Source organism: Rutilus rutilus (genome assembly GCF_951802725.1).
Source record: "Rutilus rutilus genome assembly, chromosome: 20".
NCBI lineage: Eukaryota > Metazoa > Chordata > Actinopteri > Cypriniformes > Leuciscidae > Rutilus > Rutilus rutilus.
The window spans coordinates 6,618,530-6,882,146 of NC_140225.1; the positions used below are offsets into that span (position 1 = coordinate 6,618,530).

The 263,617-nt window shown below is 37.7% G+C and overlaps 16 protein-coding genes across 49 annotated transcripts in view; 10 read left to right on the forward strand and 6 right to left on the reverse strand.

The window, feature by feature from the left end:
- Positions 1-10,535: 10,535 nt before the first annotated feature.
- Positions 10,536-20,278, reverse strand: LOC311280241 (exocyst complex component 3). The gene is made up of 14 exons (XM_084392235.1): positions 20,196-20,278; positions 19,716-19,765; positions 18,574-18,669; positions 17,841-18,459; positions 17,659-17,743; positions 15,685-15,810; positions 15,487-15,587; positions 15,291-15,404; positions 12,766-12,889; positions 12,497-12,619; positions 12,265-12,417; positions 12,063-12,184; positions 11,810-11,951; positions 10,536-11,689 (listed from the first exon to the last, which is right to left on the reverse strand). Exons 2-14 carry the CDS (start codon positions 19,735-19,737, stop codon positions 11,687-11,689), a joined length of 1,830 nt encoding a protein of 609 aa, XP_084248361.1. The 5' UTR covers positions 19,738-19,765; positions 20,196-20,278; the 3' UTR covers positions 10,536-11,686.
- A 1,864-nt stretch (positions 20,279-22,142) lies between these two features.
- LOC311279217 (uncharacterized protein) lies at positions 22,143-25,826 on the forward strand. 6 transcript variants are annotated; one of them, XR_014625534.1, is made up of 11 exons: positions 22,143-22,240; positions 22,993-23,174; positions 23,312-23,361; positions 23,804-23,852; positions 23,957-24,028; positions 24,133-24,214; positions 24,309-24,342; positions 24,426-24,512; positions 24,655-24,818; positions 24,954-25,011; positions 25,104-25,826. XR_014625534.1 is itself a non-coding variant. In XM_084390548.1 (11 exons), exons 6-10 carry the CDS (start codon positions 24,194-24,196, stop codon positions 24,996-24,998), a joined length of 315 nt encoding a protein of 104 aa, XP_084246674.1. In that variant the 5' UTR covers positions 22,143-22,240; positions 22,993-23,174; positions 23,312-23,361; positions 23,804-23,852; positions 23,957-24,028; positions 24,133-24,193; the 3' UTR covers positions 24,999-25,011; positions 25,104-25,826. The 6 variants fall into 6 exon arrangements, 2 of the variants coding, with proteins under 2 accessions (XP_084246674.1, XP_084246675.1); XM_084390548.1 differs by having other exon boundaries at positions 24,691-24,818; XR_014625537.1 differs by lacking the exon at positions 22,143-22,240 and adding an exon at positions 22,388-22,450.
- Positions 25,827-25,915: 89 nt separating this feature from the next.
- exoc3l4 (exocyst complex component 3-like 4) lies at positions 25,916-40,121 on the forward strand. The gene is made up of 14 exons (XM_084390547.1): positions 25,916-26,167; positions 27,492-27,784; positions 28,064-28,144; positions 28,616-28,837; positions 29,849-30,467; positions 31,847-31,964; positions 32,049-32,174; positions 33,097-33,197; positions 33,933-34,031; positions 37,590-37,713; positions 38,009-38,131; positions 38,293-38,445; positions 39,201-39,319; positions 39,410-40,121. Exons 2-14 carry the CDS (start codon positions 27,517-27,519, stop codon positions 39,624-39,626), a joined length of 2,370 nt encoding a protein of 789 aa, XP_084246673.1. The 5' UTR covers positions 25,916-26,167; positions 27,492-27,516; the 3' UTR covers positions 39,627-40,121.
- Positions 40,122-66,749: 26,628 nt separating this feature from the next.
- On the forward strand, positions 66,750-72,361 carry tnfaip2b (tumor necrosis factor, alpha-induced protein 2b). The gene is made up of 11 exons (XM_084391185.1): positions 66,750-66,919; positions 67,773-68,433; positions 69,206-69,317; positions 69,744-69,866; positions 69,971-70,065; positions 70,212-70,304; positions 70,384-70,510; positions 71,293-71,418; positions 71,521-71,676; positions 71,863-71,984; positions 72,062-72,361. The coding sequence occupies exons 1-11, from the start codon at positions 66,856-66,858 to the stop codon at positions 72,222-72,224; spliced, it is 1,842 nt and encodes a 613-aa protein (XP_084247311.1). The 5' UTR covers positions 66,750-66,855; the 3' UTR covers positions 72,225-72,361.
- A 2,082-nt stretch (positions 72,362-74,443) lies between these two features.
- Positions 74,444-80,734, reverse strand: LOC311279896 (uncharacterized protein). The gene is made up of 11 exons (XM_084391684.1): positions 80,607-80,734; positions 79,207-79,744; positions 79,024-79,120; positions 78,794-78,907; positions 78,599-78,699; positions 78,376-78,474; positions 78,043-78,181; positions 77,599-77,715; positions 77,330-77,482; positions 76,183-76,304; positions 74,444-76,076 (listed from the first exon to the last, which is right to left on the reverse strand). The coding sequence occupies exons 1-11, from the start codon at positions 80,710-80,712 to the stop codon at positions 75,926-75,928; spliced, it is 1,737 nt and encodes a 578-aa protein (XP_084247810.1). The 5' UTR covers positions 80,713-80,734; the 3' UTR covers positions 74,444-75,925.
- A 10-nt stretch (positions 80,735-80,744) lies between these two features.
- LOC311279897 (tumor necrosis factor alpha-induced protein 2-like) lies at positions 80,745-97,613 on the reverse strand. Of its 13 annotated transcripts, none has more exons than XM_084391695.1 (13): positions 95,773-96,913; positions 92,229-94,617; positions 90,816-91,329; positions 90,333-90,420; positions 90,068-90,181; positions 88,685-88,785; positions 88,440-88,538; positions 86,451-86,580; positions 86,132-86,242; positions 85,888-86,040; positions 84,805-84,926; positions 84,626-84,680; positions 80,745-80,916 (listed from the first exon to the last, which is right to left on the reverse strand). In XM_084391695.1, the coding sequence occupies exons 2-13, from the start codon at positions 92,323-92,325 to the stop codon at positions 80,884-80,886; spliced, it is 1,617 nt and encodes a 538-aa protein (XP_084247821.1). In that variant the 5' UTR covers positions 92,326-94,617; positions 95,773-96,913; the 3' UTR covers positions 80,745-80,883. The 13 variants fall into 13 exon arrangements, 11 of the variants coding, with proteins under 11 accessions (XP_084247821.1, XP_084247812.1, XP_084247820.1 ...); XM_084391686.1 differs by lacking the exon at positions 80,745-80,916 and adding an exon at positions 81,011-81,058; XM_084391691.1 differs by lacking the exon at positions 80,745-80,916 and adding an exon at positions 97,247-97,613 and having other exon boundaries at positions 81,089-84,680; positions 95,773-96,232.
- A 3,522-nt stretch (positions 97,614-101,135) lies between these two features.
- LOC311279899 (eukaryotic translation initiation factor 5-like) lies at positions 101,136-107,768 on the forward strand. Of its 3 annotated transcripts, XM_084391697.1 has the most exons (12): positions 101,136-101,266; positions 101,493-101,689; positions 103,047-103,326; positions 103,493-103,574; positions 103,676-103,848; positions 104,462-104,573; positions 104,740-104,867; positions 104,955-105,116; positions 105,791-105,952; positions 106,466-106,630; positions 106,718-106,858; positions 107,361-107,768. In XM_084391697.1, exons 3-12 carry the CDS (start codon positions 103,255-103,257, stop codon positions 107,454-107,456), a joined length of 1,293 nt encoding a protein of 430 aa, XP_084247823.1. In that variant the 5' UTR covers positions 101,136-101,266; positions 101,493-101,689; positions 103,047-103,254; the 3' UTR covers positions 107,457-107,768. The 3 variants fall into 3 exon arrangements, with proteins under 3 accessions (XP_084247823.1, XP_084247824.1, XP_084247825.1); XM_084391698.1 differs by lacking the exons at positions 101,136-101,266; positions 101,493-101,689 and adding an exon at positions 101,831-101,940; XM_084391699.1 differs by lacking the exons at positions 101,136-101,266; positions 101,493-101,689 and adding an exon at positions 101,853-102,372.
- Positions 107,769-109,540: 1,772 nt separating this feature from the next.
- mark3a (MAP/microtubule affinity-regulating kinase 3a) lies at positions 109,541-144,901 on the forward strand. 6 transcript variants are annotated; one of them, XM_084391947.1, is made up of 19 exons: positions 109,541-110,325; positions 112,336-112,527; positions 113,086-113,139; positions 122,507-122,555; positions 124,161-124,226; positions 124,384-124,454; positions 127,698-127,754; positions 128,030-128,266; positions 128,344-128,463; positions 129,615-129,714; positions 133,363-133,475; positions 133,558-133,708; positions 134,285-134,487; positions 134,905-135,008; positions 136,111-136,350; positions 136,551-136,577; positions 139,395-139,504; positions 142,478-142,522; positions 143,709-144,901. In XM_084391947.1, the coding sequence occupies exons 1-19, from the start codon at positions 110,272-110,274 to the stop codon at positions 143,795-143,797; spliced, it is 2,082 nt and encodes a 693-aa protein (XP_084248073.1). In that variant the 5' UTR covers positions 109,541-110,271; the 3' UTR covers positions 143,798-144,901. The 6 variants fall into 6 exon arrangements, with proteins under 6 accessions (XP_084248073.1, XP_084248075.1, XP_084248074.1 ...); XM_084391949.1 differs by lacking the exon at positions 142,478-142,522; XM_084391948.1 differs by lacking the exon at positions 136,551-136,577.
- A 677-nt stretch (positions 144,902-145,578) lies between these two features.
- On the reverse strand, positions 145,579-146,276 carry LOC311280063 (creatine kinase, testis isozyme-like). The gene is made up of 2 exons (XM_084391952.1): positions 146,070-146,276; positions 145,579-145,948 (listed from the first exon to the last, which is right to left on the reverse strand). Exons 1-2 carry the CDS (start codon positions 146,221-146,223, stop codon positions 145,770-145,772), a joined length of 333 nt encoding a protein of 110 aa, XP_084248078.1. The 5' UTR covers positions 146,224-146,276; the 3' UTR covers positions 145,579-145,769.
- Positions 146,277-150,426: 4,150 nt separating this feature from the next.
- LOC311279796 (uncharacterized protein) lies at positions 150,427-157,738 on the forward strand. Of its 3 annotated transcripts, none has more exons than XM_084391527.1 (4): positions 150,427-150,718; positions 152,280-152,443; positions 155,317-155,426; positions 156,199-157,738. In XM_084391527.1, the coding sequence occupies exons 1-4, from the start codon at positions 150,506-150,508 to the stop codon at positions 157,299-157,301; spliced, it is 1,590 nt and encodes a 529-aa protein (XP_084247653.1). In that variant the 5' UTR covers positions 150,427-150,505; the 3' UTR covers positions 157,302-157,738. The 3 variants fall into 3 exon arrangements, with proteins under 3 accessions (XP_084247653.1, XP_084247652.1, XP_084247654.1); XM_084391526.1 differs by having other exon boundaries at positions 150,457-150,718; positions 155,323-155,426; XM_084391528.1 differs by having other exon boundaries at positions 150,459-150,718; positions 152,224-152,443; positions 156,199-157,732.
- A 1,156-nt stretch (positions 157,739-158,894) lies between these two features.
- Positions 158,895-166,582, forward strand: yipf3 (Yip1 domain family, member 3). The gene is made up of 9 exons (XM_084391700.1): positions 158,895-159,198; positions 160,561-160,770; positions 161,576-161,682; positions 161,779-161,824; positions 162,602-162,694; positions 162,805-162,936; positions 163,019-163,132; positions 163,221-163,344; positions 165,657-166,582. The coding sequence occupies exons 1-9, from the start codon at positions 159,127-159,129 to the stop codon at positions 165,785-165,787; spliced, it is 1,029 nt and encodes a 342-aa protein (XP_084247826.1). The 5' UTR covers positions 158,895-159,126; the 3' UTR covers positions 165,788-166,582.
- A 4,811-nt stretch (positions 166,583-171,393) lies between these two features.
- Positions 171,394-177,396, reverse strand: LOC311280062 (creatine kinase B-type-like). The gene is made up of 8 exons (XM_084391951.1): positions 177,287-177,396; positions 176,003-176,207; positions 175,286-175,440; positions 174,887-175,019; positions 173,496-173,667; positions 173,133-173,256; positions 171,888-172,077; positions 171,394-171,766 (listed from the first exon to the last, which is right to left on the reverse strand). Exons 2-8 carry the CDS (start codon positions 176,193-176,195, stop codon positions 171,588-171,590), a joined length of 1,146 nt encoding a protein of 381 aa, XP_084248077.1. The 5' UTR covers positions 176,196-176,207; positions 177,287-177,396; the 3' UTR covers positions 171,394-171,587.
- A 570-nt stretch (positions 177,397-177,966) lies between these two features.
- Positions 177,967-200,120, forward strand: trmt61a (tRNA methyltransferase 61A). Of its 2 annotated transcripts, XR_014625577.1 has the most exons (5): positions 178,043-178,186; positions 180,483-180,876; positions 188,268-188,534; positions 199,342-199,766; positions 199,932-200,120. XR_014625577.1 is itself a non-coding variant. In XM_084391308.1 (4 exons), exons 2-4 carry the CDS (start codon positions 180,546-180,548, stop codon positions 199,659-199,661), a joined length of 918 nt encoding a protein of 305 aa, XP_084247434.1. In that variant the 5' UTR covers positions 177,967-178,186; positions 180,483-180,545; the 3' UTR covers positions 199,662-200,115. The 2 variants fall into 2 exon arrangements, 1 of the variants encoding a protein (XP_084247434.1); XM_084391308.1 differs by having other exon boundaries at positions 177,967-178,186; positions 199,342-200,115.
- Positions 200,121-216,684: 16,564 nt separating this feature from the next.
- Positions 216,685-234,445, reverse strand: bag5 (BCL2 associated athanogene 5). 3 transcript variants are annotated; one of them, XM_084390867.1, is made up of 5 exons: positions 234,171-234,445; positions 226,313-226,586; positions 225,801-226,229; positions 224,636-224,859; positions 216,685-223,602 (listed from the first exon to the last, which is right to left on the reverse strand). In XM_084390867.1, exons 1-5 carry the CDS (start codon positions 234,191-234,193, stop codon positions 223,077-223,079), a joined length of 1,476 nt encoding a protein of 491 aa, XP_084246993.1. In that variant the 5' UTR covers positions 234,194-234,445; the 3' UTR covers positions 216,685-223,076. The 3 variants fall into 3 exon arrangements, with proteins under 3 accessions (XP_084246993.1, XP_084246992.1, XP_084246994.1); XM_084390866.1 differs by lacking the exon at positions 234,171-234,445 and adding an exon at positions 231,505-231,701; XM_084390868.1 differs by lacking the exon at positions 234,171-234,445 and adding an exon at positions 230,506-230,526.
- A 1,059-nt stretch (positions 234,446-235,504) lies between these two features.
- coa8 (cytochrome c oxidase assembly factor 8) lies at positions 235,505-240,138 on the forward strand. Its single transcript, XM_084390981.1, has 5 exons — positions 235,505-235,956; positions 236,437-236,634; positions 236,843-236,906; positions 239,440-239,530; positions 240,009-240,138. The coding sequence occupies exons 1-5, from the start codon at positions 235,816-235,818 to the stop codon at positions 240,112-240,114; spliced, it is 600 nt and encodes a 199-aa protein (XP_084247107.1). The 5' UTR covers positions 235,505-235,815; the 3' UTR covers positions 240,115-240,138.
- A 1,140-nt stretch (positions 240,139-241,278) lies between these two features.
- klc1a (kinesin light chain 1a) overlaps positions 241,279-263,617 on the forward strand; it is a 38,401-nt gene continuing 16,062 nt past the window's right edge. For all 5 annotated transcript variants that reach the window (XM_084392077.1, XM_084392074.1, XM_084392076.1 and 2 more), the window contains exons 1-10: positions 241,279-241,669; positions 251,164-251,440; positions 251,553-251,618; positions 252,184-252,348; positions 252,453-252,531; positions 255,327-255,552; positions 256,407-256,494; positions 257,641-257,742; positions 261,826-261,999; positions 262,954-263,053. In XM_084392077.1, the coding sequence (XP_084248203.1) occupies positions 251,165-251,440; positions 251,553-251,618; positions 252,184-252,348; positions 252,453-252,531; positions 255,327-255,552; positions 256,407-256,494; positions 257,641-257,742; positions 261,826-261,999; positions 262,954-263,053 (1,276 nt within the window). In that variant the 5' untranslated portion in view covers positions 241,279-241,669; position 251,164. The remainder of the gene's footprint in view (positions 241,670-251,163; positions 251,441-251,552; positions 251,619-252,183; positions 252,349-252,452; positions 252,532-255,326; positions 255,553-256,406; positions 256,495-257,640; positions 257,743-261,825; positions 262,000-262,953; positions 263,054-263,617) is intronic.

Here is a 263,617-nt window from a genome sequence, read left to right on the forward strand (position 1 = left end):
GCCTTCTTGAAAAGTTATTGAAATGATTTCATATGTAACTGGTTCCCTGAGAAGAGAACGAGACGCTGTGTCAGTTGCTAAGCCACAGAGAGAGTGGGTCATATAGGGTAGACTGAGTACAGTTGAGACACTTTTTGGGTTTTAAAATTTTCACACAAAAATAGATACTGAAAAGAAGTGAATTTCCACATGACATTTCATCAGCTTGTAGACTAAGATATTATCAATCAATAATACCCACAAGTAGTTTATATTTTCCACAATTAGTTCATAAAAATAAGGTGCTTTTTGTCTCAACTTTGTCTCAACTGGTGATGTAAAGATAACTAACCATTCATTTTAAATATAAAAAATAAAGACAAATAAAGAAAATAACAATTGGGCAACATTTTTGTTTATTCATCCATTTATATTCATTCATTTTATTTAAATTAGCACTGGTTAAAATTTATAAAGCAGGAACAAGATATGAAACAATATTAATAATACACAGTTTAAATATCACAAATCAAATTTTATTTTCATTTGCGTACTATGCTGGCTAATTACGACGTTATCATAACACTGAACAACTAAACAGTGTGTGACCTAATAGAACTCTATCGGGGGTACAGTTGATACACGTGTGAAAAAAAACTTTTCCCAATATCTTCGGATCGGAGATGCGTCCGTTGTTCAAATTTCCCACGATCAAAGAGGACACTAATACGCATGTGCACAGCAAAAATCACAACTTGTGCTTGCTGCGAACGCAAGTTATTTAAGGTGTCTCAACTGTACACATGTCTCAACTATACACAGTCTACCCTAAATTAGTCCACCTTCCCACCTGTAAAGCTCTTTTAAACCTATGCTGATAGTTTCTATTTGCTGCTGGTCTGTGAAATCTCTCCCAGCTCTGTAATTCCTCAGCTGGGAAGCTAATAGTGATACAGTCCACTTATGTACTCTGTCTCCTTCCTAGCAGACCTTTAGGGAAACAGGATTATATGCTTTAACCTCCAAATGATAATGTTCTGGAGGGGGTAACAGATGAGAGAGTGGGATGCAAATGGCAATGCAGACCATCTTCAGCTCTCAACACTGTACCAACGCTTCGGTTCTCATCATCGCTCATCTCTGCTCAACTTAGCCACTACACCTCTACATAGATCTCCAGGAGTCCTGGTCCAACCCCCACTACTCCTCTGGGAAGCACCATGTAACTGTCTAACTGTCACCTCTAACTGTTAGGCAAAACAGGCAAGAGAGTGGATCGCAATCAGACCTGCAAACTAAAATGTCCTCTTTAAGGTCCTGATTAGGCCTACTCTGGACATGCTGTCTTGACCCCGACTCCTCGGAGGGGGGGGGGGGTGCAGGCTTCCACGCTCACCTTCTGACCCTCTGCCAGGAACTATTCCCAGGCCGCGGGTCAGAGGGGTTGACGGACCCTGGACATGGTGAGAGATGAACCTCTGGAATGCCCCAGACTGAACTTCACCTCTCTAAACCTCTTGACTACCAAATCAACGACAGTAACAAAGAGGCCAACATCTGGGCATCAAAGAGAAAAGTTTTATCCTTCTCCTTTATCCCCAATAAGTTCAGCCACAGATGCAACGTTAGCAGCCATTGATTAGCCGATGGCACAAAGCATCTGCTCTGTGGCACGGAGGGCAAGATCTGTGGGTTCCAAGACTACCTCAGGTGCCAATACCTCACACTGAACCGGGTGATCATTGAGAAGGTAAGCCTGGTACACCTGAAACACCGCCATGGTGTGCAGAGCCTTGCCCACCAGCATGGTGAACCGGTAACTATGCGAGCAGAATACAGTTTCTTCCACAAACTCGTTATGGAGAACGGGAAGAAATTGAAGGCTCATGAATGGGGAGTGTTGATGACCTGCTTTTTTTTTTTACAGACAGAGCACTTCTTAAAGACAAAGAAGCTGATCGCTTCTATGGTCATGCCGACATGCTGAGTGACATCACGTGACTGCCTCGGCCAATAGAATTGGCACATTTTCACACTTGCTTCAGACAAAGCTTACACGCTATAGGCATTCCCATTGTGTCAGCAACTGACGCACAGTTGAGTTCCCCCGATAACAGAATCTAAATATTCCAAGCTTTTGACCGATAGTGTATGTATGCACACTAGTATGCATCTGCAGTTAATAATATTTTGATGCAAATGTTTCTTATGCAAATGTAAATGATATATTACCTTATAAATGAATAAAAATGAATAACTAGTTTTGGACAACACATTGCAATAATAATGAAAGAATATCATGGCATGTCTTGTGCAATATTGGGGCATTGGGTCCTCTGTGGAGGAAAAAAGTGAAGTAGGCCTACACCTGAGCGTCATGTGGAGCTTTTTGTTGCTATGTGAACTGCAAATAAAATGAACAGATTTAAGTAAGTATAAACATTTAAATAAGTAAAACAGATTTAATAAAACATGGGTCGAATTATAACATAGTGCAAAATACATACAGACAACAAGGCATATGCAGGAGGAGCACTTTAGAAGGCATTGGTATTTTAAGTGAAATCACAATCATTCCAGAAATAAGATGACTATGATTGAGTGAGTTCAGAATGAGACTGATTAAATTGTCCTTGTGTTTGACAGCATTGGGATCTAAACAGAAAGAGTGCACAAAGAGATTAAGTTGTCCACAGAGCTCAATGACCTTTCTGTGATTAACGTGACCCTGATGACTCGAGTTCACTCTACAGCATGTGACGGGCATCGCTTGCCCACTGATCCAAAAATCCCCTAACAACCATGACATGCACTCTACTTTCACGGATTTTGTCTTGCATGTCAGTATTAATGTCACTGTCCAAACCAAAACATTTCACTTGCCATGCTAAGTATCTGAATGGAAACTCAACCTGTTTATTTTATGAATTTAAGTCCTGAATAAAGTGACCCTTACTGACACACGAGTACACCATTTCTAGATTTGCATTGCCTGTCCTTTGTTAATGTCATTGTTTTCCTTTTTATCTCTTTTCCACTTCAGTCAAAACCCCTCTGTGCTTACGCTGGGTAACTATGGAGATGGTTCAATGTAGGGGTTTGGTTACATCAGACATGGATAGTGGCACTTGACCTAGTTCAGCAGGAGCCTGATTAGCAACACAGCTATCGGCGGCATGCTTCTCATCATCATCATTATTATATTAGCAGCAGTCCCAATCTTACATCTTTGTTTGTTTATGCCATTTGGTGAGATATAGCCTATTCTACTCTTTTATATTATTTCAAGGATATAAATGCAACAAATCTCTGCTCAGAGGTGTGCCGCTCATTGAACAGTCTGCCGTAGTGAACGGTACTCTAGTAAAGTTTCTCTTTCTAGTTAAAAAAAAAGTCATTGCTTTTATCTTCCCCTCACTTTGTCTCTGCTGGCTCCAAACTGCTGATTTCAAATACAGCCAGGTGAGATGGCAAAGAATGAAACACCTCCATCTACACACATGCACAAACACACACACTGATTTCCATGTTTTATGGTGACTCTCCATAGACGTAAAGATTTTTATACTGTGTAAACTGTATATTCTGTCCCTCTACCCTACCCCTAAACCTACCCATCACAGGAAGCTTTCTGCATTTTTAGATGTTCAAAAAACTTTTTGTATAATTTTGTATGATTTATAAGCTGTTTTTCTCATGAGGACCAACAAGATTTCCCCACAAGGTCAAAATGTACTGGTATATTACTATCCTTCTAGGGATATTTGGTCCCCATAACCTAGGGAATACTAGAGTACACACACACACACACACACACACACACACACAGATATAATTTTTACATGCTGCAGTCAACAGAATTAAAGGAGCAAGTCACCCAAAAATAATGTCATCATTTTCTCAGTATAATGTTCATTAGGGTGTTTTGTATTTCATTTTCTGTAATTTAGTTAATGTTTATTGCATTGTTTTAGTACTGTATGCTCATTCACCATCTATTTACGAGTATTAGATGAATTCGGATTCATCATATCATTTTCTGCTTTACTTCCGGTATTCATATGGTGGTTATTAGTGGATTTTTAGGTACAAAGCGGGTTTGGGTACTTTAAATAGATCAGTAATAAAATAATATCACTTAATGACATATATGGCTATAAGTTAAGTAAAACATACAGGCACCAATATGCCATGTTTTATGGTGAATTTAGGAGCAGATTAAAATTGAATTGGTTATTCACTATACTACAATATTCACTAATATTAGAACTCTCTAGCCTGAAAACCGCTGTCATTGGATCATCGAGTCATTGTAAAAAGATCTGACTCATTTGTTCACAAATACTCATGGAAGAGATCTAGAGCAGACATCAATATTTTCGTTTTTGGGTGAACTATCCCTTTAAATACACTTTTAATAGGTCAATGTGTCACATTTATTGCTAAAAATAACACTCAGTAATGAGCATTCTTATTATCTCTTTGATTAGTTTTAATTTAACACCCTGTTATGAGAGTTGAATAGTGAGTCAATGCAGTAGGCCTATGTGCATTTTTACTTATTGTATAGTTAACCTAAAGATAATAATTATATTGTTTTCTTTTATGTTCTATTTGTGCATCTCTTTCTTTCTCAGATTAATACTAAAGGTTTTCCCACCATTAACTTGGCAGACCTGCTAAATGTCATCTCAATCAAATTCCCACTAAAGTCATCCATTAGTTGTGGACACATGCTATTAAAGATGATTGTGTGTGTTTGTACTTGTGTGTGTAGGCTATTCATGTGTGTGCATATTTTTTTCTTTATAGCATTAACAGTGATTTTCATTCAAGTATGTGTGTGCATGTACAGCAGTATGTTTAATAAGTAAATGTGTCTAAATCTACTTTATTAGACTCATACATAAAGAATTGAATAGATTTATTTATGCATTGAAAAGGAAATATTTGGAAAAAGGAGTTTTCCTTCCTCTGTATTCACAGTTTATTGTCACATGACTGCATGGCGTGGAGACCTGGAGACCAAACCATCCATAGAACTGCAGCACAGGCCTTTCAGTTAAAAATATGTTTCAAGTCATGAATATTTAGATCACCGCTTAGGTGATATCTAGAATATCTAAATATTCTGGGTTCAGCTGCTTGCCTGTGCATCTCATGTAATATTTATAACATGTATTCTGAATTTGGTGTTTTAATATTACTGTCTTAGTACTTAGTAGTACAAACCTGTTTATAGCTATAATGGGGAACGGAGGGAAGCCTTGTTTTGCCCTCCTATAAGGGTGTGACGCCACAAGAAATCTAAGAATTGATCTAACAGAACTCTGTTCGGTCTTTCTCTTTTCTGTAGATCACTGAAGAGAAAGTTTCCTAAACGTCATCCTTTTGATGATCTCTTGACCTCACTACAGCTCTATTTCCGTGTGACAGTGTGTGTGTCTGCTTATGCTTATTTGTGTAGTCTGTTACACCTACTCAGGCAGGTTTGGCTCAGGTGACAGATGGATCATGAAGAGCTTGTCACTTGTCTGTCAGTGCTTGTTTGTGAAGACAGCTTTCATGAGAACTCTATTATAAGCCCTTCAGTGAACTGAGGGTGAGGCTTAGGTCAGCTTACAATGGCAAAAAGATCAGCAGTGTTAGTCCATTTGTTGCCTCCCCTTTTTAATTTATTCTCGTTTAGAGCGCATTTAGGCATATTCAACATCCAAACAACATTCTCTAAGTTATTTATACTTCTACATGAAAGGGATCCAGCCAGACAGCACATAAAAACTCAACTTAGTATATACCGCCCCTGGGTATCTCAATATCATGAAGTGTGAATCTGCCTGGTTTGGATCAACACATCTTATCTGGTTGTTATTGATTTTTAAAACTACACCAAGATAAAACAGAATCAAATGAGACGCACTGGGATTTTAGGGCTACACTTTTGCCTTTGTTGCCGATTCTGTTTGTTCTTACCCATAATGCTGTTCAGCTCTCAGTGGTGACTCTCAGTCGCGCGCTTTCTCACTCAGAAACTGACAGCACATTGAGTGAAACAAGCTTGTTTTTGATTTCATCCCTAGACAAGAGCACATTTGAGCGAGACAGCACGCCTGTAATGGAGGGAGAAAGAAAGAGAAAAAGGTTGTTTCATGGTCAACAACTGCAGGATTACATGCAAGAAAATAATTTCATTCATCCCTGTTCATGTCAGCCTTGGTTGTTTGTGAAATTGTGCTCATTTCCCTTTAGTCCTTTGTTTTGCGTCTGGCTGTCGACCTATTATGTATGCAAAGCTGTGCATTTGCATCAACAAAATTAGCTTCTCGCAAGTTTCCCTGTGTGTCTGAGACTGAAATTTGTTGGTTAAGTTAGTCATGACATTTCTCTTTTCCGTGGCAGAGAAAGAAGCAAAATACAGTGTCTCCGCAGCCACAATGCAGACAGTGTTTAATGTTTGACAGGTCTTTACAAGGTCAACAATTAACGAACAAAACAAGTAGACGCTATAAAGACTTCAAGGTAGGAGCAACGAGAGATGGCGTTAATAACCTCATGTCTCAAAGCACATAACATTACAATAATAATGAGCGTAAACAACTTTCAGAGCTCTTACTTGTACCACCTGACTGCTGCAGATTCATTTCGGAGTTGATAATGTTTATTTAGAAATGCAAAAAAATTTGTGTGAGGATGTGAACAGCTTTGGATAGAACATCACGGGTTGCCATCTCATAAATACGGTTATGACATGGCGTGAATGCAGCATAAGCTTGTTGTTTAGGTTCAGGAGGAGCTGTAAAAGGTAGCTGCTGTTTGTTTGCGGCGGTCGAGACTGGCTGTCTACGCCATTGGCATTTATAGATGCCTCATTATTGGCAGTTTCAATAAGCCACTTTACTACGTAAGCTGTCCGCCATATTGGAACGGTCAAAGTCGGTCCGTGAACATTCAAGAGCAAGTTGGCTGAGCGTCTGCAACCGGAGTTAGACGCATGTATGAATATCTATATCTGCAATAGACTTCAGCAGATGATTTTGAATACAACAAGACAAAGCCGTCAGCTAACACAACATGAATTAGTTTCCATAGTAAAAGTAAAAACATTACAAGTACCATTGTAAAAATGTGTAATATTGAGTTAATACATATAAAAACACCTGTGTTTTTACCAACACATTCTCACCTGTGAAAAGTTAAAACCTCGGTAGTTTCACAACATTGATTCTTTGAGTGAACACTGAACGTTGCAAGATGGCGGGCGCTCCGACGTGTCTGGAGTAGTTGTGAACGTGACTCCTACGTATACATATCTATGGTCTACGCCTCATGGAACTCATTGATGACGTGTGATGTCTGCACAAGCAGGGTGCGCAGAGGTATGGAAATACATAAGTTGACAGGAAGACATATCATTGCATTCAGACCAAAAATTGCCTACCCTACCATTTTACAGAGATAATAAATACAGACTGTATATACTCAATTAGTGTCTAGATACTGCACAAATATTGTGCAAAAAATAACCCAGACAGCAACATAGTGTCGGCCCAGATTGGGCCAGCATCTGGGCCATGTGGAATCCACATGTACCAGATGTGGGCCGAATCTGGGCCGACAATATGTTGCTGTCTGGGTTGGGAAACAGGTTAAAGCAGAAGGTTGTTTGCTGAAATGAAGAAGCGTAATAGTGTAAGGCAAGAAAATAGAACCTATGTGTGTATAGACATCCCTGAGCAAAAAAAAACCCTCTAGGCCAGGGGTGTCCAAACTCAGTCCTGGAGGGCCACTGTCCTGCAGAGTTTAGCTCCAACCCCAATTAAACACACCTGAACCAGATAATCAGACCGATTAAACTCTGCAGGACAGTGGCCCTCCAGGACTGAGTTTGGACACCCCTGCTCTAGGCAATCTGAAATTCATGTTATTTTATGTGATATGCTCAGGATACAAAGCACAATCTAGTTCCAAAAGTTTCTGAAACTACGAACTGATGAACAGATGATTAGCAGTGTTACAGTAGAATATAGATTTCCTTTGAAGTGTAATGTTGCTGTTTCTAGAAGCGAGAATAGAAAACTAGGGCAGTCCTCTCTTAGTGAAGAAATAATCAGCATTTGGACCAGTACTCAGCCCTCATCGTCACCCATTAAATATTGAATAAAAAAAATGTAAGACAAAATAGATTTTTACATGCATTTGGAGAAAATCTGAGTGGTGCTTACCTGTGTAAAAGTGGTTGCTATGGTGTTCTGGGGTGGTTGCTATGGTGAATGTTATGCATGGAGCAAGTTATGCAGAAAAGTTTAGGGGATGGTTAGAGATCCCTGAAAAATCCCTGATTCTGTGCAGTTTAATAGTAATCAAAACTCTTTGTCTGAGAAGAAACTGAACCAACATACTGTATGTGTGAGAAATATGTATAAAGAGTAACTGAGAGAAGGATAGAAATGTACATGTTCCAAATATATGTCCACCTTTCACAACACTGCTCTGGCTTTAGGTCTGCATGCGGCTTTTTGGTAACACTTTATTTTAAGGTGACGTAGTTACACATTACTACATGTACTTATTACTATAGTAATAACAGTAAATAATGCATAATTGCAACTAACCCTAAACCAAACCCTAACCGTAACTCTACAGACCTTATGTAGCCCCGCCCCTTTTCAGCGCTGCGCTCGTTGTCTTTTGACTTCCGGTCTGTATTTTCACAGCGATCTTGCGTAACGGCTCGTTTTAAAATCTTCCCGGTCTACTGACATTTGTTAAGACATCTGCTTTAAACATTACAATCCTCATGATAACTTTCGTTAACTTTACATAGAAATATACAGAGCGACTGCAAAAACGGAAGTTCAAAGACAATATTCTAAAGATGGTGGTGCCCTCGTTTCTCTGGCGCATAAGGTCTATAGTAAGTACACGTAGTTAATCAATATTGCTTATTTGAATAAGTACAATGTAACTACATCACCTTAAAGCCGTTAAGCCGTTAAGCTATATGCTAGTGTGCTCCAAACAAATGACAAAATTGTTATTTATATAACCATTCAAAACTTATCTCTCACTTCAGCCAATATGGATCTGTGATTTTGATGACATCACGCTGCGCTTCAGCTTTCAGATCAGATTTTCTGTCCAATCAAATGCTCTCTAGAATCTAAAGCGTCCCGCCCTCTGCATTATAAATAGAAGCTTAAGCTGCTGCTAAAATCGGTCACTTGTTCACACATTTACTATTTTCTACGTGGTGAATGGCACATAGTGCACAATATAGGGCATAGGGAATGATTCAGACAGTGTAAATATGCTTTCCATTGGAGCGAATGAAGTCTGGTTTCACGTTAGTATCACGTGAACCGCCACAGCGCACACACTGTCTGCTCCGGTCCAGAGACACGATAGCACGATATAGGGTAAACCACAAAACATATCGAACCCATTTAAATTCTGCACAGAATGCTGTATTATAAAGTGATAATGGAGGAGATTAGGAGGAAACTGTGGCTTTACCGCTATTGGCTATTTAAAAAAAGGGGAGGAGCTGTTCGAAATGTCCCGCCCCGTCTTCCAGTTTCGGTGGAAATGACGTCAACACATTGAATAATGCTGCATGTTCCAAGGCACTTCAGTGGGCCTTTAAAATAAAGTGTAACCGTCTTTTTCCCCATCCACTCAATGTCCTCAATATCCTGCAACTTTAATGTTAGCCTCGTTAACCCTCCACTGACCAAGAGTGATATAAAGTGGGTCTGGGCAACCTCATCAGGCTTTCATTAAACCTGATAGCATTTATCATGACTGATGTGTTGATTACATGCATGTTTGCGATGTATCTTAGCATAACAACTGCTACGAACGATAAGGTAAGGCAGGGTAAGCCAGAGTGCTAGAAAACTTCTGACATAGGAAATGCTGTAATGAGCTAAATATAATACTTATTGAGCACCAGAGACCATGCAACACTGACATGTATTTTCAAACACACACACACACACACACACACACACACACACACACACACACACACACACACACACACACACACACACACACACACACACACACACACACACACACACACACACACACACACATACTTGAGTCTAACACGCATATTCACAATGACATGACACCCAGGGAGTCATCTGCTGCCTCTAGTTTCTGTATACAAATCAGCCAGAAGATATTTGAATACGCAGTATCCTCTTAAAAGAGAGGAGCAAAAAGTAAATATTCAGACCTGTGAACACGTTAATAGGGCAAGTTGAAGAAAAAGAGGGATTATGGATTTGTAGGAAGTGAAGAGATGCTTATGTGGAGGTGAGAGAATGTGAGCAAAGTGTCATTTATGATGAAAAGGACTTATGGATGAGCCAGAGACCTATGGCATTCAATCTCTGAACTACAAATATCTTCAAAAATCCCCTCCCATTTCATCACATCTAACTCTACAGACTGTAGATAAGATTGTAATCCTCAGGACATCTGGACACAAGCCAGTCTGTCCTGAAATAACACACTCTCTCATGCAAGCACACAAATATACACTATTTGCATGTGGAAAGATATATTATACTTTTGCCTGGTCATTATAAAAGTACAGACAGCAATTGAAAAAATCCTTTCAATAACACACTGTAGTTACAGAGGAAAATGATTTTTATATTTATGTTTTGTTCACTGAACAGAAATTATATTAGGCTTAAGCTAAAAATAGGTTTAAATTTGCATTAAACTAGAGAAGGGAGAATAACTAAATATGACTAACCAACCAATAGCATTTTTTTCCCCAAGAGCTGGGTCCACCTGGAGTAAATATTGTGCAGCACACAATCTGTTTTGTCCGACATTATGGTTTACACATCACATTTTCATGATTGATATCACAGTAGATAAACAGTCCATCAAGTCTCTTTTTGAACGATTACACAATATGAGATAATGCAAATTGTTTGTTTATAGTTTAATGTCTCCCTCTATTGGCAAGTATAAGGACGAACAACCAAAACATACACCAAATTCGGGCTGCACAAAAAACTGCTAATCACAATAATTTTGCTCAAATCCATTTACAAAATAATTAGTCCAGTTTGAGATTTTTCTTTATACATTTCAGCAGAGTTACTGCACTTTCCTGTAAGTACAAATCAAGAGAATGTCAACTCATACGCAGAGTTTATTTTACCTCATAGTTTCCTGATTTATTATATTTATAATTTACATGAACACACTCTCAGCATTATGAAAACTGGTAAAACCATTAAAAAGCTTCTCTCAGAAGCTAAAAATGGTAATAATACAGTTATTCCAGATTATGTTAATGTTTTTAAACATTAAACAAAAAAGCACAGAGATTGTACATTTATTCAGCAATCGCAAACCACATAGTTGAGATTCATATTTGGATTTATTACAATTCATGCAGTTTAGCATTCAGGTTTAGCATTGCCGCAAACAGCACATGCAGCCTTGTGAAGGAACACAGACTGGATGTATTACACTTTCATTTCAGCAGAATATGGTAATGGAGATCATGAGTGCTTTTTTAGCAGTTCAGAGAGCGCGCATGTGATTAATCATGCAACCCTACACCAGATAAACTAACAATACCTGCTGTATTCTAACAATAAAATGTACTGTACAGGTTTTGAACAAAATTGTCAAAAGTAATGCAACTGAAGGTCCAGAATGGCCAAAAGTAATGTCACTGTAAAAGATAAAAGTGTGTTACTTTGTGAAAATACACGCATGTCATCTTTATCAATTGTTTTGCTTTATTAATTATAATGTATTGCACATCTACAAATATTGTATTTCAGGAAAGTACCTCAATGTCAGTGAAGAAGGAGCGATCTTGATTTGTGTTCCCAGCATCCTGTTTAAGCACAGTAAACTGATTAACAGCATTGTGCCTCTCCAAGCTAAAACTGTTGTCTCGGAAGTACAGAACAGCTGACAACTGCTTCTTGCTAAAGACGAGAAGAGACAGTAAGGGAGAATTAAGTGAGTGGTTCCATGTAATCAGACAAGTGAACAAAACTTTAAAATAGTAGCATATGCAAAGTTATTATAACACTTACCTGATGTCTGGGTAATTAGTAACTAATGGGATTAACAGGTCTTTTATCTTTCTCTCATTTTCCATTCCAATAATGTCACTAAGGTAATCTCCCAACGGATAAAGCCAGTTTAAGGATGATCCCTGTGTACAGAATAATATTGTCGGTGCATGAAAAATCCATTTGTTTATTCCACATTATTTAATGCTAGACTGGATCTTACCATGTCCTCAAATAGCTTCTTGAGTTCATTCCATTGTTCTCTCAGTTTTGCAGCAGCATCTTCGCTCTTGGTTTTTTTGCATGAATACTTTTTCTTCATCAGCTGGGAGACATATTCTCTGGCTACATAATAGTGCACATCATTCACGAAAACCTGCAAATACAGACACTGTGTTAAAAGTGGTGCTCTGTAGCCATTAGAGAGAATCTCTGAGTAGATGACATGGACTCACTTGAGCTGATGGAGCTCTCATAGATTTACAGAGCCCACGATAATTCTCTATTCTAGAAGTAACTTCTTTAAAATCTTCATTTGTTTTCAGCCATTTTTTTGTCATCATACCATCCATGTAAGGCTTTGGGGAAAATTGCATTATAGTTAGTAATATTGTAATCTTCAACTATAAAAAAATATGTGTAATAATATAATTTTAGCTTATGAGGAATTTAAAACGACAAGCTGGGTATATTTTATATGTACAGTATATGCGGTAAGGCACACCTTGATATCAGTTTTGAAATGTTTTATCAGGGTCTGGCTAAGTCTTTGAATCAGTCCATCCACATCTTTCTCCAGCTGCTCCACCTGAGCTGAAAAGTTCTCCCTATAAAACTGCAGATTCTCTCTGTAACAAAAGAAAAAACGTTGACATGCATGTCTCAAAGGACTGACACAGGGACAGGAACTCACAGAAGATTGAGATTAAACAGATTTCTGTCATGACAACTCTCGGAGTGTTTGCATTGGTAATGGATATGACAACACATTCTCATCCTAGAGCGTCATATACTGACGCTTTTGACATTTCGTCTATATCGAACGCACATGGCACCCTTTAGCGTCAATATGACACGCACAGAGCTTTGTTCGGTTGTTCTGTGTGGTAGAAAATGAATGAATAAAATAATAAAACTGTATTTTAAACTAACCATGATTCTAACAGTAATAACACATAAACTTTATTTCCTCTTTCCAGGGCTAACATTCTAATACTTGGAAACACATTGTACTAAAACGTTCTGTTTTTGCCTATTATGAGTTATGGAAAATTGTCTAGTGCTGACTATAACAAAATCAATACTGTCTCTCTTGTCCCATGACATATTGAGTAATCAACAGAACTCTTAACCCTTTACTTGTGTTTTTTCTATGTTCCAAGATATTTTTGCATAGGCCACTAACAGAGGGTGAAAAGGAGGGGGCTTGCTTCATATTAATAGAAGGTGACAATATTAAAGTCATGAGTAAGGCAGGTGATTTGGTTTGTATGTGTCAAGTCTTTATCCTATAAAACCTGATGTATTATTCTATGTGGCTGAGATTTCTATGAGAACTGCTCGAGAAACTCTCCCGGCCGTAATTAAAGTATTTAAAGGACAATTGCTAGAGTCTGTCTGTCATTTATGCTGCGCAGCAAGAAAACTAGTTAGTAAGGGAAACAAGTTAGACTAGGTGACTTATTGAGTGGGGACGTCGATTTGTAGACGAGACCCAGATAGACTAAACATCAAAAGTAGACGTTAGGGGACGTCGATTTCGTAGACGAGACCCAGAAAGTTAGGTTTAGGGAAAAATCGACCACAGCTGCAACTGCTATGGCAATTGCCGACCAAGGGCCCTATGATACACCCGGCGCAATGCAGCGCCGAGCGCGCCGGAAGTGTTTTTTGCTAGTTTCAGCCTGACGCAGTTATCCTTTTCACGTCCTGCGCCACATTGTTTAAATAGCAGATGCATTTGCGCCTATTTATGCGCCCATGTGCGTGCATGTCTGAAAACGAGGTGTGCTCACAAAGAGCTTATAGTAATGTTAGCTTATAGGCGGGTCCACAACACGCGTACACTCTGCTTATTACACACACAGGGATGTGCAGCAGCACACAAACTATAGCCAAATATTACAAATAAAAGGATTACATTGTAAAAGATTAATATTGTGTACATAAAGATATGGCGGAATCCGGCTTGTCCTGTATGGTCTGCTTGCGCGCTTTAACCTAGCGCACAAGCAGATCCGTTTGCGCTCTGGAGACACGTTCAGTCTTTCTGCTTGCAAAGTCTGTCATGTAAATAGCGAATCCACCATGGCGCGAGCGCAACTGGCTTTTAAAGGGAATGGGAGATGAGACTCTGGTTGGTTTATTTCACGTTACGCCCAAAACAAGAGACCATGCGTCGCGCCGACCATTTTTCCCGTCGTTAAACTAGCAAAAGTGGATTCGGACTTAAGTGCAATTGCGCCCTGAGCTTTAGACCATCGTTAAAATAGGGCCCAAAGTCTCTGAAGGTTGAGCATGTGAGCTCATTGGCTACTGATACAGCAGGAACCAATCAGCATGAAAAAAGAGTATGTTAGGATTATGTTATGTTTTACTTTTCTAACTTTTCATTGTACATCTAACACCCCTGGACTGGACACAGCACACTTGTGAAAAAAGAAGTGTACTTGATTATACTTTTACTTTTACTATACTAATTTTCACTTGTAGTGTACTTCAAATCTTAAAAGTATATATTTTTTAAAAACATACTAGCAGATAATATATCAATAAAATAAAAGACCACTTAAGTGTACTTAAAGTGAGTACACTTTCATGATTGTTTCTTAACACACTTAAGTACACTTTGAAAAGTGCACTTTGAAATAATGAGTTTTATTTCAAAGTACATCTGAGATCATTATGTTTAATAATCATGTTTTATTTTTGCAATGCTAAGTACACTTATTTTGATATGTTGACTAACATACAATGGCACATTTAAAATACTTGACTATAATTTTAAGTCTAGTGTGTTATTCAATATTAAAATAATAATATCTGAAAATGGCATATTAAGATGTACTTAAGTCATATACTTAAGTGGGTCAAAAACACTCTAAAGTTCAAAAGTTTAATATCTATTTAAACTATGATGCATTTGCATTTAATTGCCATTAACATGCAATGAAATGTCTGAAAACATTACATTCAGTTCACACTTAAGTATATTCTTTTTCAAAAGGGCAGTGTTCCTTTTGGACTTACTTGAGTGAATTAAAGCAGTTGATGTAGCTGATGTGATATTCTATCCATAGACAGCAGTCCAGCAGGTCAGAGGTCAACAGAGAGCGGGTGTGTTGCAAAAACTCTTCTTCGAATCTAAAAGAGAAGGAAACTGTCAGAGAAGGAAAGTTGCAGAAGTGACCTCAAGATAATCTATAATAATACTGTGGACTCAAACCTTGTATGAAATGGATTTAGCTCCTCTAAGCAAAAGCGTACCACTGACTTCCCCAGATTCTCATCGATCTTCTCGAGATTCTCAGCATAACTCGCTATCAGCTAACAAGACAAATCCAGAGGTGAAAATTGAATAAATTATAATAATAATAATAAAAGTTTTGGATCTCCCACTATAGTGACAAGTTTCAGTCCTGACCTGGCAGATGGCCATGTAGGGTTTTGAAGTGAGGAATCCATCATCTGTTCTATCAGGAGATTTCTTCATTGTCCACACTTCTTTTTCAGTTATGATAATATTCTCCAGTGCAGATTTAAAGTCATCCTGATATCAAATATGGTACCACAGTAAAACAAACTGATGTAAACAAATTCTAAATAGTATGGAAGCTTGTTTCCGCCAATGAATAATAAATAAATAATAATAGCGACTTTTTATCTCACAATTCTGACTTTTTTTTCTCACAATTGCGATATATTAAGTCAGAATTGTGAGAAATAAAGTCGCAATTCTGAGAAATAAAGTCGCAATTGCGAGATATAAAGTCTGAATTGCGTGTTATAAAGTCGCAATTCTGGGAAATAAAGTCGCAATTGCGAGATATAAAGTCGCAATTCTGAGAAATAAAGTCGCAATTGGGAGATATAAAGTCAGAATTGCACGATATAAAGTCGCAATTGCGTGTTATAAAGTCGCAATTCTGGGAAATAAAGTCGCAATTGCGAGATATAAAGTCGCAATTCTGAGAAATAAAGTCGCAATTGGGAGATATAAAGTCAGAATTGCACGATATAAAGTCGCAATTGCGTGTTATAAAGTCGCAATTCTGGGAAATAAAGTCGCAATTGCGAGATATAAAGTCGCAATTCTGAGAAATAAAGTCGCAATTGGGAGATATAAAGTCAGAATTGCACGATATAAAGTCGCAATTGCGTGTTATAAAGTCAGAATTGTGAGATATAAACAATTCTGAGAAAAAAGAAAAAAAAAATCTCTTTTTTTCCCTTAGAATTGGACTTTATATCTCACAATTCTGAGTTTATATCTCACAATTCTGAGAAAAGATGTCAGAACTGCGAGATATAAACTCGCAATTGCGTGTTATAAAGTCAGAATTGCGTGATATAAAGTCGCAATTGCGAGAAAAAAAGTCAGAATTCTGACTTTATAACACGCAATTCTGGCTTTATTTCACGCAATTCTGACTTTATATCTCGCAATTCTGACTTTATATCTCGCAATTCTGACTTTATAACACGCAATTCTGACTTTATATCTCGCAATTCTGACTTTATTTCACGCAATTCTGACTTTATATCTCGCAATTCTGAGATAAAAAGTCGCAATTATCTTTTAAAATGTTTTATTTTGTGGCGGAAACAAGCTTCCATAAAATAGGCTATGTGGTGTATTTGCTAAAAGGTAGGCTACACTATGTAACTTTTTTCATTCAAAATAAAACAAAATTTTTAAGTCAATACATCATAAATTCTTCTTCCAAAACGTGTTTTTGTCTTACCCTGATTCAATATGGTAAGCCTAAAATAAGTGTTTATTTAGACCTGTCCGGAGGGTTTTCGCGGGAAATTGTGTAAATACGTCACTTGCCCATGTGTGTCTCGTCATATTTGTAAATAGAGAAAAGTTGCTTTGGCTACTTAGACGTGTGTATGGTGTGTAAGTGTTGTAGGTTAGTTGTCGCAATGAGCGAAAAAGTTTGACATGGAGCATCTAAATCTCGAACCTACGGGGAATCACCCGTTTTAAAAAAATGTTGAAGAAAGTCTTGTGGCAAAAAGAGAATGCGACAGTGCTCGTCATAAAACGAGAATCAACATTGGCTTGGCTTTTGGAGGTGGCGAGAACTGAGGGTGACGTGTGTGTTAATGGGTAAAGCTACAGTCATGTCCTCAGCTAGTGAGATCCTTTCCATCTGGTTCTCTTAAGCCTAATAGTGAATGTTTTTTGAGTAGTAAGATAATCTCCTTCTTTTTTTTGTTATGAGCAAGAAACATATTCATCAGCACAGTCACGCAGAGCCGAAGCACAACCAAAACAATGTTGTTCCGCTACTTGCATTAGTCCATGCTTGCATTTTTTTTAACTGGCCCATAGGTTACATAGTGTACCTTTAACCTACAATGCCAAAACTCTTTCCTTGCAGTAGCTCACCTTTTGGCAATGAGAGTAAGAGGTCTTTATATTATTTAGCAAGTCTTCTTCCGCTATAAGAATTCTCTGCTTGTCTCTCAGATCACTGTGGAACACCAATGAGATACCATTTCATTTAAACTGAATTATACAATGAAGTGCCATTTAGACATTTGTGTGATGTTTTTTTTTAAGAAGCTCACCTGGGGTAGTGATGAATAATAAAATCTAGAAGAGCGTTGTAATCTTTCAGCTCTGTCACCTTTTCCAAAAGTGTCTTTAAATGCTCTCCTACAGCCTCATGATGGCAGGACACATAGGTTTCAAACACTTTAAAGTCTTCTGGATATAAGCTCTGAAGTTCAGTCTTCACTCTCTCCAAATCCTCGACCACAGCTTTACCCAGAAGCCCCAGATGCACTGCCAACCAGGAAGCGTTCTGCTCGCGGCTGTCCAGGTGAACTTTCTTCAGAGCGTCTCGAACCCCGTCTCGTACCGCATCCTTCCATGCTTCCCTCCATCCCGGCATCGCTCCTGGCTCTCCCAGTCTCTTCTCTTCCTCCAGGATAATTTGTGCAACATACACCAGCAGCTCTTTATTGGATGAGGGTAGAGCACTGGAGTTGCGTACAATGACAGACATTTTGTTCCTTAGAGTCACAAATAGATTATTGACATCTCTCTCTTTATTAACTTGATTTGTGGGAGGAGCTCCTTCGCCCACAGCTTTCAATTCTTTCTGGAGCTCCAGGCGCATGGAGAGCAGGTTCAGATAGGCCTCCTTCAGCATATCTGTTTGTATATAATCTGTGATCTGCAAAACTGTTGTGAAAACAAAGCGGCAATGAGAAAGAGTGTTGCTATGAATAATATCATATAGAGCACTATGCATTATGTGCCTTCATTTCCACCACAACAAATGGACTAGATATTTACCTGTGCATGGCTTTCGAGGAATCTTTGTGTTGTTGATTTCAAATGTCTTCTTTTTGCTTTTTCTGATCGAGGGAAACCTGCGAAAGATGTCTTTCACTGTGCAAACATAGAAAATATTATAAAATCTACTGCACAAAATCAACAATAATTTTTTTTCTTCTAAAAATGAGATATTGTACAATATTACAATTACACAGCATTATTCTCCTCCCTTCTCAACCATTCAATATCAAAAGGAAACTTAAAAGTGTAACAAATTACTATCAGCAAACAATAAATAACACCAAAAGCTCAGATGAATCATTTAGCAGGAATATTATGGATGTGTTAATAGGCTACTGTATAATATATGTAAGTATGTAACATCATTGATGGTGATTGATATTTCAAAGTGCTTTCCCTTATTTTGACATGAATGTTGTATTTCTCAGCTTTAGACGTATTCCAGTAAACACAGCTGATAGGGATTAGAAATGAAAAAGGAGATAAATCAAAAAGCATTAATGTGAATGTTTTAAAGTATTATGTGAGGATATGGGGAGGAAAAACTGGAAAGCAGACCACAATTGTGCAGTGTCTATTGTCTTTATCCCTGCAGGTTTTGTGTTTCATGTGTTTTGTTAATTGGATTTTTAGTTTGCATTTTCCCTGTTTCTGTTTCCTGTCTTGTGTGCCATTTTTGTAGTCCTTTGTAGTTTTTCTGGCTGATTCTGTGATCATTCCCAGGTGTGTCTTGTTTGCGTATTACCCCCTCTAGTATTTAAACCCCAGTGTTTCTTATGTTTCTTGTTGAGTCTTGTCCTACCTACACAGATGTACGTTTAGTGCTGCTCATTCTGTTCCCTTGTTCTCAGGTCTCTGTTGTGGTTTTGTTATTGTATTTTGTTACTATTTGCGTATGGATTCAGCTTTCTTTCGTTTTTTGTTTTTTTATGTTAACCCATCAAGACAATTATCAATTATCCGTAAAATGATTTGCAATATGTACAATATTGTACAATCACCTGCACTTTTACAAATTGTTCCTTGTATTTTGCATAATACATACAACAATGGCCCAGCTGTGTGCCAATAAAACATTTGCTACTTGATTATTTATTCAATTCTATTTAATTTCACGCAACTGACATTGATATACATACCAGAAGTGGGAGATTTTGCCATTGTTTATCCAAATGGCTATTAAACAATCCTGTATAATACAAAGAAAAGTTAGAATATCTCATGAAAGAAATATATTATGCAACATCAGCCGTTCAAGGCATTTTAATACGGTGCTTTATCTTATAAGATTATCAGAGATTTTATAATGTCATTCACTCATAGGAAAACAACATGAAATTTTCCACCTGCAAAAAAACAAACACTCTTCCTAGTTACTAACCCAGTGATTAACAAAACTTTCAAAAGACGAATTATGAAAAATATGGTAGGCGACACAGTGAATAGAAGAATTATGATAGCCAGTAAACATGAAAACCATGAATGAAAAATAAGGGTTGTCAGCTTTTTTTAAATGCTAACCTATTACCTTAATTACACCGACAAATGATCAAAATCATTTTAGTGTCGTCTCTAAAGAAAGCACAAAACATGACAAGTAAATAATGTGTAGCTCTTACCTGAAACCTTTTCAGGGAATATCCGTCCCTTTCTTCTCAGAGGAGCTTTACAAGCCAGGGAACTTACTTTCACTTTCATGTATACTTGAAAGGACACGCATACACCTATGAAAAGCAGTATAGCCTACAGCTTTTATCAGTGGAAGAATGTTTTTTTGGAATGATGATAAATGTATCTAACATGAAAATCTGCATTTGATCTCATTGAGAGGGAGTAAAAGGCAACGGATCAAGCAAAAACATGCAGCCAAAAATAAATCTAACATTAATGTTTACATATCCATTTAGTTACAAATTAACAGAAAGAGTCATAAACATAGGTTCCATGAATAGATGCAATATATTCGCTTCTGACTGATCAATACAACTTCCCAGTTTGCTAAAACTCAAGACGAAGCAGATAGCAACTTGAATATAGGCTATAACCATTTATAAAAAGCAAAATGGCACATGCCTTGCTGTATTGTGATTATGCTATATTTTGCTCATAAAGGAAACAGACGATGCTTTGCATAACCACTGTATTATTTTCCCTCAGTATTAGGCACAATTGTATTTCCATAGATTATGGGAATCTGAGAGTGATGTGTAATCATTTTTCAAAAACTCTCAAGTCAGTGAATACAGTGATTCCTCAGGCAAAATCGTTTTATCTAGGCTCTTTTGAATCTGACGCTAGTTCCTGTATCAGCTCACGCGGGCTCTCAATTATTAACAATGCACCTATTCAGTGACGTTTCAAGGTGAATCCCAGCTAGAAATCTGTTGTGAGTAGGCTACCTGGGTTTTTCGCAGCTCTACTCGTGTCCTATTTACGGGAAATGTATTAGTTAAGTCTTGTTGTTGAACCTGTCGGTGCAGTGCGTTTGCCAACTGTTTGTTTGTTTTAGGCAACACTATTTACCAGAAAAGATCATTGGAAGTGGCAGTGGCACACTTTGATAAGAAACTCGGATCTACCCAGATAGCAAAAAATATCGGCACGGCTTCTTTTTGCCGCTGGCCCCAAGCTGTCGGCTATAGGTGCGCCCCGCTGGCGGCGATGAAGCGTTTGCCGCCGAATACGTCACTCCCATTTCTTGCGAGATGCCGCCGGCGAACAGCCGCCGGGCCGCCGACTTCATTCTCTCTGGCGGTTGCCGCCGTCTAAATGAACCGCGGCCGGCTGGCGGCAAGCCGCTTTGAAATCGACCAGCCATGAGTGAAACTGACAGCATCTTAACTACTTTTCACATTTAAAGCGATTATAATTATTATGTGAATTATATCAATTTTTGTTGTTGCTCCAAAGCCATTAGGGGTTATAACAGATTTGACTCTGATTCCATGATAAGGTTTAGGAAATTACATTTAAATTACTTTGAAACTCTGAAGCGATAATATGTAAAATATATAGAATTATTTTATTCACTTAAGGTGACAATTCTTTACATTTCTTTGATTTATGCACAATTTGAGATGCACCAATAGACCAAACAGAATTCCTTTTGTAAAACTTACTTGGCAATAAATATCTTTCTGATTCTGATTCGTTTTTAAAATAAATATTTCATTCATGGTATGAACAATTTAGCAGAATACATGGATGAAGTTAGATTTTTCACCAATGCTTGAAATCAGTGAACAGTGAAAGACATCTGCAACTTGGCCAAAATCTTGGGTTTGCTTTATATTTTTTTTTATTAATTTGCAACCATGGTAATGTCTATGAGAAACATGAAAATCCCTGTTTTGACCTGAAGGATAAAGTGAAATATTTATAAATATTTTGTCTCTCTGTTACTCCAGGAAATTGTGGTTATGTCTTTCATTGTTTTACAAGCTCAATTTTTAATTTATTTTACCTTTTACATGTATAAGGGATTACTTTGCAGTTTGCAATTGCGAGTTTTGCGACCTGTACAAATGTTTAAGAAAGTGTTAAAGCACAAACAGAGAAGTACCTCCACCGGTCGAGAGGGGCAGCACCTAAAAAACTGAAGCAGATTTACTCGTCTCGTCACACGGTTTCAGTATTTGGAGAGAGGAAATATACGATCTTTTAAGTAAGTACATTTTTCCTTTTTGTGTAACGCAATATTACTATGTTCATTTTTGACATTGTTTTTAGTTCTTCTTCTTAAGATCTGTTCTTGCCTAACTAGTCAAGCTAAAGTAAGTTAGCCTTGTTTGCAAAGTTTCCGCCATGTTTCCGCCATAGCTAGGCTAACGTTACTTCGTTTCTTCCTGGCGTTGAGTTTTTTTTCTTCTTCTAAGTATGTTTAACTGTTATGTATGTTTATACAAGTGTGAGTACATGTGGTTTAAGATAGTATTGGTCAGTCGAATTAACTAACGTTACAGTTCCTGAACTACGGACAATTATTCTGCCGCCTACGTGGGAATGGTAACGTTAGCAAAATCTTCACGACAAGAAAGACTGATCAGTATAACTTGTGTTGTTTTCTAACTAAACATAATTATGCTGCTAGTCTAGATTAGTGTTCGCTACCACATGCTGTTTCACCTTTTTTACACTGAGTTCAAGCATGTTCTAACGTTACATGTTAAATGTATCTAGCCACAGTAGGTAGCCAAACTTTACATCTAGAAAGACTAGTTTAACTTTTGGTGTTTTCTTACAAAAATAACGATGTAGGTTGTTTATATGATTTTGTTTGTCTGAACATGGTTTTCTGTTGATCCACTTGTGAAAATTACTGCTTTTTCGAAGGGGTGAGCATTTTAATGTTGTTGATTTTGCCTGAAAAAAAATAATCAAAAAGTATACTTTATGCTAATGTGTCTTCTATTTTAGATGCTTCACATTGTTCAGTTTATCAACAAGGAGGATCTGCCATTTGCAGTGGTTCAGCAAGAGTGGCTCAGCGAAGGGCATGTGCCATTGGCAAAAAAGACAAAGGAACAATTTAGCCATCCGCTGCACACCTCCACACAGCACCTGGGAGAAACATCATTTTAAGTTCATGAAGGGAGCAGGTAAATGGGTCTGACTTGTACATTTGATTTTCCTTTATTTCATCTGTGTAATTTATTTGTCTGTTTATTGTGGATAACGGAATCTTTCATTCATTATTATTATTATCATCATCAAATTTCTGTTTCCCCTTTCTTAGAACCAGGTTTCTCCCCAGTAATCCAGAATCCGCCAAGAGTTTGAGTACAAGTAAGTGATGTTATTTGTGAAGTTTTTTTGTCTTGGAAACTATTGCTTCTATTTAAAGTTGGCATGAACTGGAAGTTACAAACGACTTTTCTCCAATGTTGTGACGTATTTCCAAGTGAAAGGGAATATTGAATAGAGGAGCAGGGTTTTACTCTAGCGCTCCTCCTCTCCATCTCTGCTTATAGCAGACTAATGGTTTGAGGGGAGTTGCCACGCCATTGCACATGACCGGAAGATAAGTCGTTTCGAGGGGGGAGGGAAGGGTAATGTATTTGATTAAATATTATAAGGGTACATGAATAAAAAAATAAAAAAAGAAGTGCACAGATGAATCATTTACATAAACACTACAATATTACATATAAAAATACAAATTGTAACATTTGATTTCATGCTGACTTTAAGATGATGAATCCTTTAATCATAATCTGTTTTTCACTAGGACACTTGATGGAATTCGCTGCAGCAGTTTCTGGATGAAAGGTGTTGAGGTGTGTTGTACATTCCATTAGCTTTGCACAGTTCAATTATTGTTTCATTACTGAATATGCAATACTCTGCATTGAAATGAAAGCTGTTATGTTTGCTCCCCCAGCTCATCAAGTACTAAGCTTTACTCCCCCGGCAGCAAATTTACCCTGGCAGCATATGGGTGAAAACTCTGGAGGTATGTAATACGTTGCGCTTAACTAAGTGTTACATTTAAGTCCAATTAATGAAATGTATGCAATAACTTCAAACATATTTTTACATGTCAATGATTATCAATAGGAGGGAGAAAGTCATTGCTCTATTGTTGGCCCTTGTACTCCAATGGCATCTCGTGTCAAGCATGAAGTTTTCAGCTGTGAAGGTATATTCTAGCCCTATGTCTTAATGTCCAGTGTTTTAACAGTATTGCAAATAGTGCCTTTAGTTGTTTGTTTTATTTTATTTTTTAAATGTAGAACCAAGCCCTGAGGGAAAGCAATGCACGAGCAGGTGAGAACTTGCACTGTTTCTTAAATTGTACTTCTTTGTGTGTGATGTAAGTCCAAAATTACCATATGCCTTTCATTTTGTAGCTTCGGATGACAGCGGCTTACTTCAAGAGCAGGTGAAGCAAGTTCAACAAACAATGTTGAAGACGTTTGCTTGCACTGGGCAATCAGGTACAACTTGCAAACAGCACCTGTGGTTGTTGGTTTAATTCCCACTGGGGCTACCTGTACATGTAGTAGACCTAGATATAAATGTCATAGTTTAGTAGTTGAGGGACCAGGACTGACTATTTTATTCTGGGAAACCCTGTAGGTGCAGATCAGACCCTTATGCTGTGACGTCTTGCAGAGTTTGGCGATGTTGTGTCTGTTGGAGTTATCCCTGTCAGGGGATCTGTTACTCCCCTACACACCCAGGAAGATTTGCCGTGTCTTGACAACAGTTTGAAGCAGGATAAAAAGCTCCAGGAACAATTTGTAAGTTTGCTGATTATAACGCCATATCTAAAAAGTAAAATTTAAGATTGTATACTGCATATATTACAGTCTGAATCCTTAGCCTTTCACAAGCTTCAGAGAAATGTAATTTGTAACACTTTTTTGGATTTTCAGCTTTGTGTAGGGGATAAAGCAAGTTTTAGAGACATGTTCCTTTAGACCATTGTTCAAAGTAAGTTGGATATTTTTTTAATTATATTTAAGTAGATGTGTATGGCGTCATGCAATTCAAATGAAATGACAGATCTGTATTTTCTAAATTAGCCATCCGGAAGAACCTGGCAACCCAGGATGCCACTGATGAAGCGGTCTAGGTTAATGTTTCGCGTTACCTGAAAGGAGCATCTGACCGTAAAGGCAGAAAAAGGCACCGCACAGCTGAGAGGGACCCACAGCCGACCACTTAGGCTGACTACTGACACCCTAGAATCACTGACAACTGGAATCCTTTCTTTATCTTGCAGTCAGTAACATCAAGACCCCTAAAGAAGTCAGAAGTGTCACACTATACTCACTAACTGTGGAAATTACTTTCTTTTTTTTCTTTTTTCAAATAATGCTTGTAAGTCCTTGTGCCACAGGTCAGCATTGCAGCTATAATGGTCTATTCTACTCCAGAGCTTTACTATAAATTACTACCACTTAACCTATTGTTAGAAATGGCTTGTAAATGTGATGTCATACTTTGATTTATTTGGTATCCTGCACATTATTTCGTATCAAGTATTCTCTTTACTTGTCATAATGTTTACAGGTAATTTTTTTCACCCTAGAGCTGTCCTCTTTATATGAACAATTATTGTAAGAGTTGTAATTTGCTTGTAAGGCTGTTTTTTGTTTGTTTGTTTTTTTACCAAAATTTAATAAGAAACCTGCATGTTAGTATATTGATTTATTTATTTTTCTGTTATGTTTCAGTGATCTGACACATCTTGTTTAAATGACAGTTAATGTACTTTGAAATGTGGAATAAAAATGCCAAATGGATATTTGTCTGGTTTGAGCAATCATTATTCTTGATAAACTGCATGCTATAAATATTAAATATTATATATAAATATATAGCCAGAATAAGCGGCGGCAGGTCGCTCGAAAATAGCGCTTGCCTCCAGCGGGCCGCGGAAGGGCCGCCTTAAATATAACGGCGGCGGGACGGCGGTTGGCCGGCGGGCCGGCCGCGGAACGAAGGCGGTAGGAAGGCGGCTGCCGCTTTTAAAAAGCGGCTGCCGCCGGCGGTGCGCCGTCCAACGTGTTTGCGATGTCGACATTCTGCCGCTTCTACTGCCGCCGGAGCGCCGACGGTGGTCCGCCGACTCATTGCTATCTGGGTAAGGTGAGTTCGTTTCACAGTGCAATGTTTACGAACATACTTATACATTAATATAAAGTGATAGCCTAACGGTCACGTTTGTATTAAGCGTGTTTTTAGTAGGCTACTGATCTTTAACATAGCCTACATCTATCTTCCGCGACCTTTAATCGCTGACATCTTGTAGGTAGCCTACCTGTAGCTGTGCCAATAACAGGTATAAGTGTCATAAAAGATTAAAGCACGATGTTACATTAATGTAATGAATAATTTTAACGAGATTCCATTGAGATAATGCCGAGCTGTGGTCCGTGAAACAAACTGAAAGGGTCGATACGTTTAGAAAGAAAGCGCGGTCTGTATTTTCGCTCTCTAAAGCACCAATCACTGACAGTGGTGTTGCTTTTGGTATTATAGCCTAAAGGAGACATTTCTTCCTAACTCAGAGATGATTTCTAAGAACCTGTCATCTTTTGGTGTAAGAAACATACGACATGCGCCCATTAAGCTACACTGAGAATTGTTAACCTACTTATAGCCTAATAATTTAAAGTTGGACAGGGTGATACTGTTAATTTGGGGAGCATATCAAATAATTTAAAGTTATCAGTTTATTATTAACTTCTACACCAATAATTTTTTTTAAATGGCAATGGAGTGCATTGTATAATACAGTGTTTACAGTAGTGCAGTGAAATGAAATTTAGCCTACTTCAGAATCTAATGTCGAAAATGAAGTCAGGAATGAAGATGAAAGACATTTTAAATATTGTTTAGGACTATTTAAAAATAAATTAAAAAACACTAGTTTAGTGACGTTTTATTTTAGTCACAATTTTATGTTTTAAAAAATGATCATGGACAGGAAAATTAGACAATACATGTTACGCACTTAACCAGCATTGCCTTAAAAAAATCTGGGCTTTGAATGTTCTTCCCAATATTTGTGCATTGCTTGTTTTTGCTTTTAACTAAGGTATAAGAGACATCCTAAGCTTTCCATAAAAGTGTAATGTCAGGTTAAGAGTGTCCTATTATTCACCCTATGTGTGGTTAATCTTTTAACTTTGGGACCTGTATTGTGATTATTTGAAATGAGTTTATATATGAGCTCATGTCTTTCTGTTGTTATGACAACATGTACGCCTTCTACATGATTCCAATCCAGAGAAAAAAAAAGTCATGTTGTCAGTAAACAAAAAAAAAATCATGATGTACCTGCTGATAGATTCAACTGTTCATTCTCACACTCGGCTCCAGTGGTCAACACTATCAAGCCTTGTATTGTTTTTTGGCACACTATTTAAACATTTCTTTAAAGTTCTTGATATATTTTCTTCAAGCTTGATCCGACTGACGCATGGTAAAATGGCAGAAACTGGAAAAGAAGAAGTAGATGGGGGAAATGAGGTTAATGACCCACCAGAATGGGGTGAGGACACAACAAAGGGTATGAAAAATGATGGAAAACAGATGGAAAGTCCGGTCAAGGAGAAGAGTCTTGGACTTATGAAGACGTTCAGAGCGAGTTTGAAAGCAGTCAGTCCTATGACATTGAAAAACAAAAGGTCGGAGAACACAGACAGCGACCAAAGCCAAATCTCAAATTCTCCGTTACGACCGCCGTCCTCTCCAAGTAAGTGTATCCATAATGTGATGAAAAAGTGTTGTTGTTTTTAAGTGACAATGTCTTCCCAAGGTCAAAGTTATAAGAGGAAAAGCAGAATATATATAGCACTGTAAACAGTGCTGGCTTAACTTGACTACTGGTAGGCAAAAGCAGCATTGTCTAGTAGTAGATCCTAATCATAAGGAACCATGTTAGCCTGTTAACTTGTATAACAGATAGTTGCAAATAAGGCTTTTTTATTTACTTTGGATTTGCTAAAACTCCTTGCATATTTCTCTTTTTCAGGCTTGAGCAGAGGATCTACCTTCCAATCTTCATTTCAGAGTCCCAAGGCAAAAAAAGCTTCTCTTTCCAGAACTAAGTCAGGTGACTTGTCTTTGCATGTCACTAGATTCACCTCTAGACAAGTGAAATATGTCATTACAGGATGTGTTGATAGTAAATGTAACAAACAATGCAGAAAGGCTTATTACATTATACCTTTTGGGAGATCTAGCCTTTACAATTATGTTTATTCCTAAAATTAATAGAACAGTCACAAGAACAAAAAATATGTCCTCCTGATCTTTATATCCTGTTTGTTCTATCATTAAGTTTTTTTTAAGATACATAAGGTACACAAAGACATTGTAAGTGTACATTTGAGATAGTAGATGATCAGATGTTTTCTTTGAACTATACATTTTTATTCATTAAAAGGGTCAAATTTAGGGTAAAATCATCTTTCATATTACATGGTCATGGTTTTTTTTTTTAAATTTTTTTGAACATTTGCTCAATTGAATGTTACACATAATGACATGAATCATCTCCAGTAACTGTTCATTTTATTCTCAGATTCTGCAATTGGAATAACAGGTACATTGGCAAAGAAGGGCGCATCGTTCAGGCAGAGTTTTAGTCTGAGTTCTAAAAAACAGAAACAGGAATCACTTCAACCTGTCACAGAGGCCATTTTATCTGAAGAGCAGAGATCGGATAGTGTGAAGAGCATAGACAGAGTGTTAGAGCTCAGAGACACCTATACTCTGCCTGAGATACCACATGTGCCTCTGTCAGGTGAGTGTTTATCACACAAGTATTGTGTGTCCCATCTAAATGTTTTACTAAATGTATATTTCATTTGCTAAAATATAGTAGGTCAAAAAAAACAAGTTGTTCATTACACTGTATGGGGGCTGGGGGCTACCCTTATGTTGTCTGGGTTCCTGTGAATTCAAGCAATGAATCTTCATTGATAAAAGTTCAGTTCATGTTCAGTCATGAATCTTGAATTGATAAGAGGTCAAAAACAACAACAAAAAAGATATTCACCATATCGTATATGGTGAATAGCCTGTCACACTGCACAACGCCCACCTAAGTTCAAAAGTTCTTTTGAACTTTCTATTCATCATAGCATCATGAAATAAAAATGTAAATAACTGTTTTCAACATTGATAATAATCATAAATGTTTCTTGAGCATCAAATCAGCATATTAGAATGATTTCTGAAGGATCATGTGACACTGAAGACTGCAGTAATGATGCTGAAAATTCAGCTTTGATCACAGGAATAAATTACACTTTACTGTATATTCACATAGAAAACAGTTGTTTTAAATTTGAATAATATTTCACAATATTACTGTTTTTGTTTGTATTTTTAATCAAATAAATGCAGCCTTGGTGAGCAGAAGATACTTCTTTTAAAAACATAAAAAAATCGTACTGACCCCAAACTTTTGAACGTTAGTGTATATATATATATATATATATATATATATATATATTTATCTGTAAAGTACTTCACATATGGCAACATTCCCCTGACCACATCATAAGATTATAATCAGAATCCCTTCAATTGCTAATCTATGGTAAACAGAGCATGATTGGGACATTTTTGGAAAGCATGAGCTAATCATGTTTAGATCTAGACAGAGGATCATTCCTGATTGAAATATAATAGCTGTTGATGCAAGTGTGTTAGCTCCTGTATTATGACACAACTCATGCAGTCATCCGTTTACTAATATTTAGCTTTTTCCCTCCTCTATTCTCCCTCTGTACTGTGATATTTGCTGCAGTAATGGAGATTAACAAACTGATAGAGACGGACGCTTTAGAGGATGCCTATGTGAATCTATTGTCTCTAAGTTTGGAGCTACAGCATGATCATCAAACTCTAGATCAAGAAGACTGTCCCATCGATCTAGTCCATAAAGAGAAAGACCTCAGTTTGCTCTATGGCACACTAAGAAAAAAAATGTCTATCATTGTACGCAACTCCAGTACTCTGCCCTTGCGCAATAAAGAGCAGCTGGTGTATGTTGCACAAATTATCCTGGAGGAAGAGAAGAGACAGGGAGAACCAGGAGCGATGCCGGGATGGAGGGAAGCATGGAGGGATGCGGTACGAGACGGGGTTCGAGACGCTCTGAAGAAAGTTCACCTGGACAGCCGCGAGCAGAACGCTTCCTGGTTGGCAGTGCATCTGGGGCTTCTGGGTAAAGCTATGGTGGAGGATTTGGAGAGAGTGAAGACTGAACTTTTGAGCTCATATCCAGAAGACTTTAAAGTGTTTGAAACCTATGTGTCCTGCCATCATGAGGCTGTTGGAGAGCATTTAAAGAGACTTCTGGAAAAGGTGACAGAGCTGAAAGATTACTACGCTCTTCTAGATTTCATTATTCATCGCTACCCAAGGTAGGTATTTCTACCATTAGATTTTGTTTTGGTAAATACAGCTGGCCAATATCACTTACAATTTTTTAGTTTTTTTTTGCTGTTGTTATTATTATTATTTAAGTCATGCTGTTCCAATCCTGTATTAATTACTCTTTTGATACACACAAGTAATTTTTTTTTAAAGAATATCCTGGCCTTTTGTTCCATATAATGAAAATGAATGGGGAACTCAAGTCTGGAAAGGACAAAAATGCACCATATATGTATCATAGAAGTACACCCAGTTCAGTAGCATTTATTTATGTTTTTGAAAGAAGTCTCTTAAGCTCAACAAGGCTGCATTTATGTAATATTATGAAATATTACAATTTAAAAGAACTGTTTTTTTATTCTAATATATTTTAAAATGTAATTTTTCCTTGTGATGAAAAAGATGCTTTTTAATCATCCTTACTCCAGTCTTCAGGAGATGGTCCTCACTGCAGAACACGAAATCCAGGGGGAGGAGTTGGATCCAGATCCAACTCCTCCCACCTTACATATACCTAAACCTACCCATCTCCACCCCCTGATCCCTAAACCCACCCCTAAACCTTCCAATCTCCACCCCTTAGATCTGGATCCAACTCCGCCCCCTGGATCTCGTGTTCTGCAGTGAGGTGCTACTGAAAGAATGGCATTTATTTGAAATAGATATCTTTTGTAACATTATAAATGCTTTTACTGTCACATTGCTGATGGGTCCTTGTTGATGATTAATTTCTTTCAGAAAAAAGAAAAAAAACAATCTTACTGATAATAAAACCTTTGAACAGTAGTGTATATTAAAGGTCTGTAGGTCAAACGTCAATTTCTGAAGCTGTGCAATACATTTTTATGACAATCTTTAGTCATTGTTCACTGGAACACCATATCCGAATTGACATCAGTGGCATTTAATCAAAGAATCATGATGTCGTTGATGTCAAACCTGATGTGGATTCACATAAGCCAATCAAAAGACTGATATACTGCGTCAACCAGAGGCTCTTCATATGATCTTTCAGAGCTTCAAACATCCACTTCACAAATCGCTAAAGGTCTAGTGGTCTCAATGTGTTTATAATGACCCAAAACTTCAGTTTGATAAATAGCTCATCGTGATTTATTCCAGTCCTCTTCAGACCTTATATGGATTCTCATGTGTGTACCAGTTGCTGAGATTCATTGTAAAGTTGGTTTCACAACCATACATTTAAAGGATGCGCCTTTAGAGTTGAGAGTCACGTGCACTATGACAGATTATGAGATGTAATGTAGACAGATTATAATCTATGATTATAGATGTGACTGTACTATTACTTCACGGATTATGATATGACTGTAACTAAAACTGTATTTAACTGCTGTTTCCATAGTGAGAAGATAATGGGAAGCTGCTCTCTGCAGCCAGAGCTGAAGGAAGATCAGAGAGTGCTTCCGCTGGACAAAGACTTCCTTAACCTGATTAAAGTTAAATACTGCAGTCGTTTACAGGTAGCATACAAGCACATCTGTCATCTGAGATAATGCTAGTAGCTAACAGTCTGAATTCAGTGTCCACTCATGTCCTTTTAACAGGTTGACATAAGAACATCACTTGACAGAATTATTCAGTTGGAGAATGAGGAAATGTGGACAGAAAAGAGGAAACCAAACATTGATGAGGGAATCTACAGCTCACACATTGACATGGACATCTGGACGGTGAGCCTGCACTTTCATAAGTAGCTCGCCTTCCCTCAGATTTAAATGGAAGTCAAATTATGGCAGTAATAATTATTAATAGGAAGTCCTTTGATTTCCCATTTAAATGGCCACAGTCACAGTGGGAATGTGTTTACCAATAGAGGGCAGTATAGGACCTTTTTCTTAACTTATAGTGGCCCCAAAACTAATTCAAACAGTTGAGCTACACTTAAAAATGTATTAGTGATATTACACACCAAGTGGCATTTATTTTAAAGAAAGATAACACAATCTATTAATTTGCTAGTAAATAATTTCACACAAAGAACTTTGTTCAGTTTTAAGTGATAAAAAAATAGGTATAGTTATGAAACAAAACAAAACAGTTTGACACTTAAATGTTAAATGTTAGTGAAACAAGTTCATAGGTAAAGGGATAAATCCTAATTTTTATCCAAAAATTAAAATTCTGTTAATTTAAATAAAATCTGTTCATGTATTGAGCAAGCGAATATCTTCACATGCCTTGGATTAAACTGCTCAATTCATATGGGTTCATTTTACAGTGCCTTTTTAACCGTTTTGGATCTTCTAAGTTTTGGTTACCTGTAGGACTACTTTCAGTGGAGGGACAGAAAAACATTAAACTTATAAGGTCTTGTATGTTTGGAACAACATGAGGGTGATTCAATAATGTCAGCATTTTGCATTTTGAGTAATGTGCTACATGTTATATGTTATAATATATATTGTTCTATAATTATAAATTCTATCATAATTTGTTTGCAAATGCCACTTGGATTAAAAAAATGTGTTCCTAGTTCGGTGACATTCAGACATTTTTAAGTGGTTTAAGTGTCCAAATGTTTTTGGTCTCACTGTTATTATAAAACAGCACAAAAAAAAAAAAAAAAAAATACATTTATGTTTTCTTTCCCAGAATTTTCAAGGGCATGTACAAGGATCCAGAAGAATTGATGTGAACCTTGAGCAGAAGGTTGTCCGATCCTGTTTGGAGGAACTGAAGACCTTTCCTAAAAGGTTTGTGATAAAGAACTAACATGCTGACTGAAAGTATGTTTTGAAAGTAAGCTCTGAAAGCTTCTGTAGTATGTATTTTATGTGCAGAGAAACTGATTTTTTTTTTTAATTCACTTAACAGATGTTATATCTTTATTTGCTGATTTGACAGTTATTATTGGATTAAAAAAGGTGACCATAGTGTCATTCTGTGTCAACTCACCCAGAAGTCCCTGACTGAAATGTAGATTTAAAAAAAAATTGAGCCAGAATACAGGGGGTTAAAATGACTAGAAAGATTGCAGCATCAGTAGGTCTATTAGTTAAATTGGGAAACAGCACTTTTTGTGTTGTGTTGTATTTTTTTGCCTGAAGTTTACATGCAAACTTTGGGCAAAAATCACAAAAAGTGTTTTTTTCCTATTTTTGAACTGTCACCATTGGCATATAAAGAAACAAAGATTGCTAAAGTCAACATATTTAACTAATGGACCTACCAATCTCTGTGTAAAAATAAAAATGATGCTGTCACCTTTGTATAGTCATTTTTACCCCCCTGTAATCTGGCTCCAAATCTCCAAATTCTCTTTCTATTCATGTGGCTTTCTCATAGACTTGATTAAAACCACATCCCATTAAATACATTCCCATATTTAACCCATTCCCTCAATGATAACTGACAAATCATGTTATCTTAGATAAACATTTTTATTTTTATTTCTCGGGATCACTGACTTTCGTTATTTGTCTCTGAAGGTTTGAGTCAGCGTTTGTTGAGTGGAGCAGTCCTCTGTCTAACTCATCTCTCTGGGCAGAGTATCACATCAGCTACATCAACAGCTTTAGTGCCCTAAAGTAGGTCATTTACACAACATACAACCCAAAAGTAAATTGTAATTTTCATTGAAACAATTTTGTTGTTGTTTGTTTGAGAGGAGTAGAAATAATATATAACTTTATAAGTCTAGTTTCAAATTTAATAGTATCTCTTCAGAAAGATTATGTGAATACAAAGCCAAGGGTTGGAGAAAGCTATTTGTTTACTTTCACATTCATCTCAATGGCAGAATGTTCATTCCAGCTTTTGTTTGCCTGTCATCACTCAGTTCAGAAACCAACTGTTTTTAAGCTAAAGAAGAAGTCTTAAATGCCATTAAGCCATGAAAAAAAATTATAATAACACATAACAGAATCACGTGATTTCCAGGAATTCATGTTGCATCAGGGAGCTGGCAGGGGAAGTCCTTGACACTGGGGAATGTTAATTGCGATGGAAACCCCTAGATGTGTGTGGCTAAAACTTAAACCACTAAAAGTCATTTTAGTTCTAACTAAAAAAGGATCTAAAATTAAGAGATTTTAGATAGAAATGAGTTATTGATGATTTCTTAAATATTATAAAGCAGAAAATACTGTATCAAGGTGTTCATTATTATGACCTAAATTCATCCTCTTGTGTGCTTTGTTGTTAGCTGAAAAGGCAACCAGAATCCCTTAAGCTTATAAACTGTCAAGTCAAGTCAAGTCAAGTATATTTGTATAGCGCTTTTCACAATACAGATTGTATCAAAGCAGCTTCACAGTATTAAATTAAAATAATACAACAAGGTTTGTTTCTAGTGGAATTTATTGATTGATAAAATTAAATTAAATATCCCCAGAATATCCCCAACTGAGCAAGCCAAAGGCAACAGTGGCAAGGAACCGAAAAACTCCATCAAGTGACCTAATGGTGTCCTAAAACTCCATCAGGTGACCCAATGGAGAAAAAAAAAACCTTGGGAGAACCCAGGCTCAGTCGGGGGCCAGTTCTCCTCTGGCATTTATTAACTAGAGGCCGGATTGTAATTTGAACTGTAAGATTAAAAATATTATATGAATGCCTGGCTGAAGAGATGCGACTTTAATCTAGTTTTAAACTGGGAGAGCGAGTCTGAGCAACGAACACTATCAGGAAGGCTATTCCAGAGTTTAGGAGCTAAATGTGAAAATGCTCTCCCTCCTTTGGTGGTTCTGGATATCCTAGGTATGACCAAAAGCCTTGAATTTAGTGATCTTAAAGAGCGCGATGGATTATAGGGCGATAGAAGATCCGTTAAATAGACTGGAGCTAAGCCGTTTAGGGCTTTATAAGTCAGTAGCAATACCTTGTAATTAATACGGAACTTTATAGGTAACCAATGCAGTGATGATAAAATCGGTGTTATATGATCATATTTTCTTGATCTAGTAAGAACTCTAGCGGCTGCATTTTGGACTAACTGTAGCTTGTTTATTGAGGATGCAGGACAACCAGCTAATAAAGCATTACAGTAATCTAGTCTCGAGGTCATGAATGCATGAACTAACTTTTCTGCATCAGAAACTGATAGCATATTACGTAGCTTAGCAATGTTTCTAAGGTGGAAAAAGGCAGTTTTTGTAACATATGAAATATGATTTTCGAAAGACAGGTTGCAGTCGAGTATAACACCCAGGTCTTTTACTGTAGAGGATAAAGTAACAGGACATCCTACGATGTTAAAGTTGTATTGCGAGAGGTTTTGTGGGCGGTTTTTTGAACCGATGATTAGTAGGCCTACCTCTGTTTTGTCTGGATTTGTAACCCAATCCGTTTGTCAAATGTTCAAAAGTTTGGGGTCAGTACGTTTTTTTTTATAAATAAATACTTGTATTTAGCAAGGATGCATGAAATTGATCAAAAGTGACAGAAAAGACTTTTTACCAAAAAAAAAAAATTTTGTTGAACACTTGAACACAAAAAATACATGTTGTTCTATTGAACTTTGTATCTAGCAGAGAATCCTGAAAAAAAAGCATAATAGAAGGATTTCTGAAGGATCATGTGACATAGGGCTGGGCGATATGACCAAAAAAAAAAAAATCACGATAATTTTTTTTATATCAGTCGATATCGATAATTATCACGATAAAAGTCAAATCTTTATTTCTTTCAAGTTTAAAGGCAGATTTTTGCTCCTAAGTGAAAGTTGTAGAAACCAGAGCGTTAATTGTGGTTTTAAACTACTCTTTATTGTCAGAACATATCATGACAAACACTTGCCACACAGGTGAACATTTCACAAATCTGAGGTAGAACATTCAAACATTTGTCATTTTTCCTTAACAAAATAAATATCTTTATTGGACAATTCATTTCTTAGTTTCTGCATGTGCTCATTTTTATTTGGTAAAATGTAATATTCTGACTGTTGAGTTTTATTAAACTTAACCATTGGTCATCCAGTATCATGCATCATGGTAACCTCACTATCATGGCAAAATGTAACTTTATGGTTTCTATGGTATTTGTATGAAATACATTATTAAATACTGTAATTACATTCCATCAGTCCTTTAATACATCGTATACATTAATAATATAATACAATTCAATATGTATATCCCACATTTCATGGTGCAGTTAATATTACTAGGCTAACGTTACAGTAAATCCATGGTAAATGATGGGAATTTGTAGACGGAAAAGCCTTCTGCGCACAGTGTTTCTCCTGTTTGTCAGATGCATTTAAACTGGTTTAAATCACTGAGACATTGTGTTCTTCGCTGAATTCAAGCGCTTCTCACTGGATCTCGTGACCTTGACCGAGACCGATCAGAGTAAACGCATCTGCTCTAGTGAGCTCGCGCTGCGCTGCCGTTTGGACTTTGAGCTGAGCGGATAAATGGTCCGTGTGGCGCGCGGTTCAAATGAGTTTCGTTCCGCTTTTGGCGCATAAACATTATCGAACATTTATCAAACTCTTGATATCGTTTTATCGAGAAAAATTATATCGCGATAATAATTATCGTTATCGTTTTATCGCCCAGCCCGTGACATCATGTGACTGGAGTAATGATGCTGAAAATTCAGCTGTGCCATCACAGGAATAAATTACAATTTATTCCATAAATTATTATTGGAAACAGTTATTTGAAGTTCTAATAAAATTTCACAATATTAATGTATTTTAAATGTATCCTTGATGAGCACAAGAGACTTCAAAAACTACAAAATCTCAGACCTTTAATGACCTCCCAGAACGCAGGATAAAAGAGCCACAGTGGCTTCCCCGATTTCAGCAGCTTCGATTTTTATTACAGATATTTTGCGGCAATTCCCCAGGAAGTCACGATTTTGTTCTCTTGAACACATGTGATGGAATGCTTTATTCACAAGTGTTTTATGTAATATTCCAGTTTTGTGCACAAGATAAATTCACAACTTTGGATGGAAACATAGCTAATGTAGCAAGATAGATTAGAAAATGTTCTTATGTGGGTGTAAAGAGCAAAATACAAACTGCATACAGACAAAACCCACATTTTATAAACGTTTTAGATTGTTCTCTTTTGGACAGCTGACATTACAAGTGCTGAAAAGCAATTATAATTTCAATATTTTTTCTCCAGGGAGCACATGGAGAGCTTTAAGGACAGCTGCCCGATTCCGCTAGAGCTGGTTCGAAAGGAAATAGATGGACTGACCACCAAATTGAGTCAATCTGTGCTGGAGCACTTCAAAACGGATGTCAAGGTGTGAGCTTCTGAAGCACACATCGTTAACAATACTTGTCAAACAATGGCAATTGTTTGAGATACACACCAGATATATTTAAGAACCATTCAGACAACAGGCAAACTGACTTGATGTTGACCTTCTATGAACTACTTGTTTATTTCAATACAAACATTAATATAAAACACTATATTGTGCAGAATTCTAAAAGTCGGTAAATAAATCCCTGAATTCAGTCATAGTGTCTGTGAATATGCATCTGGATCTATTTTTGCTAGTAGAGTGAGTGAATATTAAGAGCTTCTGTTTGTAGCCTTTCCTCAGGAGACAAATGACAGGAAAATGGTTTTCATTTGATGAGGACTTTTCACAGCTGATCGAAAGAACCAAGAATCTTTCTGAACAGACCAAGTACATGAGCCCAAAACCTAAACAGGTGAGACTTCGACCAGTTTTTTTCAAGTACACAAACAATACACTCTTGACCGCGTGCAACTGTTTACACTGCCCGTCAATTTAATACACATCTTCATGTATCTATTGTGAAATCTTTTCTCTGCTTTCTCCTGTTTATGCATCTTTTTATGCAACTTTAAGGTCTTTGTGAATGAAGCTCACATTTTTGTGGTGAAAGAATATGTTTCTCAGCTGATGAAGAATAACTACTCGTGCAAAAACAGGAAGAATGAGACGGCTGCCATTAAGATTGCAAATCAGTGGGAGGAACTGAAGGAGATTTTCCAAGAAATGGTACAATCCCCATAATGCAACTTATATATAACAATAAATAATAATTTCTTCATGCTTTAAAATAGCTAGAATATAACTCTACACCCTTGCTTCATTTAATGTATGCGGACCCATGAATATGCAAATTATCCCCGCCTCCACTCAATCTCAGCTCGGACTACCTGATCCACTCGGTCAACTTTACTGTAGTAAACGCTTCATGGTGGCAAGTGTAAATACTGGTTTAATTCAGCCATATACTGTATATTTGAACCAGAAACTGATTCAGAAGAAGTGGAAGGGTGAATTATACAGGGTTGTCTGAAGTCGATGTATCAGAATGGTAATGCATTTTATGTATTGCTCTCTTCGTCGGACATAACGGTAATTGATATGATTAGCTTTTGGCTTGACTACGTTTTCGAACAGCTAATAATGTGTTGCTAATGTTACACAAACCATGTTTCAGACAGCTGCCTTCTAAACATCAGTATCATTAGAAACGCTTTGAACAACTCAGAATGACAAGTTCATCATAACATCGTAATATACATCATATACATAATTCACCCGCTATAAATGTACCAGATTTTTCATATCATCAGAAAAATATACTCAGCAATGGTTTTGACTGATAAATTTGCGCATGGTTTGTCTTAAAAAATAAATAAAAACACCACATAGACATATAAAAACAACATTAAAAACTAGATTTTCGCTACAAAAGGTTTTTTAAACATGCTAACATATTCCTTCCTGCATCATTCTCTGTATAGAATTCGACCTCAGAATGGCTCCATCCAGTCGGGGACCAGCTGAGCAAGATCATTGGGTGCAAAAAAAGTGATGTAAAACATAACCTACAGCCACTGGTTGAAAACTATCCAGACATCAGGTGCGAGTCATATTAAGTGCTGCAGATAACGTTTACAATTTAACAAACAATAATTTTACTTTGATTCAACGAATGTTTCGCCCATTCCAGAAGGAGCCATCTCTCAGCTGTGCTGTACTTCCGAGGAATTATAAGAGGCAGGGAAAGGCATATTATACTACAGCGACTGGCAGAGCTGAAAGAGAGCATTGGGAATGCTGGGAATAAAGAGCATGCTCTCTTTAATCAGATTGAAGCAGCAGTTAACACAGACTGCCTGCCTGGTACAACCTTCTCCTGTCTGTCCTTCATCATGCCAAACAGCTAATCCAAAGACACTTCATTTTATTTTAAGTGGGAATAATGGTTGCACTGTTTGATAGCGACAGTATGCCTTAAAATATGAGCGATAAGGAATGTTTTCCTGCCTTTGTGAATAATTTATAGTCTTGTATTCTAACAAGATGATTTGGTAAATGTGTTTCACTATTATCATGTGGAATTTTGTGGAATCATTGTGGATGACACTTTAAATCTAATCAGACCATATTATATGCTTTGTAAAAAAAAAAAAAGTAAAAAGTAAAAAAAAAAAGCCATTGGCGATGATAATGTGATATTTGTATATTCCACATCTTAGTTGAGAAACTTTCTCATAAGTGCATGCCGGTAGTGTTTTTAATAGTCCTACACAAACAATTAAAAGCTCAAACTCAGATCAGGTAAAACTGTTTTTTTGTATTTCTTCTTAAACATGCTTCTCCATTTTTAAAGGGGCTATGTGTAGTTTTTCTACTAAAATGAATCCTTTTTTTTTATTGCCTGTGTGTTTTTTTATTTTTTATTTTTTTATTTAAGCTTAAGCAGATACAGGCATTAACCATTAATGTTCCGAGAGCCTATCGTGATCTGCAGCTGCTCAGGACTAGATATATAGGATAAGTGGCATTAAGCGTCAGGAGGTTACAGTTTTTTTGCTAAGGAGGTGTTTGTTTAGTCTCTTCTTGAAGGCCTGAACATTCTTTGAGGTGATTTCACCTACTACAGTACAGGGGAGGCAGTTCCAAGTTGTTACAGCCGAATGAAGAAAGCTCCTCCCCAAGCATTTGGTGTTGGACTTGGGGAGTTTTAGGGCGTGACTTGGTCGTGCTCTCCGGGTGGTTCGGCAAAGGAGATCAGGTGGGGGTAGCAGAGCTTTGAGATCCTCTGGACAGTTTTCAGTGTGCATTTTGAAAAGCACAGTTGTTGCTGCAACAGTTCTACGATGGCTGAGCTGGCTGATTGCATATTTCCTTAGGGCAGTGTCCTCATCCTCCCCAGTGATTTTCAGTGCCTTTTTCTGGATGTTGTCAAGCTGCCCAAGGGTGGTCTGTGATGCGTTCATCCAGGCAAGGCATGAGTACTCCATGGTACTCCTGACTTGTGCCTTGTAGACATTGGCCCTACCTTTGACATCAAGCTTGTTGGCCAACCTACGCAGAGCTCCAAGACGCTGTCCAGCACGCTTGCAGATGTTTGACAGGTGATTAGTCCATAGCAACTTCTTATCGATACATAGTCCCAGAATATTCAACTGCTCAAAAAGGTCAATTCTGGTTGCCCCCCAAAAAAGGTCCGGGCAGGATGGAGGCCTCTTTCTCAACAGAACCGTAGCCTTGCATTTGCTAGGCTCGAACGTGACCTTCCAGGTATCAGCCCACCTGCAAATATTCTCCAGATCTTTATTTAGGGATGCTGCCACATTGGGACCATTAAGTGTCATTACCGGGGCATAAATGGTGGAATCATCCGCATATAGAAAAATGCTATTATCGCACTGTTCTACAACATCGTCTATGAAGATGGAGAATAATAGCGGGCCGAGAATGGATCCCTGGGGCACCGAGGTTGTTGATTGATTGAGGTGATGAGGACTGACCAGAGAGCACGACCTGGATGGACCTTCCTTCCAGGTAGTTCTGTAGCCAAGAATGTAATGGCCCAGTTATGCCTTTAGCAGAAAGCTTATCCAGAAGGCCGTTGTGCCAAACCTGGTCGAACGCTCCTTTAATGTCTAGTGCAACAATGTACACCTCACCTCCTTTGTCTAAGATGTTGTTCCACGTCTGCGACGAAACTGTAAGGAGGTCTGCTGTGCCGTGGTTCGGTTTAAATCCATACTGTTTATTAGAAATTTGTTTATGGCGGAAGAGGTAGCCCTGGAGCTGTTTATGAACTGAGGATTCCATCACTTTGCTAAGGACTGAGAGGAGGGATATGGGACGATAATTTGTTGGGTCTGATTTTGAGTCTCTTTTATGTATTAGTATCACTCTGGCGTTTTTCCATTGTTTGGGGAACACGCCATGTGAGAAGAGAAGTTGAAAGAGACGACTGAGGGGGCTGGCCAATTCTGCTGCACATTCTCTAAGGACTTTTGTTGGTATTTCATCAGGTCCCGTTGCCTTTGCTGGGTCAAGGTTGCGAAGAATGTTTCTAATTTGCGAAGAATGTTTCTAATCAGCTTGTGTGAAGGGGTTGTAATCTCACATTAAAATGATCCACTTGGCGGGTTTTGCTATTACCTCTGAAAGCAAGTATTCCTATTTCTATGTGAAGGCTCCGGTTCAGATTTACAGCGAAATCCAGTGACGTGACTGAGACCTGCATGCGCGCTCCCGAGCCTCTCGCCTCGTCTACTGACTTTGCACTCAACAGCGACGACACTGCAACTTATGACATGGAGTCTGCTAACACTAAGAAACGACCTGCTCCCAGCACAACACAGACTCAACACAAACTCCACAATGATAAAAATCAGTTTTATCTGCTGAAGCTCGTCAGGCCAAACGTGTATTGGATCAACTTCGGACGAAAAACATGGATCAACATCGGCAGGGCTTTTGAATCATGGAGAAACCTCCGCTTTGTTTTGTCCCTGAGTTTCCAGCATGTTGTGTGATGCTTTTTCCGGTGTGTTGCGTCTCAGTCTGGCCGGTACCCAGAGTCCTCGCTCATGAGTTCGAACACGCGCACAAGCACTCGCTTGTAAACGTATTGGTTGCAATCTGAAACATCACCGCTAGAGGCCGCTGAAAACTACATATAGCCCCTTTAACCACTGTTATTAGAAAATTAACTTTTGAATTTCAAACTTTGACGTGTAACTTTTGGCCCTCTAGCGGTTGAAGCATACAACTGCATGTCTCTTTGAGACATGACACTAACGACATCAAACTCCCAAATCCAAATTTAATATATATATATATATATATATATATATATATGAAAAATACGTCTCATGACGTATAACAAGTAGCTAATATCACTTTTGTTTGATTTGTTGAAAAGTCGCTTTAAATAACATTACAAAAGTGTGGCAATGAACGATTGCTCTTTATATAGGCTAAGATAAGGTAAACAAACAGAACACTATTATAACTTGGTTAGAGGGCTATTTAGGCCTTTATGGCAAATATAGCAAAGTGGTGACTGGTTTACAGTGATTGGTATTGTTACCAATATAAACATTATTTTGTGAAACGAATCAATGTGCAGTAAATGTGATGTTGTGTTAAATAAACGTATTTATGAAAAGCTACTAAATCCAGACAGCTCTAGAATATAAATAGGCCTAACTCCACTGATTACCATAGTTATTAAGGGTAAGGGGAAAAAAAAGTTTTGGAAGATCACTCGCTCCTTAATTGGTTAATTTCTATCTAAAATGTCACTAGGCTGCTAAAGCATAAATTCCCCTATTAGTCCGTGTGGCAGACCCCCAAATTTCAGAAATTAGTATCATAAGAGGGCACCAATTTAGCTCTTTTTTATTCAACAGAGGGAAGTCCCTGGACCACAAAAATGCATGATAGCAATTCTTAGTGGGTAGCTTAAGGTACAAAAATCACCAATTTTATGTATGACCCTCCCAAAATTTGGCGAATTCCATGTAAGGTCAGTTATCTCTTTAATTCATTATTTTTGGTACCAAAACATTTATACTTGGTGATATCTAGGTTGGAATATTGTCAAAACTTTAACTTGTTTCAATAATATAGTTATTATGATTATTTTTCTGCATAAAACATAGTGGTGTACAGCTTTCACTCATTGTTTTAAACTGAAGACCAGTCTGTATATGCTTCCATGCAACAGGCAAGAATGGATTTTGCAATGTTATATATTATACAATTATTGGTTAATCTATCAAGTCAATTCATTGTATGCTAATTACCATGGATAACTAAACAACAAGTGAAGTTAATGCTAATTGCCCAAATTGTACATTTGTTGACTGTCCGTGTACTGGTGCTTGAGATATCTTTATAATAGATGCACACTATATGCAGAAACACACATAAGCAGACATTTACTATATTACACTCCTGAAGGCAGACAATAAACATCAAATTAATTTACTGCTTGCAGAAATATGTATAAGGCTCAGGAAGAGAGATCTCCTCAAAATAAAATTGAAAACAAGTGTTTTATACATTGCACTGAAGAGGACCCAGAGAAGAATTTAACAACACCAAAATAATTGGAATTCGTGGACAACATTGGTTAAGGCACAGAAATAAGAAATCATAAAGACATTAAATTTGACTGAGAGTTGTTCTGAAGGAGAGGTTCCACAAATATGGTCTCACAGGAGGTGCTGGAGTCTCTTTACAATGAAAAGGGATTTGGAAGCAAGCCATTAGACACTACAACAGAAACAATGGCTAAGGTCCATACGAACTCAGAGCTCTAGTTCATTGGTGTATGAAAAAATCTGCATCTTTTGTGAGAAGTCTTCAAAGTTCAGACCAGGAACAAAAAGTAGAGAGCCGTTAATGCAGTCTGTGTCTTGGCAGTCTGATGCTGCAGTTAGAAATGCAGCTCTAGTCAACCAGGATAAAAGAATGATTGCAGTTACTAGCAGAGAGCTGATAGCAGCAGAAGCTCACTACCACAAGAGTTGTTACAGGAACAATACTAGAGTCCTTACATCTCGTGATGCCCCTTCAGAGAGGTCAGAAGTGTCTGATGAAGAAAACAGGTATAAAGCCACAAAAGCAGCTGCATTTGACGAGTTGTTTGAATACATACGGGAAGAACTGATGGAACATCCTTGTGTTATTGTTATTAATTACAATTCTCACATGTAGAATCAGAGAGTATATGCACAAACGTGGCGTTGATACTCTGATGGAATCAACGATCAAGAACCTCAGAAGAAGACTAGAGGCAGAGTTTGGTGATTCCCTATATTTTTCCAAGTCTAACAATGGCAGGATACTGATGTATCCTCTTTGTCTATGGAGCATCTTGTTGTGGAGAACAGTGAAATACGTGACAAGCTTAGTCAAGAAACAACCTATACAGACCGCATAGAGGAAACCGCTTTGATTCTACGCACGGCCATCAAGAAAGAGCGGCCGTCAGTATCGTGGCCACCTAATCCTTCAGAACTTGATCAGAAATCAGTAAAGCTGGCTGGTGAAATCAAAGAGTTTTTGGCTGTTTTGCTGAGTGGCGACCATCATAAAATGATAAAAATCCATCCAGTGTTTTTTTTTTATCTTCTTATATGTTTTCCCCTCTCTCAAATCAAGCCGTTCGACCTAGTGACACGGTCGAACGCCCCTCCCACGATTGTTGAGTGACAGCAGCGTTTCAACACAGACCCACCCTCGCTCGTGAGCGAGCTGTCAATCATAGTCCGCGCAGACCGGCGCGGTCATTGTTGATACGCTGGAGCACTGTCTATGAGCAGAATGGCGTCTAAGCGATTGTGGTGTTCTGTTCTTGGGTGTAATAAGGAACACAGCAGTCTTTTTGATGTTCCTAAATCTGAACCGCTGAAGACGCAGTGGCTGAGTTTGGTTTCGAAGGGAATTGTTAGGGGTTAACAGTTTAGGACCCATGGACCAGATGTTTGAAAAGAAGACCCGGAGTCAGAATTATAAAAAATTGAAGAAAAGTTTTACTGAAGATAGTTTGCAGTTTCACACTCGGACCCTGAAGTTAGGCACGTCATGACCTTCCAGGTCGCAAATTTGGGTTGCTGGGTGCCAGCATGTCTCGAACAAAAACTCAGTCAATCTCCAACAATGCCAGTGGTTCCTTAACCTGTAAGCAAGAAGACCAACACACACACCCGACACACATCTTTTCCAAGGTTGGATTTGGCCAGGCTCTAACTATAAACAGGAGAGTCCTCTCAAAACATCAAGATAACAAGTTCTTTCTCTCAGGATAGGACACTTTATCCTAAATGGAAACTATAGGCTTTAACTGACAAATGGTACCTGAAACTATAGACTTAAATGACCCCTATGTGTTTTAACATGTTGAAGACCTTTCTCAAACACAAAACCAGTTCCTATTTAATTTCTGGAAGCTGGAATAAATAGGCAAGCAACGTTACTGCATTCAAATATCAAATACTGACATTAATGAATACATGAAAAGAACATTTCAGTAATCACACTGGTAACTTCTATAACAAAGTAAAATCTCCAGAGAAGTCATTCAACTCATTTGATATTTAGAAGGAAAAGTATTGATTAATACCTTGATTATAATCACTCATTACATATACATTGAAGCAGCAGTGGATTTCAATCCACTCCCTTCAGAATATTCCCCACGATCAACGTCAATGCTTTCATGTTTGCGCGAATCATTTCACACACCAGACTGCTTTGCAAACGAGGTCAATATAAAGCTGGTTTTGCTAAGAAGCTGCTCCTGAAAAAAGGATCGGTACCAACTATTCGTGTTCCTGCTGCACCTCCAGAAGAAGAAGTGAGTTTAACGTTTTATTAACCTTTATATTAATCTTCATATTAATCTTTGCAAATCGTTTGCTGCACGCTTCAGGATGAATGCGGCTATTTTTACACTCAGGGTACATTACGGAAAGCTCATTATCATTTAAAGACACATGCACTTAAACGGCGTGCTGAAAACAGAGCTGTTTTTGACCAGGTAAAATGAGTGTTTTCTTACAATACTTTAATTAAAGTATATTACAAACTTTTAATTTAGACCCTAAAGAATCATATTAGCTTGTACAAAAATGGCATTATATGACCCCTTTAATAAAATTTCTAAATTGTGTTATATTTTCCTTAGTTTTTTGTATATTTTCTGTACTAAAGAGTGATTATCATATGTATCAATGGTATCATATGATTTTATTTTACTTTATTTCATTTCACAGTGATATATCATCATAAAAGAGAAGATCTAAAGCAATAGATATGCCAATATAACACAGTTTATCAATGTTGAGATTTATTTTGCATAATTCGATTTTTTCAGCACGTTTAAATGTAAAATTAGTCATTTTCATACCTTAAGCTACCTACATGGCACTGCTATCATACATTTTTGTGGTCAGGGGGCATGCCTGTTTTGAAAAATAAACATTAGAATTGGTGCCCTTTTTTATACCAATTTTCTGCCCGCCTCACGGACTATATGCTCATGTCTGGCAAACTGAAGGTTGTTTATCGAATCCTCACAAGTAGACGGTCATGTGTTAACGCCATCAAATATTGAAGACAGTTTCCTTTTAAATTGGAAGTAGGTGGATTTTTGGAAGCATCTCTTATCTGTTGATTGATATGTTTTTTTTTTTTTCATTTATTAAAGCAGCTCCACACCCCCATCCGTTGGTGACTGAAATCTAGCAGGGCTTAATATTACTTCAGTTTTATCATCTGTTTCAGCAGTTTCTTCAACTGCTCACCCACAGTCTCTCTGCTCTCTTAGAGTAAAAAGACCAAGTCGGATATCATGTCAACTCAAAGAAAATAACCCACATGCTAATGCTGATCTATACAAACAAAAATAACATCATCAACTTTTTAAACTCAACAGAGACATGACCCCAAGAACAGTATACAGCATAAAATGATATGTGTAAATTCTGCTATGCTGAAATAATGGAAATAACCAAATTATGAAACATATAAAAACACCAGGAGGTCAGGATGTGGCTTTGTGGTAACATGGTTCCCCGTACTACTAGTACTAGAGGGCTCTTGGAGCGGGGTAAAGTTAGTTTTCCTTGCCATTGTTCTATAGCACAGGTGTCAAACAGCCCTACATAGTTTGGTTCCAACCCTTCTTCAACACACACACACACACACACACACCTGCAGTTTTCAAATAAGCCTGAGGGACTTGATTAGCTGATCAGGTGTGTTTAATAAGGGTTGAAGGCTGAAGCTAAACTCTGCAGGGCTGTGGCCTTCATATCACGACAATATTAATATCAATATCACGACACTATTAATATCAATATCACGACAATAAATATCAATGCCACGATTAGTTTTAACAGAATGTAACCATTGTATATCGACATAAAATATTACTTCAAAATCACCTACATGAATTATAGCTGCGTATTTAAACTCTAGAATGCTTTGACGCGCTACCACCTATGGCTACCGCAGTGCATGATCCCTAAGGGAACGTCTGGCAGTTCCACCAAGTGGTTCAAACGTAAAATTTATTATAATATAATTTGATAAATAAAAATAAAAACCATTTGGTGAATTGCAGAATTACAGGACGGTATTGGCACAATTTCACCCGTAATAAGTCAGTCTGGTCACTAGGAACCTACCACAAGCTTTGGGACATAAAAAAAAAAAAACCTTTAGGTGAATTACAGTAGGCCTAATGTTTTTATAAAAAATAAATTGTGTACTGTGCATACAGGGAGCTATTGGCAAAATGTCACTTGTTGTAAGTCAGTCTGATTAATAGGAATTACAACCTTTGAAATATGATAAAATAATTTTTTTTTTAAATTATATTACAGAAATTTCCTAAAAAAATAAATGTTCACTGTAAATGCATGAGGGGAGGTTTTGGAAAAAAGTCACCTGTAGTAAGTCAGTCTACTACCAATACAATCAAGCTTTGGATTTTGAACATATCTGTTTTTGAATGTTAAAAGTATTTTTAAAGAGGCTATATGCAACTTTTTCCCCAAAATAAACGTAACAATAGCCTTTTTTTTTTTGACCATTTATGACTCAAACATCTCCTGATGAGCATACTGACACCTTGTCAGCTCACAGTTGGGTGCATCTATAAGCCTGGATCCTATTTTTCCTATTTTCTGTCGGGTCGGATTTTTCGCGCGCTGTCTGCGGATGTGACGTCAAGCGCGTTCATGTTAAACGTTTCAGATCACTCTGCCACCACCACTAGTCAGCAAACAAACTTAGTTTCTCAAACAATATATGTATTTGACTGTTCTTACCTCTGTAAACATAATGTTGACTTCTTTGCAGCGGATGACTTGTGAAGTGTGCACGTAGGAGAGCAAGCAGAAAGGAAGAGCAGTTCCGTTTTTTGGCCACAGGTGTCAGTCGCGAGTTTAAATTTCAGAAAATCGCATGTAGCCTCTTTAATTAATACAAATTATACGTTTTAATAACTTGGAGGAATTGGCAGACATTCCCTTAGTGATCGTCCGGGATGCGATTTTGATTTTGAATTAATAAATGTCGATATACAATGGTTAGCTACATACTGTTAAAACTAATCGTGGTGTTGCTATATTTTTTAGACTGCTGACTCTATAGAACAGTGGCATGGAAAACTAACTTTATCGCGCTCCGAGAGCCCTCTAGTGGTCAGGAGCATTTCCGTTGTGCTGCGGCTTTATTTCGTTGTTGTACATTTTCCGTTGTGTTGTGGCTCATTTACGCTGGCAGAGAGAGCTCAACGCGCAGCAACTGAAGAAAACACATGCAAATAGACAAACACCAGCAAATTAAGAAAACATCTTCATCAGTTTCACAACACATGTGCGCTCCAAATACTCACAACACAACCAAATACAGACACGCGCTGCAAATAACACAGACCACAACGGAAATGTTTCCAGGGGACCCCAATAAGTGACGAACCCGGCTGGGACATGCCAGAGGCTGTTTCTCAATTCCAAGAACGCAGAGAACGGACTTGTGTTCTCGTGGAGACCGGTCTTGCCAAGCTTCCTTGGAAGAACGAACTCGGAACCGGCCGCAATGACTTCTGGGACACCAGGCGAGTACTAGCTCAAGTCTGCATTCGATGCATCCTCGGTATCAAGAACACATCCGGGTTCTTTCATGCGTCCTCTGTACTTGCGTTCTTGATAATTGGGTCTGAACTTCGACGGTTAATGATGACGTAAAACGAGAACACAAGGACGCAAGATCGCTGAAGAACGCATATTGAGAAACACCCTAATAAGGCGAGAAGTTTCACTCTCAGTACACTTCCGGCTTCTGAACTGGTTGCAGTTCCACTCTTGTTCCATATGAGGGCGCTCACAGGACGAGTGCAGAATGAATGGAGGTCTATGGCAGTATACCCATCAAAATCCACTTTTCTCAGGATATAATTTTTTGTCTAGTAATTTGAATATTGTATGCGAAAGGAGATGCAAAGAAATTACACATTGCTGGGTGTTAGATTTTTTAGAGTCACTTATTTGCTTTAAAAAGTCTTTTAAAGTGTCAATGACGTCATACACATCGTACGACCAGAGATACTGCTTTACAGCAATCCTTCAGTCACTTTGGTGCTTTCGCGCTCTGCACTTTCTTTTCTCTCGAGGCATCGACAACACCGCTGACACAGGTAAATACACGTGCTAGACGAGTTTTTGTTTTGTTTGTTTCTGGTCCCACTTCGGATGCCACGATGCCATCAAGTGTCTTGATACGGTCTCTGGCCGTAATCAGTCCTTCACTGACCAATCAGCGTTCATTAGCAGAATGCTAGCGTGTAATGGGCAACAACAACTCAACCTGTAAGAAATCGAAAGGACATAAGTACTCGTTCATTCAACTTTCGACCTATAACCCATGTTGAACTTGCAAAACCTACTATCGAATCTGAGATTTCTCAACGGCAATCAGGTGAAAGAGACAAATTTAGCCGTCTAGCCCCATAGACTCCCATTCATTCTACACTCATGGGCGATCGCCCCCAGTGGAACTCTGGTGGAACTACAACCAAAATTCGGTACAATAGGACTTAATAGGGAGTGGGCAGGCTCTCCGTAGACGGGCTCTGGACATGCTTATTGCTTGTGAGCATCCCTATGCCCTACTCCCTTCGAAGGGCAGACAGCAGAGCCCTTGAAGCTAATCGGAAGGGAGAATGTTTTCTTTCTCCCTTCAGCAAGTGCATTCCAAACAGTTTGGAATGCACTTGCTGAAGGGAGAAAGAAAAACGTAATTTCCTCATTATTTTCACCTGGGATGTTCCCATGACAAAGCAGCACGGTGTTCATCAGCTGAATAGCTGTTATTACCAGAAATGTCTTATTATTGCTGTTAATATAACTGTTGCAAATATACATTTTATGCGAAAAAGTTTTTAAAATTTGCGTTATATATCTGTGTGAGTGTCTTAACTTTAAAACTTGCCTTTTCATCTTTGGACCCTGTATTACCTAACATTTCTTATGAAACTTATTTAAACATAGCATGACAATGTGTACAATGTAACTGATGTATAGATTAATATCTCACTCTCATGTTCTTTTTCTCCCCCCCCAAAAAAAACTTTTGTAGTTTTCAGCTCATTGTTAACTCTTATTTTCTCATTTGTATTTTGTATTCTCATTTTCTCTTTTGCAGCGCGTTTCTGTATTTGGTTGTGTTGTGAGTATTTGGAGCACACATGTGTTGTAAAAGTGTGTCCAGCAAACTGGATGACCGCTTTCTGACACCAAACACAGTACCTCCACCACAGGGCCTTCCAATTTTTCCCGACCTCCACAAAGTATTATCTAGGTCGTGGAATAAACCATACTCGTCACATGTGTTTGGTTCTCAAGTTTATGTCTACATAAAAGGATTAAAAGAGTATGGTAATAGGGCGATGGCGAAGGTGGAACCAACGCTTGCGAGTTATCCGTCCCCTAGCTTGGCATCGTCCCTGAAGGCCCCGACGTTAACCCTAAAGGCATCATCTGTGTTAGTGGGAATGGCAGCAGGTCAGCCATGTCTATACTACAGGCATACCAAGCCGACCTGCTGAGGCACCTGGATGATAGTGAGGAGCTGGGGCCTGATGCGGTTCGAGAACTGTGTCGGGCAACCGCTCGTGCTATTCGCAATCACGCAGGGGCGTTCCCAAAGCGTCATTGCTCTCAGGGAACTATGGTTACAGTCGTAACTTGAGACGTTTGTCTCACAAGCATGACCTTGAGAAAAAGAAACCTGTGTGGTTATATCACGGATTTCCATAATTCACTTTCTCAGACATTTCCTTGAATGTATTATAATTTAAATAAGCAACACTGTATACATTAAGACAAGGGTCAACTATATAATGAAGCTGGAGGTGTGTTCTCAGAACATATGTCAGGTTGATATGCCACATTTACTGTATACTGGGGCAAGTTGTCACTTCCATTTTAATATGTAAATTTAGACAGTTTATTAATGACTATTTCCTTTGGCCTAAACAGTCATTTGATATTTTTTGCTTTTTATTGAAGGGTTTTGTGTTTTTTAATATTTACTTTTTGCTGAAAGTATAGGTGGTTTATGGTCGAAAATTGAAATACACTACAAAGCAAATGAAAGTGAAAGTATTTTACCTGGCTCAGGTGAAAGAAGCAGGATGATTGATCAAGGCTTTGAAGACACTCAGAATATATTTCAGGTAAGAGCTTCACTATACCTTCACTACTTTTCTGCTTTATTTTCTTTAAATGAATTCATTTTTGAGAGCTTTGCATAGGAAATCCTAAATTAGGTTATTAATGGATCATGACATTGATTTCAGCAGTTACAAGTGTTTGTGATACTCTTAGAACTTTTTACAAACCCTTGTTTTGAATAGAGTGTACAGTATTTAATTTTTTATTAGTTTTTGGGGAAATCCAGAATAAAGTGTAATGGAACAAGAAATTTAACAAGGCACAATCAACTTAAGCTGAATTTGTTAGTTGATTTTATTTTTTTATTTTTTTCATTGTAAAATGTGCTTTTGATTTAACAAACAACATATGTGTGTGTGTGTATATATATATATACATCCTCTTTAAAAACTATGTGTCAGAAAGATTATGGTTGCATTCTCCAAAAACTTCAGGTAACATACATAGCTCTCTTATTGAGTTTCAAAATTGAAAAATTGCACATTAATCAAGAGCCTGAGGCACCTGGTATATTAGAACATTATAAATGCCTTAGAATTACTGTACATTAGAAATACTGTTTCATTGTGGCTCTCTGGAGTTATTGACATTATTTCAGTTTCCCGTAAGTCTTATGCAATGGGAGCTGCAGAGGTTTGCTGTGGTTTTTGCTTACTGAGAAAATGTAAAAAATGAAAGCTTGAAAAATGAAATGAATCCTTTAAAAAAAAAAGAAGATTGTTGTGATATATATATATATATATATATATATATATATATATATATATATATATATATATTGTTGAAACGTTTTATATGACCGTAGTTGAAATTACGGTTATGATAACTCTTGAGACATTTTTATTTAAAAGATAGGAAGATAGCAGGAAACCTCTAGAGATGAAGATCAGAGAGCTCTTCCTCCTGAGGGGGATTTCCTAGATCAGAGTACAATAAGAGCACATCCTGGAGTCACTTACAGGCAGAAGAACAGAGATCAGAGTTTACCCAGAAGCAAGTGACCAATACAAGGTTTTTTGGGCAAAAAATATCCATATAGTCTACAATCCCTGAAACAACGCATGGGCTTGGTCTTCCTTCCTGTCTTTGGCATACTGCCTTTTTTCCTGGATAGCTGACTCATGATTTGGTGACTGAGGCAAGGGTTTCCTGTAAACCATTAGTATGTAACCACCAGCATTTTAAATTGCATCACTTTTATTTCAGCATTGAATCAAAGACCAAAACAGCTTCTCAAACAAGAAAAAATGTAGTGCGGAACTTGATTTTGTCCATCGGAATTGATTGGATGGTTGTGGTTTGATATTGCTGTGATGTCATGTGAGTGACAGGTTGCCCCGCCCTCGTGCCAGTAAACATGTCATCAGCTGCAAGAGGAAGGGGAAGTTATTTTGAACATCAAGCTCCACCCATTGGCTTTGCAATGAGCAGTCTCTCATCCTTTTTTCTCTGAAACATGCCATGGTCACACTAGACTTCGAGCTCACAAAACTTCGATATGATGAATTTAATTTGATCATGATATGATGTCACACTCTACGGGGTTTACTTTTATAAACACGAATTCAACATATAACAAATAGTTATACACTGAAAATGTAAATGTTAATTCAGCCAAGAGGTCATGCCGTGCACATATCGATCTTGTACAGGTCACACGTCTTCACGTGATGCGAATTCGCAGGTCAGAGATCACCAAACTTGAACTTTGGAACACCGCAAAATACGAAACTCTTCGCATGAGCTTGCGTTTCCAGTCTGATGTATTCGCATGCGTATGAATGGAAGTCATTGGAACAAAAAGTGTAGTGCGAGGCCCCTTTAGGCAGAGGTTGAAATCCCCTCCGATAATTCAATAGCTAGAATGGAGGTTTGGTAAAGCAGAGAAACTTTATCGTCATCAAAATTCTTTGATGCATAGATATTGACCAATACCACTGGGGTGTTAAACAATAACCGGTAACACTTTAAAATACGGATCCTTCGTTAATGAATAACTACACAGGAACAAATGAGTAACACAATATTAACAATCTAGTAACTACAATTAACTAACAAGTAACTCTGATTAACGAATTAGTAAGTAATAGCACACAGATTTAAGTGGTAGTTCACTATTAACTAATCAATAACTACTATTTTTCAATACTTCCCAGAGAAATAATGAAAAAAATTCACAATTCATGCAAAACTAATTAATAACTAATGCAGGACAAATTACTAGCACTAGATTAACATTACTGCTAGATACTGTACACTAATTATAAATATGTAATAGCGTAGCAGACTTATGATTTGGGAAAGCTGTCAATAATTAGCCTATGCACTGCTGTCTTTTAGAGAACTATTCATAAACTAAATAATTTTTAAGAATTGTTTTTATAAATGCACTTGTCTGGAACACTTACCCTGTGGCCGATTTTCCGGCATTCCTCTGGACTGGCTTTGAATAACTAGACTCATCATGGTGAGTACTGGAACATACTGAGTCATCAGCCATCCAAATACCAGTTATTTTAATATAGCTTGAGTCATTTGAGACACTTGAGTCATTACTAGTTAGTTAACATGTCTTCACTTTAGAATACGGATCCAAATAATTAGTAGTTCCTATAGGGTAGTAACACTTGAGTCATTACTAGTTAGTTAACATGATCTTCACTTTAGAATACGGATCCAAATAATTTGTAAGTCCTATAAAAGTATGCATTAACACTTGAGTCATTACTAGTTATCATGATTCCATGCTGTAGTTACTAATGAAGAGCCAACCCGAAAGGGTAGAATCATCTAATCATTCACAGGATATATATACACACACATATTTATATATATATATATATATATATATATATATATATATATATATATATATATATATATATATATATATATACATATGAACAAAGAGACATACATAAAAACAATTTTGAGAGGTAGGTTAAATAATAAAATAACTGGTATTTGGATGGCTGATGACTCAGTATGTTCCAGTACTCACCGACGGAAAATCGGCCACAAGTGCCAGACAAGTGCATTTATAAAAACAATTCTTAAAAATTATTTAGTTTATGAATAGTTCTCTAAAAGACAGCAGTGCATAGGCTAATTATTGACAGCTTTCCCAAATCATAAGTCTGCTACGCTACTACATATTGATAATTAGTGTACAGTATCTAGCAGTAATGTTAATCTAGTGCTAGTAATTTTTCCTGCATTAGTTATTAAGTTTTGCATGAATTGTGAATTTTTTTCATTATTTCTCTGGGAAGTATTAAAAAATTGTAGTTATTGATTAGTTATTAGTGACCTACCACTTAAATCTGTAAAAACTTCAGTAGTTCTCTGGGAAGTATTAAAAAAATAGTAGTTATTGATTAGTTAATAGTGAACTACCACTTAAATCTGTGTGCTATTACTTACTAATTCGTTAATCAGAGTTACTTGTTAGTTAACTGTAGTTACTAGATTGTTAACATTGTGTTACTCATTTGTTCCTGTGTAGTTATTCATTAACGAAGGATCCGTATTTTAAAGTGTTACCCAATAACCTAGATACTAGGTATCTACCATTATGGACAGCCCGTTCTGAAATTGTATGCTCAATTTAATGTGATACGAGATGTGTGACAATTTTAGAGTGTAAGCTATCCAGATGAGATGGACTATGGCTTTAAACCAGTAATCTAACAACGTTGGTTAATGTATGAATCATGACAGTTAATTATTTTTTTTTTTTAAATGTCTGCTCGGTGGTGCAAAATGATAAAAGGCCCTGATATACTTTTTAAATACTGATTTGAAAAATGAGGAAATGTTACTAGAAAGGAAAATAACCAGACGTCAGGGAATCTAGAGTTCACATACTGACATAGACCACTGGACGGAGAGATCAGTTTCTCCAGTCAGTAATATGGTAAACCCTTTTTATTTGAAAAGGGAAGTCCCTTTTTCTTGTGGCTTCGGTCTCTAAAGGCTTCTGTCTGCCAACTGAGTCCATAAATATAATGGACAGAAGATAATAAGGCACTTCAGAGTAGTTCTATTTTCAGCAAATTAGTTTCTTAGCTTACTGTTTATTGTCTTATCTGTAGATAAGTTTCACAGACATTTAAAACAACAACAACAAAAATCTGTTTAGAAACTTTAATTGCCCTTGGCGTCTCGCAGCATGGTTAATGAATCAAGAGGCCTTTCAATTCAATGACCGAGTTTTATTTTAATTTCACTGAAATTTCAAAATGTTGATGCATCAACACTTATGTTTTTTTATATATACCAAAACCTAACCAACAGAAGTCATATTTGAGGAATTATTCATTTTTAACTTTCTCTTCCTCAGTTTTTTCCAGTAGAGAAGTGCTCTCCGATTTATCAACACCCATTAACATAAAACACCAGTCATTGTGTAACACCATGCTCTCTAGTGCTGTTTTATGTGAGTTTGGAGTGAGTACAATAATTTACAGTGCACTCATGTGCCCATTGATGTGCAAATTAAACCCAGCAGCTCACTGATGCAAATACTTACAGTGATAAGATCTTGATGGTTACATGGACTAAATTATTTGATGGATTTTAAGGTTATTTAGCTTAAAGTTTAATTGTATTTCATTCTCTCTATGGACACTACAACAGAAAAATCATGTGATTTAAAGGAATACCATAAGGACCATGTATGACATGGAAAGCCCCTGAATCTAGGTCACATGAGAGGAATCTAAATGGAACATTGATTTGATGTAGCCTCTCTTGAGCAACACAGATCCAGAGAGCTTGGCATGCACTTCTTGAGGCAGTATACCAACAAATGAAGAAATAAACCACATGTGGGTTTCCTCAGTAGTGAAAGCTTTGGTTTGTAAGAGCATGTACTGAGCCACTGCTCTAACTGTTCAAATAATGCAGAATTAAATGTTTGCATGTATCATGAAAAATAATGTAAAAGCATGTAACAAAACAAAATTGGTTTTATTAACATCTTTTAATTTGATATGCAAAATCCACAAACATTATTTTATTTACTTCCATATTAGCATCAAATGCATGTACACTCTGTGTATACTTTCCATTCATTTACACAGTTTAGAGATAAGTCCGATTTCGATGGAGAAAGTTCAAGTTCGATGGAGAAAGCAGATGCAGATAGGGATGAACTCATAGTTGAGGTAATGGGTGAATCACAGATAATGCAGATAAGTGAACAACAATGTGAGAGAGACAGACTAGTAATGGGAAGTTCGGATCATTTTACTGACTCGGATCTTTTAATCTCGTTCATCAAAATTAACTAATCTTTTTCAAGTCATTTCGTTCATTTCAGCAGAATGTAATTAAAATGTTACATTTTAATAATCAAATTAACACATCAAATGTTGATCACATTTAGAATAAGAAAAAAATTGCAATGCAAGGACAAGGCCAAATTATGAGATACAGAAACGATTAATTTGTTGCTTATCTGGGTTCTTTTCCATAATATTGAATGTGGTAATAAAGAGTTAGTAATGCTTTAAACTTTATATCACTTTGATAAAGCAAAGATACATAACAACAACATACAGTTACGTGACAAAACAAGACTGAACAGCTCGAACCCGAAGACTCGAGAGGTGAACTAATCAATTCTATATCCGGTACAAACTGCATTGCCTTATAGCCTATGGGGCTGTCGCGTGAAGAACGAACGAATTGAACCCGAAGACTCGAGAGATGAACTAATCAATTATGTATCCGGTACCGACTGCATACAGTAGCTTCAGCTTATGTGGCTGTCATTGTGATGAACGAACGAACGAATCAAACCCCAAGATCGAGACGTGAACTAACCAAAACTAAACTTTTGTTTCCGGTACTACAGACTGCAAAGCTCAGTTTATGAGAATGTCACAGGATGAACTACAGCTTAGATCGGGAGGTGAGGTAAACTAACAAAGTGTATAGCCTGAAAACCATCATTCAAAAAAAAAAAAAAAAAAAAAAAACGGACTATGTGCTTGTTTGTATATTAAGGAAGTTTGGGAATTATTGACAAATTTCTGTGTCCAATACGCTGTAATGTAACGTGACAAATAATAAAGTAAACAAGTAATAATTTATCTTTCCGGTACAGACAGCATTGCCTTGGGATGAACGAACGACTCGGAACCAAGCCCGAAGACTCGAGAGGTGAACTAATCATTTCTCTTTCCAATAAGCTATATTTTTTTTTCCCAGGATGGTAGGGGAAGACTCATGAATATTCATTAGGGAAGTCATCCCTGATTGGTCTTAACCCCAGTGACGGGTATGTTTAGGGGCGGGGTTAGGGGTAGGTCATCAGACCCCCAGTGACGGTTAGGTTTAGGGGTGGGGTTAGGGGTAGGTCATCAGACCAATCAGGGATGACTTCCCTAATGAATATTCATGAGTCTTCCCCTACCATCCTGGGGAAAAAAATATCGCTTCCGGTACAGACAGCATAGCCTCGGGATGAACGAACGACTCGGACCCGAGCCCGAAGACTCGAGAGGTGAACTAATCATTTCTCTTTCCGGTACAGACAGCATAGCCTCGGGATAAACGAACGACTCGGACCTGAGCCCGAAGACTCGAGAGGTGAACTAATCATTTATGTTTCCTGTACATAATCTATGGGATGTTGCACATGTGCGGTCAACACAAAATGAACGAATCACTCTCTGAGACAACTCGGTATTCCCGAGTCATATATAAGATTTGTTCAAAATGAACAAATCATTCATGACAGACCCATCACTAATTCAGATGATAATTGAAGATACTTAAAAGTTCTTTGTTCTTTCAGAAGTACAAAGGAGGTAACCAGGAATATACATCAAGGAGTATAACAGGGAGATTAAGGAGAGCCATGGAAAACACTGAGGAAAACAACAAGGCAACATAGACGAGATCAGATCTTGAGTGAGAGAGTATGCTGGGTTTTTATACAGTCCCAGATGGTGGACCATGGTGAAGCTGGAGGAATCGCTGGAGACCTAGGTAGAGCTTGGAAAGGTGGAGACCAAGGCAAAGCAGGAGGGATGAAGAAACATTGCAACACTGGACCAAAGGACCATGGTTGATCCGAATGATCTGAGGTGGAGCTGGGGACTGATCCTGAGCCAGTAAGAGCGAGGACAGCAGTGGAGCCTGAGGGATGTGGAACCCTATAGAGAGCTGATGGGGTGGAGAGACCAGGCGCTGGCAAAGGCCTAGAACTCTGTGGTGGACCCAAGATGACAACAGACCAAAGTGGAGCTCGAGGGATGACAAACCCACGGTGGATGTATTGGGCTAACGTGGTGCTGTCCCTTCTTGGGACACCTGATGGCAGGGGTGCAAAAATCAGTTCCTGTAGGGCCTCAACCCTGTTAAAGTTAAATTTCAACCCTGCTCCAACACACATACCTGTAGTTTTCAAATAAGTCAATTCAATGTTGATTCAATTCAGTTCAATAACATTGTCGATGTTGCAAAATTAATCAATTATTAAATGATACTATAAAACAGCTCTGCAGAAAACAGAGAATCATCATCTAGCTCAGTGACAGGCAACTCAGTCCTGGAAAGCCACTGTCCTGGAGAGTTTAGCTCCAACCCTGATAAAAACTCACCTGCCCTGTAGCTTTCTAGTGATCCTGAAGACCTAATTTAGCTTGTTCAGATGTGTTAAATTAGGGATGGAGCTAAACTTTGCAGGACAGTGACCCTACAGGACCAAAGTTACACATTCCTGATCTAGCTCAATTCATTCAAGTTTTGTTCTCATTCAGTGGTGTCAGTCCAGTCAAATTAATAATATTACAGCAGATTAAGTGTCCTTTAAACCCCAACTAAGCAAGCAAAATGTGACAGTACAGTACAGTAAATTTTTTACATAGACAGTTAAAGAAATGGACACAGCGACCCCATAGACTTCAACGGAGAAAAGTGAAGTCAATTAGAAGCACTCACTTCCTGATGGCTGAGCGTACTGCGCAGACTCAAACTGAGCTTGACGAAGTAGATGTGACGTGAGCAACCCGTCTGTCTTCTAGTAGCTGTGCCAAGAGAAATCTGAATCATTCCCTTCCGAAACTTGCAGAGACGGAGAGTGTGAGTAGGAGGTGTCCATGAGCTCGGAGCAGGAGCAACTTTTGCTAAGTATCCTGATTAATAATTTTGTCATTTTGCCTCCACGTCCCCCCGATTGCCTGCTTGCTTCTCCTCCTGTCTATACAGTAATCTCTCTACTGTGACAGAGAGTCGCGTGGTTATGACGCAATCGTTAGCCTATTTTTACAAAAACTGCTTCTACGGGGCCATAACGTAAGATACAAGGTAATGGAGCCTTTTTTACATTTTCGTGTTTCTTTAGAAATAAATAATAGACAAATGGAGTCTTTAAACGCCTCAGATGTAAAGTTAGAGTGAAAGTGTCAAAGTGACGCCAAAATGAATGGGAGTCAATGGAATGCTAACTGCAGGTGATGGTCTGCTAATCAATGGCGGCCCCCGGGGAAGCTTCGGTTTCCGGCTGATGGATTACGGCATCTTGGCAGCGCATCACCGTGCGTAACTCCCGGATAACAGAAAATGGGCAAAGAGGCAGGAGCTGGTTGGAGCTGAGGTGCTGGTTGCTGAAACCATGCCCGCCTAGAAATCCACGCTCATTCAAGGTTGTGCATTTATTGCATGGACGGAGAGAAAGCATTGACACCTGCTGGATTTCATCTGATGTTACTTTTTATTTAACACTAAAAAGTTTAATAAACATATATATAGTCTATCTGTTCCATGAGAGCAACGGTACCGCAGAACAAATGTAGCCTCTATATCTATAGACGGTTTTATATTTGAACTCCGAAAAGTAACGAAATTGTCAGACATCCATGAGTGCATGTTCACAGAGGAAAACAACTGAAAAACAGCGCTGGTTGTTCTCTTCGACAACGACTGAATCCAATGGTGTGGGCGAAGGTATAATGCCGATGCGTGTATTAAATTGTATGAAATAATCCCCAAAAAAGCACAAACATGGCAGAGATGGCAAGTTCAGCAGCTGGAATTAGCTGAGGTGACTGACGGCTGACAGACAGCAGACAAACAGCTAGTAGTGACAGCAGCGGCAATCCACCTGTCACTCAAGTGGCCACGCCCTTAATTATGCAGAATTTTAAGGCTTAATATAATTTAAATGGATGAGTTATAAAAATCCATCCCCCTCACAGTTGTCATAAAGGGCAAAATTAGCCATATAGACCAAAACCACTTTTTGCACCAGGCTGTAAACATATTTTTTTCTGCTGCAAAGTTGGACATTTTAATATAGGGGAGATACAGATTCGACTCCCTTTTGCATCCAGCGTCAAGCGACCAGTCGATGAATTGCAGTTTAAGTCACAAGTTCCGTGTTGGTTTCAAGAGAGAGACAGGGAGGTTGCCGCTCGTAAGCAACATTTCAGACCTCAAGTGAATGAGTGTGGTGGGTTTTTATACAGTCCAGATTGGCATGTAATTGGGAGCAGGTGCTGGTGATTTGAATCCAGGAAAAGCGAGTAGAAAGAAGATGGTGAGGAAGAGCATGGTGAAACCATGACAACTACTTGATTTTGTAGCCAATAACCTTTGAAAATTATTGAAGCTTGACTAGTCAAATACAGACACAGACGTTGAATGCTTATGCTTGACCAGTCTTGTGAAACTTGTACATTTACATTTTTTCCAGGCAGTTGCATAGACCATGACATTGTATTTTTTCCACCCCCAAAGAAAAAGAGAGAGGGTGTTTTTATACAGTCCATATCACTTAGGAGATATCATTAGGAAGCATGGAATTAGTTTTCACTGTTATGCTGATGATACTCAGCTCTATATTTCTTCACGCCCTGACGAAACTTACCAATTCACAAAATTAACGGAATGCATAGCTGATATAAAAAATTGGATGACTAGTAATTTCCTACTACTTAATTCTGAAAAAACAGAGATTCTAATTATTGGACAAAAAACTTCCTCACGTAATAACTTAAATTGTCTAACACTTGATGGCTAACTCGTCGTCGGTTAGGAACCTGGGTGTGCTCTTTGATACCAATCTTTCATTTCAAGTGTCTAGTATCTGTAAAACCGCATTTTTCCATCTTAAAAATGTATCTAAATTACGTCATATGCTCTCATTGACAAATGCTGAACAATTAGTTAATGCGTTCATGACAGTTCAAAGCTAGACTAAAAACACATCTCTTTGACCTAGCATACACATAACAAATTATAGACTTCTATAATTCAATGTTAGGCTCCATAGATTAGGTCAGTCGGAACCGGGAACACTTCCCATAAATCCTGATGTACATGTTACATCATAAGAAGAATGGTGTCTATGCTAATATTAGTCTCTCTGTTTATCCCGAGGTTTACCGCAGCCCGCCGGATCCAGGCCGTATCCAGATCTGATGAAGGACCTGCGCCTGGACACGACGACAACGCAGTCCTGAAGTGTGAACTAGTCTCTCCCCTGTGAAGGCCTTCCTCCCCTCCCTTTACCTCTCTACAGATAAAGCGTTGTCGCGATAATTCCGGTTAAAACTTCCGGTTAAAAATTCTGTATTGTAAATTTTAAGGCCAAACCAGTAGTTTATTGAGGGTTGGTTTGTAGGGAAGGACTACACGCCTGCGCACATATATTCAAACGCACATACCTATAGACTGAACTCGTAATACGCATGTGCACGCCATCAGCGTTCTCACAGCTTCGCGTTTTTGAAGTTTGCGCAGAAAGAACTTAAGAGTTTTCTGTTAAAACGGTGTCGTGTTAGCGGCCCCTAAGTTAATAACTAATGATCGTTGCGACGGAAGTGAATCAATCAAAACTAACTTTAGCTGGACAATAACTTTATTCTAGAGCTGCTATAAAGCCAAAACAATCTCTGTAACCTTAATTTCCTATTATCACTGTAAAGCCGCTTTGGAACAATCTACATTGTTAAAAGCGCTATATAAATGAAGATGACTTGACTTGACTTGACTTGACTTGACTTGACTTGACTTGATTTGAAAAATGCTTCAAGCTGCCATAAATCATACAGAAGTATATCCAAGATTATTTGTTTCATACAGTGAAATTGAATGAAGACCAAATCTGTACCCGATCCCCATCCACTTTCATTGTACAGAAAAACAGCGTTGTGAATCCCCAAATGTCTCCACAGAAGAAAGGATGTCATATCGGTTTGGAACAACACAAAGGCGAGTAAATGGTCAAATATTGAATGAATTTAAATGAATTCTTCTTTTAACAAGTCATTGTTTCTGGTCAGGTTTGTGTTTATAGTAACAGCTAGAGTAACACTAATGTCAAATGACAGCTTTCACAAGACATGTTTCACATGTCTATCTTAAAATGTTGTGGCTTTACTAAATTTTGAGGTATCATGTTCCTTATTTCACTTCCCTTTTTTCTACATCATCTGCAGATGTGCCATACTGAATGCATGCGAACAATACATTTATTTGTAAAATGTATATACACTATTAATAACTAAATTTTTCATATTTCATAAAAAAGGCATACATATACACATATATCAAGTATATTCCCTAGTGTTTATGTTTTTATTATGATTACATTTATGATTCATACATCATCATGAGTGCTTTTTTTGTGTGTTCATCAATATTGTCAATTGGTCAGTTGTGGTTGGGGACCACAATCCAGTACACATTTAGAAAACTATTAGAAAACTAACATGACCACGTCCAGGCAAACCTTTGTTTTGCTCTCTCTTTCACAATACAAACACATTTAAAAGCGGTATTTTGCAAAGATAATGCCAAAGTATCATGTCCACAAATAGAGGTTGGATAGTAGCCTTCTGTGTGCAGCACTGGGTTTATTGAGAGACAAGACAAACAGAAGCAATAACAAACATTATATTACCAGTACTACTGTTTCACTATGGGGAATGCACTGAGCAACCATATTGGATTCTGAAGTCGTGGGGTGTTGCACGACTCTGACTTGAGGGGGTATTCCAGTTCAAATTTCCTACTGATAGGAACTAGGACTTTCCCACTTCTGAAGACAACCATAAGCTCAAGTAAATGCTAGTGGGTTTAGTAGTTCACATTATGCTGTGTGTTTACAGGTATGCTGCCAGGGCAGGTATGCAGCCAGCCAGAATAGCTGTTATTACCAGAAATGTCTTATTATTGCTGTTAACAGAACTGTTGCAAATAAATATACATTTTATAAAAAAATAAATTAAAAAAAAGCATTATACATCTATGTGTGAGTGTCCCAACTTTAAAACTTGCCATCTCATCTTTGGACCCTGCATTACTTAACATTTCTTACCTATGAAACTTATTTAAACATAACATGACAAAAATTGTACAGTAACTGATGTATACATAAATATACCCTCATGTTCTTTTTCTCTATCTTAAAAAATAAAATAAAATTGTTGTATACAAAGTTGTATGTCATAAACATGTCATCTCTGTATATTTTGCAAGAAAAAAAAAGAAAAAAGTAGACTGAGCAATAGGCATGTCCCAGCCGGGTTCGTCACTTATTGGGGTCCCCTGGAAACATTTCCGTTGTGGTCTGTGCTTTGCATCGCCTTTCTGTATTTGGTTGAGTTGTGAGTATTTGGAGCACATGTGTGTTGTAAAACTGATGAAGATGTTTTTTCTGTTTGCATGTGTTTTTCTTCAGTTGAGCTCTCTCGGCCACCGTAGCTTTCACTAATAGTTACAGAAAAGACATGTTTCATGCAATGCATAAAAGTCATTCCTAAGGTTTTGCGACACACATGTATTGTCTGATGCATGTGAGAATGAAAATCTCATCTCTAGTAGCTGTAGGATTACAAATTTAAGAATATGTTTAAGATCTGTTGATCCTACTTCTTTATATAACATCACATGAAAAACTAAGGTGAACTACACTGTATTGGGCATTCAAGGTGAACATGATGGTATCCATTTACTGATTAGATTCAATATAGTTTCCATTGAAGGGGTTTTGTTAGTCTTTGATCTTTCTATTGAGAGTTGAACTACGTGTGAATGTTTATAGTCGTAAGTTCTTGTGACCATGTGTTGTTTATACAATTTGGGGGGTACCATTATCTCCAGTTGGGGTAATTGCCTCTATTGTCTTTTTGGACTTTTGAAATATAATGGCAAATATCTTTACTCAATATCAGCCCACTATATGTCCTCCCTAACACCATTTCACAATTGTGGTTGATAGATTGTTGTTGTTTTTAGCTGTCCGAGCCAGGTCAAAGTCATGCCATAAGAGATAACACTGGGTCAAGAATTTAATTAATATTTTTTTCCAGTCCAAAATTACTCATTGTTTTGGCTTAGGTAAGCGAACAGTGTCAGAAGTGGAGTGTACTTTCCCTTCATTGGGATTTTCCTATAAAGCAGTGCTCCAGACTTCCAGTAGCCTACCAATTCCCGATTACCATCAGGAAAGGGCAGGGTTGGTCATAGAAAGGGAAATGTGTGGATGTGTTGTGTTATGAGGCTCGCTGATCCTAAAAGTTCTTGCAAAAATATACTAATATCATAATGTTTTGGGCTATAAGACAGATGACAGGAAACCTGCCCACCATCAAAACACTGTTACATTTATAAAAGAAGAAGAGTTTCACATTTACATTAGCAGGCACTTTTATCCTTACAAATGAAGCAATACTTTCAGTACTGCAATTACACAGTGGCGTAGGTTTGATTTTGAAATTGGTAGGGACGGGGACATCAATATAAATATATTTTAAGTTTTGATCGAAATTATTGCTAAGGATATATCAGTGTCACTGGATATTGGTAGGGACACGTCCCTAGCGTCCCTACTAAATTCTACGCCCCTGCTGCAATATCATAAACTAAAATTAGAAGAGAAAAGTATAAGAAATATTTGAATTTAGCTATGGAAATGTGGTTGAGGCATAGACTAAAAAAAAATTGGTTGTTGGTGGCAGTATTTTAATTATTTATCAATTATTTTATTTTCATTCATTCATTTCAGTAAATATCAGTAAAGACTTTGACACAGTCTAATTGGTGAAAAATGAAACATTCTATGGTTAAAATCTCATGATGATGTTTTGTCCCTGTCCACCGTTTATACACGTGCTGTTATTAGCGTGAATTCTGATTTATCATATTATTATGGTGATTATCAGTACATTTTAGTTCGAGTAGCCTGGGATAGCCTATAGCCTAACTTCATTTAAATTAAATATACAGTAACTTCATTTAAATTAAATATACAGTTAAAAGTTGTATAATAATCAGGTACCAATATAACATTCCGTTGCCAACCTGAAACAATGTCACAGTATTTTTACGGTGATTCTCTGGCAAAAGAAAAAGAAAAAAACTGCTGGATTTTTGGCGTCAATATTAACAGTATATTTTTACAGCATGATATCGTGTATAGGCTAGTCCTAAAGTAGCAGAATATCCATGTTACTTTATTTATAGTTATAAATAATTATAAACTATTTGAAATCACGATTTAACCTAAATCAAGAAGAAAAACGGACATTCACTCAGGAATTAAGGTAGCCTAGACTATACAAATATTGGGATTTTTTTCACCGAGCTCCCTATTGTCTTTGTTTATTTCTATCTTGCTGATTGTATGTTTATTTTTCTTAATGTAAATAGGCTACACTTGTCTTGCCCGCTACAGATCAGTGAAACGCTCCATTGGGGATAACTGTGATGTTGTAAGATGCTCCGCCCACCCGAGGATGAAGACTATATAGCCTAAAACTGGGTCCGTTATATCCACAAACAGTTCTGGATGAATGAAAAAAGATAGAATTGAAATTCTGTTTTTTTTTTTTCTGGTACACCTGATATCACGATATTTGTTTTTTCTTCATCAGAAGAGATGGCAAAAAAGCTCGTAAAGCTACCATTTTTAAAACGGAATAACAAAAAGAAAGATACTCCAGGTAGGAAGAGTTATAGATGCTCATTACGTCTCCTGTAAACTATGTTCAGTTAACAATCATATTTTAGCATTTTGTAATTGGATATAGCTATTCGCAGAGTCATTTAGTTTATAAAGATCTGCATTGACATTCTACATTTTACGGAAAGAAAAAAATATATAACATTAAAGATTTTGTTATGAATTTTTGTCCTATATTTTATTATGGATTCAGCAGTAGGGAATCATTTAAAACCACTAAAACGAAAAACTTAAGTGTAATTATAGGCTATTTTAAATTTATGTTATTGGTAAAAAAAAAAAAATATATAAGTAAAATCAATGTGCTGTTATAGTTAGGTTACTAGTTTAATTAAATTATGTTTACACTTTATTTTAAGGTGTCCGTGTTACAGTGTAATTATACATTTAATAATAATGATAATGAGTAATAATATATTTACTATAGGTTTAGCGTGTGGTTTAGGCTAGTTGCATGAAAAGCACAATTTATTGTAATTACTGTAGTACCTACATGTAACATGTGACAAGGACACTGTAAAAAAAGTTAAGCTAAATTACCAATTAAGAAAATCACACTTGTGATATCATTTATTGTGATGAAATTATTGTGTAAAGTTCAAAAGATGGAAACAAAGATTATATATAACAATTACGTTTTTTTCAGTATTAAAGTGCATCACAAATAAGATCATATCTCAAAATGGCTATACATGGTGTTCTGCTTAGATATTTACAGAAATCGTGCATGTTTTTCTATACATCATGCATTTGAACGCTTTTTAAAAGGATAAAACGCATCATTGCTTGAAAGAACAGTCCTTTTTAAGCATCCTTTTTTCTGTGCTCTACAGAGGTCCCCACTTTTAAGCAGAATCTACAAGCATGTCGCTTTGTGGACGCAGGGAAACAACTGATCATCCGAGAAGACCGTCTGTTTGCGTTGAAGCAGGAAGGGATCGGATCCAAGAGGAAGCTGGTGGAGGAAGAGGAAGATTCAGAGGCTAGACTAGAAAAAGACTATGAGGACCTGCTTGAGTTGGTAATGCGGACACTGGAAAACTCCCTCGACCTCCAGAGTGCTGGGGAGCAGGAGGTACTGAAAGATGCAGTCCGAGCTGTTCTGCAGGAGGAGGAGCAAGACACACGCTGGGAAGGGCTTCAAAAAAATGAACGCCCACCATGGAGGCCGAGGCGATGTAAACAGAACCACGAGGCTCTGCTTGAGCGACTTGTTCACAGGCGGATGGAAGAAGCAGAGTTAGACTCCAGCGTTGAGATACATTCCTCCATGCAGCGATCGATCACTAGCAAAGCAAAACAATTGAAAGAAGACCTGCTGAAAGTTGTGACTTGGGTGCACAGCTGCTACCCAGAACACGAGAATGTGTGCCAGTTTTATGCCACACTGTACCATAACATCTTCAGTGCCAAGCTGAGAGAAGTCGCGGAGTACACACTGTGTGATGAGGACTGTGTTCTGTTATTGCAGTGGGTGAACCAGGAGTACCCCAAGTAAGACAAGCAAATGACACTAGACTGTGTTTTTTTTCTCATAATATGAACATTTTCTCATCTATCTATCTATCTATCTATCTATCTATCTATCTATCTATCTATCTATCTATCTATCTATCTATCTATCTATCTCATTTCATTCTATTCTATTGGACTCCCTGAGAAAAATAATTCCTTGCTCAGAAGTTGCTCTTTTAAAGCTCAGGAGACTTTTTGCAGATCTCAGTTCATTTATGTATTTAGTTTATGTCAGATACTAAGATTCTAACTTAGATAGAAATAGAAATGGAGACAAATTAGACCATTATTAAAATACAGATAATTTGGTCTATAGTCATTTGATATTAAAGAGATTTAAAGGGATAGTTCACCCATATGGGGCGCCGTTTGTAAAGCGGCTCATGCTGAAAATAACAGCAACATTTTGTCACATTTAGCTTCAAAAAATGTTTAAAAAACTGGTATGAATTTTTGACGGTCACTTTTTTTAGCACATTTACAACAATATTTGTCAACTTAGAGATATTTTAAATAGTTAAATCGAAATATTAAATGTTACACCTAAATGGTAAATCTAAATGGTAAATCTAAATGGTAAATCTAAATCTAAAACAGTTGAAAGAAAGTCATACAGGTTTGGAACGACAGGTAAGTCAGATGAGTAAATGATGACAGAATGTTCATTTTTGTGGTGAACTATCCCTTTAATTTTTTTTTTTTTTCTCTGGGTTTTGAGGCAAACTTATATTTGGTCTTTCTTTGTTCGCAGAATTTTAAATGTCATAAAGATAAAAGAGGTGATCGATCACACAAAGCTTGATCCACTGCTTCCTGAAGACATGATTACACCACTGGAACAGCAGTTTTTGACCAAGGAGAAGGTTTGATACTTTATGATACATTTAATGTTTTTAAACACATCTGTTTTCTAGGCAAGACACCACAAGTGAACAAGGCACAATTTTTAACTAATAGATATTGTCTTACTTCCCCAATTTTGTATTAAGTTTTCTATAATATTATCCTCAAACAAGGCATTCTCTAATTAAAAATGCACACATTTGCACACAATTCCATTGGATAAAGCCAGGTTCAAAATACTTGTTCTTGTTTCACAGTCAAATGTGTTTAAAGAGGGGATTTTTCGGAAATCTCTTTTTATCAGTCCATAAATTAGAAAAATCACCAAATTTTCCGGAATAAGATGTTATATTAATTAGGCGTATGTCATATGAACAAACCCCTCATTCAAATATATAATAATGCACAAAGATTACGTTTTAATTTGATCCATTATTGTTCACTAGAGGGATATGAGCACACACCTCTGCAAAATTCTGGAGAGAGAAGAAACAGCCTGGAAGGAGGGAGCACTTCCACAACTGAGGGACCAGGTGTATTGCTGTCTTCAGGCCATTGATGTGATCCAGGTAATGAAAAAGAGGAAAAGTAACTGGCAATTCTTTCACTTCATCAAATAATAGATTTTTGGAGGAACGTATTTTTTTTTCAATTCCCCTTCCCTTTTTCCTAGTGCTTTCATGGACATGTTGAGAATACTCAAAAGATGCTAGGCGATGAAACAAAAGCGAGGAATATCACATGCCAGATGAGCGATTTTCTGAAAGAGTGAGTAATTATAAGCTGAATCATTTGTTTTATATTTATTTCTGAAAATGCCAACAACATTCTTTTTGAGCCTTCCTGCTCTTGTATTTGTGTACTTCTATATATTTTACACAGATGATTCATTAACTCAATTTCCATTCCTACAGTTATGAAACGTTTCATGCAAAGGTCATCAAAAGCAGGCAGACCAACACTGAGGCTGTTTTGATGGTCAACCTATCATTTCTCATACAGTGCAGGTGGGTTTCGCTTATATTCAGTTGAAATATCATTTTACTTTTTTGAATTTGTATTGATAGTTTCTTTTTTCCCCCGCAGGGACTATATTACAAAGAATGCACATTTGTTCCCTGAAGAAGTCAAAACAGATTGTCTGTCTTTATTGACTACCATGACAGAAAGAAGCCAACATTACTTTACTTCTAATATGCATAAGGAACTGAAGGTAAAAGCAAAATTTTGTTTCTTTCACTTTTATGTAATGAAAAAAAAGCCCTGTTTTTGCCAATGCTCTGTCAAACTTTTTAACATTAATGCAGTAAATCGTACAACAACAAAGCAGGCACAAATAAATACATTATTGCTTATAATCTACAGTATTTGAAACAATAATGTGGACAAACTAAATGAATCCTTCACATGATCCTTCAGAAATCATTCTAATATGCTTCTAATCATTTGCTGCTCAAGAATCTTATTATTAATGTTGAAAAGAGTTTTTTTCAGGATTCTTTGATTAAAAGAAAGTTCAAAAGATTTATTTATTTGTAATAGAAATATTTTATAACATTATAAATGTAAATAGATTTACTGCCAATTTTTATCAATTTAATACATACAGACTCCAAACATTTTAACCAAAAATGTAACTGCTGAACTTCATATTTTCACACTTCTGGCTCTATGTACATGTTTTAAAGTACTAAACTGAATAATGGCTTTTAAATTAACTAGACCTTAGACTACTAGACCAACACAATAAACTTTCATTGTTTTCAAAACTCATTGAGGTGGTTTATCTTGGCAGTGAATACATTCATGTGAGCAGTTGGCTGTCGGGGTCCTCATTCTTCAGTTTCTTCGATTTCCTTTTATTAACTGCTCGTCTAGTTCATATACTAGGAATACATACTAATTGATCAAGCAAGCCCACATCATGACCAGATTCTGCATGTTTGTTTCTATATGCATTAAAATAAATATGTGTCAATATATCTGTTCCTGCAGGATTTGTACAGGAAGGTGGGTTCCTACGAGTGGCTCAAGGACAGTCACGGCGTATGTGAAGAGCTGCTTGCAAAGCTGGACAGACATATTCAGAAATTCAACAACTTGGACAAAATGTGTTGCCAGGTATAAACATACAGACCAACCAAAAGATTGACTTCTTTATTTGCTTTATATTTAATTGGTCCATGATTGGTTGATTGATTTATTGATTGATTTGATGACTAGGAGCTACTGGGTGGGATGCATAAGGAGTTTCTTGCTGAATATGTACGGAAAATGATGAAGCACAAGATCACATTTTCAAATAAAGATCAGCAACAGATGGCAGCATCAGAACTGTGCTTAAACAGTGAACGCATACATACATGCCTGACTGCAGCTGTAAGTACACATACAGAAAAAAAACATCCTAAATAAAGGTTAAGTTTGTATTTTTTTTTTTTGTTAAAATACAAGTTTAATATGAAGAAACCACAGAACCTATTTCCTAATAAACAAATATAATGATCCCTTTTGTAACATGGCATTGTCTAATTTTCCTCGTCCTCATTAATTCATTTTTTCCAGGGATCAAACATGGATTGGTTGAAAGACATTCTTCCCAAATTAGCGGAACTGCTGAAATTACAGGATCCAGACAGTATAAAGTTAGAGCTGGTCAATCTGATGAGCGTTTACCCTGATCTCAGGTATAGTGGATTCTGCTGTGGAGTTATTCTGGCAAGAACGACTGTTGCACTTTCCTCATGTCTCTTTGTTTTTACAGTGACCGTCATATTTCTGCTTGGCTGAAACTCAAGGGAAATCTTTCTACATTAGACCGCAGGACGATCCGGGAGAGCGTCACTTGCAGCCAAGATCAGATCAAAGAAAAGAGCGACTCGCTCCAGTTTAGCAGGAGCTTCTTTTCCATAGTGAGGATTAAATAAATTTTGCTTCATAACATTTGAACAATGCTTATGTAGATTTGCTTGCTTTTGTAGAATTGCTCAGGCAGCGTGCAAACATTTTGTACATACTGAAATTCTTTGTGAAATAAAGTGGTAAATCACCTGTAGACTTGAAATTAAGCCTTTTCCCCGTTATTATTTTGTGACACTGTCACACATGACACATGTTTTAACCACTCTATATATTATAATGATTTTATGTATATTAGAGTTTTAATAGGTTTACATGTTGTCTTAGTCATTTTAGTCCATTTTATTCCTCTTATCTGTTTTATGTGTGTATGTCTTTAAATGATTATGGGGCTGCCTGTCATGTGAGCAATCACATGACAGGAAACAGGAAATAGCCAGCATAAAGGAAGCAGCATGGCAAACAAATGGGGTCTCTGTCAAGAGGATTCATGGGACCGGATACCGGTTATCTTGCCAAGAAAAATCGATTTATTATTTGTATACATGTCAGACAGAGAGAAACAGGCATAGCCGAATAAGGCTATAGGTGATGAGGTCTTCATTCCAGATTTCTCTGTTCCCCATTTCTCTATCATGCCAACTGTAAATGGTTTCTCTGGGTTTCTCCTCCTTTACCCCCTCATGCCTCTATTTCTCCTTCCTCTCACCCCATCACGCCTTTATGTTTCTCTGGTGTGGTACAGTAAGATTGAGCTTATATACATCACAGAGAGACTTTACAACTTCCTTGTAAGGTAGAAAAACATGTTGCTTATGTTTAAAAATGGAATGTATACCTCATGCTTACACATGGTACAATCCACTATCCCTCTGTGTATACATTAGTGGTACATTTGCATCAGTTGAAACATTCCTTTCCTTGTAAAGAACATGCCAACTGAAGTATCATCATCAGTGGAACATCTCTGCTCAGTGAACATGTACACATACCTCCAAGCAAAATATAGCTCATCCCAGATCTCTCATAAGCACACATGTACAACATACTCTGACTTCACAAAATACATTATGAAATTATTATGAAAATGAACAAAAAAAAAAAAAAACATTAAACAAATTTTTTTTAGTCTTCATCACCATTTATATATTTTGTGTTATTCCTTTAATAATAATAATACATTTTATTTATAGGCTACTTTAAACTGCGTGGATAGAAAAAATATGGACTGGTCAATAGTCACAGAGAAGCTCTCCGATTTTGGCAGAGTAGATTTTGTACCTACCAGGATATACCAGAATTTCAGTTTTACCACTATTAAGTTTAAAGAAATTTGATGAAAACCAGATTTTAATTTCAGCTAAGCAGCTAGACAGAGAAAGTGGAGAAAAAACAGAAGTAGGCATGGAAGACATGCAATGCTGGGTGTTGTCAGAATAGCAGTGGAAATGAATACCGCACTTCCTAAAAATATGTCCAAGGGGCAGTAAATAAATAATAAATAAAAGAGGGCCCAAGACTGAGCCTTGGGGGACACCAGGTCGCACTCAGATCGAGCAAAATAAGTAAAGTCAGCTGCAGATAGTTAGTAACGTTGACAAGTACGGTTTCTGTGCTATGAAATGGATGGAATCCAGATTGAAATTTTTCAAACAAATTATTGAGAGACCTGTGCTGCTACACTCTTTTCTACTATTTAAAAAAATAAACAGGTAGTTAGAAATAGGATGAAAATTGTCAAAATTAGTTGGATCTAATTTTAAACTTTAATATTCATCTTTGTTCTTAACAATACCCTCCCTTTCCAGTTTCTCATTGTAATGTGGTTTGTGAAAAATAAACCTAAGAGAATTTATGGTAATTGTCTCTATCAGTATCAAATAATTCCAGTACACACATCCTAATTGTTTCTTTGCCGCTATGTGTGATAATTATGGATTATGAGAATGTCCGTAACAGACGTCTACAAACAGGATATGGTGTGAAAGTGTCAAGTAGTAAACTATTCCAAGTTACCGGTGCAGTTAGGAAACACATCTGCTGTCACAATGGATGTGTAGTTCCTGAAAGATTTCCCGACAAGCCGTATCTTCTACAGGAACACAGGATGTGGTTTTAGTGTACTTATTTTTACCTCCTGCTTCCTATCCTTGGAAATGAACTGTCAATCAGCCATACACACACAATGCAAATAAACCATGCAGTTATGAGACAACCAAACATCAATACTCCGTAAAAATTTTGTCCGAAAAAAAAGACATTAAAGAATCAAAAAAGGGTCATTTATGTCTTTATTGAGGTACCAAAGGCATTCATTGTATACTTGTTATACAGTACTGCTGACTCTTGTATGATCAATTTCTTATGATGTACCACATTTATAAGTCACTTTGGATAAAAACATCTCCCAAATGAATAAAAAAAAATGCATTGCATCCTATTTTGAAATGTCATTTATATTAGAATAAATACCAACATTTAACCAATATAAATAATTTTACAATAACATTTTTAAATATATATTTCTTTAATTAACAAAAATGTATCATATAAAAGACACTGAGTATCAAAAAAAGCATTTTTTCCCCCAGTGTTCCAAAAGACCACTTGGTCGCAGGCATTAGTTACGTCACCTGCAGTTGCGTACACTTTGTGTTGACAGAATAACAGTGGTAACAAGTGGAGGGAAACGGGCAAAATCCACAGAAAAATGTCTTGTGCTTTTGGATTTTGGATGAACCGGAATGCAAAAAATATCATTGTCAAAAGATGCAAAAAGTCTTTTGGTTACAAACCACAAACTGGACTGATGAAACCTGCAATGATTAGTCTACTATTAAAGCACGAATTTGATGTAAACAATAGCTCTACATATATATGCAGTTTACATAGATAACATTCAAACTTATATTAATTTTATCTCCAAATTTGACTTTAAACATGACTTTATAACTCACATTCGTGAGTTTATATCACAATTCTGAGGAAAAAAGACAGAATGACAAATATCTCACAATTCTGAATTTTCTTCTCAGAATTGTAAGATATTATAAACTCAAAACGGCAAGAAAAAAAAGGCAGAATTATAGAAGTCAGAATTTACATAAACTCAAAATTTCCTTTTTTGTTATTTTATTCCATGGCTTCCAGACTGCTACAGCAGAATTGTCCCTTTCTGCCAACAAAACACGCCATCGCTGTTTGCAAACACCCAAATGCTCTTTAAACGAAGTTTTATGTAACAAAGTTCGGGAGGAGCATGTTCAGGTAATCATCCAATCAGCACAAGAAGAAGCCAGGATAAATAAAGCCTTCCCTTACCTCCTGTCTCATGACAAATTTCTCAGCATCCCACCACCACCCCATCACCTCACACTAGGCAGGGTCTGCTCATAGATACCTATGATCTATACATTCATAGGGGGGAGTGCTCTGGGGTCGGGACGAATTCCGAGCTCGGAGCCCTCCCCCCGGACAGCAAGCCAAATACGCATTATAATATTACATCAGATTTCATTAACATGTGAACTCGTGAAATACATTATTTCAAGTAAAAAACAAAAGGTCATTTAGACACAAAAAGAGTGCATTTTTGAAGAATTATTTTTTTTTTAACAAATAATACTTACATTTTTATATAATATATAAATAATACTTTACATTTAATATTTAAATAAATGTGTCAAACTGAATGTCAAGAAAGAAAGTCATGCCATGTAAACACTTGTAAACAAAGGTTTTATGAGTCTGACTCATGGTGTTATTCATATCAAAGACAACAGCAAAGGCCCTTCAGGAAATGACTGGTGGCACATCTAGGATTTGGATCCTGGCGAAAGTCCCGGATCACATCCAGTACTTCCCTCACCTGTCGTTCTGATACCCTCTTCCAGCGCAGCAGACCAGGTACATAATGCTCACTGCAAAACATTCAGAAGACTTCACTGCACTTTCTGATGGAAACAAAAGTACTCATTTACACACAAATACTCTTACAAATAGTTGAGTGTTATTGGCTCAGTTTACCTGTCCTTTGGGAATATTTTGGAAAATTCACAACAGATAACCTTCAGTGCATTTACATCATTGCAAAGCACAACTTCACTCAGTCTCTGAAGGAGCTGGTTCCCGTGGTCATCACTGTCTCTCTGCGGGAAATCGATACATTGTCTATGAAAATACTGCATTGTGTTGATGCTGTGGCTAATGTGCACATGAGTCATACTCTTGGGGATTATCTGATCGTCACTGTCAAAGTTCTTTTTAATTCAGTTTCTTAAAGACATTAAAGTAGACAATTTCAGAGAATAGCTCCAAGTAGAACGTCACACGGGTTGTCACGACATGGCGTGAGCGCAGCATAAGCTCGTTGTTTTAGATCTGAAATCTCTGCATAGCCTCATGATACACACGTGGAGATATTTCTGTCATGACAACTCTCGAAGTGTTTCGCACGTAATGGATATGACACTGTTAATATGTTTGGTCTTGGCAGAATAGATCTGCTATGCTGCTGCTGCTGGTTATTGCTGCTGATGCTGCTGCTACAGAGCAAGTACAGGACTTGCTACTGCCAATAAATACATGACACGCTGCTGTGAGCAAGTATACACTATAGCAGTGGTTCCCAGCCTTTTTCCTTGCTGGGGAAGTTGGAGGGTTTCTTAAAGCACGCAACAACTGCTCCAGCAAATGCTGACCAAGTCTTTGAAGGTTGAGAAGCGAGCTCATTGGCTACTGATACAGCAGTAGCCAATATAATTTAGGCATCTTGCTACCATCATCCAAGCATTAGTCCTACTGGGGGATATATCTAAGCTTGAGTTGAAGCTGCTTCCTCCAGCCCCTCCACTGCGGACAGCAAGCCAAATACGCTTAACCTTATTAGCTTAAAGATTATATGGGCAAAGGAACTCGTGAAGTACTGGATAATTTATTTTGAATTGCATCATTTGCTTCAATAAGCAGTGGTTGATATTAGGTCCCTCAAACTATGTTGTTTTTATTCATGTACCAATTGTAACTTGAACATACAATAACTGGGCCTTTGGACCACCACTATGAGTATAATTACATTTCTGATGAGATATGAACTTTTAAAAACTTAATGTAACAGGAAAGTAAAAAATTATTATCCCTAAAAAATGTAAAAAGTTTTTTTTTTTTTTTTTACCAGTTCAGTGAATGTGTTGTGAAAATTGAGAGCGTCCTCTCTCATCCTTTCTCCGACATTTCCCCATCTCTTTTCAAGCCGCTTGATCTTGCTCTTCATCAGGCAATTCAGATACACGCGTGAAACACAGTCGTAGGCGACAGTCACAAAGATCTATCAGAAAGAAAGTGGGGCAGAGGAGCAGAAAATAAGTGTGAAAGAGTTATGTAAAGTTAAAGTTCTGTTGTTGAAGAATTAAGTTTGAGTGAGTTTATGAGTACAGAACCAACCTCTCGAATCTCCTTTCCCACGTCATTCTGAGGCAGAGATGCACACTGCTTTTGGATCGCCTCTGTCAGGGTATGAATTTGCTCACAATCCTTTTTGAAATAACGTCTTAAACTGTCCTGGAAATGTATATTTACAAAGAAACTATAGTAATTTCCAAAGTATTTCCATAATTATTACTCTAGGTTAACGTCAATTTATAAATGTACACTATTGTTTAATGTAAAATCATGATTGAAATGCTTGAAAAGCATTGTTCATTGTTAGTTCATGATGTCTAATGCATACTAAGTAAACAAATGTAACATTATTATAAAGTGTTACTGCTTCATTGTTGAAAAAATTATTTCAGAATTTCTGGGACATTCCATTTTAGGAATTCTGTTCATCTGGGAAATCCCCCAACTTTCCTTCCATAAACTGTTGATGATGAAATAATGACATACCTGTGCCAAGTGTTCCATCATCTTTTGTACAATAGACAAAACGTGATCTTCCAGCTCCGTTAATATGCAGCAGATGTGTAAGAGATCCTTGTTGTAGTTGTTGTTTATATCTGTATTGTTGAGTTGGGGAGCAAAAAATCTATACAGCAAAATAAACATAAGCATAAAACTGGTTTTACGACAGAACTAGTTCTGTGGTTGCCTGTGTATGAACATAATGCAGGTATAAAGGATGAATCAGAACATTATGCATATAAAGCCAGTTAAACACTGGACAGGTTTTGAGTCATATATGAAGTTATCATTGTATTTATCATTAAAAATAAAACTCACCTGAGTTGCCTACAGGTGCTGATGACCCGAAACAGGTACACAGAGTTTGTGTTCAAGGGTTGCCAATTTTTTAGGTGTTTTTTCTCTGCATCCACATACCTAGAAAACATATGAACAAGTAAAAGATCATATTAATGTTCATATTATTTCGGTATGTTGGTATGAAGAAATCAATAAACAAACATTTATAAAAAAATAAAAAAAAACTTTTTTAGACACTTACCTTTGAACAAAACGATGAAGCTCTTCGAGACAGAGCTTTTGTGCCGTACACATAAGGGTCTTACTAAATGCTTCAGAATTTGTAAGAACAGCATTCAGATACTGAAAAGACATAACAACATAGAATAAGTGTGCAATGCATATTTAGAAACCATTAAAAATCCCTTTTTGCAGGATTGTGCATTGTTTTCTCTACCTGAGTGACATCTATGTGCACTCTGATGAAACTTTCTTCGTCCATCGATTCCTCATTATGTCCATGTTGTTTATCGTAGAGCAGGATGTTCTGTAGAGTCTTAGAGATGTCATTCTGTAGCATTTAAAATGGGACAGAGACAAATGTTTTATGTCCTTCCTAAATATGTTGCTTCCTCCTTGTTAGCCTTGTTAATGCTTTTAACAATTAAAGGTAGAGCTTATTATGACCTTTAATATTGGCAGAAGTTTCTTTATTGCTTTCTCAAACCATCCCGTCAACAGCAGAGGGTCATCATACACTCTGAAGACATGCTGCGAATCCGGACTGTAACATAAATTAGCAACAGCTCATGCTTAATTTTTTTATTACAAGCAGATGTATGGAAAAGTAAACAACAATCAACTTCATACCTGAAGAAAACGTCTTTTCCCCACTGTAAAAGGCAGAAGGTCTCATTCACAGACAGATCTCTGTTTAGGAGCAGGTCCAACTTGGGAAAGAGGTGACGGCTGTAACTGTCAGTCAGATGATCTAGCAGCCCAGTATCTTCCAGTACAGGTGTTAATCGAAGCACCTCATGGCATATCATACTCTGTGTGCTCTTTAGAAAGTCCTGTAACTGCTCTAACTGAGATCCTTGTGGTCCCTCTGCTGGCAGCGTGGGAATGTGGTTTTCCACAAACTGATCTATTTCTTGAAGACACTCACAGAGCCAGTTTTGAGGGAAGCTGCCTTCTTTCTTGTCTATGGTAACACCGTTCATTTTGCTCCATCTTTTCAACACCTCAGCTGCCTTGTCAAGGTCCTCAGGGTTTGATTGTTCACTCAGAATCTTTCTGAGAATATCAAGCACTTTCTTGCCACACACTTCAACATCTGGACCGATTAGATCAAGAAACACTCGTCCAGACTGATCTAAAATTTCCATGTATTCAAACGTCTGTTCCCCTGTTGAAAGCAGTGACAAATAAGACTGTGCACGATAAAGAAAAATGTAAAGCTGTGTAAGATATAAAGATGTTCCAAGATCTTAGAAATGTAATCTTTGCATTCATTTTGGTTTCATATGTTTTGAAAACATTTATATTATTTTCAAGAAAAGTGTAAATTGATGTCATGTGGTGCAACCATCAAATAAAACGTCTTCCTTACACTCTTGAATGTACACATCTTGAACATTATTTCAAAGATCATGAATTAATCAGTAATAATTATCATTTAGTATTTGGGGAGTCACACCACATGACATTTTACAAGCTAAACTAACCTTGTCTTATCATAAAAGGTTAAATTCTGATATTTTAAGAGACTTGTTGACCCTGCCTGACACATGAGGGTCTGCAGGGGTCCTCTCTGTGATGTAATTTCCTGTTTGTTATCTTGCATATTGGTTGCACCACATGGCTTTATTTGAGTAATGAATTTATTTAATGCCTTTTATGACAGCTGACTCACCCTGATATTTAAATGTTATAACCCCTCAAACAAAATCCAAATAAATGTACAATTTTTAAAATTCATTAAAAAGAATTCTCAGCATCGTCATTGTATGAGGAAATCACTTTTTAATGTATATTTTTATAACAAAACATGAGTGCCATCTGATCCAAAAGCAAGTGGAAATGTAATCCCTTTGAAATATTGATTAACCCTAAACTTAAATGTGATTCATCAAACCATGCAAACATACAAAACATGAAACAATATGCTTGCATAGTATTCCCATGGAAGCATGGCTTTTCTGACAAGTGCAAAGATGCAAAGATTATGTTTCAAATCAATGGCTATTATGAACAAGAGAGTGTCTTACCATCTGTCTGCTCTTTGTTTTTCAGTAAAGGTTTCTCTTCTTTTCCATCCTGTTTTTTCCACTTCAACTTGTAAAAAAGGCCAGATTTTGTTTGCTTCAATGCCATACTTGACTGAGACAAATAAAGAGCTTGCTAGTTCTGCAGTATACAGTACATCTGAGTAAATGGTGAGATTACAGTGCTTAAAACAGGTACCACTTATGGGAGTTTCCCTCCAATGCCAGCCAATGGATTTACAGCTTAGGCATTGGTTGTTTGGTACTTTCCTCACACCTCTCAGATTCCTCGTCCTTGGACTACCAGCACATTCTGACACAATGTAAGAGGAAATGAAAGTGAAACCCAGTCTCGTACTGTCCTCACACATTACAGATTCCTCAGCCTTGGGTCAACTGGAGGCTCTGACACTAAGAGTAAATTAAAGTGATCCCAGCTCTTTGGTTGTACCATCCTAATTTAAACCAGGACACAAAAACAGCACATTTTACTACACTGTGATACAAACTACAATAGTAATATTGCTATAGCGTACAATTACAATTTTAAATGTATAGTGGCAAGAAGTCATATCTTATAACAGGGAAAGTGAAAATGAAAGTGAAAATGAAAGTGAAAAACATGCAGTCCTTAGAAGTGCCTGGCAGTATTGAGCCAACACACAAACATGGAAGATCATGTGACTAATGGTAATTATTTCCCATTAAATGGGGTTATGATGTCATGGTGACAAACAAACAGACATTAGAGTCTTAAATTTGATTAGTGCTTTAATGCTGCCTCAAACCTACTGTATCATATTTGATTCTAAGGCCTCTAAATATCAAAATGATCAAAACTTTTCAGAAAAACCTGTTATACACAATCTTCTACATGCCTTCTGTAATGTTATTGATAGTTTATACTTTTTTTAACAAGTAAAAGTCCTTTTATTATTATTCTAAATTCATCCACCTTCAGGTTGTTTTACATGTGTCTTTTTACTGTGAAATATTTACAGATTTTTATAAAGTAAACATAAGAATAACTTTTATATTTTCAGTAATATTTCAAAATGCACACGACTGAAGCAACTTAGGTAATTAAGGTTGATTATCCATTCATCATTTTTTTATAGAAAAATTGTGTTAATGTCAGGGGATGGCTGTAATGAATAGAACAAAGCAGTCTTTAATAAAATAAAGAAGGAACGCTCAGGAGATCGCAGGAGAATAAATCAAATACAACCACATTAACGAAACAAAGGCCTAAATATATACTGGGATAATTAATGTAACTAGAAACATGTGACAACTCAATCAAAAACCATGGAGAAAACTAGCAAAGGGAACACAGGCAAACAGAAACACAACACGGAGAAAACCCCAAAAAAACTGAGCATAATCGTTACAGTTAAAATGCAAGTATCAAATATGATGCATCTCTGAAATCTGATGAGGTATAGTTACAGCATATGGATACATCTGAAAATAGGCTCTGTGCCCCTCTTCCTTCACTTTTCCCCCTGGAATCCTCGACTTCAGTTGCAGTCTGTCAGACAATTTTTCATAAAATGACATTGTTTTCTCTAAAGACATGAAAGTGTCTTCATTCTTCACAGCATCACACCAGTAATTTACTGGTAATGTTTCAACTTCTCATACCGGGAAATTGACATTTTTGAAAAGGTCCTGTTCACACATGATCTCTTAACGGTAATTTACCAGTAAAGACTATATGTGTGAAATGGGCTAATGTTAAAGTCTTTACTGTCATTTCTTGATAATTTTATTATCTTCTTGAATAAAAATACGAATTTCTTTCAGAAAAAAAAAAAAAAATCTTTCTGACATCAACTTTTTAACACCTTATTGAGTCTATTATTGTGGTATTGTGGTATCGAACATTCCTGTATCACTGAATTTGGTTCACAAACAAAAAATAAGAACTAATGAGACCTAGGGTTGGAAATGTGTTTAATGTAAATAATGTCACAAATTGGAAAATTACCCGAAACCGATTCACCTACATGCAGGCACCACTCTATTGTCAAGTCAAGTCACATTTATTTATATAGCGCTTTTTACAATACAGATTGTGTCAAAGCAGCTTTACAGAGATAACAGAAAAATAATGCAACACAGTTTGTTTCCAGAAGAAAATGACGTCACAGCCCAGCTTAAGTAAGTTCAGTGATGTTTCATTTTTGCTGTAAAAAAGTTATTAATTTAGTTCATTTATATATAGCCGCTCTGGAGAAAACCGTGATGTCCTCGTCCAGCTCAGTTCAGTTCTCATATAATGGTGTCAATGCAATTGCATGTCATATGTTTTGAGTGAAATTTATATCCATTTTATGTAGTCTGCTATGTATATATATTGCTATTCTATATCTCATTGATTTACATTACAACCTATCAGAATTTGATCTTACTTTTTGGCCATGTAAATATCAGCAACTGCACCAAATTGCATTCATTTCACTCAGTTAGGAAAAACAAATAATTTGTTTACCTAATTGAGTATGAGCTCTATATTCTCTTATATATTGTATTATTCTCCTATGTATCATACTATAATAAAAGCCTGATGTATAAAATATGATACTCAATCAAATGTTCCATTTCAAAAACATATACCTTATAGTTATTATGACTATATATTATGACATTGTGACTATTAGACTTTACAGGGTTAATTAACCTCATTTCCATTTGTATTAAGCTTTGGACACTTCAGATCAGATTATCAAAAACACATACCAGGAGGAAACAGTGCCAGTGTGTGGACAGTTTGCACATAATAAGTAGGCCTATATTATATCAATTAATTGTAGGCTACCTTTTTTGTATTTTATTATTTCAGACAGACTGGGAGATAAAGTTCACTGGAGTAGCTCTGATGCCTGCATTATGTGTAGGTGTGAAAGAAAAGAACTAGGACCTTGTTAAAAAATTAAGATCGGATCAGATCAGAATCTGCTAGAAGGCATAAATAACACACTCTTTGGAGAACATTCTACATATCTTACTTTTACCTACTGTAAAAGGTTTACTGAATAAGGTGACATGCATTTGCAAAGTTACTTAAAGGGGTGGTTGATTATGATTTCACTTTTTTGACTTTAGATATTGTGTAATGTTTCTGTTTGAGCATAAACAACATCTGCAAAGTTACAATGCTCAAAGTTCAAAGCAAAGGGAGATATTTGCTTTTAAAGAAATCGCTTTTTAAGGACTACAACAAACGGCTGGTAGGGACTTCACAACATTCCTCCCGGGTAAGTGACATCACCAACCCTAAAATTTACATAAACCTGCCCCCAGAACACGGTTTATAGATTATCAAGACAGAATATGCTAATCAATGACTAGAAGATAACTACACATAAGCAACATAAATTCATCAACTAACCATTCAGAAACGTCCTGTTGCATTCTACATGTTGTCACTTCTTCTTGAGTCTCTCCATCATTGTCTGAATCCGGTTTGAACATAAAAGGCTAAACGTTTTTGAAATTTTCAGTGCATGCCTGTGTGAGTGCAAGCTGTTGAAGCTCTGACCTCTGTGGGAGCAGTGGCTCATTTGCATTTAAAGGAACAGACACAAATCGGTGCATTTTTGCTCACCCTCAAAAATAACAATTTTAACATGCTGCATAAAAATATCTGTGGGGTATTTAGAGCTAAACCTTACCATACACACTCTGGGGACATCAAAGACTTATTTTACATCTAGTGAAAAGGGCATTATACCACCCCTTTAAAGTCAATTGAATGTATTTTAGGGGACCATCAATGTAAAGTGTTACCAAATATCTTTGCTTGAAAATATTAACCTTCGTTTTCAGCATCCTTGAGCAGCGATAACGTTTCAGATCTGCAAATTGGCTTGGGGGAATTTTGATGTTGATAGGTTCAGAGGCACCTATTTTGAAGCAAGCTATTTCCCACAAAATAAAGAAAAGCCAAAAGAGTAGGTGACACTGTGACTTCTATGATTTGGATACAGGTCCCAGATCACATCCAGTATTTCCCTCACCTGTCGATCTGATAACACCCCTTTCCAGCGCAGCAGACCAGGTACATACTGCTCACTGCAAAACATTCAGAAGACTTCACTGTTTGAATACTCTCACACAATGAAAAGAGATACATTTAAAGACCTGCAAATACATGTTTGAAACTGTAGTGAAGTGTTGATGACTGGTCTGGGTTTACCTCTCATGTGGAAAATCTCTGAACAAAACACCACAGGTAATCTTCAGTGCATTTACATCACTGCAAAACAAAACTTCACTCATTTTCTGAAGGAGCTGGTTTTGCTGGGCAACACTGCCATTCTGCAAGTGGAAAACTCAAACCATGAGCTTTTTATTAATATAATGAATGTAAAAACAAACTGTTATAATAAGGGGCGTGACATCTCCTAAACAAGCTCAAAGCGGCTGACCAATTGGTGCATTCAAGTCCTCCTGGGAAGTTAGTATTACGAGATGTCAGGTGCGTTCAAATCGCTTTCGTTAAAGCAAGCTGGTGTAACGGAGGCCAGCTAGTAAGAGCTGTGCAGGTAAACCTCCCTCCTCTGATCTCAAGAGGCACATAAGCAGCTGATGCTATAGAGACTGAGGTCTTTAGAGTCCTTGTTAGCGCACCTGCCTCCCATGACGGTGACCCGGGTTTGAGGCCCGTAGAGAGCAGGACCTGAGGGGTTACAATGGTGTACCTTCTCTTATTTAACTACGCAAAAATTCAGCAAGGTTTTTCAACTCTACTTCTGGAAAATGAAGAACTAAGAATTTGCATCAGGTGTATTTTGCTTTTTTATGTTTTTAATTCATTTATGAAGCCACTGTAAACTTGACATATTATATTGTTATATTACAGTGCTATTATATTTTGTGCAGGCAATTAGCTTATTTAAAAAAATCCCGAGCTTCCCACTCTTATTTTATGACACTGTTTATGTGCGTTCAGCTTGTAAATCTTTCTGGCATGACTTCAATGCACCAAATCAAAACACACTGATCCAGCTGACCAATCAGAGCACATTGCATTTTTCAGAAGGAGGGGCTTTATAGAGCATTACAGACAGACTGGGAGGAGAGGTGCTGCAACAATGTAAAATAATGTTTTGTGGACATCCAAGCATATTCAGTCTATTCTAGTAGACTCCAAAACCAAAATCAAGAAAAAGGTCATAATAGGTCCCCTTTAAATATTATTTGACCCTGATTTCCAATGGTCAAGTGCATCAGGAAATCAGCCCATAAAATAAAAAAATTAAAGTGTAATTTTTTTCACCAGTTCAGGGAATGTTTCATGAAAACGTTGAATATCCTCTTTTATCTTGTCCTCAGCATTTCCCCAAAGCTTCTCTAGCTTTCTGAACTTTGTCTTCATCAGGCGTTCCAGGTACACTTTGGAAACACAGTTGTAAGCTATTTTCACAATGATCTGTCAGAAATAAAGGAAGTATTGGAGAGAATGAGGGTGAGGTGGAACTTGAATCTTTTTGAATGGTTTTAAGGTCATATACAGTGCATACCATTTTGATCTCTAAGGCGGTCGGAGGCAAAGATGCACACTGCCCGTGGATTGCCTCCATCAGGATATCAATATGCAAATTCTTTTTCTTGAAATAACTTTTTAAATTGGCCTACAAATTAACATTTAAAGACAAACAGGATTGCAAGATTGATATAAAATGTGTTAGAAAAGGTATCAGTTTCCTTGGATAAATCTGATATGAATGCAGCTGAAATAATCCCAATGAGATGAATAGAGTTAATTTCAAGTGTATGATAGTAATCTTTTCTTCTGATGATCATTAACTGTTGTTGTATGTTGAAAAAATCGAGACATACCTGTGCTAAGCATGTCATGATCTTTTGAACAATGGATGAAGCCTTATCTTCCAGTTTCTGTAGCATGCTTATAGTGCTTGAGACGTCATCTCTGCTGTTTTTATCTGGACTGATTTGTGTAGCGCAACATCTGTAGTAAAACAACACTGATTTTATGAAAAAACTGCAGAAAATTCTCTGAATTAAAGATTGTAGGTTTAAGCATGTGAATCAATACATTTTAGATAGGAAAAAAGCCTATTAAAAGTGCACTAAAAAGTTAACTTGATACAAAGAAATTAATATTTGCACTAATATCTTTTAAAATGATACACTCACAGGATATAATGACTCTAGTCATAACCTAGCCATTTTATTTTACACAAGGACTGTCCCTAATAGTTGACACAATGTTTTAGACAAATATGGCAGTCAAATATTAGTCACGATCTGTGTGCTTAGTTTAGTTTTCATGGACTTTATAGCAGCAGGTCAGGCCAGTGCATGCCTGCACACAATGGGTATACTGCAGGCATTCTAGGCCAACCTGCAAAGTCTGTTCGGAAGAGTCTGTCAGAAGAGATGCCTGAGGTCCCGTCTGATCAGGTGTGTGAACCGGCCATTAGATCCATGCCTGTGGGAGTTTTAGTGGAGCTGGAAGAGGAAGAACAGCTAGACTGGAATCCGGAGGTAGTGCTTCCCACCCTGTCCACCCACAAACCTTCTCTGTCACTGGTCCCCTCCTGCACTATTGTCTCTTCATCACCACTGGTCCCATCCAACACAGAGTTGTCTTCTTCATCGCTGCTGGTCCTGACCAGCACAGAGTTATCTTCGTCACGACTGGTTCTGTCCAACACAGTATTGTCTTCGTCACCATCATCCTTGTCTATCACCAAGTCTGTCTCTGTCACCAACTTTCCTCTCCTGTTTGCTCCACCGAAGCCAGCCATTCCCTTGGCCCAGCCTCCACTGGAGTCTTTCAGCCCTTCGGCTCCACCATGCAACCCAGATCCGCCTTGGGACTCTCAGTCACCAGCTCCGCAGAGGCATGGGGATTCCCTGGCTCCACCTCAGACCGTCGACCAGTTGGCTCTATCCTGGCTCCTCGTCCCCTCGGCTCCAACTGGGACCGACGTCCCTTCAATTCCACCGGGCTCCCTCGTCCACCGGCTTTGTCCTGGTCAGTCGTTGCTCCACCATCGCCTGGGACTTCCAGGCTGTCGGCTGCGCACCATCTCTCAGGCTCCAGGGTCCTCACTCACACCATCTCAGTCCTCAGGTCCACTGGCCCCACCTCAGCTGCTCGTAGCCGGGACTCTGCCATTCCTCCCTGGATCCTACAACCATCCACTCTTCCATGGGTCCTTCTACCGTTATCTCCTCCACATGTCATCTTTGGGCCACCTGCTCTGCCCAGGTTCCTCCCATGTGCCCCCCTATGGAAGCAGATTTCCTCAATCTAACCATCACTGTGCGAGGCCGCACCTTCATGGGAGGGGGCGTTCTGTCACGATCTGTGTGTTTAGTTTAGTTTACATGGACTTTTAGTTTGCATTCATCAGTTACGTGTCTCCAGTGTTTCCTTTGTACCTAGTTTCCCGCCAGTCATCAGTTGTCATGGACACTCATTTAATCATCACACCTGTTCATTATGTTAATATTATTATGTTAATGTGTATTTAAGTTCCTCTTTGTGCTCCTTTCAGTTGTCCGGTATTGTTTGTGTGTTCACTGTTATTGACTTCTACACACTGTCACGTAGCTTTTCTTCATGTGGATTACTTTAATTTGTTTGATTTCATATATCTTAGTTTTATCGAAACTTCTGAACTTTTCATCATGATCCTCTGGACCAAATCGTTACAAATATTCCCACAATTATAATTAAACACTTTGAATAAATCAGTCAAGAGGAACAAATATGACTTGACATTTTCATAATGCAGAATTAATTATACAATGTTACAGTTTCTCAGCCATTTATACTTAATGATCATAAGTAAATACCTGAGTTGCATACAAGTGTTGATAATCCGAAACAGATGCACAGAGTTCTTCTCAGTGAACTTGAGTTTTTTTAGACGTTTATTCTCAGTATCCACATACCTAAGAAAACACATATTTATGTTAAGTACAGGTTCACAAACCTCCCCTCTCCTGCACAAAATAGATAATCACTGGATACTCATTAAATGAGAGTTTTAATCTGTAAACCTTGGGCAAAGGGTAATATAAGATGAGGAGAAACCTACTTCTGAGCAAAACCATGCAGCTCTTCACTACAGAGTATTTGTACTGCATGCATCAAGGTTAGACCAACCTTTTTTGCATCTAAAATAGCACAATTCAGGCACTGTGAAAGCAAAAGATAAAATATGTGAGCAATATATCAAATAAATGCTTTACTTTCTCTCTTCAAGACTTACCTGAGTTAGGGCTGGGCGATAATTCGATCTCGATACGGGATCGCGATAATATTCTGAACGATTTCGATAATATGCTTGGGACGTATTATTCGATATCACATGAAAAACTAAGCGCAACAGTATCTGCCGGCTGCCGTATCTGCCGGCAGGGCACGCCCACTTCTCAGCGAGCACCGTGGCTACAGTAAACAGAAGGAGACTGAGAGAGAGAGAGGGAAAAAAGTTGTAAAAAGGATAAAAAAAAATGAGCGAAACTGAAGTTGAGGACAGCGAAAATAATGCCGAATGTGAAGGCGACATCACTACATAACTCGAGACCGAAGACATTGTTGAAAAAAAAGGTAACACGACGTCAATTGTGTGGACGCGTGGTTTGGATATGGCAGACAACTGACAAGCTGAGCCATATAGCATTAATTATCACAGGCGATCCCGATCCGTGATAATTAATGCGATATGGCTCAGCTTGTCAGTGAACTACGTCTCTGTGTTGTAAATGCTGCTCCATCTGAAAGCAGGTGATGGCGATTTACTACTAATCAAGGAACCGGCTTTACTGACGAGATGTGCCTAACAATGTCATGCGATATATCGCCCAGCCCTTGGTTTACTATGTTTACATATTTGTGCAATTTTGGCTCAGATTTCATTCTACTTATAAAACAATTCTAGAGATCTACCTTAATCTTACAGGTAGCATTTGTGCCAGGGCCATGTTTACTCTTTTTGTAGGCTACTTGAGATGTTCACTGTCCAGCCAAAGCAATTTGATGTGATAGTTGTCACAGCTGTTAGTTTATATACAATGTTTCAATAAGTAAAAGTTTGTATTTTTGTATAAAGGGAGATGACTCATGTTTGCAATTACAAATGATGTGCACAACCTTTTATTTTTGTATTTTTCAAATACGCTGCTCTCTTGACCAATAGAAAGATTCATAAATGTGGGAGTGTAATGTGAATCCTTTGGCTGCATGAAGACCTTAACAAAAATATTTTGTGCTCATTATTGAAAGGCATATTGTTTAATTTTTTATGTTATTAAACTTTATTCTAAAGTTTCAGTGAATATCTTGTTTCTTCAAGCTTCAGGATGTCCCTTACACTGGCAGCATCTGCAAAAACTACATATCGTGATAAGAATCGAGATCGATCAATATGGAAAAACATATCGTGATAAAAAAAAAATCCATATCGCCCAGCCCTAACCTGAGTGACATCTATGTAAAGACTCATGAACGTTTCCTCATCCATTGAGTCCTCATTATGTCCATGTTGTTCATCATAGCGCAGGATGTTCTGTAAAGTCCTAGAGATGTCATTCTGTTACAATTAAAGTTGGACAGACACATGTGTGTTACATCTCTCTTGTTTTGGGTCCATTCATGCATTACTGAGATATTAGTCATTATAATGAGAGTGAAATACAGTAATTACATTAACACACAAACAGTCATAAACTGTGAAGTCGTACCTGAAGTTCTGGAAGCAGTTTCTGCTTTGCTCTCTCAAACCATCCTGTCAACAGCAGCGGGTCGTACACTCTCAGTTTTGAGTCTGAACTGAAACATACATGAGTACATAATATGGTACACATCAATGTTCAAAAGGTTACGATTTTTAAAGGTTTTTCATAGAAGTCTCTTATGCTCTTCAAGACTGTTTATTTGTTCAAAACACAGTAAAAACAGGAATATTGTGAAATAATATTGCAATTTAAAAGAACTGTTTTAATATATTTCAAATGTAATTTTATCCTGTGATGGAAAAGCATATATTTGAAATACAATAAGTGTCTTTAGTGTAATTTTTGATCAGTTGAATGCATCCTTGCTGAATAAAAGTATCAATTTCTTTTTTTTAAAAGTGTCTCCACACGTTTGAATGATTAACTAATGAATTAACTTGGTTGTTTGTTATACAAATTTGACATTTACAACAAATTTGCTGTGCATACCTGAAGAAAACATATTTCCCCCATTGTAAAAGGCAGAAGGTCTCTTTCACAGACAGATCTCTGTTTAGGAGCAGGTCCAACTTGGGAAAGAGGTGACGGCTGTAACTGTCAGTCAGATGATCTAGCAGCCCAGTATCTTCCAGTACAGGTGTTAATCGAAGCACCTCTTGGCATATCATGCTCTGTGTGCTCTTTAGAAAGTGCTGTAACTGCTTTAACTGAGATCCTTGTGGTCCCTCTACTGGCAGCGTGGGAATGTGGTTTTCCACAAACTGATCTATTTCTTGAAGATACTCACAGAGCCAGTTTTGAGAGAAGCTGCCTTCTTTCTTGTCTATGGTAACACCGTTCAGTTTGCTCCATCTTTTCAACACCTCAGCTGCCTTGTGAAGGTCATCAGGGTTTGATTGTTCACTCAGAATCGTTCTGAGAATCTCAAGCTCTTTCTTGCCACTCACTTCAACTCCTGAACCAGATGCCATCGGTAAGTCAGCTGTGCTTTCCTGTTCTCCTGCTGTGAATTTCTGTGCATTAATTGCTTTTGAAATTTCAAACTTGTATTTGAAACAACACGCAAAAGGAGAATAACCTACTGCATTCTGCACTGTAAAAAAATAAAATAAAACTTTTTCTATTTAAAACTAAAACTATTTTAAAAGCTGGATGAACTATCAAATGTAGACAAAGTTTTGTATGAGCAAAACTATATGAGTATTGGTGGAGAGGGTGAACTAACAAGCTGCTGATCATGCTCAGTTTGATCACTGATGATGCACTTAAATAATGTGTTTTTGGTCAAATCATGTGGACTTATGATGACATAAATGTTTTTTATTCAGAAATTATTTGATGTTTTAGATTTATGTGGTGTTTTTGATTATATTTTGTTGTAAAAGTTGTATGATGTTTCAAGTCACCATTTTTGGCGTACTATATAAGTATAACTTGTTTTGGTGCATAAAGGAGATAATTTTATGAGTTTGCTTTAAAAAACGACACTATTATGTAATTAATTAAAGGCAAAAAAATTATTATTTTTTTTATTCCTCATTTACTCACCCTCAAATTGTTTTAAACCTGTATGAATTTCTTTTGTCTGCTGAACACAGAGGAAGATATTTGGAAGAATGTCAGTAACCAAACTGTTGATGGACCCCATTGACTTTCATAGTATTATTGAAGTCAAATGGGTCCATCAACTGTCTGGTTACTGACATTCTTCCAAATATCTTCCTGTGTTCAGCAGACGAAAGAAATTCATACAGGTTTGAAACAACTTGAGGGTGAGTAAATGTTGTTGTTTTTTTACAGTGTGAATGCATTTTTTTCTCAAAGATGCTGACCATTTTATTTTACCCTCCAAAAATGTCTGACTTTACTCAATTTTTTAAAAATGAAAAAGCATTATCTTACCATCGGAGGTTTCTGCTTGCTGCATTGGCATCACAAGAGGCAACTGATCTTCTTTTTTCCTGGGTGTTTTTTTCCTCCCAAATAACGCTTTAAACATTTTTGTAGTTGTAATGTTTCTGTACTTTAAGGGCTTTTAGATTCTGCAATCTGTTTGATTTAGATCTGTGAAAAAGTCAGCTGTAGTACAGGTGCACAATAGTAGCCTAAATGGTGAAATTCAATGTTGTTGCTGTTTCTGCTCTTACGCACAGGATATGATTGTGGTTCATTTCTTTGAAGTATCAGAGGTATGTTGCAGCAGGTTTGAGCATAAAGTTTGCAGTGTTTCATATTAAATTATATATGCCATGGTACCAGTCAGAAGCTGGATATAAATTATTCTCTATTGTGATCAATTACTATTATTATTTCTCATCCATCCATTCTCTATACCTACAGCGATCTGTCACGTCATATTAAAGAGCGCCAAAACGGTATTTATTGTTTGAATTTCGTAATAAAATTGACATAATTTGAAAGCTGAGACTATGTTTCATATCGAAAGGAGGGGCTTTTCTAGGTTTTAAAAACATCAGGGGCTGAGCCCGAAACGTCAGGGTCTGGGGTTATAAGATAACATGATTCGATACAGAGATTAATATTGTAGGCCTATATGCAGGGGGGCAGACTGGTTCGAAAATTCAGCCCTGGCACTGTCACACCCACACCAGCCCACATTACCACACAAACACGCGCATTGAAATGTGAGGTATTAGGGGGGTTAAAATTTGGATTTCTCGGACCTCCATATGTGTTTGAAGACCAAAAAAATTGGATAACAATAGCTTTAAAAGCATGTCAGTGGGCAGTAGCATAAATTATTTGTCAAGCAGATAACAGATTCGTAACCATGAGAATAAGGATAAATGTTGTAATGAATGATCCACTCTACAAAATGGAAATGCAGAATGTTTCTGCTTATTGTTGACAATACACAATCACATATTCCAAACAGGAATGGCCTTAAATGAGAAATCTTTCAAGGATTATTTTCAATCAAACACCAGTGCAATATTTTTGTGTCCAGAGGCAAATGAGCAATTTATATATTAGCATTAAAGATTGGTTTCAGCAACTTTTTTCTTTTTAAAAGTTAGAAGTTAGAAAAAGTTGGTTTTCTTCTTTGATTAGTGCCAAAAACATTGATTAACTCAAGAAAGAAAAAAGTTGCTGAAACCAACTTCGTGGGCTGGTGTGGCTACAGCGCCAGGGCTGAATTAATCATGTTATCTTATAACCCCAGCCCCTGACCTTCCTACCTTAAAGACTATGTTCAGTAACCCAGTAATGCTTACCTCCAGTCCCCTGTGAGACGAAGAAGAAAAAGAAGAAAAAAGAAAAAAAAAGAGGCGGAAAAGATGACCAGTAAAGACGACACTTGACACTTTATTTTGTATATGAGTTTAACACTTTATTTTGTTATAGGAGTTTATAAACTGAGGGGAATATGTATTAGAATGCATTAAGGAGACATTACAAATTCAGTTAATACAAAGTATAGTGAACGTATACATGCTGTTCTGAGTTACAGTTCAGGAAGTTCTGAAGTGATCAAATTGTCCTCAATATTGTAAGTTACTTAAAATAAAATAAAAAGGGAAAGGATGTTGGGATGGTTGTTGTTGCAGCATAGACTATATTCAGTGTAACACCTGTTGACTTCCGTCAGAGAATGTGCTTCCGTTGTTTACACCTATAGTACAGGCTGGGCTTGTTGTGTTCAGTAAAGTAAGTGTACGCAACTATATTGGTGTTAACCGTCCATTCTATGTATAGTAAAGAATAGAATGAAACACTAACCCCTTTTAATAAAGGGTGTGTTAGAAGAAAGAAACTGATGGCTTGCTCAAGGCTGTTGATCTGCTGAATTTCAAACAATGCTATAACTTATTGCTTCCCTATATTCTATTTCAGCTCTCTTTGCATTGCTAAACTGTATGCATGTATGTGTGTGTATGTATAGTAGGCCTATAGTGTATACTAAGCAATAAGGTACGAGAGGCTGTGCTGTATCTGAATAAGTCACTGCTGAAGGGCATTGTTAGGCACGAAGTGAAGCGCAACCCCTTCAGCCATGACTTATTCACGATACAGCACTAGCCTCGAGTACCTTATTGCTTTTATAAAACGGTTACCACACCATATAAATATTAAAGCCAAAATAATATGTATCTATACAACTTCCATGAAATAAAATCACTTAAAGCCTTCCTTGACTGATCCTGTAAGAATTGAGAAATTACAAAATGCCGGACAGTCTGGTTGAAGTTCTAGAAGCAGTTTCTGCTTTGCTCTCTCAAACCATCCTGTCAACAGCAGCGGGTCGTACACTCTCAGTTTTGAGTTTGAACTGAAACATACAGGAGTACATATAATATAAGTAGTACACATCAATGTTCAAAAGGTTGGTAAGATTTTTTTAAAGTTTTTTCACAGAAGTCTCTTACGCCCTTACGCTGCGTTTATTTGTTCAAAAACAGGAATAATGTGAATTATTACTTCAATTTAAAAGAACTGTTTATTTTTATATATTTGAATGTAATTTCTTCCTGTGATGGAAAAGCATATATTTGAAATACAATAAGTATTTCTATTTAATAATTTAAAGGATTAGTTCACTTTGAAATGAAAATTTCCTATCAATTACTTAAATTTACTGATAATTTGTCCATGTCTTTCTTTCTTCCGTCGAAAAGATATTAAGGTTTTTGAGGAAAACATTCTGGGATTTTTCTCCATATAATGGACTTCAGTAGCAACCAACTATTCAAATGTTCAAAGAAGGTTCAAATGTCGGTCTCAATGCAGCTTCAATTTCAAAGGCTCGACACGATTCCAGTCGAGAAATAAGGATCTTATCTAGCGAAACAATCGGTCATTTTAAAAAAAATATATATATATATATAATTTTTAACCACAAATGGCTGTCTTGTACCATCTCTGAGATGTGCCACGCATTACGTCATCACATTGGAAAGGTCATGAAAATCAAAAATCTAAATAAATTAAAACAAAGATGTCGGACGATTTTGAAGTTGGAGGATAAAATGAGATGGAGTTTTTCGATCGTTTCTGATCGTTTCGCTGGATAAGACCCTTATTTCTCGACTGGGATCGTGTCGAGCCTTTGAAGCTGCATTGAGATGGACATTTGAACCTTCTTTGAACATTTGAATAGTTGGTTGCCATTGAAGTCTATTAAATGGAGAAAAATGCTGGAATGTTTTCCTCAAAAACCTTAATTTCTTTTCGACTGAAGAAAGAAAGACATGGACATCTTGGATGACATGGGGGTGAGTAAATTATCAGGAAATCTTCATTTGAAAGTGAACTAATCCTTTAATTTAATGCATCCTTGCTGAATAACATTCATTTTATTTTTATCAAGTATATCCAAAAAAGTGTCTCCAAACGTTTGAATGATAGTTTGCATTTCAACAGTTCAAAATTAACTTGTTTGTTTGTTATACAAATTTTACATTTACAACAAATTTGCTGTGCATACCTGAAGAAAATTTCTTTTCCCCACATTATAAAGCAAAAGGTCTCTTTCACAGACAGATCTCTGTTTAGGAGCAGGTCCAACTTGGGAAAGAGGTGACGGCTGTAACTGTCAGTCAGATGATCTAGCAGCCCAGTATCTTCAGGTGTTAATCGAAGCACCTCATGGCATATCATGCTCTGTGTGCTCTTTAGAAAGTGCTGTAACTGCTCTAACTGAGATCCTTGTGGTCCCTCTGCTGGCAGCGTGGGAATGTGGTTTTCCACAAACTGATCTATTTCTTGAAGATACTCACAGAGCCAGTTTTGAGGGAAGCTGCCTTCTTTCTTGTCTATGGTAACACCATTCAGTTTGCTCCATCTTTTCAACACCTCAGCTGCCTTGTCAAGGTCATCAGGGTTTGATTGTTCACTCAGAATCGTTCTGAGAATCTCAAGCTCTTTCTTGCCACTCACTTCAACTCCTGAACCAGATGCCATCGTTAAATCAACTGTGCTTTCCTGTTCTCCTGCTGTGAATTTCTGTGCATTAACTGCTTTTGAAATTTCAAACTTGTATTTGAAACAACATGCAAAAGGAGAATAGCCTACTGCATTCTGCACTGTAAAACAAAAAACGTTTTCTATTTAAAACTAAAACTATTTTAAAAGCTGGATGAACTATCAAATGTAGAAAAAGTTTTGTATGAGCAACTCAAAATATTAAAAAGCAAAACCTTGCATGTCAAGTTTGGTGGAGAGGTTCCAACTAAAAAACTGCTGATCATGCTCAGTTTGATCACTGATGATGCACTTAAATAATTTCTTTTTGGTTAAATCATGTGGACTTATGATGACATAAATGTTTTTTATTCAGAAATTAATTGATGTTTTAGATTTATGTGGTGTTTTTGATTATATTTTGTTGTAAAAGTTGTATGATGTTTCAAGTCACCGTTAGAGTGATAATTGTTTGGCGAAGTTTCTTCCATTTAAATAAGTATAACTTGTTTTGGTGCATAAAGGAAATCACTTTATCAGTTTGCTTAACAAACCGACACTAATATGTAATTAATTAAAGGCAAATTAAAAAAAATAATAATAATAATAATACTGTCATCATTTACTCACCCTCAAATTGTTTCAAACCTACATGAATTTATTTCGTCTGCTGAACACAAAGGAAGATATTTGGAAGAATGTCAGAAACCAAACAGTTGATGGACCCCATTGACTTCCATAGTATTATTTTTCCTACTATGGAAGTCAAATGGGTCCATCAACTGTCTGGTTACTGACATTCTTCCAAATATCTTCCTGTGTTCAGCAGAGAAAAGAGATTCTATACAGGTTTGAAACAACCTGAGGGTGAGTAAATGTTTTTTTTTTTTAACAGTGTGAATGCATTTTTTTTCTCAAAGATGCTGACCATTTTATTTTACCCTCCAAAAATGTCTGACTTTACTCAATTATTTAAAAATGAAAAAGCATTATCTTACCATCGCAGGTTTCTGCTTGCTGCATTGGCATGACAAGAGGCAACTGATCTTTTTTCCTGGCTGTTTCCCCCCCCCCAAAAAAACGCTTTAAACATTTTTGTAGTTGTAATGTTTCTGTACATTAAGGGCTTTTAGATTCTGCAATCTGTTTGATTTAGATCTGTGAAAAAGTCAGCTGTAGTACAGGTGCACAATAGTAAATGGTGAAATTCAACTACTGTATGTTGTTGCTGTTTCTGCTCTTACGCACAGGATATGATTGTGGTTAATTTCTCTGAAGTATCAGAGGTATGTTGCAGCAGGTTTGAGCAGAAAGTTTGCACAGTGTTTCATATTAAATGATATACGGAAGAACAAGTATTTGATACACTGACGATTTTGCAGGTTTTCTCACTTACAAAGCACGTAGAAGTCTGTCATTTTTATCATAGGTACTCTTCAACTGTGAGTGACGGGATCTAAAACAAAAATCCAAAAAATCACATTGTATGATTTTTTAAGTAATTAATTTGCATTTTATTGCATGACATAAGTATTTGATACATCAGAAAAGCAGAACTTAATATTTGGTACAGAAACGTTTGTTTGCAATTACAGAGATCATACGTTTCCTGTAGTTCTTGACCAGGTTTGCACACACTGCAGCAGAGATTTTGGCCCACTCCTCCATACTGACCTTCTCCAGATCCTTCAGGTTTCGGGGCTGTCGCTGGACAATACGGACTTTCAGCTCCCTCTAAAGATTTTCTATTGGGTTCAGGTCTGGAGACTGGCTAGGCCACTCCAGGACCTTGAGATGCTTCGGGTCATTGTCATGCTGGAAGACCCAGCCACGACCCATCTTCAATGCTCTTACTGAGGGAAGGAGGTTGCTGGCCAAGATCTTGCAATACATGGCCCCATCCATCCTCCCCTCAATATGCTGCAGTCGTCCTGTCCCCTTTGCAGAAAAGCATCCCCAAAGAATGATGTTTCTACCTCCACGCTTCACGGTTGGGATGGTGTTCTTGGGGTTGTACTCATCCTTCTTCTTCTTCCAAACACGGCGAGTGGAGTTTAGACCAAAAAGCCCTATTTTTGTCTCATCAGACCACATGATCTTCTCCCATTCCTCCTCTGGATCATCCAGAGGGTCATTGGCAATCTTCAGACGGGCCTGGACATGCACTGACTTGAGCAGGGGGACCTTGCGTGCGCTGCAGGATTTTAATCCATGACGGTGTAGTGTGTTACTAATGGTTTTCTTTGAGACTGTGGTCCCAGCTCTCTTCAGGTCATTGACCAGGTCCTGCCGTGTAGTTCTGGGCTGATCCCTCACCTTCCTCATGATCATTGATGCCCCACGAGGTGAGATCTTGCATGGTGCCCCAGACCAAGGGAGATTGACCGTCATCTTGAACTTCTTCCATTTTCTAATAATTGCGCCAACAGTTGTTGCCTTCTCACCAAGCTGCTTACCTATTGTCCTGTAGCCCATCCCAGCCTTGTGCAGGTCTACAATTTTATCCCTGATGTCCTTACATAGCTCTCTGGTCTTGGCCATTGTGGAGAGGTTGGAGTCTGTTTGATTGAGTGTGTGGACAGGTGTCTTTTATACAGGTAACGAGTTCAAACAGGTTCAGTTAATGCAGGTAATGAGTGGAGAACAGGAGGGCTTCTTAAAGAAAAACTAACAGGTCTGTGAGAGCCAGAATTCTTACTGGTTGGTAGGTGATCAAATACTTATGTCATGCAATAAAATGCAAATGAATTATTTAAAAATCATACAATGTGATTTTCTGGATTTTTGTTTTAGATTCCGTCTCTCACAGTTGAAGTGTACCTATGATAAAAATTACAAACCTCTACATGCTTTGTAAGTAGGAAAACCTGCAAAAGCTACTTTTTTATGTTAGGCTTTCTAACATAATCGGCTTTCTAACATAATCGGCTTTCTTCAAATTATGTTAGGTGCGATATAGGCCTATATATAATTTATAAACACGTATTAAAAGATCCTTATAACAGGCCTACACTGAGGTGAGCTCTGAACATTTCTTATTCTCTAAACGGTTTCTGCATTGGAATTGATGTTCTATTAATTAGACTAAATGATGGACACGCGCATAATATGTGATCGTAATTTTACTTTTTTAGGGGGTTTTGGAAACCTTGTTCTATCACGTAACTTACAGCTGTAAAATTTTGTGTTCATTTGGCTTGAATCATTCTTAAACCTGCTGATGCAGTCGATGACGTGTGTAGCTGGGGTCTTGATCAAGGACTCTATTACATGATTCAATTTAGTTTGTTTTCCTGTAATAGCGGATGGCAGAAAGAAACGTCAAAAGTAAATGTATTATATTTATTGTAAAGTTAATTATATTGTGACCTAACTACCATAGACATTGACATGTCTTTTTCCAATAATCAGAAATGGCCAATTGTCTCCCCCAATATTTAAATATTCTTAATGCTGCAGCTGCACTTCTCTGTTTTTTATGACAAAAAGATAAATTGTTAGGCTGGGGCTCATTGTCTGTGGCGGGTGTGGCAGAAGGCTGGCTGGGCTCTGGGTCCAAAGTGAGTGTGACAATTGAGTGGCTGGCCAATTCCTCCTTCATCTCACCCATGGTAAACGAGGATCCACTCTTAATGAGCACCAGTTCTACAAAATCCGTAAATATCCTTTGAGGACCATAAACAGGCTGGGGAACATGATTTGAAATATGAAATATGAAATATGAAATGAGGGTAGTGTGCAAAGTGGGCAAGACCCAAGAACTCACTGGTGTGTCATCAAGGGAGCGATTCTCCTGGGTAAGGAGAAGGTGAATGGCTGGCATATCAGTTATTTATCTCTTCAGTATTCTGTCACGTGCAGGTGAGACGAAGGAAAGGAAGAGGTGAGGTGGATATAATAACAGCTGTATAACTCTATTAATGAACATAAAAGGAAATCAAACAAGATTTAAAAAATCAATGTAACAGCTTCAATTGCTGGCATTTTTACAGAGGTTTTGAGAGAAAACCACAGATTTGGTAGATTAAGACAGGATTAATATTTCAAAGTATGTCTGTGAAACACACATTTCTCCAATGTCCCCCTGGAAAACTATTCCCGTCTGAAGAGGGCTATACTCTGAAAGCGAGTAACCATGACAAAAAACTAGGGCATAATCAGTAACCTAGAAAACAGAAAGGAAGCACAGGAACCAAATGGAAACAGAAAAGCAAATAAACAGTCCACAGAACATAATGTAAACCTGACATGCCACTAGTATCATTAAAGTCAATAGTCTTACAACTTGCTTTTTGTATGCTAAGTTAATGGTTTGCATGCAACCAGGGTTGGGGCCCACTAAGGGGCCTCAGCAAACTTCTGGGGGCCCCAATAAGTCTTAAGGTGATTTAAATTGTGTTATAATTACGTAATCTTAATAAAAAGAACAACAACAACAACAAAAAAAAAAAAAAACAGTATTGTAGTCAAAAAGGTTGAGAATTATGATCTAAGTTTTCTAATGGCATATGATACACAAAAGACATGGAATGCTTTATGGCGCTTTTGCATCTTTTGTGAATCTGATTTGTATGTGGTGACCACATAAAGCCTAATTCCATATCATAGCCATTTAAGTTTTGCAATGACTATTTTGGTACAGTAGCCTAACTGCTATAGCCTGAACTCCCCTTACTATTTCTTTATTCAAAATTCTCTTTAAAAAATACCTTTTTTTTTTTCTTTGATGCAAAAAGCCTCAACTAGGCTAACTTACATAACCTTTATAATTATCCATCGCGGGGTATGAGTTGCATGAGAATAACCTAAACCGAAATAAATACTGATTATATGTGATTCAGTGATGATTGACGTCAAAAGGAGCAAGTCAGCGTTAGGAAATGTAATACCGGAAAGGATTTTAGCCAATGAATGGCCACGGTAGGCGGGGCTATGTGGATTGCACGCGAGGTACACGCCCATCATCAGCACTCACAACTCATTCTGCCTTTGCGTGGAGCAAAGAAGGTTCTGGAAAGGTAAGACGTGACAAGAACCAATTTTATAACTACATGCTGGGTAATTTAACACGTTTCAAACATATATCTGTAGTGTTTCTAATAAATGCCAAATAAGTCGTTTGAAAAAACATTTGTTTTCTTGTTATGACGAAGCGGGGAGCTGCTTAGCTTTATAAGTATCACACAGCAAGTGTGTTGCCAAGTTAGATTTGACAAATCTAACGTTAGCTTTTTTCTAATCCAGCTTCTCTCCGGAAATCCGATACCCCTCGACTGATCGGCTGCATCGCTCAGCACTTCCCAGGTTTTATCTCTCTGTACCGTTGTGTCGTGTTACATTCTTTGGATCACGACCCAACATATCCAGGCTTTCCACTGTCAACCCTTCACTCCGTCGGTGGACGACTAGCGTTGTGTTTATGTCTTTATTTTACGGAAACGGTGAGTATACGGCCGGTCATTTGCATAAACTGCTTTTCCAGTATCTATTACACATTTGTAAATGCGTTTTGGGTACATATGACTTGGAAACGAGTGTTTTGGTGGTTTTTATAACTAGCTAATGGGTGTGAACTAGCTTGACGGAGGGGAACAAAATGGCGTCATGGTGCTTTTGCGCACTCCGCTGCGCGCTAACCGTGACGCACTCTGCACCACCGCGACGATCACACAACTTTACGACTCTTTCTGAGGTTTGTCAAAGCAAACGAGTCTTTGCTGTGTTTAAATCATTTAGGGTGATATAATGGCAGTCGTCGATATTCGACGTGATTATTTCGATGTAAAAATAGCGTAATAGGTTTAGCTCGAGCGGGTAACCATGTGTACATCGACCTTGGGTGCAATACGTGTGACTCGGTAGCTTACATATCATTTATAAACGCATGTTAAAAGATCCTTATACACTGGCGAGAGCTCTAAATATTTCGTATTCTCTTAACGTTAATGTACTTTCAATGAGACTAACCGATGGACACGCGCAGAATACTACGTGATCGTAATTGTACTCTTTTTTTTGGTTTCGGAAACCCTGTTCTGTCACGTAACTTACAGCTGTAAAATTTTCCTCACCACGTGTTCATTTGGCTTGAGTCATTCTTAAACCTGCTGACGCAGTCGATGACGTGAGTATCTGGGGTCTTGATCAAGGACTCTATTTAATTATTTAAAAAAATATTTAATTTATAGTTTGTTTTCCTGTAATAATGGATGGCAGAGAGAACATTTAAAGTAATTTATTATATCTATTGTAAAGTTAATTATATGTGGCCTAACCACCTTAGATGTTTTATGACTTTTTACGCTCTTTGACACATGAAATTAATTATTGAAGACAATAAACATTAACAACCTTTTTTTCTTCATATTATTAGGCGTAAGATCATTAGTGAATGTGTTTTTTTAAAATATAAGTATTGTTTGTGAAAAGTTCAAATAGATTGCTACACAATAAATGATATATTTTTGAAACTATTTCCTAAATTCTTAAAAATGAGTCACTAAATGGTCAAAAATGAATATGATCACAGTCTTGATTCAAGTCCTGAATTGGTTATATTATTCAAACGTTGCACAGAAGAGAAATGGTGCCGTTGTACTAAATATCTGCACAGCTGCGATTTTTATTTTTTCTTGACAAAAATTGGCCAGCTAGTTTGTATATCTCTTCTGCCTACAAAATGGCTTTCAGAACAATCCAATGCATCAAGTGGAATGCCAAGTAACTTACCTAATTAATGAAAGGAGTGGAAATACAGCCTAACTGCTGTATAATTGTGCATTTCACTTTGCTTTTCAGAGCTGTTGCGCAGCTGTTGGAAAGCGAGCGGAGGAAACCTAGTCCACGAGCAAGGAGTTTGCAGCCACTGTGGCAAGATCTTTTTCATGTCAGAGACCGAGCACACTTGCAGTTGTTTATGTCATCCCCTCTTCTCCAGACAGAAGATACCCAAAAAATCCCATTCAAGATCTTCTTATCTTGCTGATAGTGTCTCAGATCACTCAAAATGTCTGTCAACGTCAACCGCAATGTGTCGGACCAGTTCTACCGCTACAAGATGCCCCGTTTGATTGCCAAGGTACACAAGACACTTGTTTTGGTCTGAATCCTATATAAATATGATAGTTTCACTAATTATTTTTGCGTAGAGTGATCATTTATTATTGGTATATACAGTGGCAATCTGATATTCAGTTGGAAAAGATGAAAACTTTTTTTTTCCCACTGTCAATTTAATTTAATAGGTGGAAGGCAAAGGGAATGGAATCAAGACGGTCATTGTCAACATGGTTGATGTTGCAAAGGCACTGAACAGACCTCCAACCTGTAAGTTTGTTTTTACAATTAGGTATAACATTATTCTTTCAGTAGTGTTTCATTATGAAATTTTTAATTATTAATTATTTTTTTCTCTGTTATTTCATCAGATCCAACTAAGTTTTTTGGCTGTGAGTTGGGGGCGCAGACACAGTTTGATGCTAAGAATGACCGCTACATCGTAAACGGATCCCATGAAGCCAACAAACTGCAGGACATGCTGGATGGATTTATCCGCAAGTTTGTGCTGTGCTCCGAGTGTGACAATCCTGAGACTGACCTGGTAAGTTGACAATCAGGGTTTTGGCTTGCTGAAAAGGTTTGTCCACTCATGGTTAAAAATTAAAGATGCTGTTTACTTTTTCGTTTTGCTGTCGGTCAGATAGTGTTTGGAGAACATTTTGAGGTGTACTTAAACTTGTTTTTTGCCTTTTTGGGAAAGGGCAGTTGGTTTGTGGTGTTCTGTACACTTAACTTTGTCCTTTGACTTTCATAACGCCTACACAAGTGTTAAAAAGATATCCACGGTTGTGAAAGCATTAGTTATTTGCTGTGTTCATATTCATAATTTAAAGCTCCAATTTATATTTCTTATTTCAGTTTTAGTAATTTTATTACTTTAATGTTTTATTTATTTTTACTTAAACCTAATATTTATTTTATTTTTCTAGTTTTTTGTTGTTTGTTTTAAGTTTTTCATCTGATATTTATATTTCATTGCAACATTATTTCAATAAGCTCAAAGTCTGCAAATGTCTGCTGTATATGGGAGTGGTATAAATTGTTCTTATATTGATTATGACCGTTTTAGCTAACTTAGCTCTAATCACATTTTAATTTACACAATTATTGGCGTTTAAAAGTGTATATGTATTTTTTTTTTGTTTAATTTGCAGCATGTTAACCCAAAGAAGCAGACCATCGGAAGCTCTTGCAAGGCTTGCGGTAATCAGGGAATGCTGGACACTCGGCACAAACTGTGCACGTTCATCCTCAAAAACCCACCTGGTGAGTTGTGGACTGTTAAAATACATCTACTTCTGTTATTTACTATATTTGGTATCAGAAATGTATGCTTTATGTTTGCTGTTTAAATTTACATTTTTCAAATTTTAGCTTTTCATTTAAGCTTTATAAACACAATTTTTAAGAGCTAATCTGTTTCAAAATGCAGAGAGTGATAGCACTTGTGTGAAAGAGAAGAAGGAGAAAGAGAAGAAAAACCGAAAGAAGGATAAGGAGAATGGCTCGGGGAGTGGTGAGGCTGGGAACCATAACGACGTAGATGCACCAGATGCTGTGGTAAGAGATACCCATGAACATTAGTTTTTTTTTTTACTGTAATTTGTAACCAGTACATTGAAGTGTATGTTTGTGGGGATTGTGTAGGATGGTGAGGAAGATGACGATGACTGGGCAGAGGAAACCACAGAGGAGGCCCAGCGTCGGCGTATGGAGGAGATCAGTGACCATGCTAAGAACCTGACCCTCAGCGAGGACCTGGAAAAACCCCTGGAGGAGAGGGTCAACATGTTCTACAACTTTGTCAAAGTAAATAATGCCACTCTTGGTTTCCAGTGTAAAAACATTTTCTTATGATGCCCTTGCATCTGTTGAAGTTACACTACTGTTCAAAAGTTTGGGGTCGGTATGTTTTTTAAAAAGATGCTTACTAAGGCTGCGCGTACTTGATTTAAAATACAGTAAAAATGGCAATATTGCTAAGTATTATTACAATTTAAAATATATATTTTCTATTTGAATCTATTTTAAAATGTAATATATTCCTGTGATGGTAAAGCTGAATTTTCAGCATCATTACTCAAGTCTTCAGTGTCACATGATCCTTCAGAAATTATTCTAATATGCTGATTTGCGGCTCAAGAGATATTTCTAATTAATGCTGAAAATAGTTCTGCTGTTTAATGTTTTTATGGAAATTGTGCATTCAGCATTCTTTGATGAATAGAAAGTACAAACGAACAGGATTTATTTGAAATGGAAATCTTTTGTAGCATTATAAATCTCTTTACTGTCACTTTAGATCAGTGTATTGAGTCCTTGTTGATTAAGTGTTTGTATTTTTGTAATTTCTTGTACAAAACATTTTACTGACTCGTAGTTTACCATAGGTCTGTAAATTATATTTAAATTAACATGGTTTAAATAACCAGAGATCTATTAATGCTACTAAGACTCAAACATCTCTCTCTTTTTCCACTCAGCAAAAGAAAGAGAGTGGAGCGATTGGCTCTGCCGATAAGGAGATTCTGGCTGAAGCAGAAAGGCTGGATGTGAGAGCCATGGGACCGCTCATCTTGAGTGAACTGCTCTTTGACGAGAACATTAGAGACCAAATCAAGAAATACAAACGTCACTTCCTGCGGGTACTTTTTCAGAACAACACCAGTTTTAATTTTAAATCTTGACAGATGGGACGCACAGGATCTGCATGTACAAGACTAATTGGAAAACCCCTGTAACTTATAACATTTTTGCCTCCATTTTACACCCAGAATTTGACTGATTTTGCCCCAAAAATAGCACTTAAAATACGAATAAAAGTTTCCATCTTGGCCTAGTGATAGATGAATATTTATAGCAGGACACTGAGACCTGCCTACAAGCTGAGATGATGGTGTAAAGCCATGCTAAAAATAAGTCTTGACTAGCAATTTAAATGACACTTTTGAATCAGCAGCTTTGATATCTACCAGTTTTCACTTGCTTCTGAGATAAATGAAGATGAAGCTGTTTAAAATCTACTGGTGCAAAACAGTTTATCTTAGCTCAACATACGTGTCTGCGAAAGACTACGAACGAAGTGCTTATGTTTGATAAATGGACATAGTTTTACCACAATCACAGTGCTGAAAGTGATAGATTCTCCTTTCTTGCAGTTCTGCCTCAACGATAAGAAAGCTCAGAAGTATCTGCTGGGAGGTTTTGAGTGTCTGGTGAAGCTTTTTCAAAGTCAGCTGCTGCCACGAGTGGCCGTCATTCTCAAAGATCTCTATGATGCCGACCTACTGGAGGAGGATGTCATTCTCGCATGGGCAGAGAAGGTGTGCATACAACTTCGACTGATAGAGCATTTTATAAGATCAAGTTCTTTGAACTATGAATCGTGATTAATATGCCTTTGTTTTAAGGTATCAAAGAAGTATGTTTCCAAGGAGCTGGCCAAGGAGATCCATGCCAAGGCGGCTCCCTTTGTCAAATGGCTGAAGGAGGCAGAGGAGGAGAGTGAGGGGAGTGAAGCAGAGGAGGAAGATGATGATGAAAATGTTGAGGTAATTTCATCCCCAGTATATTTTTTTACTAGTGTGAAACTCTTGGATTAGCTAAATTTATTTATGAGCAGATTGGACAAAAGTCCCTTTATCCAGCTATAGCTGCATAATTTTATCTCAGTCCTTGGAAGAATTAGTTGTTTCTCAGGCTTCAGCCATTCCTCAAGAATGTAGTGTAGCGGTTTTATCAACACTTGAACCTATGGAAGCTTGTTTCCACCATGGGAAAAAAAAAAAAATCTATCCTGTTCTTATATATATATATATATATATATATATATATATATATAGTCACGTACACGTGGCATTTAATCGCAAACACAAACTTAAATTGTAGTAAATTAGAGAAACAGCGTTATATTTTAACTGTCAGCAGGAGCCTTGAGACTGTAATTAATTACATTAGTCTTCTCTAGGCTAGAAAGGTTGAGAAAGGCTTGTGTTCTGATTCTGAAAATTCTGATTCTTCGTCTTTCTCGTTTGAACTCTCTTTGGTCTTCAGGTTGAGTATTCTCACTCTGCACGAGAGCTGAAGGTGGAGACCGTTCAGCCAAAGAAAGCAGAAGAGGATGATGACCTTGATATAGATGCCATTTAAAGAAATAAGTGAAACAGCAGCTGCCATCCTGGAACCTTGCTGCTTCCTGTTGTAATGATCAAATGGATCACAGTTGCCTCCTGTTTAGCCCCCGTCTTGTTTTGTCTCACTTTCTCCTTGGTTATATTTGATTTGCAAGAATGGTTTTAATATAGCTCTTTCATTGACTTGCTGCTAAAGTAATAAGAACTTTTGAGCTTTATTGTCTATTGAGCAATTTTGTTGTATTGTGAGCTTGACTTTGATTCATGGGTTTGCTTATAATTTTTTTTTTTTTTGAAATGATAAAATAAAGGTTTTTGCTGTACTTTATATGGACTATTTTGATTTCTTAACTAAATAGCATCACTTGATTCATCACTCCCTTCAACCACATGCCTTCTCACCAGAACCCTACCCTCCCAAAAAAAAAAAAAAATCCAAAATATGCATAACTCCTAGTCAAAGAGTATTTCTGACTGGCTTAAGAGAACACGGGCTGCTCCCCAGACTCAAGTCTACAGCTGTTCTTAGGACATCTATTGAGATGTTGTGTAGTAGTAACTGCTGCCATTGTCTATTGTGGGAAATATGGTTGAATGTCAAGTCTAAAATGGCCACTAGATGGCAGAATACAGCAGGGGATAACTGATGATTTACCTCTAAACTGACATCAGGCTGTAAACGGGTGGTTCTCACCCTTTCTTTTGTACTCCAAGGTCCACCATTTTTTTAGGGGTCTTGGCACTCCCCTTTTCCACCAAGGTCCACCATTGTAGGAGCCCCTCTTTCCTTGATGTTTACATTTGGCATTTAATTAAAATGTCAAATGCAGCCAGGAAAATGTTACATCTCATTTGCAATAGGCAAATTCAATTCATAAAAGGCATATTGACACAATGCAGTGGTGTTTTGAAATGCTTTTTTGTTTTTGTTTATTTGCTTGTTTTTCGATGTAAATTCATGTTTCAGTTACATGTTGACATTTTTAGGCTAAATAGATAAGCATTACTTACACTATAAAAAAATAATAATAAATAACAACCAAAACTTTTTTTTTTTTGCTGCATTTTTTACATTAACATTAAATGATTGTTCTATTTATTAAAACTAAGTATATTTCTCATCAAGCTTTCTCTCTTTTTCTTTTTTCTTTGTTTACATCTATCCAAAATAAAATTGATGTTCAACTGTTCTTTTCAATAGTCCACTTATTTTCGGGATCATCAGTCATCAAAGTTTGGTAAACTGGTGTCATGATGCTGGTCACAGACATGGAGATGTAACTGATTCCTTTAGGCATTTATAAATTCTATTTAATTTTATAGCCTACATATTTTATTTATTATTTATTCTGACGTAACTTAATTTAAGTTATTAAACGATAATTTAAAGTATTTTTTAAAATGATCTTGAAGGGGGGGGGGGGGGGGGGGGGGGGGGGCTGGTTGAGAACCTGCTGTAAACTCATGACTCAGGTGGAAGAACATATTCAAAACACATTAAATACATTAATTTTAGTCATGCTGATCAATTTCATTTTAATGTTTTGTGTTCGTGCAAGAGAGAGAGAGAGAGAGAGAGAGAGAAAAAAAAGATTTGTAAGGAAATACTTAGCAAGGCCCCTGTTGAGTTATTTGGAAAGCAGGGTTAATCTTTCACACAGCATCCTCTATAGTGTTTCCTAAGCTAGCCTATATCCAATTTAATAACGTTATAACCTTAAAATGTTAATATCATAAGGAATCTATTCCTTGAGACAAGCAATTTAAGTCAAATATATATATATATATATATATATATATATATATATATATATATATATATATATATATATATATATATTTTTTTTTAATTGTTACATTGTTTGGTTTGCTTTTGTTTTTTAGATACCTGGCCACAAGGGGGCGACCCGTTCCATGTAGAACAAAACAGCTGTTTCCCCAAAACTAATGAATCTAGTTTCCATCTCACGTCGGTACACAATACTTTTAATGACATTTCTCAAACGTGCATCTTTGAGTAAAGCACACTGACCAATTAATTGAAAACCTTTGTCTTCATTTGCCAAACCGGTCAAACCATATATGATGAAATTACAATTCAATTGAACAGGGTGTGTCACAGTTGTTATGGTATGACGAAGTTTTCCCCTTTTTTCCATATGAACACCTACAGCTCCCTGAGGGATGCGGCGCTCTCCAATGAGCACAGGGATCCGTCTGTTTCCTCACTTCCTCTGTCTCGCTCAGGGCTCGGCTCGAAACTCCTGCGCTGTTGAGCAGCCATCTTGGATCTCGCTTTGAACCAGAGGCGACAGACGCGGCTGTTCGGGTGGAATGGAACCGTCAACGAGCGTGACTTCCCCGCGGACCCGACGCCTGTGATCACCCGCTTTACCTCGCTACTACTGAATATACCGGACAGTCCGTTTGAAGGACCGTTCGATGAGCAGATTGTCTTTGGGGGGAGATCGCAGAGGAGGCCCCGTGAAGTGCAATTTTCTCTATTCTTACCTGAACCGGACATCCGAAATATGAAGCAGACAGCGACGCCAGGCCTGAAAGTATTATGTTTTTAGCAGTGCACAAGTTACCCGGTCTCGTTCGCTTTTCAGGGATCTTTTAGATGGCGTGCACTCGGTAATAAAACGCAGCAACGTTCGCGAGCGTCCGGAATATTTCTCCCAAACTTTTAACAACTTTGTTACCAGCTATAGAAGCAATTCAATGATATTGACCAAGCGTGTAATCGGTCAAATATATTTCCTATTCGCTGCACTGCAAAACCTGCTGCTCAAATTGTAATTCTGGGAAAGCAGCTTTCCATCAACACTATGTCAACAACAAGAGCCCCCCTGCCAACCGTCAACGAACGGAAGGCTGAAAACGTAAGTAGCCTGTTTATGTTGTAGTAACTGGTTAATAGCAAATGATAACTGTCGTGAACTGACCAAATTCTGTGTTGATTATTCACTTATTAGTGTATTATTTGATCTTGTCGCGTCGCAATGTATGGCCGTGTCTCAACATCTAACGTTAGTGAGAAGTCTAAGTTACCTAGACAGCGATTTTAGTCAAACCGATGCTGCCGTCTAAAACCATTCAGCTCATTTCCTCCAGAATTAAGGGCAGTGTCGCATTCCATACCGTGTTTTGTGTGCTTTAAGTGGATTAGCAGTATCGTGCCAGTCTTTGGACAGATGGGGCACCAGGCTGAAGTGACGCATGGGGTCTGGGGCATCGGTACTTTGGCTGCTTTTCTGCATAATGAGTGCAACATATGCTTGATTAGTTAAAGTCCTGCACACTAGTGAGTGATCTTGCGTGGGTTTGCATGTTTAATGCGCCAATAGGATGCAGATATTGCGCATTGGCGTCAGTCTGTCCTATAGGTTACTGCTCATACGTCAGCAGTGAGGGAAGGTGACATGGGCACGCGCGCTTATGCAGGTCCCCCCTTAAAGATGCCTGTGAATAATGAGCATTAAGTTACGGTCTTTGACTTTTCCACTGCATATATGCTGTCTGTCTGCCGTTCAGTCTGTTTTTCTATATGTCTGTCGTTCAGTTTGTTGTTCTGTCTCCATCTCTCTGTCTGTCTGTCTGTCTGTCGGTGTCTGTCTATCGCTCTTATCGATGTGTTGATTTAATTATCTGTCTGTCTGTTGTTCTAGCTATCTAAATATGTGTGTGCACACTGTTCATATATTAAGTTAAAGGATTCTGTAGATGTCTTCAATATCTGAGTGAATGTCATTCTTTATAGATTATGTATTGATATTTATAATGTCTTACCAGAATGTACATATTTGAATACACAACTCTGGCTCACTTTTGAAAATTAAGTCAAATGAGGTTTCAATCACCCATCCACTCAGCCCCACCTGCCCCAAAATCTCTAACACACACACACACACACACACACACACACACACACAAGCACGGTGTCAAAAAGACTCCAGCAGTGATGCAGCTCGTCAGTATCAGTGTTGCTGGATGGGAGAGTATTGATGAGTTCTTCTAATACAAAAGACAGGGCTGTTTGGTTCAATGCCATTTAACTTGCAAACCCAAAAATGAGAGGATCACAATCTAATATGAGGCATCGTGCAAGCATAAGCGTAAGTGACCTTTGTTCAAGATCGTTCTGTGCGTTTTATTGCGGGGGGGTCGTATCATTTCTATGGTTATGTTATTTAACGTTTATTATCAAGTGTTAGAGTGTTGGTGGATTTGTAATCTATTAGGCAGAGCTTTGTGGATAACAGTCAAGTTGGGCGTCAGGGACAATATGCAGGATTTAGTGGGAACATTGTATAGCGCAGTGTCAGCGTACCCTTACAGAGGTGTTAGTACCACATGAGAAACACTGACTTAATAAACATCATCCTGTTGCACTCGTGACCTCTGAATGGAACAATTCGTTTCTTTGTAGCCTGGTGTATGTTGCACAAAGGTCCTGTCACAAGGTTACAAGAGACCTTGAGAAATGTTAGAGTAATGGAATTAACTTAAATTGTGTTTTTAATTTCAGACTTCGATTAACTTTTGTTAAACGTGTTTGACGTCAAGGTAAATGCAGATGACTCATGATATGATTTTGTGACCGCGACGATCATTTGGGGTGATGATGGATGCGACTGTGCTAATAGATCTCTCGGACACTGGATGGGTGCAGTCAATATTAGTGATTTCTGCTCTGACTGGGACCTTTGTGTCTGTTGCCAAATACCTGGTCTTTGTATGACGGTCGGAAATTGTGTAAATTCCTGGAGGGCAAATGCTGGGATAAAATGAGCAAGACTGAAATTATAATTAAGAAATTTTGGGAGGTATTTAGTTATACATTTTTGTTGTTGTTATTGTTTGTAATTTACATGTGTTTTGAATTCTAACAGCATACAACGAATGGCCATGGCCGAGGGGAGGTGACCTCTCGATCTGTGAGGTCAAGTGGTCGAAACCGGAATTCTGGCTCAGGATTGGATGATGTGCACCCTCTTGTTGGAAATTACAGGCTGCTAAAAACCATTGGAAAGGGCAACTTCGCCAAGGTCAAACTGGCTCGCCATATCCTCACAGGAAGCGAGGTGAGGAATCAGAAGTCATGAGTGTGTTTCCTGATCTGTGGGCTATGGGAGGTTTCCAGAGACGGACATATTAGCTTTTCTGCTCTCATGTTTCCTTTTGGAATTTTTTTGAATTGCAACACACGTATACAGACATTTATAATAATGTTACAAAAGATTTCTGTTTCAAATAAATGCTGTGATGTTGTACTTTCTATTCATCAAAGAATCCTGAAAAAAAAAAATATTAAGCATCAAAACTGTTTTCAGCTTTGATGATTAGAAATATTAACACCATATCAGGATATTAGAATGATTTCTGAAGGATCATGTGACGCTGAAGACTGGAGTAATGATGCTATGCATCGCAGGAATAAATTACATTTTTAGAATATATGCTTTTAATAGTAATGTTTCACAATATAAATGTTTTGAATGTATTTTTTGATCAAATAAATGCAGCCTTGGTGAACAAGAGAATTTCAGAAACATGATTTATTTGATTTTTTTACAGACTCTAATCCTTTTTAATGGTAGTGTATATAGTTTAGGTTCTCATTTTCCTCTTTTCCTCCTTAGGTGGCTATAAAAATGATTGATAAAACCCAACTGAATCCAACAAGCCTTCAAAAGGTGAGGTTCACATTTGATATTAAAAAGTGCATGTGTTATACTGTATGTATTTAATGTAAAACTGTCATCATGATTCAGGTTTATTCTTCCTCAGTGCTGCTAGTGTTGTGTAATTTACCTTCAGGAAGTTCACGTTCTCTGTTTGTTCATGACTCTGGGAAATAGTTTTTGGCTGTGCTATACTGTGTACTGGCTACTTGGTTAGTTTTGTGTTTGGTAGCGGTGCAGTTCCACATGGATTCATAGGTAATGTTGGCTTTCAACTTTCAACAATTTTAAACTGAATGCAGATTGCAGTGCTGATCTTCTATCCAGAGCGTTTATCGGAGGCTTGTGTAGAGGAAATGGAACATCCTTTCAGCTGGTGTTCTCAGTCACCCATCATCATGAGGAGTCTATTCAAACAGAAGCTCCTCCAGCAGTAACCTTCGCACTCTTGAGCACAAATACTGAAGTACACCAGCTGTGCTGCAATACTCTGCCCACCTACTGCAGGCTGCGCCGCCACTCAAGCCGCTCTCGACTGAAAACACACTTCCACACTTGTGCATTTGCAACCTTGTGTTTGGAAAGGTTTATTTCTAAATATGTACAAAGCTGTGTGGGAATGTGGAGCGAGCAAATGCTGTTATTTGTTAATGCAATTAATATAGCATGGGCAACTTGTGTTCTATATCGTCACCTTCCTAAAATAATTGCCTTTCTGAGAAACCTGAAAAAATGACTTAAGCAATTATTTTAGGAAGCTGACGATATGTTAAAGGGTTAGTTCACCCAAAAATGAAAATTCTGTCAGTAATTACTCACCCTCATGTTGTTCCAACCCCGTGAGACCTTCGTTCATCTTCGGAACACAAATTAAGATATTTTTGATTAAACCTGAGAGCTGGCTCACTCCTCCATAGGCTTCTAAGACACTATAACTTGCTGGCCCAGAAAATGTATTAAAGACGTCGTTAATATAGTCCAAGTGACTCCAGTGGCTCAATCTTAAGTTTATAAAGCGACGAGAATACTTTTTGTGCGCAAAAACAAACAAAAATAACGACTTTATTCCACTTTTCATTTCCTTCTCTCTGGGCCTCGAGTCTTTTCACGTAGTGTTTAAGCGTAGCTACGCGTCTGTGTTGCACGTCACCATGTAGGCTCACTATTGGGCGACGTTGGTCATGTGTGTGTGAAAAGTATTCTCGTCGCTTTATAAACTTAAGATTGAGCCACTGGAGTCACTTGGACTATATTAACGATGTCTTTAATACATTTTCTGGGCCTGCAAGTTATAGTGTCTTAGAAGCCTATGGAGGAGTGATCCAGCTCTCAGATAAGTCAGATTTGATCAAAAATATCTTAATTTGTGTTCCGAAGATGAACGAAGGTCTTACGGGGTTGGAACAACATGGGGGTGAGTAATTACTGATAGAATTTTCATTTTTGGGTGAACTAACCCTTTAAGACATTTTGCTCCCTTAAGGCGAGACACTAGGGTATAGGGTAAAATTTTTAACTAGCAGATATCACTATGAAACTTTACCAGTTGATTACCTACATTAAGATGAGAAAAAAATGTATTACAAGTATATGCAAATTAGGCAATATCTAATTAAATTATGCGCTAATTTACATATATTTACAAAAAAACGAAATCTGAGTATTGGATAAAGCCAGGTTAAAAAAAAGTTTTCATTGTGTTCACATATTAGATGGGAAAAAAATGTATGGATATCTACTTTTGTTATTAAAGTCATTTCGAGAAAACGGGCTTTAAAGATTTATCATCAGCCAATGAGATTGCGCATTCAGCCCTTTTACTTTCACGATTGGTTGCTGATAAAAAGGAAATGACCATATTTGGAATCGACAGCATTGTACAGGAGAGAGAGAGAGCTTTCCAGCGGTGCATGTGATGACAGGGAGCAGACCGCGATCGCAGAGAAAGCATGTTGATTAAGAACGTCAACTTTGGTTGAATTTATGAGAAATCTACAGACGCAAACAGACAAAGTGTAGTAAAATAAAGACCTAAATGTGTATTTCGGACTTTTTCACCACAAGTCTGAAAGAAGACATGGTATTGAAGACAAATATCCAAAAATCTCATAATTGACCAGTAAAAAAAAACCAGTGTTTTTGCCTGCCATGTTAGTTTACCCAAAAATGAAGATTCTGTCATAATTTACTCACCTTCATGTTTGATGAAATCTGAGAGCTTTCTGTCTCTCCATTGACGGCTACGCAACTGCCACTTTGTCGCTTCACAAAGTTCATAAAGAGATCGTAAGACTAATCCATATGAACTGAGCGGTTTAGTCCGATATTTCTGAAGACTCGATCGCTTTATATGATGGACAGATTTAATTTAGGGCTTTATTCGCATTTAAACATTGATCAGCGAACATAAACAGAAGCTCAACCGTACTTGCTTGACTCACGAGAACGAACCTCATTGGTTCTCACGCGTCAAGCGAACATGCTTGAGTTTCCATTTACCACAACTGATGTGAATGTTTAAATGTGAATAAAAGCCTAAATTCAGTCTGTTCATCATATAAAGCGATCGAGTCTCTTTTCAAGCGATCCATTCATATGGATGATATGATGAACAGATTTAATTTAGACTTTATTCACATATAAACATTTATCAATGCACATACAGCGTACATAGAGCACATGAAATATGGTAAGCGCAAACATACTTGATTGGCGAAACCTCGTTGTTTCTTGTGTGTGAGTATATGATGACAGAATATTTATTTTGTGGTGAACTATTCCTGTAATATCTGTATTCTTCCACTTATTTGGCCCAGACACAATCTTAAAATGCTTTGTGACACTGTTATAGATTCATTCAGTATTGCTAAATCTTAGTTTTTGGACCCCAACAAAAACATAAATTAATAAATTTTGGATTGCTCTGGTGGGTTCCATGCAACAATAATCATACAGCGCGACCATTGTAGTCTGATTCATAAACTGATGATTTTTAACAAACCAGAAGGACTAGTGAATCAGTTTTGACTCACAGAATAGTTTGGAGTGGCTCTTGTCTTCTTTCTGAGTCGCAAGTCATTACTTTCATCATGTCAAACTCAAAATTAATGAACTAAATTATTATTAATATTATTTTTAATTAAGGAACTGAAAATGTTCCCATTTTAAATGTAATTTTTGAAATTTTGAAAAAGCTCAATTGTATGAGGCAATGCTCAGTGCTCACACAAAAGTGGTCTGTTGGTCAATGCAGCAATGGCCAACTGAACCGGTTGCCAAATCTGCGTGGATCTTTTCATCCTCTCTGGAAATTCCCAACCATGTGGATTCTTATTGAACTTATGTGAAAATTTGCAGAGCAATGGTAAATGTGACTCAGCCTAAATTATGCTCCTTTAGTGGGAACTCTGGGATAGTAGTTTAAATGGAATTACCCAGTGCAATGACACAGAAATAAAAACCAATCAACTTATATTGCTTGTTGCTTTATGCCGTTGCGCCTGGTTAGGACAGTGTTATGGTGGTGAACAGTTTGGAGTTCATAATCAGTCTTCACAACAGCCAAGATGAAGGGAGGAGGAAGAGGATATGAGGGGGAAGGACAGATGGACATTTTGGTGGGCTGACAGTGAAGTGACAGACTGGAGGGACCTCAAAATGGTATGAGATGGAAGATAAAGACCGGAAAACAGGCACAGACACAAACAGCCTGATGACAGTCTGAATGAGAGGAGTAGAAGATGTACATACAGTATGAGTGATAAATGTGAAATGAAAGGCTGGAGGGAGATGTGGGAATGGGATGATCAGAAGAATTCAAATGATAATGCTAATCAGCGCTCGCTCGGAGATACACAAGCCGAGCCGCGTCTCTAATTTTAGCTGGAATCTGCTCGCCGCAGCCACCATTAGTTTTTCCACAGCGACCATTGATTGGGATTCAGAGTATATCCTCTCTCTGTGGCCTGCTGGTCCTCAGCCAACACACGACTGTGACTCACGCACCGCAATAATGACAGACCGACACAACCAGGCCGTCTCTTTGGCTCTTTTTATGTTTTCGCTCTAATCCTCTATGGTGCGTGTTGTAACAATGATGTGTTTTTTTTTATATATATATATATATATATATATATATATATATATATATATATATATATATATATATGAAATTTGAGGTAGTGTACACTACAGATCAAAAGTTTGGTGTCAGTAAGGTGTAAAATGTTTCTCTTTTAAAGAAATTAATACTTTTATTCAGCAAGGATGCGTTAAAGTGATCAAAATGGACTATTAAAATGCTACAAACGATTTCTATTTCAAATTTCAAAGCGTTTTTTTTATCAAAGAATCCTGAAAAAAAAGCATCAGGGTTTTCACCAAAAATGTACAGCTGTTTTCAACATTGATGATAATGTTAATGATTAATGAATGATTTCTGAAGAATCATGTGACACTGTAGACTGGAGTAATGATGCTGACTATTCAACTTTGCATCATAGGAATAAATTACATTTTAAAATATATTAAATTAGAAAGGTTATTTAAAATTGTAGAAATATTTCACAATAATACAGTTCTTTATTTTTTAATCAAATAATGTAATCATAGCGACTCTGGTAGTGTGGCTTCTGTAAAAGTAAAAAGTTACTTGGAAATATGGCATTAAAACTCTGAACCATACTGGAAAATGGTTGAAGAAAGTCCAATATTTCTCTTTGATTTAAATTATTTTGTGTGTGTGTATGCAAAGTTGATGCATATTCTTCGTTTTTTATTTTCTAGAAGTAGTTTAAAAACCTTGCTGTATTTTTGTGTAGTAAATTAAGAGAAGGTACACCACCATCTTGCTCAGGCGAAAGTGACTTGAACGCACCTAATGTCGCAAACACGAACTTCCCAGGAGGACTTGAATGCACCATTAGTTAACAATAACAACACATTTCTGAATAGCGTGAAAGTATGTGTCCTTTGTTATTTCTGTTATAGTCTGTTTGTCTTCATTTCTTTTGCCGTTGAAGCAGTGGTGCATGCGGTGATGTTTTTAGAAATTAGTTGTGTTACTCTAACACGTGTCCTCATGATTGTGCATGTGTGTTGTTGTTAGTCGGAGGTTGTGTAATTGCCCGTGGGCGTCTGAGCTCCACACTCGGTCTGGTTCCTCGACTGAAGTGAGATGTTCTGCTGTGGACTGGTGTTTTTTAGTCATCACAGAGGCGTTAAGATGGTGCACCAAAGGGAGGGAGAGTGTGAGAGCTGAGAGAGACCAAAGAAAATCTTAAGAAAAAGAGAGACAATCATGTGGAAAATATAAATCTGATATTAAATAAATTAAACCTGGAATAAATTATGTAAACAATGATGTGTAACTGATTAGATATTGTCCTTTTTATCCCCCTTTTCATAATTCTGGTAGCATTTTACAATAAGGTTAAGTAGTTAACGTATTAACTAACATAAAAATACTGGCGTTCATTGTCATGTTAGTTCACAGTGCATTAACTAATGTTAACAAAAATAACGTTCGATTTTAATAATGAATTAGTAAATGTTGAAATTAACAACTAAGATTAATGAATGCTGTAAAACAGAAGCACTGTTCATTCTTAGTTAGTTCATGTTAACTAAAGTAGTTAGCTAATGAAACCTCATTGTAAAGTGTTACCATAATTCTTTTATCTGAACATCACAAACCACAGACCTGAATGTCTTTTGGTCAAGGAGTTGATTGATTCAGACATTTTGAAAGTGCCACTGTCTAATGACAAACGAGAGACCAGGATGGCATCATTTGAGTCATGTGTTATAAATCAATAGAAACACAGTCTTTTCTCAGGCCTCTGTGTTTCACACAACTGATAGTACTGAGACAATTCTCTATTGATGTATCTTTATTGTTCCTATCTGTATTCTGAAGATTTTTAGAGAGGGGCTTGTTCAGATATAATTCACCTGATTTATAACAACTTTTTTTTCTGACCGTTGATTAGTTTCTTCCAAAAATGAAAGATCTGTTATCATTTCCTCACTCTCCTGTTGTTCAAAATCCAAACCCATAAGACTTTCGTTCATCTTCGAAAGACAAATTAAGTTATTTTTAATGAATTCTCTAAGGGATTTCTGTCCCTCCATTGAAAGTCTATTCACTCAAAACTTTGATACTTTCATAATAACATTCATAAAGAGATCACAAAAGAATTCCATATGAATCAAGCTGTTTAATCCAAGTCTTCTGAAGAGACACAATTAGCTTTATATGATGAACAGATTTAATTTAGGCTTTTATGTACATATAAGCATTGATCAGCGAACATGCATGGAGCTCAACCATCTTTGCTCGACGTGCGAGAACAAACCTCATTTGATTCTTGAGGAGCCTCAAACATGCTGTATAACGCATGAGAATGAACCTCATTGGTTCTTGCACATCAATCACGCAATCACGCAAGTTTCCCAAAGTTTAGTCCTCTGTACATTTGCTGATCAATGTTTAATGTGAGTAAAAGCTGATGTGAATGTTTATATGTGAATAAAAGCCTAAATTCAGTCTGTTCATCATATAAAGCGATCGAGTCTCTTCAGAAAATTTGGACTTAACCACTCCATTCATATGGATGATATGATGAACAGATTTAATTTAGACTTTTATTCACATAAAAACATTGATCAATGCAATGAGCACATCAAATATGTACAAATAGTAACTCGTGGCCTTACTATCTTGATGCCACGAGTTAGTATCTTGAGGCCACGAGATAGTTATAATAAATTTTTTTGACAAAGTGGGACTAGGGGGAAATATCAGGTTAGGATATCAGGCTTATCACTATATAAGATGGTGTACTATCTTGTACACCAGCAAAAACTATAAATAAATACATTTTGGATTGGATGCAACAGCAATCATACAGCACGACCATTGTAGTCTGATTCATAAACTAATGATTTTTAACTAATGAATCAGTCTCATGAGAGATGTTTAAATCAGTTTGACTCACTGAATAGTTTGGAGTGGCTCTTGTCTTACTTTCTGAATCAAGTCATTACTTTCAGCATGTCAAACTCATAATTAATGAACTAATTTATTATAATTATTATTATTTTTGGTTTAAGGAACTGGAAACGATTCCCATTTCAAATGTCTCTGTACAGGTGTGTTCACATTTGTGACAATAAAAGCTTAAATTAAATCAGTTAATCATATTAAGTAATTGTGTCTCTTCAGAAGACTTCATATGGATTTATTTTACGATCATTATATACGTTGTGAAGCATAGTTTTGGGTGAATAGGCTTTCAATGGAGGGACAGAAATCTCTCAGATTCCATTAAAAAAAACGTACTTGTCTTTCGAGGACGAACAAAAGTCTAATGGGTTTGAAATTAAACGTGGGTGAGTAATTTATAATATTTTCAGTTTTGGATGAACTATTCCTTCAACTGTAATATGCCAACTAAACCAAACAAGAATTTGATCCTGAACAATGTTCAGAATTCTGTTCTGCAAATGTATACAAACTTGTGCCTATTTAATGCCTCATTCGTATATTTCAAATGGAATAGGTGGAATAGGAATAGGTGTCCTTAAGAAAAAGTCTTGGGCGTCCCAGAATGTGTCTGTGAACTGAGTTTCAGCTCAAAATACAACACAGATCATTTATTATATACCCTGCCCAAAATGCCCCTCTTTGGGTGGAAGCAAAAACACACAGTTCCTTTGTGTGTATCTTTAAATGCAAATGAGCTGCAGCTGCTCCCCGCCCACCTTTCCAGAAGAGGGCGGAGCCTACAGCATGCGCAACCGATACTCTGGCAACAACAAAACAGGAGAAACGAGAATGCGAATGTATCCACAGAATGCGTTTTTGCACTCCACTGTGCTGCCTTTCCATTATTTTCTAAACACGCATTAGACGGGGGGGGAGTTTCTCCCATTCGCACACAACACGTCTTTGCGTCTAAAAATGCAAGACACGGGCAGTGTAAAACACAAGATGTCGAGACGCGTTTTTAAAAGTTAAACTTCTTTTAACTTGGGTGCTTCGTTTTTTATAATACCGTTTCCTGTGCGAGACACTGTAAAGGATCCGAGCGCAGCGGTCAAACAAGCACATTTAAAAAGAAAAGCAATGGAAAACTTGGCAAGCGAAGTGGCGTAACTGACACTGGTAGGCTTTAGCTAGGATATAAACATGGGCTGCGTCCAAAAGCGCATTCTCTTGAGTTGGTACTTATTTTAAACAAGTAATGTTCTATATAGTGTTAGTGTGTATTTCATTCGCCATGCTGCCATTATCACGTGACCTACCAGTGTCAGTTACGTAACTTCACTGCCATTCACAAATCCTCTCCCGTGGCCTCATGGGATAGTAAAGTGTCCATCGTATGCGCACTTCAGAATCTCGGCAGAAGTAGTAGGTCACCCTTTTATGAGTACTGTGAATTAGGACATACTACTTTTGTCACACTGTTTTTCGCCTACTATATAGTAAGGAAGTATGTGATGATTACGGATGCAGCAATGGTCTAGTGTGTATAGCTCACTCAGGGGAGGATCCAAGCTAACAGGACAGATTCCATCACCAGTCGTGGGTGGGGCTTGTTACATTGTGACAAAAAACACAATGAATAGGAAAAGTGAATGGCTTATTTTGACACACTGTTTATAATTTAAGGGGAATGTAAAAAGAGTAAAGGGTGGATTTACACATTTATGTTCAAACATCATGTAAAAGTGAATTTTGCATAATAGGTGCCCTTTAATGTACTCAACTGGGGAATTATGGTGGTATCTATTCGTTAATATTTACTGTATTCACCAGTGGATTCTTGCCTTAGAAGAAATCCCAGTCAAGCCAGTATCTGAGGGAGGAAATCTCTTGCTGAGTTTGTATCTAAATGAACGTTTTTATTGTGTATGAGTTCTGCAGTGGCCCATTAATGGTATAACTGTAGTGTAGTGAGAATTGGATTGGGTTTATGCTGTACCGAAAGTGTTTCCCTGTGGTCCAGAAATCGCACTGCGTCTCTCGCACCCTCTCAGAAGCTACAGCTACACTTGTGAGATCAGGACGTGGAAAGCAGAACATGCTAACAGCTCAGGAACACAGTCTGCCTACTATAGCGCTATTAAAGATGCATGACACTTCCATTCCATTGAGAGGGGAGGATTCAGCCTTTTTTTTTTTTTTTAGGGATCAATAATGAATAGCACTTAACGCTAGTTTCCACTGAAAAGCAAGCACTCTGTTCACTATGACAATGACACAGTCCAGCTGTATTTAGCTTCCTGTTCCATGTTAATGCTGAAAGATGGCACAAAGCTTTTGTTTGACAATACAATGTGACATGTTGATTTTAATTGTTCTTCTCTTCAACAGCTTTCCAGAGAAGTCACAATCATGAAGAATTTAAACCACCCAAATATTGGTAAGTCTGTTTATTTGCGCACCCACACACACACCCCCACCACCTTCATAAGTAGAGGCTTAGATACTGTTCCTCTCATTTAGTTTAATTGATTCTTCCACATTTGTTGTTAGTTCCTGTTTGCAAACAGCATAATGTTTAGCAGAGCCAGACACGTCGTCATGTCTTCACACAGAGAGGGGCTTTATGTTTCACTAGCCTATATTTAGACACACTGTCGGTGGTACAGCATGAGAGAGCTTCGTGGTGCTTCACGACCGACACACGTTAAACAAAATGGGATGAAGTGGAACCTTCTTTTAAATGTGCAGAGGAGTATTTATAAATAAGAAATGACTTCCAAAGAGATAGGAAAATATAGCTCATGAGAGCGAGGCAGTAAAACCGCTCTTACAAAAACGATTGTGGTGTTATTATGGAACAGCGACAAGAACAGTTGATAATATCACAGTAGTTTGATGTAGACCGAGTGATTGCCATATTCATATGCCTTTCTTTACATCACAGTAGTTTAGTATTATTAATATACTGTATTTTTTATTATTTTGTTTATATTTTCAGTGTTTAAGTTTTATTCATTTTGTTATGTGGTTGTCATTTCTATTAGTTTTTATATATTTTTAGCTTTTTTTTAATTTCAGTTTTCATTTTAGTCATTTTAGTTTTAAAACTTTTGCCAAGGCAACATTTGAAAAGAATATTCATTTAATATTTATAGACATTAATGAAAGAGATTTAATAGTTTTAGTTAACAGTATCAACATTGTTTAGATGGTACTCAAACTTAGCATGGTACAAAAACATGTCAATTTCATGGTACGTTTTATTTGGTAAATTTTTTCTTTTTGTCTTTATATAAAATAACAGTAGTTATTAAATATTTGTCCCTTCTACTGTTTAATAACACAGAATTTCATTCCAAACCAGGGATGATGTTGACTTGTATGAAAAAATTTACATAGTCTGTGTGTGTAAAAATTTATATAATATATTTTTCAGCCAAATACACAGACACAACTTTTTTTTGAGAATTGGATTTTGTAAGACTGAGGCCTTATTTACACTAGTGCATTTTCATTTTATTCAAACGCATAACTTTTGCTACGGTTACGCCTGGTGTCCACACTACTCCGGAGTTTTGCGCTGCAGACCCCATTTTAGTTTGAAAACACCAGGGTTGAGTTTCGGTGTAGACGGACCAAAACAGAGACTTTTGAAAACGAAGGTGTGGCTGCCCACATTCATTCCCTGATTGGGTCTTCTGGATCATTGCGTATTCTTCCTGAACACACTACCTGAAGACGCAATAACAGACCAGCCTCCACGACCGTGTAAAAACGATAAAATGGAGACAGAACTACATTTTAAAACACCATAATGTGAAAACACACTAGTGTGGACATAGCCTACATAACCAAGTTGTTTGTGAACACCCCTCTAACTTTTGCTCGGGATCAGATGAATCTGTCAATCTTCTAAACAAGTCTTAGAGATATCAAGATTTGTGCCTGATTTGACCTGAAAGAAACCCCTTTTTCCTTTGCCTTCTTTTTCTATGTGTGCATTTTCATCAAATTCTCTCTTCTCCGTAACTTTCTTTTATAGTCAAACTGTTTGAGGTGATAGAGACTGAGAAGACACTGTTTCTTGTGATGGAGTATGCCAGCGGAGGTAAGTGTGTGTGTGTGTGTGTGTGTGTGTGTGTGTGTGTGTGTGTGTGTGTGTGTGTGTGTGTGTGTGTGTGTGTGTGAGAGAGAGAGAGAGTTTAATTTTGTGTTCTTGTCCACTCTTGGTCTTATCTTTGACCTCTCTGCTCTGTGTCGTGCAGGTGAGGTGTTTGACTACCTGGTGGCTCATGGGAGGATGAAAGAGAAAGAGGCCAGAGCTAAATTTAGACAGGTGCAGTTCTCTTACTGTTTTCTTTCAGCATGTTAGGCAAACACATCTGATCGGTTTGCTACTCGGTGTGAGTTTAAATGAGTCTCGTCAGCCCACTAGACACATGCATATCGTGACTGTTATTACATTAAATCTTACAAGTGCCCTTTGACACAAGTACGTTGAAGAATGTGAGGTTACTCAATGTCACTGCACTAAAATGTGGAGGGACTGAACACTGACATCATAGTTAAAGTAATATTACGCTCAACTGTGCCGTATTATCTGCACTGCTTTTCAGTGTGTTACGTAATACTTTAACTTGGGGACAGAACGGTTAGTCATTATCAGCATGGTTGAGCATGGCCAATTCTGTGAAAAATAAAGAGTCAATCAATGCAAACCATTGAATTTTGGAAAAAGCTATTAATCCGAGTAGACAACCCATGACAAGCCTGGTCTGGACCAATGTTCTTTTCCTGACATTTGTTTAGAAATATCTATGCGAGACTACGGTCTGATTGGATGCGAACGTCAAAGTTTCCACAATATTTTTTTTATATGTTAAGTGATCAATAGCTAAAGTAGTTACGGTTTTGCCAGTGCAAACGTTAGGTCAGGGTGCAGGCTGTGCACTTATTTTTTGGGGGGTGTTATCATTGGCGCTAGTGGCCTAAAAAAAGCTCATTAGCACAAATCAAAGTTTATTAGCGCACAGAGAAGGTTAATTAAAACTGTTTTATTTTTCAATAAAAATTATAATTATTAATCATTAATTATTTGAAAAAGAAACAGTAATACTGTGAAATATTACTACAATTAAAAACGACTCTTCTGTTTAAATACATTTTGAAATTTAATGTATTCATTTGATTTAAAAGCTGAAATTCCTGCAGTGTCACATGATCCTTTAGAAATCGTTCTAAGATGCTGGTTTTCTGCTCAAGAAACATTTATTATCATCGATGTTCAGAACAGTTGTGCTGCTTAATATTTTTGTGGAAACTGTGCTTTTTTGTTGAATATAAAAAAACTGCTTTAATTTGAAATAGAAATATTTTGTAGTGTATCTTTTTCAGTGTCACATTTGATCAATTTAACATGCCCTTTCTGAATAAAAGTAATTTATTTAAAAAAAAATCTTACTCACCCTAAACTTTTGAACTGTAGTTTATAACAGGGTTTCTGCGGGGTCTTAAAAAGTCTAAAATTCAGAACTTTAAATTTAAGGCCTTAAAAAGTCTTAAAAACGGCCAGATTTTCATCCTAGGTCTTAAATTTCATTTAGTCAGGTCTAAAAAAGTGTTTACCCTCGTTCATTTCCAGAAACGCTGGCCGCAGAAAGTTATTACAAAGTAGCAAAAAAGTATCGAGTTGTAGCCTACAAAGCAGAACCCTAGAGCAGGGGTCTCCAACACGTCGCTCGCGTGCTACCAATAGCTCGTGGCTTGATATGAGCTAGCTCGCCAGAGGCCGTTCACATATCGTGTCTTTTGCGCGGTCAAGTTTGTTCAAATGTAGGCGCGCGGCAAGCGCGCTCATAATTGAAGCGACGCGCTAATTTTTTTACCAGGCGCAACGAGATGAAAAAAATCTACACTTTTCAGAATGCCGCAAACGCAACGCAGGTCATGTGACAGGAACCAACCAATCACCCCTTTCCATAACAACATTGAAAGCTCAGTCAACATGAAGAATGGGGGTGCACCCAAACACTACTAATAAATATAAGCTAATGTGTAAATGTCAGTAATTAATCTTTTTTGACTCATTATTTTTATAAAAAATTATTTAAAGGCTGAAATATGAGGTTTATCTTTGTATAAAACCTTTTTTGTCAAAACTTTATTTGAACTTGTACATGTTAGTAGATAACATGTTGCAAGACACTCTTTTAAAATCTGGCCATCATTTTTAATGGTATTTTAATGTTTACGTAAACAAAAAGTGCATATTGATGCTAATCAATTTGTTATTTGCTGTTTTTCGACATAAAACTTGTTGAATTGACTTCATTCTGTTGTATTAGTACTTTTTGAACAGGATTCTGTGATAACCGTGATAATTTTGGTCACTTTAATCATCTCATCATTTCCTCTCTAGTTATGATCAACTATGATCAACTAAAATCAACAATAATTGTGTTTTTACAGTATAATATGCAAAAGTAAAATTTTCTATTAAAAAAAATCTACCTCTCCCTCTCTCACACACACACACATCAGATAATCCTAGATAGATAGAAAGATAGATAGATAGATACTCTAATGATCCCGAGGTAACTATCTATCTAACTTGGATAATGCGTCGTGTAGGTCTTAAATTTCAATCTTTATGGTCTTAAAATGTCTTAAAAAGGTCTTAAATTTGACTTACTGAAACCTGCAGAAACCCTGTATAAGAAAATAAAATGCATGTAATAGTTGAATCATTCACTCATTCGTCATTCACTCATTCATTGACCCACATGACAGAAAATCATACGGACGAATCACTTACTTTAAAGGGATAAAAAAAGAAAAAGAAATTCATCCTCATGCCGTCTCAGATGTTTATGACTGACTTTCTGCTGTGGAACATAAGCAGAAATTTTCTCTGTGAGTCCATATAATGCAAGTGGATGGACAAAAACTGTAAACCGTGTTTTATAAAATGGATAGTTCCGGTCCTTGATTCTGATTGGTTGAGCCGCGTTCAAAGCCGTTGTAAATTACTCAACAAACAACATACACCTGTGACCGCATTACATTAGTATTACTGCGCAACTGCCGTTTCTGAATAATTATTTGTATTTTGATTTTTTTTTTTTGCTGCATGTGTTGCTTGGCAACCTCTTTGGAACTACATTGCTTGGCGGAGGAATACATGTGTTATGACGTTAGATTTTTTTTGTTGCTGTAATATAAAATAAATATTAAAATGAATATTTTTATGGAGTAACCGTTTTATAAAAACAATGAGCCCCTTGAAGACGTGTTTTACAGTGAATTTAGAATAGCTAAGGGTTTTTTAACAACGCCCCATAGCTGTTCTAAATTCACTGTGAATCACGGCTTCGCGGGGCTTATTGCTTTAATAAGCACACCGTGAAACTCATAATAAAAATAATGTTTTAATAAAGTTATAAAATACCATTTAAAGGCAATACAATTGATTGAATAGACTATTTGATGACCCTAATCCTGATCATTTTTTTCCAATGATGATTTTTTTTTTCCTCCAAACTCCAGACAGATGATCTGATTTATTTATTGTTTTGTACAGATTGTGTCAGCTGTGCAGTATTGTCACCAAAAACACATTGTGCACCGAGACTTGAAGGTAAGCAGTTGTTGTTTGTTCTCATGTTTTTGTGCATAAACAATAAGAAAAGGAATATGATGTGATTGTATTAAGTGTATAGGTGTAAGAACTTACAATTTGTATTCGGACACCTAAACTATAATTAGAAATTACATTTCATTGGAAGATGAATTATCAAACCAAGTAGCATCTTCAGAAAATGATTCTCAAAACTAATTTCACTTTTCTTATGCCTTTTGGAGTCTCTCTTTTTTTTTCCCCCTTCTTCTTACCCCTGTGTTTTTTTTCCCCAGGCTGAAAACCTGCTGCTAGACGCTGATATGAACATTAAGATAGCTGACTTCGGCTTCAGTAACGAGTTCATGGTGGGAAATAAGCTAGACACGTTCTGTGGCAGCCCCCCTTACGCTGCCCCCGAGCTCTTTCAGGGTAAGAAGTATGACGGGCCGGAGGTAGATGTGTGGAGTTTGGGGGTCATACTCTACACGCTGGTCAGCGGCTCCCTGCCCTTCGATGGACAGAATCTCAAGGTTTTAACCTCCCTTTATCAATGTCTATATGTGTGTATGTGTACATCACTGTATACTTACTGCTGTTTATTACACAGGAACTGCGTGAACGTGTGTTACGTGGTAAATATAGGATCCCTTTTTACATGTCCACTGATTGTGAGAATCTTCTCAAGAGGTTCTTGGTTCTAAACCCAGCCAAGAGAGGAACGTTAGAGGTTAGTGTGTTTCCTTTCCACCTTTTTTTGGTTGGCCGTACCTCCTTTTTTATCCTTAATAGCATGTCAGACATTTTTCATAATTAATGCCTGATTTGTACTGAAGAGAGGGCTGAGTAATATATTGACAATTCACTATGTATTTATTCAAAATATATTTAAGCAACATCATGCATTCATAACTTTTAAATAATTTGTATAATTGCTCAAAAATATGTCTTAGGGAATTTATTTGTTAATAATGTGTACTGTTATAGTGGTGCATATGAAATGCTGAAATTGAAACTTCGTTTGATTTTTATTTCTTTTTTTAAACTACATTTTTATCGTATTTTACTTTATCGTTTTAAACATTTGTAATCTATTTGGCTGCAATGTCTTTTGTGTTTTGGTTGAACTGATTGTTCCTCTGAATAAAAAATTAAACGAGGATGCATTAAATTAATCAAAGGTGACAGTAAACAGATTTATAATGATATTATAAATAATTTCTAAAGATAATTTGAAACTTTTTTTTGAAATTTAAAAAAAAAAAACTTACGAACCCTAAACTTTTGAACAGTAGTGTAAATTAAAAGAAATATTATTCTGATGATTTTAAACATTTGTAACGTAACTGGTTTGGTCGCAAGGATCATTCCTCTGTAAAAAATCACACTTTTAATGCATTTCAGAGCAAATATATTCATATCTAGGACAGGTAACACTTTACAAAAAGGGCTCAATAAGGATAATGTATTAACTAACATTAAATAACAATGAACAATACATTTGGTACAGTATCTTTGTTTACATTAGTTAAATACAACTGTTCATTGTTTGTTCATGTTATTTCACAGTGCATTAATGGTAACAAATACAACTTTTGATGTGAATAATGTATTAGTAAATGTTGAAATTAACATAAACTAAGATAAATAAATGCTGTAGAAGTATTGTTCATTCAAAGTCCATGTTAATTAATTTAGTTAACTAATGTTAACAAATGAAACCTTATTGTAAAGTGTTTCCCATATCTAGATATACTGAATACCAAGGTTTGAAAATTAGCGAGTTATACATTTTTATCGGCCCGCCCTAGTAATGGTGACTGTCAGTCACTGCAGTGAGTCTCAAGCTGGAGATGATTGTTTCTGAACTTTCTCCTTCAGCAAATCATGAAGGAACGCTGGATCAATGCTGGCTTTGAGGATGATGAGCTCAAACCCTTCCTTGAGCCAGAAGCCGACATTTCCGACCAGAAGAGAATAGGTAAGAGGAAACCTCGCTGTAATTAGTTCTTTTGCCATCATTTCAATAGTCTTGTGTAGCCAGTAGCTAGGTCTGGACTCCATTGTAGCTTTCTTTGGTGAAGGGCCGCCCAATGTCTGACCGACATGCAAAGCAACCAATCACAGTTTGTTTTGTTCCACGTCACATTTAGGGTCGTGAAAATGCAAAGTCGATGTCCCTACGACAACAGACCGGCATGCATCTAATAAATAATTAATTCAAGAACGTTGTGCAAGTTTACTGCAACAATGGCGCCATGAATTTCACATACTTTTTAAAAATTCAGCGTTTAGTTGATCCTGAGAAGCGCTCATTGTCATAGTTGTAAACACAACGGCTTTCTTCATCAATGAGGGGGTTTGGCATCACAACTGCTTTGTTTCAAGGCAGACAGTTAAAGAACACAGCAGACACATCTCCTGGAAATCCTGTTGAATTCAACCAATCAGATGACGACTTTGAACACCCTGAGGTGTTTCCACTTTTGTCTGCCTTATGCATGAGATGTTCAGCCAACGGTCCGTCACGTCTGAGGCTGAAACTACCATTTCAGTGTTGATTTGCATGCAAGAAAGGCAGCGGAAAGCATTTTGCGTAGTCAACTTTTGAGCTGCCCTTAGAGCATTTATATTTACATCCACTCTCTTATCACAACACTTGAGAGAAAACATCCAGAGACAGTGATATGAGGGCAGGGAGCGTACTTGTTAGTGTGGGGTATTGCGTAATACCCAGCAGCTGGCTCCCTCATCTATCGACGTCTCTGATGTCTACTCCTCCCTCTCCCGCTCTATCACAGCGAGGATCTCCTCATGTAGCAATGTGATATGATCACATGACTCCAAGTACTAGAGTTTAGCTTGCAGGAGCACGAGGCAGTGCGGTGCACCAGAGCCCTTGCACGCTTATCTGCAATCGATCTGCTGTTCCGCACATACGCCTGTCAGCCTAACCACACACATGAGCACACACCTGGTTGCTTACTGAGGAAACTGCAGGAACAAGAACACTTGAATGTGGAAGCCAGAATTAGATGGTGACTGGTCTTTTCTAGCCTTCCGCCCCCATTTTGAGTGAAGCCTCACGTTGAGAGGAGCATGCTGGAGCTTGGCAGCCCTCAGCGGTCCTTTTGTGTGTGTGTGGAGAGGAGGTGAAACGGGAAGCTTTGGTTCTTTGAAAGAAAGCCCTTAAGTCAACCAGCGTATGGATTCCCATGAGCCCATTAAAAGTCAAATCTTGAGAGAGGAAGAGGCTTAATTCATGCTCATGAAATATATATTTCCATCTTGTTTCAATCTGGAACATGCATTAATAGAGAGAGCTCTCCATCACACAACATCCGACTGGCCCTACATTCACTACACCCAGTGCCTCAACATATGGATGCCCTTTTGGAAACTGACCATTTCTTTTAGTTCTTGTTGTGTTCTGTTAAAGTTAAAATCGTGTTTAATTATCTGTCTCTGTTCAATTTATAACTTGTTCAATGTCTTTTATACATTATCGTTGAGCTGTCATAGCATTTTAGATGTTTGGTTTCCTTTTTGCTTAAATAATTGACACCTAACAATAAGATTCAGTTTATTAATATTAGTGGTTGCACTTACTTTTACAGTATGTTACCCAAGAAAGCACCGTGTAATATAGGGTAATGAAATGGACAATATGGGTTTAGGTTAGTTCTAGGGTAAGGTTCAGGGTAGTTCTTGTTATACCTCAGTTATTGTAATTAATATAGTGATGCTGTCATATGTACATGCAGAACAGGAGTGTAAAATTAGCATTAGTTAATGCATTACGTATCATGACGATGAGCAGCACTTTTTTTAATATTAATTTTGCAGCATTTATGAATCTAGGTTGAATGTTCATTCATAAATATACTACTGTCCAATTGTTAATTGTCCATTAGTTAATGTTTTTTTTTATTACTTCAAATGTTTAAAAAAATGAGTATACACTACCCAGAGTGCCCGTGGGTCATTAAGTCTTAATTATCATCTTAAGAGGTCTTAAATTTGGAGACAGAAGATTCATATCATTTATGATATGTCTTAATGTGTATATATCCTTGTGTATATATCACTGGAAAACTCGTTGTTTCAGAGAAATTCTCCGTTCTTATAAGTGCAGCTGCTTTGTATTACAGGGTTTAACAGGGTATCTGTTATGCTTTTGCTGTTCCATAAGTGCCACCTACTGTCAGAGATTCACCCCACAGCCAAAAATGGAAACAACACATAAAATATGTTTATGCAACATACACGCAGTGTTGTTAACCATTGGAATATAACTATAATAATTTATAACTTTATATATATATATATTTTTTTTTTACAGTTTAGGATGTTTCCAAAAACATTGCCCTACACCTCCCATATGGTCTTAATTTTATTTGGGGAAGTCTTAAAAAAAGGTCTTAAAAAGCCTTACATTTTATTTTTTAAAACCCTGCAGATACCTACCATTCAAAAGTTTGGCGCCAGTAAGATTTATATTTGTGCTTATGCCCACCAAATCATTTATTTGATCAAATAAAAGAAAACATTAATATATATTATTAATATATGAAGTAGTATTACAGTTTAAAATAACTTTTCATTAATACATTTTAACGTCATTTATTCTTCAGTGTCACATGATCCTTCAGGAATCATTTTAATATACTGTTTTGCTGCTCAAGAAACATTTATAAATATTAGCAATGTTAAAAATGGTTGTGCTGCTTAATAGTTGTGTGGAAACTGTGATAATCCCCCCCAAATGTCAATTTTGTGTAACATTATAAATGTCTGTTACTTTAGGTCAAATTCAGTGTGTCATTGCTGCATTTCTTAAAAAGATTTAAATAAAAACTAATTGCCCCCTATTATTACCTAATAAATATATATTTCAGTTAAAACAGGAGGTACAGCTTGTTCTTTATTGAGTAACAGTGAATGGTTGGCTATTGGACAGATCTGTGTATTGTTAGCACATGTAGGTGGAACGGATGACTCATACATTCTTACAAATAAACTGGATTTATCTCTGTATATCAACCTACTGGTTTATAGTGTGTATAACAACTGAGGGGGTGATGTGTGATATGATTATGCTCAAATTTAAAATATTTAATTATCCTCAATCTCTCAAAGAGTTGAATATGGTAGTCTTCAATTAGAGTCTCCTTTGGTAGATATCACCCCTCTTTCATGTTTAGCACAAATGGTGTACTCAGGTTTAAAAATACTTAGGGGTTTACCTTAATATTATTAAACTTACTATAATTATTGCTCATACTTAGGAAACCTTAGCTTAACATACTTGCTTGCCTTAGCAAACACTAAAAATTGTATTGTGTAAAGTTCTAAAACTAAAAGTAGACTCTAAAGGCATCTTTACACAGCTGGGTTGGGGCTGCTCTGTGCATGCTCAATTTTGTTTAAATGATGTCTGCTCTGACCCACTTCAGCCCCTAGTACAGTTATATTTGCTGTGTAAATGCAGTCATGCCACCTCTGAGCAGCATTAATCACGTTTTTGTAAAGATGGCTAAATTACATTTCAGAAACACTTCTATGCCACCTTTGCAGTGTAAATGTGACATTAAACGGGTCTGTATTTTTTGTGTGTGTCATTTTCCAGATGTGATAGTGGGCATGGGCTTCTCCAGAGAGAAGATCCAGGAGTCTTTGTCCAAAATGAACTATGACGAGGTCACAGCCATATACTTACTGCTGGGCAGGAAGACCAATGAGGTGAGCTGCTAATGAAGAGAGGTTCCTTATAACGGAGTTTATGGACCATAGTGCAAGTGTGACTTGCTGTTTTTGTGTGTAGGAGGTCAGTGACTCCAGCTCCAATAGTAATCTCTCCGTGGCCAAGACCAGGCCAACCAGTGAGATGAACGGCCAATCACCATCTCACCTGAAGGTCCAGAGAAGCGTCTCCTCCAGTGAATCCAGAAAATCCAGACGCCATAGTGACCAAGGTGACTTTCTCTTTGCATTCTGTCAAACATCAGATCCAAATTGCACGCATAAGCACAGGCCTAAGACGCTGTTTTCTGTGCTGTGAAAGCAAATCCATTTTGCATGAATTTCTTAGGAATGAGGACTAAGGCTCGAATTTATATGATAAAACCGACACCATCCTTACTGTTCATATCACTTTGTTTCAAGTGCTGAGGAAGTCTCTAGGGCTGAATAACAGATATGGTAATGGAAATTTAGTTTCTGACACGCTGTAAGCCAATCGCAACTGACTGGGCCATCTGACCAAAAAGCGCAGAGTAGACTCTGATTGGTCAGAGTTCTCGTAAAGGAGGGGTTTAGAGAGACTGAATCCTTTTATTCAGACATTGTGAGAAAGGAGGTGATGCTGCAATGTATATTACGTGTTTTTTTTACCTTGGATGCATGTAAATCTATTGCAGGAGACCTCCAAAACAAAATCAGGAACCTTTAAAATAGCATAATAGAGGTGCTTTAATCAGTATGCTTGAGGATTTGCAGAGAAAAGCCCTCAAATGTTTCTCTCTCTCATTTACTGTCTTTCTCATTCACAGTTGGTGTGGTCGCTAACTCGGCGTTGAGTAACTCCAAGAGGACTGTTCCTGCCACAGCCGACAGTGATGTCAAACAGGAAGGTGGAGTCACAGCACGCAAGGCCCCCACTCACAGCCCCCCCAGCCCGCTCCAGGGTAACGCCAACAACCCCAACAAAACAGACATACCTGACCGGAAGAGAGGCAACTCCATCACACCTAATGTAAGTTCACCCTTGCTTTTTCTGTCATTATGAATTTCACAATATTACTGTTTTTACTGTAGTTTCAAATCAAACACAGGCATCCTTGCAATGTCTCAAAAACATTTTTTTTTAAATCGGTTACACTTTATTTTAAGGTGTCCTTGTTAAAGTTTAATTATACATTTAAGTAATAATAATAATTAACTACATGTACCTACTATAGGGTTATAATTAGATTTGGTTTAGGGTTATTTACATTTAATTATGAATAGTTTATAGTAATTTTTATAGAAACTACATGTATCATGTGTAACAAGGACACTGTAAAATAAAGTGTTACCAAAAAATCTTATCCCAAACTTTTGAGCAGTATTGTACATAAATTTCCCATGATGTAATAGAGCATTACTCTTCCGTTTTTTTGATGTCACACAGAATAACTCCGGATCGGGAGGCATGTCAAGGAGAAACACATACGTGTGCAGTGAGAGAAACAACACAGACCGCCTTTCTGTCATTCCTAACGGGAAAGAGAACAGGTACAGGCTGCCCCTACTGTGTCCTGAGTGATGTACAGTACCTAATATTTAACACACTTTTATGCAATTTGCTACTTTTATCCACAGACACTTAAAGGTGCAGTAAGCGATTTCTGAGAAACACTGTCAAGTGTCTCGTCTAACTGTGTGCTTTCCCACACTTGAAAAAGGCAGGTTCTCACTATTTGAAGATGTAAACTGGATTCCACTCAACGATTAGGCCTTGTGAATTATTTCCATCCATTTATTTATTATAGCATTAAGCTATGTAGGTGAAAAACCTTTGAAGAAATAAACATGCATACAGTGTAAATCACCAGCAAACCCAATAAAATGCATACATTGGCAGGTTTAACCTAACTTAATTTTAACTTTTGCACAGAACTATATCGAATACATTAGTACCTTAAATTAATGAACCATTTAAAACATGAATATTCCACCAAGCCTAAAAAATATTGCATATAGGTCTGAGTTGGTAAATATTACACATTGAGTTAAAGCTTGTAGGTATTACACAGCCCAATAACAAAATGCACGAACACACAATGCAAGAGTGGATGTCTCTTTATCACAGCTGAAGCAAAGCATTTATTGCAAATGCTTTGCAAAAAATACAGTAAACAAGAGTACGTAGCGTACGTTGCTAACATTACAACAACAACAGCATATCTTGGTTCTGTGAAACTACAAAACCAACGTTGCTCATGTTATGGAGCAGAAACAACACTGCCCTGGCTTCCGTTTCCAGGCCTTGCTGCTTAGGCATGATCGTAACCCTGCTTTTCCAGTGATATTCAAATGACCTTTTCTCTTTTCCAATGTCTCTCAGCCATCTCTCTTTCTACAGTAAATCTCCCTCTTGCTCACTTTCTCTCCTCCCCCAACATGAGTGGACACGCCCCCTACTGCTGATTGGCTACAAGTGTGTTGTGGTGCTCAGTCCAATCCACTTTCAAATTTTTTTTTTAGAAATCGCTTACTGCACCTTTAAAGTGCATTCAAGGTGTATTTTATCATTGTTGTCCAAACTGTTGCTGGCGCCTTGCACTTGCACGATCAGATTTAGTGAAACCAAGACTGATATTGTCTCTGTCTGTAGTGTGTCTTTGTCTCCTGGCTCACGCGACCCTGGTGCCTCCACTCACAGCATCAGCACTGCTGCCACACCCGATAAAACACGATTCCCACGAGGCTCCGCAAGCCGCAGCACCTTCCACGGACAGCTGAGAGATCGTCGCACGGCCACCTACAACGGCCCACCCGCCTCGCCTACGCAGCCTCGCAGCCGCGGAAACGCCAACAACCTGCTCACCAAGCTGACCTCCAAACTCACTCGCAGGTAAAGGATCGTTCACAAACGCATCATATCTTACAGTGCCAATGCCATTCGTTCAATTTAGGCTTGACTTTTCCTTCCCGTTTCCTGACCTCTCTCTGCTTTTATTTGTATTTTTTTTCTAAGGGGTCATTAGAAATGGTTTAATTTTGTCCGTCTATGTAATGTCTATCCTTTTTTTTTTTTTCATTCTTGTGTTGTAGAAATATGTCATTCAGGTTTTCCAAAAGGTAGGCCATTGAGTTCATGGGGTGTAAATCTGTCTTTAACGTAATGAGAAGAGTCCAGGGGCTGACGCACTAACCCATAGAGATTTGATTGCAGTGATTTGGAGTTTAATGCTCTCTCAGTGGTTGATTACAGCATGCTTTAAAACACTGCCTGCATCCTAGTGTGGCCGAATCAAATCAATCTACCGCTCTTTAACTGATTGCTACTAATCAAAATGTTTGCATGACACAAGCTGATTGTGCAAAACAATGTGTATAACTTAATCTGACATTATAAAAAACACTTCATTTAAATTATTCAACTGATTTCACAAAGGCTTTGGTACATTCTCAGCTGGACGGTGTGTTGACAGATCAGATTCAGTAGCTCTGTATGATTCCTAGAAAAAAAAGACAGCATTTTTCTTTTTCTTTTGTAGAACAGGGATTGATTTGCACTAATGTTCAAAAAGTTGGGATCAGTGAGATTTATTTGTGTATTTTTATGGTGTAATGATGCTGAAAAATTCAGCTGTGCCACGATAGGAAAATTACATTTTAAAACAAATTTATATAAATGTTTTAAAATGTAATTTATTCCTGTTGTGGAATTAATAGGTTTTTTTAGTAGTTAAAGTAGTTAGGAGTAGTTAAAAATGCCTTAATGTGAAAACTAAAGAGAGAGAGATGATCCTACTGCTCATAATATTCCCTACTGGCCTTAAAGATATAACCATAGATGGAAAGGATCTCAAGCTGACTAGCTGAAGACGTTACTGTAGCTTTATCCATTAATAGATGGTTCTTCTTTGAAAATAAATCCCAACACAGCGCTACAACAACCATAATGACCCTTCACAATAGATAATGTTTTAAAATGAACTGTGATAGAGCTACATATGGCAATTTATCTGTTCAATAAAATTCCTTACTCACCTGTTGAGCAATCTCGTAGGTTTAACAACATTTCAAATCCCACAATTCTCGCCATCTCCGAAAAGCCAAGCTAATGTTGATTCTTGTTTTATTACAAGCTCTGTTGCGTTCTCTTTTTGCCAACAGATTCTCCACTCTTTGTCGGTTTTTTTTTAAAAACGGGTGATTCCCGGAGATTTTAGATTTAGCTGCTCCATGTCAACCTTTCTCGCTCTCTGTAACAACTAACCTATGTCACTCCCACAGCATACACAATGTGGCCAGAGCAACTTTTCTATATTTACAGATATGACGAGACACGCACGGCATGGGGCTTTGTGAGGGACGTATGTACACAAATCCCCCCGAAAAGCATCCCGACAGGTCTAAAATATAAACACTCATAATAGGCTTACCACAATGAATCAGGGGAAGACAAAAACACGTTTTGGAAGAAAGATTCATATATTGACTCATTTAAATTTTGTTCATTTTGAGCTAAAAGTTACATAGTGTAAGTAAATCTTGTGAAATGAAAATTCGATGGTTGAATTGGAAGGCCTTTTGATGCTGTGGCAAAGTGAAGAAATTACAACAGAGCTCGTTGTACTATCAATTAAATGTATTTAATTAAATGTAATGTTTATTATTATTATTATTATTAGGTGAAAAGAGCTTGAGTAGTGTGAACTGAGACAGTACAAACTGGGTTTACATTTTGGTTCTCTATAAAGGAACCGTTTGTCCCTGCAAACACAAAAAATTGGTAATGTCCATAAGGAGGTTTTCTGGTGTTAGAAGCCAGTGCTGGTTATAGACGTTAGTGATGGATTTGGATGCGTTTTCCCTTTTATAGGCATTTCAATAAATTATTTAATAAAGAGTTCTAGAATCAACCACCAATCACAATATAAAAACTTAGATTTTTGATTTCTGGAAAAAGATAAAGGTACAAGACTGTGTACTTAATTATTATGAAGTATTGATCTAATGCAGTTTGTAAGTCAATAATGCAGAGTATAAAATACAATATATTTGAAGGGTGTAGCAAAATATTTGTTCAAGTAGGTTGAGAGTGTAAGGAGACAGAAATATGGGAGGCTGAGCTAAATTTGTTTCTCTGGCAATAGCGATTTGGTTCATCTCTTGATTGGTGGGTCTCTTCAGATTTATGGGTACTGCTGTTCTTCACCAGATACGTTAATACATATACATCAAAAGTTTGGGGTCTGTAAGATTTGTTTTGTTTTTGAAAAGTCTCTTATGCTCACCAAGACACATTTATTTGATCAGAATTACAGTGAAAACTTTACAATTTAAAATGACACTTCTCAATTTGAACATATATTTTAAAATGTCATTTGTTAATGACAAATGCTAAAATGCTAATTTAGTACAGTTCAGTACTGCTTAATATTTTTCTGGAAATGATGATACACCATTTAATTTAAATATATCTTTTTTAAAAGCATTATTAATGTTTGTTTTTTTGTTTCTTTTGTTCAATTTAATGCGTCCTTACTAACCCCAAACTTTTGAACAGTAATATATGCGCACCGGAGGCCTGTGTCCCTGCAAACAGAAGTCTGTAAGAGCATATGTTCACATCCTAAAGCAGGGATCAGGTGGGAGGAGCCTGTTCTGGCTCATAGAGAGGATTGTAAGTAAACTGCACTGTAAGCTGCAGCCGACTCCATGTTGAATGACCTTGAGGAGTCACCTTCAGATGATCAGATTTATGCTATAGAATATAACTGAACAGATCACACACTTTCTCTAATAAACTTCTAACAATACGAAATGCTCTAATGTTGAAACTGTCTCTATCTATCCCTCTCTTCCCTGTGTTTCCTCCCTCCCTTCCTTCCTTCCTTCCTTCCCTTCCTCCCTTTCTCTCTTTCTCTGTCTGCCTTCCTCCCCCAGGGTCACTCTTGACCCGAGCAAACGGCAGTCTGCCGTCAAATCAGGGCCGGCTGCCCCCTCTGTGCCCCCCACCCTCACAGTCCCCTCCAACCCTGCGGCAAAGACTCTTAGTAAGTCTGCGCTCCACTCGTTTACATTCTTCCTCTTTCTTTATCATCCCCCTCTCCTCCAGCCTCTGCCCTTTCCACCACACCGCAGGGTTCCCACAGCATGGAAAACCTGGAAATATCAGGAAATTTTAAAATTGTGTTTTCCAGGAGTAATTTTTATTATGGAACCACTTAGTGTATATAAAACACAAGTGTGTATAATAATATGAACATGCGCACACACACACACACGCACACACACACACACACACACACACACACAGAGTATACCCCTCACATTTCTGCAAACATTTTAGTATATCTTCTCAAGGGACAATACTATAGAAATGAAACTTGGATATATTTTAGAGTAGTCAATGTGCTGCTTGTATAGCAGTATATATTTACTGTCCTCTGAAAATAAATCAACATACAGCCATTATTGTCAAAATAGCTGGCAACAAAAGTGAGTACACCCTAAGTGATAAAAGCTGTACGTCGTTTAACCATGCAAAGCCACATGTCCTATTCATCCAATGTTTTTGTCTGCTTGACAGGACCATACAAATTTGTATATCTTGAATTAAAGCAGTTAAAATTTGTGCTTTGAGTACAATTCTCTCATACTGACCAATGGATGTTCAACATGGCACCTCATGGCAAAGGACTCTCTAAGGATTTGAGAATAAGAATTGTTGCTCTCCACAAAGATGGCCTAGGCATTAAGAAGATTCACCCTGAAACTGAGTTACAGTACAGGCCAGTACATGGTGGTGGTAGCAGCATGGTCTGGGGCTGGATGAGTGCTGCTGGTACTGGGGAGCTGAGCTTCATTGAGGGACACATGGATTCCAACATGTACTGTGACATTATGAAGCAGAACATGATGCCCTCCCTTCAGAAACTGGGCCGAACCACATGATAACGACCCCAAACACACCGCCAAGATGACAACTGCCTTGCTGAGGAAGGTGAAGGTGATGGTGATGGAGTGGCCAAGTATGTCTCCAGACCTGAACCCTATTGAGCACCTGTGGGGAATCCTCAAACAGAAGGTGGAGAAGCACCATGTGTCTAACATCCAGCAGCTCCGTGATGTCATTATGGAGGAGTGGAAGAGGATCCCAGCAACAACCTGTGCAGCTCTGGTGAACTCCATGCCTAGGAGGATTAAGGCAGTGCTAGATAACAATGGTGCTCACACAAAATATTGACACTTTGGACACAGTTTTGACATGTTCACTTAGGGTGTACTAAATTTTCAGAGGACAGTAAATATATACTGCTATACAGGCAGCACATTGACTACTCTAAAATATATCCAAGTTTCATTTCTATAGTATTGTCCCTTGAGAAGATAAACTAAAATGTTTGCTGAAATGTGATGGATGTACTCACTTCTGTGAGATACTATACATGCATACATACATACATACATACATACATACATACATACATGCATGCATGCATACATACATGCATACATACATGCATACATACATGCATACATACATACATACATACATACATACATGCATACATACATGCATGCATGCATGCATACATACATACATGCATACATACATACATACATACATACATAAATTATATTTAATAAAAATGTAAGGAACAAAATATATAATAAAAATTACCATTATAATAAAAAAATATTATTACAAAATAAAAGTTCCAAGTTTGGAAACATTAATGTTTTTGAAAATAGTCTCTTAATCTCAACATGGCTGCATTTATTTGATCAGTAATACTGTAAAACAGTGATACTGTGAAATATTATTACAGTTTAAATGAACTAGTTTGTGTTAAAAAGTAATTTATATCTTTGACGGCAAAGCATTTTTTAGCGTTATTACTCGATCTTCGTCTAATAAACATTACCGTTATAATTAAAAACATTATTACCATTTTCGATTGATAGATGGATGGATAGATGTAAATAAATAAATAATGGCAATTATATTTTTTCCTAAATTTTATTTATTTTTTCTGTTTTAGTTTTTCATAATTTTTTCCAGTAGGGTATGCTTTGCTCAAAAATATTTCACACCATACTGACGTCAAGAATATGAACACATTTGAAACGAATCTTGCCAATATATCAGTCAAACCAATTCACAAATTGGGTTTAAATGATTCATTCGCGAATCAGTTTTCATTTAGTGAATTTGAATGAGTGGGAACCCTGTCTCTAAACATGTGGCTCTGTATTGGCTTTTTGTTTTAGCTCCGTCCACCAGTTTAATTTTTTTTTCTTTTTGTGGGCTTTGAACTGCTCTTTTCTTCCAGATTCAGCAGCTCTGGCTATAGGCAGTTGTAAGAATTCACAGATGAAGAGTGTCTAGAGTAAGGGCTCGTTTAAACACACAAACAACAGCTACCACCACACATTGTGTTTAATGGAGAGCGAAAGGCTGTGTGTGAAAGTGAGAAAGCGAACGACTGTTTTGTCTGTCGATTTTAGTCCGACACGATGGTGTATCCACAAGGACGACGCACCCTCTGGCATGCGAAGAGCACAGTATATGTATAGACACGTCCTCTATATCTGTATATGCGTCTGATGTCAGGTCTCAGCCAATGTCTCACATCCAGCGCTCAGAATAGGCTTTTACCCATCATGCACTCTTTCAGTGAACTTCTAGATGTATATTGTTCTTTGAAGGAAGCAGCATGGCAGTTCAATTGAGTGCATGGTGAAAAACTGTTGATTGTAAGAGTCTTGTACAAGTTGTTTTTGTGTTTGTCTGGTCCAGCGTACTGGTGACATTGAGTCTATAGGTGGTTCACTTTTTCTGCTTACCTCTTTTTTTTTTTTGCTATCTCTTTCACTCTCTCTTTCTATCTATCTATCTCATTGTGTGTGTTAGTGATTTGCTCTAAAATGACTAAAAATTATTTCCTTTTCCTTTTTCTCTCTATCCATTCCTTTTTTGCTGCATCGTGATCTCTAACTTTTCGACAAATTAACAATAAAAGAGTCTCAACCGAGTTTGAGAGAAGCGGGAGATTTGAGGGCTCAAGGTGAGGTGTTGTGACTTTGGAAACCCTTATTTCCTCTCCTGGCTCATTATTTTAGTGTGTTGTGGATGTATACTTGCTGTCTCCCACTGTATGAGATATCCGAGTGTATTTTAGTGTAGTGTGTACAGCACGAGGGCCATTAGTCTGCTTTAATAATGAATGCTCGAGTGATGTGTTTTCTTGTTTTGTTTGTTTTTTGTTTTTTCATTTACATTAGGGCTGGGTGATATTTAATATTGAATATTCACTGTACTTTCACATTGATTTCAGCTGGTTATTTGAAATTAATCAACACTAGCTATGTTTCCAACCACCTATTTTTATGCGCATTTTGGGATATCGCATAAAAAAACAGCCAAGATCCGCATAAATTCTAAAAACATGCTTAAAAAAACCGAATGCGCTCGTTTGAGCCGGATAGATTTTGTAGCCGATTAGAAAACATGCGCATAAACTACTATGGAAACGCGTTTACTGAATCATTTCCTCAATGCGCATCAAAAAAATCATGTGACTTTGCGAGATGGGACGGCATAACTGGAATAACCAGCGGACTGATCTTTTTGCGTCTGACTTGCTGGTTTGGTTGTTCTGAAATGCCTGAGCAAAGTCTGTCGTCAAAAGTTAAATTCATAACACTGGATGGAAACATAGCTACTGAGTATCACAATGATTTTAATGCACTTTATTTGGCCAGAGAGCATCATTAGACTAGTTTTGCTGAGTGTAATAATTCTCTAGTTTCGAATGTTACATCATCTCTGATTATAATATCCATAGCAAATGAGTTTGAGTTTAGTTCATTTCTGTGAATCAGTTCAACCTGTTTATTTGATACATTTGACTAATTCAACAATTATTCAGTTTTCACTGAAGTGCCAGTGTGACTTTGGTGGTGTATTATTTTTTTTTTTTTAACTATTAACATGTAGAAAAATACTGACTTGCCCAGCCCTAATTCATGTTATATAGCATTAAAAAGGAGCTGCTTCTATGCATGACTTAGTTTGCTGTGCATTTGATTGCCATTAATTCCCATGTGTGCTGATAACCCATGCATGCATCCGCTGCAGTGATTCATCTCTACCATTGTGATTCAAGTAACCTCAGTATATAAAATAATCTTTATCCATTGCCTTAACCTTACCTTTCTCTCTTTCCATTCCCGTTCCGCTCTGTCTCGCAGTCGCCATGTATCTGGGGATCAGCAGAAAGATGAAGGGAAAGATGGAAAAGACGGGAAACCCCGCTCTCTCCGTTTCACCTGGAGTATGAACACCACCAGCACCTTGGAGCCAGCCGACATCATAAATGAGATCCGCAAAGTTCTGGACGCCAACAGCTGCAGTTACCAGCAGCGTGAATGCTTTCTGCTTCTCTGTACCCATGGGGACAGCCGCTCCGACAGCCTCGTCCAATGGGAGATGGAGGTTTGCAAACTGCCCCGGCTCTCACTTAATGGTGTCCGTTTTAAGAGGATATCTGGCAACTCCATCGCTTTTAAAAACATTGCTTCCAAAGTTGCAGGCGAACTCAAGCTATGAATATCTTTAATCTTACTACATAGAGGAATTTATGAAATTGTTCAGTTCAATATAGACAAACAAATTAAGCTGTACAATCGTTAAGTAGCAGTTCCCAATTTTTTTTTTTTTTTTAAATAAACCACTTAACATGTATTTGAAAAAATGTATATACTGTAACATTGCTTAAAGCAATAATTTCTTTAACATTGGTCACAATTATCGTATTATTGCGCAAGTTGTTAAATGCTGTAAAAAGAACAGGTTTGAACCTTTCAGTGTTACGCTTACGCACATCTGAGAATGTTCAGCGATGAACCAACTCATTACCATCACCGCCACTTCAGACTGATGAGTTGAGACTGATCATTCAGGAAATGGACACTAGATGGAGATTTGTGGGGTTTTGTTTTATTTTAGCTTTTAAACGGGCACTATTCTGTGGTGGTTTTAAGTATTGCGTGTTTTGGGCGGCTCTTGTGTAAAGGGTGAACCCGAATCTGGACTTTTTGAAAATTTGCTCTGCACCTCTGTGTATCGAGGGTGCTCGTCTGTGAAAACGGCTGCAGTAAACCTGATTTGAGCTCAGTTTCACTGTTTGAATGTTATTAAGAGCAACATTTAGATGTTTTATAATTTATTTCACGTTATTGCCCACTCAAGTGTATTTTTTGTGTAAATATTGTACTTTATGCGGTAATTACACATTTTCATACTGTTTTGTTGGATTTCTTTGAAACCAAGAGGGCATCTTGTAATCTTTCACTTAAAAACTCACCACAGATTCCATTAAACTCTCTGTAACTCGTCACGGTGTTCATAGCAGAGATCTAATACAGCTACAAAATGATCTCAATATTTGTATTGCCTCTTTTTTTTTTTATCTTTGTTATCTCGTCTTTTTTTTCTGACTCTGGATCACGTGAGCTGCAGGTCCACAACTTGGAGATCAAAGAAAGTGGTAGGAGTTTCAAGAGTTTGGGGTTGGCATGAAGTCTTTTATGCTCACTAAAGCCGCATTTATTTGATAAAAAAATACCGTAAAACTAATGTTGTAAAATAGTATTATTTATAACTTGAAATATATTACAATAAAAATAAAAAATAACAGTTAATTTAAAATGCTATTTATTCCTGTAATGGTAAAGCTGAATTTTCAGCATCATTACCCCAGTCTTCAGTGTCACATAATCCTTCAAAAATCATTCTAATATGCTGATCTGGTACTACTTGTATGTATAAATAAATGTCTTCAACATTAATAATAAGAAATGTTGCTTAAACAACACACACTTTGTGTGTGATATATATATCTTTAACCGTATTCAATTCTGAACCTTTACATTTGGTAGAAATGACGGTTTGTGAATGATTTCTATAAAACTTTTATTATGATTCTATAAAACAATTAGTCCTTGAATAATTCTTAAATCATGAATAACTGTAAAACTTAACAGGTAAAAGTTAAATTAATGTGGGAACCCTGGAATTGTAAACAGGATAGAACAGGGAACAAAGACAAAAAGCAAGTCATCATGGGCCAAACTTTATTTTCAGATATTCTCATCCATGTTTTGCCCTGTGACATCTATGTGTAACAAGAACTGATCCTTAAATAAAACATGTGTTCCAAGAACAAGTCAACAAACATTCAAATCAATCGGTTAACAAAGGTGAGGGGAGGTGGAGAGAGAAGAATGTGTGAAGTGAGGTTGACAGGCAGTCTACTTTTGGGCAGGCATAAGGTCATCAATGGACTGGCCTTTCTCCAGCCGTTTCTCCATCTCGATCATCAGCTTGACTCCATCCACCACCATCTGCACCAGCTCCACCTCAGAGAAGCCCAGGCGGTCAGCGTTGGAGATGTCAAAAATACCACCCACAGCTGCAGTGTCCACACCACCTAATGAACAGAGGCACCACTTTATTATTGCCATCAGTTTACATGATGCATCTCTGTTCTCCATGCCCGGTAGTAATAGTAATGTGCAGTTAAATGTTCTCCAGCTGAAATCAGTTCTTACCCGTTCCACGTTTCTGCAGCCTCAGTCTCTTAAGGATCTCTTCAAACTGGCGGTACTTGCTGAGATTAGGCAGTTTGACATGCACTCCTGCACGCAGGCCTGTGCCGAGGTTGGATGGGCAGGTGAGGACGTAGCCAAGGTGTTCATTCCACATGAACGAGTGACCCTTGTTTTTGAACAAATCCTCAATCTGAAAGAACAATCAGAGTTTTTTGCAGCTCTGTTCAAGCCACTATTTATCTAAAGTGTCTTGCGTACACCAGAAATTATTTAATTTACAAGATAAAGCACATTTGAGGAAGACATTTGAGGATATTTAAAATATCTGTAATTAGTGTATTTCAATACAAGATGCTAAATCCAGTTGTTATTTAAACTTTGACAAGATGGTCTCCACAAGGGTTCTTCTCAAAGCGGTTTCAAAAGAATGTACTGGCAATAAAAAATTATTTGCAACGCGATCAGCAAAAAACAAACAAAAAGTATAACTGTAAAGTTTTAATAATCACACCAATTCTGTGAGAATAGGGAAGTCCATACCATAACAATAACGAGCAATGATATGTGGCCTATTTCACAAAGCCGGTTTTAGAGGATATGAACACCAATATAGTTAACGTTTTTATTCAGTGTGAATGGGCCTCTAGAGATTGCAAACTAAAACTTCATCAATCAGCTATGAGCAGTCAGATACTTTCTTTTAACTGCCTTCTTAAACTTTAGTGGCAGCAGCTGTTTTTCCTGCCTTGTAAATGTTTCAGTTTATTATATTTCATATTAAGATCTCTCAATCTTCAGTAAGTGGATCAAATCAAATTCATGTTTTGTGATTGGCCGTTCACTGCAGATTTCACACTTTCATGTGGATGTGCTCCAGAGTGAATTAGTCAGCGAGTTAACAAATCATCAGTCATCAAACCCTAACCCCTCTTTCACACTGCAAGCGTGAGCGGCTCACAACTACATCGTCTCTGCTCATCGTCTATTGATGTAAACAAAAACATCCAAGAAAACAGCTCTGATCTTGTCGTTTCAGTCATACTTCGATACGTTTACAAGACAGCAAATATGAAAAAATAGTAATAATAAAAAAACCTACACTCAGGTTTGATTTGGGTAGTGCTATAGGCTATGTACCTGTCTGTGTATTACATAAACTAAAAGAAAGCTTATATATATATATATAAACCAACCATTTTCTCAGCACATTTGATGCTGCATGGTTTTAGTGTAAGACTGCTAAAAATATGCAGATCAAATTGCTGTTGCTGCATGTATTTGTAGGATCTGGAACAAACTGATAGGAAGTAGGTTCTTCTCAACAAAAGTAGCACAGGCAGTGCATTAAGGACAATCTTGAACACTGACCAGATGCCCCTGGCGTCGGGCCAATCACGAGCCATCCCTGAGGCCAGCAGCAGGGGAGACACAGGCTTGTTGAACAGGAAATGGTCATTGATGAGCTGCTGCTGCTCGGCATCTGTCATGTTCTTCAGAGCGTAGTATTTCCCTTTGAGATCCCCAGACAGGACCCCCAGAGCTACCCTGCCGCCCCCTGCAGCTGACCCTAGGACCTTTGCTTTCCCCACGCCTGGTCCTTCCTACTTAACCAAAGCCAAAAGCTTCCCTGCTCTGCCTCCTCCGCCAGGTCTTTCAAAGCCTTTCTGATGTTGGGCCCGGTGACTCCCATGCTCTTCAGGAAGCGCTGGGTGGATGCTCCCATGAACCCCCTATACAGCTGACTTCCACCAGGTAGCTGACAGCTGACCACCCAGCCTCTCTGCATTCGGCTGTGAGGTCGAGATACCAATCTTTTTTCCTCTCAAAGGTTGCCTCCATTCCTCCCTACCATGGGACAGTGAGCTCTGCTAAAATTACTGCCCGGGCTGTGGGAGACCAGACAATAATGTCTGGTCGAAGGTTGGTTGTGATGATCTCTGTTGGAAACCTGAGCTGCCAATCGAGGTCCATTCTCAGGTTCCACTCACAACTGCAAGCCAGGGCTGATCTCTGTGGCTGCGTGATGTTGGGGGCCCCTCCTCCCTCTCTGAAGTGGATCAGCTGCCTTGATGACGGTGGTAGGCGCTCACAGGCTGATTCCGCCCTGCGTACCTCAAGAATCTCTGCCAGCTTCCGCAGGACTCGGTCATGGTGTCACCAGTACCGACCCTGGGTCAGTGCTTTTTTGCAGCTTGACAGGATGTGCTGTAGGCTCGAATTTGGGGCATTGTAAAGTTGGCAACTCTCCTCTGGGCCATACCACAGACAGCGGTTGCTGGGGCTTGGGAGGGTGTCGTGGTGGACCTTATGAGGAAACTCAGCCTGGCTTGGGAGATCTTCCACATGTCGGCCCAACCTACGGTCCTGCTTATTACTCCTTCCCAGGTCGTCCAGCGTCCTTGCTGCCGCTGGCTAAGGGCTTTGATTTGATAAATAAAAAAAATAATAAATAATTTCTTAAAGAAACATCCTAGACTACAGATTAAAATTTCTATGTAAGGAATATTTATGTTGGTCCAATCACACATGATGATACTCATCACCACTAGAGGGAGTAACATGACCAAGTTTCAGGAACATAAGTTCTGAATGCTAATTTGCTATGCAATGCCCTAAAAGAATGTACTTTGTCTGTGAAGAAAAAGTAAACACTTTGAGTGTGTAGCAGGAGAAAACAGAAGTTTTGGGACATACTACCACATAACTGCATCTTTATCAGACAAGGTTGTAGCACAGTTATGCATCCTGTCACAATACGCGCCTGTCAATCATCTTGTCAATGTAATGATAGTGGCTGGTTTTATATAATAGTGGCAACCCTGTCTAGTATATGTTTGCACATGTGCAGAGAGTGGGTGTGGGCCTAAAGAGTTTGGCATAGTGTGCGTGGTGAAAGCCCGCCACTGTGAAAGATACTAATAAATGTAAATGTTACTCTTCAACCGATCTGGAGTTTGTGTGTATTGATAAAGGAGCATCTCGACCAAAACAGTCCATTCTCATATACACACTCTACATTTCAATTCATTTGATTTATGCTACTCAATTCTTCCTACCAGATTGGAGAGAAAAGAGGCATTACATTGATCTGCCAGTTATGGGTCTTTCATGCACAAAGCTCTCATGTTTTTTGCATAATGATGCAATTGGCAAATCTTAAAAAAATAAACAAAAAAGTTCACACTTTTTCATCAGGTTAGATAATGGTTATTAAAATCACTCAAACCCCTTAAGTCTCAACTTGATTATCGGTCTCACACTTTCACCATGTTTTTTTAGTTTAACACTTAAAGGGGTGGTTCAGGATTTTCTACATCGGACCTCATTTTCAAGTGAGCCTGGTTGTTATTCATCAGTGGAGACAGTTTTCAAACACATTCATCCAGTCCTTACTTTTGGATAGTTCGCCTATGCTAGGCTAGCGCGAGTCAACGGTGCACGTTAGCCTGCCATTAAAAACAGTTTTACCCACTCCACAGTACACCAAAAGCAAATAAATTATAACGCCAGACTATCGATGTAAATGTCTGTTGAGAGAATAATATTAAAAAATCAAACTACCCTTTCATCACATTGCATTAGTTATAATTTGTTCCCTGTATTTATAAGCAGTCTACAGCAGCGGCGGAGTTATATTTGGTTACCTAGGAAACCGAGAGAGCCACGGTACACATAACCAGAGAATGTCTGACATAACTATCACGCAAGTGTATTTACCTGCCGCTGACAATGTGATGAAAGGGTAACGTTAGTTTGATTTCTAACATTATTCTCTCGACAGACATTTACATCGATAGTCTGGCGTTATAATTCATTTGCTTTTGGTGTACTGTGGAGTGGGTAAAACTGTTTTTAATGGCAGGCTAACGCGTGCACCGTTGATTCGCGCTAGCCTAGCATAGGCGAACTATCCAAAAGTAAGGACTGGATTAATTTTTTTGAAAACTGTCTCCACTGATGAATAACAACCAGGCTCACTTGAAAATGAGGTCCGATGTCGAAAATCCTGAACCACCCCTTTAAGGTTAATGTTGCAGTGATATTTTAGTATCAATGGGATACTGTTATAGTTTTATTCATATTTTAAATTAGTTTTCATTTTTATTTTAAAGTTTTAGTAATTTTGTTGTGCGTCATAGTAGTTTGAGTTAATGGGGTTTTGTGTGTGTGTGTGTGTGTGTGTGTGTGTGTGGTTTTTGTTTCAGTTAACTCAGGGGTTTTCAAAGAAGTAAGTGATAACCATAGATTTAGTCAAATAAATAAATATATGAATAAATAAGTGATAACTTATCCCGCCGCAGTTTGATTGACAGGCAATCTGACCAATCATAGCGCCGATATTATATGCCCCCACCGTGCCTATCCGCCATTTTGTCCGACAAACAAACCAGTCCGACAAATCAGTTGTGGTAGACTAGCATCGGAGATCTTAGAAAATGGTGAAAAGGTGCTCGTATGGGACTTGCAACGCAGATAGCAGGTACCCAGAAAGGCTGGGCAATGTACAATTTCATCCGTTCCCTAAACCTATCAGAAATATGGAGAAGTGTATGAAATGGATACGTTTGTGTGGACGGCCTCACCAACAACTGAGTTTGGACAAGCTGAGAAATCATTCCACAGCCAAACACATCTATGTGTGTTCAAAGGTAACGTTAACGAAGTTATACTCACTGCACCTTTTTAACTGTGTAGCATAGTCTTTGTTTTATTTTATTATTTTTTTTACAATTTGTCGTCACCGGAGAAATATATGGTGAAGTGCCCTAATGTGGGAAATGTTTTGCACTTTAGACTTTTGTGACATATTGCGATGTGTAACCAAACATTAAATCCACACCCAATACCATTATAAAAAACCCAGGATGTGTCCTAATTAAATCAAAAGAGAAAATTCAGAAAACCCATTCATAAGAGAAATTATAGACATTATTAGTGCTCTTATTGCAAGTTGTCTGAGACAATCTGCAGCTTCCTAATGTGGGACACTGAAAAATGTATGATAAAAGACCAAAAATCACATTGATATATGTAGAATAGTAAAATCTTATTATGTTGATTCACTGAAGAGTAGATTTAGGGACATTCCATGCCCTGGCCAACAGTCTCAGCTGAGGGACCCCACCATCCTCAACAATCTGCCTATACTCCTCTATGGCTCCTTTTATCTTGTCCTGCCTCCACTGATTTAAGTTTCTTTCTCTTATCCTTTCCCTGTTTCTGCCTCTCTTTCTGCGTCTGACAATTGTCTTTCTCACCTTTGCCATTGTGATCTGAAATACATTTCATTGAATTAATCAGATGCATAAAATAAAGTGGAATGGTTTTATTGGTTTTCTCCTGCGTTTTTAAATTCATAGCTATTTTTCATTTTAAGTCAGCTACCTACCTTTTACACATATATACACACACACACACACACACACACACACACACACACACACACAAAGAGCCTTCAAACCGCCCTCCCAAGAATAAAACATTCACATGACTGTAAAAATCTGCATTAACAGTATTCTAATATTGCATTACAAGACTAAAACCATGTAAATAACCATGTTTGTCCCACAAACCATGCCCCACCTCACATTTTTGACTCATTGAAGTACTGTCCTACATAGGCTGATCATCCTGGATTTGGAAACCACATTTCCTAATGTGGGACACTAGGAAATTTGATACAAATATTAAATATATAGTTTAAACACAAAGTTACACTATTTTTTGATTGACAAATATTTCATAAGCATATTAGGCTAAAAAGTAGCAGGATTGCTTAGTTTAAAATGTATTTAACTCCTTAATATCAAATTTGTTAAAACTCTGTCACTGTCCTTCGGATGGTCTTCACACAAGGTGCCTCCTGTTTGATGATCACTCCACCCTCAAATATGATTGGACATTTGATAGGTCATGTGATTTTGATCACATGACACCACAGCTTTGTCTAACCCATAGTTTCACTGTCATTCATGTATTTATGGGGGACCTACAAACACTAGACCTTAGGTGTCGCACATTAGGGCAATTCACCATATTGTTAAAAGCTTAACGTAACTACGGTAGCTAACAGTTAGCTAAACATTAGCGAGCCTAATGAAGTTTTGCCTGACATTTCTGACATTTGTCTGTACTGTATGAATTTCCTTTTAAGATACTTAAGACGTAATTTAGGATGACTAAGTCCATTCCTCTGTCATCAAACTCCAGCACTTCGTTGACGGCCGGCCGACACCCGCTCACCCTGATCCCCTGCCAGCACTGACATATGACGTTACACCTGCGAGACGTCCGCCAAAGTTGCGACCAGTGTCAGTGCCACCAAGGAAAAGACTACGAGCTGACAGGATGCTAGATAATACTGAAAACATCAGGTGATTATCTTATATGGGCCAATGGGTCTTTTTTTTTTCTTCTTTTTTTTTTTTTTTTTTTTGGTCATTCATATAAAGAAAAAGCTAATAATAACAATATTTATTTTATTTTATACATATGACATTACAAATTACATTCACATCTAGGGTTGCAAAATTCTGGGAATTTTCAAAGATGGAAACTTTCCATGGGAATTAATGGGAATTTAAGGGAATTAACAGGAATTTATGGGAATAAACTGGGAATTTTCAAAGTTGAGGGTTGGCTCTTCATAGGGAACTTAAATATAGTTGAGGAAAGTATATTTTAGCATAATCGTGACTAAAACAAACAGATGCCATTCAAATACACTCAGTCACATCCACATAGCACACTGCTTACTGCATGGCTATTGAGACCACACCCCCTAATGGCACTGTGCATGCCTCCATCACATGTACAGAAGCCCAAAGCACAAGACTATTGAAGGCACACATTTGAGCCTGTGGACTAAACAAAGTGAAGTAAGTTTTGATGATATTATGGGGAAATATATTTATTAAATGTTTAAATTGCAAATATCACATACAAATGTATTCATCTAGTAGATAGCAAGCTGATAAGTTAGATGCTAAATAAGCTAGCATAACTTTATTTACCACATTAGGCAGATGCTAGCTACCTCATGTGGCTGTTTTTCAAAATAATTAAAACTTGTTCTGTTCTACTTACAAATAAATAGGGGTGTAACGATACCCTAATTTCACAATTCGATACATATCACAATACTGAACTCACGATACGATATTATTGCGATACTCCAAGACATATAATAAAAGGTTAAGAAAAAATGTACTGTTGATTAAATGCTAAATTTGATATAACATTGTGGGTGTAAATGAATAGGCTTGGACAATGGTGACACCAGAATAAATATATTCATGATTCTGAACCTGAAAATACAGAATTATTTTAGACGAATATGCTTGCACTCTGTCACTGGCTAGATATATTTAAAATAATGTAGGCCACTTTTTACTGGTAACATAAGCATTATCAGGACCCACTAATATTCCCCCATTATTATACATAATATATTGTAGTTTAATGTAGTACTGACTCTGAAAACGTAAATATTTTCTCACAGGGTAATTTTTATTTTGGGTGAACTATCCACGATACATATTGTCACTATCCACGATACATATTGTCACTATCCACGATACATATTGTTGCATTTTTGTATTGCGATATATTGTGACACGATATATTGTTACATCCCTACAAATAAATCTGTTGAAATATCTGTTGAAAACATTTTGCATGGATGGTTTCTTATGACTTCTGTTTATATTTATGCTTGGATATGATACAATGATCGATTACATTACAATTCATTCCCAGTTAGTTCCCCTAAATTCCCATTAATTCCCATGGAAAGTTTCTAATATGGAATATTTCCAAAATTCCCCAGCTTAACTTCCCAAGGAAATTTACCGTAAATTTTCCGCCCCTTTGCAACCCTATTCACATCAGATGTTATATAGCCTGCTAAGCATATTATTTTGGAAATATCAAATGTGTATAAATTATATTAACAGTGTCGGGTAGGGCTGAACGATATTCTGTTTTAACATCGACATCGCGATGTGCGAATGAGCGATAGTCACATCGCCGGAACATGCGATGTGAAGGGTAACGTTAGTACCATAGTGTAAGAGAACGGTAGCACCAGGGTAGCACACAGTAAACACGAGTTTGTTGTATGGCTTTTTGCTGGGGTGACATACGCGTTCCGCGTGCCTGCACAGTGATTGGTTCGCTGTGCCGCGCTCACCGCTCAGAGCCAACATTCACTGGCAATCCTATAGCTAAATGCGCGACGAAGAGGATCCGCCGCAAAAAAGTCAAAATCAGCTATTTAGGACTACTACTAGCCTATTTCGTCTACAAAAATGAGGATGTTGACCAAAAAGAGGTAGGCTACTTTGCTGAAGTATTATAAAGTTGTGGATGGTTGTCTTTTTTAAAAAAAGTCGTTTTTTTTTCGTGTTCGCGTTTATGAGGAAAAAACAATGTTACGTGACATTACGGACGAGACCGTTATGAAAGCCGCACTAAAAGACTGCTTTAAAACTTTAACAGAGACCTCAAACAGAAATCACAAAGCCTTTCTTTAAAACGAATTTCGTTTTGTATTAATTGTATCTTCATTTTAATCAGTATTTCATTATACAATTTCCTGGATTTAGCCTAATAAATAAAAATTAAATATAGCAGCCAGCGCCTGAACTGGAGATTAAGCTATCATCCATGAACCGAAACTAAGCATAAAAAGGTAGCCTACTCGCCTCACACACCTAAAAATAATAATAATAATAGTAAAACATTTAGAAATATAACTATTATGTACAGAAATATCTCCTTTTAAACAGAACCATTAAATAAAAAAATCTGTATGAAAGGTGCATTTCTCCCGATCACTGCTGCGAAGATCGCGAGTCAGTATTGTCAACAGAAAACTTTTTTTATTAATAAACAATTAAAATGTCTCATTGTAATATTTTACATATTAATCATTACTTTTGCTGGTTGTGCCGTTTACATGAACGCGTCACTGAATCAGCACAGAAAACAATTTTTCGGGTCCTAGAACCTGAAGAATGTTAGGTCCTGTGTACAACGTTCACCGAATTCTGAGAGAAATATGTTTCTGGAATAAAATATTAAGTGGCCTTTTTGTTACTTCTAATGAAGCTTGCTTATAGTGAAATTATTAATAACATGGAATGGTAATTATTGACTTTAGCCTGGATTGATGGCTCGCAATATCGCGATATATATCGTTGCCAAAAAAAATATCGCAATGTAATTTTTTTCCAATATCGTGCAGCCCTAGTGTCGGGGGTGATCTACAAGACATGGGCACTACAGGAGAGATGGCAACAGAATCATTAATGGAGGATACCACTACAGAGGAGAGCACTCTGGTCACCAAAATTGGTATGTGTTTTATTTTTTGTTAGTGATGTCTAACTGCACAGGGCTGGTAGGAAATGCTCAAAAAAAGAACCAGTCTAGTTTAGATTTAATTTCCCCCCACATTTCTGCATCAAATCGAATGCATTCCAGATGGTAGTCATTGTCACATTTCACCAAAAAGTCACACCATGGCATCCCAGTTATTCCCATCTGTCCTATAACTTGGTAATTGTATTCATGATTACGTTTGAGACTGTATGTGTCACCACTGTGCTTTTGGAGGTATTTACAAACTGTAACTGTACTGGTCTGGGCACTTTATTTCTAAAAGTCCATAGCTTTTGTCGCAGCCACGCTGAAGGACTTTCCTGTCAGGTGTTAGGATTGACGACAAAGCCACACATGTACACTTTATTTTCTTGTGACCCCTGTGTATTGGGCTGCAGCAACTGGCCTCCAGGCCTCTCTTCATTGCTGAGGTTTGCAGTGTCTTCTTCCTTGGCATGCTGGTGGCAAGCTGCTTATAGTCTGCTTTCCTGGAGTATACTCTCTTGAAAGAGGATGAAGTAAGACGAGGAGAGCGAACACAATGCCGGATGTTGTTGATGCTCTGTTGTCTGGTTTGTTTCTCCAGTGCCTCAGATTCAGACCTTGAGACCATCATGGCATTAGCATTTCATCTGATCTGAAAGAAGAACTAAAAATATTGCAATGTTTTTGAGTTATTTACATTTTATTTATGTCCTGTGTTAATAAAACACTAGTTCTAATCATTTCATTCTTATTTTTACAGAGTGCACAGATGACCAACCCCAGATGAAAGAAGAACAGGAGGAACTGGAACGACTGAAGACTCTTCTTGCTCAAAAAGAAAAAGAAAATGACTTGCTAAGGGCGAAAATACGAACTTGTCAGACTCCTTACCCACTAACAGCCGAGGTTATAAATAACAGCAGTGTCCCTAACTACTTCCGATACTGCACTGGGTTCACTTACGATGAGTTTAACAAACTGTGTAGATTTTTCAGACTACCAGATAACGACACAGTACCACAAACGCACATCCCCTTGACATATGAGAAATTAAACAGGCATATCCAGCATATGCCTTTACGTCAACAATTTCTACTTGTACTTATGAGACTAAGACAAAACTTTGACCTCAAAGAGCTAGCTTTCAAATTTCAAATTGATATGCAAAGTGTTAGCACTTTATTTAGTTCATGGATTGACTTCATGTATGGTTGGCTAGGTAATGTGATGGTTTGGCCGCACAGGGACATCATCACAGAAAACATGCCAGGCAACTACAAATCAGAGTTTCCAACAACTTTTGCAATTCTGGATTGCACAGAGATAAAGATAGAGAAACCCAGCTCACTGTTAGTGCAAAGTCAGACTTGCTCTAAATACAACTCTACTAACACACTCAAGTCTCTGATAGTCTGTGATCCTCGTGGCTCCATTATGTTTGCATCTACACTTTACCCAGGATCCATTTCTGACCAAGACTTATTCAGACAGTGCAAAATCAAAGATTTACTGAAAGGTCTTCTTCAGCGTGGCTACCTTAAGAAAGGTGATGGGCTCATGGTGGATAAGGGGTTTCTCATTGAGAAAGATGTGAAGGAGCTTGGCCTTAATCTAAACATTCCTCCGTTTGCAAAGTCGAATCTTCAAGTGCCAGTCCCAGATGTTGTGATGACAAAGAAAATAGCCAAACACAGAGTGCATGTAGAAAGAGCAATAGCCAAAGTCAAAAAATTTAAGATTGTATCTTGTAGGATCCCTAATACCATGTTAGGAAATATGAACCAGATATGGTTTGTGGTGTGTATGTTGTCTAATTTCCAGCAGCACATTATTCAGGCGAAGGCTGATGAAGAAACTACATAGGGACAGCGAAGTGCTGCAGTTAACTCATGTGGCCTTGATTTCTGTCTGCCTGTCACACAAGTTATTAGAATGAATAAAGTGTATTAACTAACATGACCTAACAATAAGCAGTACATTTGTTACTGTATTAGTTCATCTTTGTAATTGTTAGTTAATAAAAATGCAGCTATTCATTGTTTGTTCATGTTAGTTCACACTGTGTTAACGAATACAAATCTTGATTTTAATGATGTATTGGTAAATGTTGAAATTAACATTTAACTAAGATTAATAAATGCTGTAGAAGGATTGTTCATTCTTAGGTCATGTTAACTTAGGTTGTTAACTAATGGACCTTATTGTAAAGTGTTACTTAATGAATGTGCATTTTGTATCTTAAAATTCTGTAAAAAGTTTCTTAAAATTAAAACAAACAATGGCTATTTGTGGCCACCGGTATTTTGCCTGGCTGTTGTTCTTTGCTCAGCCTGTAGGCTACACTGTTGGTTCCATTTAAGGCTTTGGTAATCCTGAAATTTTGGTATTTGGATCACAGTGATCCAGTCCAATGTTTCTTTAAAAAACTGACATAAAATTAAGATGGATCAGGTGATCCTGGATAGCAAAACATGGGATTTTCGAATCACGTTCACAGCCTGAATATATCCCTCGAACGCATATTGCAGACCTTTCTGTCTGAAATCAACACATCATTTTTCCAGAAATGATTCACTATTTCCCATAGACAGTAAAAGAATTTCCCTATTTCCCCAGGGAGTGCACAAATTGACAGTGCAAGAATCGGATAATGACGCGAGAGGCCATGATGACCTCGCGATATTACGATTGCGTTCTCAAATGTGATGCTGCCATCTAGTGGCCATTGAAAGCCATTTAGATAAAATCGGTGAAACTAAATTTCAGAGATTTTAATAGCCTACACTTTGAGTACACGGGATACAGTGCCCCCTTCAGAAAATGTTACATTTACTAATCATTTTTAACTATTTTATATACGAGTTTAGCATGTAAAGGACGATACATCATCCAATATGTTACCTAAATACATATATATATTTAATAAACTGAAACATATACTAATGTAGTACGATCCACTACTTGTGACATGCATGAATAGACATTTAAGTAAAAAAAAAAAAAAAAAAAAAATCAAAATTGAAAGTAACAGTGTCTCATAAGTCGTTTTATTTATGTTTTTGTTTGTTTTATATTGTCTCGATTAGTGCCATATTTCTTTTATAAATTGTAAATTGTTTACAATTTTGTTTAGCTTAATCCCATTTATTCACATGAATGTGATATATATATATATATGTGATATATATATATTTATATATATATATAAACTTTTGGAATCAATGGTGTCTTGTATAATAATAATATATGGTTTAATTTGTTTTTAACAAACCTAGAAATGAAGTTCAACAAAAAACTATTTTCAACTAAAAATATATTTTTATTTTATATAATTTTATTTTGACGACGTACTGATATGCTTGCCCTATGTTGACATTAAACGGCGAAGTTTTGAGCGTATGTAATATTTTTTTTATGTGGTTAAATACGTGCATAAAGTTCATATGAAAATCTTCCAAGACTGGTCTGTCTGGTAAAATCCGGAAGTTTAGATTAGAGGAAGTAGCGTCACAAATAGCGTCGTCCTCACGTCACATTTTTGTCCCAGCGCTGTACAGCTGGCAAAACAATTCACACAAACCATTTTTAATATCAAACTAAAATGAGCACCAGAACCAAACTATAGATTGTCGCGTTTTAATGTTCTAGCAGCTGAAGTTTCTGCTTATATTCGTGATACTGCAAAACAATGTCTGCATCACAAGGAAGCAAAAACACGAATACGGAACCATGGGGTGGTTTTGATGACAACATTATCCAGGTAATTTACCTCAACTCAACTCAGCATTATACAGTCACGTAACGTATGAAAACACTCGATTTTTCTGTTAAACAAGCCGTTTGCTTAGTCTGACCACACCGTTGTGGTGGTATACCATCTTTATTTCTGTTGGATCTTGCTCACTAATTACCGTATTCATGCACCATTTGTGTACTATTCAAAGCTGCCTGAGATACAGTAAGCGAAACTGTGATGTGAACAATTATGTACATATAGGTTAGTATAAGTGGAGGAGATAAATGATCGCCATTTTATTGTTATTACCATGTTACATGCTCATAAACATGCTAGCTTGTCATATGTACAAATAACCATGGTTTTACCATTGTAACAGTTACCATGTCCAAAAACTTTATTATTGCACTTTAGCATCCACAATCATTTGCCTACCAGCTTTGTAAGATAAAATCCTTCTTTTCTAGACCTGATAATTGTTTTGGTATATATTCATATCAATATCAAAAAGTTAATTTAGGCTAACTAATAGTCTAAATTTCTACCATATACAATGAATAAAATTAGTAGCTAGATAACAACTTGCTTTGCACTTTTCTTCTGGTTTCACCTCACTCCGGTCTAAACTAAATTATTTTTGGTGTAATTTTTCTACACATTGTCATATAAATAACCTGAAAATACTATAGTTTATCAAGGTTAAAATCTTGCTTACCACTCTCACTAAAGCCAACTTACATTATCATTTTATGAGGTGCTCTGAGTAAATAATTAGTTTGTAACACTTTACAATATGGTTTGATTTATTAACATTAGTTAATGTATTAGGCTAACTAATATGAACTAACCATGAGCAATACATGTGCTACTGTATTTATTCATCTTTGTTAATCTTAGTTAATAAATAAATGCAACTGTTCATTGTTTGTTCATGTTACTTCACAGTGCATTAACTAATGTTAACAAATACAACTTTTGATTTCAATAATGTAGGCTACTAGTAAATGGTGAAATTAACATTAACAACGATTAAATGCTGTAGAAGTGCAATTTATTAATAGTTAATGTTAAAATCTAGTTCCATTCACTCCGATTATAGAGCCAGGATATTTTTTAATATAACTCTGATTGTGTTTGGCTGAAAGAAGAAAGTTGTAAACGCATAGGATGGCTTAAACATGAGTAAATTATGGGATTATTTTCAATTTTGGGTGAACTAACCCTTTAATACTTTCTATATATTTGCAGTATTCAGAAAACTTTAGCAAATTATACAAAAATAAAGGGAAAATATTCCACCTCCATCACATTCTCTAACTTATTTGGAGTGTGAAAATTGGCTGTATTTGTGACAGAACTTTCTCTCTTTCTCGTGACCGACCCCAGGGCAGCGGCTCGGCTGTGGTGGACATGGAGAATATGGACGACACCTCGGGCTCCAGCTTCGAGGATATGGGGGAGATGCATCAGCGCATGAAGGAGGAGGAGGAGGTGACGGAAGAGGCAGCCGCTACGGAGGAGGACAACGGAGAATATGGAGAGTTCCTCGGGATGAAGGGCTTGAAGGGACAGTTGGGCAGACAGGTTGCTGACGAGGTGAGCCAGAGGGAGGGCTAGGAACCTGATTGACATGTGAGGCACGTTTGCACCTGGTGTTAAGATGCACCTTGTCCACTTTCAACCACTTCCAGAGGTAGAAAACACATTCGACCTGATTGCTTTTGTAATGTATACCCTCATGTGATCAAATGTGTTCAAACAGCCACAAAATATCTACTCTCCGCCTAATGAGTAAACGTTATGGAAAGCACACTAGCCAGACGGGAGTCGAACTTTATTACGGCTGAAGATCCAAGTTTGGTTTGAAGATGAAAAATATATCAAGCACAATGTTCTCTCACCATTTCCTGATTTCTAACACACACTCACAACGTTCGGTTGGTCTTGTGGCTGTCAGAGCAGAAACTAAACTCTTCGAGTGTTTTTCCGTCATATCCGGTCACGTTCATATGTAAATTGTGTGAGCTTATTTTGTCCATTAGATTGAAAGATCTGAAAAAGTCTATAGATTTACCTGCCCTCCATAGACCCTCGAAGAAATCAGGACAGAAGTGGTCAAAAGTGGATGAAAGAGACAGATTAAAACACCAGGTGTAAACAGGAACGTGTCTCCCTCGTCTACTTGTGATCCGATCGACCAAAACACTTAATCTTACATCTTAATACCAGGTGTAAACAGGGCCTAAGTCACATGCGCATGAAATGAGGTAGAATGTCTGAGCTGCTCTTTTCCATTCAACAGGTGTAAATCATTTATACTGAAAAAAAAACGTATCTTTATAGATTTCTGTTGAGATGTGTGTAGAAAAGATCGTTACTAATATAGCGTGTATCTACACAGGTATGGCAAGCAGGAAAGCGACAGGCCTCAAAAGCTTTTAATCTCTACGCCAATATTGACATTCTCCGGCCGTACTTTGATGTGGAACCCATTCAAGTCAGAAACAGGTAAGATCCATGTCAAGCATTCTAGCAGCGCTTTCACTATATCTACTGCAGCTTCACCACTGCTTCAGACTCAATGACCGACTGCTTAATCCACAGGTTGGTGGAATCCCTGATCCCAGTCCGAATGATCAACTTTCCACAGGTAAGGCATTCGATCATTTTAGCCTTGCTCAATAAACAATAGAAAGCAAGTTTAATTGTAAAGATAAGAGCAGGGGTTTGGCAACCCTGAGCGAGAGATTCATATTATTAACCCTATAAAGTCTACTGTATCATGTTTGATATGCAAATTTCTAAGCCCTCTAAATTATCAACATGATCAATACCTGTTGCACACTATCTACTACATTGCCTTCTGACATCAGATTGATAGTTTGATTATCCATACATCAAAAGTCACGTTAATATGTGAGTATCAAATAATGATCCATCCGGCTTTTGAGTTTATTTGTTCATTTCTCAGTCATTATTGTATTGCATTGCATTATATGTTTTGCCCCCTACAATAAAAACGACCAAGCTTTGATCATAAAAGCATTTAAATATCATCTTGCTAAGACACATTTTTGGGCGATATAGAGTGACATCTGATATTTATATACATTTTAGGTAAGCATCTGCTTGACTGTTATAAAGATCTCATTGATTTACATTACAAGCTATCAGAATTTCATCTTACTTTTTGACAATATAAATATCAGAAAATGCAATAAATTACATATTTTTGCTCAGTTTGAGCCTCTAAATAAAATTGAGGTGTTTTTTTTTCCTCTTTGAATATACACTCCATATTCATATCCATAACATCCATATTCACTCCAAGCCAAAAGTGGGACGAAACCGTGTTACAGATTTATAACGGCAGATGTTTTGAGCTCTTTTTGCTTCATTAGCTACTTATTTTTTCTTCTAAACCCAGAAAGTTGCAGGAGAACTGTATGGACCAATGATGTTGGTGTTCACACTGGTGGCTATTCTGCTCCATGGCATGAAGACATCAGGAACCGTCATCGTAAGCAATGTTCCATACATTTGTCAGTGCGAAATTTAATCCAAAATGAAACTCAGGCTTTCTTCATCAGAAGTCTGTCCTTCTTGACTGGTGTTTGTTTGTTGAAACAGAGAGAGGGAACGCTGATGGGCACTGCCATTGGAACCTGTTTTGGATACTGGCTAGGAGTGTCTTCCTTCATCTATTTCCTTGCTTACCTGTGCAACGCTCAGATTACCATGCTGCAGATGTTGTCTTTGCTAGTAAGTAGCTCACATTACCCCTTGAGAGAGTGTATGATGTGCCCAGTTGCAATGAAGTGTGTCTTATTATCTTTGTTTTCAGGGTTATGGTCTCTTTGGCCACTGTGTGGTCCTTTTCATCACGTACAATGTCCACTTCCACTCGCTCTTCTACATTCTCTGGTTGGTGATCGGAGGACTCTCTACTCTACGCATGGTAAAGCAAAATGAACAAGGGCCAAAATCATGCATGTATCACTGTAAGATGTGTATTCACATTCCTTGCGTTCGTGTCCTCCTCTCAGGTGGCTGTGCTCATCTCTCGAGCTGTTGGTCAGACTCCCCGCCTCATACTGTGTGGCACACTGGCTGCTCTTCACATGCTCTTTCTGCTCTACCTGCACTTTGCTTACCATAAGATGGTTGAAGGTAAGACATGAGTCCCAGAGCAAGTAGAGCTGGGCGATTAAGCTAAAAATGAATGTATTTTGTTGAATATATATATTTAATACCCTGAAAATAATAAGAAATAAAAGTAAAAAGGCACATTTTCCACACATCGGTGGCGGCATGTTGTGTTTCTGCATGTTGAATCACAGTTGGGGCCGTTGGTGAGAGCGCGCTCTAGGGTGCGTTTCCCGTACGACGACGTAACTCGCTGCTTCACTACCATAGCACAATGCATCTTTGAAGAAATCAACTAGCTAGTCACAACTGTTTCCCGAATCCGTATTTTCGCAAATTGGTCGTTCAACCACGTTGGTTAATGATGTCACGCACATGGTGGAGTAATAACTTCTTTTAATAAATCTGTTTGAGATCGAATTAATGCTAGATGTTATGCTATACATTACGGACATGACATCTGAGGACTGTTTCTCATTGTTCTCAGTTATTTTGCTTTATTTCCAGATTCATTCATGGGCTCGTTCTTACGACATGCGGACTAAAACTACGCTTTAAATCTCTTGACAAACTAAAAGACGTAAATTACATCTGTATGTATTCTAAATAAAAGATACAGTTTCCACTGAATGTCAGCTTGCTTATTTTGCTCAAGATAAGGATTTATTGAGTCCATCTCATGCAAACAAGAAAATCTGCTTGTAACCACAACGCGAGAACTGTCGTTGAGACCACAGAAATGTGCGATGCTGTTTGCGAAAGTTTTTTTACAACTATGTTTTCGGGAAACACAGACTCGCTGAGCTATGCTAATAATGACGGAACTTGCAACCATACTTGGCTAACGATGCTTTTGGGAAACACACCCCAGAGTAGCTCAGTCATTGCATGAGAATAAAAGCGGAAGTGATGAAAGCGAGAAAAGAGGTCAAGACGGCACAGACCAGAGGTCGTGTTAACCGAATATTTTCCGTCATTAGTAAGTGACAGGAAAATTTGAAGACCTTCATTTTGACAGGTCAAGTACCTGATATGCTTCAAGGTCCTCTTGCTTTGTTCGGTTTGTTAATCCGCAGTCCTAGTTTCGTTTCTCTTTTTGAATGACGAATATAGACTATTGGTACCTGCTGATTTAAAGTCCTTGCACTCGGAGTCTGAAATTCTCCTCTGAAATGTTTGCACATTAAAAAATAAATACGACCTCACGTTTTTTTAATCTACTTTAGACACCAGGGGCTTTCGCACCGGAGGAACCTTTTCATAGTTCCTAGATCTATTGGCGGAAGTACCCGTTTTTTGCCATGTTCGCACCGCAGGAATTAGGAACAATTTAAGTTCTACGAACTTCTTTTGGAGGAACAAATTTAGCTCCTACTTCAGATTAGGGTCTAAACCAGAACTATAGGAACTATCCGTGATGTAAGTGTACACTGATTGGCCGAACGCATGCGAAACACCAGCACCCGCCATTTTAAAAAAAAAGCTTTGTAAATACACAGATTACAGCCTATTTATTTACTCCAGAAACTAACTCTACGAACATGGAAAACCGTGATAGATGGACCTCTTAACCTTTACGCTAAGGAGAAAATCCAACACAACTTTGAGGGGACCAAGCAAACCATGATCATGTATTTCTGCTCAGCTAGCAACACTGGACATCAACCACATAGCATACGCTAATAACCTTTCATTACTGTCTACTTTCTATGCATAACAGTTCTATCTAATAACGTATTAGACAGGACTGTTAGACAGATCGTAAAATAATGGACATGGAGAATGCGAGCACTATGTGCTCAGGCTCTGGCTGGCTCTGGCTTTACAAAATAAAGGTTTACGTCACTTCAAAGTTCATACGGCCGGTGCGAATGCAACCAGGAAAATGTTCCTAAGGGAACCATTAGTTCTCTGGGAACCACCCTGGTGGCTAGTTCCCAGAACTACCCGGTGCGAAAGCCCCTACTGCCTCAACTTTCATCCATCATAAACAAAATCGGATGGGGTTCGATTTTCTGCGTTTTTCGCGTCCATAGCAAGCATTTTGGGAGGTGTTTTGACAATTCAGAGCCACTGAATGACGAATACAAAAAAACGCATCAGAAAATTTCAGACTCGGTGTGCAAGGACCATAAGAAAGATATTTCCTTACAGCACAGAACGCACGTGCTTTGTAGTCTTTGTGGCCTGTTCAAGCGCAGTTTTTTTTGCTCAGCCGACGTGAGGCGACAACACAATCAGCGCTAGTTCTATGATGTTGGCTTGGTTTGTCAATGTTACGCTCTTTACAGGCCTTACACTGCCGTTTTGTCATTGTTGTGTCTTTCTGTTTGCAGGTATTCTGGATACTTTGGAAGGACCCAATATTCCACCCATCCAGAGAGTGGCCAGAGATGTTCCTGTTGTTGCAAATGCTGTTGTAAATGCAACCATCAATTCAATAGCTGCAATTGTACAGTCACAGTGATCATATTGGGCGTCTGGGTTGGTCTGACAGGCCAGTGAGACTGGTGTACATATATAGGGTCAGAGCAAAACAAAATCATGAGGCAGTCTCCACTGAGCTCAGTTTGTATCTCGTATATTGTTCCTGATGCTGTCAAACGGACCTAAAAGGATGCTTTTAGGTCAAAATGGCTTCACTTAATTTTGGCTCATTAATATGAGACAATAATTTTGGCACACTATCCCATTCACTGTATGCTTGTCTTAACCGTTTTTGTTGCTAAGAGTTACAGTACCTATGACCCGCTAATGTTAGAATGGTTTGGTTTATTACGATGTGTGTGGATTCCTTAAGGATGCTGATACTAATAACTGAAATTATTCTTCAAAATGTTTTGTAAAACCCAGCTGGATGTTTGCGCTGTTTGAGAGTCCACTGATTGTCCAGTTACAGAGACAGCTAATGACATCACACAACACTTGTGTTTTTAAATCTTGTTGCATAATTTCACAGTTGAGAAGGAAGTCTTCGTCCAGACTCGTTAAAGAAGTCTGTCTCAGTCGGAAGGCAAAATGCTTAGATGCAGAAATGCAATGATATTTTATTTGAAGAGGAGAAAGGTTGTGATAGTGCATGCAGTCTTTTTTTTCTGGTCCATATTTAACCAGCCATCGTGTTGCAGTCTGATTCCTGCTATTTAAAGCTATGGTTGGGTGTGAGGGTTTTCTGGGCTCTCTCTCATTATGTTGTCTTTTACATGTGAGCTTATTTAAAGGGTTCTTGTAAAGAGAAAATAAAGAAACGGTGTTGTCCTTATTTGTGATCAGAAGCGTCATGTTTAATACTAGGGTTAGGGGTTTGTTAATAATCAAATCCCAAACCCGTAGGATAGGCAATAGTAAATAGAGATACAAGTTAACTAATGACAATATAGATGAAAACTGATTCAGAATAAAGCTGGTGGGCTGTGGAATTTAGACTCAGATTAAAGCAATAGTTTTTGTGAAAAACATAAGCGGGAACTGCACATAACAGCATAGCTGATGCTTAACTCACACAATAAGGTCACTACTCACACTACTCGCATAATGCTTTCACATTTTGTAGCCATAATGAAAGCTGTTCTGAGATGGACATACTGATGTTTACTGGGAGAGTATATATCCAGTATATATGTATGAAGCTGATATGTATATGCAGTTAAAGGGACAGTTCAGTCAATTGTCTGAGGTTGCTAATACAATGCTAAATCAGATATATGTACAATATGTGTACTGATATATTTTTTTTAAAGTGGATACTGGATTAAATACAAACAACACTCCAAGTAAAACAGTGCTGAACTGAAATGTGCTAAATGAAATAAATATATAAATATGAATATATTAAAATAAGTTCTACAGAAAATAATTTAAACATTAAAATATTACAGGTCAAATGTGTGTTTCTTTAGCTATAACCAGGGACGCGGGAAGTGGGGGTGCTGGGGGTGCTGCAGCACCCCCTGTTTTCACAGAATTGTAAATGCAATGCATATGTTAGTTCATTAAAATGTATTCATTTTTAGCATTTAGTCATTTATTTGTAATAAACACTTTAAGTGGGCTATTTAAAAATTGTTATATATGTTAAATTATGTTTTTAAAACATAAGCGCAGTGTGTATTGTGTGTGTGTCGAAAGAATTTGTCCGCAGCTGCAAAAAAAAAAAAAAAAAAAAAAACAGTCAAAAACCCCACTGTTAGTGTTTTGTAAGGAACAGGCAAATATGTAAAATATAGCAGGAGACATTTTAATTGTTTACTAATAAAACAGTTTTTTTTTTTTTTTATGTCAGTGTGGGCTATAGCCATGAAGTTGACGAATCGCGATCTTCGCAGCGCCAGAGAGAAATGCACATTTCATACGAATTAGGCCTACATAAGCAGCGCAGTCTGTTTTCTTTCGTTTTGAATTGTTCTGCTTAAAAGTAGACATTTCAAGCTATCTATATGTCTCAGGTCTGTGAGGCGATAGGCTACCTTATAGGCCTACGCTGAGTTTCGGTTCATTATGAGATGAGCTCCAGGTTCGCCAGCGCCTCCGTGTCCTGATAATCTATTTTCTAATAGCCTTCTTATTTATTAAAACCAGACAATTTTTTGATGAAACATCGATTAAAATTAAGATACAATTAATACAAAACGAAATTAAATTTAAAGACAGGCTTTGTGCTTTCAGTTTGAGGTCTCTGTGAAAGTTTTAAAACATTCGTTTAGTGCCGCTTTGAGCGCTCACGTCCGTAGCTGAGAACTGTCTGTAACATGTTTTTGTCTTTTTTTTGTGAAATAAATTTCTAAAAAAATGCGACTTAGTCCAGTGCGACTTAAGCTATAGGCCTATATGTTTTTTCTTCCTCGTGACGCATTTTTTGACTGATATGCGACTCTGGAGCGACTTATAAAATAGGCTACGGTAAGTTATTTATTATTTTTGTGCAAATGTCCCATAAAGTCCCATCCTTTAAGGATTAATTTATGTCCCGTTGACCGGTCCATTACGTTACGAATAAAAGCAGAATCAATAAAGTAAAAAATGTGATGTGCAGTCAGGTTTAAGTGTGTGCTATTTGAACAAGTGTTCTCACTGATACGTTTGTTGTGATACGCGGAGATTTGACGAGTTTTATAGTCTTGATATTGTTTCTTATTCAAAAGTGGTGACGTGACCCCCCCCCCCCCCCCAAAAAAAATCAGCACCCCCAACCTAAAACCTCTTCCCGCGCCCCTGGCTATAACCTAGAAACATAAGTAAATGTCATAGGTAACACTTTGTAAGTCCCATTTGTTAACAAGGATGTATTAGCTAGCTTCCATGAACTGTATGCATTATGCAATATACGTTTTTACTGCATGTACCTTTATCATTCATGTTAGTGCATAGTACATTAACTAAGCAGGGCTCTACGGTAACTTTTTTAATTAGGAGCATGTTGTGGCAAATTCAAAGTCCTCAGATCGGGTCTCAAAGAAATCTCTCAAGAGTCGAAGTTCAAGGTCTCAGAAGAATTAACAAGCAACAAAGTGAGATGCAGCTGTTCATCATACTTGCAATCGTCGAACTTCAGGTCATATACCTTTTCTTATCATTAGGTAGCCAATCAGCTATCTTTTTATTTTTTGCTCCACCTCAAGAGCTCATTATCGTTAGAATCATCTTTCCCGGAGACATCTTTTTATTGGTGGGAAAATCTTTGGCCTTTAAAAAAAATATATATATCAGGTAAGTTGAGGTAACATGATTCCCTGCACCTGCAGTGTTTGGTGCCATCCACCCAGATATCAAGCACACTGATTCCGGCTGAAATGCGTGACTTTCGGCATCGGTGAACAGATAATAGGCCAGACAGATCCGTGCCGACCGCGCACAACACATCTGGCTTACTCTGACTGACGGCTTTTTATGGGTCAGCCTCGGCTGAAAGCAGTTGTACTGGTGTGTAAGGTCAGAGAATGTCGGTAAGGTCCATACTCGGTGTAGCTGTGTGTATCTACCTTCGGCCCGAATTCGTTTTGTCACAAGCGGGCCACTACTGAAAAAAGGTTTAACTTAGGCGGTTAATTTAAATCCTGAGGATTCGGAAGATCCTGCAGACGCAGACCATCGTTTTCGAGAGGAATCATAAAAACGAGTAAGATAATTAACATTTTGACATTCACTAATTATTCAAATCAAAGGTTGCATTTTTTAACATTAGTTTGCACTGTGAATTAACAATTGTATTTTTATAAACTAATGTTAACAAAGATGAATAAATACTGTAATAAAACAGTGTTAATGTTAGTTAACACATTAACTAATGTTAACAAATCAGGCCTTATTGTAAAGTGTTACCGATATTTTAAACTGCTGCATAAACTCGGGCAACAACAGTCATCAAACCTATGCACTTAAACTAATGCTTAAGATTTAATAATGACCAGTGGCGGATGGTGAAAATATCTTAGATGGGGCTGTGCCATATTCAGTCAGTTTCAATAGTTTGGTAATCATGGGAGCCAGGTCTTTTAGCGTTGTGGCTCCCAGGTTGAGGAATGCTCTTCCTAAGACATCCGTCAAGCATCCACCCTTCTCATAAAAAACAAAACAAAAAAACAACATTTAAAAGCGCTTTTTTTCTCTCTGAATATTACTCCTCAGCTCACAGTCTGTAAATTCTACCTTATTATATGTTGTTTGTTTGAATCCCTCTACAGCAGGGTTTCTCAAACTCAGTCCTGGAGGGCCACTGTCCTGCACAGTTTAGCTCCAACCCTGATCAAACACACCTAGCTGTGAGTTTCTAGTGATCCTGAAGACACTGATTAGCTTGCTCAGGTGTGTTTGATCAGGGTTGGAGCTAAACTGTGCAGGACAGTGGCCCTCCAGGACCGAGTTTGAGAAACCCTGCTCTACAGTCACACCTTTTTCAGTAAGGGACAACACAATATTGTAAATCGATATTTACAGGGCATTTTTTACCTTTACAAATACCTTTAATAAAATAATGCTTTAAATAAAGAAATGCTAAATTAGAGAAATATGCAATGATTGTGAAAAACTAAGTGATGCTTTTAAATATTAAATTAAATCCGCCAGTAGGTGGCAGTAAGTCACTGTCTTTATGAGTGAGTCATCGATTCATTCATTCAGTCACGAAGTGGCTGTAAATAATTATGAATGAATCATTGACGCTCATGATTTTGTTCAAATTCGCTCACAAACACTGCTGTGGCTTTCGTTGGAGCTATTGTTTTGTTGCAAAAAATACGGACAATACCGTGTTTAAAATGAACATCACTTAATCTTTCACTTAAAAGACTCACCACAGATTCCATTAAACTCTCTGTAACTCGTCACGGTGTTCATAGCAGAGATCTAATACAGCTACAAAATGATCTCAATTTGTATTGCCTCCTTTTTTGTATCTTTGTTAACTCGTCTTTTTTTTTTTTTGACTCTGGATCACGTGAGCTGCAGGTCCACAACTTGGAGATCAAAGAAGGTGGTAGGAGTTTCAAGAGTTTGGGGTTGGTATGATAAAAAATATATATATATTTTTTAAATAAGTGTTTTATGCTCACCAAAGCTGCATTTATTTTATGGAGAGAAAAAACAAGTTGTAATACTATTTTACAACATTAAAATATATTACAATAGAAAAGTTTATTTAAAATGCGATTTCTGTGGTGGTAAAACAAATTTTCAGCATCATTACCCCAGTCTTCAGTGTCACATGATCCTTCAAAAAAAAAAAAAAAAAAAAAAAGTCATTCTAATAATTGTTTTGTTGTTTAAGCAACATTTTTATTATTATTAATGTTGAAGACTTGTATCTATAAATAAATGTCTTCAACATTAAAGAGAAATGTTGCTTAAACAACAAATCAGCAAACACACACTGTGTATGTGATGTATACATTTAATCGTATTCAGGTATGAACCTTTGCATTAGGTAGAAATTGTGATTTCTATAAAACAATTTCTAAAATTCCTTGAACAATTCTTAAATCATGAATAACTGTAAAACTTAACAGGTAAAAGTTAAATTAATGTGGGAACCCTGGAATTGTAAACAGGATAGAACAGGGAACAAAGACAAAAAGCAAGTCATCATGGGCCAAACTTTATTTTCAGATATTCTCATCCATGTTTTGCCCTGTGACATCTATGTGTAACAAGAACTGATCCTTAAATAAAACATGTGTTCCAAGAACAAGTCAACAAACATTCAAATCAATCGGTTAACAAAGGTGAGGGGAGGTGGAGAGAGAAGAATGTGTGAAGTGAGGTTGAAATGCAGTCTACTTTTGGGCAGGCATAAGGTCATCAATGGACTGGCCTTTCTCCAGCCGTTTCTCCATCTCGATCATCAGCTTGACTCCATCCACCACCATCTGCACCAGCTCCACCTCAGAGAAGCCCAGGCGGTCAGCGTTGGAGATGTCAAAAATACCACCCACAGCTGCAGTGTCCACACCACCTAATGAACAGAGGCACCACTTTATTATTGCCATCAGTTTACATGATGCATCTCTGTTCTCCATGCCCGGTAGTAATAGTAATGTGCAGTTAAATGTTCTCCAGCTGAAATCAGTTCTTACCTGTTCCACGTTTCTGCAGCCTCAGTCTCTTAAGGACCTCTTCAAACTGGCGGTACTTGCTGAGATTAGGCAGTTTGACATGCACTCCTGCACGCAGGCCTGTGCCGAGGTTGGATGGGCAGGTGAGGACGTAGCCAAGGTGTTCATTCCACATGAACGAGTGACCCTTGTTTTTGAACAAATCCTCAATCTGAAAGAACAATCAGTTAAGAGTTTTTGCAGCTCTCTTCAAGCCATTATTTTTCTAAAGTGTCTTGTGTACACCAGAAATTATTTACAAGATAAAGCACATTTATGAGGAAGAAGTTTCAGGATATTCAAAATATCTGTAATAACTGTGTTTCAATACAAGATGCTAAATACAGTTTTATTTAAACTGACAAGATGGTCTCCACAAGGGGTCTTAAAGCGGTTTCAAAAGAATGTTTTGGCAATACAAATAATTTGCAACTTGTATTTAGTAAAATACAAACAAAAAGGATAGTTTTAATAATCTATCTATAAATTACTGGAACGTCTGTCTGTGTGTGTTATTCGCATATCTCCCGAACCGTTATTCTGATGGATTTCAAACTTGACAGTTGACAGGTGTTTTGCTACGGGCACGAGTAAGTGCTGTGCCAAGTTTGACGTCTGTTGCGGTCCGCTGATGTGGATTCATAGTGTGAATGGGCCTCTAGAGATTGCGAACTAAAACTGCATCAATCAGCTATGAGCAGTCAGATACTTTCTTTAAACTGCCTTCTCAAACTTTAGTGGCAGCAGCTGTTTTTCCTGCCTTGTAAATGTTTCAGTTTATTATATTTAATATAACGATCTCTCAATTTTCAGTAAGTGAATCAAATTCATGTTTTGTGATTGGCCGTTCGCTGCAGATGTCACATTCATGTGGATGTGCTCCAGAGTGAATTAGTCAGCGAGTTAACAAATCAGTCAAACCCTAAGTGTTGTGAACACGCTGAACCTGATCTACACCGGGTTGAATTTGTTTGGTTTTGTCAACTCTAAACCTATTCTGAAACTCAGTTTGTTCAACTAGCAACAGGACAACAGTTGCAATCACTTTCAGAACGAGTTTTTCCAGCTGATGAATGATAAAAACATTGACAGCCAATCAGAATCCACCCAGCTTTAAGGAGCTCATGCAGCACGCTTATAATAAACGTTATTGTGCGTTGGGGTGGGCACTGATATAGTGATCTTTCTTGGTGTGAACGGGCCTTTAGGATTACAGGGATGTAATACCTTAGTGAGACCTGTGCAGAAACGGTTGAAGACCTCTTTCATGTTGCCACCTTTCTGCATGGAGATGACACGTAGGTGATCCTCCTCATTCACCCACACAAGGAATGTCTTGGTATCATTGTGCCTGGAAACAAGGAGAAAATTAGTGAGGGAATGTCTTCTAAGTCCAGCACAGAAATGGAATGGTTAAGCCAGAATGAAATGCTTTCCCAGTAAAGAACGATTGCCAGAGTATGGTGTCTGATATATAAACAGATTTCTGTAAAGGAACAAATAAATATAAAAACTGGATACAAATTGTATCCGATAAAAATAATAATCATATTTTTATAAAACTGAAATAGGACAATCTAGAACACTAACCAGATGCCCCTGGCGTCGGGCCAATCACGAGCCATCCCTGAGGCCAGCAGCAGGGGAGACACAGGCTTGTCGAACAGGAAATGGTCATCGATGAGCTGCTGCTGCTCGGCATCTGTCATGTTCTTCAGAGCGTAGTATTTCCCTTTGAGATCCCCAGACAGGACCCCCAGAGCTACAGCAGACAGATCAACAAATCAGTTATTAATTCCTTTATCTTTTTTTTTTAAATAAATTATTTCTTAAACAAACATCCTAGACTACAGATAAAAAAAATTCTATGTAAGGAGTGTTTAGGCTCGTTCAACTTGAACCGACGCTGCACAGACCAATCGGTTTATGACATCAAAGTACAGCAAGAGCGATTCAAAAGCATAAGGAGCCGTCTGCTCTCTAATTGCTCTCGCAGTACTTTGATGCCATAAATCAATCGGTCTGTGCAGCGCCGGTTCAAGTCGAACAAGCCTTTTATGTTGGTCCTATCACACATGATGATACTAATCACCACTAGAGGGAGTCACATGACCAAGTTTCAGTAAGTGCTGAATGCTAATGCGCAATGCTATGCCCTAAAAGAATGTACTTTGTCTGTGAAGTAAAAAGTAAAAGTAAACACCTTGAGTGTTTAGCAGGAGAAAACAGAAGTTTTGGGACATACTACCACATAACTGCATCTTTATCAGACCAGGTTGTAGCAGTTACATGCATCCTGTCACAGTAAACTCGTCTGTCAATCATCTTGTCACAGTTACCATTCTCATATACACACACTCTACATTTCAATTCATTTGATTTATGCTACTCAATTCTTCCTACCAGACTGGAGAGAAAAGAGGCATTACATTGATCTGCCAGTTATGGGTCTTTCATGCAGAAAGATCTCATTTTTTTTGCATAATGATGCAATTGGCAAATCTAAAAAATAAAAAGTTCACTGTTTTTCATCAGGTTAGATAATGATTATTAAAAATCACTCAAACCCCTTTATATATCTGTCTTGCACTTTAACCTTAAGTGTTAAACTAAAAAACATGGTGAATGTTGCAGTGATATTTTAGTATACTATTTAGATTCTATTATAGTTTTTATTCATATTTTAAATGAGTTTTCATTTTTATTTTAAAGTTTTAGTAATTTTGTTGTGCATCATAGTAGTTTGAGTTAATTTTTTATTTTATTTTTGTGGTTTTCGTTTTAGTTAACTAAAATAATCCTGGTATGTAGTTGAACCAAACCGAATCCTCCTCCAAAGCACAATGGGTTGTAGGCAATATTAGCTGTTAAAGTGTGCATGGACTTGTAATTTCTACAAATAGTAGACCATCCAAATTGAGATGCAGCAGATCTTTTTTGTCAGGTTTCGAATAAACCGATGTGGTGCTGCAGTGATGTACCTTCCACAGAGAGCTTCTCAACGGCTCTTCTCTCTCCACGACTGCAGTGGGGCGGCAGACAGAATCCGCGGATGCTCCTGCCTGTTCTGACGCGAGAGCTCAGCACGTAATTGGAGTCCAGGTCATCACCACCCTGCAGGAACAAAAAAAGTTTTAGTCATTTGAATAAGCAATATCACTGTATCAGTGATTAAGTACAACAACAAAAAACTCATCAGAAGGTTGTATTTTGAAAATGTCTCAGTGGTAATGTCTGTACAATGAAAGTGAGTGGGGTCTAATGTCGTTTTGGACAAAAACATTCTTAAAACACCTTTTGTTGTGTGTGTGTTTGAAATAACATGAGGGTGAGTAAATGACTGAATCATTTCTGGGTGATCTATCACTTCATCTTCATACCTTGAGGTTACTGGGGTTGAGGTCAGTCTTGTGTTTGTCTGTAGGCTTGTATCCTCCATGTCTGTCCTGAATAATAGGGTCCAGTAGGTCCTTGAACACCTCATAGGTCTCCTCATCCCCAGCCACACAACCCACAGTCATAATGAAGGGGTGGCCTGAGATGGGGAAAAAGGTTCATGTACACAAATTAGGAACCATGCACCTTAGAGGCTGGCACTTCTAACTAAAAACATCCATTCTTAACATCAAGTGCTTTCTCTTAAGACTATCTTAAAAATGTCTACATGATCTACATCCTCAGCTGGCTGTTGCTTGATGACCAGCAACACATGACAACATGGGGTAAAAAAAAAAAAAAAAAGAAACTACACTTTGCTGCCAAAGGATGAAGTCACCTGTTGGGTTCTGAATAGGTTTAGCACCATTTGTCTCAACAAATACTGAGCATTCTTTCCTTTCGGAAAAGTGTTCATAACCTGTTTTAGGCCAATTGTATTTTATTATCCATGCCAGGCAGGTTGGTCTTATCTATACAGGAAACCATTGTATTCGATGCCCTCTGCACTGAAACACGTGTCAGCAAGGTCACTGTTTAACACACAACTATATTAACACTTCTTTCTGATTGGAGTGTAATGTTGTTCTAAAAATATAACATGTTCTAAAAGTGCACGAGAGGTGGTCTTTAGAGGACTTTGAGTTGCTTCGGGACTTTACCTGGGTTGTCTATCCCGGTCTGGATTACATCATCCAGTGTAAACCCGCTGGGTGTCTGTTTGGAGCGCAACTTCTCATAAAGCACCGGTGTGAGGACCTTGGCCATATGGTTGTTGTGCTTGCTGAGGTCGGGGTATTCCTGCTCACAGGTGTTCTTCATCTTCAACTGGTTGTGACTGTTCCCGAAAGGCATGGCTGCTGTTTTCTGAGCGCGGTGGGATTGGGATGGAAAATAACTGTGGTTACACTGAATGTGAAATAAAGCCAAGAGGCATCCTTGGCTTTTCATGGACAAATATGCATACAGTTGAAGTAGTATCTATACAAGATGGAAACTGTTTTTGAGACTAACTACTTTGATGCACGTGATTAGCGTTACATTAGTAAAAGTGTCAAATGAGAAGTCTGACCAACATATGCTATGGTTCAACACAGAAATACTCATATAGGGTAGAGACGTTGTGCTAAAATAATGAATAATTTGTACATATATTCACAAAAAATACTGTACAAATTTGTAACAATTAAAAAATACTGTAAAATGTTGCAAATTGCAATACTCAACGTCTCAACTGAATCCATAGCGTGACGAATGACTCTTATGAACCGATTCTTTTTTTTAGTGAATCAAACGCGGCCAGTGAAGTACGATGCCCGAATGAACTCATATGTGCCGATTCTTTTTAGTGAATCAAGGGCGAAACACTCGGACCGGTTACAGATTTAATCTGGCATATAAATAAACCGAAATTTTATTTTGTCATGTCCGACTGGACTAATGTTAATACAAATTATTAAAACGTCTATTTACCTGTAAAATGGCAATTTAAATAATTGTACATAATTAATTTCTGATTTGTTAAATTATGTATCTTTTAAAAACATAAGCTCGTCAGATCAGATGATTCGGGTCTACATCTAGTCATCGTTGCGTTGTAAACTAAAATGCACAAACTTTCATGCAGAAGTACAATCGATGCGATCGATGACTTAAAACTGGGCGTCCACTGGACAGCAACACTTCAACGAAAGAGAGAAAGGTTGAGCTGTCATTGTGGACGATTTCATCCACAAGAAGGCTAGAAATGTTCAGAAAATGCATGATAGAAGACCTCAACGATGCATTAAAAAGCAAGTCTTTCTGATTAAAAGGCTTATCCAGAACCTTTTAAATCACAGTTTATGGAGTTGTTGCAATACTTTTTCCAAATACAATTTAAATTGCGATTTAGCTTAAGCTCCTACATTAACAAGAGACGAAAACTTCTTAATGAACACTCTTACCGTGGGTTGTGGATTACTAGAGCTAGGGGAAGACTGAGCTGAGACAAAGATCCCTATTTTTACGGTTGGAGTTTGATCTCTGCGTGGCGTCCGTCTGTTCTCCAGCACCAGATAATGATGGACCGTTTGTTTTATAGTACATGCAAAGCCGCTCCTATTGGCTGCTATTTGCAGTCCATTCATCTCATTGGAAGAATCTGACACTGGACTAGTTTTACTGCTCTCAACAAATATGTAATATATAAGATGTGCAAAAATGTAATGTAATGTTAAGTTATATCATAGTCGGTTGATTCCCAGGACATGGAAAGTGTTTGATTTTGCATGGTTAACTTAAACGTAAAAAATAAATTACAAATAAATTGGTCAGCAGCAACTGTTTGCTCACTAACGTTCTTCGAAATCTCTTCTTTTGTATCCAATAGAAGAAAGAAGTCCATACAGGTTTAGAATAACTAGAGGGTGAGTAAATAATGACATGTGAACTAACGTTATCCCTTCAACAGGAGTGCATTTCTGGTTTGAAGGGAAAACGTTACTTCAGTCTGACTAGAGTTGTGGGGCTAGGAAACACCGTCCTGGTGAATCTAAACCACCACGCAAATTTCTATTTGGTTTATCTTGACGTTTATGCAAAACAGATACTGTTCCTTTAAAATACTCTTACGTCATTTTCCTGAGACTGGTTGTGTCGTGAGAAGTAGAGGTTTTGCGACAAGTTGTAGATTTGTATATGGCGAGCAACGCGTTTCACATGCGTTTGAGTCTGTCCAGATGACGTAAAGAGCCGCTCTGTAGGACGGTCCGCGTCTGCATGCATGCGGTTTATCAAGCAAACTAGCCGCACACACGTGTTGTACTTTCTTTCTGCTCTCTCCCTAATATAAAATTACAGAAACGGTGAGTTTTTGAGTCTTTCTTTATGTTAAACATATCTTTATGTCGAACGATGTACGTTCGTTAAGACATGTCAGTCAGACGCTTCCTTTCCAGCAATGCGTGTAACGTTACGGTTAACTGTTACTCTGTTTACGTTTTGAAAAACACTTCAGTTTGTGCTCGATGTAGCCTAATGAATGTTTATTTTTAAAAAGTGTTAGTTCACATTCAGTTTAGTACGGAAGCCCTGAACCGCAACGTAAAAAAAATACAAAAATAATCTATCATTTCGAGATTAAAGTCGAAATATTTCGAGAATAAAGTCTTCCGTAGAAGTTGTGTGTGTGCTTGCCGTTATCTCACACTGCCGCACAGGCATATTCATGCGTGTGCGTAAACTGGATCTGCACAAAATAATAGCTTTTTACTTTTATCTGGGGCTGGGCTTTCAATAAAAAGAAATTCTACAGGTCTACCAACATGGCATTAGGCTATAGGACGTTATAAAATATACTGCGCCGGAATAGACTTTAGCCTACAGGCGAAAATACTTTTCAGACTGGATCAAGATATCCAGCTTAATGAATGAATGAATGCATGAATGAGGCATTTATATAGAGCTTTCATATATCTACTGTAACGTTAGGCCTACACTTAAAAGCGCTTTACAGTCATTTCAGGGAATCTCTCCTCAACCACCACCAGTGGTTATTATGTTTGAGCAAATGATTGGATACAGAATGATGCACTTAAAATGTACCCAGAACGTATGGTGAAGAGGGAGACAGTACGGTTACTGTTAAAGGAGCCGTATGTAAGATTGTGGCCAAAACTGGTACTGCAATCACTTTCAAATTACTGTAGAGCGGTGTATTTAGAGCGGTGCATTTTATGATTAATTGAAATACAGTTCTTACATACAGCTCCTTTAAGTGTTCTCGACCCAGATAGTGTTGGCTATAGACGAGCACGAAAACACGTCAAAAACACTGCCACATAAAGTTTCGACCAGGTTGTGAACCTAGCCATGGTACTGCTTGTTGGTAGATTGTCCTGTCGAATTTTCTTTTTGTTGAAAGCCCAGATAAAAGTAAAAAGCTACTATTTTGTGTAGATCCATGTCCGAGGCAGTTCGACTTCACAAGCGCATTTCTTTACACAGACACACACACACACAAATTCAGAATTGGAAACACGCCCTGACGCGCGTCGTTATGAATGCGCAAACACGCAACTTCTACGGAAGACTGTATTCTCGAAATATTTCGACTTTAATCTCAAAATATTTCGACTTTATTCTCGAAATACTAGATTTTTTTTTTGACGGATTTTTTTTTTTTTTTTAACGTTGCGTTTCAGGGCTTCCGTAGGTTTAGCCCTCCTGTAAAAACGATAATTTAAAAATATTTATATTTCTTAGTAGTCGATGGTTTGTAATGAAACCGGTGGTCGCCGTTTAGCGAATCCGTTCCTCCTGTTCACCTTGCTGAATCAAATAAGTTAACGTTACCTAAAATAACAAAAATGTTCACAGATATCAACAAGTGCGTTATTATTAGATTAACTTACACAATTGTTGCCCATTTTGTTTCGTCTCCGGACTGCGGTTACACAGAAGGTTCTGGTAATGTTCAGTTTGACAGGTTGGTACTTACGGTGACTAACGGTTTACAACTAACGTTAACGTTATTTAAATCAAAATACGCACTGACTGGATTTTGAGTAACGGTAAGTTAGGTGACGTGCGTGTTTTTATTTGAAATTATGGGCTGTGTATTTTAATATATTGGATAAAATATTCAACGTTTACATTTGTAAACCGTTTACTTTCAGCAATGTTAGATTTGTTTTTATTTTAACTTAATTTTAACTTATTATTACTTTTAACTTCCAAGTGTCTTTCTTTTTACGTTTCTATTTAATATAAAAAATAAAAACTGCTTTCTTGGCATTATTGCTTTAATTGCTTTAAACAAAAGCCATAATAGACAATTAGACATAATCCTCCAAGAAGTGTCAACAGTGGAATTTTTGGTCCATCTCTCTAGAAGTACAGAAATTAGTTTGACAGGATTTTAAAAAGATGACAGCATAGCTCTTTATTGCCATGTTGTTTATAATCAAGTTAAAATTAATAAAGTGTCTGTTTTATGCTTCTTTTTTTTTACAACACAAATATATATTTTTTAAAAGATGGGAATATCCTAAATATTCAATTTAGTCTATGAAGTAATATGATGGAATATAAATATGAATGTAAATGTTTTGTCCATTAATTTATGAGAATAATGTGTTTGTGTGTTTTCATTTATGACAGACCAGTGTAATTTAATCATCCAAGGCCACACTTTTCACTGAAGTTGAAACCCAGCTGTGCCTCATGAGTTTTGTGGAATACTCCGAGCTCATCCAAGAAGGGGATGTTGTCATTATCTTCCTGGGTCATGATTCCATGATGCCTATCAAAGTTCAGTCCGGAGCTCAGACCCAGACCCGCTATGGGGCTATCCGCCACTCCAGCGACCTGATTGGACAGCGCTTTGGTACCAAAGTGACTTGCAGTAAGGGTGGTTGGGTTTATGTGCTGCACCCCACACCAGAACTGTGGACTGTTAACCTTCCCCACCGAACACAGATCCTCTACACGACAGATATTGCCAACATCACACTGATGCTGGACCTCAAACCGGGCTCTGTCGTCTGCGAGTCAGGTAAGAATGAGAACCATCAAAGAATTTTGGGCATCTGAATTTTTAGAGATCTTCTTCTTCTTATCCTTGCTGTAGCAAGGAGATACTTGAATTTAAGTGTCAAGCTGGTGAACTCAAGTCAGAAGGACACTTCATATTCATATTTTGCTGATGGAGGTTTGATCAATGAAAGTGCTCCATGTTGCCTGACAGGCAATATAACACTAATGCAATGTAACCCTACTCTTACGAGGCTCAAAAACAGCTCAGCCTGTCAGATTAAATGCAGCCCACTTTTCTCCAGTGTACTTCTGAAATCCACCCTATTGCAAAGCTCATTTTAAAAATGGGAGTAAAGCAAGTCTGAATGAAGATTTGTTCAGATGCTTTATTTAAAATATTGAATAATTTCTGTTCAACACAATAACGAAAGTATATTATTGTCCCTGCAGGTCCTTAAAAAGTCTTAAAGTTTTAAATTCAGTTTTATCAAATTGAAGGCCATAAATTCTTTAATGTTTCACACAGTAGGCTATATGAAAGTCTTAATGATCATTTCAAGATACCTTACATTTGGGTACAGAAAAACAGGAATTGCGACACGGTTTAATGTGAATATTAAACTTCAAAAGGCTATGATTTAATTTATAGCACAATTAATGAGCACACACATTTCAAAGTACAAACACAGCTGATGTGGAGGTCTTCTATCTGTGTTTGTACTTTGAAATGTGTGTGCTCATTAATTGTGTGTGTATATATATATATATATATATATATATATATATATATATATATATATATATATATATATATATATATATATATATATATATATATATATAATATCTGTGCATCGAGACAGTCTGTATATGCGATCCATTTGAAATAGACTACTTAATCTATGAACAGTAAAATCCCATACTGAATGCTGCCAAAAATAGGTCAGATACATGCGATGCTTGGCTTGCATTTTGATCATCGTATATTAAACTTAAGCAACGTTAGCCATTATATACATATTTATTCAAATCAACTGAATCAATAGGACTTAATAAGACCATTAAGTTCAAACGTAATAGCCTATTATAAACAGATTTCCTCAAATCAACCCTCAACAATGCGAGTAAATCACTCGCATGTGCGACAGAATTTCACACTGGCCGACTAAATTTTTTATTTAATTAGCCAATGGCTAGTAAATTGTACGATTTCTGTCGCCTGATTGAGTTGGAGGCGCAAAAATAAGTTTAGCGCAGATATATAATTGAATTGCCTACTGAGCTTTACGCACTGTCGCTTGGCTGAGAGCGCCCTCTGTCGTTTTCTCTCACACTCTGCACTATCACCTTGAGAGAAAGAGAGAGGCTTTTACACATGCCATGAAAAGAGAATTGACTCTGTCTCGATCAGGCAAGTACTGCATCATCGTTAAGTTTATCATTTGCACATGTTTTTAAGCCTAATTAATTTGAACATTGAAGCGCAAGAAGACGTGAAAATAACTCAATAGCCAAAGCTGTGTCTGACAGCACGCAAATACTGAATTGAGCTCTATTTTACGTCTTCACACAAAATTGTCAACATGCCTGTCTTGGCGAGTATCCTAGTAAACAAAATCAATTATGTCTTAATTGAACATAAACAGTTGAGAAAGAAAACACATGTGTGCAGTATCAGTATAATGGATCTGTGCATTGTCTTACACCGTGTCCTATAACCAGCCGCGACACGCGACGATACTATTTTAGACGGTACTATTCTATTTTTCCGCGACGTCGCGGCTAGAACAATAAACACAAAGTGTGGCAATGATAATCTCAGGTACTGTTTATGTGCTTTATTTAAAGGTATAGCAGAGGATTTGCCCAAATTTTAGGAAAAGAACCGCCCTCTCCACTTTTCGAAAAAATGCACATGCGCAACACTCTACCTGCTCCCGAGAGGGAACGCCTATTAAACGTGTGCACGAGAGAGCATGCACGAGCTAATCATAGCTTACATTAACTTTTACTAGCAGTGATTTTACATGGATTTCTCCAAATAGCATGCCAAACTTTACCTGTCAAGTAGAAACTTCGCGACTGAGGCATCAGTGGGAAGCCCAACCTGTGTTTTAAGCGCACACCATTGTGTGAATCGTGTGCACGAGCACATACGACGGCCTTACGTAAACATATCACCAGAATGATTGACACTTAGGAGGACCAATAGTCTTGATGATCCACCCGGAAAAAGAAAATCCTCCGCTATACCTTTAAAGTTGCGTTATGCAGTTTTGGCAATTTCTTCACTGTTTTCTCGCTTTTTGCTCGAGGGTTTCTCTATAGAGCTCCCCCTACAGCTTCGGAATAGATATTTGACAACACTGTTGTAAAAACTCGTTGGCGACTCTCCCCCCTCCCATCTTCTCCCTCTGGTCATGTGCATTTGTTTTCAAAGAAGCCGGCGAACGCACGGAGCCATGTCCACTGAGGCAGGTATGATACACAGAAGGCTAGCAAATAAATGTATGTGTGCAGTGCCGTAAAGCAATTCGTTACATCGCGAGACCTTATATCACGCGATATGCCCGCCGGCCCAACGTTGCAAGGGTGTTTTTTTCGCTCACAGGCACTAGGGGGAAGCGAGACGGCCACCGTTCAACCTGAAAAAAGTAATATAACCATTCCAATGACTCCGAAGCTGTTCAGTTAAGGTAAATGAAGCAAAAAAAAACTGCATAGTTCCCCTTTAATATTAAAAGCATGCAATGTGACTTTGAATATTATTTAGTGCTCCCAGCTTTGTAGCTGTAAAAGCAACAATGGATAATTCTTGAAATTAAACAAATGGAAACAAGTGTATTCTTTGACAAAGATTGTTTTAGTAACTCAGCCTATGTATTTTTAATAATGGTGTACTATTTGTGAATTTGATTATGTAGCCTACTTATCCATTTTCTTGCGAGTGCCGTCAAGATTACTCTCTGGTGCTGTGCACTTGCCGTGAGACTCCGCACGCACGCTGTTCTGATTGGCTGTGGGTTTTGATTGATTTTGACGCATCTCGCAGTCGTGTTGCGTCTAGTGTGAACAGACAAATTATTTGTCGTTGGAATCTTATCAGCGCGTCTGGTTAGGACACGTGTTAAAGTGACATCAGCCTAATATTCCTGCTTCTGTCTGTTTTTAATGTTAATCAAACAAAAAAAGATGCAAAAGAAGAAAAATCACTCAATGCTCTTGACTGAATAACTTTTGTAACTTTAATAAGGATCCATCTATTTAATTAAATACAGTGAAGACTATGCAGTGTTTTTACATTTGATTATTCAATTTCTGTGCCTAATCTACCTAATCTGTATCTAACTACTGTTAGATTTACCAAAAAAAAAAAAAAAAAGCACTGTTGAATTAATTTGCATCTTTGTTCTGTTGTGTTTATTTGTGCTGTTGGTTGTAGTTTGATTATTTGTTCTTATTTTATTACAGACTGTTTATTTGACTTTAATAGTGTTTGAAATTTATATTTTATACTATATTTATGTAGAATTTTACATTTACATTTACATTTACATTTATTCATTTAGCTGACGCTTTTATCCAAAGCGACTTACAATTGCTATATATGTCAGAGGTCGCACGCCTCTGGAGCAACTAGGGGTTAAGTGTCTTGCTCAGGGACACATTGGTGTCTCACAGTGGATTCGAACCCGGGTCTCTCACCCGGGAACAATTTTCTTATTCTTGCATTCCATGTTAAAAGTCTGGTGAGTAAAATGAAAAATGTACTAGCCAATGACGACTCAATCTTCAGTGTGTCCATAGAGGGTTGCAAATAAAAGTTAGTCCACATAAAGTTTAGGTATTGTTGCGTGTCCGGGTTTGTCCACTTGCGTGTCCGGGTTTGAATGCACTTCTCGCGTATGAAAAGTATCTGTACACATAACGGGTGCCAAATTCGCAAGAAAGCTTGATGTGTACTGACAACAATACATTATGTAAGCTTGTTCTCTTTGTTAGGATGTTGATATAGCAACTGATCAAGTTTCAGTTAAGTTTCATTCTTCCTGTTTCTCCTTTAATCCGATATAAAATTTCATACTGTATTGTCCATACATAACCGGTAGTATAACAATGCTATAAGCAAGCTTAATTATATGCTAGTTTAACATGATGTAGAAGAAAATAGAAAAGTTTTAGCTGTCAAAATACTCCCTCACCTTGCTCATCATCCAAGTGGACATTTCTCTGAACTCGGGTGATTTTTGTTTTCTGCTCCAGATACACACTTTTCAAAATAACGTTTATTTTAAAATGTAACATTTAATATGACGGTGATTTAAAGTAACGTAGCTTTTGTAAATAAAGGCAAAACATTAAAAAAAGTGTATATACTGCATTTAAACGACTAGTATTTTCAGGTCGACTAGCAGCAGCAGTATTGTTCTACTATTCAACTAGTCTCGCATATCTCTTTTATAGATAGATAGATAGATAGATTTTTTTTTCTGAGCTCAGTGGCAGATATTTGTTGTTGTTCATCTTGAAACAAGGTGCATTGTGAAAAGTGCAATACAAATAAAATTGACTTGTCTAGTTGGAGTGGGCAGAGTAGGCTCGGCAGAAATGGGTTGGAGACGAGACTCTTTTCAATTTGGCTCATTCAACTGGTTGGTCCTCTTGTATTCTGAATGAATCCATTAAAGGCTGTTGAGCGTGCACACACAAAACACACACTCTGCTCTGTCCTCAGTGCCCTCCAAACCAGCATTGAGCTGGACAAGCATTTAACACTTCTTAGATATCAGTGCCGTGTTCAGGTGAGTGTGACTGTCTAACAAAATTGGCACATGTGCAGGCTGAAGTTTGCTTTTCATCATTCAAGGATACTATTAGATATTTCTTTTGGAATAATTCAGTGTGTTCTTTCTCCCCTGCTGAGCCTCTCGTTCTTACGTCATTCACTTGTTCTCTCTGAATGCAACGCTGTGGACTAAACATTGACCCTATTGTTGCCATGAGAACAAAAGCATACTAATGGGTTCTTGAAGAGGAAGATGGGCCATTAACACCAGAGCTTGCTCACATGCACGTGTATCACAATGTACATGTTCATGCACACCTTATTACTGTGTTTAACTCTGTGACCATGTATACATGCATGTGCACTATTTTCTGATTAAGGTCAATATTCCTCTAATAAGATGTTTTTTGTTTTTGTAATATTCCACATGTTAGTGGCCCAAATACTAAATTAAAACATGCATGTACTTTTCCTGCTATTCTCTTGTGGGAATACTGGAGAGGCTTGCTTTTGCCATTTATTGCGGTGCGTGATTTTTCTGCACAGAAACTTAATCAACTCATTAATTCTCATTCATGTCATAGACAAAAGCACACAACAGTGCAGTGAATTGTAAAATGTGGAGCATGAGACTGTGCAAGACACTATGGAGATGTCAGTCCCTCTTATTTCTTATTCAATTACTTATTTCTCCCTAGTATTGGCTTAATCACATTGAGCAGATTCTCCTCTTAATCTGAATCCTGGCACATGTAAAGGTAGTCTAGTTAGTATGAACTCTGAAGGGTCTTATCTACATTTACATACACAATTTTCCAATTAAGGACTTTATTTTGAAAGAGACATACAGTACAGAAATATTACAATTGAAATGAAACATGTAATCACCCAGAATTACAATTTGCACATATTTAAAGACTGTTCATTATGGTGCATATTCTGATCCAAATATGGAGCATAACGGTATGGTGCATATTCTTATTCCAGTCTTATTCTAGAAAATGAAATATTGGAATAGTTACATAGAATAGTTCACCCAAAATTCAATCCAAGCCCATACATTTTGTTAATCTTTGAAACATGCATGAAGAGATTTTTAATGAGATTTCTGTCTCTCAATTGAATGCAACCAAAACTTTGATGCATTAAAAAGTTCATAAAAACATTGTGAAAGTCATTTAGGCTTTTATTCACATAGAAACTAAACAACACGAGAGCACATCAAACATGGTAAACAGAAGCTCAAGTGTACTCAAGCGAACCAATGAGGTTTGTTCTTGTGTGCCGAGCAAGTGCTTTTGAGCTTCTCTTTACAATATTTGACGTGCTGTATGTGTGTTGATCAATGTTTATATGTGAATAAAAGCCTTATTAAATCTGTTCATCATATAAAGCAATACAGGATTGCTTTATATGATGAACAGATTTAATAAGGCTTTTCTTCAAATACTTGGATTAAATGGCTCGATTCATATGGATTACTTTTATAACCTCTTTATGAACTTTTTGAAGCTTGAAAGTTCTGGTGGAATAGACTTTTAGTGGTGGGACAGAAATTTCTCAGGTTTTATTAAAAAGATACTCATTTGTGTTTTGAAATTGTTCCTTTTGGGATGAACTATCCCTAAAATTGAAATTAAATCATAATTTACTCACCCTGGTGTTGTTCTAATGCAATATGCCATTCTTTCTTTTTTGGAACTCAAAAAGAGAATTTTTTTTATTTTTTTTAATGTCCCGCTCTCGCTCGTCCGACCAGCATCAAGCTAGCAATAGCGACCAGCATCGAGCTTTTTTTTTTTTTAAACGCAAAAGTATTACAGAACGATCCCATGCGACACGTGCCATATTTTTTTAAGTGTTCTGGGTGTGTACGATAGGATTTGGTGAAAAAACAAAATTTAATGTATTATTTAACGAAAATCATGATCTTGGCCATTGGTCTTCTGTGCACAGCTATGCAACGTGTGTGTTCGTGAGTCTATTAGCACCACAGTTCACTCTGACTCGCCCAGAAAAACACACAAGTTGTGAGCAGTCAAGATTAACAAAAACGCAACATGAAATACAATCCATGTACTTTCTTCTCTGAGGTTAATAGCTGTTGTGTTTGTGGCAACAAAAAGTTATCACATCTGTCAACTATCATTCTGACTGTCATCAGGCAAACAGAGTTCTGGAGATATTCAACTCAGTGAAGAAAGTTCAAGTATACTGGTTTGGGATTTCTAGGCATTGTATTTTATGACACACATTCATTAATCTTGATTTCTGACAAGTGTGCTTTTTCTGGGCGAGTCGGAGTGAACTGCGGCTCACGAATGCACACGTTGAGAAGGTCACATCGAGGTCAGGATTTTTGTTAAATAATACGTTTTGGTTTTTCACCAAACCCTATCGTATACTGCCAAAACACTTATTTATATGGCCTGTGTGGCATGGCACCATTATGTGATACTTTAGCATCTTAAAAAAAAAAAATAAAAAAAAAAGCGTGATGCTGGTCTGAAACTGTTGCATTCCGAAAAAGTGTAATTTGATATTAATTTAATAATCTCAAACTCAGACCACTTATTCCCAGTGGTGGGCTTGTTCTAACAGCAGATTTTGTGTCTGTTTTCCAGGTACAGGCAGCGGCTCTCTGTCTCACTCTATTTTGCGGACCATTGCTCCCACCGGTCACCTGCACACAGTCGAGTTCCACGCTCAGCGAGCCGAGAAGGCCATCCAGGAGTTCAAGGAGCACAAGGTGTCTCACCTGGTTACTGTTAGAAACCAGGACGTGTGCGCGGAGGGCTTCGGCATCACAGGTGTAGCTGATGCGGTCTTTTTAGACATCCCTTCTCCGTGGGAGGCAGTCACACATGCCAAGAGGGCCTTGAAACGCAAGGGTGAGAGTACACAACTGAAATAACTAAGGAGAAATTATTACCATATTAATGCTAAATGGCATGTGGTTCTCTGTCGCCATGACTAATGTATGAAGCCACTAAAGTGAGTCTTCAAATCACAAGATATAAATGCTACTGAATACTACAGTGACCTCTATGAACACACAACTTTACAGGCATATAAATGGTGCTGTTTTAAAGTTATCAATATGCACACACTTACAAAAAGTACTTCCCTCATCTGCCATTGACTCAATAACTCAATGCCCAAATAACCTCTGGAATGGGAGGTTAGGGGTGAAATTCCTAATTTAATTGTGAAATTCTTGTTTAAATTTGTGTAGGTTTTCATCTCAGTTATTGAGGCAGCTTCTATGAATCATAGACATTGTTCTGCATAATTACATCTTAGTTTTGTACCAAAATTATGTCACACCAGTAACTTTAATTAATCATGAAGACTTTGGCTTGAGTTTGCCCAGCTCGAACAGATTTCATAGTTGTTTTGTCTGTGGTGTCTCTGATCATTCTGTTGGAACAACTATTTGTTTTTTATCGAGTGGGCATGTCAGAAATGGTTTCTTCAGAAGTGACCAGACCACTTGGCAAGAGGCTGTTTCCATGAGAACTACAACTCACTTTGCCCTGCTGGGCAGGCCTAGACTAGTCAGTGTCCCAGTAAGGGGTCAGCAGTCCTTGTGTATGAATTATTCCCCTGTGTCAGTAGGATACTGAAAGAGGAATTTTCATATAAATACTTAGCCCTTGGCTTTTAACCCTTTACTCTCCTGCCTTTGTAAAGGTTGAAGCTGAGATGTAGTTGAATGTTTTTAGTTTTTTTTAGTTTGGTTGGTTCTGTAATTTAATACATTTTTGATAAATGGGAGGTTGACAGTAACCAAAATGTTTTTTCATCTAATCTAATTGTTATTTGGGTCAAATAAATAAATTAAAAACACGTACAATAATTTTACAAGATAAATGTCAAATAATTCATTTAAAACCATTTCGGTTGAAGTAACGTCGTACAGTGACAAGACACTGCTGCAATTTCATAACTACCCAAAACCTTTGCATTTGTCTACATGCGTGTAAAGATCTGCCTTGGCTGAGTATAAGATTAGAGAGGATCTCCTGGAGGAAATCGAGTCTCTCTGTCTCATTATAGTGGAATTTCTGCAGCGCTCTACGTTACACCCCCTTTTAGAGACTCTGATTTATATACACACATGCAGAATGTTTTGCTGGCTGGGTAATAATGACCATAAAGGGGCATGCGGTGAGACTTTAGTGAGCATGGGCAAGGCTCTGTAATTCTCATACATTAGCTGGTCTCTATCTGATTCTTTTGACAAACTGAAAAAAAGACAAATCTTGTGCGATACTTATCAGGAATTCAGTGCAGAAAACTTTAGCATGGCTCTGACTATTAAACTTTGGTTAACTCCAAGCCAGTTGTCCTTGACTACTAACATGTTTCTTACAACATGTACATTTTATTGCTATTATGCAACAATCACAGTGTGCAGTGATTTGAGCTGATTCTTTATCATGCCTGTTTCTTTATTCCTTCTCATTTTTGGCCTTTCAGTCTTGTTACTCAGTTTAAGTGCTCAGAGAATCCGAGCTGTTGGCGTAACTCATTTCTTACTCAGACCACTGTTGCCAGGAGACCTGATGTCTCTGTTTATGACTGCGTTTTCATGCAAAGGCCTTATTTGTCAATGGAATTGCACAATCAACTGCACAATCTCTCTCTCTCTCTCTCTCGTTCTCTCTCTCTCATGAACAAACCAACTGAGGATCACATACTACCACACTTTCATGTCATCCCCTCCCAAACAAAACAAATTTATACAGAAACATCACTCAAACTATCAAACATGTTTGATATTTTCCAATCAATGCCTTCCGATAAATCTAATCCATATAAATGTAATCCATCTAAAATCCAAATAATTTTCCCCCGATTTGCAGTCTGGAGTCAATGCTAGTTGCCAAAAATCAAAGCTGTTCTACAGATTTTGGGCATTTAGAGTTGACAGATTTCACAGAAATCATGTAGTGTATTGTTGTATTACATATTTATTAAATGTTTAATTTAGTTTTTCCACTGCAATAGTATATAAACTGATAAAGTTTATAGACTGATTTCAGATGATTATTGAGTCTCCAGCAAGAGTCTCCTTTCCTGCCAGACCTGTTTTCTCTATTGTGTTTTAAATGAGTCCGGTCACTGAGATTCTCACCTTTCGGAGCCCAGACGTTGAATCGTTAGGTTGATTGACTTTCACCTTTTGTCTTTAATGGCTCTTGGAATTGGAGTTCCTGGCCAGTATCAGCATGTGAATAGTTATGCTGATTCAATTAGACTGGTAGTGCTCTCAGAGTAGGGTGTGTTCCCACTTCATTTGCATGCTTTATTCAGAGTTTCCACCTCTATGTAATCCCTCCCCCTTGGAATGTATATAGCTACGATGTATAATGTTTTAGTTAGACTTTGGTGACTGCAGCTACCGACAGCTCGTGATCTCAATAAAGAATCCTGCTGAGGAAACAACCAAGTCTCCTGGTCTTCGATTCTGAGTTTACAACAGTATGATGGTCACAGACTACGATTTGATTTGTGTGAAAAAGAAAAATGTTTAGGGGGGAAAAATTAGGTCCACCCTAAACCTAAACTTTTGTAGTGGGGCGTAAGCACATTGTACAAATTTGCCACCAATTCGGTAAAACGAAAAATAGTTACAAATTCCTTTGAGAGTGTGTTTAAGGACAACAAACGTGTTTTATGTTTTGAGACGATTTTAGAACACCTATTGTTTCCATTAGTCATGCGTCTCCTACGAGTATGTCGGAACCACTTGAATGTCTTGTAGTGTGTGATCCTCAGTTTTTTAGTATGATGTCCAGATTTTCTCTGTAACCATTTACAAGTCAAGTGTATGATACTCTTCAGGTTTTAAAAGTTGCGTAGTGTTTTCCAGCCTTAAGATAGGTTAAGATAGATAAGTTTAGGTAGGTGGCAAGTGTCACTTCCCCAGGTAAACAGAGCACACGTACACAGCCGGCCACATGATGTAAAAGAAGACGGGACTCATCAGACCAGGAAACATTATTCCACTGCTCTAAGGTCCAATTCCCATGCTCGCGAGCCCATTGTAGGCGCTTTTCGACAGTGGACAGGGGTCAAATACGCACAGCCCCATACGCAGCAGAGTGCGATGCACTGTGTGTTGTGACATTCCTCCCATAAACATCATTAAAATTGAGTGTGCTTGAGCCACAGTAGACTTCTGTTGGCTTGGACCAGACAGAATAGCCTTTTTTGCCCTTGTGCATCGGTGAGCCTTGGGTGGCAAACACCCTGTTGCCAGTTTGTGGTTTGTCCCTCCTCGGACCACTGGTGGTAAATTTTCATCACTGCTGACCGGGAGCAACCCACAAGCCTTGCTGTTTCAGAGAAACTCTGACTCAGTCGCCTTGCCATAACAATTTGGACCTTGTCAAAGTCGCTCAGACCTTTATTCCAGCACATTGATAATGAGAACTGATTGTTTGCTTGTCATCTGATCTACCCACAAGTAGAATCACAATTAGATAGCAGGGTAGCAACAGAGTTAGGTTACACTTTTTTTTTTTTTAAGGTGTAATTATAAAGTATAAATAATTATAAAATAATTGTAAGTACTGAGTAATATCATTTAACAATATGCACTTACTATAGGATTAGGGTTTGGTTGAGGGTTAGTTGCATGTAATTATGCATACTTTACTGTTATTACTATGGTGAGTACATGTAACATGTAACAAGGACACTGTAAAAAAAAAAAAACAATACAAAAAAAAAGTGCTACCCAGAGTTGATATTTAAGCAATTAGTTATAAGAGGCTTTATTGTGATTTAGAATTATATCTGGATACATTAGATCGGTCTTGGGCCCTGTCTCACCTGGTTGCCTGTTGACGGCAACATTGGCCAGCAACATTGCTCAAAAAGTTGCCCCGTATATCATCACCTTTACTGTATTGCAGATTTTAGGATGGCCGGAACGCTGTATTTACCAATCACCATTGAGGGCCTGAACTATTTGTTTTATAAAAGTATTTTTTTTTAGGCACCAAGTGACTTTGGATCCCTGATGCATCCCTGTTAAAATTGTCAGGCTCAAGAGAAGAGAGTGAGACAGTTCTGCATTGCTTTCCTACAGTGGTTCCCATTCATTATATTTCTATAGCGAATGTTGAGAGTGAAGGATGGGGTCATGCTGGATTAAGTGAATGTGATTGGATTGAGTCTAAAGACAGATTCAAAGAGTAAACTATACCCATTAAGGTCTCTTTCTCATACTTCTCTCCTCACATAACCCTGTCTATCTTCTTACTCTGATCTGCAGTGGCTATTTTTGTGCATGTTAGTAATACCACCTTAAGCCCAAATTCCCTCCAATCGTGTTAGTGGAGCAAGATGGCAAAGGAGTGGAAGAGATTGCTGTTTCAGTTTTACTCCTCTATTTATCATGTTATTATGAAACCGTTTAACAGTAAGGCAACAATATGCAAACATGTGCATGTCGACCGCTCTCTAACCCTTAACAGCTTAGTGAGTTATTGGTTGCTTCCAGTAAGCCTTTTGTGGAACCATATTCTTTACGACATCACTTCCTGATTATTCTCAGCAGGCCTGCATGAAATCTGTACTCACAGAACTTTATTTGTGTAACAGCCTACTGGGTGTGTTGTGACTATCTCCTCGGCCAATTATGTGATTTTGGGGCGGGGCTACCTACAATGGTGGATAGGTGGGGGTGGGGGTGTACTCACACTAGGCACGGTTGCCTTGTACCGTGACCTGGCGTGATTGTCACCTATTTTCACTTGATTGTGCTGCATGTATTATCAAAAGATTATTACAGAGGCAGCTGACTTTAATGGAGGAATTTGCAGCTTTACTTGCAAACTTACAATTCAGGTTCATCAATAAGGTGAGAACCAGACCTGTTATAAACCTAAATATTCTTGAATTAATTGAATTAATTCAAGTGTACTATCCAAGTAGTAATAGAAGATGTTAGCTGTCGTAATGACAGTAGCGCACATAAAAGTAGCATCTGTTCCATGCTCCGGCGCTGTTAGCGATCACACTACATGCTCTGGCCCACCTCTTCCAAGCGGGCCAGGGATGGTTAAAGGGGATACTCCACTTTTTTTGAAAATAGGCTCATTTTACAACTCCCCCAGAGTTAAACAGTTGAGTCTTACCGTTTTCTAATCCATTCAGCCGAACTCCGGGTCTAGCGGTACCACTTTTAGCATAGCTTAGCATAGATCATTGAATCGCACAGGACCATTAGCATCTCTTTGGTCATTTTTATGAGAGAGATGCTAATGGTCCTGTCCGATTCAATGATCTATGCTAAGCTATGCTAAAAGTGGTACCGCCAGACCCGGAGTTCGGCTGAATGGATTCGAAAACGGTGTAAGTGGAGTGGTAACAAAAAAGTGGAGTATCCCTTTAAACAAACCGTGCTCGGGCAAAGTACAGAGAGATCACACTAGTCAAACGAACCAGACTTTAGGGGTCAACTGTGCTCGGGCACAGTTCAGATTGCCCAGTGTGAGTACTAGTGATGTATGTCTCGAGACCACTTTTACGCGGTCTCGGTCTTGTCACGGCCTTGACGGTCTTTGGTCTTGGTCTTGTCTTGGTCTCTGACCTCTCGGTCTTGTCTAGGTCTCGCTGTCTCAGACCGACATAGTCGTCGGGGATTTAGCAATACAATAGGCGGCTACTACAATATCCACGACGACACAACGTTCGATAATGCAACATTATTATCCGCAACGGAACGGATTGAAGCGCGCGTCCGAGTGAAGACAGTGCGGCGTGTGCGCCCAATATACGAGAAAACACTTTATCCGCGCCACTGATCGCAGCGGCAACGAGCACTTTGAGCACTTGATTTAAAAAACACATATCAGTGACATGATGGCTTTTAACTTCATTCAGGAGATTTTGGGTAACTGCACAACTGACAGATGACTTTGAGCGCACCGCCAACGGTGTGTGTGTGTAACCATAGCGATAAAACGACCAACTTTCGGATCCTGCACTTAAGCCTATAATTTCGTTTTTAAACATTTTATTATGTATTTAAAAGTTGCAGAATGGATTAATTTGGAGACTCCGAAATCGGCAGAGATAGGCAGGCATTTGCTTAGATGAATTTGTGTCTTTGATATCTCTCTGTGTGTGTGTGTGTGTGTGTGTGTGTGTGTGTGTGTGTTGTTTGATTACAGTATTGTATTTAAGATGGTGTTAGACTAAATAAATGGTCTTTTAAATATCATCTGCATATCTCCGTTGTGTTGACTAAACATTAGGTCTAATCCAAGTTTATAATTGCGTATCTTTAATTTGATGTTACGATTTCATCTACACATTAAGTATAATTTCAATTGGTTACATATTTCTCATTCTTTAGACAGTTGTTGGAGGAGCAAGATGGTGTTGGAGGTGTTTGATGTTTTGTCAGATGAACCAGTCAGTACCAGTCATGTGAGTCCTCAACAGTACACAAAAGTTAAGGGAGTCTCAATCCTCTAATAGTGCAGTAACAGCTGTCTTGCAGTTGCTACACATAGTTGATCTCACCCTGCAAAAACATTTACAGTGAGCTCACAGTCACACACATGACATGGTCTGTCTCTGTATTGTTCTGCCTGTGTAGTTGAAGTAATACCATCTAATATGTATTGAATGTAAACTGCGGCTGAACCCTAGTATGCTGCTGTTCTTGAATTCATATTGCTTAGCTTCAACACTAGTCTATTTTTTTTTTTCCCTCCGGTCTCGACTTGGTCTTGGTCTTGACTTGGTCTGTCTTGGTCTTGGTCTTGTCTTGGTCTCGATACCCTCTGGTCTTGGTAGTGTCTTGGTCTCGGTTTAGGCGGTCTTGACTACAAGTCTAGTGAGTACACCCTTAGACTTGTTTTAAAATTGTCATCTGTTCTGCAGTTCCGTTTGATGCCCCTAGTGACACTTCAGCTTTACATCCACTATACAAGATTCTGTAGACTTGCACCTGAAATAAGTCCAGAAATCGTGTAAAAAAAAATATATATATATAATTTTTTTTTTTTTTTTCTGAGTCTGCCCCTCAGTTTACAGCAATAATTACTGCATGAAATGTTTGGATCTGCTGAGGAACACTGTCGAGGTCAAATGACCATTTCTTTTAAAAGAGAACTGAGCAAAAATATTCCTGTTCCTCATTACTTTTCAAGTAGTTTCAGGTTTGATTTGACGTCAGCCACAATTGTGGTCTTGTTTGGTATTTGATAAGGTTTTACAAATAGTAATTCTTGTTGCTGTCAAACAAAGAGGTTCATTTAAACTACTAATAAACAGCTATTCATGTTTGCACAGAGTGTAGCACAAGTGCTGGAGACTTGTGTATCTGCTCAGCGGTTTGATAAAGAACAGATGCAAACTTGTAGACAGACATGGTGAGTCACAGAGATCCAAATTAAGTTTTGGGAATTTTCTAAATCATAGAATGAGAGGCATTCTCCAGTCTCAGGAGACCATGGATCACGCCGGATGAGGAACACCAGTGCAGCGTCAGTTGTGACTCAACAGTCCAGTTCGAGTGTGAGAGTGGCTGTCTCTGCCACAAAACCTGCAGTTGAAAAATGCATTGAATTTTTTTGCATTAATTTGTCTGCAAGTTGGCAACACTGGCCCAGTCTGTTGTTTTACACTGTTGTGATGAACATTTGAGTTAGTTAAGAGAGACATGCCACTCTAGTTTATACGGAATGCAAAAAACCGCAGACACACTGGACAAAGATGAAACTTTCTAGTGTGAGTGGCTGTCTATGCGATATCAAATGAAGTATACTTTGAAAGGCAATAGGCCTTTTCAGAATGTTTGTAAACAATAGGCACAGAGTAACTTCCGGGTGGCAGAACGCGAGCGGCTTCCACTGACTAACTGAAAGAGATCCAGCCGGCGACTGCAACAGTTACATAGTTAAAAACATAGTTGTTGTTGCTCAAAGTTGAAACGATGATGAAAACGTGTTGTGTTTGGGGTTGCGCTACCAGATATACAGCAAAAGGTGTAGGGGTTTCATCGATTTCCTGTGGGTGAGGAGGTTATAGCGAGTGGACGTCGTGTCGTCAAAGTAGGAAATCTTAACGATCCCCTAAATTATATGATTCATCCAGCGTTTACATTTCTGCTTCGTGTATTCTCAAAACGGTCCATCTACAAAATCACAGCAGAGCATTTATCTTCCGCCGGGGAAATTCGAGACTAATATTAGTAAACTCATTGCCAGTCACTGCCTGCAGTAAAAGAGGGCTGCCCACTCTCAAGCACTGACCGTGAGACTCACGCAATTGTATGGGGCGCCACGTAGGATTTAAATCTAAGTTCGCTTATCAATACATACATAACACACGTGCATATACACCTATAAATTACTCGCATATACATGTAGGCTATATTGGATGTTCAAAATACATATATGAAATACACGTGCACACTAATATGAAATTCATACCAATACATATTATGTTAGTAATGAATGCACATACACTTGTGAATAACTTGCATATACAGTGAGGAAAATAAGTATTTGAACACCCTGCTATTTTGCAAGTTCTCCCACTTAGAAATGATGGAGGGGTCTGAAATTGTCATCGTAGGTGCATGTCCACTGTGAGTGACATAATCTATAAAAAAAAATCCAGAAATCACAATGTATGATTTTTTTAACTATTTATTTGTATGATACAGCTGCAAATAAGTATTTGAACACCTGAGAAAATCAATGTTAATATTTGGTACAGCAGCCTTTGTTTGCAATTACAGAGGTCAAACGTTTCCTGTAGTTTTTCACCAGGTTTGCACACACTGCAGGAGGGATTTTGGCCCAGTCCTCCACACAGATCTTCTCTAGATCAGTCAGGTTTCTGGGCTGTCGCTGAGAAACACGGAGTTTGAGCTCCCTCCAAAGATTCTCTATTGGGTTTAGGTCTGGAGACTGGCTAGGCCACGCCAGAACCTTGATATGCTTCTTACAGAGCCACTCCTTGGTTATCCTGGCTGTGTGCTTCGGGTCATTGTCATGTTGGAAGACCCAGCCTCGACCCATCTTCAATGCTGTAACTGAGGGAAGGAGGTTGTTCCCCAAAATCTCGCAATACATGGCCCCGGTCATCCTCTCCTTAATACAGTGCAGTCGCCCTGTCCCATGTGCAGAAAAACACCCCCAAAGCATGATGCTACCACCCCCATGCTTCACAGTAGGGATGGTGTTCTTGGGATGGTACTCATCATTCTTCTTCCTCCAAACACGTTTAGTGGAATTATGACCAAAAAGTTCTATTTTGGTCTCATCTGACCACATGACTTTCTCCCATGACTCCTCTGGATCATCCAAATGGTCATTGGCAAACTTAAGACGGGCCTTGACATGTGCTGGTTTAAGCAGGGGAACCTTCCGTGCCATGCATGATTTCAAACCATGACGTCTTAGTGTATTACCAACAGTAACCTTGAAAACGGTGGTCCCAGCTCTTTTCAGGTCATTGACCAGCTCCTCCCGTGTAGTTCTGGGCTGATTTCTCACCTTTCTTAGGATCATTGAGACCCCACGAGGTGAGATCTTGCATGGAGCCCCAGTCCGAGGAAGATTGACAGTCATGTTTAGCTTCTTCCATTTTCTAATGATTGCTCCAACAGTGGACCTTTTTTCACCAAGCTGCTTGGCAATTTCCCCGTAGCCCTTTCCAGCCTTGTGGAGGTGTACAATTTTGTCTCTAGTGTCTTTGGACAGCTCTTTGGTCTTGGCCATGTTAGTAGTTGGATTCTTACTGATTGTATGGGGTGGACAGGTGTCTTTATGCAGCTAACGACCTTAAACAGGTGCATCTAATTTAGGATAATAAATGGAGTGGAGGTGGACATTTTAAAGGCAGACTAACAGGTCTTTGAGGGTCAGAATTCTAGCTGATAGACAGGTGTTCAAATACTTATTTGCAGCTGTATCATACAAATAAATAGTAAAAAAATCAGATATTGTGATTTTATTTGAGCGTCGGTTGGCGTAGGACGCCGTCTGGGTTTTAGCTTAGCGAACGAGTCATTGCACGAGAATAAAAGCGAAAGTGATGAAGGCGAGCAAAGAAGTCAAGACGGCACAGACAGAAGGCTGACCTGAGCATTCGAATGCACAAATGTTTTCATAATTACATGAGCTGACTGGAATGAAGAAAGTGATCTACATGATTTATATTCAAAATCGTAAGCAAGCGCTGCTTTGTTTTACAGTTTTTATATCTGCAGTCCTAGTTTCAGTTTCCCTTTTTGATGAAAATAGACTATAGATTCCTGCTGATATAGATGGATATTTCTTACATGCAGGCGCAGAACGCACATGCTAGTTTGACAGGCGCCTATAGTCATTTTGGTGTGTTCAAGCGCAGCTTTTTGGCCGAGACGCAGCCGACGAGAGGCAACAACATAGTAAGCTTTCGTCGCCGCTAGTTTCTTTGATTTCGGCTTGGTGTGTCCCAGAATTATTTTTTCTTATTATGAAGAACGTTTTATAATCTAAAGGACACTTTTTCCAGTATAAAGAACCTTTTGTGCATTGAAAAGGTTCCATGGATGTTAAAATTGCTTCATGGAACCATAGATGCCAATAAAGAACCTTTATTTTTAATAGTCCACTTGAGGCTAATAAGCTAATATGCTAATAATACTACAAATATTTTCTTTTTCACTGTCTTCAGGAGGTCGTCTCTGCTCCTTCTCACCGTGTATAGAGCAGGTCCAGAGGACTTGTGAGGCTTTAACAAACCATGGCTTTGAGGAGATCTGCACACTGGAGGTTCTGCTGCGGGTGCATGACGTTCGTTCTGTCACCCTGCCATTACCAGACTTTGGACCAGAGGAGTGCTCTACTAACAGCACACAGATGGCTTCAGATCTTAATCAAGAGGAAGTCCCAAACACTGGGAACACCTCTGTAATCTGCAGGACTGCCACACCACCAAGAGAAATGGCAGGACACACTGGATACCTCACCTTTGCTACCAAACCACGCGACTAGAAGCATTGCTGAAGCTGACCACAGAGGAGACTGTTGTAGAGTGTAACGCAGACTCGCTAAATGTCATGCTATGACGTCACCTGTACACACCCTCAATATTCGGGAGTCCCAATCTTGTTCCTGGAGATCTTCCTTCCTGCAAAGTCAGCTCCAACCCTGATCAAACAGAACTGAACCAGCTAATTTAAGATCTTCAGGAGCACTTGATAATACAGACAAGTGTGTTTGATCAGGGTTGGATTTGAACTCTGCATGTGGGTGGATCTCCAGGAACAATACTGGGCACCCCTGCGGTCTTGTTTAGTTTCATTTAGATATAAAAGATTGGTTAACAGCTAGATGGGCTTTTACATCAATGTAACCGTTCAGTGGAGTACAGATTGATGTTCATGTTTTTATTTTTGTGCTTTTTTTTTTAAACTGGTAGATCTTTTACTGCAATAAAATATATTGAGATGGAAAAAACATTGTAGTTTTTGTATTTCTTTCTCGTGCTGTGGCAGATTTGTATGACTGTCAGCTGCTGTGTGCAAATACTGCACACGTATTTGACCTCTCAGGGAAAACGAGGTATGAGTGGCTTGGAAATGTATGCTGTACATGACGTTTATGTCATGATAAAATTTAGACCAGACGACATCATATAAAGCTTTAAGTGTGAGGTTTTTTATTTGTGCTCATCGATGCGATATCAGCAGTTTCTCACCACTAGCTCTCTAAATTCAAGGTTGTTACGGTCTGTTCTGTATTTGTGCATGTTACTTTCTTGCATGTGGAATGCAAGATACTGAAGAAGAACTAGATGCGCTAACATCTGGTAAATGTTATATCTGAAACAAACTGCTGAGAGCTCCTCTAACCACAAGTCCAAAAAAGGCCGTCCCTCTGCAATCTGATGCCTTCATAGATGCTGTATAACGGTGAAATTAATTTATTATTCTCTCTCTGGCTCATTGTGTTATAAACCTTTTGTGCTCTATTTTGGGAAACACAGAGGATCGATTTTATAGTTGGAGACAGTCATAATCTGAGTTTGGAATAAGATACTAGTGTACTGTACATGATATACTTCACACTGCCATTAGGCAATAGATAATGCTTTTAAACAGTCATAGGTGACTTTGTTACATGATCATCACATTGCACAATGTAGTTCAGTGTTAGTTACCACTGTGGAAACCAAATTTGTAAAAAATAAATAAATAATTCAACGATATGAAATTTCTGGCTCATACCATATAATACTATATTTATTTTCATTATGACTTCTAACAGATAAATGGACAATAGTAAAAAAAAAAAATCTTCAAGTGAATTTTGGCATCACAATGTATGAAAAATTAATAACTGGTATTAATTAACTATAAAAAAAACAACTTTTAAGTGTGCATTATATGACAGCAAATCTAAATGTAAAACTAGCTTTAAAAAAGCTTTAAGTTGCTATTAGTGTTTTCTTTGTGACGTATATCTGGGTCAAAATCGGTTTATTCATCACACTGGCAGTGTGCTCTGTATACTAAACAAGTGTAGATCAGTGTACTATTAATACAGAAATGTTGTGACTGCATACATTATAGTGCAGAAATGGTAAGAATAATATGCAGTTCCTCTCAGGGCTCTGTGTTAACATGTTCAGATCCATATGATTCTCTTAATGTATGACGGATTGTGGGTTATGTAATGTTGGAACTCAATTGTAAAAGGCTCCTCTTCCCATATCTGTTTATTAATTGCATCCATATGTGGGGGATGGAGACTTGATGATGTAACAGAAGAATGGGTGTGTGTTACATTTAAGCCATCTGCTTTCTGTTAACACATTATACAGTGAGGAATGAGAACGGAGAGTGGTCCCCCCCCCCTCACATCTGATGATCTAAACCTTTGCACAAGACTCTAGAATAGCAGCTCTTAGTGCCTACAAATACTCACTTTAATCAGCTTGACAGCAAGGCCTTGATTGTAGGTTCCTGAAACAGACTCCGGGTGATAATGATAATGATGTGGTGGGCTCAAAGTGTGTGTTAGTTCTCTGATAAAGTGAGAAGCAAGACAAATGATATAGGAATGGACAGAATCAATAATAGAATCAATTGGAGCCAATCCAGAAAAGGATCACATAAGAAAACATTATGCATCAAATAAAATCCTATTGGATCGACAAAAAAAATCGATCCGAAATTCCTATTTTTATTTATCAAGTTGGATATCTGTAGATTGCTTTCCCCTTCTAAGTAGGGATAAACTTCGAGTTTAAATACACTAACATTCAAAAGTTTGGGGTTTTTATTTTAATATAATATAAATAAAATGTAATTTATTTCTGTGATGGCCATTACTCCAGTCTTCAGCGTTATATGAGCCTTCAGAAATCATTCTAATATGCTGATTTGCTACTCAAGAAACGTCTTATCTATGTTGAAACTTGTGCTGCTTCATTTCTTTATGGGAACTGTGATGCTTTTCCCCCGGAATTCTTTCATGAGAAATTGTTTGTAATATTAAAAATGTCTTCACTGTCACCAATTTAATGTCATTGTTGAATAAATATGTACTTACTGTAATAACAGTAAATAGGCTATTATGTCTAATACATGCAAGAAACTCTAAACCAAACCAGAGTAGTGTATACATTATCAAAAAAGACCCACCACCATTTTACTGTTAACAGCTTTATACTTTTAAGCACAGTGACTGGCATCTATTCTTGACACACAAAGGTGCTTGTGAGCTATAAATACCCAGCCACCCTTTCTAGCACATTCTCTATATAAGTCTCTCTCTCTCTCTCTCTCTCTCTCTCTCTCTCTCTCTCTCTCTCTCTCTCTCTCTCTCTCTCTCTCTCTCTCTCTCTCTCTCTCTCTCTCTCTCTCTCTCTCTCTCTCTCTCTCTCTCTCTCTCTCTCTCTCTCTCTCTCTCTCTCTCTCTCTCTCTCTCTCTCTCTCTCTCTCTCTCTCTCTCTCTCTCCTCTATATAAGCATCTCTCTCTCTCTCTCTCTCCTCTATATAAGCATCTCTCTCTCTCTCTCTCTCTCATAAGCATCTCTCCTCTATATAAGCATCTCTCTCTCTCTCTCTCTCTCTCTCTCTCTCTCTCTCTCATAAGCATCTCTCCTCTATATAAGCATCTCTCCTCTATATAAGCATCTCTCTCTCTCTCCTCTATATAAGCCTCTCTCTCTCTCCTCTATATAAGCATCTCTCTCTCTCTCCTCTATATAAGCATCTCTCTCTCTCTCTCTCTCTCTCATAAGCATCTCTCCTCTATATAAGCATCTCTCTCTCTCTCTCTCTCTCTCTCTCATAAGCATCTCTCCTCTATATAAGCATCTCTCCTCTATATAAGCATCTCTCTCTCTCTCTCCTCTATATAAGCATATCTCCTCTCTCTCCTCTATATAAGCATCTCTCCTCTATATAAGCATCTCTCTCTCTCTCTCTCTCTCCTCTATATAAGCATCTCTCTCTCTCTCTCAATTCAATTCAATTCAATTCAATTGAATTCAATAAAGCTTTATTGGCATGACAAAAATACATTTGTATTGCCAAAGCATCAAAACAGCATAGAAAATGATTTTGAACATTCAGTACAGAAAATAATAATAATAATTAAATTAAATAAGAAATAAAAATAAGAAAAAATAGTAGAACAGTTTATGAACATTTCAAAATTCTGTGAACAATTTAGAATTCAGTGTGTAAGTGTTTGTGTGTTTGTTTTGTGTACGAGCGTGTGTGTGTGTGTGTGTGTATGTGGGCGCATCACTGAATAGTCGTCAACTCTCTCTTTTTGTGACAGGCATCGATGTATCTTGCCGCTAGTAGGATACAATCTCTTTTTTCACCTAGTAGATGTTGAAATTGTGTTTTGTTGTTCAATTTTAGGAAGTTAGGGCAAAGTATTTCAAATTTTGTGTAAAAAGTCCCTCTAATGTCCTCATAGTTGGAACAGCTGGTGAGAAAGTGTTGCTCTGTCTCCACTTCTCCCTGGTCACAGTACCGGCAGATGTTGCCCCATGTCTCTTTCAAACTGAAAGGAATAGTTCACTCAAAAATGAAAATTTCGGTTATCATTCACTGCCCCTTATGACATTAGAAAATGTGCATATTCTGCCAACTATTTTTGTTTTCCATGGAAAAAAATGAGGGTTTGAGTAAATATTTTTGGGTGAACTATTGCTCTCTCTCTCTCTCTCTCTCTCTCTCTCTCTCTCATCTCTCTCTCTCTCTCTCTCTCTCTCTCTCTCTCTGTCCACTCTTCACTCTCAGATCCCAGAGTTCAGCCCCATTAATCCAGGAGCAGGGAGGAGAAAAAGCAGCAGTCATGAGCTAAAGCACAAAGAAGGCTTGTGCTGGTGATACTTTAGGCCGTCAAAACACTTACACAAGCTCAGATTAGCAGTTAGGAACGCCTCGCCGTCAGTGTGTTTACGCAAGTTACGTAATCGGATTACTTTTTCCCAAGTAACTAGAAAAGTAACACATTACTTTTAAAATTACAACAAAATTTCTGAGTTACTTTTTTAAATAAGTAACGCAAGATGCTTCTTTTCCCATTTATTGACTGACACCTTTTCTGTCCCCATGTTGAGAGAAATCTAGAGTAAGTGCTGAGGTGTTGTGTGCGCAAACATGATGGTTATTGTAGTTCTCGACTAAATGTGAGCATGCAGTTACTCATCTCACTTGGACAAATTTAGTATTCCTCAAAATGAATAATAAGAGTGAAATGCAAACCCAGAACATTACGCAAAGTTGCAAAAATTAAACATTAAATAACACCCATAGACTTTATGTATTTAATCTCACTTTATTAATCAATGTCTTTGCTGCTGATCTTTGATCCAATTCAACCATAGGAACAAGTATAATGATTTTAGTTAAACATCACATTTGTGGTTTTTTATTGCTGAAGTAAGAGTGTTGAACTTTCTACTCTTGCATCCTGTTCCTCTGCGATCCAGAATGGCAGCAGGGCTGAAAGGTTTGCTCGCCTTATACAGACACGAAACCATTAGAGACAAACTTCTGCTTGAAGTTTTTGAACTCAATACATTATTCACATTCTGAATAATGTGAACATTAGAATAGATCATTAGCTCAGTAAAACGATAGCAGTCAATGGAAGGTCTCCACCTTGACAGGAAAACAAAGGCGTGTGTGTTTGATCCATGTGTCTTTGGTGGATATCATGAGCTCACAGGGAACATATTGTTCTGTAAAAGGGAAGCAGGATGATGCTTTTCCATGACTGAAGTTATTAATAGTAAAGGCACTGGTGTGTAAATGTCAACATCAGGTTAAACTAAGTGACCTACATTGTATGATTTTATTGTGGAGTGCTATAACATTTCTGCAGCTTGTAACTTTTGTTAAAAATTACCAACATAATGAGATGAGGATAAACCTTGATGGCATTCTGTTTGGCACAATTATGAAAAACTCATAAGCCGACTCGTGTCGGCAGGTTAGAAGTTATGATCTTATATCCGTGAGAAGCTCATTGTTCAGCTTGCTTTTGGTTTGTTTGCTTTGAAAGCCCTCAAGCCACTTCAGATATCAGGTTTTAAAGAAAAAAATGTGCATGCTTTGTCTGATTCACAGGTTTTCCATGGAGACCGCAGAGCTAAAATGAGTGAACAGAATTGTTCCCGGAAAAGCTTAAAAGTAAAGTAAAAACAGCACGATTTGCAATGGATGCAGACAAAATGATAAAAGAAGATTTTGCTTTAAAGGTCAGCAAAACATTGGGTTGAGCCTTTTGTCTTCCATTGCGCCTCTGAGAAGAGTCATGTGATCACGGTTGGTGTCCACCTGAATTGACGTTCATTCGCCACCATCACTTTTCAATGACGTACGACTCGCATTGATGGGAATATCCAATCTGTCTGCTTACATGTCAGACGCAAATCCGATTCATATTGCATTTATTCCCATATATGAATGAGGCCTGAAACCGATCTTAGACTATCAGAATCCATGTGTTTTTTTCCTGCTTTTTCATTGGTCATATCCGATCTGTGCCACATGGGAGGAAAAAATTGGGATTGGGTCGTTTGAACCATAATGTAAATGCGGCCCGAATGTTACCACATCTTTAAGTGGCTGGTTCAAGTCATTTCTAACTCCTTTCTCGGTTTCATTTTTTTATTCTGGTGTTTCACCCTAATGTTTACTATAGTGCTATTAAGTGTACAATAGTACACTTTTTGCCCCATGTCTCTTTCAAACTGAAAGGAATAGTTCACTCAAAAATGAAAATTTCGGTCATCATTCACTGCCCCTTAACATTAGAAAATTTGCATATTCTGCCAACTATTTTTGTTTTCCATGGAAAAAAATATTTTTGGGTGAGCTATTGCTGTCATTTTCCTCCAGTTTACTATCTTTCTGAAGTCTTTGATGTTCTGTTGTATTATTTATAGGTTCGAAGCTTCATAGCTCAGTGCCATTTTTGCAAAGATATTTACAGAAATAGGAAGTTGCATTCAGATTTGTTATCTTCCCCTTAGTGCCCTGAGAGTTTCAGATTCAGTCCTGATCTGGAGTGCTGCCTCGCTCCTCGGGTCACTCCTCAAGAGCTCCTTTCAGCTAGTAATTGAACATTGAGATGGATGCTGGGAGTTTGATGATAAATCACAATTCAGTTAAATTCCTCCCTGTTCTGACTCAGATATCATTGAGAAATTCCAATTGTATTTCATTTACTGCCCAGAGAAGGAGGATGAACAATCAGTTATGTCAATAAAAGGTCAGTCAGCTGTTCTCAGCACTCCCACAAACCCACAGTTTGTTCACGGATTGTCTGATCATATGCCATGCAGAAATGGCAAGAGCTGAAATCGTACTTGGTTTGATGCAGTTCTTGATTTTTTAGTTAGGCTGATACAAAAAGCATTTGTTTGATGAAGGATTATCATCGTAACTAAACTAAATAATTTAAGTTTGTATAACTTTCAAATTGTCTTTAGTACTGTATTAGTGGCAGTTTAGCCATAATTAGTGGATCTAATATATAAATCTATATATTCACTTATATCACTCAATAAGTGCATGCCATAATTCAAGTGGATATAACTTTCACTTTAGAACAGGGGGTCAAATTGTCTTTATTACACTATTTTAGCTATTTATAACTGTAAAACCAGCATTAATTAAACATAGTTGCTTCAAATTGTTCAGTTAACTTCAGTTAGGATCACTGAAATATAACTAAATACATTACACAAAAATAATATATAGTTTGCTAAGATGTAATGGCTAAAAGGCATTTACTGTACATTCAGTAGATTATTAATTGCTTATTTATCGCATGAATGTGGATCCTTAAATGGCTAATATGTCCAAACTGTATTTTAAGTTAATCATTAGTTACAAGTGTATTTATACTTAACTAATGCATAAGTCTGAACCCTTAAAATAAAGTGTTACCAAATGTTTCCATCCAAAGTTGCGATTTTAATTTGTGCACAAATTGGAATATCGCATAAAACATTTGTGAATAAAGCAGTGTTTCTATCCCATGTCTTCAAGAGAATGAAACTATAAAATATCTGTAATAAAAAGGGAAGTTTGCTGCATTTGGAGAAGCCACTGTGGCTCTTTTATCCTACATCATAAATGGCACGTTTCTCGACGAAACGCAGTAAATGCAGTCATGCTATCTTACTTTTGGATGCCTGGTGTGGGAATGCAATCGTGTGAGACGCTTCTGGAGGGGATAAAACCAAATCATTCTGATGACAAAAGTTTTGTGAGGTTTTTGTTTGCGCATTGAGGGATTTATTCTGTAAATGTGTTTCCATTGTGTATGCGCATGTCTTCTTATCAGATAAACGATTTATCTGCTTCAAATGAGCGCATATTCTTTTTAATGCATTTTTATGTGCATCTTTGCTTTTCCATCCAGTATTTTTATATGATATCCCAAAATGCGCATAAAATTGGTGGATGAAAACAGCTATTGTTGAAGGGTATCGCTCAAAAATCTATATCCAGTCTCCCAAAACCATGTGGAAAAATGTATTATGGTCTGAAACCAATATTGAACTGAACCTGAACTTTTTGTATTGTGCAAGGTACGTTTGGTGCAAAAACAACACAGCACACCAGTAACACCAGTTTTTCTTACTGATGCATGTAGTATCGTGGTAAATCATCTATTTGAGATAAAATCACTATTGGCAGGTTTTTGTTTTACATATGAGTCAGAAGGTCTCTTTCTGTGAATCTCTTTCTGTTTGTGTGAGTTCCACATTGGGACAGTTTTAGTTCCCAGTTTGGTCTGAACTGAGACATGCTCATGTGTATATGAACCATATGGACTTAAAATAAGTGGCACATTTATGAAACTCCTCAACATATGCTGATGACCAGTAACACTTCAGATGGTGACGACTGCTTCTCTGTTTTGTTATCTAGGCTATTCTGTCAAAAAGTACAGCTTAGCACAGCTAGGTTATCGGAAGTGTATTTGAGCAAACTTTTGATGATTTAGGTATGATCTCAGTTGAAAAGTCAAAAGTCTGAGTTGTTCATTTTGAGGTGACGAAAAGCACAACCACAGACAATGTCCAAACCGACTGCCATAAAAAAAAGCCTGGTGCATTGTAAAAAGCACAAGGAAAGATGCAATAAACTTGCTTTTATGAGTCAGAATGAAGGATGATGTGAGACGTGTGCAGAGGTGCACGTATATTTGTTGCTGGCCAAAGTACATGAGAGCTGCTGTTCCTGTTTCACTGTGACGGTGTTATAATCATATTACATTGTCAATAGAGCGGCGCAGGTATAACTTAAGAACCCGGAAGACTAATTTGCGCCACTTCTAATAAGTAACTGAGAACGTTTGGGGCGTGAGTGTGTGTTTTACGCATGTTTTTTTCTTTTGTGATGGAAATGGGCTTCCATTCGTTACCAACTTGACCCAAAACACCCAAACATGTGGATTCCTATTAAATGTGGCCAGTTAGTGTAACTTGATAATATGTGAAGGTTTTTTTGGCACAAGGGCAGGACATCCTGTCACTCACATGAGATCACAACAATAGCAAATCACAACAATCCAACCATCCAATCAATTCCTAATGATTTGAGTCCCATCCTATATGCATTTCTTGTTTCAGAAGTTGTTTCACTCAGATATGTCACAATAAGGAAGAAATACTTCTTTTTTTTCTCTCTCTGGAATATTGGGATGAATGTCACAGTGTCCACTGACATGTGGCTGTAGTTCTGCGCTTTGAATCATGGGTCATTTGACAGTGAGTCACTCTGCTGCGCCATTTCACAACATAATGAAGGACATTTTGTTTCAATACTCCTTACAAATAGTACAGTGGCAGTAAACACTACAAACTGTTGATCTGAATATGTTTTGATGGTCTTGTGGTTTGTTGTTTGCATCTCTCTTGCTGATGACTAACTGTGTGGGACAGACTTCCGTTTGTTGAGCAGGTTTTCCCTGGATCACACTTTGGCCTGTGCCTGTTTGCTAGTCTTCTGTGTAGGGGTGTTTACTTTAATCATATTTTCTATGCTGAGCTGAATTGAACATTATAGGGTGAGCCACATTCCACTCTGTATTCAGTTTTGCGTGTACTCCCCCCCTGCCCAACGTTCATTACACACTGGAAAAAGCCCTCATGATTTCAAGATGTGCTTGTGCTAACTGTGATGCCTTAGAAGAGGCTGCTCTCTAATGGACAAATGAGGGAAATAAGCCAATAGAAATATACACTGCAAAAATGAACAAATCCTGGAGGAACCTTTTGGGGTTCTTCACTTTGGAACTTCACTTTGCCTCCAGGAACTGAATTTGAAGTTTTATATAATTTAATTGGTAACACTTTAGTTTAGGGTCCAATTCTATTCTATTAAAGTTGTTTATTTGCATGCATATTACTAGAACATTGACTGTTTATTAGTACTTCTAAAGCACATATTAATGCCTTATTCTGCATGACCTCTATCCCTTAATCATACCCAATACCTAAACTTAACTACCTTACTAACTATTAAAAAGCAGTAATTAAGAGTTTGAGGCAAATATATATATATATATATATATATATATATATATATATATATATATATATAATAGTTAATAGTGAGAATCTGACCCTAAACTGAAGTGTGACCTTTTTATTTTTTTTGTAGGTTTTTATTTTTTGGTACTTATTAACTTCTATTATAATAAACAAACTGAAAAACTGAACCAAATACAAAATAAGATTTGTTTGTATATTATAGATACATTTTAATACATACATTTGCATGCACTTAGCTAATAGGCTTAAAAACAAAAAACAATGCTGCGCAATACATAAGCAACATGAACAATCAACCATTAAGACATCTCAACAAAATGCATGGAAACACAATGTGTTTGATGTAATAAATCAATGCAAAAAAAAACAAAAAAAAACAATTGGCATTAACAATACACTCACGGTGTGCTGTAATACTACTGAAAAATCATAATCCTAACCTTTATCTCTATACCGAAAACTCAGTTGGTCATACAGTTATTCAGCTTTTATGAATCATTAGTGAACAGTGCTCATAAACGGTTGTTAAATATTCTCACTAGAAACGAGTGGAGGCTTGGACCTGGAAACAGTATTATTTACATCATAAACAAGCGGAAAACATTTTTCCATATAATCAGCAAATTTTCACAGGTGAATTCCAGTTATTTAAATAGGAATCGACACGATCAGAAATTTTATATGAGGTCAGTATGGGTCAATGTTGGTCACTCAGAATCGCCGCATTGATCAACAGAAAACTTCTGTGTGGGCTATGCTTCAAACATTACATCGCTACGCTGTTGACATTGGAAAATGGACCTTTTTGTCAAAGTAATTTCACTGAAATTTTGCAAATGTGACCACACCTGTACTGCTTTGCAGCATAAAATGCAATCAATATAAATTTATTGCAGACCAAACTTGTGTAACACCATCCATCCATCCATCCATCCACATCCATCCATCTTCTTCCGCTTATCCGGGGCTGGGTCGCGGGGGCAGCAGTCTAAGCAGGGATTCCCAGGCCAGGTGGGACATGCCTGGAACACCTTCCCGGGAAGGCGTCCAGGAGGCATCCGGGAAAGATGCCCGAGCCACCTCAGCTGGCCCCTCTCGATGTGGAGGAGCAGCGGCTCTACTCTGAGCTCCTACTGAGTGACCGAGCTTCTCACCCTATCTCTAAGGGATCGCCCAGCCACCCTGCGGAGAAAGCTCATTTTGGCCGCCTGTATCCGGGATCTTGTCCTTTCGGTCATGACCCACAGCTCATGACCATAGGTGAGAGTAGGAACGTAGATTGACCGGTAAATCGAGAGCTTCACCTTGCGGCTCAGCTCCTTCTTCACCACGACAGACCGGTTACAGCGACCGCATTACTGCAGAAGCTGCACCGATCCGTCTGTCAATCTCCCGTTCCATCCTTCCCTTACTCGTGAACAAGACCCCAAGATACTTGAACTCCTCCACTTGAGGCAGGAACGCTCCACCAACCTGAAGCGGGCAAACCACCCTTTTCCGACTGAGAACCATGGCCTCGGATTTGGAGGTGCTGATTCTCATCCCAGCCACTTCACACTCGGCTGCAAACCGTCCCAGTGCATGCTGAAGGTCCTGGTCTGATAGGGCCAGCACGACAACATCATCCGCAAAGAGCAGAGATGAAATCTTGTGGTCCCCAAACCTGACCCCCTCCGGCCCCTGGCTGCGCCTAGAAATTCTGTCCATAAAAAATATGAACAGAACCGGCGACAAAGGGCAGCCCTACCGGAGTCCAACATGCACCGGGAACAAGTCTGACTTACTGCCGGCAATACGAACCAAGCTCCTGCTCCGATCGTACAGGGACCGGATAGCCCTTAGCAAAGGGCCCAGAACCCCATACTCCCAGAGCACCCTCCACAAGATGCCGCGAGGGACACGGTCGAATGCCTACTCCAAATCCACAAAGCACATGTGGATTGGTTGGGCAAACTCACGACCGGGACGAAAACCACACTGTTCCTCCTGAATCCGAGGTTCTACTATCGGCCGTATTCTCCTCTCCAGTACCCTGGCATAGACTTTCCCGGGGAGGCTGAGAATAGTTTTATCTTGCATTTTGTCTTTTGAGTGCTACAGGCCATGTGTTGAATGTGTGAATGCACTCAAAGACCTGTGGGTAATATCCAGCTGTTGTTTGGCTGCTATTTCATCCAATGTTCCATTCAATGGCAGATTGAGATCACATAAAACAGATGTGTAATAAATGTTTTATTGGACTGCAACACTTCCTTTAATGTATTTTTTAATAATTGCGATACAAAATCATTAGTCATTGAAAAACTGCTCAATTTCGGGACAGACTTATCTTGAGGTCGTACACTGCCCTTGGGTTAGCAGGGGTTTCTCGCAGAAAGCTTTTGCAGCATTTGAAGCTGTCTGTTCCAAACACTGTGATTGTCAGTTGTTTAGTTTTTCATAACCTATATTTGCCACTGCATTCCACAGAGGCATACTTTTACTTACATTTAGTCTGTGTATAAGGAATCTTTTGAAAACATTTATTTTTGGGAAACCCTTGACAAATCCCAGTTCCACAAACAGCTAAGAACGTGATTTGATGTGGGTAGACAACTGAACTTTCATCTTTGCTTCTAAATTTGCATACACCCTGCAGAGTCTGTGACATGTTTTGCATTTTATTTTATTTTTATTTTTACTAAACTTAAAAACTAATTATTAGGTATAGTGATTATTGCCCATATTATTGTGTGTTGCCACCTTGACCAATAATGGCTGTTTGTAGGGTTTAAAGTCTGAAGGTTTTACCATCAGTCTGACAGTTATTTTATATGTATGTATGTATATATATATATATATATATATATATATATATATATATATATATATATATATATATATATATATATATATACACTCACCTAAAGGATTATTAGGAACACCATACTAATACTGTGTTTGACCCCCTTTCGCCTTCAGAACTGCCTTAATTCTACGTGGCATTGATTCAACAAGGTGCTGAAAGCATTCTTTAGAAATGTTGGCCCATATTGATAGGATAGCATCTTGCAGTTGATGGAGATTTGTGGGATGCACATCCAGGGCACGAAGCTCCCGTTCCACCACATCCCAAGATGCTCTATTGGGTTGAGATCTGGTGACTGTGGGGGCCATTTTAGTACAGTGAACTCATTGTCATGTTCAAGAAACCAATTTGAAATGATTCGAGCTTTGTGACATGGTGCATTATCCTGCTGGAAGTAGCCATCAGAGGATGGACATGGTCAGAAACAATGCTCAGGTAGGCCGTGGCATTTAAACGATGCCCAATTGGCACTAAGGGGCCTAAAGTGTGCCAAGAAAACATCCCCCACACCATTACACCACCCACACCATTACACCACCACCACCAGCCTGCACAGTGGTAACAAGGCATGATGGATCCATGTTCTCATTCTGTTTACGCCAAATTCTGACTCTACCATCTGAATGTCTCAACAGAAATCGAGACTCATCAGACCAGGCAACATTTTTCCAGTCTTCAACTGTCCAATTTTGGTGAGCTCGTGCAAATTGTAGCCTCTTTTTCCTATTTGTAGTGGAGATGAGTGGTACCCGGTGGGGTCTTCTGCTGTTGTAGCCCATCCGCCTCAAGGTTGTGCGTGTTGTGGCTTCACAAATGCTTTGCTGCATACCTCTGTTGTAACGAGTGGTTATTTCAGTCAAAGTTGCTCTTCTATCAGCTTGAATCAGTCGGCCCATTCTCCTCTGACCTCTAGCATCAACAAGGCATTTTCACCCACAGGACTGATACTGGATGTTTTTCCCTTTTCACACCATTCTTTGTAAACCCTAGAAATGGTTGTGCGTGAAAATCCCAGTAACTGAGCAGATTGTGAAATACTCAGACCGGCCCGTCCGGCACCAACAACCATGCCACGCTCAAAATTGCTTAAATCACCTTTCTTTCCCATTCTGACATTCAGTTTGGAGTTCAGGAGATTGTCTTGACCAGGACCACACCCCTAAATGCATTGAAGCAACTGCCATGTGATTGGTTGATTAGATAATTGCATTAATGAGAAATTGAACAAGTGTTCCTAATAATCCTTTAGGTGAGTGTATATATTTGACAATGTCAGACCCCATTAGACCTCAGTAGAACCCAAAACCCCAAATCAGACAGCTTCAGATCGCATTAGACCTCAGCAGAAACCATTTCAGTCAGTGATAGACTGATAGATAGATAGATAGATAGATGGATGGATAGAAATAGAACAATTGATCGATAGACAGATGGGAGGATGAAGGGATGGATAGAAATAGAACAATTGATAGACAGAGAATGATTGATCAAAAGACAGATGGGTGGATGGAATCTGTAGAATAATAGCTCTAGATAGAGACTGTAGAATCATGAACTAGATTTGAGTTTGAGTTATGGAACTGAAAAAAGTGATTTTGTTCAGTTGAATGTTACACAACACATAAGTTGTTATTAGAATGAGCTTTATAAGAGAGGAAAGTGAGAAGCCAGGCGTAAAAACTAATCGGGGCAAACATGCATGTGGTAAGTGTGATCTGAATCAAATGGGAATAGAGTTACATAACCTATAATGGCCCCTCACATGTGACCGTCACACAGATTACAGGGAAAATGCAATCAGATGTAACGGCTTACTGAGTGGGGGTTGGGCACAAGCATACATTACCTGGAGTGGTTAAACTGGGCCAGTCAACACACGTGATGAACAGCTGAAGGTTTTAAGTCATGTATGTTAGATCAATGAAATTCTTAACTACTCAACTTTTAAAATGAACATGTGAGAACAGATCCACAGAGACAGACGATAGGGAAGAGGAGCACTGCTACATACAGTACCGTTAATACACTACAATTTCTGTACTGAACATCACGGTGTTAGTGTGTGTCTAATAATCTTATTTTTCCATGTCTTCTGAGCCAGTTGGTCAGTGGGTTTAAAGCCCTGTGTCCTTGGTGTACTTTAAATGATCACCTTTCATTGCAAGCAGTGAACTAAACTATTTAACCATTTAGCATCTGACCTGATGTGTGGACAGTGTCGAGACTGAATTACTATTCCTAGTCGCATGATGCCATCTGGTGGTCACTGTAATAACTAACAAGATTCATTTTTTATAGGCCTACTGTAATCATGCCATTGATATAGGTAAAATAAAACGGAGACAGTGAAATGAAGATATATGTGCCTAGTGCATTATTACAAAAATAATAATAATGAGGCCTCTATTAAAAATGCTTTCTTTGCTTTTATCATTTTATAATGCACAAACACATTAATATATATAAGCTATGTATTAATCAGGATGCTTTATATTGATCAAAAGTGACAGTAAAGATATTTATAATATTTAAAAACTTTTTATTCATCAAAGAATGTAAAAAAAAGAAAGAAAAAAGTTCCATCAAAATATTAAGCAGCACAATTGTTTTCTTCTTGGATAATAAGAAATGTTTCTTTAGCAGCAAATCATCATATTAGAATGATTTCTGAAGGATCATGCCACACAAGACTGGAGTAATGATGATGCAAATTCAGCTTTACCATCACAAAATGTATTGCAATAGAAAATGATTATTTTAAGTTGTATAAATATATATATTTTTTACAATATTAGTTTTTATTTTTGATAACAAATGCAGTCTTGGTGAGCATGAGACACAACATATGTACATTAAAAAAATTAGGGCTGTGAAACGATTAATCGCATCCAAAATAAAGTTTGTGTTTACATAATATATGTGTGTGTACTGTGCATAATTATTTTGTATATATAAATATTATACATGCATGTATATATTTAAGATTTTTTTTATTTATATATAAAATATTTATATTTATTTATATATAAAATATTTATTTATAATACTTTATATATATATATAAGCAACTATTTCTTAAATATATGCATGTGTGTATATTTATATATACAAAATAATTATGCACAGTACACACACATATATTATGTAAACACAAACTTTATTTTGGATGCGATTAATCGTTTCACAGCCCTAAAAAAATGAAATCAGAATGACTTTGAATGTAGTTCGTCTCTCTTTTGCTTTAATGATTGCAGCATTCAAGCATCTTATGTTGCTTAGCTTTTCTTTAATAAAAGAAAAGAAACGTTGATTTTCAATGCAGTCTAAGTTATTTGGACCAGTGGCTGTGTTTGTGTAATGTATTTTCTTCCCTCAAGGGCCTTGATGTCCTTGCAGTCATGGGGTCATGCGTGTGTTGACTGTCCCTCATATAATGCTGCAGTGATGTTGGTGGAATCAGAATCAGACAGATGCATTTAATGCCAGATCAATACCCTGGCAAAAAAACAATGAATTTGAGGCTAAGAGAATATATATGGAACAATGTTATGTAGTCAGAATAAAAAAGGTTAGTTTATCCCTTTAAAGTTACATACAAAATATACAGTAGGGGTCAGTAAGTAAAAAAAAGAAAAAAGAAGTTGCTAAATTAAAAGTGACAGTAAAGAATTTGAATAGACCATTTGGGTGTTTGCAAACAGCACTGATGTTTTTTTTGTGTGTGGGCGGAGCCTAACTGGTGGCAAAAAAAAAAAGAGTTGTAAAAAAAGTAATTGAGTTTATGTCTCAAAACTCTCTCTATAGATCTCAATTCTCAGATGAAAAATCTGAATTGTGAGATAACTCGTTATTCTGTCTTTTTTCCTCAGAATAGCGAGTTTATATCCCGCAATTCTTATCATAAAGTCAGAATTTGTGAGATAAATTATGTTTAAATGTTATCAATGTAAAATGTTATAGGTTTAATCATTATTTCATGCTGGAACTGCATTGTCCCCTATGAACTGCATATGTGAATGATATGTAGACCTATTTACATCAAATTCATGCTCTGTATATGTGTACATATGTCTACATTTCATACAAACGCACTTTTTAATATAATTTGTATTGCTTTTCTCTTTATTTGCATTAGTGTCAGTAGTGCTACTGCATTAACATCATGTTGCAATATCTATATTAGGTTACCAATTACATTTATTTGCTCATTTAATTTGCAGTACATTTTAAAATAAGCATCACATCTCTGCTTATATCTGAATTGTATTGCTCAATATATCTTCTCAGATTCGCATAAAGCACTTTCCAGCTGCTGAAGTCTTTTGACAGATTGTTGATTCATGTCATCTTACACATGACCAACACAGCCAGGAATGTTAATAACTATATCAGCCTAGGCAGATTTATTTAGCAAGCTAAATGTGCAGGGATATTTTCAATGCTCTGTGTTTCAGGAAAACACGATTCTGTTTCTGAACACCTATTTTGTGAGCGCAGAGAGAGGTTGCCATGGAAACAGTTTGAAAGATCCCAGGCCATAATTAATACCTTGCCACAAACATAGGTTATTTCCAGATCACCATCTTTTATTTAGCATTGTAGACATGTAAAAACCAAACAACCCCGCTGACCAAAGCATTCACACAGCAGTTTGAACTCGATGGGCTTCTTTTTTTTTCTTTTTTAACAAGCATAAACCAGACAATATACACAATGCGTCGAACATTAGATAAATAGCATGACACATTTAAACAATCTCACAGTTCACCACAAAAAACACATTCTTCCAGACATATAGTCAGATAAGGAAAACCAAAAGCGTGAATGAGAAGTTTTACCTTTTCTGGTTTGTATAGTGTCAGTGATTATAAAGATAATGCAAGTTAAAAACAGGAAAGAATCAACTTTGGTATAAAAAAACATGGACATTCTTCATTACATTCTCTTTTTTTCGTTTTTTCAGATACTGTAATGGGTTTTCAATGTAACGGGTGTTGTTCAAAGCTTGTGTGATGAACTCGAGTATGGCATCCAAAAAGACTTAGCGAATCACACTGCATGGTGTTTTACACCTAACAGCAATTTTGACGCCTGTCATCTCGCATCAGTCATGTCACTACTAATAAAGACTAACAGCTGTAAACGAAATATTCAAAGACAGGTGCAAGGTTCGCTCATTACATTAAAGCAGGAATAGAGCCCTGTAACAAATGAACTTGGTCTTCATCTTGTCAAATATCTGTTTTAAAGCTCATCCTGTAATACAATCAAGGTAATATTAATTCACCACATACAAAAGAACTGTAATAGTTCTAGATGACTGCCGTGAACGGCTGACGAGTGGCACTCAGCAATCGGAATGGATTTGATTTGTGACCATAACCATGGAGATAGTTTAGCAGAAATATGACTCAGATCTGACTGGCCATTGGCCTGTGTAGAGATGAAGCTCTGGCAGAATGTGGAACGCAGACCACAATGATGTAGATTAGATTTACAATGCATGTCAAGTATGAAAATCCTAACAACATTTTAAGAAAGAGAACTTGGATTGATACCCCTCAAACTCCCCATCAAACTCTATGAACGGACCTAAAGCTCCAGATGTGGGCACTACATACTTTAGTAGAAAACAGAAACAGTACTGGTAATCTTCTGTCGGATTATTAACGGTTCAATTGATTTCTTTTAACCCTAAAACACAAGACAATGTAATGTGTAATTCAAAATACGGGTAAAATACCTGTGAAAAAAAAAAAAGAGGAATTTTTTCAATACTTTCAATCTTTTCTAACACATTCACGCCATGTCGTAATTACTGTTATTAGGTGATTTCAACTTCCGTCCTCGTAGAGCCATTAATAATTTGTAAACTGGGAATTTCCGGAGAGCTCCTACTTGTACCACGTGACCGCTGTAGGTTCAGATTGCCTAGGGCTGCACGATATATCGAAATATCGCAAATGTATATATCGCGATATACATATCGCAACAGCTTGCGATAACTGGGGTCATGAATAAAAGACAGAGAAAATCACTCACTGCTCTTGGCTGAATAACTTTTGTAGCTTTAATAAGAATCAGTGTGTATATATATATATATATATATATAACTCATACTCATACAGTGAAAATGTATTAATTTTATTTTTACATTTCACAAAAAGAATGTGAAACACATGTAGGTTATATAATTTTAAAGATAATTTGCGTTTATTTTACACACTTTAAACATTATCATATCGCATATCGAATATCGCATTTTTCTTCAATATCGTGCAGCCCTAATAGAAACGCATAATTCCCAGTCTGAAGAAGTGAACAGCTCAGAATAGATAGTCACATGTTGTCATCCCAAAATTACGGGCAGATTCATTTAGGTATTGACAATAGTATTGCCATGGAAATGCGTAATTCCCAGTCTGAGGAAGTAAACGGCTCAAAATAGAAAGTCACATCCCGAAATTACGACATGTCGTGAACACAGCATTTCATCCCTTTCTTAAAAATCAACTGCAAGCTCGCATTCAGATCCGCCTCCATCCAAATAACAACCGACGGACAGAACCAAATCCCAACAATCCGTTTCAGTCGGATGTGCGTCACAACGTAAGAAAAGATCCCTCGCTACTTCCGTTGCATAATGACTTGAGTAGTTCAGCTTTAAAATAAATAAATCTCCAAGACCCTTGCATTATGTCCCATCTTGTTCTCCATCGAACTCTTTTGAAAACAAGGATGAACACCCCCTTACAGCTAAAAGGTTATAGAAATCTCCTCTGATGTAACTACGGTAGACAGACAGGTGTCAAGATTTGCATAACTGTGATTTTCTAGACAACCTGCCTGTATCTTAGGCAACACTACTGCATTAACAACTAGTTATACCACGTGGATTTAATGAGGAGCGTCAACCATATTTACCTGCAGTGTGTATGTGGCCAATGCATGTTGTGCTGGTAAAACAACAAACAAACGAGTCTGGCATTGCCAATATTAGCTCACATCTTTGCCATCTCTATGTGGGTTTAGAAGAGGTGCACAAAACAACGCCAACGCCTAGTGCAAGGTTGCTTTAAAGTGCCGTTGGAGCGTGTATTTCACCTTGACAGATATAGGATCCTCCTCAGCTGAACTGCCAGTGCTGCCCACCACAGGGGACTCTGCCAGACAACGGCTGTCTGATGACAGAGTCTGGATTAATCTCTTTCGACCACGACCTATCCTTTCCAGCAACACTCACTTCTGGCCCCTGCGTCTTTATTGTCTTTTTTTTTTTAAGAAGAATGCCCTTAAATAAGAGTGTCTGGGTTTAATCCAAGCACAACCTGATTTCTTTGTTGGTAAGTGTGGTGTTGCTGATGGTCCTTTGAATTGGACGTTCCCTTATGTGGAGCAGGACAGAGGGTAGTGACCACACAGCAAGTGGGGCACGACCGAAATAAACACCAAAGGACTGTCACAGTTCAAGGTCAAAACAAGCCATTGTAACCTGCTAACAGCACAGACAGCTTAAACGAGCAGAGAGAGGCTCAAGTGCCCAGCATGATACAGATGACGTATATTATTCGTATTTGTTTTAGGCCATAACCTCGCCTCTGTGGTCAGATTTTAAACGGCAAAACTGGATACTTCTGCGGCTTTTCCCACAGACAAGCTACTCCTACATTCAACAGACTCAGAGGGATTTAAACAGACTGCTTCACACTACAAGCTAAAGTGCCCAATTAATTTTTCATCCGTTTTTTTTTTGTGAAGTTGTTTACATGACCTTTTAAATGTGGTCCATATCAAACACTGCTCTAAACACGCAATGCTCAAAATATTAGTTAAAAAACACAAATTCATTCAAAAATAAAAAAAAATGACTTTTCAAGAATGAACATGATCTTTAGGAATGAGTCATTAAATTGCTCACTAAATCGATTTGTTTCAAAACACCACTACTGTGTGCATGCTGACCCTGTTCTTCAACAACCACAACTTCCATAGTAAAATATTACAGGATATATTTTTGTTATTAAATGAAATTCTAACATTTATCTTGGTCACTTTCTATCAATACTAGTGATGGATCGATGTACTGTATGTGTACTGATTACGCCCTGCTTGCCATCCCTTATGTTACTTCCACGAGTCTACAAACAGCCTTGTCAACATATAATTTACGTTTTCAAATATTTTAGAATTGAATCAAATAAATAACGTGTAAACAAATGCTTGTTTAATTTCAGTGTCGTCTCAATTGACTGCAACAGGTTTCAGCGGCCTTGGTTCCGGAAGTGTTTCTTTCCCAATTATTTTTCCAATGAGGATTAAAAAAAAAAAAGGCTTAATTAAAAAAAAAAAAAAAAAAAACCTGAACTAAACCAACCAGCCACTAGGCGAATCACATTACAAATTTTGATTTGAAGTAAAAAAATTATTGAATAATAAAATTATCATTTTTATTTTGAAGAATTAATTCAAATTACTCAGTTAAAGTTAAGTTTGCTGCAAAATATGCATATTATGTATACAAATATTTGAGAGTGTAGGGAAATATACTATTATGTAATTCGCCAGTGCTTCATGGTAGTGGTAGAGTGCTAAAGAGTTCTTTTGTCGTGATTCACTATAGTCGCAATTCTCTGATTGGTAGAGACTGGAGATGTCTCGCCAGAATCATGGGTAATGTACTTTTTTTTTTCTTTTTTTTTTTTTTAACCAGGAATTCTGCCATTAAACGCCATTTAAAAACAAAAGCATATACCAACAACCAAGTAGCTCAAAGAAGTTATTCAAAATGAATTCCCCCATGGAGAAAAATAAAGGGGTTTTTCCGGAACCCAGCTGTTGCACTTTATTTGCATTATCCTATATCAACCATTGGCTACTCTGCTCTCTAGATAACTGTATTCATACTGGCCAATGAAAAACCCACAGTGCTGACCAAGAATTGTTAGAGTTCAAAATGCCACAACAATTAAGTTTTATACTTTTGCACCTTTCTGTGTAATACTTTATATAGTGTAATTCATAAATGTGTTTGAATTATAAACCAAGGGTAAATCAAATTTTTTTTTTTTTATGAATTCACAAGTCACATGGGGGAATCACTTAAACTAATTTATTCCCACATATAAAAGTGAACCATTTAAAATGGTTAAAATGTAATATTAAATGTATTTTTATACATTTTTATACATCCCCCCCCCCAAAAAACCCAGATTTGTCATTTGGGTCACATTTAACTGTGTAAATGTAGCCACAGTTTTTCAGTGCTTGTTTGATAGCTTGCTGTCTTTCCATGCCGCTCCAATGAAAATGTCCTAGAACGCCCCTGTCCACTTTGATCAGTCTCACTACCAAAATAGCATGCACCACTTCCTTTTTTTTTAAACAATCACAGACACACTCTTTCAGTCTCTGCTCTATTCCCTGGTGGCTTGCACAGGCACTTGTTGCCTAAAAGCAAAAAAAAAAAACAATGAAGACAAGAAACTTGTGAACTAGTTTCTATTTTTATCCTCCATATCAATACCAAAAAGAAACGTCTCCAAGGACAATGCCTCGTTGCAATTTTGGCCTCCGACCACTGAAATATGGCAAAACTGCCGGGGTTTTTTGGCGTTTCTCTCACTCGTTCACTCACATTCTTCTTTGATGTCAAAAAGTCTTCTTTAAAAGGTGAAGTGTGTAATTTCATGGTAAAATAAAATTCCACACTTTATCTTTAAACTAAATCACAAACCACTGTTTACTATATATTTTAAGATACAGTTTTCTCAGTGGGATATATGCACGTAAAAGACAAAATGTAAAAACAATTGTTCCCACATATGGTCAGTTCTTATTTATTTGCAGCTAATAATTGTAGCGAGATGAGCTTAGGCTCTGAAAGTGCAATTTGGAGAAGAGATCATGAAACCTATGGACACTAAGCTTGGGATACCTTTACATTATGCGTGATTAATGGGAAAACGGCCCACTGCACAACCTGTCGTGGTCGTAGCAGGGGATCGTGTGCTCCTACACGGCTCTAACTGGATAGGAATGAAGAGCTGATGTGCTCACACCGTGATAAAGACTGAAATTTGTTCCACACAGGCATGTGGTAAAGCGGGAAGCAGATTTTGGCAGCAGAACAGGGTTTAGCACCACACCACACCAATCAACAGCACAGATTCAACTAAAGAGATCATGGATTATTATCATGAAAAAAAAAAAAAAAAAAATGCTTCATGGCAGTAGAAACCGGGTTTCCTTCTGCCAGAAAAAAAGGCTGTTCTCAGGGACCAGTAATGGACCAACAAAAGCAGCAGGTGCAGAGCATCATGGGTAACAGTCTCGCTGCCCACGGCGAAACACAAAGTCTTTTATATACAAATTAAAAATTCCGCCCATGGCCTGTATCCTCGGCATGGCCGAGTCTTGTCCTGATGTCGCACACGAGGCAAAAAAGCTTTTGCCTTTTTCTTGCGGCTCCTTATTCAGGGAAATCTCGGCAATACTGCAGTCTCTTTTATCGGCCTCTCAGTACTCCCACTCATCTGTCTTCATATCCAAGTAACTAAGGATATTCTGGGCATGTTTAACAGCTTGCTTACGGGCAGTTTTGGTCCCCTCGTCCCCTTGAGGGTCCACAGCATCAAGAGCCAGAAGTTGTTTGGTCAGTAGCTCTTCCAATACCATGTAGCTCTTGTCAGCCCTCTTGCCGTCAAAGCCCAACACCTGAGCCTGGAGTTGGCCCAGGCTGGCTAAGACACGCCACACGGCCGCATGAGGAGGAGGCTCATCTGCTCCAGGGTTACGACGTCCTAGGGCTTCCCAGAGGTCTAGGAAGGTGATGAGTGCTTGAACCTCCAGCACAGCCCTTCGCCGTGCCTCCCGAATGCAGGGATTTCGGCCCGTGTCCACCTGATCCAGGTGCGTAAGGAGACCTTGCAGCTCCGCCCCCTGTCCTGTGGCACCATGACGGAGCACCTCCTCCCGCAGCACTGAGACACGCCCCCTAATCGCCTCAATTTCACGAATCGAGTCGTTCTGCGCTAGATCATACCTGGAGGTGCAATGGGTTAAAGTTTATTAATAGATTCAATATAGAAAAAGTAACTAATAATGTCATTAATTACTTGTCATTCCAAATCTGTATGCAGTTATATTTTTAGACGAGGGTCAGGTTTTATATAACTCTCATAATATTTAATATACAATTCACTTTTATATATACTACAATATTATATAATTATTGCATAACTCAATATACTATATTACAAAATGATTATATCATTATAGAGCTCAATAATACTTACATTTAGCTGAGATTCATCAAATCGATTAAAAGTGATAGTAAAGATACTTATGACAATCACAAAAAATCTATTTCAAATAAATGCTGTTCATTTGAACTTTCTATTCATCAAAGAATCATGATCATCTGTTTCCACAAATAAGCAAATGTTTTATATATTGATCATTTTTTCTTTAGCATCTTAGAATGATTTCTGAAGGATCACGTGACACTGAAGACTGCAGTAATGATGCTGAAAATTAAGCTTTGCCATCACATTTCAAAATATATTAAAATGGAAAAACTGTCATTTGAAATTGTATTGTATTTCACAATATTACTGTTTTTACTGTATTTGTGATCACATAAATACTGCCTGCAGTGTATGTAATGTATGTATATATTTTGGAATGATGCAAGGTAGAGTTAATAATGATTGTTGGAGTGAACTATCCCATTAAAATTCACTGAATGATTGCATAAGTAAACATAAAATGGCATTTCACTGGTGCTACATATTTGTCGTGTCTAATTTCAAAGGTTATGCCCTCCAGAGGTCTCATTTGTTGGTTGCATACAATCATAAAGGCTGCCTTATTTTAGAGAAGTAACCATTACATTCCAAAGTAAGAAAGAATTTACAATTATTTATGCCTTAGAAACAGTCTACTTATAATGACTACTTTTCAGAAATGAAACATCCTTGATGATATAAATGCGGCCAACAAATGCGACCTCCAGAGGGCACAGCCTTCAAAATGAGACACAAGCGATTGTCGTTCATGTGTCCATTTGGTGTTACCTGCGCGTGTCGTATCCTTCTCCCTCCAGGTCAAGATGTTTTAGCAGACCATTGATCTCCTCCACCACTTGTTTTCTGTAGTTCCTCACAGCAGCGTTACTAGACACATCCAGGGCGTCCAGTTCAACCAACAGCTCTGTGAGGATCCTTGCTAGGTGGGTACAGCTATCACGCCCACTCAGACCCATCAGCAGAGCCACTTCCTGGCACCGGGCACCACTCACCTACATGAGATCAAATCATTTCAGGTTCTCTTTACTTTACTGTTAACATTGTATCTTGGCTAAAATCAGGACAATCTTTCAAAAATGATTAAAGAGATCATATATACTACCGTTAAACAGTTTAAATAGCAACAAAAGTAATATTGTGAAATATAATTACAATTTAAAATAACTTTTCTATTTTAATATATTTTAAAATTCCTGTTTTCAGTGTCACATGATCCTTCAGAAATCATTCTAATATGATGATTTGCTGCTCAAGAAATATTTCTTATTATCATCATCATCATTGTTGAAAACAGTTGCTGCTTAATATTTCAGTAGAATCTGTGATACATTTTTTTCCAGGATTCTTTGATGAATAGAAAATTCAAAAGAACAGCATTTATTTGAAATAGAAATATTTTGTATCATTGTTAAACTCTTTGTCACTTTGGATCAATTTAATGCGTCCTTGCTGAATAAAAGTATAAATTTCTTTAAAGAATTTTTTTTTTACTGACCCCAAACTTTTGAACTATAGTGTATATTTAATATATCTTTTATTTTACTGAAAAAAAGTATGATTTAATTTTTTTTTAATTCTGATCCTAAACTGTTGAACAGTAGTGTTAAAAAATAGAAATAAATGTAAAACATGTAGAGATTTTTCGACCAATTTAGTGTCCTAGCTGAAAAATTAAATACATAAATCTTACTGACTGTAAACTTATGAGCTGTAGTGCATATTTCATTTTACTTTCTACTTGAGGTCAAAAACAGAATTAGGGATTTTCATGACCATTTCTACCCTCTCTCTAACCCTTAAAATTAAAATAGTTTTTTTCCAGCTGTATCTTTAAGAAACATCCCTTCACGTGTACAAAGAATAACAGCAGTTTGCTAGTTAATACGCAGATTTGTGATTCCTCATGATATTAATCTTTTGCAATACCACTCACCTGCGCCATAACTTGATTAATGCGCTGCACGGCCTCGTGCGTGTCATCGGACAGTGGCAGCGCCAGCGTATGAGTGCGTATGCGACCCTCCAGTATTTCCTGTACGGCACAGACCCTTGTCAGCGCCTTGTAACGGGCCTTCCTGAGCGGTACGCTCCCACCCGTCTTGACCTGAGCCAGCCGCATGGCCACGTCCTGCACAGCCTCCACCAGCTCCTCACTAATCTCAAAGGCATCTTGAGCCTGGCCCTGCCGGAACGGCCCCACGACCCCTTCGTTCAGCATGTTCTGCGCCTCCTGGGTCAGCTCCTCAATGGCCAGCCGAGATGGATGCGTGGCATTACCCTCTAGGTATCGAAGCAAACCCTCGACCTCTCCCGCCGCACGCTTCCGGGCCTGCTGAAGCTCCGGCCGGCCCTCCGTCTCCACCTGGGTGGGTAAACAAAACATGGTTAGTCATTATTATACTTTACTTTTCAGATTATTTTGATTCAGTGATGCCCTGTCCTGACCTTATCCACCTCCAGCAGTAATCGGGTCAGCTCTCGCTCCAGTCGTTTGTACTCTCTGTCGCTCTGCAGGCCGCTGTAAGAGCACACCTGTGGGCCCAGGTTGGCGATCTCCCTCTGCAACTCATCCAGCCGTAACAGGGCTGGGTGCTGCCCAGGGTACGGGCCCCGGGGTCCAGAATAACCTGGGAAGGGTCCTGGCATCTGCTGAGTCTGTGGCTGCTGACTGCCATGATCCATTGTCCTCTTCCCACCATCAAAGGGTTTCCCAAACAGGCTGAAAGAGAAACAGATAGGTGAGAGCTGGTCAAATAACCAAATGATATGGTGAGATATGGAAATAACCAAAGTATGATGTTGAGAAGTGAGGATGATACAGTGGATAAAATGGAATAAAAGTTAAAGAGAGTATTTTTATAGGTAGCTGACATAAAATACTTTAAATAGTATTTTTTACTAATTATTTTATTATGCATGCATGTTTTATGAACTCATAATAATTAACAGACTGTGAACTATTGTGAAAAATTCAACATTTTTTACACTGCATGACCATTTAAATGAACTATTGAAAGCAATAACATGATTAAAACTTATGTTTTAAATAAATGGTGACAGCACCTAAAATACTTCCTAAAACATACATAATGTTCAAAAGTCTGGGGCCATGTTTTTGAAATAAGTCTCTCATTTATTATTTTTATTATAACACAGGAACAATAGTAATATTGTGAAATGCTATTACAATTTAAAATAACTTTTCTATTTAAATATATTTTAAAAAAAATTTATTCCTGTGATGCAAAGCTAAATTTTCAAAATCATTACTCCAGTCTTCAGTGTCACATGATCCTTCAGAAATCATTCTAACATGCTGATTTGCAGCTCAAATTTTTTGTGATTCATGATGCATTTTGCATGATACACTCTTTGCTGTAAGGAAACTTACAAAAGAACAGCATTTATTCACAACAGAAAATGTAACTTTATAAATCTTTACTGTCACTTCCACTCAATTTAATGCATCTTTGCTGAACAGAAGTATTCATTTCTTTGAAAAAAATAAAAATATTATTACCCCAAACTTTTGAACGGTATTGTACATACAAATTTACATAAATAATTACACAGATAAAAATCACAGACATATTGTGCCTCAACAACCCTTTTACACTAGCCTCAAAAAGAATTTAAAATGTATGAATTTCATTGCATTAAATCAAATCAGGAAAACATATGGTGACCAACAATTTTCCCCCCTTAAATTACTTTAACAAGCAGGTCATTTTTCTGTCTGTATGAGAAATCAAAGTAAGATATGAGCCACTTTGACCAAATTCAGAACCTTGTATGATTGTGGGAAAAACAAAAAGGGTTAATCCTAACTCAGGTAAACCTTTACTATGAAAAGTGCAGGAGAGAGGTTTTGTGCGTCTGTAATGAGCACAGGTTGTATGTGTTGTACAGCTGTGATGACTAAGGCTGACTCAGCCAGATGTTTCCAACTACACCCATCATAAACAAACAGTCCCAATAGGCACACGGCATGCCACAACACGAAACAGGAGCTGCCTAAATGCATGACACATCACAAAAACAAACCTCCATTTGTAGGGACAACGTTTGTGAACAAACATGTAGAAATTAAAAACAAACTTTCGAGGATAGCAATGAAAGATTTCAGTTTCTGAACATGTACCTGGCTTAATCTGTCCATCCAATGAAAAAAAAAAACTGAAACTCGAGCATTCACTCCGTGTGAATTCTTGAATTCAATCAAGTCTGAATTTCGGCAATGAATCCATTCATCTGATTTTGACAGCAACGGTCCGTTTGCAACCACCCAACTTACTGGAGAGGTCTCAGAAAACATACTTCCTACCTGCCGGTGTCGTGACATTATGTTGATACAGGCGAGCAAATATTTGCATGTGCGATAGGGAGAATAACTATTAAAGAAGTTGTGGTCCAACTCATTACCACAAAAAAAGGAGGCAAAATCTGTCTAGCAGCTGTTATAGAAGTGTATCAATCCAACAGCACCAACCAACCGAACTGCAGAAGATGTTTAGAGAAATGAAGTGTCCTTAAGTGCAGACGCCCTTCACACAGCCCATTCAGCGCTCTTACCTCTACAGATTCAAAGTCCAAGAAAAGATTTTCTTGGCAGACGACTGGTGCTGCTGTTCCCTAGGGAAGTGTCTGTGATGTCACGGAGAGGTCATAATAACAGGACTTAAAGAGACAGCGTCCATTTAGCACCCAGACCGTATAGTGTTCATGAAATACATTTGACAAACATGAATGAGATTGCACAAGGATTTAAAATATGATATTGATCTATACTGAACTATAAAAAAATGGGGGAAAAGAAAGAAAAGTGGACTGCTGCACACACATTACAACTGAGGCATGAATCAAAATGATTTTCTGTGGTAATTGAGAGTGTGCCACAGATGCTGGTGGTATACTGCATTTAATCCAGAATATTACTTTACAGCGGTGTAGTGAGACTCAATGCAGTCCTTGTATACCTCAGGATCAGAGATCTTATACTACTTCTTGATAGCTTTTTCCTCCAAAAAAAAAAAAAAGAAAAAAAAAGAATAAAGCATGCCTTGGGTGCTTTGTCCTTTTATATAACCAGGTGAACAGACAGACTGTTGCAAAGAAGAAACCTCAAATGAAAAAGTATTACAGCGAGTGTCCATATATACACAAGTTGCCTATGAATATATACTTCTAGCCTAAAAGCAAAACATAAACCCTACACTTAAGTCTCTGTCCAAAACGCATCATTTGCTACAATCTAACACAAGCAGCTTGATATTTCTGCAAAATGTAAAATAAATACTCCTTGAACACTCACAAGAAAACATCAAGAGAGTTCAAGAGAACTTACAAATTGTTCACCAAGCTTGTTGAATTTTTAATTCCCCAATTGTACAGCGTTCATTTGACGTCATGCTGGGAGTGTAGGAGGATGGGGTCAGGTCAGATAAGGATGAGTCAGAACCCTCATCTGTCCAGATGCTCCACCTGCTTCCCAGCATCCCGTCTCCCCCCTTCTGTCAGACTCCGATATACAATAATTTAAGCCTCGGAAGACCTCTTATTATAGGGTTGCAACCTCTCTCAAGTAAATATAACAAACACCATGGACTATGAAATGTGGGTGGGGCGAAAAAGCCAACATGCCATCCATGCCAGAGCTTATCAGCGGGTAGTAGGATACTGCTAAATACATCACTGCTTCCTTCCCTACTCATGGAATTCTGCCACATCAGAGTCAATTAATTATTTTCTATTGCTCAAATTCACATGGCCAAAGGCCTTTCCTCAACTTTTGTCCACAGCCCAATCGCTACGGCTCAAGAACCACTTAATTGACGCCAAAACAAACCTAAAGTCTCTTTTAAACAACAATACAGATCCAGACTTGATACAGATCAAATAGGATGCCTCATCATCATCACCATAATCATGAAGTGTTTCTTTAAAGCGCCCCAATTATGCTTTTTCAAATATTACCTTTAATGCAGTGTGTAACATAGCCGTTTGTGAATGTAAAAGTCTGCAAAGTTTGAATGATCAAATTACGCAATAAATAAAGTTATTGTCTCTTATAAGATAGAATCGATTCTGAACTGCAGTCATTGGAATGGCTGTCGTCAGCAATTCTAGTCTCACTTCCTGTTACATATCTAAGTAACAATGTAACAAATATTCGTATAATGCCAGCTTATGATCTTCACTTACTGCCCCCTTTCCCTCAAATGTTGTAGTTGTAGCTGAAGCCTGGAAGAGTTTTGTTTGTGTCGTCGACATGTCAAGACAATGCTATTTTCGGCACAGCGAGAGCGAATCTACTTTGCATGCACTTCAAAAGGATGAGGACTCGCACTGGAATTGATACAAAAAATAAAAATAAACCAGATGCCAATGTTACTGTTCGCATCACTGTGTATTCAAGCGCTGAGGAAGCTCCGGAGCTGAAATTCAGGTATAGTAATGGCCATATAGTTTCTGTAGACCAATCACAGCAGACTGGGCCGTCTGACCAATCAGAGCCGAGTAAACTCTCGGAAAGGAGGGATTTAGAGAGACTGAATCTTCGAAAGAATCGTTCAGACTCGTTAAATTATGTGATGTGCAATGTGTATTATGAAAAAAAAACGATTTTTTCTTCTTTTTACCTTGGATTCATGTAAACCCATTGCAGGAGATCTCCAAAACAAATAAGTATTAACCTTTAAAATAGCATAATATGGGCACTTTAAGTACACTGTAAAAATATACTGTTAATGTTACTGTACTGGCAGCTGTTGCTAGAAATTGACCTAAAAAAGAAAAAAGAAGAAAAAAAGACAGCCATCAGGGTAACACACAACACTAAAATGATGCAATAAACATTAGCATAAACAAACTAAACTAAGAAAATACTATAATAATAGGGCCCAACCAATGTAGTTTGTTAATATGAAGCAATTTTAGGTACTGATTTTTCACAGGTGATTTACAGGTATTTTGAATTATGCATTGTATTGCATTTTAGGGTTAAAGGAAACGTCTGTAAACGTAACGAATAATGTCCTGACAAAAATGTACCAGTCCAGTACTTCAACACGTTTTTTTTTTAACAGTGTATTCATAAGACAGTCTTGTTTTCTGCTATGCTACTGAGACTAATAGCAGGGTGTCTTCAAACTTCAGCATCAACACTACAGGGAGGGAGTCGAGATTCTGGAACTGTCCACAGCAGCTATGATGATCTTACCAGCAGTATCAACTAAAACTATCTTCTGTTCATGAAGACTGAATGCAATACACGTCTCATCATCATGATATGCCATCATGAAGAGTGTCTTATAGCCGTAGATTAAACAGGGACCTAACACGTCCCCCAAATATGGGTTTTGCAATGGCTGATTCTTAAATTACTACATTTGTTCCCCCAGTACTGAATATGTGGCTACATGCATGAACTGTACAATAAGGCAGAATGAGAATATAACAAGCCTGTAGATGCCTCACCAAAACGATCCTTCCTGTAATCTGACAACGCGGTGCCTGAATTTACATGACTCAAACCATCACAGAAAGACATTTTTATTGCTTCTGAGCACAAGCCAACCCTTTCCGACACAATCCTAGCATGTCTCACCACCTCCTGAGATGCGCAGCATATTTCTCACCTTTTCAACGCGCCGAAAACGTTCGCGCACATGTCTAACGGGGTCCGTTTCCATCAGCTACGCTACGGAACTGTTTTGCGCGGTGCAACACTCCAGTAATTTCTGGTTCGTGGAGTTGCAGTGACACTGGCAGAGACTGGCATTTAGAGCAGCACCATCACGTCGGTATGGACTGCATTCCTGCCCCTCCCCTCACTATATGAGCGCTAGTGGTGGGGATTTTGATTCCTCTCAGTGACTCTTTTGGATCAGTTCACTAAATGACTCATTCAGTTACGCTTTACGCAGTTACATCGTTACGCCGGTAGGAGGCGACACATGAGTGTCATTTTGCGTGGTATGAGCCATTGAATCGTTCACTTCGAGTCGATCTTGACCGAAATTAGGCTTAAATTATTGTTATTTTTTAATAATTTGCTTGTCTACAAATCTATTAAGAAACCATCATAGTGTTTCCCCCACAAATTACAACAAAGCAGGTGTATAATTTCCCCTGCATTTTCTCAACTTGCTTTCTCAGCATGACTTGTTAGAAAAAAACAAAAAGGTATTAGCCTAAATAAGTTAATTTTAATAATTACATGCATCTAAATTGTGTAAGGTAAATAGTCATTCTTTATACGTTCATAATTTAGTTTGTAAACAAACGTTTGTTCGGTTTGTTTATTCAGGTCTTACCTTGCTCAAAGTCACTCCAAATCTCATTCAGACTAAACCAATGGCTTAATTCAGAATAGCATACAACGCATAAAGGGAAATATGTAATAGTCAAGGCCCAATAACTAGAAAGATAATTATAATGATACTTATTCTACCATCCACACCAACAAAGTTATAATAATGGTTGCTTATTGGCTGTCATGTCAATGTTTTTATTGTTCTGAAAGTGATTCCAACAATATCATTCCCTTGAGTCATCATTGATATAATGCTCTGGATTTCCCCATTCTCATAGAAATGATCATTATAACTTTATAGTTATCATCCTTAGTGTGAATGGGTCGTAAGAGCAGAATGGTTGTAAATAGATTTATAGATATGGAAGACATTTCTATTACGTCAAAATATGACAAATAGTAAGAATAGAGTAGCAGCATCAGTTGCTTAGCTTCACTGCCATTAGGGCTGAGTATAAGTCCATTTTTATGCCCTTCCCTCACTCTCGTTGACTCGGATGTACGTCATTGCTTAGGCTACATTGCACGAGTGCCCACTACTGGCAAGAACCCTTGAAATGTGTTTTAATGGAAAACCCTAAGCCATTGATCACGTGGAATCCGGATTTATTATATAGTGTGAATATGAATAGCCTGAAGTGTACATGTTGAGAAGACTCACTAAAAAATAAAACCGAGGGGTCGAGGGTCTGTCCCAAGCGTGCCGCACAAGCCCTGAAAAGTGAAGCCAAAGCGTCTTGATCTGAACTTGTACTTACTTCATATCCATTAAAAAAAAAAAAAAAAGTATGTTCTAAATAGTATGAATGTTATCCGGATGTACTACATCTGCCATGTTGTCATTATCATGTGACCTACCAGAGTCAGTCACTTCACCTCCATTCATAAATCCCCTCCCGTGGCCCCATGGGATATTAAAGTGTCTATCAAATGCACACTTCAGAATAAGGGGACTTTTCGTCTACTGTTTTTCGAATGATACTATTCGGACATACTGCTCTGAGTCTGTTGGCGTGGTGTTTTTGCATGCTATATAGTAGGGAAATATTTTGGACGCAACATAGGCGTGTTCGACTTGAAACTTCGTTGCGCATACCGATTGGTGTATGACATCAAAGACTGATCGGCCAGAGCAGCGCCGCTTCAAGTCGAACACACCAATACACAAATCCTCTCCCCTGGCCTCATGGGATAGTAAAGTGTCCATCTTATGTGCACTTCAGAATTTCACAGAAATAGTAGGTCATCCATATACTGTGAATTTGCACTCTACTTTTGTCACACATACTACTGTTTATCACCTTCTATATAGGCTAGTAGTAGGGTATGTGATTTCGGATGCAGCCACTATCTCAAGGCAGGAGAGCAGCAGCCAAGTGCTTCGAATTAAGGGAGAAAAATACACTTTCGTCTGTGGCAGTGTATGGCTGGTAACGAGAATGATTCGTTCACTTAAAAGATTCGTTCAAAAAATTCAGATTCGTTCACTCACGAACACCATACTGGGGAGACCATTTCTCGCATCAGGAGGGATCCCTAATACTGCGATATCTTCAAATTGACCACTTTACCCCGATCAGTAAATAAAACCATTTTGCCAATACCTGAAGCATGTCATATTGATACAGCGCGGAATGTACGGGCTCACCCCCCTTTGTATTTTTGATAAAACCATTTAAGCCTGGAAGTCAAATGTGAACTCCCTTCCGAAACACAAAGTGGTTTCATCTTTCATGCACAATAACGTCAAGGAATCTGCTGTAAACGTAGTAGCTGTGCTGCGTAAAACTATTTAAAACGGCATAAACCACTTGAAATAATCCGCCCGTTTAGCTGGCTGCTATTACGTCCATTTAAAGCACACAAAGACACTGGCCAGCTCTCATTAAGAGCTCACGGCAGTGGAGGTGAGATGTGTAAAAAATAAAAAGACAGTTATATGAATACATTTCTTATTAAACATGATGTTCAACGGGCTGTCCATCCTACCTGCATAACCATCTGACAGCCATTGATGCGCCTGTGTTTACAGAATAAACGACGCACTTTTCATTTACAACCACCGGGCATACATGTCTAACATGACACAAACCAGCTGGCCAAGCGAGAGTTACGAGGAGTTTAAATTCATTAAACGTGCCCAAAACTAATATAAATGTTTGGAATCTTTGGCGTCGCGTGAACCTGGCATGAAGCAACCCCAGCACTGCACATTTTGTATGTCTCCCTCATCTAAAACTCCTGATTCATCTCATCAGCTCATTAGTAGGGGCCGCAACAGCTGAAGTGGGTGTGATTGATATGGAGGAAATGTGCAGTGCTTAACGTGCATTTAAAATTGAATAATACAATTAAAATATTATATAATACAATTATATACACACTACCTTCCAAAGGTTTTTAAATGCTTATTAAAGAAATATCTTATGCTCACCAAGGCTAAAATAATAATATTGTGAAATATTATTACAATTTAAACGAATTGTTTTCTATTTGAATGTATTTTAATATGTATTATCAATATAGAAAAAAGTTGTGCCTAGTTAATATTTTATATATATAAAGTTAATCTTTTTGTGGAAACAGTGATACATTTTTCTCAAGATTCTGTGATGAATAGAAAAAGTGAAAAAGAACAGCATATAGTTGATTAGTTTAATGCATCCTTGCTGAATTTGAAGTATTATTTAAAAAAAATTTTGTCACAAAAACTTTGTGATGCAGATTCATTAGCGCCATCTAAAAAAGTGCATGTTGTCTATATATTTTTTAAACACTTTAAATGATTTTAAATGATTTTTTTTTTTTTTTTTACACAATTGAAATGACACTGTTCAATTGAACACAATTCCCAAAATTCGCAGCATTAATTAAAAAATTAACTGAATAGTTAATTGTACAAAGTAACCGGTATACAACATATAGCTACTGACCCACTTTAGGAATCACAATTAAGACCTTAAACTAATTTAAAGTGCAAACTTGTTTTTATTTAATTTTAAGACAAACATTGACATTATCCCCGGTTTCACAGACTAGGCTTACAGTAAACCTATTCCCAGACTAAAATGCATGTTTGCACTGTTTTAACTGAAAGCAACTTGCACGGACATATCTTGTCAGTGTCATTGTTTTGTCTCAAGATGCACACCAGTAATGTTTTGTTTTTGTTTTTCAAGGAACATTTATAAAAGCTACCTCAATGCCCTAATTTAACTAAAACCTAATCCTGGCTTAATCTAAAACCCTGTTTGTGAAACCAGGCCCATATGTTGTTGTGTCGTAACTCATGGGATGTTTTGGTCGTCCAGTTTGATAAAATCAGAACTATCGGAAGTAGAGTGCGCCAGAGCTTTCCAAAATACTTGATTTTTGTTGAAAATATAATTCAAATAAAACACAGTGCACTCTCTCCAGAATGTGATATGCACCGGTTGTCATTTGACCTCGGAAAACAAGAATATCTTCTCTTGTATGAAGCGCTGAAGCATGAGTAATGTAGAGGACTTTTATTTTAAAATCATCCACCATGTTGAAACGTACTGATAGATGCGTGCTGTTACGGAAGCCAGCGGAGAAATCGCACTTATTATGATTTTTATTTGTCATGGTCGATTCATTAATTTAATCAAAGATGAATGTAAAAACATTTCATTTTATAATATCTAGGTCTCTGCGTCCGTGTTACACACATGCTCCTGTGTCATTAAGGAGTCCCTGTCGAGGTCATCGACAAAGCACAAGCCAACCACCAAAACATGCCAAACGACCAGAGGTTTGTCGTTTACTACCTTTATGTCAAATTAACAGCAATGCAACAGTTCATCTGCACATCTAACATTTAAATGCTCTCGTTGCACGTATCAACAAATTATATTAGATTAATATAATTTCATACAATTAAATTAGAATTTTGAATTTCAACTGATGGACTTGCATATAATTGTCTATACTTTTGCTTTTAGTTTTTAAAAAACGTTTAAATTATACATAATTATTGATATTTCAAAAATGCCATTTTTTTGTACATACCATTTGTAACATTTAAGTTATTTCAATACTCTCTTTTTTTTACCTGATGTGAAAGTTAAAAAAAGTTAGTTAAGTTATAACTGTGGATTTAGTTGTCTGATGTTGCCTAGTTTTACCCAGATTAATTAGACTGATTAGATTAATATTTGTTTATTTTTTTGTTTTTGGAAGTTTCCTATCATGCTGCCTTGTTCTTATCTAGATGACTGTTTTTTTTATGTAGAGGTCTGGATTCAGTCCAACAGCAACATCAAAATATGACTGGATTGGTCCACCAGATAGACTGTCGAACCTGAGGCCGATCATATATCACATCCCAGAGAACGAGACGCCACTGGAAAGGAAGTTGAGGCATCTGAGACAGGAGACCGAGGACTGGAACCACGAGTTCTGGACCAACCAGAACTTCTCATTTAGCAAGGTGTGAACCACAGATGTATGATGCAAGCTTTAAAACCCCTCAGTTTGTAGCAGGCAACACATTTAATATGTTTGTGGAGTAGTTACTGCAACTATTGAGATCCTCCATGAAGTTCTCCCTTTACCATTAGGGGGCAGTTTTGTGTTCCAAAAGTTAATTCATGAAAGTTAATTCATATTGACCCATTTTTTATTTATTTTTACAACAGGAAAAAGAAGAATACGTTCAATTACAATTGACGGCAAAAGGGTTGTCTGAAAGAGATCATGATGGTGAGCTGTCTAAACACAGACACTACCTACAGCAGGGGTGTAAAACTCAGTTCCTTGAGGACCACAGCCTTGCAGAGTTTAGTTCCAACCCTACTCCAACACACACACATGTAGGCTGTGTCTGAAATCTTGACCTCTAAAAAAAAAGTGTGTTTCTATATTGTATGAATGTAATCTGGACATACTGCATTCGCCATGCTGCCATTATCATGAGACCTACCAGCGTCAGCTCCTTCAAAGCCACTTGAAGGCAAGCCTGCAACCTTATAGCTGAAAAAGGCGTAACGCCTGCTGCTAATGCTGCAGTGATCAGGGAAGACAAGAGGCCATTTGTTTCTTTTTGAATGGATGTCAATGGAGGAGAGGCTTCACAACGCTGAATAAACTGCTTTTGTGAGCAAATAGCTTATCATTTAATGAATCGACTAATCTTCAACATGTTTGCTAATTTTTAGATGGATCTATGTTTAGTTTACACACAAAAAAATGCTGTTTTATAAGAGAAGTCACGGACAGTTGTGAGACAGCTATGATTCAGGTTACGCACTTTTCATTTTATTTCTATGGTATCCGCAAACAGTGGTTGACTGTCGAAATTCATTGAAGTCAAGGCACACGTGATCCAAGTTAGGCGTTACGCTTTGTCCAATGGTAGAGCCTTTGACCCTCATATCTCCCAATAATAAGACTTCTCTGGTTGCATCACTTCACTGCCATTCACAAATCCTCTCCTGTGGCCTTATGGGATAGTAAAGTGTCCATCATATGCACACTTCAGAATCTGTAGCAAGTCATCAGGGTACCTTCATGTCTACTCTTTTATGAGTATTATGAATTTGGATATACTACTCTTGTAGTAGTAGTAGTAGTAGTAGTAGTAGTAGTATGTCTAGTTGTGGCCTAATGGTTAGAGTGTCTTGTAATCTAATGGTTGCGGGTTCGATTCTCAATACCGGCAGGAAATGACTGAGGTGCTCTTGAGCAAGGCACCTAACCCCCAATCGCTCCACAGGCGCCGCAGTGAATGGATGACCACTGCTTCGGGTGTGTGTCCACGGTTTGCAGTGTATGTGTGTGTTCACTACTCACTGCTCCCAGTGTGTGTGCAGTAACTCTGACAGGTTAAAGAGGACAAAATCCGGGAATGGTTGTTATACTTGGCCTTCACGTTTTACTTCACATACTGTTTTTGGTCTACTTTATAGTAGGGAAGTATGAAATTTCGTATGCTGCCCTAGGCTGTGTCTGAAATCACATACTCTCTTGAGTAGGTACTTATTTTGAATAAGTTACTACTTTACGACCGCTAAAAGAGAACGTTCTGTATAGTATGAGTGTTATCCGGACATACTACATTTGACATGTTGTCATTATCACGTGACCTTCACTGCCATTCACAAATCTACTCCCGTGGCCTCATGGGATGGTAAAGGGTCTCGTATGCACACTTCAGAATCTCACTGGAAGTAGTAGGTCATCCAAAGACTTTTTGCCTACTCTTTTATGAGTACTGAGAATTCAAATAAGCCTGAAGGACTTGATTGACTGGATCAGGTGTTTAATTAGGGTTGAAGCGAAACATTTGTCGGCCGCATACGTCATAAAGGATGTCATATTTCAGAATAGTAACTATTATAAAAGTGACGTTTTATTTCTAGTGAAATCTTAATTTCTTAATGACTTTGGAATGTAGTAGTCAGTTTACTGAAATGAAGCAGCTTCAATGACGTATACAGCTGACAAATGCGACCTCTGGAGGACACAGCCTTCGATATGAGACCGCTTCTGCAGGGCTGTGACCCTCCAGGAACTGAGGTTTGCACCCCTGACATTCAATATACTTCACACTGTCAGTCCAAATCTGATTATTTGTGTATACTATTGGAATCTGATCTAAAATTATTGACGTCCACTTTGTGTATCGCAACTGTTCAGATCCATTCGTTTTCTGAAACATCTGCATTGGTTTCTATGACAATGACATTGTGGTTGTAGGCATACGCCAAAATCAACAACCAAGAAACGTAGGAGACTCGTGTGAGCGGCTTTATCCCACGCTGTCGTCTCCGCCGGTTCCGAAACATGTCTCCGTTATATTGTCATTTTTTGCTCATCCAGCACTTTGCAACAACACAACCTTGTTTAGTTAGTAGTACTTTATTGTTCAGCCTTAGCTGAAAATTGGTTTCTGCAACGACTTTCAGCATGTTTCCTGACATTTACGGTTTACGTGGCATGAGAAAGTCACATAAAACATGCAAAGTCCGATCAGAGCAGTCAGACCGAAACAGATTTCCAGAAATGTGATTTGAATAGGATTTCAAACCACATATGGATGTAGCTTGAAACAGATTTTCGCATTTCATGTGATTTTTTTCTTTTCTTTTTTCTTTTCCATTCACACTTGCTAAATCTGATCGGATTCCAGTGGGATATGCAGAGATCAGATTCAGATTTAGACATGCCTGTGTTGGTTTTGGCACTGCTAACTGAAATGTGCTTGTGTATACTGTGTCATTTATCACCGTTCCAGGAAGGAAAAGGACTTTAAGCAGTGAGGAAATGGCAGTATTCTACAAACACTTCTTGGACAAAAACATTACAAGGCATTCCAGTTATAACAGGTGAGATTCAAATACTTTTATAATTTTAAAAACTGCTCTACACAATCCTCTACATGCATTCTCTCGTCTTTTTAAGCAAGGAAAAGGCTTATATTTTCTAAAAATTTCCCCCTTCAGCATTATTGCATTAAATATCGACTTCTGAACACATTATTGGAAGAAATAGAGTGACAGATTATATTTATAAGCTATCACAATTTCATCTTACTTTTTGGCCATATAAATATCAGCAACTGCACCAAATTGTAAATTATTTGGGCCTCTGAATAAAACGGAGGTGTTGTTTTCTTTCTCCTCAAGTGTGAGCTCCATATTCTCCTATATTATACTATATGAGCCATAAAAGCCTGATGTATCAAATATGATAATCATCAGCAACTAAAAAGACCCTTTTTGGTGTTTTGTCTAAAACTGTTCCATTAAAAAAAAAAATTCTGACTATTACAACAGAATTAATTCCAAACCTTTTGTGTTTCAGGGAATGGTACAGACGGAACTTCACCATTACACTTCTGATGGCAAGAGTAGCTCTACACAACACATGGAGGACACTGACTGGACAAGAGAAAGGAAAAACTTCATGAAATATAAATAAAGACTGTAAATTAATCACTGCTCTCTATGGTGTTGTCTCTATGTGGAAGTGAAAGCAGTGAAAGTTTAGACCAAACATTGCACCAAAACCTGGAACTGTTTTTTGAGTTTTTATAATCCGAGTTCAAGTTCAAAACCTAAATATCATTACGTTAATAGTTACACGTTGAGAGGAGAGATGCACGCAAAGCCAAATCTACAGCAGCCTTATCTAATGTGAAAATTCTTATTCGCCCTTATGTCATTCCAAAACTGTATGACTTTCTTTCTTTTGTGGAACATCAAAGAAGATATTCTGTGAAATGCAAATTTGGAACAACTGGAGGGTGAATTTTCAATTATGGGTGAACTATCCCTTAATTATGAATTTGACCTTTTACACCTAAAAGACATTTATTTTTAAAGCTAAAACACTGATTGGTTAAAGGCCTGTCTTTGGTATCAAACGTGGCTTTGGAAAATGTTGCATTAACATATTGCATTAAATTGAAGCTACATTTGCCTCTTCGTACCTGTAAAATAAATTATTTCGAATGAATCACAGTCAAATAATAAATATATAACACGAGGTAGGCTTACATAAAATGCAGTTTAAGGTTTAGGCTAATAATTCAGAAAATAATAAATGAAAATAATTTCTCGGGGTGATCTGGTGTATGGAAATGTAAAACCAGGAGTGTAAGCAGAAGCAGAGTGATATCAAATGCTTTGAAGAAATTAATCTCACTCCGCTCCACTCGTATGTGGCATTCCAGACCAGTTTTCTTTCTGTACTTTGTTTATTTACGCGCAAAGCTTGAAATTTATTCCTTTTTTTTTTTTTTTTGTTTGTAGTAGCAGTAGTAGCGATATCACTCTCTCTCAACTCACTACATTGCGAGTAATAAATCACTCGTATTTGCGACTAAATTTCGCACTAGGCAACTAAATATATATCATTAGCCACATAGCTAATAATAAATTGTTTATCTGACGATTCTTATTACTAATATTGCTTAAATAACCTAGTCGAACTTTGGTATAATATATACGGAAACATAATAGTAGTAGACAAATAGGACTACTATTGAAAATAAACGAAATAAAAAGTAAAATTAACAGTTGATATCAACATTTTCGATCATCCCAAATTCCTTTCATCTTCGGATGACATCATAATGAGGAGGAGTAAACCTGCCGGGAGAAACACAACGCCATTTTCACCCAGTGCAGCTCCAGACAGATGCGTCTGAGCTGAGATCCGACTGTTTTCGCAAACACCGCGTCACACATTATGAATGTGTGATTAATAATCTATAGTTTCTGCGCCACTCTGTGATTTGAGCTCGTGCTGGAGGAATCGGACTGCTAGTGGCAGGAACTTCCCCCATCGAGCTCCGGAAGACTGGAGAGGACACACACACACAACTGGTCCGACTGCCCTATTCCAACCCCCAAACCCTCTCATTCAGTCTGCGGAGTGTTATATTGACTTGGGTTTTGTGGTGGGACACAGAGGAACAAACACTGTTACAGTTGTGTGTGATCTGGATGTTCCGCTGAACGGTAAGATGTTTATTATGCTAACGAGCTAACGTTAACTCACGCGCTCATCTCGCGTCCGAGGCTGGCTGGGAGTGTCAGTCTACCTGTCAAATGAGTGTTTACATCGCCTTTAAACGACTTCGAGATCGTTATCACTTTTATTAGACCTGGTAAATCGGCTGGATGGATGCTCAGAGGTATGATATTGAAAGTCAGATGTGTGATATTAAGTCACAGAGTGTGTAAGCCCAGCCAGGCCATGATATGCAGCAGAGAGTGTTAGTCACTGCACCAGATAACTGTGTATGATACAGCCCTAAACCATCCATAAGATCAGTGTTAGATCAGTATCAAACCAGCAATGGATCAGTGTTAATTCAGTGTTAGTCACTGCTCCAGAGAACTGTCCATGATATCTGTTCAGTAAGGGGTAACGTTAAAATCTCTGCGTGGCAGTGGTGCTCAATCCTGCACTCCACATTTTGGAAATCTCCCTTATTAAATATAGCTGATTAATATCATAAATTTCAGTGCTGGGTGTATTTCAGGATTGAGGACCACTGCCCTAATCCATAAAGAAGATTGTGTTAAATGAGTTAATAATCACTGCACCACTAAGCAGACTATAGACTGTTTCACAGCCTGTGCTAACGCATTACTACAGTAATAGGTTATATAGATTTGTAATGTTTTTTAAAGAAGTTTCTCCGAAGTTCTTCACCAAGGCTGCATAAAAAACACTAAAACAGTAATATTGAGAAATATTACAATTTAAAAGAACTGTTTTCTCTTTTAATTTATTGTAAAATGTAAATTATTCCTGTGATGGTAAAGCTGAATTTTCAGCATCATTACTCCAGTCTTCAGTGTCACATGATCCTTCAGAAATCATTCTAATATGCTGATTTGCGACTTAGGAAACATTTATTTTTATTATCATTGTTGAAAATGTTGTTTTTGCTGTGATGCACTACTCAGTGTATTCAACAGTTTAGAGTTGGTAAGTTTTTTTTTTTTTTTTTTTTTTTTTTTTTTAAGGAAGTAATATTTTTATTCAGCAAAAATGCATTAAATTGATCAAAATTGGCAGAAAATACATTTGTTTTAACACTCTATTTAAAGAATCGTTAAAAAATGCATCATAGTTTACACAAAAATATTAAGCAGCACAACTGTTGACAGATCAACTTGATGATAACCATTATTAACAATTGAGCACCAATAATAATTGAGCTCAAAACCAGCATATTAGAATGATTTCTGAAGGACCATGTGACACTATATATATATCAGCTACGCATGAGATGCACTCCAATTTATTTTGTTGATCATGACTCGCCTCTCTAGTTCTTCTCTATTCACATATAAAGGCTAAATTCAGTCTGTTCGTAGCCTAAATCGACCGAGTCTCCTCAGAAAATTTTGGACTAAACCGCTCAATTAATGCGGATTAGTTTTACGATCTCTTTATGAACTTTTTGAATCGTCAAAGTGGTAGTTGCGTAGCTGTCAACGAATAGACAGAAAGCTCTCAGATTTGATCAAAAATATCTTCATTTGTGTTCCGAAGATGAACGAAAGTCTTACGGGTTTGGAACGACATGAGGGTGAGTAATTGATTAGCCTAAATAATTATCTATCTATAACTATCCATTTAAGAACGGCCTAATTCTCTAATAAATGTATTATTGAACTGGCTCTGCTGGTCTCAGATGGAGACTTTATATAGGAGCTTGTTAGACCAGTTGAGTGATGAATAGTACTTGTATGTTGCAAGAAATTAGTTTTAATTGTTTATTTGCATTTAATTGAATTAAACGCATAAAACGCCCTGTGTTGACGTGTAACCCAAATATTTGCAAAAAAATAACCAATTTCATGACGACTACTAGCTTGGAATCAACTGAGCGCAAGGTGCTTGATCTTGCTGCGTGACGTGGCTCTTTTTTAGTTGGTATGCAGATGGCTTGCTCTGCTCGGTTGACATACAGTCCGTCTTTGCTCAGTGAAAGCTTTTGTATTTCAGTGAAGGAGATGCAGTCTCTGAGCGGTTTGAATGTGTGGCCAGCTGTGAGCTCGGGCTCCACTGCAGTGGCTTCTCAATGAGAAGGTGGCTGGTTCTCCTCTGGGGAATCAATGGGACAGTTATAAATTTGGCTCCGCACAGGAACACAAGCACAATTTATGGCCACTCATACACTTGTGCCGCAGCAAAGTGCCTCCGTTTGATTATACTGAACGCGTTCATCTGAATTGAACTGGGATGTGACTTGTGTGATGGAAATGTGTCAGTGTCTTGTTATATGGGATAGGTTTTGGACGCATATCAGACCTGATATAGTAGGTTTTCTAATCATCACAACAAGGGTTTCTTGATTCATTGTTTCTACTAACACTTTCTCTTCTTTATTCATGCACAGCTGATACTTAAAACAGAAAGAAACTGTTTCCCCCAAATATCACAGAGAAAAGGCAAAGCTTTAGTGTAAGATGGTGCTCTAACCTTCACACATAGCGTTGGAGAATTCAGAGGTGGTGACGTCTGAAGCTGAGTGGGTTGGACTGAAGTTTCAGGGCAATCACACTCTTTTGCAGAGTTCATTAAAATGAAGCACCACACTGCAGTTTCTCATGGTGGTCTGAGTCTCTAGCCCAGGGCGAGCAAGGACACACACACACACCACACACCAGCCTCAGTGTTAATGTTACCTCTCGCAAACAATGTCATCTGTAGATTGAGACTTGGTTATAAAAATTAACATTAAGATAAATAAATGCTTTAGAATTGTTAGTTAATTGGTAACTAATATAGTGTTAACTAATGTTATCAAATGGGACCTTATTGTAAAGTGTTACCATTTATTTTATTTTTTCATTTTAAATGCATGAATGTTTTGGCAATCATTATTACATATTCGGGTCTTTAGCAACACAAATCTATATCTAACATTGATGTATCTCTTGCTGTTGTGACAATATAAAACTCTCCTGATTTTATCGTAACAATTACAGAAGAACAAAAAAGCATAATTTGGTTCAGTTTGAGCAGCTGTTTTGTCACTGTCCTCGTCAGAGCTCATTTTCAAGTACATTCAGCATCTTGCTCATATTAGCGATCTCAAACATATTCTCTAAACTATCATTTTCAACATCTTCAAAATCAATATTTTGATCTCTGGCAGCTTCTTTACCAGATCCACGATCAAGTGACAGTGACATTAATATTTGATTGTGTTCAGTACTTGCTCTGCAGTAAATCGCTGAGACATTTCAAGTTTTGCTGATGATACTTCCTATTCTTTTGTTTTCTGCCTGCGGTAACTATGAGTGGAACGTCACTTCATCATTGCGTATAAGACATTGCCACCTTGTGGAATAAAGGCGAGTTGCACTTATTCAGCTATCAAAGATTAAAGGGATACTCCACTTTTTTTGGAAATAGGCTCATTTTACAACTCCCCCAGAGTTAAAGAGTTGAGTTTTACCGTTTTCGAATCCATTCAGCCGAACTCCGGGTCTGGCGGTACCACTTTTAGCATAGCTTAGCATAGATCATTGAATCGGACAAGACCATTAGCATCTCTCTCAAAAAAATGACCAAAGAGTTTCGATATTTTTCCTATTTAAAACTTGACTCTTCTGTAGTTACATCGTGTACTAAGACCAACGTAAAATGTAAAGTTGCGATTTTCCAGGCTGATATTTCTAGGAACTATACTCTCATTCCTGCGTAATAATCAAGAAACTTTGCTGCCGTACCATGAGTGCAGCAGGCGTAATGATATGACACAGCGCCTGGAAATAGGTCTAATAGGTTAGACAAACTTAGTCCCGGTCACGTTGGAAGTTACCGAGCTGGGGACTATTTTCAGGCGCTGCGTCATATCATATATATATATTGTTCATAATGAATTGATTGATGAATACTAAAAAGTTTGATGTCTAATTATTATAATTTTTTTTATATATATTGTTCATAATGAATTGATTGAGGAATACTAAAAAGGTTGATGTCTAACTTTAAAAAATGAATGAGGAGGAGTGTAGCGAATGATGTCCCGAGTCACTAAAGACCTGAGGTATGCGTTTATGGGTCAATTATAGTGATGTAATTGCTAGGATATTCCTTATCATTTTAAGAATAATTATGATTGCTACTTTCTATATACAGTATAATTGCTGTTTTGTGTTTTACGAAAGAAGAAACGTCAAAGAGGGGATTTTGAATGAGTAAATAATGTTGGGGTGAACTAGCTATTCCTTTAATCTCTGTCCTGTTTTTTTCTCCCTTGGTGTGTGGCCTTCCTGTAATGTCAGCAATATCTCTTCCTGTGACTCGACAGCATGGATGTTGTTATAATTTCAGGCGTTAGGTTCAGCCCCCCCTCCCCCTTCCTCCAGGTCACAGGAGAGTTTTGGCCTGATGGACAGGGTTGTGAGTCATTCTATAGTCGTTTCTATCGGCTTAACAGCTCTGAGTAATGAGCCTCTCGCCCAGCCTGCTCAATCTCTCCAGCTCTCTGCGTTCAAACCTCAGCTTCCTCTTTTATTACTGCATCTTTAGCGCTCTCTGTCTTAATCTCCACATTGAGTAATAAGGGACTGATCGTTATCTTTTGTAATTGAGTAGGAGGTGTGCTGGCCTGCAGCGTTTTTCATTTATCTGTCCTCCTCATACTGTTAGGATTTGTTCTCACTGCACTTTTGTATTTGGAAAACTGGAAATTCTCAATTCTCATTATGACATCTTGTCCTGGTGCTGTAATAATTAAAATAAAAACCCTTTCCCTAAAGTCAGAGTAGCTGCAGATGTTTTTGTACTTCCCTTGTTTTTTTTGGATATGAAAGAGGAACTTTATGAATCTGTGCGTCCTTTCTTCTTTTATCAGCTTTGCCGATCTTCTTTGTGTCCTTTATGTGCCGTTAGTATTACTGAAAGCTGATTAGATTATCTGTTACCTTATGATTTATGTGTAGGCCATTTGGTGTATTTTGTGTGCTTTGCAGAACAGGGATTGCATAACCCCATGCAGCACAAAACACCGAAACGCACATTTGCACTTCAAACAGCAGCATGAAATTTGCATCTCCGTCTCTGTCGTGTATTTGATTACCTTTCCTTTGCCCTTCCTCTGTCTTCCTGCTACCTTTGGTTCTTTAATGCATCTGAAAACACAAATCATGCTGATCATGGAGAATAGGATGAAAACAAGGAGTGTCTAGGTTTCTTTGCATGTAAACACAGTAATATAAGGAGTCAGTTTTCATGTTAAGTTAAAGGGATAGTTAACCCAAAAATGAAAAACTGTCTGGTTAACAACATTCTTCAAAATATCTTCATGTTCAACAGAAGAAAGAAACTCATATAGACTTGAGGGGGAGTAAATGACAAAAAAAAATTTTTTGGGGTGAACTATCCCTTTAAATTAACCTGCTCTAACGTATATTGTACATAGGCAAAAGTTGGTTAAATTATTATTATTATTTTTTTTTTGTGGAAAAGTAGGGATGCATACAATTTGGTACTATATCAATTATCTGCCAGTATTATTATTATTTTTAATCATTATCTGTTGATACTGCAAAGTCTCATTTCCCTAATTTTTATATATAGATTACATTTGCATAATAACAATTGCAATTTTTACTCATAACTTAATTAACATCCTGAAATTTAGAAAGTCCCCATATGAATGTCATGTGTTCATACATATAAATACAGTATACTTGTAGAGTTTAAAATAATAGATTTTAGTTTTTAGTGTTTTATTCTTAATTTATTCAGAGAAAATAGTTTAAAATTTTAATATCTGCAATCTATTACTAGCCCGGTTTATTGGTAACAGCCAGAATATGAATATCGCTGCGTTCCTATGCTACTAAATAAAATGCCTTGCACTCTATGATATATTCGTAATACCCAAATGTAATTATGTTTGTCAGTATTATTAATGAAATATTTAATATCTAAAATTGTTATATCAGCTGCTTTTATGTTGGATGATGAGAGTCTCGGTGGTTGGTCCCCATAGGAAAAGAACTGTGAGATTGGTCTGTGCATCAGATTCATCAGTACTTTGATTCCCACCATGCACTGGTTTTTCCTGCCCAATGGTTGTCATATGCCAGACGACGAGCTACGTTATGGGTCACATGAATCTCTGCTGTCTCACTTCCTAATTCCCCTCCCGCAGGAACAGCACAGGCCCAAAGCTCAGAATAAGCACGTAGACCCTCCTCCTCTTTACATCAGCATTGCAGGGAGGAGACTGCACTGTTGTTTTCATGAGAGAAAAGAAATCTGAGGAGACGTGTTTATTTCTAATGAATGGGTTTTCCCAACATCTTCACTGTAGTCTGGACCTATTGCGTTTGAAAGGGCAACAATCTCAGGTTCTCTCTTCTTGCTCTTTTGGTTTTCACAACTCCAAGTGCTCTTACGCTATCGTGCCTCACCTACTCTCTTAGCAACTGTGATCTGCCTTACCAGGTGAGTTGTGTCTTGGCAACAGCAAAGACAGCTGCTTTGTGTCCCTGTGGCAGGCTGGGAAGAGTGAGGAGCCTCTCAAATTCTTGGAGAAGCTTTGCGTTGTCATTGTACTTCTGAGTGAACTTACTTTGTGTCTTTTCATTTTATTTTAGAATTTCATGTTAGTAGTGTTTGCTAAGGCTCATACTTAAGATTAGTGTTTTGAACAAACCCATTAAAGAACTCTCCATACCAACAGGTGGCAGTAGTCTGTATTTGTAATTCAAAAAGGGAAACAGAAAGAGTTAAGACTACGAACAGATTCAGTCTACGGAGAGCCTTGCCACTCTCTATTAAGTCCTATTGTACCGAATTTTGGTTGTAGTTCCACCAGAGTTCCACTGGGGGCGATCGCCCATGAGTGCAAAATGAATGGGAGTCTATGGAGCTAGACGGCTAAATTTGTCTCTTTCACCCGATTGCCGTTGAGAAATCTCAGATTTGATTGTAGGTTTTGCAAGTTCAACATGGGTTATAGGTCGAAAGTTGAATGAACGAGTACTTATGTCCTTTCTATTTCTTACAGGTTGAGTTGTTGTTGCCCATAACACGCTAGCATTCTGCTAATGAACGCTGATTGGTCAGTGAAGGACTGATTAAGGACTCTTCTAGTACGTGTATTTACGTGTCAGCTGTGTTGTCGATGCCTCAAGAGAAAAGAAAGTGCAGAGCGCGAAAGCACCAAAGTGACTGAAGGATTGCCGTAAAGCAGTATCTCTGGTCGTACGATGTGTGTGACGTCATTGACATTTTAAAAGACTTTTTAAAGCAAATAAGTGAAAATCTAACACCCAGCAGTGTGTAATTTCTTTGCATCTCCTTTCGAATACAACATTCAAATTACTAGACAAATTATATCCTGAGAAAAGTGGATTTTGAGGGGTATAGCTCCATAGACCTCCATTCATTCTGCACTCGTCCTGTGAGCGCCCTCATATGGAACCAGAGTGGAACTGCAACCAGTTCAGAAGCCGGAAGTGTACTGAGAGTGGAAGTTATCCCCTTATTAGACATTCTCTGCTACGAATATACAAACCGTAAACAAAGCAACTGTGTGTGCCCTATTGACTGTGATTTATTTGTTTTCCTCACTTCCGTATTTCTTTTCGTTCACTTTTTCGCTAAGCTCTACAGCCAATCTGATATCTCTCATCGACGGCCTCAAAATGCGAAATCAGCTGAAAAGCTGCCGACGTGTTGTCCGTTTAGTGCCAATGGTCACGAACGCAGCAAAAACTAGGCAGACACCAAAAGTGTGGTCAATGATGGCCTGGCATGGGCCAACGGCAGACCGTCGGCTTGATGTGTCCAGGGTAAACTTGATTTTCCACTTTCCACTTTCCACACAGCGCAAGCCTTTCAAAGTATACTCTATTCGCCATGTGCGCACTAGTGGAGCTTTTTTCTTTCTTTTTTTTTACGCTCAAATCACTTGCACATGTCTGCAATGACCATTTTTATTGGTCATAACTTCTGGAAAGAAATAGCGCAGACACTGAGCAAGGTCAATTTTCTAGTGCGCATGTGTTGAGCCTGTGTTTGAGCATCAAATCTAAGACACTTTTAAAGGCTGCACACATATGCTAAGCGTTCACATCAAAGCTGAAGTAGCCTATACTTTGGGGTTAATGCAGATAAGGGTTTAAGGGAAGAATACTGTCTGCTTTAAAATGAGAAAAAAAAAATCCCATAAAAGAATATTACATTGAAGAAAGGATCTGAGACATATCTAGAGAATATCATAGAGACATGGGTTGGGTCAGTAAAACAGTTTAGTCGCCACTCAGCAATATGCTAAAAATGTCTTAGAATACCATAGAAACTGCATAGTAATGCCCTGTTAACCATCTAGAGCACCATAACATTGTGGCAGCGTGTTTTGCCAAGTTATCTGTGTAGTCCATCTCAACTAATTTGGTTAAATCTGAGCTTACATCTTGCTCTCGCTGATGTCCATTGCCTTAACTCGAATACTGTTAAGTGAAACAGTCATTGTTTAAAGCTTTGCAAGTGGTCTAAGCTGATTTACTTCACGCAAGCCATTTTATAGGTTCCTAGTCCTGTTACATAAGTTGTTGAAGACAACATGGAAGTTTGCCTCAGTGAATCTAGATTAAAAGCCAGTTCCCATGGTGTTTTATGGGAGTTGGTAGGGAATTCATTCTTCTGCCTAGAGATGTTGGAACATTTGTGGAATATTTTCACCACTTCAAATTTACAGTGACTTGAATTATTTGTTTAGGGTTTCAAGAGTTGACCTCTCATTTAATTGCCTTCGGTGGCACACTCATCTTAAAGGTTAAAAAATATGTAAGATTTTTAGATTAAAACCTACCCTTGATTATCCTTTTTACTTCCATAGAAACCATGGAAACACCTAAGACGCTTTAATAAATTATGTTTCATTAGACAGGTGAGCAACTGTTTGGATACCTTTATCAACAGAAAACTAATCATTGTTATATAGCTCATAGTCATTTTCTTACCAAGAATAACATGTTTGTACCATGCCTCAGAGACAGTGCTATTTTGTCAAGTGGCTAACATCACATAATCATAAAGAGCTTTATATGTAGTAACAGTAATACAGCATTTTGATTGATTGAGCCTGATTGAGCCAGTGGATAAATGTTTTTCTTGCCCTGCCAAAATTTTCACTGGCCCTACCAAAAAAACTCATAAATAAATAAAATAGGCCTAGTTTTTGTTGTTTTTGACACTTAACCATAATAAATAAGGTTGTGACACCAAAAACTACTAGCCTAACTCATATAAATGTAAAATATCGTAAAAGTCGACATGAAATCAAAATTTACCCTATTTACTTTATGTCCCGAGCGACGTTTGCGGTGACCCCGGGCCATCAGGCAGTCCTTATTGTCAAGCCCTGACAGCAACGTAAAACGTCCCAGGCTCTCGTCCCTGCCCTTAACAGGAAATGTTTCCAGGCTTCTGTTCTCATATTGTATTGTGTGTCTCTGTGTAGGATGCGTGAGGACATGTCGAGCGTGGTGTGTGTGAAGGAGACGGAGGGGCAGGGGGACCCCGACGAGAAGCTGTCCCAGGACGAGCTGCTATGTCGGACACGAGAGGTCATGCAGGGGCTGGAGGCGCTCCGTGCAGAACATCAGGCCATCCTGGAGGGGCTGATGGGGACCTTGCGCTGCCTCAAACAGAGCCAGGAGGGTCGTGCTGTTGAGGAGAAGACAGCCATGATTCAACGCTCCATGGAAATGCTGGAGCTGGGCCTTAGCGAGGCACAGGTGCAGTGTGGAAATGCTTCCGAAGTGGGATAAAATGGCAATAAAATTAATTTGCTTGTAACCATTGTAACACCATGGCTTCTCTCTGTCTTTCTTTTATCGATCGGCGCAGGTGATGATGGCTCTGTCGGGGCACCTGAGTGCAGTGGAGGCTGAGAAACAGAAGCTTCGAGCACAGGTACATACACCACATAAAAAATTTAACTCTGCTCTCAGGTTCATTGGCGGATAGGTATACAGACTTGATTTGATTGCAAAGTCCAATCTTAAATTTAATTCCATCCACCTACTCCCATTTGATATATTTTTACATTGTATTATTTTGCTCCAAATTGTAGTTTATTTCATCAGCGTGAGTACTAACAACAGTTTACCACTTCATTTTGGGATTTAAAATTGGAAGCATGGTTCACTTTACATTTTGACTCATGGTTTTGCCCCACACACATAATGGCACTTGTGTATATCTAAAGAATGAATCAGTGGAGTCAGGTTCATGAAGCAAACATCAACAAGCCAATGTGATTTTAATCTAATTTTTGAACAATTGTTTAATTGGTTAATAACTAAATTACACACAATTACTAAGTTCTAAATAAAATGCTCAATGACTATGGGGAAAATAAAGGAGAAAATACTCCCTGAAACAGGGCTGCTGTCAATGGTGCTATTCGCTCCAACAAATTAGTTTAAAAGCTGTAGTGTGAAAATGCCCTAAAGCATATTTTTTTCCTGTCCTCCAGGTGCGGAGGCTGTGTCAGGAGAACCAGTGGCTGAGGGATGAGCTGGCAGGGACCCAGCAGCGGCTGCAGAAGAGCGAGCAGAGCGTGGCCCAGCTGGAGGAGGAGAAGAAACATCTGGAGTTCATGAACCAACTCAAGAAATACGACCAGGACCTCAGCCCATCTGTGAGACTTGGTCTTATTTACCACAGAGCCTTTATCTCGGTGTCATTCTTTCTTTGGTCTCATTCTGTACTTCTCTCCACCTCTTTACATCTCACTCTCATCAGGATGATAAGGACTCTGATTCCAGTAGGGAGACACTGGATGATCTTTTCCCAGATGAGCAGGATGAACCGGGTCCTGGCAGTAAGTACCCCAGTAGCTCTCAGCTTTGGACCTCTGACCTGGCAAAACAAAGGGCACAGAGAAGAAACACCATGATATAAGAATGGGTGAACCATTCAGGCTTATTGTATACTGTTGTGGTCTAAAAGTCAGAAGCCATTAGTAGAAATACTTCTAATTTGGACTTTTTTTTTTTTTTATGGCACAGATTTGATAACATTTTATTGTGATCTAGAAATTATAATTATAAATATATTTATAAATAAATATAATCAATATATTTATAAGTAAATATAATCAATATATTTTAAATACATTTAAATAAATATTTACACTACCGTTCAAAAGCTTGGGGTTGGTAAGACTTTTCTTTCTTTTTTTTTACTGTAAAAAACAACAACATAATATTATGAAATATTACAGTTTTAAATAACTTTAATTTATTTTACTGAATAATATTAATAATTTAATTTAATTTCCTTCTGCTGAATAAAAGGTCTAATTGTTTTTTTTTACTGACCTCAAACATTTGAACGGTAATATATACTGAATATGTCTTTGTATCTTTTATATTTGTATAAATACATTTTCAATTTATTCCCAGGTTTAAATTCCAAGATTTTCATTGTGGTCTCAGTATTTTGTACCCCAATGTACTTCACCGTAGGGTGGTATTACCATCTGATACCATCACTTTACCACGGTACAACCAGAATATGAAAATAAAGATACAAAAATTTGTTTACAAGCTCAAAAATATTAAAATCGTGCTCTGCTTACTCTTTCTGAATCAAACAATTTTACCACTAATAAATAAAAATGTAAAAATTGTCAATTCTGAAAGACTTAAAAGGAGCAGTGTATTGGGGGAAGAGAAGAGAACCACAGTTCTTCCTTCCCGTATTTTCTGCTGAACGGTTTCCCGTCTTGCATTTTCTTTCCACCCTTCCACTTTCTCTGTTGTCCTGCCTGATAATTGCCTCATTGACTGTGGAGGAGGATCAAAGGGCAGCCCGGGACATGTGTCAGAGAGCGCAACAGCTCACGGGAGTTTAAAGCCTCGTATGTCGCAGGCTGACACTGCCGTGCTCAGATTAGCCCTCATTCTGACACACGAATGCCAAACGGCTGTTTGACCGTCAGCGATGCATCCCTACAGCAAGTGATCTCCAGCAGGGTTTTTCAAAGAGACAGACATTAATCTGCTCTGAGAAAGATCGCATTAATCTCTTCTCCTCATTCCTGAAGAAGTAGGGATGTAATCCTTTCATTGTCATTTTGCTCTGCCATGTGTTTGATTAATTCTTCGTTTATTTGAGTTGGCTAATTTAAAGTTTGTTTAAGTCTGAGGCATGTTTCTAATCAGAAAATATGCTCTCTTAGATCTTGTGCCTAAATGTGACAGTCTCAGGAAGAAGTGCTTTCTGGGGTCTCGGTTCATGTTTTTCTACTTTTAGGGGAAAGCCACATGTTGACTTCTGATAACTGACCATCTTAACTCAAACATATAGGCTTTGTTCCAGGAAAAACCTAGTGAACTGTCTGCTTCCATTTACATTGGCAGCTTCTGAAATTAAATCATAAAAGTGACTGATCGGTTAATGACCACTCATGAGATCCAGTGCTGATTCCAATAGTCTAGTAAATTTAAGGTGAGGCTCAAGATGACTTTAGTATGAAGTATTTAAATTATTAATCGAATGTTTTTTAAATAAATGATTCATTTCATTGTATTATTTATTAATTTAAATTATTATTAACGTATTACAATGATCTAACTCTAAAATGCTAAAAATATACAAAATCGAGATTTAAACTGAATTCACATTTCTTTTTTCCTGCTCAGTAACTATTGCTTGTATTGTACAATGTACAGTTTTTTAAAAACTGAATCAAGGTTAATTTTAATATCAGCACTCCCAGTTTCTGTTAATAAAATAGTTTGAAAACAAGCTGCTTTGTCATAACCACAGCAGAAATACTGGCGAATCCTTCAAATATTCAAATTCGATATAACCATACCACTAAACCTCTCTCTAATCTTACCTGTATTCTCACCTCAATAGCAGCAGAAGTGTTTTGCAATACAACATGAAGACAATAAGTATTTGTACCTATAATTATTTGTTTTTGATGTAAGTACATTGTAGTCAAAGACACCTAATATTAAGTGCGACCTTTATTTTTTTGTGAGATTTTAATCATACCTATTTTGGTTACACTTTATTTGAAGGTGTACTTGTTGCGGTATTATCATACATTTAAGTTCTGAGTAAAATTAATTAACAATATGTACTTACTATAGGGTTCGTTTTAGGATTTGGGTTTGGTTTAGGGTTAGTTTCATGTAATTATGCATCATTTATCGTTATTAGTACAGTAAGTACATATTTAACAAGGACACTGTAAAATAGTGTCACCGCTTTACATTTTCACTGAGCTTGTCACTGTGTTTTGGTCTTTGTGCATAAGGAAATACCATAATGCAATCACTGCATCTGAAATCGAATACTTCCCTACTATATAGTATTTGAAAAACAGTACGGCAAAAGAGTAGCATGTCCGAATAAAACAGTAGGCGAAAAGTCCCTGGATGACCTACTTCTTCTGTCGAGATTCTCGAGTGTGCATTTGATAGACACTTTAATATCCACAGGAGAGGATTTGTGAATGGCAGTGAGCATTTTAATATTGCCACCTACTGTGAGGCACACCATTAGGTTTGGGTCTGTTATGCTTACAAATGCTGTCTAGGTAGGCAGCTCACTAGGTATTGGAACATAGCAGATATTTGTAAAGATTTTGTTTTTCCCCAGTCCAGCCTCCTCACAGCAGTGCAGTGGCAGCAGCGCAGCAGGGCGGTTACGAGATCCCCGCTCGTCTCCGAACCCTCCACAACCTGGTGATCCAGTACGCCTCACAGGGCAGGTACGAGGTGGCCGTTCCTCTCTGCAAACAGGCTCTGGAGGATCTAGAGAAAACATCTGGACACGATCATCCCGATGTAGCCACCATGCTGAACATTCTCGCCCTCGTTTACAGGTCAGCAAAGAACTTTAGCTCTGAAGTATGTATTGGTTTACTGTCTGCTCAGAAGACTTTAATGTACAATTTTAAGCATGTTGGTCATAAGTCCTGCTCATTTATGTGTACACTACCTTTCCAAAGTTTGGGCTCAGTGTTTTCTTTTTGAAAAATGCATACTTTTATTCAGGAAGGATGCATTAATGTAATCTATTTCAAATAATTGCTGTTTTTGAATTTTGTATTAATCAAAGAATCATGAAAAAATACATCATGGTTTCCACAAAAATATTAAGCAGCACAGCTGTTTTCAACATGGTAATAATAAGAAATGTTCCTTGAGCAGTTTCTTTGCATCACACGAATAAATTACGTTTGAAGATATATTAAAATAGAAAACATTTAAAATTGTAATAACATTTCACAATATTACTGTTTTTACTGTGTTTTCAATCAAATAAATTGAGCCTTGGTGAGTATAAGACGTAAAAAAAAGCCCACCGTTGAACATTAGTGTAAGTGTCATTCAGAAGTGATTCCTGTTTTGTTTCATGTTAAAATACTTCTTGCAGCAGTGCTTTAAGTGGTAAAATTGCCTAGTGAATCTCTCATTTTAATTTGAATGTTAATCTTAAACCGCAGTATGGTATCAACAAGTGCTTTAAACAAACGGGCTGAGAACCACCTCCTCCATAGCTTTTGTTGTAAACGATGGTAATATCCGTCTCGCAAGCCGTTGGGATATTAGGCTATTGTGCCATCATCACCCTGTTGCCGTGGAAACAGCTTTTTGTGAGAAAGACCTTTGCCACAGCCCTTTGTTGCACAACGAGTCGCAATAGATTGATGTGAAATTGTTTTCTGCTCTCCAGGGACCAGAATAAATACAAAGAGGCAGCAAACCTCCTTAACGATGCATTGGCCATCAGAGAGAAGACCCTGGGCAAAGACCACCCTGCGGTAAGAACCGGTCCTGCCCTCATCTGTCTGCTCTCCACATTACAGTCTGTCTGTGCTGTGTGCCACTATATTGTGTGTGTGTATTGAAATAAGCGGCACAGACTGCTGAAGTTTGAGTTTGTCATGTGAAGCTCACGTCTTGCCCTCTCATCAGGACCAGCGTCCCACAATTCTCTGCAGAGGTTAGATGCTTTAACACCTCTTATAGATCTGTCTTCTGTTTCATTCTTTATCTTCTACCTGGCTGTTTCATAAAACTGGATGATATACTGAATATTCACAATATATTTGTGATGATTTTCTGGCCGATATGAAATTAAACAACATTGTGAATATCATAATGATTTTAATGCACTTTTCCGACTGGTTTCACAATCCTTCCTCGTCTCACAACTTGCAAGCGTGTTAAGAATGATATTTTATTACTTAAATATTTGCCATCTATGATTTAAACTTGCTATTAGAATTGACCGATTTAATTCATTTCTGTGAATTAATTTCAGATAAGAAAGATTTATAAAAAATATATAAAAAAAAAACACCTGGAATTTGTTTGCATCATCACTCAAAAATGTCAAAAATATATATATTTAGTGGAAAACAGTGTGGAAAAAACATGCCCTGGATATTTAATTTATTTTTTACTTTATTTTACTGCTTTTATTAAACAGTTTGAATCTAGTATTTGGTTACAAATGCTATTTTATTAAGTAAGGGTTCCTCTGATCTGAAAAAAGCAACACTTTTTAAACACAATTTCACAATAAATTGGTAAATCTAGAGATAATACAAATATCTAATATCATCACAAGGCCAAAAATATAAATTTGCCCTTTTTCTTTTTCTTGTCACTCTTGCCGTCTGTCACACACGTATATGTCTCACATGCACTGAAGTATCTTAATCAAAGGTTGATCAGAACTCATCTGTCACAATGCACAGGGTGTATGCGTGTTAGTCTACCCACACTTGGAAAATTTGACCTTGATCGGATTTCAAGCAAGTAATCATTTTTCGTAAGACGACATGACTAATTGTATATAAATGACTGCACCAATTCAGAATCATTGATTGGTTGAATCGTTGAACGATTTCGAAATGTATCTGTGTATGTAAATATATGCGTATGTTTTCCTGTGTATGCAGGTGGCCGCCACTCTGAACAACCTGGCCGTTCTTTATGGCAAACGAGGGAAGTACAAGGAAGCAGAACCTCTGTGTAAAAGAGCACTGGAGATCAGAGAGAAGGTGGGTCAGAGGTCAAATGAATGAATCATGTGTATGACTTCGTAATCTTGAATCTTTCCCTACCGGTTTTGCATCTCAAAACATAACTCGCATTCACCTTTCTCTCTCTCTCTCTCTCTCTCTCTCTCTCTCTCTCTCTCTCTCTCTCTCTCTCTCTCTCCTCAATTCGTCACTGTGTGTTTCAAAGACTTAAAAATAAAGCATCCATTCTTGGAAGCTCTCGGGAGAGATGTGAAAAGACTCTTGAAACATTTTGAGACATCTTCTGAAACCCTATTTCTTTTCATGGGGTTTAATACTATTCTACTGCTACTTCAACATTCCTCCATTTTTTTTTAAAGGCTAAAACTTTTCAAGTCATTTCACACTCATGCCTCCTTTTTTAGAGATCTTACAATACATCAGGACATGAAAACGTTTTTTCTTGCCTATTAAAAAGATTTTTCGATTTCAGTTTTTCCATAGTTCTCCGTGCACACTTTTTTTCTTTTCCCCTTATCCAGAAATAACACCTGCACCAGCCGCACACCTTCCGTACAGATGAAAATGTTGTGCTTCTTAGACACTATTCCCATTCCCTCCTGCTGCGTCACAGATTTACTTTGATCTCTTTATGGAGAGAGTTCTTCTAAGCCTGTGTGATAAAGCTCTTACTGCAAGTCTTGAGAGTCTTAGTCAGAGTGCTGCGTCTCACACATGCAGAGCTGAGAGAAATAGCTTAGACAACCTGCTGAATTCAAAATCTCATTGCTTAACTTCTGCAGACATTTCTTATTTTCCTTTCTATTGCGGCGTGACCAAAATCTTACACTGCCGTTCAAAGAAATAAATGCTTTTAATCAGCAAGGATGCATTAAATTGATCAAAAGTGACGGTAAACATTTATAATATTATAAAAGAATTCTATTTCTAATAAATGCTTTTTTTAAATCATGGTTTTCACAAAAAAAAGCAGTGCAACTGTTTTCAACACTGATGATAGTAAGAAATGCTTCTTGAGCAGCAAATCAGCATATTAGAATGATTTCTGAAGGATCACGTGACACTGAATACTGGAGTAATGATGCTGCAAATTCATCTGCAAAATGTTATAACATTTCACAATATTACTGTTTTTACTGTATTTTTGATCAAATGAACATCAGAGACTTTAAAAATAAAAAATGTTTTGCAGACAGCAAAGTTTTTAATGGTAGTGTACATATAATGGTATTTATCACAATGTAGTGTATCTATTGTTTATATATTAAAGTTTATATATTAGATCAGTTTGTTTTATTAGATGTTATTGATAATATTTCTTTTATAGTATTGCTGTTGCCGCTGTTTTATAAAAGCCTTTTAGGGGGTTTTAACGTACGTTTTTAATAAGTAACTAGATGAGACAGATTGGGATGTGATGCGAGTGTGTGGAGTGTACGTTGTAGAACAAAACTTCAAAGTATCGTTGAGTTATGTTTACCACAGTCTTACTCATAAATTGAAAAACCCCATTATAAAACCCCACAGGAAAATCTTGAGGGAACAAGCAGTGAACCAGTTGGCAACTTCAACTTCAAAAAACATTGAATCACATTGGTCACAGAGCCCTTCACTGTGAACAGTCAATATCTCTCAACACGAGCCGAACAACAACAGAGAGGTAGAGAGATAAGCAGAGATGCTCATTGTAATTAATCAATAAAATCCTGCTTAAGGCCTGTGTTTTATGAACAGAGATGGAGACAGCTTAGAATTAAATCAGGAATAATTTAATTTCAAACATATTTCAAATCAAGTGAAGTGAAGTGAAGGCCAAGTATGGTAACCCATATTTGGAATTTGTCCTCTGCATTTAACCCATCCAAGTTAGTGAACACACATTAGGAGCAGTAGTGAAAACACACACACACACACTGCAAACTGTGGACACACACACCCATAGCAGTGGGCTTTCTTTTTTGCTGTGGTGCCTGTTGAGCAATTGGGGGTTAGGTGCCTTGCTCAATGTCACCTCAGTCGTTTCCTGATGGTATTGAGTATTGAACCCGCGACCTTTGGGTAACAAGTCCGATTCTTAGGTCACAACTGCCCCAATAAGCCCCAAATCAGCAGTAAAATCTAATGACATTAGTATCATAAATGCTGCTTTTGCTCAAATCACTCAAAAAAAAAATATCTTTGTTGTTCAGACTGGTTCAGGTCATTTGCATGCAATATGTAAATCTCTGGTTCCTAAACTTTTTCTGCCGGGCTCCCTTTTTTTTGTAGAGAAATATTTTCAAGCCCCCATATTAAGACACTCTCAGACATGACCTTGCTTGTATTTATTTGAAACATTATAATTAATACGGTACTACAACTTCTCAACTCTAACTGGCTTCTCTTTGTCTTCGTGATGTGAAGTCTCTAAATGGCGTCAGAACTTGTTCAGCTCCATACTGTCTGAAGTTAATATTTTGACACACTGGTTTCTCTTAATTACCCACAATTGTACTGGTGAATCTGAGGGCTGTCTAGAGACGACAAAGCAAACGTTGCAAACTCATTTGTCCTTTGTGTCAAAAGTTGCGTGAGTGCTTGAAGCACATCAGAAATAGAGCGAGGCCTTAGTTTACGGTCGAAAATCTGTTGTCGTGCCGACGTTCAAACACATCCATCATGCTCACATAGAATAACAATGTAAAAGGAGCACAGTGGAATGCAAAAACGTGAGACACATTGGGGAAAAAGTGGAAGTGGAAAAAATTTGCAAGCTTTAAAAAGGGTCTGTTTGTGTTTTTGCATTTCACTGCCCTGCATTTCCATTGTTTTTCTTTGTAAATGTGTTTGGCCATTGCTCTCGTGTCTCACATCTTTTGCAGAATCTCGTGTCTGACACTGCATTCTAAAAGCACTCCAGTTAAAAGAAGTTAAACTTTAAAATATGCGTTTCTAGAACTTGCAATTTTTGCAGTTACACTGACCTGTTTTAACCACTAAAACACATTCAGTGTGGATGGCCCCAGATGCGTTTAAAAGTTGAACCTCTTTTTACTTGAGCGACCCATTTTTAGAACCCCATGTCATTGCAAAAAGTGTGAATACAATGTCAAACACTTCCATGTTTACATAGAAAACTAATGGAGAAGCAGCGCAGTGGACTGCAAAAATAGGGGCTTTCGCACCGGAGGAACCTTTTCATAGTTTCTAGAGCTATTGGCGGAAGTACCCAGATTTTGGCGTGTTTGCAGAACTAAGAACGATTTTAGTTCTAGGAACTTCTTTTGGAGGAACTAATTTAGCTCCTACTTCAGATTAGGGTCTACATCAGCACTATAGGAATTATCAGTAACGTTAGTTACGCTGATTGGCTGAACGCACGTGAAACACCAGCACCCTCCATTTTTAAAGAAGCTAGGTAAACACACAGATTATGGCCTATATATTTACTCCAAAAACTAACTCTACGAACATGGAAAACAGTAATAGATGGGCCTCTTAACCTTTTAAGGAGAAAATCTAACGCAACTTTGAGGTGACCAAGCGAAACATTATTGTATTACTGTTCAGCTAGCAACAATAGACATCAACCACATGGCATAAGCTAATACCTTTTCATGTACTGTCTATCTAATAACGTATTAGACAGGACTGTTAGACCGATCATAAACTAATGAACACGGAGAATGCGAGCACTATATGCTCAGGCTCTTGCTGGTGTTCTCAGCGCCGTCAAAATAAAGGTTAGCCGCGCCGTCAAAATAAAAGCCACAACAACAACCGTGGCTTAGGTCACTTCAGAGTTCCTACTGGCGGTGCGAATGCAACCAGGAAAAAGGGAACCATTCGTTTTTGGGGAACCACCCTGGTGGCTAGTTCCTAGAACTCAAGTTCCTAGAACTACCCGGTGTGAAAGCCCCTTATGTGTTCTGTGTAAACGCCTCTTAAGAGGGGCTTAAGATTTTAACTGGTAATTGGGACCGTTCCCACAGCCACCATAGTAAGCATTAGGATGAATAACCAGGTCATCCCCTCTCTGTAGGTGGTTGTATACTACTACAATCAGAGTAACACAGATAAGGCAGCTGAATAACATGGGCTATGTTTGTGTTTGTGTGTCAGGTGCTGGGGAAAGACCACCCTGATGTTGCTAAGCAGCTGAATAATCTGGCCTTGCTGTGTCAGAACCAAGGCAAGTATGAAGAGGTGGAGTACTACTACCAGAGAGCCCTGGAGATCTACCAGACCAAACTGGGCCCTGACGACCCCAATGTGGCCAAGACCAAAAACAACCTGGTACAAACACACTCACAATTCACACTCATTTAACTAGCAAACAGACCTCCATTTGTGGAGTTATGCATTTTCTGAGCATGTTTAGAGAAAAACAAAACCTCCAGTATACGGATAATGGATTAACTTTGCAATCGAATATCCCATTAGAATAACACTGATTCATTTTGAAATGATCTTCTGTCTGGTCATTCTTTTTAATTAACATTAAGAAATGTATCCATATGGTGTGGTGTCTGCAGTGTTTATACTGCAGGATTTCTGTCGTCTCAGCAAATTATACACATGAGATATGGCGCATTCTGCTTTCAGTGTAATGGAAGAAGCTTTTAGAGTAAATAGTCGTGCTCGGACTGAAACATCTTTAAGCTACGGAGCCCCCAAAGGGACATGGTGAAGGAAAAAATATGTCAGTGCTTTTGCGTTTTCTTTGCCATTACTTTGCCACTTCCTGTGGAGTTTTTTTTCTTCTTCTTGCGACTAACCGACTAATATAAATGTTGGTCGACTAGCGTTTAGTTGACTATTAGGGGGTAGCCCTAGTTTTGAGAGGGAACACAAAGTTTCTCTTGGGAATGCGAAAGTTTTGCGAATGAACGCAAAGTTTCTCAGGGGATTGCAAAACTTTAGCGAGTTAGCGCAAAAAGATTGAAACTTATTTTTTCCATCACCATGTCCCTTTAGGGGCTCCGTATTCAGCAGACGTTGTTTAGGGTTTATGGCAGCTGTGATAAGATGTACTGTATATCAGCCATTGATATTTATCAGACAATTATTGATCAAACTTCAATCAAGCACAAGCACCAAAGGTTGATGTATGTAGAAATAAATTAGTGTATTTATCGTATTGTACGGTCTAACTTTTTTCCTGCACATAATACAGTCAATAAATATACTTGGAAAATTGATACAAATAAGTACATCCCTGTTACTGACCCATTTCTCTTTCTTTCTCAGGCTTCATGCTACCTGAAACAGGGGAAATTTAAGCAGGCCGAGACTCTATATAAGGAGATCCTGACCAGAGCCCATGAGAGAGAATTTGGCTCTGTAGATGGTATGTGTGCTTTTCCCTGACCCAAGCATTTTTTTTAAATGTCTTTTTGCATTGTTCTCAATGGAATATTAAAATGTGCTCGACACTATTCTACTTAAAAATAAACCTCACAAACTTTCTAAGCATGTTTTGTACAGTCAGCAGCAGAGACACAGCTTACCACACTGGAGTTTTGCAGAATTCAAAGTGAAGCTTAACATGCTCCTTAGGGCTGAAGGATATATTATTTATTCATTATATATTTGTTATGATTTTGCTGGAGATATGAAATGAATCCTCTTTGTGAAAATGTCAATATTTGGCAGATTTATTTGACAGATATTTTGTTAGATTATAAATGTTTTTACTGTCACTTTTGATAAATTTAATGCATCATTTCTTACTGACCTCAAACTTATGAACAGTAGTATGTATTAAAATATTTTAATTAGAAATTCATGTAAATTTTGGTAAATGTTTTGCTGAGAGATTTAATGTCAATGTCTTAAAAATATCAAGATAATATTTATAACCTCCAGTCCTAATGGTTGCACACGTTTGGAGTCACTTATGCACACACACTTT

Bases quoted from the DNA above. Each gene is read 5' to 3' on its own strand.
- LOC311280063 (XM_084391952.1), bottom strand. From the start codon at position 146,223: ATGTGGAATGAACACCTTGGCTACGTCCTCACCTGCCCATCCAACCTC. The intron at 145,949-146,069 runs GTAAGAACTGAT...TCTGTTCATTAG, and splicing joins GCTGCAGAAACGTGGAACGG to GTGGTGTGGACACTGCAGCT.
- LOC311279896 (XM_084391684.1), bottom strand. From the start codon at position 80,712: ATGGCATTGAAGCAAACAAAATCTGGCCTTTTTTACAAGTTGAAGTGG. The intron at 77,716-78,042 runs GTATGTCATTAT...ATACATTTCCAG, and splicing joins TGATGGAACACTTGGCACAG to GACAGTTTAAGACGTTATTT. The intron at 76,305-77,329 runs GTAAAAAAAAAA...GATTTCCCGCAG, and splicing joins ACAACACATTCACTGAACTG to AGAGACAGTGATGACCACGG.
- exoc3l4 (XM_084390547.1), top strand. From the start codon at position 27,517: ATGGCAGAAACTGGAAAAGAAGAAGTAGATGGGGGAAATGAGGTTAAT. The intron at 34,032-37,589 runs GTAGGTCATTTA...TTTTTTCTCCAG, and splicing joins AACAGCTTTAGTGCCCTAAA to GGAGCACATGGAGAGCTTTA. The intron at 39,320-39,409 runs GTGCGAGTCATA...CGCCCATTCCAG, and splicing joins GAAAACTATCCAGACATCAG to AAGGAGCCATCTCTCAGCTG.
- tnfaip2b (XM_084391185.1), top strand. From the start codon at position 66,856: ATGGCAAAAAAGCTCGTAAAGCTACCATTTTTAAAACGGAATAACAAA. The intron at 69,318-69,743 runs GTTTGATACTTT...ATTGTTCACTAG, and splicing joins AGTTTTTGACCAAGGAGAAG to AGGGATATGAGCACACACCT. The intron at 71,419-71,520 runs GTATAAACATAC...TTTGATGACTAG, and splicing joins TGGACAAAATGTGTTGCCAG to GAGCTACTGGGTGGGATGCA.
- LOC311279897 (XM_084391693.1), bottom strand. From the start codon at position 92,325: ATGTTTAAAGCGTTATTTGGGAGGAAAAAAACACCCAGGAAAAAAGAA. The intron at 86,041-86,131 runs GTATGCACTGTA...TATTTCTGACAG, and splicing joins CCGCCTTAGAGATCAAAATG to ATCATTGTGAAAATAGCTTA. The intron at 84,681-84,804 runs GTAAACCCAGAC...AATGTTTTGCAG, and splicing joins AGAGATTTTCCACATGAGAG to TGAGCAGTATGTACCTGGTC.
- yipf3 (XM_084391700.1), top strand. From the start codon at position 159,127: ATGTCTGCATCACAAGGAAGCAAAAACACGAATACGGAACCATGGGGT. The intron at 160,771-161,575 runs GTGAGCCAGAGG...GTATCTACACAG, and splicing joins GCAGACAGGTTGCTGACGAG to GTATGGCAAGCAGGAAAGCG. The intron at 162,937-163,018 runs GTAAGTAGCTCA...CTTTGTTTTCAG, and splicing joins TGCAGATGTTGTCTTTGCTA to GGTTATGGTCTCTTTGGCCA.
- trmt61a (XM_084391308.1), top strand. From the start codon at position 180,546: ATGAGTTTTGTGGAATACTCCGAGCTCATCCAAGAAGGGGATGTTGTC. The intron at 180,877-188,267 runs GTAAGAATGAGA...TCTGTTTTCCAG, and splicing joins CTCTGTCGTCTGCGAGTCAG to GTACAGGCAGCGGCTCTCTG. The intron at 188,535-199,341 runs GTGAGAGTACAC...CACTGTCTTCAG, and splicing joins GAGGGCCTTGAAACGCAAGG to GAGGTCGTCTCTGCTCCTTC.
- LOC311279217 (XM_084390548.1), top strand. From the start codon at position 24,194: ATGAAGTTTTCAGCTGTGAAG. The intron at 24,215-24,308 runs GTATATTCTAGC...TTTTAAATGTAG, and splicing joins TGAAGTTTTCAGCTGTGAAG to AACCAAGCCCTGAGGGAAAG. The intron at 24,819-24,953 runs GTAAGTTTGCTG...TTGGATTTTCAG, and splicing joins AAAAGCTCCAGGAACAATTT to CTTTGTGTAGGGGATAAAGC.
- mark3a (XM_084391945.1), top strand. From the start codon at position 110,272: ATGTCAACAACAAGAGCCCCCCTGCCAACCGTCAACGAACGGAAGGCT. The intron at 110,326-112,335 runs GTAAGTAGCCTG...GAATTCTAACAG, and splicing joins ACGAACGGAAGGCTGAAAAC to CATACAACGAATGGCCATGG. The intron at 133,476-133,557 runs GTGAGCTGCTAA...TTTTGTGTGTAG, and splicing joins TGGGCAGGAAGACCAATGAG to GAGGTCAGTGACTCCAGCTC.
- LOC311280241 (XM_084392235.1), bottom strand. From the start codon at position 19,737: ATGGCAAAATCTCCCACTTCTG. The intron at 15,811-17,658 runs GTGAGCTACTGC...ATTTGATATCAG, and splicing joins CTTACTCTCATTGCCAAAAG to GATGACTTTAAATCTGCACT. The intron at 11,952-12,062 runs GTAAGTGTTATA...TCTCGTCTTTAG, and splicing joins ACTAATTACCCAGACATCAG to CAAGAAGCAGTTGTCAGCTG.
- LOC311279796 (XM_084391527.1), top strand. From the start codon at position 150,506: ATGGTGAAAAGGTGCTCGTATGGGACTTGCAACGCAGATAGCAGGTAC. The intron at 150,719-152,279 runs GTAACGTTAACG...ATCAAACTCCAG, and splicing joins ACATCTATGTGTGTTCAAAG to CACTTCGTTGACGGCCGGCC. The intron at 152,444-155,316 runs GTGATTATCTTA...AATATCGTGCAG, and splicing joins GATAATACTGAAAACATCAG to CCCTAGTGTCGGGGGTGATC.
- coa8 (XM_084390981.1), top strand. From the start codon at position 235,816: ATGAATGTAAAAACATTTCATTTTATAATATCTAGGTCTCTGCGTCCG. The intron at 236,635-236,842 runs GTGTGAACCACA...TTTTTACAACAG, and splicing joins AGAACTTCTCATTTAGCAAG to GAAAAAGAAGAATACGTTCA. The intron at 236,907-239,439 runs GTGAGCTGTCTA...TCACCGTTCCAG, and splicing joins GTCTGAAAGAGATCATGATG to GAAGGAAAAGGACTTTAAGC.
- LOC311279899 (XM_084391697.1), top strand. From the start codon at position 103,255: ATGTCTGTCAACGTCAACCGCAATGTGTCGGACCAGTTCTACCGCTAC. The intron at 103,575-103,675 runs GTAAGTTTGTTT...TTATTTCATCAG, and splicing joins ACTGAACAGACCTCCAACCT to ATCCAACTAAGTTTTTTGGC. The intron at 106,859-107,360 runs GTAATTTCATCC...TTTGGTCTTCAG, and splicing joins ATGATGATGAAAATGTTGAG to GTTGAGTATTCTCACTCTGC.
- LOC311280062 (XM_084391951.1), bottom strand. From the start codon at position 176,195: ATGCCTTTCGGGAACAGTCACAACCAGTTGAAGATGAAGAACACCTGT. The intron at 173,257-173,495 runs GTTAGTGTTCTA...CCTTGTTTCCAG, and splicing joins CCCGACGCCAGGGGCATCTG to GCACAATGATACCAAGACAT. The intron at 172,078-173,132 runs GTATTACATCCC...TTGTTCTTTCAG, and splicing joins TCTGCACAGGTCTCACTAAG to ATTGAGGATTTGTTCAAAAA.
- bag5 (XM_084390866.1), bottom strand. From the start codon at position 231,536: ATGTGCGCGAACGTTTTCGGCGCGTTGAAAAG. The intron at 224,860-225,800 runs GTGAGTGGTATT...GATCTCATGTAG, and splicing joins TTAATCAAGTTATGGCGCAG to GTGAGTGGTGCCCGGTGCCA. The intron at 223,603-224,635 runs GTAACACCAAAT...TTGCACCTCCAG, and splicing joins GAAGGATACGACACGCGCAG to GTATGATCTAGCGCAGAACG.